Source organism: Ceratotherium simum, chromosome 12 (assembly GCF_057802395.1).
Source record: "Ceratotherium simum simum isolate JZ-2026a chromosome 12, ASM5780239v1, whole genome shotgun sequence".
In the NCBI taxonomy this organism is placed as follows: domain Eukaryota; kingdom Metazoa; phylum Chordata; class Mammalia; order Perissodactyla; family Rhinocerotidae; genus Ceratotherium; species Ceratotherium simum.
In genome coordinates, this window is record NC_141911.1 from 17,782,963 (window position 1) to 18,071,320 (window position 288,358).

At 36.4% G+C, this 288,358-nt stretch overlaps 1 protein-coding gene across 1 annotated transcript; it reads left to right on the forward strand.

Annotated features, from left to right (window-relative positions):
* Window positions 1–12,341: 12,341 nt before the first annotated feature.
* Window positions 12,342–192,167, forward strand: NEK1 (NIMA related kinase 1). The gene is made up of 35 exons (XM_087437435.1): window positions 12,342–12,481; window positions 12,792–12,912; window positions 20,626–20,774; window positions 21,186–21,282; window positions 28,725–28,822; window positions 36,767–36,850; window positions 39,322–39,389; window positions 39,522–39,608; window positions 43,297–43,351; window positions 45,970–46,170; window positions 50,400–50,460; window positions 53,306–53,457; window positions 69,008–69,067; window positions 69,312–69,371; window positions 69,461–69,508; window positions 69,677–69,751; window positions 74,848–75,011; window positions 82,593–82,695; window positions 120,550–120,633; window positions 121,066–121,149; window positions 121,604–121,681; window positions 122,519–122,614; window positions 134,758–134,889; window positions 137,109–137,174; window positions 137,257–137,485; window positions 145,219–145,368; window positions 163,923–164,099; window positions 167,629–167,749; window positions 176,796–176,884; window positions 177,539–177,786; window positions 185,034–185,185; window positions 188,486–188,694; window positions 189,716–189,846; window positions 190,025–190,157; window positions 191,934–192,167. Exons 3-35 carry the CDS (start codon window positions 20,658–20,660, stop codon window positions 192,065–192,067), a joined length of 3,843 nt encoding a protein of 1,280 aa, XP_087293561.1. The 5' UTR covers window positions 12,342–12,481; window positions 12,792–12,912; window positions 20,626–20,657; the 3' UTR covers window positions 192,068–192,167.
* Window positions 192,168–288,358: the final 96,191 nt, after the last annotated feature.

The window sequence follows — 288,358 nt, forward strand, 5'->3', positions numbered from 1 at the left end:
TAGTGAGGGAAGGAATCTTGACAGAGGAGTTGACATCCGATCTGGAGTTTGAAGATTGAAAAAAGTTAGGGGAGGGCGTTGATGGGATAGAACAGTAGCTGGTAGAAATTTCAGACAAGAGAGGAAGAAATGTGAAGATATATGTTGTCCGGGTATTATTTGAATATCACGTGCAAAGTGTAGAATGGAGATACTGAGGTGAGATGACGATGCAAAAGTCAGCAGTTATGCTCAAGAGTTTGTGTTTTATTCTAGATAACTAGGAGCGGTTGGAAAGTTTTGTTTGTAAGTAGTTTTTCCTCCAAAATTTTTATTGTGAAAATGTTCAAATATCCAGAAAATTTAAAAGAATAGTACGTTGTATACTCATAGTTTTTCATTTCTTTAAGGTACATAATACTCTAAACATTTATGTTTTTAAAGTCTAAATGCAACTCACTCATAATAGCTGCATATGATATTGAAGGGTTTTAATCGTAGGCATGACAGGGTCAGTCACCTAGATTCAAAAATTCTGCTATATTTGCTTTATCTATATTTGGGTGTATTTTTTTTTTCCCTTGAAGCATGTGAAAGTAGGATGGAGACATTATGATCCTTTACCCCTAGGTACTTCAACATGCAACTTCTAAGAATAACAACCTTTCCAACATAATCAGGATACCGTTATCACAGCTAGGAAAATTAGCAGTAAGTCCCTAATAGCATCTAATAACCCATCCATGTTTAAAATTTGCCAATTTTCAAAAAAAAAAAATCTTTTGCAGCTGTTTAAAAATTTAAACCAGGATCCAATCAAGTTTCAAGCATTGCATTTTGGTTGTGTTTCTTAAACCTCTTTTAATATTCAACAGCATCCCAATTTTTCATGACATTATTATTTTAAAGAGACCAGGCAAGTTGTCTTGTAGAATGCTACACATCGAATAGTTTGTTTTTTAATTATAAGGGTAATCCAGGGCTGTTATAGGTTGACCCAGTCCCCAAAAAAGATCCTGCCCTCCCCCCTACCTGTAAATGTGACTTTACTTGGAAATAGGGTCTTTACAGATGTGATCAAGGTGAGGTCGTTAGAATAGGCCCTAATTCAGTATGACTGGTGTCCTCAAGAGAAGAGACACAGAGACAGACATAGAGGAAGATGGCCGTGGGAAGACAGAGGCAGAGATTGGAATTATGCTATCAAAAGCTAAGGAACACCCGGGACTGCCAGAAGCTGGAAGAAGCAAGGATGGATTCTTCCTTAGAGCCCTTGAAGAGAGATGTCCCTGTTGACGCCTTGATTTTCAGACATGTAGCTGCCAGAACTGTGAGAGAATAAATTTCTGTTGTTTTAAGCCCCCCAGTTTGTGGCACTTTGTTACAGCAGCCTTAGGAAACTAATACAATGGCATAAAACATATTGAAACGATACAGAAAGTATAAAATGAAAGTCGATATTGTCCTGTACAACCTGACCAACCTTAGTGCCACTCACCACAAAAAGATACTGTGAAGTATGCCGTGGGTCTCTTTCCAGGAACTTTCAAGGTGTAGACAAAGATATTATACATACGTAAAAAATGGAGGAAACTTTGTATTCAGCAGTAGCCCTGTTACTAGTTATCTGCCTTAGCATGGCCAAACACGTGTATCAGCTGGTTCCTGTAAGTCGGGGAAGCGCATAAAGCTGTTCAGCATGAAGTGGGAGGAGTTTGTTTTCCCTTTGAGAGGGGAAAGAGAGGAAAAGTAGCCACATTGCCCCAGGAAAGGGCTGGGGGAAAAGCGTTGGAGAAGAATTTGCTGTCAAATGTTTTACAGTGGGGTGTGCAACAGAAGCTTCTTTTTTACTTCCCTACCAAATTTTTATTAAACTCCATATTACACACTAATGCTTTTGACTTTGTGCACTTTTTGGGCCCTCCAGTAAAAGCACAAGAGAGTAATGAATATCTGATTTACGTATATATCTTTTTGTATCTTCACGGCACGTGGCACTCTATAAACATTAATATTATTAACATTCTAGATTTGACTCTTTGATAACTGAATATAACATAAAAGGGTTTTAATCAGGGTCCTCTGACATGATCGTATTTGTGGTTGTAGGGCTGAGGTCCCTGCTTTCCTGCTAGCTGTTGACCAGGGATCAGTCTCAGCTCCTAGAGACCATCCTCAAGTCCTAACCATGTGGCCCTCTCACAACATAGTAACTTATCTCTTCAAAGCCAGGAGAATTTCTCTTGACTCTCTGACGTCTTTTGACCCACCCATCATAATCTCATTTTTTATTAACTCAAAGCCAATTGATGAGTAACCTTATCATAGAAGTAAAATCCACGATACTCAGTCCAGCCCACACTCGAGGAGAGGCAGTTATACCAGGCACATACATCAAGGTGGGGGAATCGTGAGGTCATCTCAGAATTCTGTCTACCATAGCCCACCCTATAGCCTCTAATGATTCACAGGTAAAATACATTTGCTCCTTCCCAAGCGTCTTATCCCAATAAAGCATCAGCTTGAAGTCCAATACCCCGTCTAAATCTAAATCTCATCTGCTCAAAACCTTTTCTAAATCAGGTGAAGATGAGGCTCGTGGGTGTAATCCATTAATTCCTCTTTATCTGTACCTGTGAAACTAAAAAGCCAAGTTATCTGCTCCCAACACTCCCAATATATAATGGTGGGAAAGGCATAAGATAACACTTGTAGGTATTGCAGTTCAAAAAGTAGAAGAAAGGAAGATAGGAGTCACTGTTCTCAGATGCACAGCAACTTGTGATGAAAGAGTGCCCCTTTCTTCCCGGATTATAGTAGTTGGTTTTGGGGTTTTTTTTTTTTTTTTTTTTTTCAGAAAAGGAAATCCTCTTTGTACTACCCTCACCCAAGAGGGTTTTATGCCTTAATAGGGTTGAACACCAGCTTTTTCAGCTTATATATCAGTTTCCACTGGCTGACAACCTCAGAGACTCACATCACCCTTCACATTCACTTCCTCATCCATTGCCAGCACCAACACGAATCAGGTTTCTCTCAGGGTAACTTTATTTCAGAACCTCCTTTGCCCTTCGGTGTCACTAGGCCTTGCATAAAATTTTAGGAGTTTACGCATTAGATTTCCTTAACTCTGAATCTCAGGCTAGGTCAATTAGGCAAAAAACACCAAAAGTTCTTGCTATCGAATCCTGGAACAATGAGGTCTAGTCACCCAACATGTGCAGTAATCAGAGGGCCACTCAAGTGACCTTTGTAGGATCAAGAAATTCAGCTTCTTGCAATTAAACTAAACAATACCCCACTATAGTGAATATTCCAAAAAATGGTTAATCTGGTTTATTTGGAAAGCCTAAAGATTAAAAAGTCTTCTAAGCACATATTTTAGGACCTGCCAAAATTAGGGATCCTCTCCCTTGTTGCCAGGAAAGTCTATACTGTATTCTTTGGAGTGCAAAGAGTTGGAAATTATAGGATATCAGGCAAGAGTTTCACTCTTTTTTATTCTTTATAACATACAGTGCTGAGTAATATCCAGATATTACTAACTGCTTGGTATTGTGTGGGGAAATTACCTTGATGCAATGATACCCTCCAATTATACCAGACAAGCTATCCTAGAGGTCACGGAAAGAAAGGCTAACAACACACCATGAGAAGCAAGGGGGAAAGAAAATTAACACACTTAGGGTACAAGTGAGGTGGAAAGACCCATGATTTGAGACCTATGGTTATGCAATGTTCATGTGTCTTTTGTCTCTTTTTGGTCTTCCGGTTAGTCTTCCTGTTGATGGTGTGGTAATCAGGAACAGAGTTGAGGTTTGAGCAAAAGTCCAGAGATGGAAGGTACCTAAGCCAATGACACACTCTGGCGCCATCAGAGAGATGCAGGGGCAAGAGGGGCTGGCCACAGCCGTAGCTTGTCAGTTAACCTGCTGAGCAGGAACAGGTTTGCACTTGGACAGGACATGTAGGACCAGTGTAAGTGTCACCACTGGGTGGCAGAATTAAGACCTGTGAATGTTGAGTATCTCATATATACGTAGTATGTCATGAATATATAGTGCTTAATGAATGTTAGATGCCTCTTGTATATTTAGTGCTTCATGAATATGAGGCATCTCTTGGTCTTTCTGCCTTTTCTATCTATGTTCACAAGTATATGTCCTACTGAGTTTAGCTGTCCACCATGTCTCACAGGTTAGTAACTTATCTTTGCTTAACTTATGAGTTTTGTCCATCCTACTTATTTCTTTTCTTCAAGGACAGAATTGAATATTCTTAAACAGTACAGTCCTGGGCTTTTCCTCAGAGCTAGTATCATGCCCATGGTGATAATGGGTGTGCTCACAGTGCAGTCAGACTTCTTATGACTCTTTCATTGCTTTTATCAAGGTAGATTTCATGGAATCATGGTAATGTCCAAGTGCATTTTCTTTTATTTTACTTGAGACACTGTTGGACAAGTCTCTCAGATTCTTTTTTAGAAGAATGTTGAAAAGCAAGCAAAAACTTTTCCAAACTAAGTGGAATTTTTCATAAGAGATTTACAGACATTATATGTTTTCTGCTCTCACTGCAGATATGTAGCCAAATTTGTGGAAGAGGCACATAGATTCTAAGAATAATAGACATTTCTCACAGTCTATTAATCAATTGTATCTGCTTTCTATGATCCTTTTATAAATACATCCTAAATCTCTTTATGGTAGTGTCTTAGTTTCTATGTGTGGAATTATCTCAAGGATCTCTTATAAGTGGGCAAGCACAAGTCTACTTGTACATTGATTTTCTGTAATATTGTTTATATTATGCACTACCTTATTCCTTTATGGGAACTTGTTTATTTTAAAATCTATGATTTCTGACATATATAACCATCTTGCCAGTAGTTCTCAACCTTCACTTTGCATCAGAACCATCTGAGGAGCTTCAAAAAAATACCCTTGCTTGGGCCCCACTCTCTGAAATTCTATTTTAATTGTTCCAAGTTTGGGCCTGAGCATCCATATTTTTAATTAATGAGCAGGGCTCAGTTAATGAACAGGGCTCAGTCAGAACCACTACATTAGACCTAGGGCAATCTGTTTAAACAGTGTGCCACATGATAAACAATAGATTCCATCTGGGGAAGAACTTGCTCTGTAATTCCTCTGGTATTTTTGTTAGAGAATCTGGTGGTGGTAAACCTTCTCCTCAACAGACTTGGGTGTTTCAAATGGTAAGGACTATAGTCAGATCCCTTGAACATTTTCTTTAAGTGCCCTGATGTGAATACTTCCAGCTTGATCTCATTCCTTCTCAGCAAGTGTTACAGAAGAGATCCTGTTTGATTGAGATTCTTACCAGATCCTTTACTTGAGAGGGGATGATTAAGAAAAATCTTCCTAGGGCTGAGATAATTCTCCACACTGAGGTTTTACACACCCAGCTGTGGGCTTTTCCCACACAATAAAAAGAACTTATCAGTCAGCCTGATCTCCATATGCTGCTCCTAGAACCTTAAGAGAATAGGAGTTTGTATTTGTATGCTGTTGTAACAAATTCCCACAAATTTAGGGGCTTGAAACAACACAAATTTAGTGTCTTAGAGTTCTGTAGAAGTCCAACACGAACATCACTGGCTAAAATCAAGGTGTTGGCAGGATTGTGTTTCCTTCTAGAGGCTGTAGGGGAGAATCCCATTTCTAGGCTTTTGCAGCTTCTAGAGGCCACTCGAATTGCCCCCTTCTTCCATGTTCAAAGCCAGCAATGGTGGGTTGAGTCCTCATATCCTATTATTCTGAACTTTTTCTATAGTCACATCTCCCTCTGACTCTGACTTGCTTGCTTTCCTCTCTCACTTTTAAGGACCCTTGTGATTATATTGGGCCCACCGGGATAAGCCAAGACCCTCTCCCTGTTTTAAAGTCAGCTGATTAGCAATTTTAATTCCATCTGTGACCTTAATTTCCCCTTGCCATGTAACTTAATATATTCACAGATTCCAGGGATTGGAGGCAGGGACATCTTTGGGTGGCTGTTATTCTGCCTACCATAGGTTGGTTAATTCATCTTCTGACCACAAGTCTTAGTATGCATTTTAAAAAGCCCTCAGTAGGGTGAGGGAATTGGATGAAGGTCGTCAAAAGGAACAAACTTCCAGTTACAAGATAAATAAGTACTAGGGATGTAATGTACAACATGATGACTATAGTTAACACTGCTGTATGGTATATTTGAAAGTTAAGAAAGTAGATTCTAAGAGTTCTCATCACAAAGGGAAAAAAAAACTTTTTTTTGGTATTTATGACGTGATGGGTGTTAACTAAACTTATTGTGGTAATCATCTCACAGTATATTACATTATAAGTCAAATTATGCTGTACACCTTATACAGTGCTGTATGTCAATTAATATCTTAATAAAACTGGAAAAAAACAAACCAAAATAAATAAATAAAAAGCCCTCAGTATACAGGAAGTATTTGGAGGCATGGCAAAATAAGTTATGTGAATAAAGTCAGGTTCTTGTACTTGAAGTCATATTTTTTTGGTTAGAACTGAGCTGAAGCAGTAATAACAAAAACTCTACCAATACTCAAAAAATTAGCTTTACTCCTCCCCCCTCCCCCAACCATCCAACAAAACCTTTAAGCCCTCAAGAAAAGGGAAAAAGAAGAGTAACTCACAGTGGTAAGAGTTTACCTATTCCAGCCAGGCATAGGACTGCGTGTTCACTAGTCTTGCTGGTACCCTGGCAGATACAAACAGAGAAACAAATGGTAGGCGTTACTAGTCAGTGGAATTGGTGTAAGCCATTCCCTTCTGCCAGCAATTCTACCACTCTGGGAGTGGCAGGTGGTATGGTGCTATTTTTGCTCCCTGGCCCCAGTCAAGTTGCTCTAAGTTTTCCTTAAAGTAAAAAACCTGGAGATAGGATTATTTCCCATAACAACGTAAAAAATACTTTAAAAAACAGTTCCACAGAAAATCAGATAAATGAACAAGGCTGTATAGATCTGCTTTGTGTATTTGTGAGTTGTTTCAGAAAAAGAACTGATTTTATTGCCTGTTTCATACACATTGGCAAGAGAGAGTGAAAGGGATTAAGATGTTCTGTTAGGAAAATAGTGATATGGTTCTAGTCTAGAATTTCCTCCTGATTTCACCACAATCAGAGAAGCAATTGAAATGACCTTTTCTTATCCTTTGCCTTTTTCTCTAAGAACATGAAATAATCATGAATAGATTTGCACTGTTGATTACATTTTGAAGGCTATGACATAGCAAACAATCTTCCAGTTTCATGTGATTCTTTCCTACAAAACCCTGTCTAAGCCTCATTGAAACTTGATTCACTCTAAGCTATTTCAACCAAGTACATCCTCAGTTCAATCTCATGATGTGACTCCTTTCTCAAGATCTGCAAAGCTAAGGCCTCAATGTTTGCTGTATTTTTTCTAGAGATTTATTATGATCTCCCTCTTCAGATAGCTGACTCGCCTATGAGCTCTTGCAGCTGACCCAACTCAGAAAGCTAGAAATTCAAGAACTGACTAGATAATGTTTTATCTTTGCACACTGAGCTGGGCATACCAGATTAAGATCTCAAAATTCAGCAGGCTGCTACAGTTTGTCCAAGCTATATATAGCTAATGGTTAGTTCAAACTATGCAAGGCTAGATGGAGTAGGCTTTCAGCAATGTGGCTTAAAACTGAAAATTGCTCTCTTAGAATGTAGAAAGATGGAGCCCTAAATGCAAAGACACTGACTTTTTTTTTCTCTTCGATTTTGAATATTACATGTGTTGAAGAGAACAAAAGAATATTACATGGGTTCTGGATTTTAGAAAATGTGTTTCCTCATATTTAAGGCCCTTCTTTTCTCCAGTCACAATAGATTGCTTGTATGTCAGGATAGTTTGATCCAATACATACACCTACACAAACGTGGTTTTTTAATAATATCACAAAGGGAAAATATTCAGTGTAAGTCTGCTGCCAACCATTTGCTCTAATTTGTTACCCGCTAATTTGTTTCATCTTGCTGCCTGCTTTCTGGAAAGAACGAATAACAATACGCATGCCTCGCATATGTCTATCCTCACCATCTAGCATAGTGCTTACTTTACTGTGAACGAACGACAGAATATACTTTTGAAAAGTCTCTAATAGAAGAACATTTTAGTAATATAGCTAGTCCCTTTCTGCTTGCCACATTATACACCACTATTAATAAAGGTTTAAAGAATTTTCATTTTTTTCTACCAAAAAAGAGGTCCACAAGTATAACTTTATAACCATCTTTAGTATACAAGGTCTATTATAATTATCATAATTTAAAAAATTAATTTAGTGCTGGAAGTTTTTTCAAAATGGAAGTATTATTACAGTATTTTTTGATTATTAAACATTCTCTTTTTAATTGACACAATGAGTAGGAGACCAATAGGTAAATGGAAGAGAAATTCATAAATACATACAAATATAAATAGTAAATTTAATATATGATAAAAGTTTACATTTCAAATCAATGGAAAAGGAAATCACATTTAAAAAATGATTCTGGCATAACTAGCTTTCCTCCCAAAGAATACAAAGCTAATCTATGTTAATCATATATAAAAATAAATTTCAAATGCATTAAATTTATTAAACAATTAGAACACAAGAACATTGAGATTATTTGGATAACTTTGGGGAGATAAGGAATATTTACTTGGCAAGATGAGAAACCTAAATGACAAAGAAAAAGACTGCCAGATTTGACCACGTACAAATTTACAAATTTCTGTATAGCCAAAAATACCATAAAAAGTATGAAAACGTTAGTGAGAGACTGCCAGAAAATATTTGTTCCACAACCTGACAAAGGTTTAATTTCCATATTTTACAAAAAGCACCTACAAATTTGTAAAAAGATAATCGAATAGAAAAGGGGCAAAGGATATAAAAGGCAGACACAGAGGAAAAAATTCAAAATTTTGCAAAGTTGAGGGCCCGGCCCCGTGGCTTATCGGTTAAGTACGAGCACTTTGCTACTGGCGGCCTGGGTTCAGATCCCGGGCGACACACGGCTTCTCCTGCCATGCTGAGGCTGCGTCCCACATACAGCAACTAGAAGGATGTGCAACTATGACATACAACTATCTACTGGGGCTTTGGGGGAAAAAAAAGAAAAAAAGGAGGATTGGCAATAGATGTTAGCTCAGAGCTGGCCTTCCTCAGCAAAAAGAGGAGGATTAGCATGGATGTTAGCTCAGGGCTGATCTTCCTCACAAAAAAAAAAAAAAAAAAGCAATGCCTTGTACATGGATGAAGAATACAAGATGAAATGCCCTTTCTTCTTAAAAAAAATTTTTGCAAAGTTGAGAGAGAAACATCCAGTGGTGGTGGACACAGGCACTTTTTTTACAAAGCTATTCAAGTGTAAATTTCTTAAAACTTCTGAAAAGTAATCCAGGATGTGGTAGATAGTCTACGAATATGGCCACCAGTGATTCCTCCCCTCCTTGTAAATCTTGCGTGGCCTTGAGCCTTGTTTTCACCAAGAATGTGGCAGTAGTGGCACCATACCTGTTCCTGGCCCAGCCTTTGAAAGGACTGGCAGCTTCTGTTTCTTCCTTATTTGAAGCCAGCTGTTATGAAAGGGGTATGACTATCCTGAGACCATAATGCTGTAAGCAACCCAAGCTACCCATGTGGAGAGGAGAGTTGTGGAGGAGCACCAAGGCTCCAGACATGTGAGTGAAGCTTCTTGGATCACCCAGTCCAGCACAGTTGCCAGCTGAATGAAGCTAAATGAGCGATCCCAGCTGAAGCCATGTGGAGCAAAAGAACCCCCCAGCAGCACCCTGTGTGATTTCCTGGCCACAAAATTGTGAGAAATAATAAATCGGTGTTGTGTCTCCACTAAATTTTAAGATGGTTTGTTAGACAGAAGTATATAACCAAAGCACAGGAGTACCTATTAAAGCGCAAAAAATATGCATACTTTTTGACCCAGTAAATCCACTTTTAAGAATCTATCATTTAGAAATAACAATACCACTGGAAACCATCTCTATATCTATTGAGTGGGATATGATTGAATAGATTTTGGTACATCCATATCATGGAATATTGATATTCACAAGAATTAGTTCATTTCTGGAGAGATTTTCATGATATACTGTTAAATTTTAAAAAATGCAAGTTGCAAAATAATGTGTATACTATAGTCTCATTTTAAAAGATTAAAACTAATATAAATGAATACATGCTCATTTATGTTTTTATGAGCTTAGAGAAAAATGTAGTGATATGTGTGAAACTGTTAACATTGATTTCCTGAAGGAGTGAGCACAGGGTGAGTTCTGGAGGTGGAGACTGCAGGCTTTATCTTTGTATGCTTGTGTTTTTGGGTTGTTGCAAGGAGCAAAGACTCTTTTTGTTGTTTGAAAGAACAATCCAATGAAGGATTTAAATAAAAAGAATCCAAGAAATCAAAACACATTCTTGTTGTAAAAAGAAAAAAATATTAAATTATACAGAAGTTTATAAACTGGAAAGGGACATAATCAGGTAATCCTCTTACCCCAGATTAGAGTAACCTGCTTTATTTACTCAACAATATATAAAGGGCATCTTTCTATGTCAATAAAAATAGATTCCGATCAGCCTTTTAATGGTTTCAGAATATTCTATTGTTTGATATACTGTAATTTATTCAATCAATTCCTTATTGTTAGACATTTACATTGTTTCTAGTTTTTCTGGTTATAAACAATAATGCTTATCCTTGTATATACATCATCTTCGCTCACTTGTCTTAGAAGTGAAATTGCTGTCGAAGGATAGTCATATTGCTAGAACGCCTTCTACAAAGACTGTAGCAGTTTATATCCCCACCAACTGTCATAGTCTAAAGAGTTATCTAAAGTGGTATCTAACCATTCTTTTTTTTTTATTTTTTTTTTTTAATTTTATTTATTTATTTTTTCCCCCAAAGCCCCAGTAGATAGTTGTATGTCATAGTTGCACATCCTTCTAGCTGCTGCATGTGGGACTCGGCCCCAGCATGGCGGGAGAAGCGCTGGGTCTGTGCGCGCCCGGGATCCGAACCCGGGCCGCCAGCATCAGAGCGCACGCACCCAACCGCCAAGCCACGGGGTCGGCCCTAACCATTCTTCATGGAAGCAGAAAAAAAGAATTTACTTAGATTAGCAATTGGCAATGTTTTTGTGTTGCTTTGCTGTACAAAGGAAGGTGAGTAGAACTGGAGTTATTGTGTATTCAGACACCCAAATTCCTACTGACTAACTGGGGGTGGGGGTGGGGTCACAGGAAGTTAGCCTAGAAGTGGGAAAATGGGGAGAACAAGTCTTTTGCATGGAGATTGAAGAGGAGATAAACCAAAGCAGATTTTCTCCAGCCTGCCAGGTTGGATGACTTGCAGCGCCATCTTCTGGCAAAGAAGCCAAACACGTTCAGTTTTCATGCTGGGAAATAAAATATTTCATATAAGCCCAACTAAACCAAGGACAAGCAGGAGAACCCAGGGAGGTCTTGGGTGTTGGTGTGTTGGCGAGGGGATGAGGGAGAAGGAAGTGGATTTTTTTGAAGCAAAGATCTGAATCATTTGACCTCCGAGGTCTCTGGCAAAATCTGTGGCCTCTCCACCATGCTACATACAACAAAGTACAACTTGGAGTGCAACTAAGGTAGTATACAAGGCACCATCCTTCAACTTCAAGTTTGGATTCTCCAGTATCTCGGGGTTACTCTAGGTAAGGCAACTTAGATGTCAGGCTACTCAGGACGACACTCGATTTGATCTCTTATTACAGGAAAATCTGTTTCTATCTTTGAAAGTCCTGCAGATAAGAAAGATACTTAGACTACCAAAACTTTCAATATGCCGGCCAGTAATTTATCCACACATTAGGTGTGAAGATGTAGAAAACCACATTAACCCTTTTTTTCCCCAAAATTTCAAGACTTAAAAATACTTTCTTGCTTTAATCATCCAAACTACACTAGAAGGCTTGCTTTTTAAAACAAAATTACCTTTAAAAATGTGGCATCCCTCAGTAATAGCTCTCAAGTAAAAAAAAAAAAAAAAGTCCTTTTCTCGGTGTAGTATGTATGGGACAAATTTATAATGTGCTTTATTCCAAATCAGCTTCTATTAGTGAGTTTCTGCCCTCATCTCTGGCTTACTCTTTCAGCTTCACACGCCTCTTTGCTTTTCTTCCTCCAGCTACCTCTCCCACCTGCAGTGCCCTGGCCCCGCCGCCGCCCCTCCCCCGCCCCGCCGCCCCTCCCCCGCCCCGCCGCCCGGTCACTCCCACTGCGCGCCGGCTTCCGCGCGTGACGTCACACGCCAGCGCCAGTGACGTGCCGGCTGCTGCCCCTCCCTCTGCACCCGCTCCAGGGTTTTGGGGTGCTAGGGTGCGGAGTCTTAAGCCCCGAGTCTTTAGAAATTCTCCGCGGAGCCCGGAACTTAGAGCCGGCCCTGCGAGGCAGGAGGACGTGGCAGGCAGGTAGTGTCCCAGTCCCGAATGTCGCCCGCCCCCACCCCACCGAGGCCACTAGCAACCACCTCTGTGAAGTTGGAGAGGCGGTAACCGAGGCACTCCCCCTGCTGCCGCTCGCCGTTTCCAAGGGGCTCAGAAACCAGTTTGTTTCGTCCGGGTAGAGTGGACTTGTCTCACAGGGCGTTGCCCGAGGCGGGACGGAGTCAAGCCTGAGGGGTCAGCGAAAGGCTGTTGTCAGGTGTGGGAGTCGCACTGCCCCGGTTTCAGTCTGGGCTGTGAGCTGCTGCTGGTTAGACAGACTTGATTTCTCTTTCAGGATGCCCTTTTCAAAATGCGGGGTGCCTCTGCCTCTTTAAGTTCCATAGGAAGACTGCTGCACCTAGACTGATGCTTATCGATCATCACCGTTATTTCTACTAACGTCCCGTGTTGTTGAGGTGAGTTGCTCTTGGGGGAAGCAATGATATGCAAAATAGTAAAATCATATTGGAAATGAGGAGACCTTGCTTAGACTTGCTTTTGTAGAGATTGCGCGGATACTCACCTTAAGTGCACGGAAAATAACATCATCTCATTAAAATGTTAATTCTCTAATGTATTACAAAGCAATCCTTGGACATTATTTAAAAAGCTATAGTGATAATGGAATTAAAATAATAGTAGAAATCTTGGTGTGGATAAGCAGTCATTTACATTGCTTATATGTTGTCTCTGAACTTAAATTACGGAGACATTTTAATTAGAATATGAGTAGTAATTAACTGGTTAGCCTATAATCTTATATTTCAGCTTCCATAAATTGAAACAATTTCCATGTGTAAGGCATTAAAAGTTCTACTACTTTAAGAGTTCGTCATAACTCTTTTTTTATACAGGCCTAATTTTTATTCTCTAATGTAAGATCCGCCCCAAAGAAGCAGAAAATTTATTGCTATGGTAAGTTACATCAGAAATATTTATGAAGAATTAAAAGTAATATCCAATACATGCTAATAATGGCCTTTTCTTATGATGCAGCAGTATTGTAGAGATGATGGAGGGGAGCCAAATATGGAAAGAAGTAATCCTTTGTTTCTAGTTTAGATTTTTCTGGTATTAGAAGATCCACAGATCTCTTGCATTTAAGATTGCCCATTGTTCTAGGTGAAAGGTAAGGAGCCTGTTTTGTGGGAAAACAGGTTTTTGCACAGTAGGAGTCACCGTTGGAGTTTAATAAGGGTTATGGAAGTTGGCCACAGGAGTTCTTTTGAGGTCATTTTAATAATACATTGACGTTGTATTCCAAGTAAATTTTACTCTGTCTAATCTCCCTTCTAATCTAAGTTGTGGACATGACACTATTTCATGAATATCAATTCTTTATTTGCATGTTGGTAATCTCCACTAGGGAAGCCGTTAATTGTTGTCTGAATAGACTTACAGAGAAGAAAAACAAATATTTTGAAAAAAGTCTGATAGGGATCCCATTTTTGCTTTCTGCTTTTTCTAGTAATGAGAAATAAGACAGGGACTTTCCTCACTGAGAAGATAAATAGACCCTCTTCCACAATGCACAATGTTATTTATTATTTTGGGAGAAATGGATTTTGTTATTTTGGATGAACTTTATTAATAAAAATCCATTAAAAATAATGGATCTTATTATTTTGGGAGTATGGATTGTAGCTGCAGACAGTACCCTAAGGACTTCTTGAAATCTCTTGACATTCCTTTACCAATGTATCCCTTCAGGACAACTTGTCCATCACATAGCTGAAACAGCTGAAGAGGCTTAATGTTCCAGATTGGTGGGGATACAGTTTTTCATTCGTATTCTCTGACATTTTCATATTTAGTGCACAAAATTTTATTATGTCAAACATTGCTTATTTGTAGCTTAAAGAAATTCTTAGTAAAATGTGAGGAAAGATGTCTAATTTCACTAGAGGCTAAGATACTTTTTTCTGAGCATAGTTGATATATTGAAAAGAAGAGCGATGCCATATAGAAAAACTTTGATTTTCAGGGTTAGAAGTTTAGAAATGCAGAACTGTTCAAGGATTTTAACCAGAGAAATTGAGTTAGCTAGTGTTCTTCCTACTTTTTTCTATCAGCTTTATTATTGTTTTTCAATTTTAATTTTATTTATTGTTTTGAATAGATAATACATTCATATAGTTTAAAACTCAGAAGGTACAGAAGATTGAAAAATCTTCCTCTCTGCTACTCAGTTTACGTTATTAGACATTATTTAAAAAGCTATAATGATAATGGAATTAAAATAATAATAGAAATCTTGATATGGATAAGCAGTCATTTGCATTGCTTATATGTTGTCTCCAATCAATATTACCAGTTTATTGGTATATCTTTCTGGAGATATTACTTACATATACAAGCAATTACATGTGTGTATATATGTAAGGGTCATATATATATGTATATACACACATATATAAATGAAAGTAAGTATAAATATACACATACATATATTTCCTTTTAATACACAAATAGTAGTATACTGTGTTTATTCTGGTGCTTAGAAATTAATCCATATCAATATAAATGTTGCTTGTTTCTCTTTGACTTGTTTCAGGATATTTAAGTTTTGCCATTTCAAACAGTGCTGCAGAGGATAACTTTGTACATGTGTCTTTTTCATACATTTGGAAATATTTGTGGGGTAAATTCCTAGAAATGGAATTGCTGGATCAAAGTGTCTAAACACTTATAACTTTGGTAGATGTTGCTCAATTATTTTCCTTAGTATTTCTATCAATTTGTATTCTCACCATATTCTGTTTCCTTATATTCCCCTCCAACACAGTACAATAATAAACTTTCTGAATTTTGCCATTCTGGAGGGTGAAAAATGCTCTCTCTTGTACTTTTTTTTTTTATTGTGGTAAAATATACATAACATAAAACTTATCCCTTTACTTTTAAATTGCATTTCTCTTTATGGGAGATTGGGTACCTTTGCACATTTAACATAAATTATATTCCTTTTTGTTGTTATTAACTTTTAACTTCATATCCTTTGTCCATTTTTCTGTTTTTTTTTTTGTTCTATGAATATGTAGGAGCTTTTTATTTATTATAAAAATGAGCCCTTGGTGATACGAGCTAAAATATATATATATTTTTTCTTTTTGTCATTTGAATTTTGACTTAAACTAGTTTTTACTATGCAGGATTTTTATGTTGTCATATTAATCTCTTACGGCATTTTGGAGTTGTGTCATACTAAGCTGTTCCACTCTAAGATTATAAAAATCATCCTCCCGTGTTTTATTTTATTACTATTACGTTTTATTTTTTACATTTAAGTATTTCAATTATCTGGAATTTGTGTTGGTGGAAAGTGAAGAAAATGGAGCTAACTTTGTTTTTTTTTTCCCCACATTGCTACCTAGTTGTCTAAATACTGTTTATTTCAAAATCCATCTTTTCTGTACCAATTTGAAATGTTACCATGGTCATCCACCAAGTTAAAAAATTTTTTTGATATATTTCTGGACTTCCTATGATTTGCCTCTCTATTTCATAATTATTGTAGCCTTATAATGTGTCTTGATATCAAGTAGAACAAGTCTTCCTTCACTGGTCTTTTTTTTCAGTATTTCTCTGGCTATTCTTGCTTCTTTTTTTCATGTTAACTTTAAAACCAGCTGGTGTAATCACCCTCACCCCTAAAGCTTGTGTTTTGATTAGGGCAACATTAAGTTTAGAGATTAAGAATTAAAATCATTCTGATCTTGAATCTTTCTATTCATTTTCTTTCTTACTTTCTGTGTGAGTTTTTGTTTTTTGTTTATTTTTTCTATTCTTTTATTGAATATTGGTTGATTTTTTAGGTTACTAACCCTGTCTTCTCTTGTATCCTATCTGCTGTAAAACCCATGGAATGAGTTCTTTTTTTTTTTTTTTTAAACATTTTATTTATTTATTTTTCCCCCAAAGCCCCAGTAGATAGTTGTATGTCGTAGTTGCCCATCCTTCTAGTTGCTGTTTGTGGGACGCGGCCTCAGTATGGCCGGAGAAGCAGTGCGTCGGTGCATGCCCGGGATCTGAAGCCGGGCCGCCAGCAGCGGAGTGCGCTCACTTAACCGCTAAGCCACGGGGCCGGCCCTGCAATGAGTTCTTAATTTCAGATATTTTATATTTTAGTTCTAGAATGTTCATTTAATTTTTAAAAATAGATTTCAGTTTTTTGTTGAAATTCTCCATCTTTAAAAAAAAATCTCTTTGTTCATCTTTTCCTCTTATTTTCTTGAAAATATTAATCATGGTTATTTAAAGTCCTCTACTGTTAACTCCATATTGGAGTCATTTGTGAGTCTATTTTTTTTGTTTTGGTTGTTTGGTCCCTTTTTTTTTTTTGTAACATGCCTCATAATTTTTGATTGGATGCTGGGCATGTATCTTCCAAATATTGTTATGTTTTCTTCTGGCAGGCTGATGGAGTATTAGCAGATAACCTTGATCCTGTCAAGGACTGGTTTTAGGCTTTGTTAGGACTAGTCTGTTTTAGTCTTGCCCTCTGTATGCACAATTTAAGAATGACAGGAGAGGAATTTATATGCAGATTTTTGAACACCTGTTCTTTTTCCTCCTTTCCAGGATTTTGGCAGCCCTAAACTCTGACCTCTCTCTCCTCAGCCCAGTATGATTGCTGCTTTCTACTTAAGCTCCATTCTGCTATGCCACAGTTTGGAAAATGTCTTCAGGGAAAAGGCTGGGGTGAACATGGAACTCACTAGAGTGTTCCCACCTCTCAATGATTATAGCCCCTCAATTCCTGCCTGTTGTTTTATGTATTTTACTCAGAGTTCATGATTGTTTTTGGAGGTGGGGTAGTCTGACACAAGCTACTCCATCATGGTTGGAACAGAGAGTCTCACCGTTTATTGTGTAGACTTTCACTTAATCTCCCAGATTGTATTTGGTGTTTCCATTCCTAACTGTGTCGGTATCCCCAATATAGAGACATCTCCAGTCTTCTGCCAAGATTCGAAGAGGGGTAGTCACCTGACTGGGAGAGGTGAAGGAGGCAAGCTGTGTGTGTAACTGCTTCCTACCCAGTCTTTCAACTAATGCTGTTTTAGTCCTAATATTATCCTCACTCTCAATAACTGGTGCTTCTAGTTATTGAGCTAGTCTGTAGTGGGAATTGACTTATTTCCCACTGCTGGCTTAGGATACAGCTTTCTCTAGTCTCTTAAGTCAGTTGCTGCTTGTTCTTGTGTTTGTCAGCTTCCAGAATTTTATTGCTGTTGCTTTCTCTCCTGTTATGCCTTTTTGATCCCTTTAAAGTTGTGTTAGTTAGGTTTGGGAAAGAAGTAGAGGTGAATATGTATGTTCAAACCAGTGTGTTTAAATATATATTCCAGTTTGTTTTTTGACTTTTTAAAGATTTAGGATAAAGAAATTACTCTCATGGCTTCTTTTGATTTTTCTAGAGGAAGGGCTTTGGCCATATCTCTCTGTCCTTCCTACTGTTTGTGGCTAATAATACAATTCTAAACAGTGTTGAAGTTTCCTATTTTCTGACCTACTTACTCTTTTCTTTTCTTCTCCTGAGTCATAGACTGTTCGAGTTAGTAGGGCCCTTAAGATAGCATTATGCTTAAATCTTTAGTGTTTTTAGATGAAGAAACTAAGCCAAGAGAAGTCAGATGGTTTGCTTTTGCTCATTTAGCTTTTCTCTTCCGAATCCATTGCTTTATTTGTTATATCACATAATTCTTTGGAAAGCTCAAATATCAAAAATGTCTTTGATTTTATGCTTTGAATATCTTCAATAGCAGATATCTTCATAGTGATTAAATTGATATTATTGTTAAAGACTTTAAGAATACTGTTAAGTTGATATTGTGATTTTCATTAGATGTCGGGAGCTGAGTTGTAGAAAGGGCAAACATTTGTTTATAATTTGAGTTTGTTACAATAATGAAATTAGAACAGGATTCCTATGTTCTTTCAGTTACATATGATGATTTTGGATGTGTAAGCATATAGTACGTTTTGTTATTTTATTTCACTTGGTTTGAAAAATCTTGTAGGATTGTAATTCAGCTAAGTCTCACGACTAGGAAATAAGTAGCTCAGTTAAATATGTTGTTAAGACACTGAAAGTAAACTATCTTTTCATGTTTTCCCCTTCACGTCCTCTAGTGCACTACACTAGTCTAGTGTAGACTGCAGAAAAGGAGGGATTGTCAGTTGCTCTGAAACTCATCTACCACAAATCTTTCATTGTTCGGAAAAGTGTCTGCACTTGACCTTATTTGATGGCAATTAGAGTCATCTTTCTTCTCTACCCGGGGCAGTAGCTTCTCTGCTTTACCGAGTTGTCAGAACCACCATGCTGAGCAATGTGGTAGGCAGTATAGTGCAATAGTAGGGACTCTTGGAGCTTCCATCTTGTTAATGTGGTCCCTTGAAAGGAATTGGCAACTGAATTTTGAGGCAGGGCCAAATTGACTAATTTTGTTTTTCTTTCTTGGCAGAAGTCACAGAATAATGATGATTGTGAAATAATCTCATTATGTGGTTATTTAATGTAATTTGATTTATGAAATTTAGTTTTCTAAGAGGAGTTTATCTTGATAATTTTTCTAAATGGCATAGTAATGTAATATACTTTCATGTCCTGGAGAAATCATTAAATTCTGGCTGGTGCCCAGATAGCCATTATGTTATGCCAGTTGACCAAACTTGAACTTGAAAGTATGTTTGTAGTGACTTTTCTTCTTTAACTCACTGATGATGCTGTAGTGCTGTCGTAACAGTTAATTTCTTATTTCTCTTAAAGTTGCTAAAAGCCTTGTCATTTCTTATAGAATTTTTTATAAAATTTCTTATTGAAATGGAAAATGGCTATGTTTTCTAAGACAAATGAAGGCTCTTTCCCATAAAATTGCATAAGACATAATTACCCCATTGATTTTTACCACACACTGGGTTCTGGCCTTTAGTTTTACAGACCAGAGTATAAATCTTGTTATTTAAGGAGATTGGATCATTTTTTTGAGGGGCAAAGTAAAATTAAACAAATTTAGTATTGATGGATGAAATGAGAACATGGATTTGTTAATTTACAGTGAGAAATATGGTAAACTGTCACAGAAATTTTAATATAGTCTTTATGACAAGCCCATTTTCTCCTAGAAGGGAATTGTACATAGAAAGCCTGCTTACTATGAATGGAAATAGAAAAAAGCAAGTTAGGTGAATGAAATATTTATTAGTTTTAGATTAACATAGTGAATTCATGTAGCTCCACAATAAGGGTGATCTTGCCAGTAGGCAGTGCTAATGACTGCTGTTGGGACTCTTTCTCCCACTCTCTCTTTCCTTTCATCTCCCTCCCTCTCCCTCCCATTTCTCTTTTTGAAGCTTTCACTACCTAGCATATTGTACTCTAGCTTCTGTCCCCACCACTCTCCTGAAATTACTATTGGTAAAGCTACTAATGACCTCAATCAAATATCTTGGTATAGTAAGGATCTAATTATGATATTAAAGCCAGAAATATAAAGGAAAGATTAATAAATTTATTAATATCAAAATTTTTATCTTTAAATAAAATTGAAAGGCAAATAGCATATAAGAAAAAAAATCTTCATTAAAGAAGGAGCTTTTACAAATTAATAAAAATAAGACCGTTTTCAGTAGAAAATGGACAGAGAACATGAATGAATAGTTCAAAAGAAGAAATACAAATGTTCAAGAAATGTGGAAGAATTTTGCAGTTTAAATGTCAATGAACAATTTAAATGTCTAATAAGAGGGAATTAGTTAAATAACTTTGGGAAATGGTTTTATTAAGCTTGCATTCTTATTGGAGGTAATAAAGTAATGCTGGTAATTAATTCCTGTGGGAAACAGTTTGCTTTTCCTTCCATACACATTAAGTATATACAGTATTTGACTTTCTAAAGCATTGTTGTAAAATTGAAATGTCACTGGTTTTCTCTTTTTAGCTGTAATTAGGTTGCTTGAATAAAATTGAGATAAAGTTTATTTAACTTTCAGTAAAGATTTTAAATAGACTTTTTTTTTAAGTAAGCAAATCACTAAGGAATTAGAATTTGAATTAAACATTATAATTGTTATAGAAGACATACTTTATCACTGTTAACTGTTACCCTTTTTTTTATGTCTAGCATAGCTGTTAAGATGCCTTAGAAAAAGAACCATGGAGAAGTATGTCAGACTACAGAAGATTGGAGAAGGTTCATTTGGAAAAGCCATCCTTGTTAAGTCTACAGAAGATGGCAGACAATATGTTATCAAGGAAATTAACATCTCAAGAGTAAGTATATTTTTCATTTGGTTATTCAAGTAATAGTCTGGTTACAAAAGGGCTCATTGTTAGAGAATAAAAAAAAATATATGGCAATGCATAACTGCCATAATCTCGTAGAGAACCACTAATTTCAGAGTAGTCTGTGTATCCTTTTCAGATTTTCTTCTATGATATGTGCTTGTGTATATGTGTTTAAAAAAATACAGTGCCTATTGTTCTGTAACTTAATCTAGTTTAAACATGTTAAAATGTTTTTACTTGTGGATTCAACTCATTCTTTTAACTTCTGGCTATATTTTGTTATTTGGATTATGCTTTATTGGTACCATTATTTTTTAACCACTCTCGTATTGATGGACTTTTTAGGTTGATTATTGGTGGCCTAATTTAATATTTTCTTTTTCCCTCCTATTTAAGATGTCCAATAAAGAAAGGGAAGAATCAAGGAGAGAAGTTGCGGTGTTGGCAAACATGAAGCATCCAAATATTGTCCAGTATAGAGAATCATTTGAAGGTCAGATAAATTTTGCAAGAGAGTTCAAAAGAACTCCTAAGCCGTGTGACAACTTTTGGATACTGTCCTTACAGGGAATCTTTTTATGAATGTATTCTCAGGAAGAAAAGTATATCATCTTTGCTTTAATAGATATGCATATGAGTATCAGCTTGATTCTAGGATAATGCTAATACCACACTGTCTCTGTGTAGTTTAATACTGGCTCACTGTTACTATGATTGCTAAAAAGAAGCAATGTGGTAAGTGCATGAATTTGCACAAAGCACAAGAATTTGCACAAAGCAAGAACTGTAATTTACGTGTTTTTAAACTGAACTGAACTTTAAATGCTACCACTACTGCCACTGAGAAAATGTTCTGATCTTTGGAAAGTATCCTACTCATTAGTGTTCTTCTGTATACCTCATTATGATAATACTGAGGTGTATTGAAAGTGTTCTCAAATTCTTAAAATGTCATAGCTATATTGCTGTTTTGGAAATGTATACCGTTATATTAGGTAATGCAAGAAAGATAAGGTAGAGCTTTTCTAAAGGTAGGTCAGGGTGGTTTATTGAAGTCCTTCCCATTATTATTATTATAAATCCCTATGAATTACAAAAGAGGAAGATCCTCTAGATTGAAAGTAGAAGATAGTTTAAATGACTGTTTCAGGGTCACATCAGATACCAGTTCAGAGTCTGAATTAGAGCTAAAATATCCTTGTTCCCAGATAAACTTGGTATCTACTACAGTAGAACATACTTTTCAAAAAAGGGTCATTTAATGCATTATGTCATAAGGTACTCATTTTATTTATTTTATGATGGCAGTGAAATGAGGATTTATACCTCATGTGAAAGAGTACAGTATTAATCATCTCTTCCTTCCCAGGACCTTGAAATTTCCTTATTTATCTTTCCCCTAGCATCTATCTTTTAGTTTCTTTTTTCTTTCATCACCAAGATTTTAATATTTCAAGTTAAAAGATTTGAATATATATCAAAAAATATTTCAGCAGGTGTTTTGTATTTATGTTGAATGTTTCACATGGAAACATCTGAATGATTGAAAAGGGGTAGCATATTTTTTTTTTTCCTTGATTCATCATATTTATTTGGCAAACCACAACCCTGGATACATAACAACTTTTCACCTGCTCTGAGTAGCTGAAAGTGACTCGAGAAAAAACATAGCAAAGCTGACTGGTCCTACTTTAAAATCTAGACCATGAACTTCAGGTGGGCCCTAATGCTGCTCGGCAGTCATGGTATATACCCTAGTTCATTCATGTGTCCACTCTTCTGGATGAGAATTTTACAGCTTCTCACTCCTCAAATCTTTTTTCTTTTTCAGTTATTTTATTGAGGTCGTAGTGGTTTATAACATTGCGTAATTTCAGGTGTATGTTATTTTTTATCCGTTTCTGTATAGACTGCATCGTGCTCACTACCAATAGTCTATAATTTTTTGTGTGTGTGTGTGAGCAAGATTAGCCCTTAGCTAACATCCGTGCCCATCTTGCTCTACTTTATATGGGACGCCGCCACAGCATGGCTTGCCAAGCGGTGCATCGGTCCCTGTCCACGATCTGAACCTGTGAACGCCGGGCCGAAGCAGAGCGTGTGAACTTAACCGCTACGCCACCAGGCCAGCCCTACCAATAGTCTGATTTTTATCCATCACCATATATATGTGCCCCTTGACTCCTTTCGCCAACCCCCCAACCCTCTTTTCCCTCTGGTGACCGCTAATCTGTTCTCTTTATCCAAAAAGGAGTAGCACATTCTTTAAATAAGGTTTTATTGTTACTGCTTTAATTTTAAAGGAATAAATGCTCATGGTAAACATATTTATAACGTACCAGACGTGCATGAACCCTAAGTTCTCTGTTCCTCATACTCCACTCTCATTCCCATTCCCTAGGGGTAAGCATTGTTTCAGTGCTTTTTCTTTTTTTTTTTTTTTTTTTTTTTTAAAGATTTTATTTATTTATTTTTCCCCCAAAGCCCCAGTACATAGTTGTCTGTCATAGCTGCACATCCTTCTAGTTGCTGTATGTGGGACGCGGCCTCAGCATGGCTGGAGGAGTGGTGCCTCAGTGCGCACCCGGGATCCGAACCCGGGCCGCCGGCAGCGAAGCGCACGCACTTAACCGCTAAGCCACGGGGCCGGCCCCAGTGCTTTTTCTTTAATGTACTTCCTTTGTCCATGTGGGACAAACATATACGTACAGCTTTTAACATTTAAAAACAAGTGGGATCGTGTGTATGTATTTCTGCATCTTGTTCTTTTCACTTTGTATCTCATGAATATCTTTCCATGTTATTATGTATTGAGGCACCTCATTTTTTACAACTTTCTTGTGACATCTGCAGTGTATCCCATTGTGTGCATTTTATGGCTCTATCTCACCATTTGTTAGCAGTTTTCTGTTATGGATGCCTATGTTGTTTTTAGTTTTTCATTATTATGGATAATATTGCCCTAAACAGCCTTGTATAGGTGTCAGTGTACTACAGCAGTATTTCTGTAGGAGTGGAGTTGTTAGACTAAAGGGAATGAGAGTTACTTACAAGCTTTCCAATCCTGGCTTATAAGTTCATTCTAAAATTTGTATGGTATAACTTTTATCTGGTGATTCTATATATTTGGTCACAGTCCCTATTTTTGCCTTGCCCGAGTGCTTGTCATTTTAATCCATGTAGCCATTTGGACCTCTTTAGCTTCTCAGTAGAGCTTTTGGGAGCTCTGAAACACAAATATTTAATTATTCTCTGAAAGATTAAAAATAACTTACATATGCAAACATTTTAAATCTGTCAATTTTAAAAAATAAGCAAGTTGGTTAAAAAAATGTCAATTTTGACATTATTTTGAATGTCTGCCTTGAAAGACAAGGAAATTAGTGTATTTACAGTTCCTCCCTACTAACTGATTTTTGTTCATCTTGACATGGTAAAAGTAATAATTTATCTTTTGTTCTGAAATTATAATTCTTAGGGTTGTTTTGCCTTCGTTCTGTATTTAGACAGGTTGAATTCTTATTGTTAGTTCTTTTATACCTTAGCTTCCCCTTTCCTGAGCTATTTGAATTCATCTCTTGCTTGGCTGGATTTTATCAGTATTTTCTTCATGAAGAGCTTGGATGCTCTATTCCTTCAATGCAATTAATATTTGCATTTCTGAGAGTATCTAAGTGATACTTTTATATATGATTCAGTATTTTGATAATACTTTTCCCCTTACAAGCACATTATGTCTTCTGGCATTGAATGTTTCTGTAGAAAAGTTCAGTCCAGTAGAATGCTTTTCCTCTTGGAGGTAATTTGCTTTATCTTTCCTTGATGCCCAAAGAACTCTTTCTTTTTTTTAGCTGAGGAAGATTTACCCTGAGATAACATCTGTTGCTAGTCTTCTTCTTTTTGCTTGAGGAAGATTCACCCTGGGCTAACATCTGTGCCAATCTTCCTCTATTTTGTATATGGGTCACCACCACAGCATGGCCACTGACTGGTGGTGTAGGTTCATGCCCAGGAACCAAACCCAGGCCACTGAAGTGGAGCGCACTGAGCTTAGCCACTAGGCCATGGGGCCAGCCCCCCTCTTTTTTTTTTTTTTTTGTATGTGAGCCACCACCACAGCATGACCACTGACAGATGAGTAGTGTAGGTCAGCGCCTAGTAACCGAACCAGGGATGCTGCAGCGGAATGCGCTGAACTTAACCACCAGCCCTGGGGGCGCCGGCCCAAGGACTCTTTCTTTAGGGTTGAAATTCACCACACTATGAATTAGTATTAATATTTCTGAATCTATTACTCTTGGAACATTTTGTACCCTTTCTGCCCGGAGATTCTGGTTTTTCTTTGTTGCAGAAAAGTTTTCATCAGTATTTTTAAAAATCCATATATACCATAATAAAAGGAAAAATATTCCAATTGTTTGCCAGAAAGTTGTTTTAGCTTATAAACTAATTCTTTCTTTTAAAGTTTCTCATATTATAGGATGGGCTCTCAAAAATTTTTAACACATTAAAATAACAAAATGCTTTGGGGGAAGAAGATGTCACTGAGTTAGTTTTGAGTGCTTATAGAGGTCCTTAGGCAGAATCAGTTTAAAAAAGGCATCAGAGAAATTTAATATTGATGTTATAATTGCAAGTATTAGATACCGTTGTAAGTAAGTCTTATAAAGTCACTTAAGGGGCCAGCCCGGTGGTGTAGTGGTTAAGTTTGTGTGCTCCGCTTCAGTGGCGTGGGGTTCGTGTGTTCGGGGGTTCGGATCCTGGGCACAGACCTACACACTGCTCATCAAGCCATGCTGTGGTTAGAAAGTGGGGGATTGTCTTGTATCACTGTATATTTGGTACCTGTATTATACATTTTTATTTTCTCCACTCTGTTGTTCATGTATTGCTTTCTATTTTTAGTTGTCTGTATGCTTTCATTTTTTTATCCTTATTTTCCTGCATTCTATGTTTTTTATCCTCTTAAGCTTGTTTTATTTCTTACTGTTTCTAAAGTAGTTTTTATATCTTTAATGGAAGCTTTTCAATCTCATATATGGAGATAGGTGTTGGCATTTCTACTTGTTCCCTATTGGTGCTGCCAAAATCTAACTTCTCTATCTACTTGAAGAGAGCTTTTTTTTGAGGCTAAATTTGGATTGGTTTTTGCTGCAGATAACAGAAAATCTGACCAATATTGGCTTAAGTGAGAAAGATGTTTAATTATCTCACCTAACAGGAAGTCTTAAAGGTAAGCAGTCCTGTAATGGCATACATGGCAGCTCAGCAGTGATACCAGGATCCAGGCTCTTTCTACTCAGCCATCCTTAGTATTTAAGTTTCTTAGCCTAGTCCTTTTCAGCTTGTCCCAAGATAGCTCTTGCAACTTCAGGCACATGTCTGTGACCAAGTCCAAAAGAAGAGGGAAATGGCAGCACCAGCAGCTCTTCTCTTCAATCTGTTCCTTTAGTCAGACAAGCAAATGCTTTCTTAGAAGCCACTGTTCAGATTTCCTCTTAAGTCTTATTGGCCAAACTTATTGGTGGTCAATGACCACCTCCAACTGTAGGAGAGACTGGGAATTAGAAAATATGAAAATTTTTTCAGCTTTTAAAGTGAGAGGTAATGAAGGGACAAGAGGTTAGAATTAGCTATTGGGTTAGTCAACCAACAGTGCATACTTCACTGAGTGGTTACAGTACACATCCTCCTTACTGTTTTTCTGTTAAACTCTTGGTCGTTTTCTAACTTGCATCGAGGCTTTGCCCCTTGCCTTACGGTCTTTTTGCTTCAACTTCAAGCAATTTCTAGGTGGTGGCGGTTTTGGGGTTTTTTTTGGAGGATATTTCTCCATTAGTGTGTGAGCCCATTGGTGATAAGGGTGGTGTCTTATATTTCTGTATCCCTAGCATGTGCAAAGTGCCTGGCTCATGGTTGGCACTCAAATGTTTGAATGATTGAAGGAATACAAAACGGATTAGTACTTCCTAATTAGTACTTCCTGTTAACCTACATTTTAGGTAGTATTTATCCCAAAAATAAGTAATAAAACTTTAAGCAGCAGAAAACATCACAGAGTTCATGTACTGAAGTTGAGACATTTTACTTTGGGATTGCTTCTTCATCCCTGTCTCAGGTCCTGTTTAACCTTTTCTCTCTGTCTCTGTTTCTATCTCTGTGTGTGTGTGTGTCTCTTTCTCACACACACATGTACTCACCTTTTCTTTTTTTTATCTTTTGATACTTTTGTTTTTTGATACATGCATATGGTACAAAATTCAAATGTTACATAACAGTAAGAAGTTTGCCTTCCGTTCCTATCTTTGAGCCACCTATTTTCCTTTCCTGGGGTTAACCACTGTTAGTACTGTCTTGTGTTTCCTTCCAGAATTATTCTAAGTATTAATAAGCATACATAAATTATAGCATACTGTACATAATTTTTTGCTTTTTGTTTCTTATGCTACATAAATCATAGCGGGTTGTACAGTTTTCTGGGTTTTTTTGTTTTGTTTTTTTCGTGTTGTGATTTCTCACATGTATATTTGGATGATCTTTTCATACCAATCATAAAGAGTTATACACATTCTTAATTAGCTCAGTCATGTAGGTTCCTGGTTTGTGGCACATTAGAAGCAGTATGTCAAAAAGGAGATATGAGCACTGTGAGTAACAAGACCACCACCACAAGGTGCAAGAAATAAATACTGCTGGAAATAAGGCCATAAACACAGGGTAGTAAGAGAAGTGAAAACTGGGGAAACTGTTCTTTGAGTTTCAATAGTCTCACTAGTAAGTAGTGGTTTAGTACATGTTAGAAGTGGTATCGGTCACTCTTCCTTACTTAGGAAGAATAAGCAGAGTCTTATTCTTATATAAGAATAAGGGTGGAGAGAAGGATTAAAAGTGTTCCTCCGGGAGAGGAGTCATGGACGTCCCTTTTTCTACGGACTGAGGCATAAAGGTGAATAGGGCAGTGCCCCATCTTTGTGTTTGTTCACAGATTTTTGTATAATTTTTAAAAAGAGAGCAAAATCAAAGAAAGCTCCAAGAGAGTAGAGACTGTCTTATTCATTGTTGAATCCTCAGTGTTCACTGCAGCATCTATTATTGTATTTGTTTAACAAGTAATTGATTACATGGACAAAACAAAGCTGAAAGTAATGGTCAGTTGGAAACTAAGATAAGCCATCTCTGACAAATTGGTAGAAAAACTTGATTTTATAGATACCTTTAAGGAAATATATCTATTAAATTAAATAAGTATATCTGTCTTCATTTTGGCTATATTCCAGAGATGTTTAGGTCAACGTGGACACTGCTATCCTATAGGATGGTGTGTTCTTGGTAGAAAACTCATTAATGGTGGAGTTGCTTGGGCCGGCCCCGTGGCTTAGCGGTTAAGTGTGCGCGCTCCGCTACTGGTGGCCCGGGTTTGGATCCCGGGCGCGCGCCGACGCACCGCTTCTCCGGCCATGATGAGGCCGCGTACCACATACAGCAACTAGAAGGATGTGCAACTATGACATACAACTATCTACTGGGGCTTTGGGGGAAAAAAAAGGAGGAGGATTGGCAATAGATGTTAGCTCAGAGCTGGTCTTCCTCAGCAAAAAGAGGAGGATTAGCACGGATGTTAGCTCAGGGTTGATCTTCCTCACAAAAAAATAAAAAAAATAAAAATAAAGTAAAATAAAATAAAAATCTTTCCTTGAATGTCTACCTGTGGGGGGAAAAAAATGATGGAGTTGCTTGATAACTGAAGTTATTGTACAGTCTGTATGACTAGTATATCTTGACTTGGCACTCTAATTCTTATGAGTGTAGTTCTGTTTTTGGTTTAACAGAACACTATTAATTACTACTTTTTAGTAAACCTTTAAGTACCTTTAATTTAACTTATGCTTTTGATATACATTTTTAAAAGTGGAATGTAATGTTTATATTTTGTAGAAAATGGCTCTCTCTACATAGTGATGGATTATTGTGAAGGAGGGGATCTGTTTAAACGAATAAATGCTCAGAAAGGCATTTTATTTCAAGAGGATCAGGTGAGTTAACATGTAGGAGATTGACTCTTACTCTGTAATGTTACTAAGAAGTGATTTGAAGTTTACTTATATACGTATTTATTTTTAACTACAAATGTTAATTGTAATTACTAGGCGGTTTGGTATCATATTCCAATATCTTAGTCACATATTCCAATATCTTAGTCACATTTCTGTTCTAATTAGCTCACATTTCTGTTCTAATTAGCTCACACCTTAGTTCAGTTCCCCATCTCATTTCTTATCTGTAATAATATTATGTGTGTAATGTATGTTATATCCTCTGTGTGTGTGTGTGTGTGTGTGTATTTATGTATATAATTTATTCATTATAACTGGTTAATTATTCTATGTCCTGTCCATCTGGCTTATTGCTGCCACACCGTATTTTCCTATATTGTGGCTTTGCCAGATAACTTCAGCTCTAGAAGCCTTGCATTGGCAACCGCATTAAATCTAAACTGTGTTTTGATTTCAAGGGTCTCTAAAATATGACCCTATCCTACCTAAGCAGTCTTATTTTTTTCTATTATTCCCTAATGTGCATCCTTTTTCATTTGTTTAACAGATATTTATGAAGCATGTATTTTGTGTTAGGCACTGGGACACATGTTTGTTCATCTCATTCTCCTTTCTATGTATTTATTCTTTTTTTTCAAGGCTAGACTATTTTATTTTATTTTATTTATTTTGTTTATTGCGGTAACATTGATTTATAACGTATAAATTTCAGGTGTACGTCATTATACTTCTGTTTCTGCATGGATTATATCACGTTCTCATGTTCACCACCCAAATACTAATTACAATCCATCACCACACACATGTGCCTAATTATCCCTTTTGCCCCCCCCCCCCCCACCTTCTGGTAACCACCAATCCAATCTCTGTCTCTATGTGTTTGTTTGTTGTTGTTAATATCTGCTACTTAATAAGTGAGATCTATATATTTATTCTGATTATTTCTTTTATTTTGGTAATACCTTCCTCCCAACTCTCTGTTATTAATATTCTACCATTTTTTAAGGCTCAGCTCAAGTCCCAGCTTTGTCTATAACTATTCTCATCTTCTGTGATCTTTTCTTCTCTAAATTCCTACTGCATTTCTCATTGTCCTACGTTCTTAGTTTTAATTGCATGCTTTTACATAAGGGAATGGAGGGAGCACTATGCTAGGAGTGTTGTAATTGTTATCTCTTTTAATTCTTCTAACACCCCCCCATGAATTAGTGTAGTTTTCTCTATTTAATAGATAAAAAAGCTAAGAAAGGTTAAGTAGCTTGCCCAAAATCATGTCTTTGGTGTTTGAACCTCCTTTGTATCACCCCAAAGTTTATAAAATTTTCTTTTTACAAACTTAAAATAAATTGTAAAATTATTAAAAAATTCGCAAGTGGAATATCTTCTTTCCCTGCTGTTCCATCTCTGAGATTACCACTGTTTTTAGTTTGGTGTATTCTTCCAGACTCTCTTTTTCATGTTGGCACACGTCCATTTATACATTAAGACACACATATTCAGAAATGGAATATTATACATGTCATGCTCTGTTTTGCTTTTGTCACTAAAAAATTATCTTGATTTTCTTTACATGTCGATCCATATAGATCAATTATATTAGTTTTAGTAGCTGCATTATATTTCAGTCCAGCCAAGCCTATGCTTTTTTGTTTCTTTTTACTCCGTTTCCATTCCACTCCCCTCCATGGGCAGCTATTCCAATGTCTTTAATGAATATCTATGTGTTTTTGCAAAATGGCTATCATTGTTTTGTGTACATGTGTTTCTAAATGCATACCTGTTGTATTATATATCTCGTTCAGTTTTACTTTTTTCCCTAAGTACTGTGTTTCTGATCCATCTGTTTTGCTATTTGTGCATCTCTTGCTTCTAACTACTACATAATGCTCCATGGTATTCATCCAAGTCTACACTTACTTTTACTGCACCATACACCCTTCTTAATGTACTCTGAATAATTTCACATAGAATTACTTTTCCAACTTGTTATAATTTACTGTAGAGCAGAGATCACAGTTTTTACTTATATCATCTCAGGGTACTTAGGAAAGCTGTGTCTGTGGTAGGCACCAAGTTGGCACAACTAATCAATTGATTGATAATGCCATACAGATGGGGGCTTTTAGGTTCTTGGCAGTTACTTAAAAATATGATGAGGTGAGACCTTGAGTTATATTTTAATTAAGTACTATTAAAGAGGGTTTGTCATATTTCTCATTTTGTGCTTACTTCCTCTTTACATAATTAAGCCTACTAGATAGAGCACAGAACTTGGAGTAAGAAGACTTGGGTTTGAGTCCTTGTTCTACTTGTCAGCTTGGTAATTGTTCTGTTAACAAGTTACGTAACTGTTTCAGACTGTTGCCTCTTTTGTTAATGGAGATGTTGCTGCCATGTAGCTGACTTCACTGTTACAGTGAAGGTCCAATAGTAATTTATGTTAGTTTACAAAGTGCTGTTTTTTATTAGAATTTTATCTGATACGTTCCATTGCTTGTGCTTATTTTTATTCATTTGTCTCTATTGAACTTTAAAATACTTGCTGTTAAATTCTATAACATTCTACTATAAAGTACATTGATAATCTATGGATTTGGTTCTCCTGTTGGATAAATATTCTTAGTATATAATGATGTGTGTGTGTGTGTGTACATATGTATCTTGGCATCCTACAAGTTATTATGGAGATTCATTCAATATTTTTTCTCCATCTCTGAGATTATTCCATAAAAACAATAAAAATTTGGTAAGTCTTTCTTTTAAGTTAATAGCATTTTTTCTACCCTTCAGAATGACAAGTTTTGTTAGCACAAATAAGAATGTTGTTTATTTTAGCTTATCTGAAATGGGGATTATTTATAAAAACATCCTACTACTTTCTGGGCTTTGAAGCAGAAAAACATAGAGGCCAGAGGCCATTTGTGTTTTAGGCTATAGATGAGCATCAATCTGAGATGGTTTTGTCCATTTCTGGAATGGAAGCGGGAACAGGAAGACCTGTGAAACAAGGTGATTCTCCAACTACTGAAGCTGTTCTCTTCAGTAATACTTCCTTGTTTGCATCGTTAGTGGACAAAAATCTAATCAAGTTAGGAAGCACCCTAAGTCCATGACTTTTAATCAGTAGTAAACAATGAGATGAACTAAGTGCATTCTCCTAAACAATCCTTGCAAGGCGTTTGCTCACATAGATATTAAAAAGATGTCCCATTGACTATTTTTGCTTTATTTCCAAGTTTTGGATAAATTTTCTGGTAGTCTCCTTTCATGTTCATAAATAATTTACAGATATGTATTCTTTCAAAAGAAAGTCTGATCTCGTCAGGGTTGGCCCTAATATTTAGGTACAACTGAGAGTGTTAATTAAGCATATAGGCCTCCTTGAGTTTGCTCTGAAAATCTGGAGCCTTATTGTATTGAACAACTACTAGAGCCACAGAATTGATTTCTGTTCAGAATTTTTCATAAGGAATCTTGGATTAGATTTTTTTTTTAAAACTATTATTTGCTCTTCTATCCCAAGGTCAGGAAACGAAGCCCAGTACATTCTCCACCAAATTCACCAGCAGTACCTATACATTTGGGTGAATTTCTTTCTTCTTGAGGGTTTGCAAATTTGCCAAGTTTCTTGGCTGCTAGGAAATGACCTTGCCATCTGTGATGCTGAGACCCTGTAAGTCAGGTACTGAGCGAGTTTTTCTTGGCAGTGCGATATAGGAATTGGTTCTACATATATTTCTTAGTAGTGGGCTTGTCATAATTGATTAATTGAAAATCATTCTCAAATAAGACACTCCAGGTATAGCCTTGGTTGCATAATTGATTTGTTCAAACCCAAATGTCTGTCAACAGATGAATGGATAAACAAATTGTGGTCTGTACAATGGAATAGTATTTGGACATAAAAAGGAACGAAGTACTGATACATGGTATAAATGGATGAACCTTGAAAACATTATGCTGAGTGAAAAGAAGCGTTACACAGAAGAGCACCTACTTATTCCATTTATATGACATTCTAGAAAAGACAAATCTAATCTATAGTGACAGAAAAGTGGTTAACTGGGGCCTGGGATGGGAGTGAGTTGACTGGGATGGGACGCAAGGAAACTTATAGGGTTATGGAAATATTTTATATCTTCAATATGGTGGTGATTACACAGGTGTATAAATTTGTCAAAACTTATTGAAATGTACAAGTTTAAATGGGTCCATTTTATTATATATAAGCTATGTCTCAATAAAGTCGATGAAAAAAATTTCTGGTGCCTGCAAAAAAAAAAAAATAATTGATTTGTTCAGTTATATTCTAGTAAAAAGGAGTATAGATTTTTATTGAACCAATTAAAATGACAGTATTGTCCTAATTTATTTCTGAATTCTGAGTGGGACGGTGAGAATCAGCTAATCATTTTAAGATGTTACATTTCAGTGTATAAAAGCATAATCTACTAAATTGAGGGTTAGAGATAGCTCAAGAAGAAAAAAAAATGGACTTTATGTATTCATTAAATATAGAACACTAGAACATTAAAAATAATATCATATTCCAAACAAATAACCACAGTTAAATTTCGTTTAATTCCATTCATTCAGTCCTAGTAATTCTTATTCTGCTGGGTCTTGGGGCAGTCTGCTTTCATGATGTTTGTCAGCTTCTGGACTAAAAAAGTCTTAGAAATCTTAACTCAATCCATTGTTCAGTCTACACGTTGTCAGCTTAGAAGCCTGTACTCCAGAGTCTCTTTTTTGAAGTGTCAATAGTTCTTAGTGTCCTTTCCAGGAACCTTCTGGTCAGCATCAAGAAGCAAAGGCCTGTTTGATAATGAGACTGAAAGGTTGTGGTTTATTTATTGTAGTAACCAATAATAGAATAAAATTCTCTATAGGGATATTTGAGAAGGGCTTGATGAATATTTTCCTTAAGGGTAAAAATGGACAGCAAAATCATTGACAAATCTCTAAGACGGCCCCATAAGGAATGTGTTTTCTGAAATATTTTACTTATACAAAACCCTAATGTAGTAAGAGTGTGAACTGAATAGACAGAGAGAATGGAAATGTAGCCTTTATACTTATTCTTGTACAAGTTGTGCTTTCCTCCTCAGCTTTGTTTATACCTTCCATCAAAATTTAGCACTGGAATCACCTCTTCTGTCCAGTTTTATTTTATCACCTCCAGGCTGAGTTGGCTCTCCATCTCTGTGCTTCTTCAGCACTCCGGAGCATTACCTCTGATTTACTTACTCATCTCCTTCAATAGTCGTTGATAGGGGTCAGCAAACAATGGCATATGGGCCAAACTCTGTCTGTGTTTGTAAACCAAGTTTTATTAAAACACAATTGCACTTATTTTTGTTTGTATAATCTATGGCTGCTTTTATGCTGCAGTGCCAAAGTTGGGTTGAGACAGAGACCATATGACCTGCAAAGCCTAAAATATTTATTGTCTGGCCCTTTATAGAATAAATTTGCAGGGGCCGGCCCCGTGGCTTAGTGGTTAAGTGCACGCACTCCGCTACTGGCGGCCCGGGTTCGGATCCCGGGCGCGCACCGATGCACCGCTTCTCCGGCCATGGTGAGGCCACATCCCACATACAGCAACTAGAAGGATGTGTAACTATGACGTACAACTCTCTGCTGGGGCTTTGGGGAAAAAAAAGGAGGAGTATTGGCAATATATGTTAGCTCAGTGCTGGTCTTCCTCAACAAAAAGAGGAGGATTAGCATGGATGTTAGCTCAGGGCTGATCTTCCTCACAAAAAAAAAAAAAAAATTTGCTGACTCCTGGTCTATGAGTTCTTTCATTAACTTTTTTTGCTGCCTCCTGCACCTATCAGGTATGTTTTTGGTCCTGAATACACATTTGTCAAAGTATAAAGGAGTACAGGTATGGGAAAGATGACAATGAAAAACCCCATCTGTAAAAGGAGACATAGGTGATTTCTAAGATGTGTTCTAGTTCTACTGGTAGACTGTGTAACAGTAAGACTCAACTGAGCTTAATTTTCATCTTTTTGTACTTTTTCCTGACCCCTCTCTGAGGGGTTGAATTAATTGCTCTCTCAGTGTCCGTATAGCTGTTATAAAACTTGTGCATTTTATTGTAGGTATTTGTTTATATTTTATATTTTATATTTATATTATATTGTAGGTATTTGTCTATATGGACGCAGAGTCTGAAAACGCTATTTCATTTTTCTACTTACAGTGCCTTATGTGAATATGGAAAGTAACTTAAAAATCTGCGTAGTCCTCAGTAAATATCTATTCAACTGAACTGAGAGGTTTATTTCTTTAAAGAAAGTTAATTTTAGATTATTTTAATGTAATATTTGTTGTTTTTTTTTAAGTACTGAGGAAATGAGTAAAAAGTAAAGCTTGTTACTTACCTTTCATTCTCTCTTCTGAACATCACTTCTCTGAGGTAAACACTGCTAACTGATCGGTAGCAATCCTTCTATGCTTCCTTCCTTTATTCCTTCTTTCCTTCCTACACACACACACACACATACACGCTCATATACAATTATATAGAGTTCAGGTATGTAACATACATAAACATATACTTTAAAAAAATAGGAGTATGCTGATTCTGCAACTTTCTTTTTCTCATTTAACAGTATACATAGAAGTATTTCATTCGTTTCAGTGGCTGAACAGTATTTCTAGTACAGTGATATCACAGTATATTTAACCAGACCCCTTGATGATATTTAGGTGTTTATATTTTTTTGCTCTGGTGAACAGTGCTGGAGTAAACATCTTTGTACACATCCTTTTGTATTTGTGATACTATATCTGTAGGATAAATTTGAAATTGCAATTGCTCTTTGAAATGGTATGTGAATTTCAAAATTTTATGTAATTCACCAAATGGCTGTAATGATGTTTTCTACAAACAGGGCATACAGAGACTTATTTCCCCACATTCTGACCAACATTGTGTATTATTTCATTTTTTTCACGTTAAAATGGGTATTTTGTTTTAATTATTATTATTTTTTTAAATTTGGAGGGGTATTGGAGATGTGTTCATTGGTTTATTTTTCCTCTGTCATTTGCCATTCCAGTCTTCTGTCCACTTCTTATTTTGCCTGCCAGTCTTTTTCTCAGTGATTTGGAAGAACTGTTGCATATTAGAGAATTAGCAATCTGTCAAATTATGTTGAAGGTATTTCTCAAATAATTATTAAACTTGATTATATATTTTGCCATGCAGATGTTTTAAATTTTATATAGTAAGCTTTGTCAGTCTTTTTTCTTGTGACTTGTGGGGTTTGTGTCATGTTTTCAAAGTCCTGCTTCAATCAAAGACTATAGAAAATTAACTGATGTTTAATCATTTTATAGTTTAATTTCTTCATGTTTAAAAATGCCATCTACTTGGAATTCTTTTGGTGTTAGGACTGAGGTAAAAATTAAGCCTTTTTACTTTCAAGGGGCCAACTCCAGAGAGAGTGTTTATATACAGTAAATGTGGGGAGAGGAAAAAGTCAGAGATGTCTTCCAAATTTCCAGCCTGATTTTTTTCCTCACATGATTTTTATTTATCTAGAAGAAAGATACATTTAAAAACAAAGTCACCCACCGTCATACTATCATAAAATATAAATTATTTCCATTTTCCATTCTTTTCTGGAAATATCTTTCCATATTTATTCTGATTTATAAGAGATGCTTCAGTAGCAGTCTACTACATCTTAAAGTTAGTATGTGCCCTGTATGTAATGTGTCTGTTGGCTTGAATATCTACTTAATGTTAGTGACTACAAATTAAAAATAAATTATAGCTTAAATATTTTTTTAAGGATTTAGTTCCCCTCAACCCCAGATATTACCAAATTCTTTTAGCGGTCAAGGAAAGACTGTCGTGAAATGTAAACTTTATAAGAAATGACAGATTTGATTTTTCCTCCCTAGATTTTGGACTGGTTTGTACAGATATGTTTGGCGCTGAAGCATGTACATGATAGAAAAATTCTTCATCGAGACATAAAATCACAGGTATGTTTATATTCTGTCACTTCTAACTTCTAAATAGATATGGACATGGAGCTAGCATTGTCTTGGGCCAAAAACTTTTGAACCTGATCCAGTCTGCGTCAGATTATCTATCTCCTCGCTTCACTGTTCCCCCTTCCCTATAATCTTGCAAATTCTCTTCTTATGCATCATGTGTTTGATCTTCTGCCTACTTCCTACATCCTCCTCTTTCTTGTTTTACTCTCTTATTATGATGGAAAAAAATCCAAAAAAATAGGTATGTGGAAGGTACAGTTTTTTGAGATTTGCATGTCTGAAGATGACTTCATTCCATTCTCTTACTTTAATAATAATTTGGATATAAACTTCTAGGTTGGAAATTGTTTTCCTACAGAATTGTGAAGATACTGCTCATTTGTCTTTGGCTTCTAGTATTGCTGTTTAGGAATTTAGAGCCATTATGATTTTTTACCCTTGTTTCTTCTCTCTGGATGATTTTAGGATATTCTCTCTGTGCTCATTGTTTGGAAATTTCACAGTGTTGTGCATTGATGAGGTTCAACTTTTATTCACTGTACTGTGTACTTTTGACCTGAGAATGTATGTTTCCTCTGGAAATTGTTTTGCTATATTTCTTTAGATCTTGTTGTTCACTACCTTCATGGTCATCTTCTGGATTTTTTTTCTAGACATACGTTGCAGGTTTTTAATTTATCCTTTCAGGTTACCTTATTTGTTCTTTCATATTTTATCTGTCTGTCTTTCTCAGTTACATTCTAGGTGAATTTCTCAGCCTACCTTCCATTTAACTAAATCCCTTTTTAATTTTGTATAAACTAGTGCTTATCTCATCTATTTACTTCTTTATTATAATGACTGTTTTTTCTCTCCAAGATTTTTAAATGGTTTTTCACACATACCTGTTTTTATTTTGATTGGGTTTTGTTTCATAATATCTTATTCTTTTTAAATGAATATCTGTTCCTTCATTTATCTCTACAATTTTCTAAACGTGTTTACTTTGAAGTTTTTGTTGGACTGTTTTATAAAATTAATTCTGTTTCGAGTGAATTCTTGTTTTGATGACTTTATTGGCTGTTTTTCTTTGTGTTAGATTTCTTCATGTATATTGGATTTTGGGAGTGGGGGGCAGGCTCTTTTGTGGAGGTGTTTGTCCCCACAGCCCACTCATCTTTGCACAGAGGTTTCTTTCATGTTTGCCTCACTTAAGCTCTCTCAGTTCCCAGAGCGGGGAGTACGGAGGAGGTTCATTCCTGGTGTCAAGGCTGTGTGTCCGTCTTCTTACGTCCTTAGGCCTACAGCTTTTATAGCCTAATAGCCCCAGGATGAGTAGTAGGAACAAGAGGAACTGTGGTGGGAGTTCCATACCCCATCTTTCCTGTCCTCGGACCCTCTGCCACCTAATCCCATTTCACCCCATCTTACTCTATTCTAGTTGACCTCACTTTGTGTCATCTTTGACTATAAGCATGTTCCTGATTCAAGTCTCCTGACTGGTATGGAGTTTAATTCATGTTACCCCGAAAATTCCTGGCTTCACTGTTTGATAGAGCATTGGAGTTCTATATTCAAGAATGCAAAGCAGTTAGGTAAATTATTGGAAAATTTTAAAGTTAATTTGTTATATTTAGGCTAATTAGAACTTTTAGGCAGTTTTTTTTTTTTTGACAGAGGGAGAGGTCTGGATTCATTTTTTTTAAAGCTTTATTGAGATATATTTTATGTACCATAAAATTCATCCACTTAGAGTGTACAGTTCACTGATTTTTAGTGTATTCACAGAGTTGTGAAACTATCACCACTGTCTAATTCCAGAACATTTTTTATCATTCCAAATAGAAACCCTGTCCCCATCAGCAGTCACTCCCCATTCCGCTTCCACCTAGACCCTGGAAACCACTCATCTATTTCTGTTTCTGTAGATTTGCCTATGCTGGACATTTTATATAGATGAAATCATATAATATGTGACTTTGCCTATTTTAAAATTTGGTTCTCTTTTATTGTTATTGATTTGTAGGGGTTCTTTATTCTGGATACAAATTCTTTATCAGATACATGATTTGCACATATTTTCTCCAATTCTATGGGTTATCTATTCACTTTCTTGATGGTGTCCTTTGTGCAAAAGTTTTTAATTTTGATGAAGTCCAATTTATCTATATTTTCTTTTTTTACTTGTCCTTTTGGTGTCATATCTAAGAAACCATTGCCTAACCTAATGGCACAAAGATTTACTCCTGTATTTTCCTCTAGGAGTTTTATAGTTTTAGGGCTTATATTTAGGTCTAGAATCCATTTTGAGTTAATTTTTGTGTATGGTGTGAGATAGGGGTCTGCTTTCATTCATTTGCATGTGGATATCCAGTTATCCCAGCATTGTTTTTTAACTGGATTCATTTTTATGAAAAAAGTTGTTGACTTAGAACTAGACTGTAACGTTATTTCTGGGTTTTTTCTCTTTTTTACAGAACATATTTTTAACCAAAGATGGGACAATACAACTTGGAGATTTTGGAATCGCTAGAGTTCTTAATAGGTAACATCACTTTTAAACTTTGTTTTGATATAATGTTTTCATTGAAATTTTAATTCATGATGATGTATATGTGATATTTTATAATATCTTTAAGTATCTTAAGCTTCTTCAATAATTCTCTTTTTGTTCTAGTACTGTAGAGCTGGCTCGAACTTGCATAGGGACCCCATACTACTTGTCACCTGAAATCTGTGAAAACAAACCTTACAATAATAAAAGGTATTTAAAATGGTATTCATTACATATGTCCTTTAGACCTTTCTCTGTTATACTATACTTATTAACCTTCAGAATATTATTCTAAAATCCATAATATACATTTGGAAACATATATATACATTTTTTTTAATATTTGATGAGTGGACTTGAAGCTATTTCACTCTCTTAGTAAAGGAACTATAGAAAGAATCACTTTATTATTTAGCTTATAATTGGGAATAGAGTGCTTTCTTCTGTCTTTCTCTTTGTAATAGTCACTTCCTATTGAATTGTAATAGTTAATGTTTTTTGAACACTTACTATATGCCAGGCACTGTTTTGAATGCTTTCTATGTATTTCTCTTTTGATCTTCACAATAACCTTGTGAGCTGTAGGTATTAATCATTGCCCCTTTGGTTATAATGAAAACAAATGTAGAGAGAGGTAAAGTAACTTCAAAGCCCTAGGCACCTGGCTTGCCGCCCAAATTGGTATCATTGACCTGTACTGTGGCTACAGATTGTATAATAGAGGAGTGGGAAGAGGAATTCTGCCAGTGAATTCCAGTTACCTTTATTTTCTCTCACTCTTTCTAACTGAAAAATCCCAACCAAGAAACACTGATCTTAACTTTGAAAGCACCCACAGACGCTAAAAGGAAGAAAATGGTAGCTGTCAGTAACGCATGTATTCGTGATTGCTATTCCCCTCCGCTCCTTCTTTTTTTGAGGGTAGAAAGGAAGTTGTATTTCAAACCTGAGCAGTAGAGGCTGAGACCATTATCCTAGCAATGTATTTTTAAAATCAATTTAAATTACACTGATCAGTCTAGTCCATGGAATGTATTATTGGTGGATATTCTAAAGGATAGCAGCATTTTCTTTGAGCTAAAGTGATTTTACATTTTAATGCTATTTGTGTCTTGTGGATAAGTCAACTATGAAAAATATCAGTCTTTAAATTAGGGATGGATTTAATTATCCTTTGGAGAATTTTATATAAAATTAATTTTGTGGGAAAAATGCTTTTAAAATGTAATGGATGAGCATATTTTTCTAAGTGTATTTTAAAGTGTTAATAGGATCATTGGTTTAATGTTTTTGTTTATACTGTTTAGTTTGTAACATGTACAGGTCACTAAATAGCTTGATGACATTTACGTTTTCCCCCAGTTGAATCTTGAAATTAAATAGATTTTTGGGGTTACGAGTTTATATTTGTAGATTTTTTTTCTTTTTTTTTATTGCTGTCATAATAGTTTATAACATTGAGAGATTCCAGTTGTAAATTATTATTTGTTAGTCACCATATGAATGCACCCCTTCACCCCTTGTGCCCACCCCCCAACTCGCTTCCCCCTGGTAACCACCAAACTGTGCTCTCTGTCCGTGTGTTCGTTTATATTCCACATATGAGAGAGGTCATACAGTGTTTGTCTTTCTCTGTCTGGCTTATTTCACTTACCATAATGCCCTCCAGGTCCATCCATGTTGTTGCAAATGGGACGATTTTGTGTTTGTCTATGGCTGAGTAGTATTCCATTGTACAAATATACCACGTCGTCTTTATCCAGTCGTCTGTTGATGGACACTTGGGTTGCTTCCACGTCTTGGCTATAGTAAATAATGCTGCAGTGAACCTAGGGATGCATAAGCCTCTTTGGATTGTTGATTTCAAGTTCTTTGGATAAATACCCAGGAGTGGGATAGCTGGATCATAAGGTATTTATATTTTTAATATTTTGAGGTGTCTCCATACTGTTTTCCATAGTGACTGCACCAGTTTGTATTCCCACCAGCAGTGTATGAGGGTTCCCTTTTCTCTACATCCTTTCCAACAGTTGTTATTTTTTGTCTTGGTGATTATAACCATTCTCAGGGGTGTAAGGTGATATCTTAGTGTAGTTTTGATTTGCATTTCCCTGATGATTAGTGATGTTGAACATCTTTTCATATGCCTGTTGGCCATCTGTATATCTTCCTTGGAAAAATGTCTGTTCATATTCTCTGCCCATTTTTTGATGAGGTTGTTTGGTTTTTTGTTGTTCAGATGTGTGAGTTCTTTATATATTGTGGAGATTAACCCCTTGTCGGATATATGGTTTGCAAATATTTTCTCCCAGCTGGTGGGTTGTCTTTGCATTTTGATCTTGGTTTCGTTTGCCTTGGAGAAGCTCTTTAGTCTGATGAAGTCCCACTTGTTTATTTTTTTCTTTTGTTTCCCTTGTCCGAGTAGACGTGGAATTTGAGAAGATCCCTTTATGACCAATGACGAATAGCACTGCCTACATTTTCTTCCAGGAGTTTTATGATTTCAGATCTCACCTTCAGGTCCTTGATCCATTTTGAGTTAATTTTTCTGTATGGCGAAAGCAGATGGTCTACTTTCGTTTTTTTTGCATGTGGCTGTCCCATTTATTGAAGAGACTTTGCTTTCTCCATTGTGTGTTCTTAGCTCCTTTGTCAAAGATTAGCTGTCCATAGATGTGTGGTTTTATTTCTGGACTTTCAATTCTATTCCATTGATCTGTGTGCCTGTTTTTGTACCAGTACTGTGCTGTTTTGATTGCTATCGCTTTGTAGTATGTTTTGAAGTCAGAGATTGTGATGCCTCCAGCTTTGTTCTTTTTTCTTAGGATTGCTTTAGCTATTCAGGGTCTTTGGCTGCTCCATATGAATTTTAGGATTCTTTGTTCTGTTTCCGTGAAGAATGTCATTGGGATTCTGATTGGGATTGCATTGAATCTATAGATATATTTGTAGATTTTTGAGAGAGTTCGGGTAAAGATGACCTTAGGATTTTGATAGTTGGTTTTGTTCTTTTCCAGTAAGTTCAGCTTTCAGGAGCAGTGGTTTTGCTTTTGTTGACTTCTTTTTTTTTAAATTTTATTATTATTATTTTTTTGCTAAGGAAGATTCACGTAGAGCTAACATCTGCTACCAATCTTCCTCTTTTTGTATGTGAGCCGCCACCACAGCATGGCCACTGACAGATGAGTGGTGTAGGTCCACACCAGGAACCAAACCTGGGCTGCTGAAGCAGAGCCCGCTGAACTTAACCACTAGGCCACGGGGGCTAGCCCTTTTTGTTGACTTCTAAGGACCGCTGTAGCTCTGAACTATGAGGTCTTTTTTTCTTTTAAAAATGGAAGTAGTCCTTTTTTATTATAAAAATATCTGTTTAAGATACAAGGAAGAGACCAGGTATGAAGAAGATAGTGTAACTGAGTCCTTAAATTAGGATAAAATTAATACATTTACTCTTTCATATTTCAGTTGGCTGTCACAAGTTTATTTCAAGTTTAATTTTGGTAAATTAATATTTCCTTCACATTCATTAAAGCAGTATTTTGCTTTTATAATATTTTTTAAGTCATGGTATTTTGCAAATAATTGAATAAAGCAATTTGACTTGCAAAATAAAATAACTAAATGGAATATCCATGAAATTTACTCATTTTGTTCTTTTAAATATTAAATTTCTCTCATGAAACTTTAAAATAATTGCTTGAACAACCATTATTTTTCTAATCTGGGATAGCTGGTTTTGTCATTTGGTTATGGTTGAAATTCTAAGTTTTAAAGGACATGTTTTATGGAACACATTTTTGCAAAGCATTTTTATGCTGCTCTTCTTTACTTTAAATGAAAAAACTATTGACATAAATTCTGATACTTAGAGAAGATTTCTCATTTTTTTGTTTTCTAGTGACATTTGGGCTCTGGGGTGTGTCCTTTATGAGATGTGCACACTTAAACATGCAGTGAGTAGAAGTTTCTGAGATGTTTTAAAAATTATGTCAAAAAGTGCCTGTATTTCTATTTTGAAAAATTACATGCCATCTTTCAAATGAGCCTCTTGTACTAGAAATTCTTTTGTGTCAGTTTTTACATTTCTCCTCTAAAGTACAAATTTAAATCGATTTCCTTTAACGTATATGCATATATTACATATGCATGTTATATATTTATTATAATACGTCTTACTTTTTTTCAGAAAATTATTTCTAAAGGCAGAAATAAATTTGCTGTCTTTTTCATGTTAAATTCGTACATGAATTTGATATTTTAGCTTATCAAATTTTATTAGTTTCATTTTAGCAATTTCTTTCAAAACACCGAAATTATTTGTTTGCAATTAAAATTATCTAAAGAATATTTTTTAACATAGTCATCAAGGGATTTTATCAATTTAAATACTCTTTCATTCAGAGAATTTAAAATTTTCACTTTTGAGGCTTTTTTGAGATAGCACGTAATACACCAAAAAGGAGGAGTTCTTATCCTAAATAGGTTGAATTTTAATCACTTTCCATTTCAAAAATCCTGATTTTTAAAAATGCTTCCCTCATTGATTAAACAATAATGAATTTTCATTACAGAAAACTTAAGACAGTGCATAAAAATATAAAGATGTGAATATCATAAGTAATTCTTCCAACCAGTAATGACTACTTGTAATATTTTGTTGTTTCCTTCTAGGCTTTCTTCTAGATTAATTTATAAAATGAGTTTTGTTTTTGTTTTTTTCCCCTCAAACGTTTGATTATATTGTATAAGTAGTTTTATAGCTTATTTTTATTGCCTGATATTATTTGAGGAGTATTATTCTTTGTTGTGTTTTTTCGTGGTTGCATATTCTTCTACTGTATTACCTTAGGTTTTATTTTTCTTTCTTAAGGAAAAAAGCATAGACTGCCAAAGTGATGTGGGATGGTAGTTATCAGATCTGTATTTGAAGGAATTGGTCAGTTTTTCTGTAACACACAGTCATTTTAGGTGTAAATCAGTGTATTTTTAAAAAACCTTTTCATCTACATTCTTCTGTGACCATTGCTTCTATATTTTGTAATTGTTTACTCTTCAATGGACACACGAAATTAAGTAATTCACTAACTTTTATTTATGAAGAGCTTGTCAGTTGAGAGATAAATGAAAATTCATTGTAGTAAAGGAATAATGTAACATATCTTTCTGCATTTAGGATTCTTCTTAGGTACATAGATATTTCTAGACATTTGAATTGTACTCAAATTTTAGTAAACTGAATGACATATTTTAAATGTGCTAGAAGAATTCAGCATTTAACAGAACTCTTTTATAATTGGTTTAATTGCCAATGCCTAATTTACAGCATGTTTTATTTTCTTATGTGTCGTAGTGACAGTGTACAACTATTCCCCTTTGGAATATTTGCCACATTGCTGATTCCATGGCTTTTGGGAGCATCACACACTTAAAAATAACAATAATGCACAGTGTTTAAAAGGAAAGGAACTAGGGGCCGGCTCCGTGGCTTAGCGCTTAAATGCGCACGCTCCGCTACTGGCGACCCTGGTTCGGATCCTGGGCGCGCACCGACGCACCACTTCTCCGGCCATGCTGAGGCCGCATCCCACGTACAGCAACTAGAAGGATGTGCAACTATGACATACCACTATGTACTGGGGCTTTGGGGAAAAAAAAAGGAGGAGGATTGGCAATAGATGTTAGCTCAGAGCCGGTCTTCCTCAGCAAAAAGAGGAGGATTGGCATGGATGTTAGCTCAGGGCTGATCTTCCTCACAAAAAATAAATAAAAATAAAAATAAAATAGTTTGCTCTCATTTAAAAAAAAAAAAAAAAGGAAAGGAACTAGGGGCTGGCCCTGTGGCTTAGCGCTTAAGTGTGCATGCTCCGCTACTGGCGGCCCAGGTTCGGATCCCGGGTGCGCACCGACGCACTGCTTGTCCGGCCATGCTGAGGTGGCGTCCCACGTACAGCAACTAGAAGGATGTGCAACTATGACATACAACTATCTACTGGGGTTTTGGGGGAAAAAAAAGGAGGAGGATTGGCAATAGATATTAGCTCAGAGCCGGTCTTCCTCAGCAAAAAGAGGAGGATTAGCATGAATGTTAGCTCAGGGCTGATCTTCCTCACAAAAAAAAAAAGGAAAGGAACTAGTACTTTTATTTATTATGTTTCCCCAGAACTTTTAGTTCTGTAGTTAATTTCTTGTTCTAGTTACTCCAACAGGGGCACAGGAAGACAGGTCTTAAGTGAAGGCCACCAGGTTTGTTTTACCGTCTTGATTGTTGTCATGTATTTATAAAAACTTTTTTCTAATTAATACCTATATCTCATCTTTTTATCTTTTGAATAAGTAAAAATTAGTCTTATAGCAAGATATAACATTTTATGAGGACTGATAGTCTCTTTTAAATATGTTTATAAATAACTAAGTAAACCTTGCTCTAGAGAACATATGCTGATTAAAATATTTGGAAGAGGATTGTATTTCTGTTCTATGTTGATTGGAAAAGAAGTATTTTTCATTGTTTGTATTCCCATTTTCAATTTATGTATGTTTCATATATGTTAATTTATTTTCTGGATTTTAGTTTGAAGCTGGGAATATGAAAAACCTGGTACTGAAGATAATATCTGGATCTTTTCCACCTGTGTCTTTGCATTATTCTTATGACCTCCGCAGTTTGCTCTCTCAGTTATTTAAAAGAAATCCTAGGGATAGACCATCAGTCAACTCCATATTGGAGAAAGGTTTTATAGCCAAACGCATTGAAAAGTTTCTCCCACCTCAGGTATGTTTTTTTACTTTATAATTAAAATTGAACAGTAGGGTTATGGTGCTTAATGAGGACGTGCCCTCCCCTGTTTTGAGGAGAGCACGTCAGAGCCCTGGGGGAATGAAGTGCCTTTTTCAAACTACCCTGGAGTCACCTTCCTTTCCATTCTTATATAATTCTTCCCCTTCCTATTTGCTTTCCAGTTGTAAATCTGTAGCAAAGAAAACATTCATCCTGTGTGTCACCTCCTAACAGTTAATACTTAATTTCTGACACTTCTGATCACCAAATGTGTGGTAGTTGTGCCACACCAAGCAATTCTGTGACATCAGCTGGGTATCTTAGAATTCAATTCAGTTCTGACACTATTTCCCTGGAGATAGCATGAAATCCCACAGGTTAAGGGCTCAGTCCCATAAGACTGCCCCCACTTCAGAAGCCCATGGCAAATCCAGGTTGTCACCTGTGCTTCTGACTGACCAGCTATAAATCAGAGGTTCCCATGACCCTCCTTGGGTTTGATTAATTAACTAGAGCAGCTTACAGAACTCAGAGAAACATTTACTTACATTTACCAGTTTATTATAAAGGATATTATAAAAGTTACAGACGAACAGCCAGTTGGAGGGCGTACATTGGGCAAGGTCTAGAAGGGTCTCAAGTGCAGGAGCTTCTGTCCCTGTGGAAATGGGATGACCAACTTTCTGGCGTGTTTACCAACTCGGAAGCTCTCCAAATCCTGTCCTTTTGGTTTTTATGGAGGCTTCATGACGTAGGCATGATTGATTAAATCATTGGCCCTTAGTGATTGAGTCAACATCTAGCCCCTTTCTTCTCTTTGAGGGGAGGAGATTATCCTTAGGGGCTTCCCACAAGTCATCTCATTAACATAAATCAGGTGTGGTTGTAAGGGACTTGTTATGAATAACAAAAGACAACTTTATGCTCTTACCACTTAGGAAGTTCCAAAGTTTTAGAAACTGTGTGCCAGGAACTGGATGAAGACCAAATATATATTTGGTATAAATCACGATAGCACAGAATCATTCCTCTGTCTCTTGGGTTTCTGTTGTTTTGTTTTCCAATTTTTTTATTGTGGTAAAATATACAAAACATAAAATTTATCATCTTAACCATTTTTAAGTGTACAATTCAGTGGTATTAAATACTTTATAATGCTGTGCAACTGTCACCACCATCCATCTTCATAACTCTTTTCATCTTGTAAAACAAACTCTACCCATTAACCAGTAACTCCCCATTCCCCTCTCCTCCAAGCCCCTGGCAACCACCTTTCTACTTTCTGTCTTCTTGGGTTTCTAACTGTGAAATTATTAAACCTTTCTGTGCCTCGCTGTCCTCACCTGTGAACAATGGGATTATAAATATATCTTCATCATGAGGCTGTTATGAGAATTAAAAGTGATAATGCGTGTAAAGTGCTTAATGTCTAGCACATAAGTGCTCAATATATTCAGTATATATTAAATATTATCAATATATCACTTTCTTATACTAATGTAAATATCATAATTTATATGATTACAATTTTATTCTATTTGATAGGAAGTGTTTGGAAACCATTGTTTTATGCATTTATATGTAGATATAATAGATTGTTGACTCATGATTTTTGCTGTAGTACTCGCATATAGGTGCAAAATAAATATTTGTTGAGTTGAATTGAATTTTAATTGGACAGGATTTATAAAAAATCTCTATCAAATCAATTAGCATCAGTTATTGATATAAATACAATCACCTGAAACTGGAATTATTTTACATTACGTGTTTTTTATGGCCTTTGTTAATTTAAATAATTACTATTAAATTCTTCTGTAAATCAGATATCTAGCAAAGTCATAGTTTTATTGAGAGGAAACTGTCATAAATCGTCTGGCCTAACAGAACATCTGTATGAACAAATACTCTTCATAAAACAGAGATATGGATTTAACTCTTACCACCAGGAGAACACGTTAGTAAGCAAGAAAGCCAATTAAAATTTGGAGGTTAAAGGTTACTTATCTAGGACATAGCAACAACCTCTGAAACGTGGGTGTCTTACAAGACTCCTTTGTTGTAAAAAACATTTCTAGGGACAGTTTTACGACGAAATGTACTATTGTTTTTTGGCAAATACTAGAAGAAAGAATGACTTCATTTAATCTTGCTGAGGTTTCTTTCCCTCCATACCAGCAGTTAAGACATACAGTCTCAAGGCTGAAGCACTGGACTTCAACTAGTCAGCAATGAAAGAAAATATTCAAGCCTGATATATGCAAAACTTATCACATGGAAAGAAAAAATAGCAGATTATGATTATTAACAAATGTAGCATTTGACATTACATGTTTAGTATATACACAGCCCCTCATTGCTATTTAGGCACCACTTAGATTTCATTCTTCATGAAAACCTTTATCTTTTGTTCTTGAGATTTATTTTCTGCTGTCTATCACTTGTTCAATATTCTAGTGAGAAATTTTGTGATACATTTTTTTAAAGCTTTAACTTTGAAACAATTTATGAGCTTTACTGGAAGATATGATCTGTTATTTCCAGTATAACTATAATATTCTGTATGCTTGTTTTTTTTTTAATCCCTTAGTTCATTCAATGCCATCAGCCAAAGTTAATAGGGCCTAGTTCTCAGTCTTGTACACCCTGGAAACTTCTTCCTGGATGTGGCTTGACAAATCCTGGATAAGCTCTGATTCATTAGGAATATAGGTGCTGTCCAGTGGAACTTTCTGTGACGATGAAGTGTTTTATATCTGCGTTGTCCAACGTTGTAGCCACTAGCTATGTGTGGTTACTGAGCGCTTTAAATGTGGCTAGTGTGACTGAGGAGCTGAATGTTTAATTATATTTGTTTTAAATTTTAATCCAAATAGCTACATGTGGGTAGCAGCTATATTGGACAGCACAGCTTAGGGATTCCAGAATCTTCTTGCGTTTTACACACCCCATCTCTCAGTTCATATTTGCATTCACACAGGGGTAAAGAAAGACTCACATTCAAACAATGGAAGAAATTACTCAACTTGGGGCAAGCTGGAGATCATAAAGCACCCATTTTTCTTCCATAAAAAAGAAAGAGAAAAAATGCAAATGATGAGTAGAGAAAACACATTTACACAGTTGCTGTGAATTGCCTGTGAACCAGATTTTCACGTATATTGATCTTCTGGTGCAGGGCTTCTCAAACTTTAGCAAACATAAAAATCACTTGGAGGGCACCACGCGGTACCACTACTACAATTTCTGTTTTAGTAATTCTTAGGTGGAGCCTGAGAATTTACGTATTTAATACATTCCTGGTGATGCTGATTCTGCTAGTATGAGACTTGGAGAACTACTGTTCTAGGGGCATCCTTAATGGAAAAGATGACATCTCAGTCATGGATTTTTGCCTGTTGAAGCTTCTGGTCCACTGCCCCTGTGGGGATATTCTCTCTGCTAGGCCTCATTTCTCTTGAAAAAAGAGAAAATTCACTTGCCTTTTCTCTCCCCGCCCAGTAAGAAAAAAAGCAGGCTAAAATTGAGTTAAATCTTTGTTGATGGTATAGTGTTGCACTTAAAAAGGGAAAAAAATGTAGTGAGTAGGGAGAGAAAATTACTTGCAGGAAATGCTAATGATTTTTGCTTCTCAAAATATGTTCATAAATGCTAGAGAATAAGTAGTGGAGTGTTTTAGTAATAGTAAAAAGAGACACTTGTTAAATTATGTAAGAATATTCAAATATCCAATAACATGTTTACAATTGTGTATTTATAAGAGTGAAAACTCATTGGAGATGCTGAGAAGATTCAGAGTAAAGTTGAAATAACTGAGATGTTAATCTGAAGAAGAGATAGTAAAATGATTCTTTATCAGTTTTGAAGTAAATGAGAGATATGGGTGCACATAGACTATAGAGGTTATTCCACATAGAAGTAGTTGTGTTAAATTGCTGAGATACAGAACAGGCAAGGGGTGTTTGGGGGCCTTTGTGGTGCATTAGGTTACTTTGAGAAAGAAGCTTCTCTGGAGAAGTAATAAAAATAAATGGGTAAGATTGGGAGGGAGTTAGCATGAGAGGAATTTGGTGAATGGATTGCTTGATTTTATTTAGTACAGTTTATTTGGCAGCATAATTGTGACTGAAAAAGGAAAAAAATGTATTCTGATTAATGAGTAGGTTTTTTATTTTGGAATTTTAACATCTTTTCTAACTCCCCCCCCCCCACTTCAATCTAAGCTTATTGCAGAAGAATTTTGTGTAAAAACATTTTCCAAATTTGGAGCACAGCCTATACCAGGTAAGTGAAATTTAGTATGAGTTGTTTCACCTATGTGCAATAATCAATATACTAGTTATACTAATTAGTAATATCTACTAATTATACTAGAGTTATATGTAGATATAATAAGTTGGGATAATTGAAGATAAATTTAATCCAGAGAAAATACATCTTTAAATTATTTATGATGTATGACAGTATACAACACTTTCTGATGAATTAATGACAAAACTTCCATTTCTTGTCTACCTTATTTAAATGAAATCTATCTTGAAAATCTCTCTTTATCAAATGCTTAGCTGATATTCTGAGAACATTGTCATAGAATGTTATAAAATGTCTCAGTTAAGTGCAAATCTTTATATAAAATATTTTTCTTTGAGAAATACTTCATATTCTGGAATTTTTAGGAAGTAAATTAATATGAAGCCAGGCACCTTACCAAGGATAATTTTCTTTTAAATGTGGCCAACAGCAGCAGAATATTTGTAGGATTGTGGGTTAGTTATATAGTATACATATATATTTCTAAAACTAGTAGAAGTTATTTAAGATTTGGAGAGTATATTGTTTTTCAAACATAATGCTTTGCATGTTCTCCTCCATTTTGAGTTTGAGTAAATAAATAAAAATAAATACCATATCATAAAACTGAGTCCATATAAGCTGGAAGTGGTGTGGCAGTGCGTTCTCAGGAAAGCCAGCTATACTTAGCTCTTCTTAAAGACTCTTAGACTCATCCTCTCAGTGTGCAGAGACTGTCCCTGAGAAATCAACTCACTCTAGAAAAAGTTCACGAGAGATAGATATACAGCAGAATCAGCATGTCTCTCCTGGCAGTCAAGCCTCATGAGAAGTCAAATCTTAATCAAAAGCCTCATTGTCACAAAGACCAGAAATACTCCATGTCAGCACATTCTTTCCACATAGATACGCCTACGTAGGAATTAGAAAGCTTGGTTATAAGAGGAGTTGAATGTATGCAATGTTAATAGCATGGGGCTAAAATAGGAGTTGGGTTGCTGCTAGGCCTATAAATACTTTGTATGCTCCAACTCCCTATATTAAGCTTCCTCCTACTGGTAGCCTTGTCACTGAGCCTGAGAAATGCTCAAAAATCAGATAAGTAGTTCTCTCTCTTCTCTGGAAGTGAATGGGAACTATTCATATCTGTCTCTTGGGAATCTTCATTTTTATGCTTTTATGTCTCTAGCCCCTTTTCTGGACACAGTATTTCTTTGGTTATGTTAATACATGTAGCCAGGTTACAATGTTGTGACTTGGTATATCTGTGTCCTAATTTGATCCTGCAGTTGAACTCTCAAACGAGAATTTTTTTTTCCACATTTTCTGGTTCCTGTCAGGATGTTGTTGGAGTATGTGTTTGGAAAGCCTTACCCTATCACACTGTATCTCATATCTTCAACACAAATTGCTTATGACTCTCTAAAATGCCAATCAAATGACTGATATTATTTTTATTTTTATAAGAGTTTACTAAATTATATGAATAATATATGTTCATTATAAAAATTAAAAAGAAGAAAAATATTATCCCTAATTTTAACACACACTGTTATATTTGGTATATTTTTTCTGTGATAACATATCCATAATGATTGAAAATTGGGGTTGCATTATAAACAAAAGTTTGTTTCTTTTAATTCACAATATTATAGGATGAACATTTTCTAATACAATCAACTATTCTTTGAAGAACTGAGTTTAATGGTAGTATTTCATTGTGAACTACCAGTTAAATTTTCTTCTCCTTTCCTCTCCTAAAAAGGAAGAATCCTTATTGTAAGAGATTGATTTAAATTGATTTAGCACATGATAAAAATCCTGAGATAGAGAGCAGGCTGGAAGAGGAAGAAAGAAAACTGTTGCTCAGGCTGTGGGGGAGTTTGAGCAGAGAGGTACCTTAGCAGATATGGAAAATAGGAGAGGAAAGAGGGTTTTGGTACGCGTTGATATAGACTATACTCTATGACCTCTCCTGATATCTTTGAGAAATGTAAATGATACACTTTCCTTTTAATTACTTTGGTTTAACTGTTTTTCTTGAAGTTATCGTTGCTCTAAGACTGAACCTTGTCTGAGTCTCAATAAGAGTTTAATACATAGTGCTGCAGGGTTTATCTTTGTATTTAAATTTTGGTTTTCTCTGATTATTTCTTTAAAATCGATTCATAAACATTGTTCTTGATATAGATTGCCCTCCAGAAAGTCTGACCAATTTGTATTCCCACCAGCAGTGTATCAAGATATACACTTCATGGGACCCTTAGCTATAATGATTGTTTTAAAGTGTTTATTCTTCAACAGGTCTGTAGGTATAGACATCATTCAGACTATATGTGAAGAAAATATTGAAGTTGCTCATAGTGATGGAATTAATGTTTAACAGTTGCTCTTGAAATTGGTTTTCTGCTTTTGAAAGTAATTTCTAAAATAGTGAATGTTCTTTTTAAAATTTATTTTTAACAGCTTTATTGAGATATAATTCACATACTATTCAATTCACCCATTTAAAAAATTTAAAAATTTAGTGTTTTTTAGTGTATTCGCAGATATGTGCAATCATCACCCACAGTCAATTTTAGGGATGTGCTTTTTTTACATAAGAAATTTCAACATCTGAGGGGAGTGTGGCTTTTTGCTTCTTTCAAAAAGTGGCTTTAGTGTAAAATAGTTATAATGAAGCATTGACATACTAAGGAGTAACTAAGATGTTTAATGAAAAGTCTCAAATTCTATCAGTGATTGTGAAAATGAAAAAGTGCTGTATGTTGAAGGATTTTGAAATTAAAGTTTTATTATGAAGAACTCTGGAAACAATTCTTTGTATCTTTTCATATAGCTAAAAGACCAGCTTCAGGACAAAGCTTGGCTTCTGTTGCGTCTGCTCAGAAAATTACAAAGCCTGCTGCTAAATATGGAGTACCTTTAGCATATAAGAAATATGGAGATAAAAAATTACATGAAAAGAAACCACTCCAAAAACATAAACAGGTATGATCATGTTATTTATTTTTTAATAAATTTATTATTTTTAAAAATTATTTTTTAAAATTATTTTATTGAGGTCATATTGGTTTATAACATTGTGTAATTTCAGGTGTACATTATTATATATCAGTTTCTGTTTAGCCTGCATCGTACTCACTCCCAATAGTCTAGTTTTTATCCGTCACCATACATATGTGCCCCTTTACCCCTTTTGCCCTATCCCCCATCCCCTTCCCCTCTGGTAACCACTAATCTGTTCTCCTTATCCAAGTGTTCATTTATCTTCCACATATGGAGGGAAATCATACTGTGTTTGTCTTTCTCTGTCTGGCTTATTTCACTTAACATAATACCCTCAAGGTCCATCCATGTTGTTGCAAATGGGCATGATCTCGTCATTTTTTATGGCTGAGTAGTATTCCATTGTATATATATATACCACATCTTTATCCATTCATCGATTGATGGGCACTTGGGTTGCTTCCATGTCTTGTCTATTGTGAATAATGCTGCGATGAACATAGGGATGCATAAATCTCTTTGTATTGTTGATTTCATGTTCTTTGGATAAATATCCAGTAGTGGGGTAGCTGGATCTGTATGGTATTTCTATTTTTAACTTTTTGAGAAATCGCCGTACTGTTTTCTGTAGAGACTGTACCAGTTTGCATTCCCACCAGCAGTGTATGAGGGTTCCCTTTTCTCCACATCATCTCCAACATTTATTATTTTTTGTCTTGTTAATTATAGCCATTCTGATGGATGTGAGGTGATATCTCATTATAGTTTTGATTTGCGTTTCCCTAATAATTAGTGATGTTGAACATCTTTTCATGTGCCTTTTGGCCATCTGTATATCTTCTTCAGAAAAATAATTTGACCTTGTTTTTATTGCAGCTCAATTCAGTTTTCTTGATATTCATAGGATTATTTTTATTAAGTTACTCAAGAATGTTGCTGTACTCTGCTTTGCCAGTCTTCTAAGACTAAGAAGGCTTACTGAAGTCATAAAGAAACATTAAGTAGATATATTAGGTAAAGTAGTTGGTGCAATATGAAAGAAAATGACGTTATAAATGAAATCACTTTTGAACAACCTAAGCAGAACCATTTGTTTTTGTGTGTAAAACAAGTAAATATCTGTGATACACTTAATAAAAATCTGGGAAAATTTTGTACTTGAGAATTCACAGTCAGATGAGTAAATCACAATCATAGAGGTAGAAGGAATGTAATTGTATAGTCTACTCTATCGTATGTCAGGTGAAAAAATTAAGGCCTGTTGCATTTAGCTGACATGCCCAAGAATACACAGTGTTAGTTGCAGGAATTTGACATTTTTCTCCATGTCAGTAGCTGCATACTTTGGTATATGGAACCTGTTTTGTTTTGGACTCCGTGTGCCCCCATATACATATATACATGCACACATGTTTAGATACATGTGTGTACACACTGCTGTAAGATAAACTTCAGTGTCTTTGGTTAAAATCTATCATAAAGTAGTTCAAAATGATTACTGTAAATCGGTCTTCAAATAAGTTGTATAAGTAGGTATCCAGTCAGGAGACAGAAAACAGAATAGTTTGATCGAGGCACATTCATATAAATAATTATTATTTTTAAGAAATTAACTTTTAAGGGACAAAGAGAACTTAAAGAATACAGAAATAACAGATATAGGAAGCAGCCACTACTCCTAGTGCTGAGACAGAGTACCTGAAGAAGGAACAAATTTTGGAATATGTCCCCAACCCCATTCTTAAGGCTGAGATTGAGACCTTATTGGATATGATATGGCTGTAACCCACTGGATGGCAGGGTTCACTGAGGGGCCACAGGCTGAGGCTGGCAAACATGAAACTGTCCACTGTGGAGCTGATCAAACTCCCTGGGAACCTGCCCAGAGTACCAGTAAAATGTCCTGGGAAGCTGCTTGGGGAACCACTGAACTTGTAGGAAGCCTGCTGGGTGCTGGTGGAACTTGCCAGGTGCTGCTGAACTCTTTGGGTAGCAGGCTGGGGTGCTGGCTGGGACACCAGCAGGAGTTGGTGGGAAGCTGGCCTTGGAGGTGCAGCTGAAATTCACAGGGAAGCTGGCAGGGGCATTGGCAGAACTCTCCTGGAAGCTGCCCACAGGGTGAGTGTCACTGTGTGTCCCACCCTCCTGCATAGCTCCCTAAAATCTTGAACAAAGCCCTCTTATAGTACATGATCAGCAAAATCCCTTGTATTCTAAACTTCTAAAGATTATCTTTACCTTTTTTGCTCTAAAACCTGGCTTGTCCCTGAACACACTGTCGTGCAGCTCTCTTACATGGTGGCTGTTTTCTCTCTAGTCCCTTAATACCGCTGGGTCTAGAGGTAGGATGAAGGAGGTGTTTCCCTTACTTCTCACTGCCAGACTCTTCCCTGCTCCCTGACCCACCCCTCTAAGCTTTGAGGCTTCTGCTACCAGACTGTATCACCTGCTACCCCTTTGTGTTAGGATTATCTGCAGACCCTCATTTTTTGAGGATTTTTAACACCTCACTCACTGTCATATTTCCCACACTGTCATAATTGTTAGTGATTTCAGTATACAAAAAAGGTGATCCTTTGGTATCCTGTACCAAATAGTACATGGTCTTTTATTTTCTTGACTGTTCTCTTTCAGTGATCTTGTCTCCCACCTTACCTTAGAACTCAAACCTGTAGTCATGCCATCAAACTTATTGTCGATAATAGCAACTATTCCATAGTCTCAATAATAAGCATCCCACTCGCTGGCCACTACTTCCTATGTTTCCAGCTCATTCTTCGAGTACTCTGTCTCCAAAACTAATTTGTCCTGTTTTGGATCCATGGATCTTACTAGTTTTTTCATTGTCCCTCTCTTCCTAGTTTTTGTTTTCCTTTTCTGGCTTAAATTCCATGTTCTCTCATTATAATAATTTCCAAAACCTCAACTCTCTCTTGTCCCTCGCTTCCATTATTACACATCACCTGGCAAAAACTTAACTTGGTGAAATCCAACTCTCCAGCTCTTTTGTGCCTGAACCTGGGCGCTAGAATGTGGTTGGAGAACTGTTCTAACTGGTCTCACTTTAAATTTATAACCAGCAATGTCAAGTGAGCACCTTTTGGCCCCTCTATTGTATTTCCTTAGTCCATTTACTCTCCCACTTTCTAGATGATTATTTCTTACCTTCTTCTTGTTTTTCATTTCAGGCTAATGATCCTGCTTTCTATTTCACTGAGAAAATACAAGCAATTGGAAGAAAATTTTCCCACACTCTCACTACCACTTCTGCCAGTCAGTCATATCTGTTTGTAAATATTCTGCCTTTCTTCCTATTACTTTGGGTGATCTGTCTCTGTTTTGATCTAGAGCCAACCCTGCCATTTGTGTACAATCTATTATTATTTTTTTGCCTACTAAAGGACTTCGCTCCCCTCTGTACCATTTTATTTTTCGTCTCTACTGAATCATTCCTGTTAGCAAAAGAATACACTGTATATTGTATATTCAGTCTTTTTAAAAAAGCTTCTCTTAACTCCCATATCTCTTTCTAGCTACTTCCCTATATCTCTGCTTACTTTTTTTTTTTTTAAAGATTTATTTATTTTTTTCCCCCCAAAGCCCCAGTAGACAGTTGTATGTCATAGCTGCACATCCTTCTACTTGCTGCATGTGGGACGCGGCCTCAGCATGGCCAGAGAAGCGGTGCGTCTGTGCTCGCCTGGGATCCGAACCCGGGCTGCCAGCAGCGGAGCGCGCACGCTTAACCACTAAGCCACGGGGCTGGCCCTATCTCTGCTTACTTTAACAGCAAAACTTTCCTAAAGTATTGTCTATGCTGTCTCCAGTTTAGCTCTTCTCATTTTCTCTTGAACTCATTGCTCTCGGGGCTTTCTTTGTCACAGCTGTTTTGAAACAGCTCTTGGCAAAGACATCAGTGACCTCCATATTGTTAAGTCCAGGGGTCAGTTGTCTTCTTCCTCTACCTCAGTTTTTGACTCACTTGATTATCCCCTCCTTCTTTTTTTTTTTTCCCTGCTGAGGAAGATTAGCTCTGAGCTAACATCTGTGCCAATCTTCCTCTATATTTTTTTAGTATGTGGGCCACCAGCACAACATGGCTGCTAACAGAGTGGTATAGGTCCACACCTGGGAACGGAACCTGGGCCGCCAATGTGGAGTGCGCTGAACTTAACCGCTAGGCCACCAGGGCTGGCCCTACCCCTGCCTTCTTTAAACATTTTCTTTACTTAAGTCCAAAGTATTACATTCTTCGGATTCTCCTCCTACCTGATTGACTGCTTTCCTCAGCCTTCTTCGCAGGTTCTTCCTTGTGTCCCTGATCTGTAAATGCTGAAGTGCTTAAGGACTCAGTCCTTGGATATCTTCCTTCTTGTCCTGTAGTCACTTGCTCAGTGACAGCCTCTGTAAACTGACACCCAAATTTATGTCTCCAGCCTGGACTCCTTTCCTGAACTTCAGACTCATATCTGTCTTAACATCTCTAGTTGGATTTCTAATAGACATCTCAGAATTAACATATGTGAAACTGAACTCCTGATTCCACCCCTCGCCAAACTGGTCTTCCTCATTTCAGTAAATGACTACTCTATCCTTCCATTTGTTCTCGTGAAAAACTTTTGGTGTCATCATTGACTACCCTTCCAACATCACATCTTGTTGACCCTGTCTTCAAAATATATTCAGGGTCTGACTGCTTTTCATTATTTCTATCACCACATTAGTCCTAGCCACTCTCGTTTTTCGCCTGGGTTATAATAGTAATCTTTTGACTGATCTCACTGTTTTCAAACTTATTTCCTTCAGTCTGTTCTCACTTGAGCAGCCTAAATGCTTCTTTTACAATGAAGATCAGGTCATTATACTCTCCTGCTCAAAAGTTTCCAGTAGCTTTTCATCTCAGAGTGAAAGTCAGAGTCCTTACAAAGACCTACAAAGCTCTCTGATGCCCTTATTACCTCTCCAAGCCTCGTTTTCTACTCCCCCCTTGCTACTCTCAGTCCAGCCGTGCTAAACCTTGTTACATTCAAACATGCCAAGCACTTATCTGAAAAAACGCGTTTGTACTTGCTATTCTCTTCTCCTAGAGGACTCTCCCTTGAGAAAACTGTGTGGTTCTCGCCCTTACTTCCTTCAGATCTGTGCTTAAAGCTCACTTAATGAATAGAACCTTCATCCTTGATCACACTATGTCAAATAACAACTGTCCTTCCACCCCATCACCACAGTTTTATCTGCTTTATTCTTCTTCCCATTATCGCTGTTTAACGTACTATGTATTTTTCATTTATTTGCTTATTGCCAGTCTCCTCCATTACAGTCTAAGCTCCAGGATAGCAGGGATTTTTGTTGTTGTTTTTGTTGACTGATTCCTGGCAAATAGTTCCTGGCAAGTAGTAGGCACTCAGTAAATATTTACTGCATAAGTTAAATGAGTGAATGATTTAATGAGTAGTAACTTAGATTTTGTCAAGTGACTCAACTGTTAATTCTTTAAAAGAATGAATAACAACCAAAAATTTTAGTAAAGCTCTCTACAAAGGCCAGTTTGTTATTGTTTTTAGGAAATTGATAACCTTTGAAAAACAAAATCTGGAGAGAAAAAAATGATAATGGTCAGCTCTCTTGAGAACACTGGAATATGTCTTTATTCCAAAAGGTCAACAGTAAGAAACAAATAGTTTTAGTAACTGTTTTCTTTAGTTACTTACTAAAAATAAATAGTCTGCTAAGATTATTATCAATAGTAGTACTAAAGGTGCTAAAAATTAATATAATTCCTTTAACTTCCTATTGTAACCCCAAAATTCAAATCTAAGTATCCTTGGAGTCAGGCTTATTGACATAAAAAATTTATAAAGTATGTTCATGTAGAAAATATTTAGTGGCAAAGTCCTACCCTACCAAATAAATGTCTACTCATGCTTGTGTATTGAAAACCTTCCAGGGTTTAAAACTTGCGTTCAGTATACCAGTCTCCCATAGTGCTCCTAAATTCTGGGTCAGAGCTGAGTTGGACTTAGCACTAGTTACTGACTGTACCCTGTATGTACTTTTTCCTTTCTTGTCTTTGTTGATCACGACCCCCTCCTCCTTTTTAAATGTTCTTCTTTTCTTTGCCTGTCTCTTCTGTGTAGTTACGTGTGACATTGACACTGTACTATTCTGTGAGCCCTCAGAGAGTACAAAGTAAAGACCGTATTTCTTCTGCCCTCAAGTCTTGTAGTCCAACTAAAGAGACAAAGGCCTGAAAAAAGGCAAAAGGAGCCGTTTGTATGCTGATTGTTCACACTGTTAGCTTGTAGGTTAAAGAATATAACGTTGGCATTGTGTCCTGGGACGCTGCCACGTGGGCTTACGGTTCTCCACTGATCTAAGGGAGGTAGTAAGAAACACCTCACATCACTTTTTTTCCAAAAACTTTTTTTCTTTCTTTGCTAATTATCCCTTTTCCCTCACCAAAAGAGCAGGAAAATAATTTCTTCCTTATCCAGACTACTTTAGCACCTCATATGTGTCTTCTTAATGTTATTTTTATTAAAAAGACTGTCAGCTCTCTGAAGTTATGGACCGTGTTATATACATTTTGCACAAAGTAAGTGCCTGGTAAGTTTCTTTTTTAAAAATGAGTGAATAAATGATTGAATAAAATGAATTCCAAATCAGGAAAGAAATATTCTTTAATATTTTAACAGCACTTAATACGATTAAAGGCCGAATAAAAACTCTGCTTTCAGGCGCAAGCAGAAGGCCAGTGTTTCTGATTTATTCTTTTTTTTTTTTTTTTTAAAGATTTATTTATTTATTTCGCCCCAAAGCCCCAGTAGATAGTTGTATGTCATAGTTGCACAGCTTTCTAGTTGCCGTATGTGGGACGCGACCTCAGCGTGGCCGGAGAAGCGGTGCGTCGGTGTGCGCCCGGGATCCGAAACCGGGCCGCCAGCATCAGAGAGCACGCACTTAACCGCTAAGCCACAGGGCCGGCCCTTCTGATTTATTCTTAATGCTTAAAGGTAACTAGTTCAGTGTGAGGTGATGAAGAGAAAGCTTTAGAGCATTTGAAATCAGTTCTTCACATACATGTTTAATTCCTGAGATAGAAACTTGATTTCTATTAAAATTATTTGGTTCTTTGAAGTAATTTAAGTAGTATAACTTTGATCTGCAGTTTTTTCTATAGAGTATATATTTTAATAAATTTGCTGTAGTCTTTTAGTATGGTTTTGACAGTTTTGTATAATAAAAGAGGAAAGAACCATATTCCTAGTATCCAAACACTGCATTTAATGTAACTTAATTTTGTTGTGGGCCCTTCCAGTTTTTATTCAAATATGCATTGCCTGTATTTTTAATGTGGCTCTGATAGCATACAGATAATTTCGTGTTCTGATGTTTTTATTTAATGTTATACATACTCTTTGTAAATTTTTATTTGTTATTATCAGTGGTTATATTATATTTCATTGATATTATATCAGTCAGATTAATTGCATTCTTATAAATGTCTTTTAAAAAAATCGTGCCCTGGATCAAAATTTCTTTGGAAATATGTTTTATTTCTTCTCATGGAGTTCAGTGAAATACAGATTCACCATAAAGATATTTCATCAATATGAAATTTAGACTTAGATAATTTTTGAGATATTTATGTATTCCAAAATGGTGTTTAACAAATACAATCCATTTTAACATTTGATTTATACATGTACAGAATCTCTGTCCTATCAGGGAGTGAAATTAACCATGGAGAGGAGGGATGTATTTATCTTTATGTTATTAGCTCCATAAGGAATATACACTTGGAGTTGTAGAACTACAGTTGCCTATTTCTTGACCAACCTTTAGCCTGACTGAATGGAGAGATCAGGGCTCTTGGTAAGACTGGACCAATAACAGAAGGCTCCTTTGTGTGTATATGTTATGTGTGTGTATATATATACACACACATATATATATAGATATCTCTCTATATATACACGTATATATATACACACACATATATACACACATAATATATATATACACACACACATATATACACACACACATACATATATATATGTACACACACACACCACATCTTCTTTATCCATTCATTTATCAGTGGACACTTAGGTTGTTTTCATATCTGGGCTATTGTAAATAATGCTGCAGTGAACACTGAGGTGTATATATCTTGTCAAATTAGTGTTTTTATTTTCTTCAGGTAAATACCTAGAAGTGGAATTGCTGGATTGTGTAGTAGTTCTATTTTTAATCTTTTGAGGAACCTCTGTGGTGTTTTCCAATAGTAGTTGTACCAATTTTCATTCCCACCAACAGTGCATGAGGGTTCCCTTTTCTCCACATCCTCACCAAGACTTGTTATTTCTTGTCTTTTTAATAATAGCCATTCTGACAGGTGTGAGGTGGTATCTCTTTGTGGTTTTGATTTGCATTTTCCTGATGATTAGTGGTGTTGAGTATTATTTCATGTACCTATTGACCGTCTGTATGTCTTCTTTGGAAAAATGTCTGTTCATATACTCAGCCATAAAAAAGAATGGAATCTTGCCATTTGCAACAATATGGATGGGCCTAGAGGGTATTATGCTAAGTTAAATGTCAGACAGAGAAAGACAAATACTGTATGATTTCACTTATATGTGGAAGCTAAAAACCAGAACAAATGAATAAACAAAACAAAACAGAAACACACTTACAGATACAGAGAAAAAACTGGTGGTTGCCAGAGGGGAGAGAGGTGAGAGGATGGGTGTAATGGGTGAAATGGATCAAGAGGTAAAAACTTACAGTTATAAAATTAGTAAGTCATGGTGATATAAATTATAGCATAGGGAATATAGTCAATAATATTGTAATAACGTATGGTGACAGGTGGTAACTAGACTTAGTGTGGTGATCATTTCATAATGTATAAAAATATCAAATCACTGTGTTGTACACCTGAAACTATAATATTGTATGTCAATTATGCGTCAATAAAAAAAAAGAAGGCTCCTCACCTTTGGGCAGGATTGTAGCTAGGTGTTTATTCTTTCATATGGCTGATGGTATCAAATAATATGTTGATTTTCTAAATATTTCCCTCATTTTCAATTAATATTTATTCAGTGTACAAGAGCAGCAAGCTGTGGAATGTTCAGATTCCAGTTAATAATCTGAATAATAGATATCATTCTATCAAATATTCTGAATGACAGATAAATGATTCAGATGATAATTATAAGTGTTGGGAATTTCAGGTGAGGTTGTTGCCCTTAACCATTTAGGGCGAATAGATATGATTTTCTAAACCAGACCAGTGAGAACTAAATAATCAGCACTTGAAATATATAGCTTAATTAAAAACATTTCACTTGAAACTAAATTCCTATGTACAACAATGTGAATGTACTTAATGCCACAGAATTATACACTAAAAAAATGGTTTAAATGGTAAATTTTATGTGTATTTTACCACAATGAAAAAAAATAGAAAAAAATTTGAGAGGAAACTTTAAAAAATAGAAAAAAAAAGAAATGGCAATCAAACATGTGAAGAGTTTTTGAATCTCCACAAAGGAATTAAAGGGAAAAACTAAATGTCTAAATGATTTTAATTATGACTTTTGAAGTAACATTTTTCTTTGGTTTTTACATAGCATGTATATTTTTTAAAAGACTTTTTTCCCCCAGAAAATCTAAAGCATCTTTTGGATTCAAAGTCATAATGGCTTTTTGGAATTTTTAACTTAACTTTCTATTAAGCTTGAAAATGAGAAGTTTATAAGGAAAACCGTAACCACTTAATGATACTGTCTGTCACTTTTAATTGCGAAAATTTAAGCTAATGTGTTGTTATTACTCAGCATATCATAATATATTTGCATGTCATAAAAAATTTCTTTGCTTCAGTTCTTGTAATAATCACTTATTTTTTAAAGGCCTCTGTTAAAACAAAGGAGTAGTTATTAAGCCACCAGAGGGAGCTCCACGAATATGTTTCCGTATTTTGGCTCTGATTTTAAAAAAGAAACACAAAAGAAACACAAAACAAAACATTTCTCTAAGTATGGATGTTTTGTTACCATATTTTTCTCTTCTGTGTAGAAGTAGTGTTCTGAAAATACCTGTGTGATCTCAGAGGAAGAGCTTGGTATTTTTATTTCACAAATATTTGAGTATCTTATATACAAGGCAATATGGAACATCAAAAGAATATAATTTTCGCCTTCATAAAAGTTACCCAAGAGTATGTAGGTGTCTTAAACATTTTCTTCTTCTTTTTGCACACTGTTATGTAATCTGTTAAAAAGCTGGTTATTTATAGTGAGATGCTGTATTATTTGCATTAATATTTTTAAATTGTTTGGTGTTGTGCTTCACAAATTTCTATACAGTGCCCGACCTGCTACGTAAGAGTTAACCTGTGAAACTTGTCAAAATATGGAATGCAGGGCTTTATCTCCAGAAATTATGATTGAGCAACTCTTGAGGATATGTATTTTTAGAACTGCTTTATTGAGATATAATTCACACACTGTACAATTCATCCGTTTAAAGTTTGGAATTAAATGATTTTTAGTGAATTCACAGAGTGTGCAACCATCACCACAAGCAATTTTAGAACATTTTCATCACCTCCCAAAAAAATCTTTTTCCCATTAGCATTCATCCCCCATTCTTTCCCCACCCCTATAGCCCTAGGCAACTGCAAATCTACTTCTCTCTATAGGTTACTTATTCTGGGCATTTTCTATAAATGTATCATACAATATGTGGTTTTCTGTGACTGGCTTCTTTTACTTAGCGTAATGTTTTCAAGGTTGTAACATGTATCCATATTGTAGCATGTCTCAGTATTTCATTTCTTTTTATTGCCAAATATTCCTTTGTATGGAAGGAAGACATATTTTTACAAAGCTCTTGGGTAACATTCCCCAATAGTTTAAATTCTATATACACAGAACATACTTTGAAATGTTAGCTGTGTGTTTGTAATACAATAAAGAGCATTACCTACAATTGTATTTTTTTTTTCTGGTACTTCAGTAATAGTGCCCCCAGAGCTCTCTCTATCTATTAGTGGTGGCAAAATCATTTTAGTGGGTGAAGAACAGGGACTTGGTTTTTTTTTTTTTCAAAGTAATAGATGGAAAGTAACAGACTCTACTACACATAGTAAAGGTATTTTATGGAACTTGGGGGGGGGGGGTGTGTATCTTTATTGGGTCTGGATATGAGGTATATTTCTTACTTTGGGATACTTTTAGAAAAAGTTTGAAAGCTACTGTTCTTTAAATATTTCAGCATTATAGTCATCTCAACCCTACTGTCTTTTCTGCAGTTAAGTGGTGAGATGTATGGTTAGCTTAAGTAAGAGTTGAATTGAAATAACTAACCAAAGTTAGATGTTAGGAATTAATAATGCAGTGAGGGGGTGGGATGGTTCTGGGAACCTACTGCTTGTGTCATTTTGTCAGGAAGTAAACTTACTATTTAGTTAAGCATGGTGTGAGATTTAGTGTGTAGCTTTGAGTTAAAACATATTGTATCAATAAAATGGATTTGGTTTATGATGGTCATTTAATTAAAATGCCAAAGCACATTATAAGAGAATCATCATTCTCATTTTATGAGTTTATCAACCCTTTGGATGGGGTTACACATTCTAAATATCATTTTATTGTGCTCATATTAAATAATGTTTTCATTAAAATAAATTAGTTGCATTTCATAAGGAGGAAATTGTTTAAATTATATATCATTTAGCTCTCTAAAGGAAGCAAAAACTTTAAATATTTTTTTGAATTTTTTTTAGTAAAAGTAAACTTTTGTGTGCCTTTCTAGTTCTGTTTTATGTATTGTGAGGAATATAATATTTTAACAATGATATATTTCTGAAATTAATTTTATTTCATATTGATTTGAGGGTCATATTTATTTTATAATATTCTGAATTTGCTTTTAGAATTTTAGTGCTTATCTGTTACAGTCATTTTACAAGATTCAGAAAATTGAAGCAATGAGTGGTATATGAAAGTAACTTCATAACGTTGACTTCTGCTAAAATACAGCTGCTATTAAAATGAAATTGTTAGCAGAGACAATTTTAATGATTTAATCAAATGCTGAATTATTTTAATAATAATGTGAATGACACATTGAAGTAATTTTTTAAAGTAGCGTCTGCTTTCCTTTGTATTGAAACCCAAAATAGGTAAATAATTTTGTGCAGTTTTCCTTTCTATATTCATTTTTTTCTAAGGTAGCTGAAAAATGTAAAAACTGGTGCATGATACATAACTTAGAGTTTCCTGCAAATACTTGTAATCTTTTTTGATATGTAGAATTATACTTTGAATTATTTGAAAAATTGATCATACAGTTGACTTAACCTTGATTACAAAATCTGAGTAGTTATCACAGGATGAAAAAGAAAAGAAAATCATGGGTCAATTACACTTATGAGCATACATGCAGAAATCCTAAAAAACGTTTTTTAAAAAAGGTAAATCAAATCAAGCAATTTATCAAAAGAATAATTTAATAATTATCAAATAAGATTCACTTCAGAAATACCAGGGATGGTTCAATAGTAGGAAACTACTGTAATTTCACTGCATTGGCAGATTAGAAGAGAAACACCATATGTAAATTATCTCAGTAGATGCTGAAAGTTCAGTAAAATTTAACATTTTTGTTTTAAAAACTTCTTTGGTTGTATACATTAAATATGTACAACTTTTTGTATGTCAGTCATACCTCAATAAAGTAGTTTAAAAAACTTCTTTGATTCAAGAAATAGAAGGGAAAGTTCTTAACTTGATACAGTTATATATATACCAGAAACCTCTGTCAGGCATTATACATAAGATGAATAGTTGGAACCATTACCATTAAAGTCAGGAGCAAGACAAGGATGTTTGCCATGATTGCTGTTGTTTAATATTATGCCAGAAGTCCTAGCAAATGCAATTAAAAAGCAAAAGAAATAAGAAACATAAATATTTGGAGAGAAGAGAAAACGTAGACATTGTTTACAGATTATATGATTACCTACCTAGAAAATCCTAGTGAAGCAGCAGAAAACTATTAGTGAATTCAGTAACGTGACCTGATAGAAGTTCAACATGCAAAAATGAATAAGCAGTTAGAAAATGAAATGGAAAGAAATAGTGACAAACTCTCTCAAATACTTTAGGATAGACCTAATGAGGAAAGTAGAAGATAACTGTGCAAGAAAGGAATCAACATCAACGTAATAATATGTATCAGCAAAGAAAACAAATGTAGATACAAACAATAACATAGATGAATCCTGAAAACAATATTGAGCAACTAAGCAGGATACAAAAGAATATATATTGTATAATTCCATTAATATAAAACTCAGAAACAGGAAAAAAACTGGACTGTATTGTTTAGGAAGGCATATATAAGTGGCATAACAATAAAGAAAAGCCAGATGATAAAGACGAAAGTCAGGATGGTGGTTACCTCTGTGGTGAGGTAGGGCTTGTGGAAGGGCAGGTGGAGGGCTTCCGGGTGTTGGCAATATTCTGTCTCTTGACTTGAGTGGTAGTTACATGGGTGTTTCCTTTATTTTTGCTAACCTCTGTGTCTTTTACCTACTTTTCTATAGGTGACTTGATTTCACAATAAAAAAAGAAAAAAGGAAAAGAGGAGATGGATAAGTGGGACAGAATAGAGAATTCCAGGAACTGACCCATATGTGTGTGAATTTGTTATGTGATTAATGAGTCATTTCAAATCAGTAGGGGAAAAGGTGTATCAGCCAATGAATGTTTATGAGATAATTGGATTTTCTAGAGGAAAAAAATTAGATTCCTAACTCTGTGAACAAAAGTTTATTCCGACAGATCTAGAAACAAAAATCTAACTGTAAATATTTAAAAATCTAAATATAAATTAAAGATTTAATATAAAAATGAAACTAAGTGGCAGAAGCAAGTATAATATTGAGATCTAGAATGTCTTCCTTAGCAAAACAGTATATGTGGATATCATAAAGGAAAAGATTGGCAGATTTAACTACATATAAATTACAAATTTTTGTGCAGTGAAAGGTATAATAAACAACAACTAAAAGAATGGGAAAAAAATATTTGTAACATCTGTAATAGTCTTATTTTCCATAATATACAAAGAGCTCCTAAAATTGAAAAACCCCGAAATTAGATGAACAATTAGTATATAAAAGAAGAAATGTAAATATCTAATATCCTGGAAAATATTCTCAGCCTTTCCAAAAAGCAGAAATTCAAGATAGATTGATAATATTCAATATTTGTGACATTGTGGGGAAATGAGTTCTTTGGTGGGAGTAAAATTTGATGCAGCCTTTTGGGAGGGCAATTTTTCTCAACATTTATGTTTTTACTCTATAATTACTCTATAATTTAAAAAATTGCCCTTCTCGGGGGGCTGGCCCAGTGGCGTAGCAGTTAAATTCACTTTTGGCTTTGGCAGCCCGGGGTTTGCGGGTTTGAATCCAAGGCACGCACCGACGCATCACTTGTCAAGCTATGCTCTGGCGACGCCCCATATGAAGTAGAGGAAGATGGGCACGGATATTAGCCCAGGGCCAATCTTCCTCAGCAAAAAGAGGAGGATTGGCATCGGATGTTATAGCTCAGGGCTAATATTCCTCACCAGAAAAAAAAAAATTGCCCTTCTGAAATACTTGCATATGGCTTTTCTCAACATTTATGTTTTTATTCTATAATTCCATGTTTAAAAAAGTTGCCCTTCTGAAATACTTGCATATGGCACAAAGATGTATGTACAAGGAAGTTCTTTATAGCTTATACGGTAGGAAAAAATTTGGAACCAACCCTATGCCTATCCCTAGAGGAATGGATAAATAAATTATATCCATAGTATGGAATATTGCCATTGTTAATTTGCTTACCATGATGTGGAAATGTCAAGAAATATTGTTAATAGTAAAAAGCATTTTTCCATTTAGTAACACATTGTTATTACATTGATATAAAAAGCATAAAAAACTAAGATTCTCTGCCTGTATATGGTTATGGATGTATTTAAGTGCGTAAAACAATGGAAGGATACTCATGAAAATATTAATAATGGTTACCTCTGGAGATGAAGTAGACTAACTTTTTAGTCTTGTTTGAATTCTATATAGTGAACATATACTGTGTAACTAATTTTTTTTTTTTTTATAAAAACTTATCTCTTCAATGTTGGGCTTTCTAAATGACATTGTATTTTCATAATAGAAAACTTAAGACTAGCCTCTGTATCTCAGGACAAAACTTTTTACCTGGTAATGGAGCAAGAACCCTTTTCCACAGTTTCTTTGAATCTAATGTTTCTTTTTGTTTAACAAACAGCGTATCAAACACTACAGTGGTTCTTTGTTTTTAGGGATAATATATTTAGAAAGAGAGTTATGGCAGTATTGGCTTTACCTTCTTTCTTATTTTAAATTTCCATGAGTTTGAATTTTTTAATTGGGTATCTCAAAATTCTTATCTAATTTGTAGTTTTACTTTTTGTCCAGGCCCATCAAACTCCAGTGAAGAAAGTGAATCCTGGAGAAGAAAGGAGGAAAATGTTTGAGGTATAAAGACATCTGTCTGCTTATTTTAAAGCTTTGCAAAAATAATTATTAAAAAAAGAAACAAAATCTTATATATAAAACCTCCAAACCTTTCCTCCTTATTTCTTTCAAACAAATACCTCTAACATTTCTCTTTTTTTTTTAACCTCCCTGAGTCTACCATTGGTGTACTAACTTTCCTGATGAAAATAGAAAAAGTAGGAATTATTGTTGATAAAAATGTTTTTCTTTTTTTTTTTTTAAGGAAGCAGCAAGAAAGAGAAAATTGGAATTGATTGAAAAAGAAAAGAAACAAAAAGATCAGGTAGTTTTTGCTCTTATTTTTCTTCCCTTGCCAAGTTGTTAGTAATAGTTTCAAGAGTTCTAAGAAGTTTGTCTTTAAAATTGTTACAGATTAGTTTAATGAAGGCTGAACAGATGAAAAGGCAAGAAAAGGAAAAGGTAAGAGGATAATCCATTTTTCCATGCTACATTCCACCCCTCTTCACACACATACTTTTTTTTTTTAAAGAAATACATTGATTTCCATTTTATTACTAAATGTATTTCATGTGTTTTGTAATAATACTTGAAATGGTGTTTTGTTTGTTTCTTTCTTTCCCCCAAAAGTTGGAGAGAATAAATAGGGCCAGGGAACAAGGATGGAGAAATGTGCTAAGTGCTGGTGGAAGTGGTGAAGTAAAGGTAGGCATTTGATACCAATATAGCAGTAATATAGCAATATTACTAGCAGTGATATAGTAATATAGTAATAGTAGTAATATAGTCATATAGTCATATAGTCATATTACTGCTATTTTTCCTCCAGTTTCAACTTGCTTTTTAAAATATATATATAAATGCCTTTTTTTTAGTGTAATTTACTTTTTACCTAGAATTCTTTAGCATCTATTAAGAATTCTTAGTTTTCCTGCATGTATTTGGTACTTAACGTGATAACTAATATGTGACACTGTTAAAATTGCTTAAAAAGTTTGATGTGAAGGCTGTGATACATTAGTCCTGCAAGAGGAATCTTGTTAAAATCAAATACAGTTTGTCACATCTCGGCCTAAAATCCTTCTGAAGCTTCATGTAGACTTTAAGTTTTCAGAAGACCCTTATTAATCTGCCCCTGCCAATCTCCCCAAGCTCATCTCCATCTATTCCCTAGCACGCACTGTATGCTCTAGTCATTCGGAACTAAAGACCATACCTGTAGTTTCCTTACTGTGTGTAGCCTGCTGAATCTCTGTCTTTGCTCTTGTGTTTCTCTTTACTTGATAGCACCCCTCTCTTCCTCCTCACTCTCACTCCTACCTCAAACCATTTACCTAGATAACAAAATACCTAGCTAACCATTTACCTAGATATATTAATTCAAACATTTCCTTTGGGTATATCCAGACTATATAATCTTGGTCAAGTTACTTAACTTCTCTGAGCCTTAACTTCTTCATTTTTTAAAAAAAAGAAAAATTTCAAGAACAGTGCCCGGAGCTTGTCTAACAAGGGCTCATCTGTTAACTTACTGTTCCTTTGTTTGTTCTGCCTGTCTGAATCTTGCATTTCCTCTTTTGCTCTTGTAGCATCCTTTACATATCTGTGGTAGGCCCAATTCTAAGATGGTCTCCCCAATTCCTGACCCCTGGTATACACACCTTGCTTATTCCCTCCCCTTGAGTGTGAGAGGAACCTGTGAATATGTTGGTATAGTAGCTCCCTTGATTAGGTCATGTTATATGGCATATGGTGATGGGGTAGTCACTCTTGGATTACGTTAACGTTTTATGAGACTCCTCATAGCAGACTGGAAGGGGAGAAGTGTCAAAGAGATGTGCTTCTGCTGGTCTGGAAAAAAACAAACATTCACATGGCAAGGAAGTATAGGTGGCCTCTAGGAGTTAATCTTGGTCTCTGGCCAACAATAAGCAAGAAAGTGGTGACCTTAGCCAATACAGACACAAGGAAATGAATTCTGCCAAGAACCTGTGAGCTTGGAAGAGGATTCTGAGCATCAGATGAGAATTGCAGCCCTGGCTGACACTTTGATTTTTGCCTGGTGAGATCCTGAGTAGAGGACCCAGCTAACTGTACCCAGACTCCTCAGCCAGGGGAACTGTGAGATAAGAAATAGGTGTTGTCTTAAGCTGCTAAATTTGTTGTAATTTATTACACAGCAATAAAAAATGAATACACTATTATTCCTCTGTATTATAATTTTAATTTGTATCATCCAATCAGCTGTTAGTCAGCTTGTCTTTAAACTATGAATTCCCCTGACCTATGCTCATTAAACTTAATATTTAGGTGCCCATTAGGTGTTTGTCAAATTGAATTGATTACCATTCTCACTTGTTTCTTTTCCCCAAAAGTCGTAATTTGAATACAAGTTTGTTTTGCCTGTTTTATGTAGACATACATGTTCTGTCCTGGCTTTCTTGATTTGTTTTTCAGTCTCTTGAGATGCACAAGTTTTTCGTATTACATGTCAATAATTCAGTAAGTTACTCTTTCTAATTCTGTGTTAGTGTAGACTTACACAGTTTTTAGTAGTACAATTTTTTTTTAAAATCATACTTCACTATTTTTGTACTGTACTATCTACTTTACTATGAAGTAGAACTTAGTACCTCCTAAATGATAAGGAATGACTCAGAATTTGGCCCATTCTAAAACAACTAACCCCATATCTTGTCAGATTGGCAAGTAAAAACCTGCTGAAGTGTAGGCCCTCAGATCTTGTCAAGCATTTTGTGTCGAGTCCATGATTAGTGTTGAGAATTTGACTTTTTCTCTTGCTTTGCAAATAGCTTCTTCTGTGCAATGAAATCTTTTTTTCCTGTAATGTCTAAAGCTGTATTTAATCCTAAAGTCTGGTTTTATCAATATTGTTTGATAACTAATTGAGACAATTTTTCAACAGTGTTAGATACCATGTGCTTAATGGATTTCTGCTTCCCTTTATAAATTTCTGTAATGCTTTCATTGAGGACTAATAAAGCAATTTATTTTCCGTGACTTAAAGCAAATTCTGTGTTAGTTTCTGTACTTATTGCCCATGGGGTTTGAAATATTTAACTTCTTAGGCTGTTTGATTTCCATACAGTTGATAAGGACCTGGAGGCTCAATATAATGTGAATCAAATTAAGGAAATCCCCAAAATAAAGATAAAACTAAACATTAAGGGAAATATTTCAAAATCAATACTATTATTATATACCTCTAAATATTAAGATATCCTTCACAGTATAATCAACAGTCTTTGATTATTTAGTATTTGCAAAACCTGGGACTTTTTTGCTTTATCCATTTTTGATGTATTTCTTATAAATGTGTGTTTTTAGAAAAATTATGAAATATTCCACACACAGTTTGATTACATGGTATCATAATATGTAAGACGTGTATCTGTTGTTGAAAAATATGTGGGAATACTATTCAGCAGTAAAAAGGAATAGCTTGTTAATACATGCAACATGGATCAATCAAAAATGTTATAGTGAGTGAAAGAAGCCCGACACAAGAGTATATGTTGTATGATTCCATTTATATGAAATTAATAAAAAAGACAAATCCAATCTGTATGACAGACAGATCAGTGGTTGCTGTTGTGCAGGGGGCATAGGCTGTAAAGGAACATGAGGGAAGTTTTTGGTGTGATGGATATGTTTTTGATTGTGGTGGTGGTTACAAGAGTGTAGATATTTGTCAAAACATCAATTTATGCTTGTAATTGGTGCATGAGGTGATTTTAAAAGATCATATTGCTTCAGTACTCTAGTATTTTCAACATTATTTTGAGTTTGGGCATCTTTAGAGTTGTTTACATACTTTTGTTTTTGCTAAAAAGAAACATTAGAACACTCAAATTCAAGTTAAGATAATATTAGCAACAGACTAAACTCAAAGAGTAACGAATCTCATAGGAGATGTGACCACCTTTTACCAGAATTCTGATTCTGATTCTTGCCTTGAAATGTACATTTGAAGGTGCATGTGAGGATTTCCTTGATGGAGTTTCCTGCCTAATTAGTTAGTAGTTTTTCTAGCAATAATTTCTAGGCATATAATGCTAGAATAATTTCTGATTTCTAGCAACTTTCATCTCTTGCTATTCAAATATATTTAATCGGTTATCTGTGTTTATCTTGATCTGATTTTTTAAAAATCATGCTTTCTTACAACATTGTGTGCAACTTACTGTGTCACGATGTTAACAAATTTTATCTCATCGGGTACACTGAAATTCCTTTTATTTGATTCTAATATTTTTCTTTGGGTCTTTTCTTAGCCAGACTTCTTTAAGATGTTATCACTTGGAAGCACTTCTTCCTTTACTGTCAGTATGCTAGCTTCTGTTCTCATCACTTCACAAAAAAGGGTTTTTTTTAAACGCTACCACTCAACTTCAGTCACATCAGTTTGTCTTATTTTCAGTGCTGTTGCCCTCAGCATTTGAAGTTATTGATTTCCTCTTCTCAATGAAATTCTTCCACCATGACTGTAACATACACTTATTTACTTTGAACTCTTATCCTTTTCTGACATCTCTATTTTCTAACCATGAGTTTTCCATGTGCTTGAGTTTTTATATCTCTGAGGAAGGATGCGTCCTTATGTCTTGGCTTTTATCCTTTTCATTCGTGCAGGGAATCCACAACTCCCTTCATCATGTACTTTTTTGTTGATTGCCTTTCTTTACTTCTTAGCTTCTTGGCTTGGTGTCAATGTTACAAGCCTTCTGATTAGTTCCTCTACCTTGTTCTTTCTCTTATTCCTGCATAATTGGATCTTCTTAAGAACTGTTTCAGAATGCTACTTCTGCTAGAAAGTTTATAAATGCTTTCTGTTGTTTATTATGTGAACGTAAATACCAAGGTAGATAGCAGTTAGCTGTACCAACCTTTTATGACCAAGCTTAATGCTCTCTATTTGCCTTCCTTCTAATGATATTTGTCTTCACACTTCCTTCCTCTACTGCCAACACCCAAATATATATATACAGTGCTTATTTTTACGTTAATACCTTGGCTCATATTTAATCATTTAATCTCTCTTAATTACATTGCTTTCAAGGCTGGGTTGAACAATGTTTTTCTCCAGTGCTGTTTTATTTTTTGAGATTTTTACTTCTGATAGTTTTTTCTATTTTGTTAATTTGCTCAGTACTTACTACTTTATAGTATGCCTGTTACCATTCACTTATCACAGGCATGAAGTGGTTTTCTAGTTTTGTGCTTTGTTTCCCAACTTGTTTGGAAACTACTTAAGGATAGATATGATGTTTTGCTTCTTTTGTTTACACCTAGACTGTTTCAGTGGTATTTATATCGTCATTGCTTGTTGAATTGAAGGATTTGGAGTATATTAAATGCCATATGCAAATATTTTTGTTAAATATAATTTTGAATATTAGAAAAGCAGGCTCTGCTTTACTTATAAGCTATACATACTGAACCAATAGAATGGGATCACATAAAATGTATACTACAAACTTGTTTCAAAATTTGTTAATTAAGACCAGATTTTTCCATGTTTACATGAATTTAGTGACATTTTATATTTTTGTTATATTAAATTATACTTTGTTGTTAGTATCAAAGTATACTACTATTTGATTGTTAATGGTTATAATATAGTAGGAAAACATTTTGCTTTAGTTATTTGTCTATTAATATATTCAAATTAGGTAATTCCTTTTTAAAAGTCAAGTGTTGAAATTTTTTCTTTTGAGGATAGTACGGGCCTTTTAGGCCTCATGAGATAAACATGTGAGAGCTCTTTGTTTAATTCCTAGGCTCCCTTTTTTGTCAGTGGAGGGACTGTGGCCCCATCATCTTTTTCTTCTCGAGGACAGTATGAACATTATCATGCTATTTTTGATCAAATGCAGCAACAAAGAGCAGAAAATAATGAAGCTAAATGGAAAGGAGAGATACATGGCCGAAGGCTCCCAGAAAGGTATGGCTATGTTCTGTAGAAGTTGCTTATGCTTTGCTTCAGAGAAAGTAATGAAAGTCATTGTGCATATTTATCTACATTGGAATTCCACCTGGAATACAGCCAGGATTTCCTAATGGGGCTGCAGGTCGTAACCATTTCCCTGATGCTGATGCTATTAGAAAAACTTTGAAAAGATTGAAGGCAGTGTCTAAACAAGCCAATGCAAACAGCTTTAACTGTGATGATCTATAAATGCGTCCTTGTGTGTAGTTCTGTCTTATGTCATGTATAGCTCACTACCTACACTTTGTGGATGTTTTCTCCATTGATTGCATGGAATATCTTTTGCCTCTGGATGCCATAATTTTTTCAGGTGTAAATTTGGCCCTTGATTATATGTGGCAAACTTATAGCTCTTCAGTTCAGCCTAATTTTTGTAGCTTATTTATATGTTACAGGCTGAACATACTGATTAAAGGAACATCTGATAACTTTGACCCAACATATGGTTGTAATAACTTTATCCAATTGCTTTAAATAAATCAGAATGTATTTAAATGGAATCACACTTTCTGTAAAACTCCAAAGCACGCTTTCTTGTCTTCGTTTTCCTCGTCACTTAGAACTCTGCTTTCTCTTTGTTGTTTTGCGTGTTTTCTCTTCACATTCATCTCTAATTTGTGGCTATGATCCTGTTCATGAGATTTTTCCTCTTCTTTCATTGAATTAATTTAATATAGTAGCAGTCAATAGTTTTCATTTTCATAGCTCCTTTGTTCTTAAGTATGCGTACATGTTTTCTTAGACGTTTCCATTTCTTATATAAAACATTCTGTTTAAGGAAGAGCAGATATCATTTTGTGAAAATTTAGTTACATTGCCCTTGTCATTTTAAGGAGAATCCTTTTGAGTATAATAAAAATCTTTATGATCCTCCCTAATTATAAAAGATGATTAAATGTAGTTGAGCAGAGGTAGATAATTGAGGTAAATATAAATTAACATTATGACTATATATACAGTAGCCTGAAGTGTTAAGCTAATTGTAGATTCTCTCCATTTTTGAGAGACACACATATGCATATTTTTTATTAAATGGCAAAGCAAATTTTGTGTATGTATTTTATGTTCTGGTGTTGTTGATCTTTCTAGTATATAATTTGTTTGGATTTATTTTATTTTAATCACATCTTCTAAAATAAATATGTATAGTCTAGAGAAAATAGGGAAAACTATGTTATGCTTCTTCACACTGTTCATCTTCCAGAATATTTCTTGGTTCTTCACAGAGTGACAAATAATGGATTACACTGGGCCACTTGCATCAAACTCCTATTATAACCTTGAAATGTTTGCATATATTTATACTGGAGTTTCAAATTGTCTTAAATGGCTGTGTGTTTCAGTTACCTCTTCTTCCACTGTACCACACCTTCCATTCAATCTTTGAGCATTAGATATAGTTTCATTATTTTAATTTTCAGTTTTTAAACCATTTGTGGATGTGAGATCATTTATCATTCCATTTGTATAAACTTTGGTGAGTTGAGCAGTACTCAAACCTATACCTTTTCTTATGTTACATTGAAGTTACTGCTTTTATTATTATTGATGATATTATTATATTATATTATTGTATTATTTATTGAACACTTATTATATACAAAGTTGTATTTATTCATCACAGCAACCCTTTGAATTAGATATTATTCTATTAATAGAGATGAAGTTAGGACTTACAGAGATTCAAAACTTGTTGCATTGTTAGGCAGCTAGTAACTGGTAGAACTGGGATTTAGACTAAGTCCATCTGACTGTAGACCTTAAACACTCTGTTATGAAGATTTCTCAGATTCTTTGGATTCTACTAGTGAACAGGCTAAAAAGCTATTGATTTAGTTTGTTATAAAATTTTAAAACATTGGGTACTTTAAAAACTAAACATGACACCATGACACCAAGTACTGAATGAACTTTCATATATATACTTATTGAATTTATTTTGATCTTATCTGAGGACATGGAAGATGAAGAATTAGTAGAAAACTGCCATCAAGTATCAATGTAATTTTCAAAAGGCAGATTCTATAAACTAGACTAGTTTTCTTCATGTTGATCCCAGGGAAGGTTAGAAGTAAGTCCTGCAAACATCTTAGGAGGAAGCAGTAGTCACTCTGATCAGTATAAATTCACAGAGAATAGATTATGTCAAATATATCTTCTATTCCTTTTTAGGGTTATAGGCTAGAAGTGTAGTTCTCAAACTGTGTACTGAGGCAACTTGAAGCATCACAGTGCCTTGGATGTTTTACAGTTTCGAGGGAGATGTGAGTGTATTTGTTGGACAAAGTGCAGACCACTACTATTAAGCAGTTTGGGCCTAACTAATCAATGAAACAGCTAGGTATTTCTGTTGGCCTAGAGGCATTGTGAAAAAATTACTTAGATACCTAGTATAGTATACAAACTTCAGCAATATTGTTGCCAGGGTGTCTCAATGTAGATTAGGTGAAAAAATACAAAGAAATAGTATTAGGTGGGTTAGTAACTGGTTAAAGAATTGTATTTAGAGGATGCTGGTTAATGTTTTGATGTCATCCAAATAAAAAAGTTTTAGAGGCTTGTCATCTTTAAACCAATCTTCATTTTTAGGAGGGGCTTGGTGCGTAGAAAAAACATTCAAAGGATATAGTCATCATATTTCCGGAAGATATTGTGGAAAGAAATACAAATATGTTGTATGATAGATCAGGAAACAGAATAATCTCAGTAGACCATAGCTACAACCAACTTGATTTAGATAAAATTTAACAGGAATAAGTCTGATATACTTTTGAGTCTGAAAATTTATCTGACCAAACAAATAATACACTTGGAAAAGGTTTATAAATAGCATATATTTAAAAAATTGAACTAATGACCTTTCATTGCCCCTTGGATCAAATTGTAGCTCCTAAATGGCCTGCAAGATCTCATAGAGGCCTAATACTTCCATGGCTTTATCTTGCTACTCCCTTTATCTGCACTTCTGGGTGTGGAGAGGAAGACATCTTTTTTCTCATCCTTGTTCCTTTGCACCTGCTGCTCCCTCTGCCTAGAATACCTTTGCCTCTGCCCGTTTTGCCTGGCTAATGCCAACTCATTATTCTGGGCTTGGTTTAGGTTGGCAGTTACTTACTAGATCTGTTAAATAAAATTTGAGACCTGATTGAAGACTTCCAGCTTTTAATTTTTCCAAGTAAACTCATTAAAAAAAAAGTTAGCTTTGGCGCTTACTAGTTATCTTTACGCACTCTGTTTCGGTGGCCCAGGATTCACGGGTTTGCATCCTGGGCACGGACCTATGCACAGCTTATCGAGCCATGCTGTGGTGGGTGGTGTCCCATATAACGTAGAGGAAGATGGGTACGGATCTTGGCCCAGGGCCAGTCTTCCTCAGCAAAAAAGAGGAGGATTGGCAGTGGATTTTAGCTCAGGGGTAATGTTCCTCACACACACAAAAAAAGTTAGCCTTAATTCTATCCTTTGATAAAAGAATGGACATTTTAATGTGAAAAAAGTTAGGATGGCATAATCTTAGATTACAGATTATCCTTCTGGATTAAATAAATTTGGATTTGTAAAAATTATATAGTTGTTTCTTTATATTGTTAGCAATGATTGAAAACTTAGTGACGGACTACACTGGTCAAAGAATGAACACTGGCTAGTCACCACCGTTATTCTAAGCTATATTAGTTGGTCCTCCAGGATGCTCTCATGTCTTGATTTATATGCCCCTGTATAGCAGAAATAAGCCTGTGTGAGGAGGCCTCGAGGCTATGAGTTGGGCATCCCCTCCCTTGGTCATTGCTTGAATAGCTCCACGGGGAACTTCTTGGGCACCCCTCATCAATATCACCATCACCACCACCTTTGCAACTACTGCTATCATCATTTTAGGTTTTTTTTATTTGTACATGTTAATATGATTAGGTTTCACCAAAACCGTACCTTTGTCAACAAGCCATTCTGTCTCATTAGGGTAGCTTTACAGCACTTTTTTTTTTAGTGTATTGATTTTACAGTTTAATATTGAGAAGTCAAATTTACTTCTCTTATTTTCATATTCTGGTAGAGCATATACTCCAGGGAGTATATTAGGGAAAAAGAAGCAAGTTTAAACATGTTGATAAATCAGCAAGTTTAAATGTTAGAAAGATTTGCTTCTCTCCTGCAAACTCCTTGTAAATGAAAAATAATAGAAAAGCCTTCAAACTAATATAATTACATTTTGCTATAAAAATAAAAATACCCTTATCTTTTATATTTTATAGGTGGTAATCGTTAAGGAAAAGATTTAACTACTGTGTGTGTGATATTCTCCTAGTCTCATGCTTACTAATAGCCATTGTGTCATATTTCCATATACACTGTAATCCTTTTCCACTGTCATGGATCAACAACTGTGACTACTCCATCAAACAAGCTGTTGTCTTTGCCCCTCAATGTTGTGCTTTCTCAAAGGCATTTATTCTTTTTTTCTTCCTCTCATCCTCAAGTTTCCTTTTAGATCTGAGTTCAAGACTGGTCACATACTTCTTGTTTAAAAACCGCTAGCAGCTAAGTGCCTTGTCATCTCCCTGTCACTCTGGATTCTTAACCAAATATTCATACCTCTTTTTTCTCTCCCTTTTGCTCAGGGAAAAGAGGAAACCTGAAGAAAAGTCACAAGTGACTTTTTTGTCTTGTTTTCTGCTTGCCAAAGTGATAATAGATTAGTTTTAGAAAAATTGGAAAGTATAGGAGGGTGTTAGGAAACAGGAAAGGAAATCACTGCTCATCCCTACAGAGGCAGTCACTGTGAAGACTTTGGTCTATTTTCTTGCATTCTTTTTTTCCCTACTTAGGAGATCAAATTACATGTGCAAATTTGTATCTGTTTTTTTTTTAATCTGTTTTTATTTAACATTTTTACCATAAAATTTTCCCATACTAAAAATCATTTTCAAGGGATTTTTGATGTTTGTGTAAGATTCCGGTGTTTGAGTTACCATAATTTATATAGCAAATCCCCTCATATAATACATTGTTTATGACTTTTTTGAACAGTTTTTTGCCACATTTTTTTTTTTTTTTTTTTTTTTTTTTTTTTTTTTTAAAGATTTTTATTTTATTTTATTTTTTCCCCCCAAAGCCCCAGCAGATAGTTGCATGTCATAGCTGCACATCCTTCTAGTTGCTGCATGCGGGACTCGGCCTCAGGATGGACGGAGAAGTGGTGCCTTGATGCGCACCCGGGATCCGAACCCGGGCCGCCAGCATTGCAGCGCGTGCACTTAACCACCAAGCCACGGGGCCGGCCCGCCACATTTTATTTTTTATTATTAATTTTTTAGAATAGAATCTTAGAAGGGCAATTATTGGGTTAAAGGAGTGATGTTATATTCTCGGTGAAGGTTCTAGAAAGAAATATTACTAAGTTTATTAATTTAGCTTAATTTACTAGCTAACTATTACTAAATTTCTTTCTAGAAAGGCCAGTTTATACTCAATCTAACAGTATAGTGTCCACTTATTGTTCACTGGCCATTACCAATGACTTTTTAGGAGGTAAAGAAGTTTTTTAAAAAACTTAATAAATCCCACGTTTTACTTCTATAAAGGTCAGAGTCGGAAGTTTATGCAGTCCGGATACACAGCAGAGAGATCAGCAATTATATCTAATTGCAGATGGTGGTGTAAGCTTGTAGGAGCCTCCAAAAGAGCGTTGCCAGTAGGCATGCAGTTTCAGATGATATGTCTGAACATCACACCCTCTGAAAATGTATCTGCCCTCTTCAGGCCCAGCCTTATATGAATGGGGCTGTAACAGACCAGGATACAGCCTTGCCTGGATATATGTAGGAGATATATTACATCCAGACCAGATGTGCCTTATTAATCTCAGAGTTCTACAGTGCATAATATGACTAGTAGAGGACAGCAGATGTGCACTATAGAGGCATAAACAGATTTCTCATTCATTATTCTTAATGTACTCAAGTTACCATGGCTTAGGTGAAGTGCGTTTCTGAATGTGGTGATATGGAACTAGATTAAGATTTAGCTACCTACGCATATCTGAGAGTCATAATAAAAGGTCCTTAATCAGCTATAACAATTATCTAATCCTAGAGAAGTCCAGTGATGGAAATTTCATAAGAATCTCTTTTTAAGTACCATATAAGGTAAATGAACCTTAGACCACAGTCTTTCATAACTTTGTGGTGAAACAGATTTTAAGTTTTTACAGTTTAATTTCATTCATTCATTCATTCATTTATTGAGGTAACGTTGGTTTATAACATTGTGTAAATTTCAGGTGTACGTCATTATATTTCGATTTCTGTGTAGACCACATTGTGTTCACCATCCAGGGGCTAATTACCATCCATCACCATCTACGTGTGCCCTTTTACTCCTTTTGCCTTCTCCCTCCCCTTCCCCTCTGGTAACCACCAATCTAATCTCTATATCTATATGTTTGTTCTTTTTTTATCTTCCACTTATGAGTGAAATATATTTAAAATATTTTTTCTATGTTTCAGTTAGTAGTTGTTACCAAAACATGTAAAGGAAATGATTATTTGGGGCATGAAAATTAGAAGTGTTTAAACCTACTGGAAGACAGAAAAAGCATTATTTCATGTATTTTTCAGAATATAACTTAGTTATAATCCTAAAGAGAGGCTGTAGGAAGTTTGTGTGTTCTGGTAGCCAAAATCCAACTAGAAGCTCCGCCAGTAACTTGCTCATCTTTCTTCCTTACCTCCAAAATTAACTGCAGTTTTACTATGCTATGAGTTCTCTCATTGCTGGAGCTGGGTTTTATTTATTTTTGTATCTTCCATACTTAGCATGGTAACAGGCACAATATATATTAGATGTTCAATAAATGTTTGTTATTGTTATTTTTTGTTTGTTGTCTAAACTCAGCAACATGTTTACATTCTTTTTTATAATTGTCAGAGAAAGACATAGAAATAGAATTGGAAAAGATTAAAACAAATAGCTGTGCTTTTAATTTTTTTCCTAATCTATCCCTTTTACTTTTTAATATTTGTGATATTCAAGGAATTCAGACATTGCTTTTTACTGTATTTTTGAAAACTCACACAAATATACTTTTCATTCTTTATGTTCATTTTTGAAATTGCTACTATACTGCTTTAACTTTTTCAATACTTATTAAAGAAGGTTCTTAAATATATTGATACAGAGTTCTGAAAAAAGCTTAACTACATGGAAACTATTGAGCTTCTTCTATAATTAAATATAGTCTAAAATAATTGTATGTGTCTGTAAGTAGAATAGATTCAATAAACGTCAGAGAAACCTTCTTGTTAAGATTTGGAGGAGTAGGATAGATTTTACTTCTATTTTAAAAAGTAAAGAATGTGATTTAGGTAGTAGATACTGATATATATGTAGCTATTTCCTCATTACAGAAGAAGGTTTTATTTCATATCAGCCTTTCTTTGTATTCTGCAACAAAGAAAATATTTAGAATAATTTTTAACTTTTTGGAATATTTAATGTTCGGAATTTCTGACTTTGCTATTTGTCCAAATTACTCAGGCAAAAGGGGCAGCTAGCTATGGAAAGAGCTAAACAAGTGGAAGAGTTCCTGCAGCGGAAACGAGAAGCAAGGCAGAATAAAGCTCGAGCTGAAGGACATATGGTATGATTTTTTTTGAAATTTTGAACATATTATTCAAAGTGAAGGTCTGGAATAAGGTAGGTATAAATGAAAGGAATTGTAATCTTTTACAAACATTTACTCTAAACATTTTCAGAGTATAAAGTTGTGATGTATCTTATTTAACCTCTCTTCTGCTATATCTTTTATACCAAGGGTGAAATTCTATTGTTGCTTTGGTTAATTGGGAATAAGTTTGTAGCTGTATCCTTCCTTTAAGAAGAATGGAAGTAGATATATCAACTTAGATATTTATATTAAAATAATAAGTTCTTATATTGCTTACATTTTTTTCCGATATGCTTTTGGTTTTAAATACTTTTAAGTAGCAAAGAATTTTAGAAGAAAAATGGGAAACAAACATTTGGATAAATATATATGTAACTATACATTTACTCAAAAGCAAATTAGAAACAAAAGTATATTAAAGCCTTCAATTATGCCAGTGAACTAAATTGTCATGTATCCAAGAAAATATTAACAGTTTTTAGATAATCATTTCAACAGTTGGAACTTAATAGTTTTGACTTGTAGAGGTGCACAAATGCCTTTTGACCTTTTGTCTACAGAACAACTGATGATTGTTTCTATCAGCTCAGCGCCCCACGAAGCATCACGCTCATGTAGGAAATAGGTCAATTATATGGAAATATATTTGGATTAGACTTATATCTACTGTAAGTTCACAAGTGGCATCTCTGTGAGTTAATTAATATAATTATTCCAATTTAGGATTTTTTTTTCTTGAAATAATATCATTGGAAAATAGTTAAATTTTTAAGTGGTTACCCTTTATATTTTTAACATAGATCAGTTTATGTTTTTCTAATATCTGGAATTAATCTGTATTTGTATCCTTCCTGTAGATAGTAGAAGAGAACCTCCTGCATTTTACTTGCCCCATATCTCACATGTTGTTAATATCTGGATTTTAGTTACAGATTTTTAATTTAAAATATTATAAAATGATTATTAGACTTATCAAGATTTCCTCAGCATTGTTCCTTACATTCTAATATTCTCTCCTCAGTGTATTTTTCTTCATGCTGGAGAATATTCTCTGGTAATCATTCTGGAAAGAAACTTTCTAAGATTTGTTGGGAAATGTCCTTATTTTGTCCTCACACTTAAATGATAATTTGTAGTCGTGGTCCACTGGTGAATTTGCTTAGCATTTGTATGTCTGAAAAAGTATTTTGCCCTTTTTTTTTGAAATATATTTTTCTGGGGTATAATATTACAGATTGAGAGGATTTTTTCTTTCAGTACTTTATTTTTATTTATTTTTTTAATTTTTTGTTTATTGCAGTAACATTGGTTTATAACATTGTATAAATTTCAGGTGTACATCATTATACTTCTATTTCTGCATAGATTACATCATGTACTTTAAAGATGTCTCTCCACTTATCTTCTGGCATGTCTGTTTCTGACAAGAAGTCTGCTGTCATTCTTATCTTTCTCCTCTATATGTAATGTGTCTCTTTTCTCTGATGACTTTTGACATTTTCTATTTATCACTGGAAGCAATTTGATTATAATGTAGCTTGGTGTAGTTTTCTTCATGTTTATTTTGTTGGGGTTTGTTGAGCTTCTGAGATCTGTGGGTTTATAATTTTCATCAGATTTGGAAAAATTTCACCCATTATTTCTTCACAAATTTTTTTCTGTTCTCCTCTCCCTTTTTTCTTCTAGGATGCTCAGGTACCTAGCAGACCATGTGATGTTCTCTTAACAGCTTACTGATGCTCTGTTCATTTTTTTTCAGTCTTTTTTCTGTTTCATTTTGGATAGCTTCTATTTCTGTATCTTCAAGTGCATTAATCTTTTCTTCTGCTTTGTTTAATCTGCTATTAATCGCATCCAGACATTGTATATTTTTTATCTCAGATATTGTATTTTTTATCACTTAAAGTGTATTTGGGTCATTTTTATACTTTCCATGTCTCTCTCTATAATATTTATCCTTTTCTCTACCTTCTTGAACATACGGAATATAATTATAATAGCTGTTTTAATGACTTGTCTACTAATTCTATTACTTATTTCATTTCTGAGTCTCTGTTTATTGATTGATTTTTCTCCTCATTTGGGTCATCCTTTCCTGCTTTTTTACATACCTGGTAATTTGTGACTGGATGCCAGGCATTTTGTATTTTATCTGGGATTTTTTTGTATTTGAATATATTGGGGCATGCAGTTAATTGGAAACAGTTTGAGTCTTTCAAGGCTTGCTTCTAAGATTTTCTGGGCAGATCCAGAACAGCCTTTAGTCTAGAACTGAGTTGGCCCCACTGCTGAGGCAGTACTCTTGAGTACCCAGTACCCTGTTGATTTGGAGGTCTTTCCACTCTGGTTGTTGGCAGCGTGAAATATTCCTGGCCCTGAGTGAGCCTCAGGTATCGTTGACATTATGCTAATTGTCACTCAGCAGGAGCTCAGAGGAAACCCTCTGCAGATCTCTAGTACTGTCTTTCTGTGCAGCTCTCTCTTCTTTGGTACTCCATCCTGCAAATTTTAGTGATCTTTAACTTCCCAAGATCTGACTCCTAGTTTCTTAACTCAGAGAGTCTGCTAAGCTCTGTTTGGGGACCCTCTCACAGTCTGCAGCCTGGAAACTCTTGCCAGGCAATAAGTTGGGCAATTATTGGGCTTACCTCACTTGTTTCGCTTCTCTCGAGGATCACTGTCCTGTGCTGCCTATTATCCAGTGTTTGAAAACCACTTTTTCCTGTATTTTGTCCAAACTTTTAGTTGTTTAAGGTGGGAGGGTAGATCTGGTCCCTGTTACTTCATCATAGCTGCAAGTGAAAGTCTTCAACAATAATTTGGCTGGATAAAGAAATCTAAGTTTGAAGTTCTTTTCCTTACCACTTTGAAGGTACTGCCTTATCTTCTTCCTTTCGTTGATGCTAATGAGACATGTGCTATGTTCTGGTTCATGTTCCTTTTTGAGGGATTTTTTTTTCTCTCTGATAACTTACAAGACTCTTTTTCTATCCTTGATGTACTGAAATTTCACTTGAATATTTCTCAGTTGTTTTTTCATTCACCTGACTCAGGCTCTAACTGAATGTTTTCGATGTGAGTATTTATCTTCAGTTCTGGGACATTCTCAATTAACATTTCTTCAAATATTGCTTCTTCTCCTTTTTCTCCTTAAGAGAACTTTTATTAGATGGGTAGATTGGAACCTCTGCATCAGATGTCCTTTTTAATGTACTTTTGTTTCATCTTTTTTATCTCTTTCTCTTTTTTTAACTGTGTTTTGGAAGGATTCCTAGGCCTGAATTTCAACTCACTAATATATTCTTTAGTTTTATCTGCTCTGCTGTTCAGCCCATCTGATGAATTTCTTTTAATTTTAGAGATTTGTGTTTTCATGTCCATGAATTCTAATTAGTCTGCCCCTAAAACTCCTTGAATGTGTTCTCATTTCTCTGATAATACTTTGGTTATTGTAAATCTTGTTCTTAGTGTGCTATTGGCTATGTTACCTTGGTTTCTTCAGTTTTTATGTTATCTATTTCATAGTGTTGGCATTCCTCAGCTGTTTGGTGTTTTTGATGGTGTGTTCGTATTTTGGAACGTCTATTTTATGTTTCATTGCCTTCGTGTGAGTGGCTCCCTGGCAAGGTGGAAGAGTGCTACTGACCTGTCCTTTGCACAGTTTTCAGTGAGAGTAGAAGATGCGTGGCACATGTTGATATTCTTCCAGGCAAATACCTTGACAGCTTGTTTTCTGGGCTTAGGAGATTCCCATTCTTCCTAGGAATCACCAGTCACCCAGAGTATTGGCCTGTCCTTTCCCACGCTTTCTCTTATTACTCCCGTCTGAAGGTAACTGACTCTGCTCCTGGCTTGTGGAGATGGATGGTGTACTGGAGGTAACCCTCTTATTATAACCACTGTTGTCTGCTATTAGACCTTCTCATGCTCTTAGTTTCCAACACGTTTTAGAGCATGCTTCATGTTTTGCTCACACCTTCTCTGGTAGTAGTCTTTCTCACATGCTTTTGCTCATGAGGTTTCTCACTTTAAACTGATTTTGTGTACATTCTTTATCTCTGGATTCCTTCTATTCTTGGGACTACCAAGAGTGTTGCTTGTTTTTAAGTGCTGATATGTATTCACTTAAAACAACCACTTCTCTATTCTAGGATTTTGCAAGAAGGGAAGCTATAGTATCACTCTGCCATCCTGCAATCAGAAATTAGTATTTTAATTTCATTGTGTTTTTATTTAAAAAAAACATGCTTTAGAGATCAGCAGTGCATTTTGTCAGTGATTTTTATATGACTTTCCAAGATTCATTTTGTTAAACTATATAGAATTTCTTCATTCCTTAGATGACTAAATGTATACATAAAACTTTGCCTTAGAAAAATGTGGCTAAAAGTGAAGAATTTCTATTTTCCAGTATTTTTGGGTGTGTGCGTCATATATTACTTGTTTTATTCACTAATTTAACAACAGGCAGTTTGTTAAACACTTTGGGAGTAGTAGGTTAATTAATTAAAGTTACTTAATTAAAGCTTAATCAAACATAGTTTTGTCTCTAGAGTAATTTGTAATCTAATGCTGGACAAGAATATGTACACTAGTAATATGAGGCAGTGAATGGAGTGAGGGCTGAGGTCACCTGTGGGAAGGGTAAGAGGCCTCAGAGATTTTAAGTTCTAGATTCGAACTTTTTTTATGATGAGGTAGAGATACTATTTAATCTATTTTAAAATATACTATTGCCTCTCTGTATTAGTTTTCTATTGCTGTGTAACAAATTACCATAAACTCAGTGGCTTAAAGGAACACAAATTTATTACTCACAGTTTCTGTGGGTCAAGAATCTGGCCGGGGTCATCTGCTCATGGTCTCATAAAGCTGAATCAAGGTGTCTGCCAACTGTGTCCTCATCTGGAGGCTCAAGTAGGGCAAGACCTTCTTCACTATTCCCTCAGGGTGTTGGCAGGATTCACTTTGTAGCTGCTGTTAAGACTGAGGTCTCCATTGTGTTGATTGACTTTTGACTAGAGACCACTCTCAGGTCTTTGCCCTGTGATCTCCTTCATCTCAATAACAAAGAACTTTCTGTGCATCAAACCCCTCTCATGCTTCAAACTCCTGGCTGCCACTTTTACAACCAGCCAGAGAAAACTGCTTTTAAAGGACTCATGTGATTTGGTCATGCCCCCTGGAGAATCTCTCTATTTTAATGGCAGTCATCCCATTTAACATAACCTAATCATGGGGGTAAAATCCATCATATATACAGTCCTAGGGATTATGTAGGGTTTGTAAACCTGGTAGAGTGGGAAGGGGTGGCAAGAAACCTTGGGGTCGTCTTAAAATTCTGCCTACCACACTCTCTTTGCCTTTAATTTTAGAGACTACATCTGGGGACTGTAGACTAGGCTAGATGAAGGAGCTACTTTTAAGTGCTGTCTTTAGCAATATGCTTGATACTAAAATGTACTATCCAGGGCTCCAAACAAGAGCTTTTTGTTTTTAATTGGTTTTATTAAGATACAATTTAAATACAATGAAACATACCAATGTTAAGTGTCATCTTGATGAGTATTGACAAATGTATATAGTCATGTAAGCACTACCACAATCATGGTATAGCACTATTCCATCATCTCTTAAAAGTTTCCTCATCTCACCACAAGAAAAAAAATTTGTAACTCTATGATGGATGTTAACTAAACTTATTGTGGTAGTCATTTGTCTCTCTCTATATATACCAAATCATTATGTTGTACACCTTAAACTAATACAATGTTATATGTCAATTATATCTCAATAAAACTGGGGAGTGAGGGGTGGAGTTTCCTTGTGTCCCTTTGCAGTCAAGCTACCACTAGCCATAGGCAACCGCTGACCTGCTTCCTGTTGCTGTAGTTTTGTCTTTTCTAATTTCATGTAAAATTATCGCTCATACAGTATATTGTTTTTTGAGGCTGATGTGTATTAGTGGTTTGTTCTTTTTTATTCCTGAGTCATATTCCATTGTATAAATATACCACAATTTGTTTATTCGTTCCTCAGTTGATGAACATTTGTGTAGTTTCCAAGAAAGATGCCTTTAAACTCATCAGAGTAAATGTGAAAATTAAATCCACTTACTTATATGCATATCTGTATAATTAGCCTGTCCTCCCTGGGCAGCCCTCTTTCTGAGTTGGCATATCTCTCCTTATTATGTGTAACTTAGGTAGTGACTGTTTTTACATTCAAGCTTCTGAACACTGCTGGAGAAAATTAAGCTATGATGGTTAATGTCAGATCAGTTTATTGTCTCTGGTTTCAGCTAAGCTGTCAACCCTACTCAGCAATCCTTGTATATCTTCATGGTCACCAGCCTCTCCCATTGCCCACAGTGGGAATTTTCCTCAATGATTTTGTCCTTCATCCTTCTCTGTGAAGATAATCATTACTTTACAGAGAAAATTGGGCTTAAGATTCCCACAGGTCCTCAGATTTTCTGCTTCTGTGCTTATAAATTTATCCGTAATTGTACCCAGTCTTTGTTTTCTCCAGTCTCAGAGGATATAACTTTCTACCCTCAAAAGTAATCTTTCCAGGGCTGGCCCCATGGCCTAGTGGTTAAGTTCAGCACGCGCCGCTTTAGCAGCCCAGGTTTGTGGGTTCAGATCCCCGGTGCAAACCTACACCACTCGTCAGCCATGCTGTGGCGGTGACCCACATATAAAATAGAGGAATATTGGCACAGATGTTCACTGAGGGATAATCTCCCTCAAGCAAAAAAAAGAGGAATTTTGGCAACAGATGTTAGATCAATGCTAATCTTCCTCAGCAAAAAATAAATAAATAAAATAAAATAATTATTTAAATTTAAAAAATGTAATCTTTCCCATTCCATCTTATTAGATAATTATAATACCAATAATTGTTAAAATTTGTCATTTATTGGGTGCTTACTCCATGTTAGGCAAGGTTCTAAGTTCTTTACCTATATTAACTCAATTCTCAAAACAGTACTCTGAGTAGATTATCTTATATTCCCATCCTACATGTTACCGAGGCATAGAGAAATTGAAGTTACTAGCTCAAGATTTACAGCTACTAAATGATAGAATAAGTATTTAAATTCCTATAGTCTGACTTTAGAGCCCACACTTTCATTTCCTTATCTTCTATGCCATACTGTCTGTTTACCTAAGGGCCTTCCTCTTCCATCAGTTGTTTTCTCTCTTTTCTGAACTTTTCTTCTTTACTGGTACCCTCCTATAACCTATAAATATATTCATGGTTCTCACATTCCTCTGTGGTCACCATCCTCCTCTCCTTTCTCCTCTTCATAGCCAGACACTTCAAATGAATGAAGCACCTGCTGTCTCTAGTTGCTTGCCTACTATTCAATTTTCTATTCATGTACACAGCTTATCACCACATGACCATATTGACACAGAAGTTACCAGTGTCCATCTTGCCAAATAGAGTAAATGTTTATCTTATGTGATCCTTCTGTGACACTTGATCTCATGAGCTACTACTTCAAAATTTCTTCCTTGCCTTCTGTGATACCATGTTCTCTTTGTTTTTCCTTTACTTCTCTGATTACTGTTTCTTCATATCTTCTTTTACAGGATTCTTTCCTTCTCAGTATTTAAATGCTGATATTCTGTAGGGTTCTGTCCTTGGTTATTTTCTCACTATAAATAATATCCTGGAGTGATCTTACTCATTCTACCAGGGACCGATGACTTCAAAATCTGTATCAGTTACTCAGGCTACTCTCCTAACTTCTATTCTATCTAGCTACCTTCTGGACATTGTTTCCTAGGTGTTGCATTGGCTCCTCATTTTTTTGAAACGTTTTTTTATTTTTTAAATTATCATGCAGAAAGATTAACTTTATTTTCTTTTCCAGTTCTCTGAATTTTAACACATATATAAATTCGTGTAACCACCACCACAATCAGGATACAGAACAATTCCACCACCCCAAAAACACTCTTGTGTTATCTCTCAATATAGTTGTACTCTCCCACAACCCCTAACACCCTTGTATCTACTGATCTATTCTGCATTACTATAGTTTTGTCTTTTCAGGAATGTGTTATGTTGTATGTATGTGTACATGTGCCTAGTAGTATGTAAAGTTTTGCAGTTGGCTTCTTTCGTTCACCTTAATGATATTCATCCAAGTTGTTGCATGTAACAATAGCTTTTTCTTTTTTGTTGGTGAGTAGTATTCCATAATACGGATATATTATAGTTCGTTTATCCATTCATCTATTGAGGGAAATTTGGGTTGTTTCCAGTTTTTGGTAATTATGAGTGGTGGTGCTTTGATCATTCATTTATAAATTTTTGTATGAGTGTAAGTTTTTTTTTCTCTAGAGTAAATACCCTGGGGTAGGTTTGCTGGGTCATACGGTAAGTATATATTTAACTTGACTTTAAAAAATGTCAGACATTTTCCAAAGCATGTGTACCATTTTGCATTCTCATCAGCAATATACGAGAGTTCCAGTTGCTCCACATCCTCATCAGCATTTGGTATTGTCAGTATTTTTTATTTTAGCCATCTAATCCATGGATAGGGATATCTCATTGTAGTTTAATTTGCATTTCTCTAAATGTTAATGATATTGAATAACTCTTCATGTGCTTATTTGTCATCTCTGTGTCTTCTTTAGAAAAGTGTCTAAGTGCTTTGTCCATTTTAATTGTGTTGTTTTTTATTGTTTAGCTTTGAGAGTTCTTTATATACAGTGGATACAAGTCTTTTATTGAATAAGTGATTTTCCAATATCTTCCCCTAGTTTGTAGCTTGGCTTATCATTCTTTTAACAGTATTTTTCACAGAGCAAAAGGTATTAACTTTGATGAAGTCTAGTTTGTCAGTTTTTTTTCTTTATGGATCATGCTTTTGGTGCCATGTCTAAGAACTTTTGCTTGTCAAACAGTCATGAAGATTTTCTCCTGTTTTTTCTGTTAAAATTTTTGTAGTTTTACTTTTCACCTTTACGTCTATGATCCATGAAAAAAAAATGTTTTTATTATGGTAAAATACACATAACATAAAATTTACTGTCTTAACCGTTTTAAAATATACAAGCATTAAGTACATTCACCATGTTGTCTTCCTTCTGCTTGATTTATGTTTATTTTGCTCTTTTCTAGTCTTTTAAGGTTGAAGCTTAGATGGTTGAGACCTTTCTTCTTTTCTAATATTGGTATTGCATGCTGTACATTTCTCTCTAAGCACTGCTTTAGTTGCATCCCACAGATATGCTGAGTTGTGTTTTCTTTTTCATTCAGTTCAAAATGTATTCTAATTTCCCTGGAAATATCCTCTTTAGCCCATTGATTATTTAGAAGTGTATTGTTTAATTTCCAAGTGTTTAGACATTTTTTTGTTATTTTCTGTTATTGTTTTCTAGTTTTATTTTTAATGGTCAGAGAACATACTTTTGTAGGATTTCATTCAGTCCTCTTACATTTGTTAGGGTTTTACTTTGATATAGGAAATGATCTATCCTCATGAATGTTCCCCATACACTTGAAGAAAATGTGTATTCTGCTGTCGTTGGGTGGAGTACAGTCATGCCTCACTTAAGAATGGGTGTACATTCCGATAAGTGCGTCATTAGGCAATTTTGTTGTGCGAAAATTGTAGAGTATACTTACACAAACCTAGATGACATAGCCTACTACACACCTAGACTATGTGCTACTAATCTTGTGGGACCACCATCGTATTTGCCATCTATCATTGACTGAGACATTGCTATGTGGCGCATGACTGTATTATATAAGTTTCAATTAGATCCAGTTACTTGATGGTGTTTTTCAGTAGTTCTTTATCGTGCTGAAATTCTGTTTGAAATTCTACATTCTATCTATACTGAGGTAGGAGTGTTGAAGTCTTCAAATATAATTGTGAATTTATGTATTTCTCTTTTCAGTTCTGTCAGCTTTTCCTTTTCTTTTTTTATTTTTGTAAGAACATACACATTTAGGATTGTTAGAGTTTTTTAGTGAATTAACCTTTTTTATCAAAATATCTCTTTTTATTCCTTGTATTAGTTTTCTTTTGCAGTGTAACAAATTACCACAACTTAGTGGCTTTTACAACACACATTTATTATCTCATAGCTTCTGTGAGTTAGAAGTCTGGGCACAGCTTACCTAGGTCCTCTGCTAAGGGTCTCACTTGGCCGCAATCAAGGTCAGCTGGGCTACATTCTTATCTGGAGGCCCAGTTGGGGAAGGATTCACTTCCAGGTTCATTCATGTTGGTGAGACAGTTCATTTCCTTGTGGCTCAAGGAGTGAGGGCCCCAACTACTTGCTGGCTGTTGGCTGGAGGTCTCCCTCAGTTCCTAGAGATCATCTAAAGTTCCTTGTCACAAGGACTTTGCTAACATGTCTGCTGACTTCATTGATCAAGGAGAGTCTATGGAGGGAATTCACTAGCAAAACTGAATGATATATAATGTAACAATTATAGGAGTGGCAGCCTATTACCTTTGCCCTATTCTGTAGGTGAGAAGCAAGTCACAGGTCCTCCCCACGCTCAAGGAGAGGGGATTACACAAGAGTGTAAACCTTAGGAGGCAAGGATCATGGAGGCTACCTTAGAGTCTCTGTGCCACATTTTTGTTATTTTTTGTTTTAAAGTCTACTTTCTTTGATATTAATATAACTATTCCAGCTTTCTTTTGATTAGTGTTGGCATTGTATATCTTGTTCTGTGCTTTTGCTCTTAATCTACCTCTCATGATTGAGGTCAGTTTTTTCTAGTGAATCTATACTTGGTTTGTGTGTGTTTTTTAAAATCCATTCTAACAAATCCTGTCTTTTAATTGATGCATATAATGTAATTGCATTATATGGTTATATTTGATGACATTTAATGTAATTATTGATATATTTAGATTGAGGTATAACATTTTATTATTTGTTTTCTGTTTGTTACCTCTGTTTTTGTTTCACTCTCTCCAATTTCTTGCTGACTTTATGTTATTTGAACACTTTTTATTATTCCACTTCAGTTAATCTGTTGTGATTTTGGCTATATCTTTCTTTCATATATCTTTTTAGTGGGTGTTAAAGGGAATAAAGAACATACTTTCCTTTTCACAATAAACAATACTTTACTACTTTAATTGGAATGTAGAACTCTCCGCCATGTAGTTCCCTTTACCCTCTCCCCTTTATGTTATAGTTGTCTTATATATTACTTTTACATACATTTAAATCCCCATCAGGCAGTGTTATACTTTTTGCTTATAACTTCAAACATATTTAAGAACTCAAGAGGACAGGAACACTTGGTTATATTTTCACAAATATTGACCGTTTCTCTTGTTATTCCTTTATTCCTAATGTTCCAGGTTTTCTTCTTATATCATTTCCGGCTCTCTGAAGAAATTCTTTTAGCAGTTCTTTTAGATCAAGTCTACTGGCTAAAAATTCTCTTATTTTTATTTCATCTTTAGTTCTAAAAAATATTTTTGCTGGATGTAGCATTTTGGGTGGCCAGCTTTTTTCTTTTATCATTTAAAAAACGTTGGTGATGTCAGCATCATGGCGAAGTGAGTTGTTCCCTTTGTCTCTCCCCTCTAAGTTACAACCAAACAGACATCCATTGACCAACAGAGGATACCCTATACAGCACAACAGGATGCCTAAGAGATCCATGCAGCAATACATCTGAAGGTGGGTGGACTGGATCCCCCAGGAAGCAGTAGAACTAGGGGAGCAGCCCTCTCCCCTTCCCCTGGTGGAAGCAATCCAGGGCGCGGATCCTCATGCAGTGGCCTGTACAACTGAGTAGAGGCGAGGGTGGCCGCATCCCACGCATGCATATGAATGCCTGCAGAATGGTGGCTGTGCATGTGCATGCGAACACCTGCGGTGTAGCAGCAGTGACCCTTGCACGATGGTTGGTGGATCAGTGGCAGTGGTACCCCGACCCACACAACTACAAGCAGACTGGGCAGGAGCAGAAAAAACAGCTCCTGCCCCAACCAGCAGTGGCAGGTAGAACCTGCACCCAGAAGCATCAGGAACCACAGAAGAACCGGTGACCTAGCCCCCAGTTGTAGCACTCCCAACACCAGCTCCACCAGCAGTGGGGGCTGTATAAAAGTCCCTAGGTCCCTGGGCCCCCACCAGTAATACCTCTGAACACGTCATCCCTGGCAGCTGTGCAACCAGTATCCCCAGACGACTTGGGAACAACAGCATGAGTGGTGCACAGACAGCAGCATCCGAGCCCACAGAAAGCCAATGGAGGAATGTGAGATCCAGGCAACCCCAGAAGCAGCAGAAGTGCTCTCAGCCTTGTGACCCCAGTGGTGTCACAAGTTGAGACTGAGTCTGAGTCTGTCACTGAGACTGCAGTGACATTTAAGCAGCAAGACACTAGCAACCCCAGAGGCACAAGTAGCACAAGGAAGGCACTGACAATGCTTCTGGCAGAGGCAGTGAAGTGTGGAAAGTGCAGGCCCTCAAATACCATCAGAAGAAGCTCATAACCAAGGTGATCAAAACTATACCCAAATAAGAAAAGGTGATTACTACCACCCATGCACTGGCGGAGGATCATTTCATCAAATACCATGAAGAACTACAGTAACACGGCAGAACAGGAGGAAAATGACAACTCTCCAGATATAAAACCTGAATTCACAGGAGATTGCAGTCTGACTGACAGAGAATTCAAAAAATAGCTGTCATAAAGAAACTCAGTGAGTTACAAGAAAACTCAAAAACACAGTTCAGTGAGCTCAGGAATAAAATTATTGGACAGAAGGAATACTTCACCAAAGACAATGAAGATCTAAAAAAAAAACCCAGAAATTCTGGATATGAAAAACGCAATTAATGAGATAAAAAAATAGTGTAGAAAGTATTATAAATAGAGTAGACCTTATAGAGGAGAGAATTAGTGAGCTCTGAGATACAAACCTAGAAATGATTCAGGTGGAGGAGGAGAGAGAACTAAGATTTTTTTAAAATGAAGAAATTCTTCGAGAAATATCTAACTCAATTAGATAAAGTAACATGAAGATTATAGGTATCCCAGAGGGAGAAGAGAGGAAGAATGGAGCAGAGAGCTTATTCAAAGAAATAATAGCTGAGAACTTCCCAAACCTGGGGAAGGAACTGGACATGCAAGTGCATGAAGCTAGTAGAACCTCTAATTACATCAATGCAAAAAGACCTTCTCCAAGGCATGTAATATTAAAAATGCCAAAAGTCAATGACAAAAAATATTAAAGGCAGCAAGACAGAAGAAAATAACCTAAAAAGTAATCCATATCAGGGTTTCAGTGGATTTCTCAGTAGAAACCTTACAGTCTAGGAGTGAGTGGAATGACATATTCAAAATGCTGAAAGACAAAAACTGTCAGCCAAGAGTATCCAGCAAAATTAGCCTTCAGATATGAGAGAGAAATAAAATCTTTCCCAGACAAAAAAAAGCTGAGGGAGTTCATCACCACTAGACCTGCCCTACAAGAAATGTTGAAGGGAGCTCTCCTATGTGAAACAAAAAGACACAGGTTTACAAAGCTTTGGGCAAGGAGATAAATAGATGAAATTGGAGAATTGCGGCTCTAAATCAGAATAGGTTAGCAAAGACTTACTTATAAAGGAAAAAGGGAAAGAAAGCATCAAAAATAAGTATAAACACTTCAATTTGGTCACAAACTCAGAACACAAAAAAGAATAATTTGTGACAACAAAAACGTACAAGGGGAAGAGGAAGGGATGGACCCTGCATAGGACTATCTCATCTGTGAGATCGTTTATACAAACCTCAGGGTAACCACAAAACAAAAAATCAGGGCAGGGTCACAAATCATAAATAAAGAGAAAACTAAGAAAACCATCACAGAAAACCACCACACTGAAATGGCAGACAGAAATACAAGGGAAAAGAAACAACGCAAATATAGAACAACTGGAAAACAAAACATAAAATGACAATATTAAGCCCTCATATATCAATACTCACTCAAATGTAAATGGATTTAATTCACCAATCAAAAGACATAGAGTGGCTGGATGGGTTAAGAAGCAAGACCCAACAATATGCTGTCTCCAAGAAACACATCTCAGCTCTAAAGACAAACATAGGCTGAGAGCAAAGGGATAGAAGATGATACTCCAAGCAAATGGCAAGCAAAAGAAAGCAGGTATGGCCACATTTATATCTGACAAAGCAGACTTCAAGATAAAAAAGATAATGAGAGACAAAGATGGGCATTATATAATGATAAAAGGAACACTGCACCAAGAATACATAACACTTATTAATATATGTGACCTAACACAGGAGCACCAAAGGATATAAAGCAACAATTAACAGAACTAAAGAGAGAAATTGACAGCAACACAATAATAGTAGAGGATCTTAATACCCCACTTACGTCAATGGATTGCTCATCCAGACAGAAAGTCAACAAGGAAACAGTGCCCTTAAATGAAACACTTGACCAGATGGACTTAATAGTTACATGTAGAACATTCTGTCCCAAAACAGCAGAATAAACATTCTTCTCAGATGCACATGGAACATTCTCAAAGATAGACCATATATTGGGAAATAAAGCAAGCCTCAGTAAATTTAAGAAGATTGAAATCATATCAATCATCTTTTCCGACCACAATGCTATGCAACTAGAAATCAAATACAAGAAAAAAGTTGGGAAAGTCACAAATACATGGAGACTAAACAACATGCTACTGCACACTATTGGATCAACAAACAAATCAAAGGAGAAATCCAAAAATACTCGGACAAATGGAAATGAAAACACAACATAGCAAAACCCATGGGATGGAGCAAAAGTGGTACTAAGAGGGAAATTTATAGCAATACAAGCCTACCTCAAGAAACAGGAAAAATCTCAAATAAACAAGCTTACATTATACCCAAAAGAACTAGAAAAAGAAGAACAAACAAAGCACAAAGTCAGTAGAAGAAAGGAAAGAATAAAAATCAGAGCAGAAATAAGTGAAATAGAGACTAAGAAAGCAATAGATAGGATTGATGAAACTAAGAGCTGGCTCTTTTAAAGATTAAACAAAATTGACAAACCCTTAGCCAGACTCACTAAGGAAAAAAGAGAGAAGACTCAAATAAAATGTGTAATAGGAGAAATTACAACAGACACCACAGAAACATGAAGGAGTGTAAGAGAATACTGTGAAAAGCTATTCACCAACGAAGTGGATAACCTAGAAGACATGGATAAATTTTTAGAATCATACAACTTCCTGACACTAAATCAAGAAGAAATAAAGAATCTAAATAGACCAGTCACAAGTAAAGACATTGAAACAGTAATCAAAAACCTGAAAAACAAAAGTCCAGGACAAGATGGCTTCTCTGGTGAATTCTACCAAACATTCAAAGAAGATTTAGTATCTCTCCTTCTCAAAAGCTTCCAAAATGTTGAAGAGGACGGGACACCTTGTAACTCATTCTGAGAGGCCAACGTTAGCCTGATACCAAAACCAGATAAGGACAACAACAAAAAAATTACAGACCAATATTGCTGATGAACATCGATGCAAAAATCCTCAACGAAACATTAGCAAATTGAATACAACAATGCATTAAAAGGATAATACACCACAATCAAGTGGGATGTATTCTAGGGGTGCAGGGATCGTTCAACATCCGTGAATCTGTCAGTGTGATATGCCACCTTGACAAAATGAGGAATAAAAATCACATGATCATCTCAGTAGATGCAGAGAATGCATTGGACAAGCTCCAACATCCATTTATGATAAAAACTCTCAGTAAAATGGGTATAGAAGGAAATTACCTCAACATAGTAAAGACCATAAATGACAAACTGACAGCCAACATCATACTTAACAGTGAAAAACTGAAAGTCATTCCTATGAGAATAGGAACAATAGGAGGGTGCCCACTCTTGCCACTCTTCTTCAACATAGTACTGGAAGTTTTAGCCAGAGCAGTTAGGCAAGAAAAAGAAACAAAAGGGATCCAAATTGGAAAGGGAGAAGTAAAAATCTATTTGTGGATGACATGATTCTATATATAGGAAACTCTAAAGAATCCACCAAAAAACTATTAGAAATAATCAACAAATACAGCCAAGTTGCAGGGTACAAAATCAACATACAGAAATTGTTGCATTTATATACACTAATAACAAATTAGCAGGAAGAGAAGTCAAGAATAAAATCCCATTTACAATTGCAACAGAAAGAATAAAATACCTAGGAATAAATTAAACCAAGGAGGTGAAAGACCTATGCACTGAAAACTATAAGACATTATTGAAAGAAATTGAAGAAGACATAAAGAAGTGGAGGGCCGGCCCCGTGGCTTAGCGGTTAAGTGCGCGCGCTCCGCTACCGGCGGCCTGGGTTCGGATCCTGTGCGTGCACCGATGTACCGCTTCTCCGGCCATGCTGAGGCCGCGTCCCACACACAGCAACTAGAAGGATGTGCAACTGTGACATACAACTATCTACTGGGGCTTTAGGGACAAAAAAAACGGAGGAGGATTGGCAATAGATGTTAGCTCAGAGCCGGTCTTCCTCAGCAAAAAGAGGAGGATTAGCATGGATATTAGCTCAGGGCTGATCTTCCTCACAGAAAAAAAAAAAAAAGAAGTGGAAAGATATTCCATGCTCATGGATTGGAAGAATAAACATGGTTAAAGTATCCGTATTACCTAAAGCAATCTACAGATTCACTGCAATCCCAATCAGAATCCCAATGATATTCTTCATGAAAGTAGAACAAAGAATCCTAAAATTTATATGGAACAACAAAAGATCCCAAATAGCTAAAAAATGCCTGAGAATAAAGAGCAAAGTCAGATATATCAAACTCCATGAATTCAAAATATACTACAAAGCTATAGTAATCAAAACAGTGTGATACTGGCAGAAAAACAGACAGATCAGTGGAACAGAATTGAGAGCCCACACATATAAATAAAGCCACACATCCATGGATAGCTAATCTTTGACACAGGAGCCAAGAACATACAATGGAGAATGGAAAGTCTCTTCATTAAATGGTGTTGGGAAAACAGAACAGCCACCTGCATAAGAATGAAAGTAGACCATTATCTTAACACCATACACAAAAATTAACTCAAAATGGATTAAAGACTTGAATGTAAGATCTGAAACCATAAAACTCTTAGAAGAAAATGTAGTATACTCTTTGATGTTGGTCATAGCAGTGTCTTTTCAAATACCATGTCTACTCAGGCAAGGGAAACAAAAGAAAAAATAAACAAATAGTACTATATCAGACTAAAAAGCTTCAGTAAGGCAAAGAAGACCATCAACAAAACAAAGACAACCCACCAACTGGGAGAGAATATTTGCAAATCATATGTCCAACAAAGGGTTAATTTCCAAAATATATAAAGAACTCATACAACTCAACAACAAAAAAATGAACCACCCAATCAAAAAATGTGCAAAGGATATAAAGTGACATTTTTCCAAAGAAGATATACAGATAGCCAACAGGCATATAAAAAGATGTTGAACATCACTAATTATTAGGGAAATGCAAATCCAAACTACAATGAGATATCACCTCACACCTGTCAGAATGGCTATAATTAACAAGACAAAAAATAAGAAGTGTTGGAGAGGATATGGAGAAAAGGGAACCTTCATACAGTGCTGATGGGAAGGCAAACTGGTGCAGCCACTATGGAAAACAGTATTGAGATTCCTCAAAAAATTAAAAATAGAAATAACTTATGATCCAGCTATTCCGCTGGTGGTATTTATCCAAAGAACATGAAATCAACAATTCAAAGACATTTATGGAGCCAGTCCTGATGGCCTAGCAATTCAAGTTTGGCACACTCTGCTTCTGCAGCCCAGCTTCAGTTCCCGGACGTGATACCACACCACTCATCTGTCAGTAGTCATGCTATGATGGCGGCTCACGTAGAAGAACTAGAAGAATTTACAACTATACACAACTATGTACTGGTTCTTTGAAGGGGAAAAGGGAAAAAAAAGGTGGAAGATTGGGAACAGATGTTGGCTTAGAGCGAATCTTCCCCTGCAGGAAAAAAAAAGGGAGATTTATGCATCCCTGTGTTCATTGCAGCATTATTCACAATAGCGAAGACTTGGAAGGAACCCAAATGCCCATCAGCAGATGAATGGTTAGAGAACATGTGGTATATATATACAATGGAATACTGCTCAGCCATAGAAGAAGACAAAATTGTGCATTTGCAACAGCATGAATGGACCTTGAGGGTATTATGCTAAGCAAAGTAAGCCAGACAGAAAGACAAACACCGTATGATTTCAGTCATATGTGGAAGATGAACACACAGATTGGGAGAACAGATTAGTGGTTACCAGAGAGGAAGGGGGTTGAGGGGTGGGCGAAAGGGATAAAGGGGCACATATATATGGTGACAGATAAAAACTAGACTACTGGTGTTGAACCTGATGCAGTCTATACAGAAACTGAAATATAAATAATGTACATCTGAAATTTACACAATGTTAGAAACCAATGTGACCACAATAAAATCAAATTTAAAGAAATGTTACCTCAGTGCTTTCTGTCCTCCATAGTTTTTGATGAGAAATCCTCTCCTACTCAAATTATTTTTCTCCTATAAGTTATGTCTTACTTTCTTCTTGAGACTTTAAGATTTTTTTCTTTGTCTTTAATTTTTAGCATTGTGGTTAAGTTGTCTCTGGGCATGGATTTCTTTAGGTTTATTCTGTTGGTGGTTTGCTAAGTTTCTTGAACTTGTAGGTTTATGTCTTATGCCATTTTTGAGCCATTATTTCTTCAAATATTTTTTCAGCACAGTACTCCATCTCCTCTTCTCTGTTTCTCTGGTGGCATGAATGTTAGACCTTTTGTTCTTGTTCCACAGATTCGTGAAGCTCTGTTCATTTTTTTCAGTTTCTTTTCTCTGTTATTCAGGTTGGGTAATTTCTTTAGTTCTGTTCTCAGGTTCACTTACTCTTTCGTCTTTCATCCTCATTCTCCTTATTTGGTCCATCCAGTGAGTATTTAACTTGGTAATACTATTCCTCGTCTCTTGTGTTTTCATTGGTTTTTCTTTATATCTTCTCTTTCTTTGCTTATACTTCCTATTTTAACTTTTTTTCACCACTGTTCATGATTGCTGTTTAAGCACTTTTATAATAGTTTCTTTAAAGCTTTTGTCAGATAATTATATCATCTGTGTCATCTAATAATAATCCATTTATTATATATTCCCAAATAAGTTGAGATTTTTATGGTTCTTCATATGCTCATTAATTTTGGATTATATCCTGGACATTTGGAATATTAGATCATTAGACTCTGCATTTTGTTTAAATTTTACAGAGATTTTTGATTGTGTTTGTTTCAGCAGACAGTTGACCTGTCAGGCTCAGGCTACAAGTTCCTACCTTTCTCCTGTGTGCTGTGGTTCTAGTTCCACTTCTTTTCTCAAAGTCTGTGTGTATACTGCCCAGTGTGGTCTGTCTGAGATCTTGGTAGAAGTCTGTCTGTTAGCTCTGTGCTCAGAGTCTTCGGTATGCAGAATGGGATCATATCCACACTCAGGTCATAAGTGAGCCCAGGACTTGATGAACAACTTATGGGGTCATTTTCCTGAGCTCCTCCCAGTCTGCCATTGACTTGATACTTTCTTATTCCCGGGGGCTCCACTTTTCATTTTTCTAGGTATACGCCTCTAATATCTAGGATTTTGTCACCTCTGGGGCCAAGTGGTGGGAGGAGAGAGTGTCACAGGAGACAAAGGTTCTTCTCCCTCAGAGTTTTGGTTCATGTAAACTCCTGTTGCTCTCTCGGCTGCCATTGCAACAGTGAGCTTTCCTGGGAGCTGCGGCACAAGAGAAAGGAAAAAGAGAGAGAAGAAAAGAAGGGGGATTTTTCTCTGTTCTCCCTCTGTTTTCCCTATCAGTTCCCTCCTCCTCCTTAAGCCAGAACTGGAAGGTTTCTATTATCTCTTTGTCGTTATCAGACTGCTCAGTTCTGGGATTTTAGTCAAGTTAGGTTTAGGCCAGAAGATACTGTAGTTTTAAAAAAATGGTACACTCACCACATGTTTGGTGGTATTTGAGTTCTGTTGTTCTTCTCTAATTTGCCTGCTGCCGGTTTACTTTTCAGAGTCCTCAAATGTTCTGTCCAGATTTTGTAGTTGCATTCAGTGGAGGGGAAGGGTGGTATGTGTTTATACCATCTTACCAAGAACTGGAGCTTTCTGGTACCTCACTCTTAATTTTTCCAAAACTAAATTAATTTCGTTGTCTTCAAAGCCACTGTCCATCCTGTATTACCCATCTTACTGTAGAGACTCACCGTTCAAGATGGCTTGACTTTGAGGTTTCTGCTTTGAGTTACTGGAAATTCAAGTCATCTTTTAGTATCCTCTCTGTCACTGTCTCACCCAACTCATATCTAATCAGAGACCAAATCCTGTGTTTTCTACCTTCTGAATATTTTGTATGCTTCTCCTTTCTATTATTATTTCTGCCCTAGTTGAGATACTTATCTCTTGCTAGTCTTTTCATCTCTATGCTTTTAATTTTGGATCCTTCTAATGTATCATTTACTTCAACTGCCAATGTGATCTCTCTAAAACAAAATTAAACACGTAGCTCATCTGCTTAAAGTTATTCAGTGCTTCTTTATTGCTTGGAGGGTAAATTAAAACCTCTTTAGCTCAGCACAAAGATTCCATACTTTGGCTTTCTTACGGCTCTTGATTTTCCTCTCTCTCTTCCTTCTTCATCACTTAAACTTCAGTAATACCAGACTATTTGCAGTGCCTTGAAAGTACTGTTTCCTAGTTTTTACTTGAAATTCCACCTCTCTTATCTTCCTGGAGAGAGAGTTCATGGTACATTTTTGTTGCCTTGTGGCCTTGGGGACTACTGCAGAGGATATGGGAGAGATTCAAGAGGGAAGAGTCACATGCTTTTAGTACCACTGAATTGGTTTCCTGCTGTGGAGGGGGTGATGACTAACTATAGAAATAATTACTATTAATATGTACAGCGTGCTCTATAGTTTATTAAAAACGTCATGATTTTGGGGGCCTTCATTTATCTTCATAGCAACTTCATATTATAGACATTGTATTATCACTGTAAGAAAACAATTGATTCTGTGCACGAAGTATGTATTGCACGTCTATGTTGCGCAAGGCATTGTTAGGTGCTAAGGATACAACAGTAAGACATGACCCCTTCCAAGAGTTTATCAGCTCTAATTAATTAACGAGGCTTAGGGAGGAGAGAGGAAAAGGAGTTTGGTAGACAACTCATGGAGTACTTCAGAGTCTACTTTGAAAACATAATCAGAAGTCTGTGGGAACAGTCGCTCATAGTGATGGGCTGAGTCATTCAACCTTAGGTCATGTGTAGGAGACTACATTGCTGATATTGGAAAAAGACCACTTAAAAGTAAAGCCAGCTCAAATAGAGATCTACATTTTGTAGTAAAGAATGAAAAAAGATTTGATTGGGATTTTTGAAAAATGTAATTTAAAAATTATTTTGTCTTATCAGAATTTTGATTATATTTGCAAGTCTGTATTAATTTTGAAAGTAATTAATTTGGGTAGGATTGTAATTTTTCTAATAGAATTGTGTAATGAATACTATATGTATTTTATCAAATATACAACTGTAAGGCATATTGTTATTTTACATATAACTAAAAGAAAAAATGTTACCAATTTAACTATGATACAGTGCTTTTTATCACTTAACTTTTTATTTTATACTTATAGAAATAACTCTTTTGGGATTATATATTTTTTTATTATATCATTCTTGTGCATCTATAAAAAGGAAAATATGAATGAAATAAATTGGTAAAGCTATTCATTCCTAAATCTACTTCACATTCATAATTTGAGTTTCCAATCATTTCCTTTTTTAATTAGTCATTGATGTTCATGTTTTTTCAAATAATATTATCCTCTGTACTACCAAGTACAGTGAGATTTCTTTAAAAAGTACTCTAGTTTTCTCTCTGGGATTTTCTCTCAAGGAGTCAACACCAGTTTGCAAGTTTTAACGCTAACACTTTCTTGCTCTTAACAGAAGGAATCAATGGAAGATTTTCAACAATTACTAGGGCTCATATTTCCTCTTGAAAAGACCATAAGTGGTTTTTTTTTTTTGCTGAGAAAGATTCACCCTGAACTAACATACATTGCCAATCTTCCTCTTTTTTTGCTTGAGGAAAATTAGCCCTGAGCTAACATCTGTGAAAATCTCCCTCCACTTTGTATGTGTGTTGCCACTGCACCATGGCTTAACAAGTGGTGTAGGTCTCTGCCCAGGATCCAAACCTGGGCCGCCAAAGCAGAGTGTGTAGAACTTTAATCACTTGGCCACAGGGCCGGCCCCCATGAGTGATTTTTTAATTGAAACTTTGAGAGGTTATAGTTGCCCAGTTATGACACCAAGAAAGAAAAAAACTAACAAAACTCATACATTACTCAGGCGATAACACCTATGTTGTAATTGCTACCTGGCCAATAATTTATAAAATTATAACAGATTATAAGATGCCTTTGGTTATAAGATGCACCCCATTTCAGAGATGTTAAAATGTGAAAAATATTCATATTAGAATTGATGAAAGTTGGTATACCCTTCACTTGATGTTTTTCTATGTTTTATAACTATATTATAAAAGAGAGTCACTTTTGAAAAAATGGCTGAGACTTTGTCAGTTTTCTGAAGGTCATTTCTTAATTTTTTATACCCAAAATATTTTGAAGAACCAACATTATAATTCTTTGCAGTTTTCTTTTATTTGCTTATCTAATCCTGTCATATTTGTAGAAGGTTTTGCATGTGATTTGAACAATTTTCCAGTATCACTGTCATCACCTTCATGAAGTCCCTCATCTTTGGCAAGATTTGCAATTTCTTTTGTCAGTCAATTTGTATAATATCCAGCTATCAGGGAGAGATTGATCAACAGAGACCTTAAGGTGATGAATGTGAATAGAAACTGGTGTTAAGTGAGGGTAGAGTAATATGTGGGAGCTAATTTTGTAGTGGTCATTAATGCATATTTTGGGGTTGTGACAACTTTTGCTTCTCAATTCAACATTGTAACTGCTGAGATCTTTATATAATAACTGTACCTATAGCACAGTACAGTCATGGGTATTTATGACAACGCTAACTCTTCAGGAAATGAATATCAGCATTAATGATTTAAGACAGCACACAAATATTTTTCCATTGATAAGTATTAATATTAATGATTTGCTTGTACAGTTTGAAAATGTATATATATTTACACAGTGGTTTATTCTTTTAACCACTCATAAGCTCTCCATTTTGTTGACAAAGAGAAGCAGTCTTAAAGAGGTTGTGACAGATGCACGTCTTAAACCTAGTATGTGTTTTCTAATACTCTTAAAAATCACATTATAATTAAACAAACCAAAGCGGTTAAGATTACGTTTTCAGTCTTAAAGGTTAATCCTCTGGGACTGGAAATTGTTGTAAGTTATTTGATCTGTACATTTTATTAACTGCTTTGGGAAATTATAATTAATTATGACATTGTTTCTATGGCAAAATGAAATCCAAGTCCCTGACCTATAAATAAGCATTTGGAACATAAATAGTTTTTAGGTTGAATTGTAATTTAAAGAAACCATGGATTTCAAAATAATTTCGTATGCTTGTATTCATATTCAAAATTTTCTCTGAGTAACTGAAGTTTTCAAAAAATGCAGGTTAGCGAAACTCTTAACAAGGAAGACTTCAAGCCAAGTGGTTTGTTTGTTTTCCTCTGAATAGTATTAATAAAAATTAACTAAAGTTACTAAGAATCTAATCCTGACTATAATTCTCTGGGGTGGGGATTATTATTCCGAAGTTACAGGTTTTGAAACTGGCTCAGAGTCATTGGTACTTTGCCCAAGATCACATAGTATGTCCAGAGGCAGGATGCAAGCCAAGCGTCTGACTTTCAGGATTATGCTTTCAACTATTTTACTATGCTGTTTGTTCCTTTTTAAATCCCATGTTAGTATTTGCTTTAATTAGGTAAAACTCGTATGCGTGATAATTTTGTAGAGCAGGGATAGGCAAACCATTTCTATAAAAGAGCAGATGGTAAATATTTTAGGCTTTTCAAACCCTAAGGTCTCTGTCATAACTACTGATTCTGCATTGTATTGTAAAATTAACCATAGACACTGTGTAAATGAATGAGCATGGCTGAGTTCCAATAAAACTTTATTTATGGACACTGAAATTTTAATTTCATATAATGTACATGTGGTCATGAAATATTCTTTTTTTCATTTTTTTCCACCATTTAAAAATATGAAAAACTATTCTTAGCTTATGGACCATACAAAAACAGGTGGAGGACTGGATTCGGCCCATGAGGCATAGTTTGCCAACCTCTGTCGTAACCTGTTCCTCTATCTTCTCCCAGAAGTGACCATTATTCTGAATTTTGGATTTGTCATTCCTAGGGATTTTTTAAATACTTTTTTTCCATATATATATGTACCTAAACAATGTATTGTGTTCTGTTTTGCTTATTTTTGAGCATTATAAAAATTATACTGTATATAGATTGGGACTTCCTTTTTTTCATTCAACATTATTTTTCTGAGATTCATTCATGTTGTTGAGTATAGCTGTATAATATTCCCTTTTGTGAATATATCACAATCATTCTCCTGACAGTAGGTATTTAGTTTAGTTCCAGTTCTGTTTTGAGCATGCTCGTACACATCTCCTGATATACGTGTATAAGAATTTTTCTTGGTTATCTGTTTTCTTCTGTTGAATAACTTAGAAAAATTTCTGAATTTTATAAAAAATGATAAAGCAGTATTATTCCTTTTTAGAAATGTTGGCTTCTTATTAACGCATCTTAAATCATTCTATATTTACTTATATTAATGGAAAAATGTCGTTAAAATCTGCAGTTAAGTTGTTAAACATTTTGTTCATTCTTTCATGCATTTATTTATTATTACATAAACATTTATTGACTGTAATATATTAGGTTCTGTTCCAGCAAGAGAATTTAAGATAAACAATAAAGAAGATAGACAATTGAACCAATAATTAAGTAATAATAACTTTATTGAATTCCTACTATGCCAGACAGGTTAATTTATATGCATTATCTCTGTAGTAGTCTACTAGGGCTATTGTAACAAAATACCACAAACTAAGTGGCTTAAACAACAGAAATTTATTATCTCACAGTTCTGGAGGGTAGAAGTTCGAGATCAGCGTGTCCACAGGGTTGGTTCCTTCTGAAGGCTGTGGGGAAGAATCTATTCCATTCCTCTTCCCTATTTTCTGGTGGTTGGCTGGCAATTTTTTTTTTTTTTTCGGTGAGGAAGATTATCCCTGAGCTAACATCTGTTGCCAATCCTCCTCTTTTTGCTGAGGAAGATTGGCCCTGGGCTAACATCCATGCCCATTTTTCTCTACTTTATAACTTTATATGTGGGACGCCTGCCACAGCATGGCTTGACAAGCAGTGCATAGGTCCATGCCCACGATCCAAACCTGGGAACCCTGGGCCACCAAAGTGGAGTGTGTGAACTTAACCAGTACACCACTGGGCCGGCCCTTGGCTAGCAATTTTTAGCATTCGTTGACATGTAGAATCATCTCCTCAATCTCTGCCTTCATTTCATATGGTGTTCTCGCTGTATGTGAATCTGTCTCCAAATTTCCCCTTTTTATAAGGACACCAGTCATGTTGGATTAGAGCCCACTCTAATGATCTCATTTTAACTTGATAAAAATCCTATTCCCAAATAAGGTCACATTCTGAGGTACTAGGGGTTAGGACTTCAACGTATGAATTTTGGGGAAACACAGTTCAACCCATAACAATCTTCCAGTCTTTACAACAATTCCATGTAACTCCATTGAACCTTGATGGTACTGGTCATATCATAGAGTATATTGCTGTACAAAACTGTGGCATAGACTCACTTTTCCCTGCTCTTTCCCTCAATACAATTAAATACTCCAGAAATTACTTAACATACAATGATAATAGGATTCTAAATGCTGGAAAAAAGAAGATGAACTGGCTAGGGACCTCAGGACTTGAGAATAACAATATGGTTCCCTGAGTTTTCTTTTTATCTCCCATATATCCTTGAGAGGGTGTTGAACATGAGTGAAACCCAGATCCACCATAGACATGGACAAAAAACAAAACAAGAAAAACATGCTCTCACTCTCCAAAGTACTAGGAAAGAGGAATCCCAGTAGCTGCCACAGTGGGGTCCTGGTGAGTGGTTTAAGTTGTGGGCAGCAGTGAAGCCTCAGGCTGTCCCAACCCCATTCCACAACCAGAGCATGGGCAGGTAACTTGGAGGGCAGTTTGACCCATTAGTGGCAGTAAAGCCCTGACCATCCCAATTCCACTCAACAACTAGGGCACTAGCAGGTGATTCCAGTCTACCCACAGCAGCTGTAGCCACAAAGCCCTGTGTCTCCATGCTCTCTGGCTACTGATATAAGAGACCAGGCCCAGTGGCATCTGCCTCCCACCCTCAAGAGATCTTCCAGTAACAGCACTTGATGCAGGGAAACAACTTCCATCCTCACAAGATAGCACCCGAAGGGATTGAGCAGGAGTACCATCAGCACCAGAACAATGAAGCTGACCAGAATAACATTGCAATGGGGTTCAGAAAAGCAAACTGTCATTGGAACTAAAGGCCACAAAAGTAGGCCAGAACCTAAACACTAAGCCTAAATGGTGCTACTACCTGCTAAAATAGAAGGTATAAATAGGATCAAGAGTCTTCTAACATAATAACTGAAACATTGAGGATATAATAAAAAAAATCACTGTAATACCAAGAACCAAGAAAACCACAACCTGAATGAGGAAGGACATTGAGTTGACAAGAGTACCAGAATGAATTAGATATTAGAATTATCTCACAAAGATTTTAAAGCTGCTTCAAACAAATACTTCATCAAGCAATTAAAAAGAATGGGAAAAATTACAACGGATACCACAGAAATACAAAGGATTATTATAAGAGAATACTATGAGAAATTATATGCCAACAAATTGGACAATCTACAAGAAATGGGTAAATTCTTAGACTCATACAACCTCACAAAACTGAACCAAGAAGAAATGGAGAATCTGAATAGACCAATCACAAGTAAAGAGATTGAAATAGTAATCAAAAACCTCCCAAAAAATAAAAGTCCAGGACCAGATGGCTTCTCAGGTGAATTTTACCAAACATTCAAAGAAGATTTAATACCCATCCTTCTCAAACTATTCCAAAAAGTAGAGGATGATGGAACACTTCCTAACTCATTCTATGAAGCCAACATCACCCTGATACCAAAGCCAGACAAAGACAATACAAAGAAGGAAAATTACAGGCCGATATCGCTGATGAACATAGATGCAAAAATCCTCAATAAAATATTGGCAAACCGAATACAGCAATACATTAAAAAGATCATACACCATAATCAAGTGGGATTTATACCAGGGATGCAGGGATGGTTCAACATAGGCAAATCAATCAACGTGATACACCACATCAACAAAACGAATAAAAACCACATGGTCATTTCAGTAGACCCAGAGAAGGCATTTGACAAGATACAACATCCATTTATGATAAAAACTCCAACAAGATGAGTATAAAAGGAAAGTACCTCAGCATTTTTAAAGGCTGTTTATGACAAACCCACAGCCAACATCATACTCAACGGGGAAAGACTCAAAGCCATTCCTCTGAGAACAGGAACGAGGAAGGGCTGCCCACTCTCACTGCTCTTATTCGACATACTACTGGAGGTTTTGGCCAGAGCAATTAGGCAAGAAAAAGGAATAAAAGGAATCCAAATAGGCAATGAAGAAGTGAAACTCTCACTATTTGCAGATGACATGATTTTATATATAGAAAACCCTAAAGAATGCATTGGAGGGCCGGCCCCATGACTTGGTGGTTAAGTGCGCGCGCTCTGATGCTGGTGGCCCGGGTTCGGATCCCGGGTGCGCACCGAGGCACCACTTCTCCGTCCATCCTGAGGCCGAGTCCCACATACAGCAACTAGAAGGATGTGCAGCTATGACATACAATTATCTACTGGGGCTTTGGGGGGGAAAATAAATAAAATAAAATCTTTAAAAAAAAAAAAAGAATGCATTGGAAAACTATTGGAAATAATCAACAACTACAGCAAAGTCTCAGGGTACAAAATCAGTCTACAAAAATCAGTTGCATTTCTGTATGCTAATAATGAACTAACAGAAAGAGAGCTCAAAAAGAAAATACCATTTACAATTGCATCAAAAAGAATAAAATATCTAGGAATAAATCTTACCAAGGAAGTGAAAGACGTATACAGTGAAAACTACAAGACATTATTGAAAGAAATCGATGAGGACGTAAAGAAATGGAAAGACATCCCATGCACATGGATTGGAAGAATAAACATAGTTAAAATGTCTATATTACCTAAAGCAATCTACAGATTCAATGCAATCCCAATCAGAATCCCAATGACATTCTTCACGGAAATAGAACAAAGAATACTAAAATTCATACGGGGCAACAAAAAGCCTGAATAGCTAAAGCAATCCTAAGAAAAAAGAATACAGCTGGAGGCATCACAATCCTTGACTTCAAAACATACTACAAAGCAATAGTAATCAAAACAGCATGGTACTGGTACAAAAACAGACACACAGATTTGTGGAACAGAATTGAAAGCCCAGAAATAAAACCACACGTATATGGACAGCTAATTTTTGACAAAGGAGCTAAGAACATACAATAGAGAAAGGAAAGTCTCCTCAATAAATGGTGTTGGGAAAACTGGACAGCCACATGCAACAGAATGAGAATGGACCATCTGCTATCACCATTCACAAAAATTAACTCAAAATGGATCAAATACTTGAAGGTGACACCTGAAACTGTAAAACTCATACAAGAAAATATAGGCAACACACTATATGACATTGGTCATAAAGAAATCTTTTCAGATGACATGCCTACCCAGACTAGGGAAACTAAAGAAAAAATAAGCAAGTGGGACTTCATCAGATTAAAGAGCTTCTACGAGACAAATGAAACCAGGATTAAAATGAATAGACAACCCACCAGCTGGGAGAAAATATTTGCAAAACATATCTGACAAGGGGTTAATCTCCATAATACGTAAGGAACTCACACAACTGAACAACAAAACAACAACCTGATCAAAAAATGGGCAGAGGAAATGAACAGACACTTCTCCAAAGATATACAGATGGCCAATAGGCACATGAAAAGATGTTCAACATCACTAATCATCAGGGAAATGCAAATCAAAACAACACTAAGATATCACCTCATGCCCATTAGAATGGCTATAATCACCAAGACAAAAACCAACAAATGTTGGAGAGGATGTGGAGAAACAGGAAACCTTATACACAGCTGGTGGGAATGCAAACTGGCACAGCCTCTATGGAAAACGGTATGGAGATTCCTCAAAGAATTAAAAATAGAAATACCCTATGATCCAGCTATCCCGCTACTGGGAATCTATCAAACGAACGTGAAATCAACAATCCGAAGAGGCTTATGCACACCTATGTTCATTGCAGCATTATTTACTATAGCCAAGAAGTGGAAGCAACCTGAGTGTCCCCTGACTGATGACTGGATCAAGAAGATGTGGTATATATACACAATGGAATACTACTCAGCCATAAAAAAAGACAAAATCGTCCCATTTGCAACAACATGGATGGGCCTGTAGGGTATTATGTTAAGTAAAATAAGCCAGAAAGAGAAAGACAAACACTGTATGATCTCACTCATATGTGGAATATAAACCAATACATGGACAGAGAAAACTGTATTGTGGTTACCAGGGGCAATGGGGGTAGGGAGTGGGCACAAGGGGTGAAGGGAGACATATATATGGTGATGGACAAACAAAAATGTACAACCAAAAATTTCACAATGTTATAAACTATTAAAACATCAATTAAAAAAAATGACAAGACAAACTCAAAAAAAAAAATTCTCTTGAATGAATGGGGAAAAGGGAAAATCTCAGTAAAGAAATGGAAGTTATAAAAAAGACCCAAATGGAAATTATATAATTGGAAAATATAATAAACAAAATTTAAAATTCACTAAATAAAGTCAGTAGTAGAGTAGGGAGATGACAGAAGATAGAATCACTGACGTTGAAGAAAGATCAATTGAATTTACTCAATCTGAACAACAGAGAGAAAAAAGATTGAAAAAAATTATCAGAGTCTTAAGGATCTAGGGGACAGTAAGAAAAGATTTAATATTTATATCATTGGAGCCCAAAGGACCAGAGAAAGAGTGGGGGACTGAAAAAGGTATTTAAAGAAATAATGGCTGAAAACTTTCCACATTTGGTGAAAGATATAAACCTATAGATTCAAGAAGCTGAGCAAATCCCCAAATAGCATAAACTTAAAGAAATCTTCATCAAGAAATATTATTAAACTTCTGAAATTAAAAGACAAAACAAATCTTAAAATAGCCGGAGAGAAATGACACAATACCTATAAAGGAGCACCAGTTTGAATGACGGCAGATTTCTCATCTGAAACCAAGGAATCGAGAGGAAGTGGCATAACATTTTTCAAGTGCTAAAGGAAAAGAACTATTAATCCTGAATCCTATTATCTGATGAAACTGTCCTTCAGGAATGAAAGGGAAATAAAGACATTCTTAAACAAATTAAACTGAAGGAATTTGTTGTTAACAGAGCAAATAAAATTACTAGGGACAAAGGAGACATTAGATAATAGCAAAAGAATCAGTCCAATAAGAAGTTATTTCAATCCTAAGTGGGTATACACCAAACAACCAAGTTTCAAAATAGAAAAAGCAGAAACTAATAGAACTGAAAGGAGAAATAACAAATTCACAAGTATAGTTGAGAACTTCACCACCACACCCTCAGCAATCAATAGAACTGCTAGATAGCAATTATCAAGGTTATAGAACAGCTAAACACCACTACAAACTACTAAGATCTAATCTGGTAGATCTTACAGAACACTTATAGAACATTCTATGCAACAGTAGCAGAATGAACATTCTTTTTCAAGTGCTCGTCGAACACTCACCAAGATAGACAATATGATCATAAAACAAACCTTAACAAATTCAGAAGAATCAAAATTACTCAGAATATATTCTTTGAAGATAATGGAATCAAACTAGAAATCAGTAATGGCAAGATGACAAGAAAATCTACAAACTCTTGAAAATTAAACAACACACTTCTAAATAAAACAAGATCAAAGAGGAAATTTAAAAGGAAGCTTTAAAATACATAGGACTGAATGAAAATAAACACACAACATATCAAAATTTATGAGATGCAGCTAAAACACTGCTATGAGGTAAGTTTATAGCAATAAAAGGTTATATTAGAAAAGAAGGAAGGTCTCAAATCAGTAGTCTAAGTTCCTACCCCAAGGTGCTAGAAAAACAAGAGTAAAATAGAGCTAAAGCAAGCAAAATGAAGGAAATCATTATGAGTAGAAATCAGTGAAATTGAAAACAGAACTATTAAGAAATTTATTGAACCAAAACCTGGTGCTTAGTAAAAATGAATGAAATTGATAAATCTCCAGTAAGATTAATAAAGATAAAAAGACAACACAAATCACTAGTATCAGAAATGAAACAAGGGATATTACTACAGATCTCATAGTGATTAAAAGGATAATAACAAACAGCTTTACATTTATAAATTCAGCAACTTAGAAGAAATGGCCCAAGTCTTCAAAAATTACAAACTACCAAAACTTAGCCAAGTTGAAATAGATACCTTAAATAGCTCTATAAGATATTTTTAAAATTGAATTTGTGATTAAAAAGCTGTCAAAAAAAGAAATCTCCAGGCCTAGATGCTTTCATTGGAGAATTTTACCAAACATTCAAAGAAAAATTAATGTCAATTCAATACAATGATACAATCTCTTCCAGGAAATAGAAACAGAAGGAACACTTCCCAACTCATTTTGACACCTGTATTACCCTGATACCAAAACTAGACAACGACAGCACAAAAAAGAAATCTAAAGACTAATATCTCTCATGAACTTAGATGCAAACATCATCAACAAAATTTTAGTAAATCGAATCCAACCATGACCAAGTAGGATTTAGTCTGGAAATGCAAGTCTATTTCAGTATTAAAAAATCAATGTGATCTACCATATCAACAGGCTAAGGAAGAAAAATCATATGATCATATCAATTGATGCAGAAAATATTTTGATGAAGTTCAACATGCATGATAAAAATTGTGAGTATAGTAGAAATAGAGGGGAACACCCTCAACCTCGTAATAGGCATCTGTAGAAAAACTTAGATCTAACTTCATACTTACTGAATGCTTTCCCTCTACAGTTGGGAAAAAGGCAAGGAGGTTTGCTCTAACCGCTCTTAATAAACATAGTACTGGAAGTTCTAGTTATTGCAATAAGGCAAGAAAAAGAAATAAAAGGCATGCAGTTTTGAAGAGAAGGAATAAAACTATTGCTGTTTCCGGTTGACATGATTATCTGCATAGAATATCCCAAGGACTCTACAAACACACTCCTAGAACTGAAAAAATGAATTCATTTTAGTTACAAGGTAGAAGATCAATACACAAAAATCAACTGAATTTCTATACATTGGCAATGAACAAGTGGAAACTGATATAAAAAGTGCAATACCTTTTATAATTGCTCCAAAGAAAATTAAAAAAACTAACAAAACATGCAGAATTTGTGTGATTAAACTGACAAAATGATGAAATCAGAGTGAAAGAAGACATAAATGCTTGGAGCATCGTAACATATCCGTGAATTGGAAGACTCTAAGTAGTAAAAATGGCAAGTCTTCTTAAATTGATCCATATGTTTAGTGGAATTCCTAGTAAAATCTCAGAAACATTTTTTAGAACAAGCTTATTCTAAAATTTATATGGAAAGAGGCCTTAAAACAGCCAAAATAATTTTGGAGACGAATAAAGTGGGAAGAATGACTCTTCCTGGTGTTAAGGCTTACTTATAGCTACAGTAATCAAAACAATATAGTACTGGTGGAGGGATAGACATAGATCAATGCAGCAGTATGGAGAACCCAAAAATAGATCCACACAAATATGCCCAACTGGTTCTTGACAAAGAAGGAAAAGCAATTCACTGGAGGAGGGATTGCCTTTTCAGTATTAGTGCTGGAGAAATTGGACATCCATCCATAGGCAAAAATATGAACCTTGACCTAAACCTCATGCCTTGTGAAGTAATTAACTCAAAACAGATCATGCACTCTCACTGTAAAACATAAAATTGTAAAACTTCTAGAAAAAGAAAAAAATTTCAGAACCTAGGACTACCCAAAGTGTTCTTAGATTTGATACCAAAAGCACAATCTATTAAGGAAAATGTGATAAACTAGACTTCATCAGAATTAAAAACTTCTGCTCTGCTAAATAACCCATTAAGAGGATGAAAATATGAGTTACAGGTTGAGAGGAATATTTGTAAACCCCGTATTCAACAGGCGACTTGTATCTAGAACATATAAAAAACCACCAAAACTCAACATTAAAAGCACAAAGAATGTAGTTAGAAAATGGGCAAGAGATGTGCTAAACATTTCATTGGTGGGGGTATATGGATGGCAAGTAAACACATGAAAAGATGTTCAACATCATTAGCCATTTGGAAAATGCAAATTAAAAACACAATGATAGATCACTACACACCTTTCAGAATGGCTACAATAAAAAATTAGTGATAAAACCAAATGCTGGTAAGGATGTGGAGAAACTGGATCACCTACACATTGCTGGTAGGAATGTCAAATGATAACAGCCACTCTGCAAAATAATTTGGCAGTCCCTTTTAAAAATAAAAATGGATTTACCATACCAAAAGCAGGTAATTCCACTCTTGGGCATATGTGCAAGAGAAAAGAAAACTTATTTTCACTCAGAAACTTGTACATGAATTTTTTTAGCAGCTTTACTCTTAATAGCCAAAACCTTGAAACTACCCAAATGTCCTTAAAGTGGGTGAATGAATGAACAAATTATGGTATATCCATACCATGGTATGCTACTCCGCAGTAAAATGGAATAAATCCTTGATGTTTGCCTCCAATACCTTGGATGGACTGCAAGGAAATAATACCAAGTAAAAACAGTCAATCTGAAAAGGATACATACTGTATGATTCTATGTATAAAATTCATGAAATATAATTGCAGAGGTTGATGGAGAACAGATGAGTAGCTAACAGGTGTTAGGGATGGGAGTAGTGAATGTGTCTATGATGTGTTATGGTACACTCATGTGCCACATAACGACTGGTCGACAATGGACTCATATGATGGTGGTCCCATAAGATTAGTACTATATAGCCTAAGTGTGTAGTAGGCTATATAATCTGGGTTTGTGTACGTACACCCTATGATGTTCGCGAAACAATGAAATTGGCTAATGACACATTTCACAGAACGTATCCCAGTCATTATGACTGTAATGGTACGGTTAAGTACCTTGAACATGGTGGTGATTACATAAAACTATACATGTGTTAAAATTGCATTGATACAGATACACAAATGTGTGCATGTATAACAGGTGAAATTTCTATGGTTTGTACCAGTCCCAGTTTCCTGGTTTTGATAGTGTACTATAGTTACACAAGATGATAAAACTGGGAGAGGCTGGATGAAGGGTACACGGAACCTCCCTGTACATTACTTTTCACCTTTCTGTGGATCTATATTTCAAAGTATAATGTTAAAAAAAAATTGCTCAAAGTAACTCAGATTTTTTTACTTGTATTTCTCAAATACCGTGAAGGGAAGATATAGTATATAGCAATACTCAGTTCTCCACCACCCACTGTCTTGTAACTCTGTAGATACTCCCATACATCTTTTCAGAGTTTACCTCACATCTTTGCCCGGCCCTGCCTATTTCTTGTTTTTGGTCACCTCGCCTGCTCTCTGACCTATATCCCTAAAGCTCAAGTAATTGATAAGCTAATGCCAAGATCTCCTTGAATAGAGGAAGAAACTGAGTAAACAGAAGATTTTTGTCAGGCTAGAAGAGGAGAAAGGCAGAACATGTTCATATAATAATACTTTTTGTTCTGGCACACTCATGAAGTAGGTGGTATTGTTATGCCCAGGCTTACAGCAAATTTAAGTAATTTTGCTGAAAGTCAGCAGTGGTTAGGTGGCATTGACAAATATGTGAACTGACAGACTTCGGGGTCTGTCATTGTCCATGTTCTTAACTGTCATAGTATAATGCCCTTCCACCATTATAATACACTCCTGTGAGTGCTGCTGTAGGAGGTAATATATTAAAAATGGTATGGTAAGTCACACTTAACTCACTAGAGGAGGCATGGGAAACGTTTTCCAGGGGTGAAATGTTTGATTTGTGTTTTGGAAGATGAGTAGAGTTAGCCATTTTCAGGAGATGAGTGAGATCGTGGTGTAATCCACAAACCACAAGTAGTTGTCATGGCTAGAGTGTAGGCTTTATGATTGAGCAGTGGCAGAGGTGAGACTAGAGATACCTAGATCACAAACGGCCTTATCTACCATTCAACAGAATGTGGATTATATTCTGAAGATAATGGGAACCATTGAAGGATTAATGTGGGGCTTGATGTGAAAGAGAATGTTAGAAAAGTCACTCTAACTGCATTGTAGAGAATAGACTGGAAGGATGTGAGACTAGAGGTGAGATGGTAAGTTAGGAAGCTTGGAAATCTAGGAGTCAAAAGAAGAGAGCCTGAGCTAAGGCAGAACCTAAAGGGATAAATTATAGAGTTATTAGGAAGTAGAATTGGTAATTTGGCAGTCATTTGTATTTGGCAGATAAGAAAGAGAGGCAAAGATAACTCTCAGCTTGCTGACTTGGGTGGCTGATTGTGATCAATAAGTGACATAGAGGTAAGACCATGTAGTAAAAAGAATGATGAAGTCAAGTTTATAAATTGCTTGAGGTATCTTTGCTACCTAAGAGTGGAGTTGTCCAGATGTCAGTTGCATATACACAGAAGTTCAAGAGAAAAGAGCTGTGAGGTTGATTTAGATTTGGAAATTGGCAACGTATGTTAAAGCCTGGTTATGAAAAGAGAAGGAGGACCAGAGAATGAATCTCTAGAAAATGTTGGCATTAGCTTTGAGTCAACAAAGAGAAAAGCCTGTGAAAAATAGTAAAGATTGAGCCCAGGAGAGAGTGCTGTTACAAATATTGAAAGAGAAGAGAGATTTTTTTTTTTAATGTGTGAATTCTAGAACACTATTTAGTAGGATATAATGAATATTGCTTAGTCAGTTAAGAATAATGTTTTTAGGGGCTGGCCCCATGGTGTAGTGGTTAAGTGTACGCACTCCGCTGCTGGCGGCCCGGGTTTGGATCCCGGGCGCGCACTGATGCACCGCTTGTCAGGCCATGCAGTGGTGGCGTCCCATATACAGTAGAGGAAGATGGGCACGGATGTTAGCCCAGGGCCAGTCTTCCTCAGCAAAAAGAAGAGGATTGGCCAGATGTTAGCTCAGGGCTGATATTCCTCACACAGACACACAAAAAATGTTTTTAAGGGTATTGAATGTGAGAAGAGATTGAATATTAATATTAATCAATATGCTAATTAATATCGAGTAAAAAAATCAGAATAAATATAGCAAAATTCCAATTTTGTAAAAACAAATGTGTGTGCATTCATCATACATATGCATAAAAGAAAATTTGGAAGGAGATATCCTTAAACTTTCTCAGATGGTAGAATCCTTAAAGTTTCTCAGATGGTAGAACTATGAATGATTCATGTTTTCTTTATTTTATAAATTTTCGACAATGAACATATATGATTTTCATGAGAGAAAAAATACTTATGTAAATCAAGTAGATTCAGTCAAAACTAATTTCCAGTGGAAACATTAATTGCAAAATTTGCTCGAAGGAGTCTGTTTGAATTGTGAGCTAGGAGGTCATTTGTAACCTTAGAAAATTTTCACTGTCCTAGTAGGATCAGAAACCAGATGGTACTGGGTTAAAAATTAAATGGGAAACAAGAAAATGGAGGTGATGAATATAAAAAGTATGCTTTCAACAAGCTGATAAAAAGACATTAGACAGGGAAGTGGGACTGAGGGTTTTTTTACGTTGAGAGAAATTTGAAGCATAGTTGTGTGCTGAAGAAGAGAAAATTAATAATTTGACAGTCTGAAACTTTTTTTGAATTAGAATGTTTTGAATAATAATTTCTAATAAGAAAATAATGCCATATTTATGGTAAACTGTTAAAAAATGAGTCACTTTGTGATTGGGTATGATCATTTGCAGTACAGAAATAGGATGTGCCCAAGTGCAAAGAATTTGAGCTCAAATATTTTATGTTGTGTGTGTGTATTTTGTATGTAAACAAACATGTAGAAATGATTGGCCCTTTGTAAAGGAAAAATTTGATTTGGGGTTTAGCTAGTTTCCAAAGCAAATTTAAAAACCTTTTTACTTAAATGGCTAATGAAAACATAGCTGGTCTCTGTTTTGAATAATTATGTTTAGGGTTTAATTGCTTCCTACTGTTCTCACTGAATGTATTGGTTAAATTGATGTAGGAAAATGCCAGGGTTTGTTATCAGTTTATCAGCTAGAAATGATCAGTATTTGCCAAAAGAAATAAAGTGGCACCTGGATATTCCTAGGTAAGATGCTGATATAGCTTTAGTCATTCTTTAAACTTAGTACATTAAATGATGAACAGGGAATCCTGCAAAACCTGGCAGCTATGTATGGAGGCAGGTCCAGCTCTTCAAGAGGAGGGAAGCCAAGAAACAAAGAGGAAGAGGTATGCTTCCCGCATGTTCGCTACCTCCGTCACATAGCCATTTTTGAGTTTATTGCCTTCCTTTCTTGCATGGTTTAAATTCTTAACAATTATTCGAGGATTTTGTAGGTCTATAGGGACCTGTTAATATATTTTGACTGACATACTGTGTCATAATTTTGCCCCATAACTGTTATTCAGTGTTCTGAGTTCAATTTCTTTTCTTTTGATAAAATTAAAAATTTATAATTATAATGTATTTCTTTTCAGAAATAAGTTGATCTAAATTAAACATTTGAAAGCTAATATTACATTTCCATTAACCAGATTTCAAAACTTTTATTTCTTGCATTCAGATTAACACTTTTCTTTAAATTAAAAAATTTTTAGCAGTAAAAATGTTGATAGTTTTTCTTTTAAATTAAAAATGTTGTGTTCTTTTTCTCCTTGTAGGTTTATCTGGCAAGGCTGAGACAAATAAGACTGCAGAATTTCAATGAGCGCCAGCAGATTAGAGCCAAACTTCGTGGTGAAAAGGCAGGTTGAAAACCAATTTTTAAAAAGTAGTTGAGTGACATTATAATAGATTAAGATTAAAAATGCTGTGCCACTAACACACAATAAAATCTAATGAAGACAGTGAAAGTCAAAAACCAGAAAACTATACATAGGGATAAAGTAAATCTTATTTATATAATTTAAAATTGATAGGACTGTTCCAGAGGAATTCTGAGAGGAAAATATAAGTAGTACCCGTGAACATATAAAATGATACATTTTATATCATTCTCTTTTTATCTTTTTTTCTGTTGTCTGTAAGAAATGATAGTTGTAGAGCGTTCACTTGCAGCTGTGAGAGAGAATTAGTAGCGTTTAACAATTTACCATTTTACATTTTTAGATGTTAGTTTATTCATATTATCTTCTACAGAGCTCTGTGCTGAATTTGAGATTCTATCCTAAGTGGGTTGCTTATCTATTTATTTTGTAGAAAGAAGCTGATAGTTCTGAAGGACAAGAAAGAAGTGAGGAGGCTGACATGAGGCGTAAAAAAGTTGAAGCACTTAAGGTATAGACTAGAAATGATACAGGGTTTCTATTATGAAATTGAAACCTGAGGTAGAAACTTATATTCTTTGTGGGGTTTTTTTTGTGAGCAAGATCAGCGCTGAGCTAACATCCATGCCAATCCTCCTCTTTTTGCTGAGGAGGACTGGCCCTGAGCTAACATCTGTGCCGATCTTCCTCCACTTTATGTGGGATGCTGCCACGGCATGGCCTGACAAGCAGTGCGTCGGTGCGCGCCCGGGATCCCAACCCGGCCCACCAGCAGTGGAGTGCTCGCGCTTAACCACTGCGCCACAGGGCCAGCCCAAAACTTGTATTCTTAAGTCTTGCATAGTTAAATCACCTTATTCTCTTGCCTTAATTTTTCATTTCCCTTTATCCCTCACTTTTTGGTTTCTGAAAAACAGGGTTTTTCTCTAATTATATTATATATTTATGGACAGCAATTTGATGAAACCATGACATAAATACACGAAACTGTCACACATGTATCCTAAGAAAGAAAAGATGGTAACCTTAAAACTGAAAAATATAATTGTCCATTTTTGTGAGGACAAATGAGATCCATGTATAATAATCATAGTTTAAAGTTTTTATGTTTGTATTTCCATTAGAATGTACTTGCATTTATTTTCATTTAATAAATACTTATTGAGCCCTGGGTTTAGGTGCTGGGGATATAGCATGAGCTTACGTTTTTATTCTAGATCCACATACGCATAATTTTGATTCTTTTTTTGGCTAATGTGTAAATATGTTTATAGAACTGAAAAAAAAAGCATAAGACCCTATGCCTTTCTTTCTAGTAACTAATTTTGTTGATCGTTTTTATTTTCAGGCCCAAGCAAATGCACGTGCTGCTGTACTAAAGGAACAATTAGAACGAAAGAGAAAGGAAGCATATGAGAGAGAAAAGAAAGTTTGGGAAGAGCATGTAAGATTTAGCTCATATTCTTAATCCTGGTTGGGCTAATGTTCTTATATCTCTTCCTGAGTGGTATATCAGCATTATAGTTTTGTAAGTCTATTTTTTTATTCTCATTCATTCTCCCTCTCCCTTCCCCTCCCCGCTCTCTCTCTCCCTCCCTCCCCACCCCACCGCCAGTATTTAAGGGCAGTCTATATGGAAGTTATTTAGGGGTTTGATTTGGGATGAGAACCTAATTTATTTTATTTACATTTTTTATTATTGCCAAGTAGCTAATCAAAGTCCCAGCATCATTTAATGCAAAGTGTTTAAGCAACACTTTCCTTCTGCCGCTGATTTATAATACTACCTTTAAGATGTATTAGCTAGAGAGTTAATCTATAGCATATATGCATCAAGCTGTCTCTTCTGCTCCATTACTCTGTTCTGCCAGTACCACATCGTATTAATAATTTTGGATTTAGAATATATTTTAATTTCTGATAGGATTCTTCCTCCTTTCCCCTTTACTCTTCTTTTTACAATTGTTTTCCTTAGTTATTTGCTCTCTTTTCTTTACCAGATACAGGTTATGGTAATTTTTGTTTTTGTTTTTTTAAAAAATCCTGTTAGAATTTTCATCGGTATTACCTTAAACCTATAAACTAACTTAAGAAGAACCGATATGTTTATAATAGTCTTTATCCAGGAGCATGTTGAATATCTACATTTACTCATTGTTTCTTTTATATCTCTTATACAGTTTTAATCATTTTTACCTCATACGTGTTTATATTTTTTGTAAAGTTTATTTCTTGATAGTTTATAATTTCATTTCTGTTTTTAAAGAGTTTTTTTTTTCCCTAACAGAATATTGCTGAAATTTGGAGAAATTGTTGGATTTTGCTTATCTTTTATGCTGAGTTTACCTGTTCTACCAATTTTCCGTTAATTTTCTGGGTTTTTAGCATGTGACTGTATCATTGGCAAGTAGTCATTATATATGTCATAACAATAATTTCCACAATTTATTAATTTTTATTATATGTCAGGCACATTATAACCACTTTACATGTATTGCTTTGTTTAATCTTTACAACTTTACAAAGCAGATATAGAAAGGATAAAACAATTAGATGAGATCACATTTCCAGTAAGTGCAGAACAGGAATTTAAACCTGGGTCTGCTCAGTTTTGAAGTCTTTATTCTTATGCACTGCACCATAATTTCCCCTGCTTTCTTTAAGTTGTGTCTTTTATTACCGTTTTATTCTTACTGCCTTGGCCAGAACTTTTAGGACAGTGTTAAATAATAATAGGGATATTGTGTTCCTGTCTATAACGGAAATACTTCAGTCATTTCTCTGTTAGGTATGGTAAAATAGTAGGGAATATATACTAGTTTTATCTTAGTGTTTTACAGTTTTTATCAGAAATATGTTTTAGAGTTTTATCAAACATCTTTTGTGTACCTGTTAATGTGATTATATTTCTTCTTCATCCACCCATTGGTGTAATATACAGGGAGATTTTCTCACCAGATTCTTTTTTTTTTTTTTTTTTTTTTAAAGATTTTATTTATTTATTTTTCCCCCAAAGCCCCAGTACATAGTTGTCTGTCATAACTGCACATCCTTCTAGTTGCTGTATGTGGGACGCGGCCTCAGCATGGCTGGAGGAGTGGTGCCTCGGTGCTCACCCGGGATCCGAACCCGGGCCGCCGGCAGCGGAGCGCATGCACTTAACCGCTAAGCCACGGGGCCGGCCCTCTCACCAGATTCTTAATGAAAAAGAACCATTTAGCTATAAGAGAATGAGTGAAAGAGACAGAACTCCAGAAGTCAGAATAAGTCTAAGCATTTTTTGATAATTCCCTTTCGTTTTCTATTCAAAGTAATTTTAGGTAATAACTGCTCTGATTTCTCCATCCTCTGCTAGTTATGTTTTTCTCTTCGGTTTCAAAAGTCCAGCAGTAGAGAACTCGCATCTTATTTCCCCTTTTCTTTCCTGACTTAAGACATATTATGAACAAGGCTTGAATATGAAGCAATAACTGTGGTGTCTAGTAATTCTCTCCTGGCCCATGGGCCAAAATTTTACCTGGCTTTAGATTATTATACTGTTTAAACCATGTTTTAAATCCAGTGTTCCCTATTTTCCCCTTTCCTTCCCTTTGTTTCAGACATAGCACATCAATTACTGTGCTAACTTATCAGCTCTTCCCCAACAGAGTGTTGTAGCAACCAAATTTGTCATAAGTAGAAATGATTCTCCTTCATAGTCAGAGCCAGTGATTTCTTCTATTACCCAAATCACTTTCAAACTTATGCTGATCTGGAAAATAGCGTGAGCCTACCTTTGGTGGCATACGTATATAGCAATTGGGAACAATTTGCTTTTGTTCTCTTGGGATTATATCTTCAGCACAAGAAACAGGAACATTTCATCCTGTGCTGATTTGCACGGTGGAGCAAAGATTATAGCAAGATGAATCGGTATGAAACTCCCTGTGTGTTCTTTTTTAATCAACTTTCCTCATCGTAAGCCCACCAGTATCATCCATGTATTCAGCTATAATACCACAGTTGCAAGCTTTAAGGGCCATTGCCCCCACACAGTTTTTAGTTTAGTCTTTAATAATCCGTACTAGCAGTCTACATAGCTCATGAAGGTGATTAGGATCGTAATATATCCATTAAAATATGATGAGCTTATGCTTAGTGCAAATTAGCCTTATTTTAAAAATGTGATCTGTTATGCAAAATTACGTGGGGGCATCAAAGTACTTGATAAGAGCGGTCTGCATGGCTTTGATTATATGATACCCTGTTGTCTTAGAGATGGGTCAGCTACTCCATATCCACTTCCCTCAGTATGTATGCACAGGCCCTATCTTGGCAGCAGGCCTATATAATCTACCTGCCACACTGTGCCACCTATCTTGTGTATTTCCCCAAGGTAGAGTGAATGGCTGTGTCTTAGTTCATGGTGTGATTGGCATGTGGGATACTGGAGTAGCACATTTATCAAGGGGAGATGTTTTCCTTTTCTTCCAGTTGTGTAGGGACTACTCACTTTAGTGATTCAGAATGTTATGCTTCCAATAGCTCAAGTTAATATATTCAGAGAGCACAAAGCATGAGCTTTGTCATTATGTTTCTTTCCTAAAATCATCCCTTGGTGGGCTGAAACATAGCCCACAAACACTTTTAAATGTGGTCTTCAATACGTTTTGTGTAATGGTTTTCTAAAGTGCAGTTCCACAAACAGGCTTCCTTTTTATAGCTTGTTTCTCATTGTCCTGCCCATTCGACAAGATCATAACCAGTGTTACGAGTCAGTATAAACGTATGCTTGATCATTCAGTAGCTATGTATATAATCTGTCTGTTGTGTTGACTGTCTCATTTATTTCTTTGCCATCTTATTCTCATTGGTGCTTGACACCTCCATTGACATCCCTGGATTGCAGTTCTACACTTGTAAATGGAGCTGTTTTACCTCATTTTTCATCTAAATTATAGCATGGTGCCCATTCTGCATATTTCTTAGCATCAGTTCAAGCAAAATATCTGTGGAAGTCTGTTCCTTGGTTAGGTCAGAGACTATCTTTTAAATATGATGAGTTCCTCCTTTATTACATTTCACTCTTTGTTGTATATTTCATTTCTATCTGTCTCATTCTTTGAACCTGCCATACTGGCCTATAAGGCTTCCAGTGGACACGCTCCCCATCTCTGGCTACCTCAGAATGTTCTTATCCTTAGTCTTGCCATCCAATCGCATCCATTTAAATAGACACATCATGAGCTCAATTTGGAATCATGCTCCCTGTGCCAAGTGTCACTGGACATTAACAGCCTTCCAGAGATCTCTGCAAAATATGTTTATTTGACGTCAAAGGATGCAAGAGCATCAAAGAGAATCGGTATTCCACTTATGCTGAGGGACCCTATTTCAAAGCTGCTCCTCTGATGATCTTCTTAGCATGAAGTTGACTTTCCCTAAGCAACAAGAACAGAAGTTTCACAGGTGGTGGTGGAGGAGGTGGAGGGAGAGGAGAAGGAGGGGAGCACGTCTGGAAGCACTGTTAGGTTTTATATTTCAACAAGTGCATTTTATAATTTATGTCCAATGATGAGTCAGCTCTGAGCAGGTACTCTACAGTCTTATATAATACTTTTATTACTGAGCAGCTGTACACTTCCATTGTAGCATAGTTCTGTTTCCTCAGATGACCAGTTGGAACCAGGATCCTCTACTGCCGGAAGGCTGCACTAGACTTCATTATACCCAGCCAACACACTTCCAGCTGTGTTGAGGGAATTATTTTATTGTGTACACTTTTGGTAAGACAGTCAAACAAGGTGTCCTGGCTTCTTCTAGCTGAGGGACAGACCGGTCATTTAAAGTAGACCAGTTGAATTCTCTCTCAGGGCTTCAGGCTGAAGCATAATATCACAAGATTTGAAGTTGGAGTTTATTTAATCTAGTAAGAGAACCTCGTGAAACCATGAATTAGTTTCTGATACCTAGACAGCTTCCCAGGTTTTTTAGAGAGCTTTCCTTTTCTTTTGTAATCCTACTTAACAGCTCTTTTCTCTCTTTCCCTCCTCTCCCCTCTTCTCCTTTCCTCCAGAGTTAGTTTCTATTGCTTTCAACCAAAGAAACTTAACTGATTCACCATGTGAAGTGCTCAGCATGGTACCTGGTGAATAGTAACAAATAAATTCATTGGGAACTCTGTGTCTCGTGATATTTCAGAGTTATGCATAGAGAAGTATTCAGTAAACGTTGTTTACTGAATGGATCCTAGTATAGTGAGGAAGAAAACGAGGCTGGAAAGTCATAGAAGAAGAGATCCGACTTGTGGCTACCACAGGTGGGGATTGGGAGTGGGGGAATTGGAGGAAGATGGTCAAAAGGTACAAACTTCTAGTTATGAGATAAATAAGTACTAGGGATGTAATGTACAGCATGGTGAGTATAGTTACCACTGCTGTATGATATATATGAAAACTAAGTAAATTCTAAGAGTTCTCATTACAAGGAAAAATTTTTTTTTCCTTTTTTTCCAAGTCTTTTTATCGTATGTGAAATATGAGATGTTAACTAAACTTATTGTGATAATCATTTTACAATGTATGTTAGTCAAACCTTTATGCTGTATACCTGAACCTCATACAGTGATGTATCTCAATAAAACTGGAAAAAAAATGAGGCTTGGAATCAACATACTTGATTTTTAGCCTCAGCGCTGCCAATTAATTAGCCTGTTTGGGGAACTGGCTTAATGTTTGCAGGCCTTTATTTCCTCATCTCCTAATGAAAGGCTTGATCTCTAATGTTGCTATGTCTAAATTGCCTAGAAAAATAATGTAAGTACTTAAGTCCAGTTTAATCTACAGAAAATGGATTAAAGTTGTTTTACCAAGTAATTATTTTGATTGAAAGTTTAATTTAGCATAATCTAGATGTAGTAGAGGGGGCTTCATATGTCTGTATTTACTTTTTGACCGTTAGTGTAGCTCAGGAGTGGTTAACATGGCATTCAAAGTTGGAGTTAGAATGATTAAATTCCCTGAAATGTTCGTTAAAAGGTTGATTATATGGGGGCCAGCCCGGTGGTGTAGTGGTTAAGTTCATGCACTCTGTCTTGGCGGACTGGGATTTGCAGGTTCGGATGCCGGGTATGGACCTACACGCCACTCATCAAACCATGCTGTGGCCACGACCCACATACAAAATAGAGGAAGATGAGCACAAGATGTTAGCTCAGGGACAATCTTCCTCAAGTGAAAAAGAGGAAGATTGGCAGCAGATGTTAGCTCTGGGCCAATCTTCCTCACCAAAAAAAAAAAAAGTTTGATTGTATGTATGTTGATGCATTTTTCATCAGTATCAGTAAGACCACATCTCTTTCATTGAATTCTCAAAAGTGTCTTTGATCTAACAATTGGTAAAAATCACTGTCTTAATTATTCTGATTCTTTGGCATGTTTACCCAATTTTATAAATTTTTCTCTTTGTCACATTTAATGGTAAAAACTGTAGTACTAAATAGGACTTTAATATTGAGAATCATTTTCATGTATGATGATAGGATTTTTTCCCCCAACTAATATAGTATTGCCTTTCTGAGCCAGCATATATGCTTTTATTGTGAGTGAAATATATAAGAGCAATAGATTCTGTTTTTAAGAAGGGTAACAATGTACTTAATAAGTAAAATTCAATGAAAAATAGAATAAGGGAAATTCTGTCTTGGTTAGGTCACAGACTATATTTTGAATATGGTGAGTTCCTTTTTAATTGCATTGAACTCTTTCTTGTGTATTTCATTTCTGTCTTTGTCCTATTTTTTGACCTGCCATACAGGCCTATAAGGCTTCCTCTAGGGTGGAAATGCTTCCCTCTTCTGGCTACCTTGGAATGTTCTTAGTCTTAGACATTTTTGTAAATACATTATAGCAATACTAGTTCAGAAAAATTATTCAGATACAAGTACTTTTATATTTTTGGTTCTTCAGAGACAGAGTTCTGAGAAGTTAAATATGAATTTGATAAAATTTGGCCATGATGTATCTTTAGGCTATATAAAATTATGTGTGAAGCTGCTCTATATTCAAAATATGAAATCAGGCCATTTAATAATATTTTCTTAGCATATATTAAATTCTTACTAATCATTCAGCATATAGAGATGATTTGTATTCATCTATGCTTCAAGAGTAGGTAACTGATAGTTTAATGTGTTTATAAACCTGGCCTATTTGGTGAAATTTTGAGTTTTTGTCATTTGGTGGCACTGCTGGTTAATTTTCAGCAAATAGCAAAATTGATGGATAAAATACAGGCAGTTTTACGGCGATAATTAAAACCCTTTTGTGGAGATATAAGCATTGTGGAAAAGTCTTGAATTTATGAACCTGGTGAGAAAATGGCTAGGAAAAAATGCTCTGAAAGCCTTTTGTTTTGTTTTGTTTTGTTTTGTTGTGAGGACGATCAGCCCTGAGCTAACATCCATGCCAATCCTCCTCTTTTTGCCGAGGAAGACTGGCCCTGGGCTAACATCAGTGCCCATCTTCCTCCACTTTATGTGGGAGGCCACCACAGCATGGCCTGACAAGTGGTGCATTGGTGCGCGCCCGGGATCTGAACCCGGGCCGCGAGCAGTGGAGCACACGCACTTAACTGTTAACACCATGGGGCTGGCCCCAGCAATTTGTTTTTTTTAACCTGGCTTATGAAATTTTCAGGTCAATGATTTATTCCTTTTGCAAGTTTTTTAAAAATTGTGATTGAATTTTGAAAAACTGCTTAGAATGAAATATGTATCCTAGACTTAACTTGGTGATCAATTTTGTAACAAAATTGGGTTTTGTTTTGAAATTATATGTTTTTGTCTTCTATGAAACTTTGTTTTCTTAGTTAATTTAATTTTGTTTTTGTCATATTGGATCAACTTTCTGAATTAAGGACTCAGTCTAATGTTTTCTCTCGTGATAATTTAAAAATACATTATCTTCTATCTCAAGATCTGGTTAACATTGAATAGCCTTAACATTCAGGTTATAAATAATATATCCATGATATTTACATAGAAGGCCCAAGTTCTGCTGTACTAACAAGTTGGTGATGTGTGTTACCTTGGCTTATAATGATGTTGCCACATCTCAGTAGTTACCCTGAATTACCTTTAAATTTTCAATAACTGACTTAGTTTTGTTATTAAGTACTTACAGGAGTTAGTAGGATGTTCTGTTTGTCTTTGGCTTAGATTTTATATATCTGAGTTTGTTTGCTTGTTCGTTAGTTCAGGTTCTTCTGATCTGTTTAGCTTAGTTGACCCAGGGGAGAGACTAGTGTATGTTTGATTATAGAACATAAGCATTTCCTGAAGGTTGTTGAAGATCATTACTATAAAGGTGCCAATAACTTTCTCTTACGCATTGGATCAGATATCTTAGATCATAGACTATATATCATAAGTCATTAGCCATATATATGGCAGCTAGACAGATTTTAATATACAAAGTAAATTTTAATAGTAATATGTGAGACGTTTTCTTCATTAAAAGTATATTCTGTTGATTAAAAGAAAAGATTTGCTTCTGTAGGTACAAAGATGAGTAGTGTGAAGAGAATTTAATAGAAATTTTCCATATCTTAGCATAATCCCAACTGTACTGAATTTGGTTATCTTTGGTCTCATACTCTGTTTAACTCATAACAGTTTATCAATAAACAGATTTTTGTCTCTGTTACTGTAGGTTTTTCTTAAGATTGAGATTAATATAGAAATCTCTCTGTTCAGTGTATTTTACCACTTAAGAATATAAGGTCAAGATAAAGGATTTTCAGTCCCTTTATGTGACTTTTGACATTCTTTAAGGACAAATCTAAGTATTCCCTAGAGGTTTTTAAATTTTTCTTAGGCCATATGTCTACAGTTTCAGAGAATTGTGCCAGTGCTTTGTCTAAATTGTATAAGAATTATGTGTGCATGTGGATAAGCATTAAAAAAAAGTATAGATAAATGAAGTATAATTAGAGCAGTGGGTGTAGGTGACTTGTTTCCTTTTATTAAGAGTTTCCTTAATGTTCCTATCATAGGCTTCTGCCCAGTAATTTTGGAAATGACTTTTGAGATAATCTTTATAACCATAAATGAAAATTGTATCATAGGTTGAGAAGGGAAGTTGGTGCTATTCTTACTTTAGTGAAATTATTTAAATTCATATTATCTCTCCTGTTGAATGTCAGACATACAATTAAAATACTCTTGATTATTTTTTTAAAATCTTAGTTCTTTAAAAATTGGTGAAGTATTTGTCTTTCAGGTTTCTGCTTCTTATTAACTTCTGTCATAAAACCTTATGCAGTGCTAAAACCTTAAATTCTGATTTTGCACAAATGGGAGGTTTCTGTTTTTATTCTGCATTCTAGAGATCAGAAACTTGCTTTGTGCAAGTTTCTTCATTACGTCAGGGACTAAAACCAGACTTTTATTGTGTAAGCCAAATCACTGTACGTAATAGAAACTAAAAGAATGTTTGCTGAACTATAATAATTACTACCATTTATTAGGCACACAGCTGTGCGCTTTACATAAATTATCACATTTAATCCCTACAGCAAGTACATAATGAGTACAGCGTTCCCATTTTAGAAAGAAAAAGTTTGAAGTTCAGAGAGGATAAGAAATAATGAAAAATCACAGGACGAGTAAGTGAGAGTTTTGGGATTTGAGTGTAGAACTGTCCTACTTCAACTGTATTTTATTTCAACAATGAATGGCTGTTCAAACTGGCTACTCTACGAAGGCCACTCTCACTATCTCCCCTCCTGGCTTTATACAATTAGTTCTTTCTCTGGTTTATATTTGTTTGTTTTTCTCCAGATAATTTAGCACACATCTATCTATTTTTTATTTCTCTGTAACATACTGATTGACTTATCAGTATGTTACAGAGATTTATGTGTTCGCCTTTCTCGTCTAGTTTATAATCCTTTGAGGGAAAGCATAATGTCATCCATTTTGGTTTTTTCTTTTTGGTTTGAAAATTATTTATTGCAATTAGTTCTGGGTTTTTTTCCAGCTTTATTGAGATATAATTGTCAAATAACGTTATGTAAGTATAAGATGTACAACGTGATGACTTGATATATGTATATATTGTGAAATGATTACCATAATAAGGTTAATTAACACATCTGCCACCTCACATAGTTACCATATATCATTCATTTGGGATATCTATTATCTAGCACTGTGCTTGGCACTTAATACATCTTTGAATACAATGATTAATTAATTTTTAATCAGATATGCTATTTTTGTTTTCTCACAAAAATCACGTCAGATAATTTACTGAACTAGCGGAAATCAATTCATTAACTGAATTAATGTAATACAATTGATAAATATGATGTGTGGGAGAGAAGTAATTACTGATTTAAATAAAATGGCTGATTTGTATATCCAAATTAGTTTCCTTCAAAATAATCATCTAGAGAAATAACATACTTGTTTTAGAAGTGCTGCTATTTTTCAGAACCAGTTGGAGCTTGTTATTTCTCAGAATTTATGGTAACTCTTTTGAATATACTCTGTAGCAGTAAGACAATCATAAAATTTCAAAATGTTTCTATCTAATCTTTCAAGGAGATGCTGCTCAATTGTGTGAGCTCTAGATTTTTTAAAAAGTTATTTATAACATCTTAAACATCAGTATACTTTCTCAGTAGTGCTGAACTATGGGATTAAAGCAATGTTTCCATCTTTTTTTTTTTTCAATAAAGACTTTATCTTTTTACAGCAGTTTTAGGTTCACCACAAAGTTGAAAGGAAGGTACAGAGATTTCCCATATGGGCCCTGTCCCCACCTGTGTGTAGTCTCCCCCATTATCAGCATCCTCCACCAGCACGGTACATTTGTTACAACTGATGAATCTACATTGACACATAATCACCCAAAGTCCGTAGTATACATTACAGTTCACTTTGGGTGTTGTACATTCTGTGGCTCTGAACAAATGTATAATGACATGTATCCATCATTATAACATCATACAGAGTATTTTCACTGCCCTAAAAATCCTCTGTGCTCTACCTAGTCATCCCTTTCACCACCCCCACCCCCCTCCAATCCCTGGCACCACTGATCATTTTATTGTCTCCATAGTTTTGTCTTTTCCAGAATATCATATGGTAGGAATCATACAGTTTAACACTTCTTTGTATATTTTGGTTAATAGTCCTTTGTGTGTTTATGTCTTTTACAAATAATTTCTCCCAATCTCTGGCTTGTATTCTCTCAACAGTATCTTTCACAGAGCAAGTTTTTAATTTTAATGAAGTCTAGTTTATTAATTTTCTCTTTCATGGGTCATGTCTTTGATGTTCTATCTAGAGTTCTTACCAAACCCAAGGTCATCTAGATTTTCTCCTATATTATCTTCTAGGAGTTTTATAGTTTTGCATTTTATATTTAGGTCCATAAGCAATTTTGAGTTAATTTTTGTGAAGCGTGTAAGGTCTGTATCTAGATAAATTTTTTTGCCTGTGGATGTCCAATTGTTCCAGCACCATTTGTTGTAAAGACTATCCTTTCTCCATTGAATTGCCTTTGCTCCTTTGTTAAAGATCAGTTGACTATATTTGTGTAGGTCTATTTCTGAGCTCTATTCTGTTCCATTGATCTATCCTTTCACCAGTACCACACTGTCTTGATTACTATAGCTTTATAGTAAGTCTTGAAGTTAAGTAGTGTCATTCCTCAAACTTTGTTCTTCTCCTTCAATACTGTGTTGGCTACTTCCATCTTCTTTTGAACAACATAGATACTGGTGTAAAATTCAAGTCTGGAAGACTAAATATTAGAGTTGTATTACTACATTATGCTTAGAAGATGCTCAATAAATCCTGCATTTCAAGTATATACTCACCAGAAATTCTTGTTTACTGGTTTGAAGAAGAGACAGAAGTAGGCAGCAGACTTGCTGCCATGTTACTAGGAGCGTACCTGTGAATACAATTTCCTTATGTTTATTAAAGATTCAGAATCTTATTTCACATTGTTTAGAGTCTAAATGGCAAGATAAAAATGAACACATGAATATAACATGGTATTTTTAGTGAAGTAAATCTTATTACCTTTACATGTCACTTCTTCCATTCTCATTTATGTTGACATTTTTATAATGAGGGCTCTTATGTTGGGTGATTGATGTTAAAACTTTAAGAAGATTGTACCAAACTTGCAGAAATTGCAGAAGCATTTCTTTTTGAAGTGTAAGATGAATAAGTAAAATGTTTTTTCTTCTTGCCAAATATAGTAATGGATTAAAGTTAAAGTGAGAAGACTAATATTTAATCTTTTAGAAGACAGTTTGTTTTTTAAGATCATTTTATGAAGCATTGTTAATATAACAAAAAGGAGTTATTTAGTACTACATGGCACATGATTATGTTTACATCTAAAGCCAGAGATGTTTCTCTTTATTCACTGGTCTTTCAGCACCCAGCACATTGCTTTGCACAATAAAAATTGAGGTATGAAAAAAAAACTGCTGTGGATAGAGTGGATAAACAGTGATCTTATATATGCCATTTTATCTCTTCATGCAAATATGAATTTCCCAGTGTATTTAAATTCTTTATTATAGTTGGTGGCTAAAGGAGTAAAGAGTTCTGATATGTCTCCACCTTTGGGACAGCATGAAGCAGGTGGCTCTCCATCGAAGCAACAGATGAGATCTGTTATTTCTGTAACTTCAGCTTTGAAAGAAGTGGGTATGGTAAGTTTCCTAAAATTTAGATTTCCTCATAGTCAAAAGATTATTAAAAGGATTAAATTTAATGAAATTACATTAATTCCTAATGTTCTAGGAATGTTTTTCTAGGAAAAAAAATTATTTCTTAGGATTTTTGTTTATGGTTTACTCTGAATATTGGAGACTTGCTGTCCATAAGTTTTATATCTAGGACCACCTGGTAGTTCAAAATATCTTAAAATGATTCTTTTTTACTTTAAAAGAATATTGAACAAATAAAATATATATTAAAACATACCAAAAATAATGCAACAAACATTTTTATACCCCAGCTTTCACAATGAACAAAGGTTCACTTTTTAATGACTTTAAATAATGTCTCTCTGGTACTTAAAGTAATTAACTCTAGGAATAAAGTCCAAGACATGTCTACATTTATTTTAAATTTTTTGGCATAGGAAATGTTAGACGACTCAGCATAATTACACTTAATTCATCGATTATTTCTTTTACTTTCTACTTCTGAATCTCTAGCATGTCATACAGATAGTGAAACAAAGAAATACGGGCAAGTAAAAAGTTTAAACTTGGAAGTATGTGTTAGATATCCACCTAAAATGTGAAAACTCTGTTCTGGGGTTCAGGGAAATGGGCTCATGGTGTGAAATTTCAGCCTAGAATTCATCAGACAGAAGGGAAAAAGTCTACTGCATCGTGTAATATAACACATTAACCTGATTTTCTCCTTTCCTGGTAATTACTGTCTGTGCCTTTTAATTGTTGAGTTTCATTAAGTTTTTGCAGACAACCCTGCTGTTACTGCTACACCAATTTTTTACAGCCTTTGTGTCTATCTTGAAAATAAGACTGAGTAGGAAAATACAAGTTTCTTGGTCACTCTCAAGGACTTCATATAAGAAACTATTGCTCTTCAAGTAGGTTTAGTCTTTTTCTTTCTAGTAACGACTTTGCGTGTGCTACGTTGTTCACTACTTTAGATACATACCACTGTGTGGTTCTCTTCCTGGTACCCAGTTTCACATCTCAAGTAGCTGTTCATCTCTGATTGTAGCGACTGCTAATTCCTGGCTACTTTACTGGGTAAAATGCTCTTTGTCTCATTTACATGTGTTACTTTAAAACTGACCACTATACTCTTTTGTATTTTTCTCAGATATTACAAAATTGAGGTAATCCATGTAACTAAATGGTTTTTCTTTATGTGTTTTCTTGTTTTCTCAATATTCTTTAAATATTGCTTACTTAAAACTTTGAAAATTGCTCTTCTTACTCTGAGTCTTCCAGATACCTTTGCTTTTGTAGCTTTCATAACTACTAATTTCTTCTTTTCATATATTTAAAAATTCCAGGTGCTTTAGATCGCTATGATTATACTAATCAAAAGACAAAATTTGTATTATCAATAGTACAAAGGACTCAGAACTCATTGTAGTTACTCTCTTTGCTTAGGGAGAAAAACCAGTTCTCAATTATGTTTAGTAATATGGCTTAATAAGAATATATGCGGGCCCGCCCGGTGGCGCAAGCGGTTAAGTGCGCGCGCTCCTCTGCAGCGGCCCGGGGTTCGCTGGTTCGGATCCCGGGCGCGCACCGACGCACTGCTTGGCAAGCCATGCTGTGGCGGCGTCCCATATAAAGTGGAGGAAGATGGGCACAGATGTTAGCCCAGGGCCGTCTTCCTCAGCAAAAAAAAAAAAAAAAAAAAGAGGAGGATTGGCGGATGTTAGCACAGGGCTGATCTCCTCACAAAAAAAAAAAAAAAAAAAAAAGAATATATGTACGTGAAACATAAAGACAGCTTCAAAATAACACTGCCTATCTTGAATTACTTTATCCATCAAAACTTTTCCTAGCTCTAATTAAGAGAGTATATGAATTAATTTTCTTTTTATTTCTACCAATGACTTAAAATTACCAAAAATCAGGTGCCAGAGAAGAAGAGGATACAATTAACTATGTGATCAGAAATCCAAACATATGGCAAATAATTGAGAATTGGCCCATCTACTATATATTAAGTCTATTACTTGGTTATATTTAACTGTTTCTCATTGCTGATAATGAAGGAAGCTGTGTTAACACTTTACAGGAATAAAAAAAATCACAAGGAGAAATTTAATGAAAAACAAAATGTAACAAAAATATCAAATTTTTGTAGGTGGACTTTTAAATATACTTAAAAATAACATTATTTCTTACTCTGTAACTATCTGTGTTTAAAGGATGGAAGTTTAACTGATACCCATGAAACCTCAGAAGAAATGCAAAAGACTAACAATGCTATTTCAGTAGGTACAATTTTCAAATTTTCTCTGTTAATCATTTTACTTAATCCTATACATATTAAAACATAACATTTTACTGTTTCAGAGTAAGCGAGAAATATTACGTAGATTAAATCAAAATCTTAAAGCTCAAGAAGATGATAAAGGAGAGCAGTATCACCCTGATACATGTGAGATAATTGTTCATGAAGATGCTAAAGAACATGAAAAAGAAAAATCAGTTTCATCTGATCGCAAGAAATGGGAGGCAGGAGGTCAACTTGTAATTCCTCTGGACGAGTTAACATTGGATACATCCTTCTCTGCAACTGAAAGTAGGTGTAAAAGTATGTAATCCTATTTTGGTCTAGCACACGTAAACTTGTAGATGGGGCACTATGAAAGAAAGAACACTTAGAGGGATTGAGAGAGGCTGGAAAAATTTCTCTATATATTTCTATATGTGAAAAATGGAGAAAACTATTCAACCTTAAGAATAGGAAGAATTTTTATTACAAAAGTGTAAAGTGTGAGAAAGGGAACTAATGATACATATTTAAATTGTATTATTTTAACTCTTTCTACCATGTTAGATTAATCTATTACCAGGAATATTTCTTGATGAGAAGTAGAGTAGTGAACTTTGATAAAATCTCAGAAAGGTCCCTTAGGAATTTAGCAGGGATATTGAGAAAATCTCACTTAGTGATTCATTTATTCAACAATTACTGAGCACCTACTATTTTTTTACATTGTCATAGGCGCTGGAGATAAAACAATGAATGAACAAAAACATATGTGCTCTCGTGGAGCTTACATTTTAAAGGGCAAGTCTGACCATCAACTAAATAAGAATAGTTTTAAGTAATTTTTTTGGTGGACTGTTGTCGTAAAAATCTTTCATACATTGGAGACAGGCCTAAAAATTCCATAGCATTTATTTTGTTTACTTATTCAGCAGTTCTTTAAAGATTTTTATTTATTCAGTTTTTTCCCCCCAAAGCCCCAGTAGATAGTTGTATGTCATAGGTTCACATCCTTCTAGTTGCTGTACGTGGGACTCGGCCTCACGTTGGACGGAGAAGTGGTGCCTCGGGGCGCTCCCGGGATCCGAACCCGGGCCGCCAGCATCAGAGCGCGCGCACTTAACCACTAAGCCACGGAGCCGGCCCCAATTCAACAGTTCTTTATTGAGTCCCATTCAAGGCCACACAGGCCTAAGCAGTGAGGATACAATAATGGTTAAGACATAGTCCCCTCCCTTAAGGAGCTTAGGATCTAGTGGAAAGGGAGGCATGTAAAGAGGTGGTTATAGTTGATAAGTAATAAGCTAGGAATAATCATAGACTGCTGTAAGAATACGTATCAGGGCGTAAATAGGTCTTAGGAGGGCCAAGCTGCTTATTTCTTTTCTTTACTGTCCCTGTTCTTCAACTTTCACCCATTTCTGAAGTCCCCTTTATAGCAGAACTCTTCCAAGTGTAATCTGTTTGCAACTGCAATTCCTCTCCTTCCAGTCTCCCTTAACCTGCTTCAACTAGGCATTTTTCCCTACTCCTCCATCAGAACTGTTCTTTTCAGGGTTACCAAAGACCTTCACAACGGTAAGTTGAATTTTATGTATCCACAACATTTGACATACTGGATTATTATCTACACTCCCCACCCCGTCTTTCTTGAAACCCTTATTTACTTTTCTGTACTCTATTAAAAGTAAACCTCTTCTATAATTTTTTTTAAATCATAGCATGTTATTTATTTTTCAGGAACTAGTCACATGCTGTAAATATTTTCTTCATTTGTTTAAATATCTTTTGCCTGTGTTTTCTTTTATAATGTAAACTTTTAAAATAAGCTCATCTGACTTGTAGTGTATGTTTTGTGTTCCATATCATATAGCACAGATTTTATATATGAAAAGTAGTCATTAAATAGACATAAATAGAGACACAAACACAACTGATGTTGTGAGATCTCTTGGATGGTGGGGCTGGAGATAATTTAGAGCACCTCTCAGGCAATAGGCTATCGCCAGTGTGACAAAATGGGATAGAGGCAGAGGGAGAGAGGTGCAAGTAAGTTTTATAGAAAATGAAAAAATCCCTGCCATGTTTCTTAAAAATGGGAAGAAAGGTCATATGCAGACCAAAAACACAAGAATTGGGTAATCTTTTTTCCCCATTTATATTGAGATATAATTGACATATATCACTGTATAAGTTTAAGGTGTACAGCATAATGGTTTGACTTAACGTTAATTATCAAATGATTGCCACAGTAAGTTTAATTAGCATCCATCATCTCACACAGATACAATAAAAAGAAAAAAAATTTTTTCCTTGGGATGGGAACCTTTAGGATATACTCTCTTAACTTTCCTGTGTATCTCTTTCTATGAGTTTGGTTTTCTGTTTGTCTTTTAGGATTCCACGTATACATGAGATCATACTGTATTTATCTTTCTCTGTCTGACTTATTTCACTTAGCCTAATGCCCTCAAGGTCCATCCATGTTGTTGCAAATGGCAGGATGTCCTCATTTGTTATGGCTGAATAATATTCTGTTGTATATATATACCACAACTTCTTTATCCATTCATTCAGCATTGGACATTTAGGTTGTTTCCATGTCTTGGTTATTGTAAATAATGCTGCTGTGAACATGGGGGTACAGATACGTTTTCGAGTTAGTGTTTTCATTTCCTTTGGATGTTTTCCCATATAGTCGTTCTATTTTTAATTTTTTGAAGATCCTCCATACTGCTTTCCATAGTGGCTGTATCAGTTTACAATCCCACCAACAATGCACGAGGGTTCCCTTTTCTCCACATCCTTGCTTGGATTTGTTATCTCTTGTCTTTTTGATGATGGCCATCCTAACAGGCATGAGGTGATATCTCGTTGTGGTTTTGATTTGCATTTCTCCAATGACTAGTGATGTTGAGCATTTTTTCATGTACCTTTTGGCCTTTCAAATATCTTCTTTGGCAAAATGTCTATTTAGGTCTTTCGCCCATTTTTTAATTGGATTATTTGTTTTCTGCTATTGAGTTGTATGAGTTCTTTATATATCTTGGATATTAACTCCTTATCAGATATAGGGTTTGAATATATTTTTTCCCATTCTTTTCACTTTGTTGATTGTTGGCAGTTGGGTAATCTTGAATGATCATATAAGCCTATTTCAGACAAATATATGAGGACCTATCAGGTACTTTATTACCTTATTAAAAGCACTTTCAGGGTCTGGCCCTGTGGCTTAGCGGTTTAGTGCGCGCGCTCCGCTACTGGTGGCCCGCGTTCGGATCCCGGGCGCACACCGACGCACTGCTTCTCTGGCCATGCTGAGGCCATGTCCCACATACAGCAACTGGAAGGATGTGCAACTATGACATACAACTATCTACTGGGGCTTTGGGGGAAAAGAAAAGAGGAGGATTGGCAATAGATGTTAGCTCAGAGCCGGTCTTCCTCAGCAAAAAGAGGAGGATTAGCATGGATGTTAGCTCAGGGCTGATGTTCCTCACACACACACACAAAAAAACGCTTTCACATGGAAAGTTAGTGTGAGACTTAAGAATAGTGTTATACAAATATTTTGTCTCATGAGTTCAAAAATCATGTTTAATTTATTAAGTGGGCAATGTATTCATGTGATAAAAACATCATATATTATAAATACTGTATAGTTGAAGTTTCTCTCCTGCCTCAACACTTATACTTCGTTTCCTTCTCTCTTACCAAGCAACCACTGATATTTATCCTTCCAGAGCTTATTCACATATATGTGTGTGTGTATTGTGTATGTATGTATATGTGAATAAAGATACATATTTTTTACTCCCTTCATTTTACATTATTTATTATATATTATCTATATTATTTATTATGTTGCTTATAAGCATATCTTGTAGATCTTTTCATACCACTACATAAAAAAAAAAATCCCCTGTTCTTTTTTATAGCTGTGTAATGTTCCATTGTATGATCATACATGATTTACTTTTCCCAACATTTCATTATGAAAAATTTCAAACATGACAAATATACCCTCCATTTAGATTCTTCCATTAACATTTTACTATGCTTGCTTGATCACATATCTATCCATCCTTCTATCCATCAGTCTATCTTATTTCTTGATGCAGTTCAGAGTTCATTGCAGACATTGGTACACTTTGCCCTAAGTACTTTGCAGCGTGCATATCATTAAACAGAGTTCAATACTTGTTTGGAAGTTTATTTTTTTTCATGTTAAATTACATACAATGAGGGGCCAGCCCGGTGGTGCAAGCGGTTAAGTGCGTGCGCTCCGCTGCGGTTGGACCGGGGTTCGCCGGTTCGGATCCCGGACGCGCACTGACGCGCTGCTTGGCAAGCCATGCTGTGGCGGCGTCCCGTATAGAGTGGAGGAAGATGGTCACGGATGTTAGCACAGGGCTGATCTCCTCACAAAATAAATAAATAAATAAATAAATAAATTACATACAATAAAATGCAAAAATCTTAACTGTACATTTGGTGAGTTTTAACAAATGCCTAGACCTACATAATCCAAACCTCTATCAAGATATAAAACATTACCATCACCCCAGAAAGTTCCATGTCTCTTCCCATTCAATCTCTGCTCCTGGCCTCCCAGAGGCAACTTTTTCTGAATTTTTTCTATCTTAGATTAACTCTTGCTGTTCTAAAATATTATTTAAACAGATTGTAACAGTTTGTACTCTTTTGTGTCTAGCTTCTTTAACTCATCATAATGCTTTCTAAGAGTCATCTGTGTTGTGATTATTAATAGTTTGTTCCTTTTTAAAATAAATTCTTTACTTAAAATTTTTTTTTTTTTTTGGTGAGGAAGATTGGCCATGAGCTAACGTCTTGCCAATCTTCCTCTTTTTTGCTGAGGAAGATTGGCCCTGAGCTAACATCTGTGCCCATATTCTTCCATTTTGTATATGGGACGCTGCCACAGCATGGCTTGATGAGTGGGGCTAGGTCCGCACCTGGGATCCGAACCTGCAAACCCTGGGCTGACGAAGCCAAGTGTGCGAACTTAACCACTATGCCACCAGGCCAGCCCCTAAAATTTATTTGTTTGATATTGGTATAGTCACTTCTGCTTTTTCTTTCTCAATGTTAACCTGGTATATCTTTATCCTTTTTTTCCTATTAATCTGTGTCTTTTTATTTAAAGTAGATTTCTTGTTGAGTTTGCTTTTTTAATCGACTCTTACAACTTTTAACTTAGTATATTTAGACCATGTACATTTACTATGATTGTTAATATGGTCAGATTTAAATATACCATTTTGCTATTTGTTTTGCTATTTGTGTCATCTATTCTTTGTTCCCTTTGCCCTCTTATTTCTATTTTGCTTTCTTTTGGATTGAGTATTTTTTATGATTCCGTTTTATCTCTGTTATTGGCTTATTAACTATAGCTCATTGTTGTGTTATTTTAGTATTTGCTTTAGAGTTTATAGTGTACATCTTTAACTTATCACAGTCTATCTTCAAGCAATTTATTACATTTCACCTATAGTGCAAGACCTTAAAGTAATATACTTACATTTGTTCCCTCCCAGTCTTAGTGCTGTTCTTTTTTTTTTTTAATTTATGCTATTAACCCCATAATACATCATGGTCATTTATCCTTTAAAAAGTTTTAAATAATAAGAGAAAAATCTTTGGTATCTACCCATGTAGTTGTTACTTCCAGTGGTCTTCATTCCTTTGTGTAAGTCATATTTCCATTTGGTATCCTTTGTCTTCTGCCTGAAGGACTTCCTTTAACATTTCTTGTAATGCATTCCTGCTGGTGATGAATTCTTTCAGCTTGTGTATGTGTGTAAGAATGTTTATTTTGCTTTCCTTTTACAAAGATATTTTTTCTGGGTATAGAATTCAGAGCTGACTTTTTTTTTCCTATTAGTGCTTTAATTATGTTGCTCCAGTGTTTTCCAGTTTGCAGTTCTTTTGATGAGAGTCTTCTGTCATTCTTATTCTTTATTCCTCTGTATATAATGTGTCTTATTTCTTCTGGATACTTTTTAGATTTTTCACCTAAGCCTTGGTTCTAGTAAATTTGATCATGATACGCCTTTGTGTCATTTTCTTCATGTTTCTTTTGCTTGGGTTTTGTTGAGCCTCTCGGATTTGTGACTATATAGTTTCATCAAATTTGGAAAATTGTTTGCCATAGTTTTTTCCACCTTTTTTCTCTCTTCCTTTCTAGAAGTTCAATATGGATCTTGTTAATGTTTTCCTTGTCTCTAAATATCATCATCAATCTTCTCTCTAGCTTGTTGAAAATATGGAATTCAGTTATTATGACAGTTATAAATTTCCTTGTCTAGTAATTACATCATCTCTGTCATTTTGGCCTTGGTTTGATTGGTTGATGTTTTTTTCCCCTTTTATTTTAGGTTGAATCCTCCTGCTTCTCTGCATGCTTAGTCATTTGTGTTTGGAAGCCAAACAGTGAATTTTACCTTGATGGGTGCTATATATTTTTGTGTTCCTGTAAATATTCTTGACCTTTGTTCTGAGACACAGTTCAGTTACTTGTAAATATCTTGACCCTTTTAGGTCTTGCTTTTAAGCTTTGTTAGGTGGAACCAGAGCAATGTTTACTCTATGGGTAATCTGTCCGCCTTTACTGAGTCAAAAACCTTTCTGAGTAATCTACTTGATGGCTTGTGAATTACGAGACTTTCTTTTCTGGCTAGTGGGAATAGGGACTATTTCTGATCCTGCGTGAACTCCAAGTATTGTTCCCTCTACTGCATTTGGGTGATCTTTTCTCTAGACTACAGTAATTTCCTCACACATGTGCTGATCGATATTCAGCTTAAGACTTGAAAGGACTCTCTGCAGTTCTCCTGAGTTCTCTGTGTAGCTCTTTAGTACTCTTCTGCCAACACTAACCACTTTTGCCTCCCTAGACTTCCAGTTCTGTCACCTCTGCTCAGAGAGACCACCAGCTCCACCTGGTTTTCCCTCACCGTATCAAAGGGGATGAAGTCTGTATTTTTTCATATGGATGTTTGGTTTTTTCAGTTTTGTTTCTTAAGGGGACTCCTCCCCCCCATTAGATTGCTTTGGCACCTTTGTCAGACACCAAGTGGCTGTAAGTTATGAGTCTGTTTCTGGGTTCCCTACTCTTTTGTAACCATCCTTTTAAAAAGTTGTTCCTATTGTAATCATTTTGGCTGTACAAAACTGAATATTAACTGTTAATTTGCAGGTGCTTATTTTTATGAAACTCATACACAGAAATTTATATCAACTTGTATTTGGTTACCATTGAAAGTTTATATGTCTTATACTCCATAATATTTGAGATTATATCCTATCTATTACTGCTTGGTACCTATATAGTAAATATACTATTACCAAACATTCTAAAGACTCCAACTTTGTTAGATAATTTCCTTTTTTTTGCTTTGCTAAATTTCATTGAAAAGGTTTACCTAAAATTATTATTGTCAGAAAGAAAGTGTCAGTTTCCTATTTATGATGTATAAGATAAAATAAAACAAAATTTCTTAGGAATACTTTTCTCTACTTTTAATCGGTATGCCCATTTATCTTAGGATTTGTTTTCTATTCTCTTTAATTAAATTATAGAAACAAAATACTTAATTTATATATTTTTTGTACTCTCCCAAATTATTAACTATCTTAGGTATTTTTTTTCATTTTCTCAAATTAAAATTATAATTTATGTTTTCCTTAGAACTAGAATTTAATTCCTAAGTATTTCAGAAGGAACTTATAGGTATTTTATTACTAGTATTAATATTTATTGATTATTATTTTTAATTAGTTAATTATATAATTATGGGGTATTGTTAAATAATTATTAATATTTTTAGAACTTGTGTTACTCTTCTATCATTCATCATTCATTCCCTGGAAGTCTTTTTTTAAGCATCATCATAATATGCTCTTTGTTTACAAAACTTTTTCTTGTGAAGCACTAATTGGAGAGAAGACCTTAAATCTGCCTTATAATGCAGGATTATTATTATGTTCTGTCATTGAAAGTTATTTTTTTTATCTTATAGAACATACAGTGGGAGAGGTTATTAAATTAGATCCTGGTGGATCTCCAAGAAGAGTCTGGGGAAAAAGCCCTACAAATTCTGTTCTAAAGTTACTTGGAGAAGCTGAACTACAACCTCAGACAGAACTATTGGAAAAGACAACCATTTCTGGTAAGCAGAAAGCAGCTGTTTTTCTAAGAGTAGAAGTAATATTATTGAAAATCAAATTGTATTTTTTAAGATGTGTCTATTTTAAGTGAATTGTTTGTAATAGATTATCTTTGTGTTATAATAATATTCTAGTTAGATGGAGAATGGTTGTGTTTTCTGGGGAGTTGTCTCAAATGATAGCCTTGAGTTTTGATATGATATAACCTGAATGGGATCTAAAAATAAAAGGAAAAGGAAATGTGTGTGGAGGGAGCCATAAAAGTCAGAATGATGTTTTTCCTGAAGAAAGATATAGGAGCAGTACATTGAGATGAATCGTGTATATTTTAATGTGGATTCAGGAATCAGGTTGACTAAAAGACTAAAAGATATCTGCAGTAGGTATGACATACATTATCCTAGGACTTGGGAGGATGAGTTCTTGTGAGGCAGAAGGAAAATCTGATCCATGAGTGTTGTGGGTCTTGGTATTATAGCTATGCATAAAGAAGACTGTCTGTGTATAAAGCAGGTGTTTTCAGATTTAACATCTTATTCAAATGAAGAGGAAGTTGAATATAGTTGTTTTTTTTTAAGTTGTGTCTAGGCATGAATGTGTGCATATGTCACTTTTGTGCTCTTTCTATCTCTGTCTCTCTTTTTTCTTTTTCTCTGTCTCTCCTTAAAGCTTAGAGTGAAACTCATATCCAAAACTGACAGAAAAACAACTAGGAGGTGAGGCTATTCACATTGTATATATAGGAATTAGCCAGATGCTGATAATTAGCCAGTGAAATGAACCCATACACATGTCAATAAAGTGGCAAAAGTGGGTTGCTATTTCCTTATTAAGGGTGAATCTCTTAGCATATATAATCACTTGTTTGAGAAAAGGGCAAGTACACAGTGTGTATATTTGTAATTAATTTGTTCATACTCTTGTGTCTGGAAATTGTGCAGTTGTATGCCAAATACTAGTCAAAAACAAAAATACTAGTAATTTAATATGCTTACATCTCAGTCTGAGCTTGTTCTCAAAATGCCTCAGGCTTTATTCAGGAAAAAAATGCCTATAGGCTAAAACATTTTCAAAAATAATGATAAAAATTTCAAATTATTTTGTAGTCTAAAAGTCCTATATATGTTCATTCCCATCAGAACTATTACTTTAAAAACATCTGATTCTGATACCTCTTATGTAAAAATTTTTATTGCTTAAATATGTGTAATTTGATATGTGGTAATACTTAGGCAATGTGAAAGCAGGGCTTTCCTGCTCCATGTTAAAATAATCCATCTGGGGCCGGCCCCGTGGCTTGGTGGTTAAGTGTACGCGCTCCGATGCTGATGGCCCGGGTTCGGATCCCGGGCGTGCACCGAGGCACCACTTCTCCGTCCATCCTGAGGCCGAGTCCCACATACAGCAACTAGAAGGATGTGCAGCTATGACATACAACTATCTACTGGGGCTTTGGGGGGAAAAAATAAATAAAATCTTTAAAAAAAAAAAAAATCCATCTGCCTAGAATTGGAACTGAGAAATAATTTATTTTATGATTTGTCTTATTTTTTTTAAATTCCATTTACCAACTATTTATTTAACACTTACTATCTGTGTGTACTGTTATGTGTTAGGAGGTAAAGCTACCAAGATCATCCTTGCTCTTGGGGGACAGATACAAGTGAAAACAAATAAATGATAATATTTCATGAAAAGGACAAGAATAAAATATTCACAAAGAGGTAGTGCAGAGATGTTTAAGTAATTAACTTTATTTTGGATAGTTAAAGACTGCCCAGAGTCATCATCTGCCCTCGCTTTAATTTTTTTCCCTAACTACATATACTTAGAAGAATATGCTTTATGCTGGGATTTTAAGACAAAGAAGTCACAGTTCTTACCGTCAAGGAAATCACATGTGACAAAGTCTATATTAGAGGTGCTGTGTGTGAAATTCTATGGAGCCACAGTTGGGGAGGCTTTATATCAATACTACACAGTTTCATTAATGATAGTATGGCCCTTTTGGGTAAGGGAAAGCCACAGAGAGAGCAAGTGGTTTTGAGCTGGGCCAAAGATAAAAAAGAGCTCATTGGGTAGATAAGGGAGAGAACAAAATTCCAGGCAATATGCAATTCCAGTACAATCATGTGCCACATAATGACATTTTGATCAACAACGGACCACATGTATGACAGTGGTCCCATAAGGTTATAATGGAGTTGAAAAATTCCTGTCACAGTGGTCCCGTCATAATGTTGTAGTGCAACACATTACTCACATGTTTGTGGTGATTCTGGTGTAAACAAACCTACTGTACTGCCAGTCATATAAAAGTATAGCACATACAGTTATGTACAGTACATAATATTTGAAAATGACAAACGACTGTGTTACTGGTTTATATATTTACCATTACTATTTATATTTTTATTATTATTTTAGAGTGTACTCTTTCTACTGTAGTTATGAAAAAAAAATTTGCTGTAAAACAGTATGCTGTGTTATGCTGCCAGCAGCCTCATATATCTCATGCTTACCACATCTTTTGATTGCATTATTTTCTCTTGTGTTTGGTTTAATCTCGTGTTGTTTCATTCATTGTGGCCCCTAAGCATCTAAAATCCACTGCTAATGTTGCCAGTAAGAGACCACGTTGAGTGATTGACCTGGAAACGAAATTAAAAGTGATTAAGGACTACATAGGTGGAAAAATCAGTGATGGTTATTGCTCAGCCAGTCAGGCATGTCCCGTTCCACCATAGCTATGATCTTGAAGAACAAGGTGATGAAAGCTTTTAAAGGATATGCTTCACTGAAGGCAATAAAAATTTGAGAAGGACTTATGTCAGACATGGAGAAACTTCTAATGACCTGGATTGAAGACCAGACACAGAAGCATATCCCTCTCAGCAGCATCATGATCACAGCCAAGCAAAAAGTTTATTTGCAATATTGAAAGAAATGGCTGGACCCAACTATGATGTTGAATTTACTGCTGGCTCTGGGTAGTTTAAACAATTCAAGAATCGTTATTCATTACATAATATGAAAGTGAGTGGTGAGTCTGTAAGTGCAGATGTGAGGGCAACTGAAAAGTTTTTGGACACTCTAGATAAGCTGATTGTGGAGGAAAATTACTTGCCAGAGAAAATATTCAGTATGGATGAAACCTCCCTATTCTGGAAATGGATGCCTGAAAAGACTTTCATCCATAAGGATGCCAAGTCAATGCTAGGTTTCAAGGCTTTTAAGGACAGGATAACGGTCTTGCTCAGCGGCAATGTTGCAGGCTACAAATTGAAACCATGTGTGATCTGGCACAATGAGAACCCCAGGGCCTTCAAGCATATCAGTAAGCACAGACTGCCAGTGTACTACAGGAGTAATAAGAAGTCAGAGATGACCCAGCTCCTCTTCCAAGGTGCCCTCCTGAATTGCTATGCCGGCAAAATAGAGAAGTACTGTTTGGAGAATAACATAACTTTCAAGATTTTGCTTATTGTTGAGAGTGCTCTCAGACATCCTTCTTTTATTGGTGATCTTCATCCCAATATTAGAGCTGTGTTTCTCCTTCCAAACACCACCTCTTTGATCCATCCAATGGATCAAGGAGTTATAGCAGCTTTTAAGGCCTACTACCTGGGGAGGACCTTTGCCCAGGCTATTGTTGCAACTGAGAGGACACTGATACAATTCTGGAAGGATTACAACATTTATGACTGCATCAAGAACCTTGCTTGGGATTGGGAGGATGTCACCCAGGAGTGTCTGAATGGCATCTGGAAGAAGACACTCAAGAAGTTCGTCCATGACTTCAAAGGATTTTCCAAGGATCAGGAGGTAGCAAAAATCAACAAGGCTGTGGTTGAGATGGCAAACAACTTTAACTTGAGTGTGAATGTGAATGACACTGAGGAGCTCATGGAGGTGGTTCCCGAGGAATTGACTAATGAGGAATTGTTGGAACTGAAACAGGAATGCGTAGCTTAAGAAGAGGCAAGAGAAAAGGAAACTGCAGGAGAAGAAAAAGAACACCCAAGAAAATTCACAGTGAAGAGTTTAGCTTTTGCAGACCTCAACAGGCTCCTTAAAAAGCTAGAAAACATGGATGCCAGCACCGAAAAGTTTTCATTAATAGAGGGGAATGTTCATGGTGCATTATCTGCTTACAAACAAATCTGTGATGAAAAAAAGAAACAAACCAAGCAAACCACCATGGACCTATTTCTGAAAAGAGTGACACCTCCTCAAGAAGAACCTCAGGCACGTCCTTCAGGAGGTATTCCAGAAGACGGCATTGTTATCATAGGAGATGGCAGCTCCACGCGTGTTATTGCCCCCGAAGACCTTCCAGTGGGACAAGATGTGGAGGTGGAAGACAGTGATGTTGATGACGCTGACCCTGTGTAGGCCTAGACTAATGTGTGTGTTTGCATCTTAGTTTTTAACCAAAAAGTTAAAAAGTAAAAAAACGATAAAAAATTTTAAAAATAGAAAAAAAAGCTTATAGAATCAGGATATAAAGAAAATATTTTCGTACAGCTCTACAATGTGTTTGTGTTTTAAGTTAATAGTATTATAACAAAAGAGTCAAAAAGTTAAAAAAAATTAAGAAGTTTATAAAGTAAAAAGTTACAGTAAGCTAAGGTTAATTTATTATTGAAGAAAGAATTATTTTTTTATTAATTTAGTGTAGCCTAAGTGTACAGTGTTTATAAAGTCTGCAGTGGTGTACAGTGATGTCCTAGACCTTCACATTCACTCACCACTAACTTACTGACTCAGAGCAATTCCAGTCCTGCAAGCTCCGTTCATGGTAAATGCCCTATACAAGTGTACTATTTTTTATCTTTTATACCGTATTTTTACTGTACGTTTTCTATGTTTAGATAGGTTTAGATACACAAATACTATTGTGTTACAGTTGCCTACAGTATTCAGTACAGTAACATGCTGTGCAGGTTTGTAGCCCAGGAGCAATGGAGTATACCATATAGCCTACATGTATAGTAGGCTGTACCATCTAGGTGTGTAGTAGGCTGTATCATCTATGATGCACAATGACAAACTTGCCTAATAAGGCATTTCTCAGAACATTACACAATGCATGACTCTATACGCAAAGACACAAAGGTTTATTTAATGTGTATGTGGGAGCAGCTTTATGTTGTGGATAAAGAATGAGTTTTGGTTCCAATTTTGGTTCCAGCACTTGCCCAGAAACCATGGGCAAGTTCCTCTGACTTAGACATTCAGTTTCTCCTTGTGTAGAATGGAAACAACTGTTATCAAGGATTGTTTTGTGGATGAAATGACAAACATAAAGGAACCTGGTATTCTTGAGTCTTCCAATCCTTATGTCAATGTCTCTTGCATCATTTTGATTGTCTTAAGCTCTTTTTCTAATAGATTCCTTAGGAAGGGATCATATGAACAATACAACCAGAGATTTTTCATATTCATAACAGTTTGTCTAATAAGATTTTATCCTTAAAGATCAGTTTGGCTGAATATAAATCTTTGGCTTACATTTCCTTTCTTTGAATGTCTTTAATATGTAACTTTATTATGTTCTGGCATAAAGCATAATTGTCAGAAAGTTCTGATGACAATCTTATTTTCTTTTCCTTATAACTGAGTCTTTTTGCTTGGATACTCAAAGGATATCTTTCTTTTTCCTTAAAGTCCAATAGTTTTCTTAAAATATATTTTTGGTATCAGGTTTATTTTTCTAGTATTTAGTGTATTTGGGTTTTTTTCTTTTAAAAGACTTTTGTTTTAGAGTAGTTTTGGGTTCACAGCAAAATTGAGCAGAAAGTACAGAGAATTTCCATATACCCTCTCCTCCCACACATGCATAGCCTCCCCAACCATCAACAACCCCCCCGCCCCCCCACACACCCCAGGTGGTACATTTGTTACAGTTGACAAACCAACGTTGACATATTATTATCACCCAAAACCCATAGTTTAGATTAGAGTTCACTCTTGGTGATATATTTTTACCTATTTATCCCTTGTTTCCCCCAGACTCCTAGCAACCACTGACCTTTATACTGTCTCCATAGTTTTGCCTTTTCCAGAATGTCATACAGTTGGAATCATACAGTATGTAGCCTTTTCAGACTGGCTTCTTTCACTTAGTAATGTGTATTTAAGGTTACCCCATGTCTTTTCATGGCTGGATAGCTCATTTCTTTTTAGTGCTGAAGAATGTTACATTGTTTGGATATAATACAGTTTGTTTATATAGGTATTCATCTATTAAAGGACATCTTGGTTGATTCCAAGTTTGGTCAATTACAAATAAAACTGCTGTCAACATCTGTGTGGGGTTTTTTGTGTGGCCATAGGTTTTCAGTTCATTTGAGTAAATACCAAGGAGTATGATTGCTAGATTGTATGGTAAGTGTGTTTAGTTTTATAAGAAACTGCCAAACTATATAACAAAGTGGCTGTACCATTTTGTGCTGCCATCAGAGATGAATGACAGTTCCTGTTGCTCCACATCCTCAGCAGCATTTGATATTGTCAGTGTTTTGGATTTTAGCCATCATAATAGATGTGTAGTGGTATCACATTGTTTAAATTTACAGTTCCCTAACAGCATATGATGTGGAGCATCTTTTCATATGCTTATTTGCCATCTGTGTATCTTTGGTGAGGTGTCTGTTCAGATCTTTTGCCCGTGTTTAATTGGGTTGTTTGTTTGCTTGTTGAGTTTTAAGAATTCTTTGTGTATTTTGGTTAACAATCCTTTTTGTGTTTGTCTTTTGCAAATAATTTCTCCCAATCTGTGGCTTGTCTTCTCATTCCCTTGACACTGTCTTTCTGTCACTGGTTTTCATTTTAATGAAAAAGTTTTTAATTTTAATGAAATCGAGCGTATTAATTCTCTCTCTCTCTAATCGTGCCGTTGGTGTTGTATCTGAAAAAATCCTTGCCAAACCCAAGGTCATCTGGATTTTCTGCTATGTTATCTTCTAGGAGTTTTATAGTTTTGCATTTTACATTTAGGTCTGTGATTGATTTTGAGTGTGAAGTGTGTAAAGTCTGTGTCTAGATAAGTTTTTTTTTTGCCTGTGCGTGTCCAGTTGTTCCGGCAGCAATTGTTGAAAAGACTATCCTTTCTTCTTTGAATTGCCTTTGCTCTTTTGTTAAAGATCAGTTGACTATGTATGTGTGAGTCTGTTTCTGGGCTCTCTGTTCTGTTCCATTAATCTATTTCCTATTCTTTCACCAGTACCATGCTATCTTGATTACTGTAGCTTTTAGTAAGTCTTGAAGTTAGTTAGTGTTATTCCTTCAACTTTGTTCTTCTTCAATATTCTGTTGGCTATTCTGGGTCTTTTGCCTCTCCACATAAACTTTAGAATCAGTTTGTCAATATCCACAAAATAACTTGCTGGGATTATGGTTGGGATTGGGTGGAATCCATAGATCAAGTTGGGAAGAATTGACATCTTGACAATATTGAGTCTTCCTATCCATGAACATGGATAATCTCTCCATTTACTTAGTCCTTCTTTGATCTTTTTCGTCAGGGTTTTGTAGTTTTCCTCATTGTGGTGTGTTTTTTTAGTATGTGGTTTCCAGTCTCCACCCCTCTTCCCCCCCCGCCCCCAATTTTAGGAAAGTTTTCTTGAGTTATAGTTTTCTGTTTTGTTCCTTAAGTCTACTTCAGGGACTTCTACTGTGTGCATTTCGGATCTTTTTTGCCTTTCTTCTATATCTGTCACTTTCTCTTGAATCCTTTTTGTCACTTTTTTCTTTAATTAAATATTTTTCTCCTGCTCACCCTCCCTATTTCTTAAGACATTGTATGTTTGGTTTATATGATCTTGTGTTTAATCTAGAATCTTTATTTCTAAGATTTTTTTCTTTTTTTTTCTGGTCTTTCCTGAGCTCTATCAACTGCCTCATTCCTGATTATTTCCTCATTGTAATTTATATTGTTCTCTTACTTCTTATTTCATGTACTTAATTTTTCTAGTTAATTTTTCAATAGTAGGTTATAATTTTAATTGGTTTTGTGGGTTTTTGTTATCTATAGCAGTGGTTCTCAATCAAGGGTAATTTTGCCATTATCTGGAGACATTTTTGGTTGTCACCAGGGAAGGATACTACAGATGTCTAGTGGGTAGAGGCCAGAGAAGCTGATAAATCTTCTACAATGCATACTGTAACAAGGGCTCCCCAAAACAAAGAATTTTCTGACCTAATAGTGCCCAAGTTGGGAAACTCGAGTCAGTAGGGATATTACTCTACTACTTCTATTTTTTCTTTTAATAACTTTGTACAGAATTCAATGATGATCCTATTATGTTAATTATTTGCATGTGAAATTAGATTTGCTAAACTTTTAGGAGGGAAGAATTAGTCAAAATATCTTTTCTAACTTCATAGCTTAGAGCTTCCTCTTCTGTTACTTTGATGAAGTGTTTAAAAATTACAGCCTGGTAGTTTCTAAGCTCTTCTGGCTCTGGTCCTTTCCCTCACTTTTCTCGTTCCTTTGTTTCTATTATCCCTGCACAAGTCAATTTAGATTCTCCTTCCAACAATTTCTCCTCAAAGTAGGTCTTTCTTCTAGAAGGAAACTTCAGTCGGTTAGTTTTGAGAATTCTTAGGGTCCAGACTATCCTAACCCTTTCCGACTTTTCCATCGATACCTTCCATTTACTTGCAAATTGGAATGTGTAAAAATCGTTCCCATTTCAGCTGCTATTCTTAAATCAGCCCATCACGCTTGCTTGGGAATACCTGCTGGCTATTTTGGGGTTCTCCTGATCCGGGGTCTGTCAGGTGCCCTCTTGTTTCTCTCTGCTTTCTTTTTCACAGATGCTGTTACTACCTGTGTCTGGAGGCTATCAGTGATTTTTTCCCCCATTCACATGTATTTTGGGGTTTGTGAGGATATCTTGTCACCTGGATTTGGTTTAGATGTTATTCATGGGTATTTGGTTTTGCTATCTTGATTTTGTCTGTTTTGTGGAGGTATTCAGGGAGGTTGTTAAAAAAACTATGTTCTTTGCTATCTTCTCAGAATTTCTCTATTTGTCTTGATTTATTTATTTATTTTTTTGTGAGGAGATCAGCCCTGTGCTAACATCTGCCAATCCTCCTCTTTTTTTTGCTGAGGAAGACTGGCCCTGGGCTAACATCCATGCTCATCTTCCTCCACTTTATATGGGACGCCGCCACAGCATGGCTTGCCAAGCGGTGCGTCGGTGTGTGCCCAGGATCTGAACCGGCAAACCCCAGGCCACCGCAGTGGAGTGCGCGCACTTAACCGCTTGCGCCACTGGGCCGGCCCCTCTATTTGTCTTTAAATATTTAATCCATCCATGATGTCGTAAAAATTTTTCTCGCATTTGACTGTTTTTCCCTTCTAAACATGTAACATCTACACTCACTGCCAAGGAAAGTAATTTGTGAGAGATGTTTGCCTATAATTTTCGGTTTTTTGTAAGATGCTTATGGTGTTTTGATATCAAGGTTTTGCTGACCTTATGAAACAAGTTGGGAGATATTCCCTTTTTTCCTATTTTCTGGAAAACTTTGTGAAAGATTAGTACTATTTTTTCCTTCAGAATTTGGAAGAATTTACATCTGAACTTGGAGTTTTCTCTGTGGGAAGATTTAGATTACAGATTATATTTATGCTGTCTCACTGAATTTTTGGATTATTTACAAGTATTTTACATTCAGTTTCCTAACATTTGGGTTTTTTTCTAGTTATCTTTCTGTTATTGCTTTCTAGTTTAATTGTACTGTCACAGAACATCATACTGGGGCATGATTTCGGACCTTTGAAATTTTTGAGACTTGCTTTATCGCCCAATTTATAGTCTGTTTTGGTCAATATTTCATATGCACTTTGAATGTGTATTTCACAGTTATTGAGTGTAATTGTGTGTATGTATATTCTGTGTTGCATTTTTTAATTATGATATTCAAATCTTCTGTAATTTTACTGATTATTTTTATCTGCTTATTGTATCAGCTACTGAGAAGAGAGTTAAAATCTCTATTTGTGGATTTGTCATCTTTTCTTTTTAATTCTATCAATTTTTGCTATTTATATTTTGAAGCTAAATTATTTAGTGCAGAGCAATTTAGATTGTTGCATTGATCATTTAGATTGTTGCATTGGATTGTTTAGGTTGTTGCATTGACGGTTTTATACAACTTCCTATTGTGTTGACCCTTTATTATTATATATCCCTTGTTATCTCTAGTCACATTACTTCCTTTAAGGTCTACTTTATCTCATATTATTTAGCTACACCAGCAAGCATTCTTTTGGTTAACGTTTGCTTGGTGTGTCTTTTTCTTTCAATTTCTCTGACTTTATATGTTTAAATGTGTCTCTTACCTCAAATCCAGCTCGACCTTCTTTGTCTTTTAATCTGAGTGTTTATTTATATATAATGTAATTACTGATATGGTTTCATGTTTAGTCTCTGTACAATGCTGCTGTATGCTTTTTGTTTGTCCCATCTGTTCTTTGTTTATCCTTTTATTTCTTTCATTCTTTTCATTCCTCCTTTTGGAATAATCAAGTATTTCATTTTTCTCTTCTATTTGTTTTTAAAGATTTTATTTATTTATTTTTTCCCCCCAAAGCCCCAGTAGATAGTTGTGTGTCACAGCTGCACATCCTTCTAGTTGCTGTATATGGGACACGGCCTCAGCATGGCCTGAGAAGCAGCGCGTCGGTGCGAGCCCGGGATCCGAACCCGGGTCGCCAGCAGTGGAGCGCGCTCACTTAACCACCAAGCCACGGGGCCGGCCCTATTTGTTTTTAAATATATGTTTTTTATTTACTCTTTTGTTGTGGTCCTAGAGGCTGTAATTTGCATCCTTGTTTAATTCTACCATAATGCTCATTTAAATCTACCTTAATTTAGTATTTATATCCCTTCTCAAACCATACATGGTGCTTTTAACAATATTACTTCCTTTATCCCCTTCTATCCTTTCATACTATTCTTCTTATATATTTTATTTCCATATGTCTTATACAGTTCATAAGCCATTATTATGCTAAGCAGTCAATATTCATTTACTTTTACCTGCGGTTTATTCTTTACAATGTTCTTTATTCCTTCCTGAAGTTACATACTTACATTTGATATCTTTTTCCCTTAGTCTGAAGAACTTCCTTTAGTATTTCCTGTAGTGCAGATCCGCTCTTTATAAATTCTCTCAGCTTTTGTTTGTTTGAAAAGATCTTTGTTTCACCTCTAGTTTAAAGGAATATTTTCACCGTGCATTAAAATCTAGGTAGGTGGGGTTTAGGGGGAGTTGTTTTGTTTTGTTTGTGCTTTATTTCGTTTGTTTTTTGCACTTTAAAAGTGTCTACGTATTCTTGTGGCATCCGTAATTATATGTCAGTTATATGTCTTATTTTTCTTCCTTTGAAAGCAGTATGTAGTTCTCTTCAAACTGCTTTAACGGTTTCTATTTGATGTTTAGCAGTTTTACCATGATATGCCTAGATATAATTTCCTTTGTCTTTAACCTGCTTTGAGTTTTCCCAGTTTCTTAGACCTAAAGGTTGGTATCTTTTTTTCAATTTGGGGAAAATTATTAGATCTTCCTATACTGCGTCTGCCCCATTATTTCTCTGTTCCTCTTTCTGGACTCCAGTTACACATGTGTTAGACCCTTTGAATTTGTCACATGTATCTTGTATGCTCTAGTCTGCTTTTTTACATTTTTTCCTTTTTACTTCAGTATGGATATTTCTATTGATCCCTCTATCATTTCACTAATCCTGTCTTCTGCTATCTCTAACCTGTGTTAAAGAATCCCATGAGCTCATAATATCAGGTATTGTGTTTTCCAGTTCTAGAATGTCCACCTAATATTCTTTTATAGATTCCAATTTTCTGTTGAAAATATCTTAGATTTATCCATTTGGCCCATCTCTTCATCTGTTTTCTTGTGCATATTAATCAAAATTATTTTAAAATCCTTGCCTGATAAATTTCATATCTGAGTTATCTATATCTATTTCTATTTTTATCTATATCTGTTCTGTTTCTGTTTCTTTTTTTCTTGGTCTTCAGTCATTTTTTTCTGTTTCTTTTTTTTTTAATAACCCATGCTTTGTAACAGAGGTCAGTAAACTTTTTCTATAAATTACGAGTGTAAATATTCTAGGCTTTGTGAGCCCATGTTATCCATATTTTTATTCTTTTTAAATTTTTGTACAGCCCTTTAAAAGTGTAAAAACCGTTCTTAGCTTGTAGGCTATACAAAAGCAGGGCACAAGTTATAATTTTTGTACCCGAGTTTTACAATATTCAATTGGATGTTAGACGTTGTGGTTGAAAAATTTAATAGCCTCTAGATAATGTTAGCTTTCTTCAAAGAAAATTGTTTTCTTCTTAAAACTAAACAATGCTAGCATATTACCTTGATGCTATTGAGGTTTGTATTAGACTTTGTTAGGTTCCATTTGTTTGTACTTCTAGTTTTTAACTTATTCCAACATGTAGCCCTCATTCCTATGTCTTGATCTTTCTGAGATCTCAACTAAAAGTTTATGATGTTACGAAGTTCCCTCCACGTTTGTGGGACTTGGTCTCTGTACTTTCTCCTGAACACCACCCAGCTGCTCATATCTTTGCTCAGCCTTTTATCCTCCTAGCTGCTGTTTTATGCTGGTTTTCTTGGAGTGTTGCTTTATGAATGCATAGTTAGCCAAAAATAGAGAGGATTTGTTGTTGTCGTTGTTGTTGTTAGGGGACTTTTACATAGATTTAAGAGTTCTTTTCAGTAGTTTACTTCTCTCTACAATTTTGTCCTTGAAGTCTGTGTCACTTTGTTAGCCTCAGACTTCTCAACCCAGTAAAACTATTGCTTTCTGCTTGTAATCTGTTACCCTGTGCTAATATTTAGGAAATGCCCTCGGGGAAAAAGCTGGGATGAAGTGGAGCTCATCTCATGTATTTGCCTTCTCTCGATTGTCGTCCATTAGGCCTTGCCTGCATCAGTTATTCTCCAATGATTCCAAACAGTTTTTTAAATGTATTTTTTGTCCATAATTTATACTTATTTTTAGTGGGAGATTAATCCAATATGAGTTACATTATCATGGCCGGGAAGAAAAGCCCCTCCACTACATTGTTTTTTAAAACTAACTTTTTTTTTCATGGCTATAATAGTATGTTTTCATTGTAAAACATTTACAAAATGCCAAAAACTATGCTAGAAAATTGAAATTACCCATAACCCTGCTACCTAGAAATTGTTTGTTTTTTACATAAATTTTATTTTTATTTAAAAATTTAGTTTTTCTGTTATAAAAGTTATCTACGCACATAATTTGTTTTTATTTATTTATTTACTTTTTGGAGAGGAAGATTAGCCCTGGTCTGACATCTGTTGCCAATCCTCCTTTTTTTGCTGAGAAAGATTGGCCCTGAGCCAACATCCGTGCCCATCTTCCTGCACTTTGTATGTGGGACACCACCACAGTATGGCTTGATAAGCGGTGCGTAGGTCCCCACCTGGGATCCCAACCTGCGAACCCCGTGCCACAGAAGCGGAGCGTGCAGACTTAACCACTGCCACCAAGCCAGCCTCTCTATGCACATAATTTAAAAGGCCAGGTAGCCTTGGCAGTCTTTTACCAAAACAGCAGTCCCTAGACCTCATTCCCCACCTTATTTTCTGCTTCCCAAAGTCAACCACTTTCAGCTCTTATGACTATTTCTTTTCTTATTTATCAACATAATTATAAATCAGATACCTATACTCTACTTGATTTTTAAAAAATGTTTGTTTACTTATTTTAGTTTTAGGTGTTATCTGTGGGCTTCCTACTTTGGAAGATAAGGATTTAACTGCCTTTCTCCCATCCATTTTTTTTTCCCTCTGATCTCACCATATACATCTATACTTCCCATCCCCACATCCTCCAAATGTAGTTATAATTTTGGTTAAATCCATATACAGTTTTGGTATTGTTATGACCATATATATTCTAATCAAAGCTAAGATATACAGTACCATGACAACTTTTCTTTCCTGCACAATCTTTCATTTTCCCTTTACTGAATCAATAAGTATTTATTTTTTTCTTTGTTTTCCACATACTTATTTCTAGTTTGTCGTCAAACTCTCTCCTAGATATGGTTATCTGTTCTCAGAGCATTTAAATACATTAGAGGGCCAGCCTGGTGGCGCAAGTGGTTAAGTGTGCGCGCTCCACTGCGGCGGCCTGGGGTTCGCTGGTTCTGATCCCAGGCACGCACCAATGCGCCACTTGTCAAGCCATGCTGTGGCGGCGTCCCATGTAAAGTGGAGGAAGATGGACATGGATGTTAGCCCAGGGCCAGTCTTCCTCAGCAAAAAGAGGAGGATTGGCAGATGTTAGCTCAGGGCTGATCGTCCTCACAAAAATAATACATACATACATACATACATACATACATACATTAGGTGTTCTATTAGTATAATTTTCTTTCAAGCATTTCTTTGGAATCCTGTCTGAACTGCTCCAAGCCAGACAAGTTTTTCCTTTGCCCTGCTGTAAAGATATGTCATCCTAACCTTTCCCTTAACCTGTTCTGATGTTAGATCTCTTATTGCCTGGTGTCCATGGCTTCCTTTTTCTTGATATATTCCCACATTTTACTGGCATCTCTGGGGCTTGATGTGTATGTGTGTCCATGTGTGGCAGAAATTGCTACTGTCCTGCAGTTTCCAATTTTCCCTTCTTTCTTTTTAATAGGCTCTCCCCATGCCTGCCATGGGTTTGAGTTGGCACATGGCTGCCTAGGCAGAGACTACATTTCTCAGTTTCCTTTTGCAGCTGGATGTGGCCATGTGAATAGGCTTTTAATTTTTTTCCCAACTTTATTGAGTTATGATTGACAAAAAAAAAAAACAAAAAACAAAACCTGTATATATTTAAGGTGTACAACATGGGGTTTTGATGTAAGTATACCTTGTGTAGTGTTGACCACAATCCAGCCAGTTACCATATCCATCGCCTTACATAGTTACCATTTTCTCTGTGTGTGTGCGTGTATGGTGAGAACACTTGAGATTTACTCTCTTAGCAAATTTCAAGTATACTATATGTTATTATTAATTATAGTCCACCATGCTGTACGTTAGATCTCTAGGACTTATTGTTCTTATAACCGAAGGTTTGTACCCTTTACCAATATCTCCCTATTTCCGCCACCTCCCAGCCCCTGGCAACCACTATTCTACTCTCTGTTTCTCTGAGTTCAACTTTTTTAGATTCCATGTATACATTATATTATGCAATGTTTGTCTTTCTATGTCTGGCTTATTTCACTTAGCATAATATCCTTCAAAGATTTCCTTCCTTCTTAAGGCACAATAATATTCTATTGTATATATATATATACCACATTTTCTTTATAATCCGTCCGTTGGTGGACACTTAGATTGTTTCCATGTCTTGACTACTGTGAATAATGCTGCAGTGAACATGGGAGCGCAGATATCTCTTCAATATACTGATTTCATTTCCTTTGGATATATACCCAAAAGTGTGGTTGCTGGATCATATGGTACTTCTCTTTTCAATTTTTTGAGAAACTTCCATACTGTTTTGTGTAATAACTGTACTAATTTACATTCCCACCAACAGTGCACAAGGATTCCCGTTTCTCCACATCCTCACTAGTATTTTTCTCTTGTCTTTTTGATAATATTAACAAGAGTGAGATGATCTTTCATTGTGGTTTTGATTTGCATTTCCCTGATAATTAGTGTTGTTGAGCACCTTCTCATATACCTTTTGGTCATTTGTATGTCTTCTTTGGAGAAATGTCTGTTCAGTTCCTTTGCCCATATTTAAATTGCTATCATTAATTAATAATAGCAAATTCATTTTAATTTGCTCTTTTTTTTGCTATTGAATTGTGTGAGTTCTTATATATTTTGGATATTAACCCCTTATCAGATATATGGTTTGCAGATATTTTCTCCTGTTCAATAGGTTGCCTTTTCAGTTTGTTGATGTTTCCTTTGCTGTGCCAGAAGCATTTTAGTTTGATGTAGTTCCACATGTTTATTTTTGCTTTTGTTACTTGTGCCTTTGGTGTCATATCCAAAAATTCCTTGCCAAGATGTCTCTGTTCAAGTGTCTTCCCCATTTTTCCATTGCGTTGATTTTCTTGTGGTTTCTGGGAGTTTTTGTTATATTCTGGATAGAAGCCCTTTGTTAGTTTATTCATTATCAGATTGGGAATTATCTTCTAGTCTTGTTTTATGGAGAGTCATTGCATTTTATGAAACACTTTTTCTGAGTCAATTGAGATGATTGTATGATTTTTCTGCCTTATCATATATGGCAAATAGCATTGATTGGTTTTCAAATATTAAACAGGCTTTGTCAGTATTATCATTTTTTGTTGTTGTTACCAGTCTTATAAGTTATGTATTTCATTGATTTCATTTATGATTTTCTGATTGTGAGTGAATTTTGTCTTGTCATATTCTTTTGGCCATTTTGGCTTAGTTCTCTGTAAATTGTATTATATTCTTTGCCCTAAAAATATTGCATTGCCAATCTTTTTCTTGTGGATTTTTGATCTGGTATGAATAACCTTTATCTAGTTTATCATCACAGTTTCTTTCCACAGTTTTTTTCCACATTCTGCTATTTCACTTATTTTTATGCTATTTTTGGCCATGCAGCTTTTTTTAAATTTTCATGCAAGTTTGTCTTTTTTCTTTATGTCTTCTGAATTTCCTTTATTGGGTGGAAAGTTTTCCCAAATCCTTAGATTAGATAAATATAAATAGGCAGATAACAGACACATGTATGCGTGCGTGCACTTGTGCACGCGTGCGCGCACACATGCACATATACAAAGTCTTTAGTCTAAGTGGAATTCTAAAATATTTTTCTTGGTTATTTTTAGACCATTATTAATTAAAACGAATTTTAAGTTCATTTTATGTAATTGGGTATTGTGATTAGAATTGTATTAAATTTATATATTGATTTTTGGAATATTATGCTATTAAATTCAAGATTTTAAGTGTGTCTTTTGTTTGCACCAATCTTGTTTTGTGTTTGTCAGTAACATTTTGTTTTCTTCTTTTAATTTCTAAAACTTTCTTTGGTAAATTTATTCTCATATAATGTGTATATTTTTGTCTTTATTATGAATGACATATTCTTTCCATTTCCCTAAGTTGTTATTTCTAGTTAAAATAAAGCTGTAAAATAAAGCTTTTTGTCTATCTATGTAAAATTTTATATCCAGACTCCTTACTGAATATTTTATTAAATTTAGTACGTTTTTTCCCTTGACATCTTCTTTCCAAATGTGCAGGTTATATCATCAGTATAAGAAATAGTTTTTTTCAATATTATTCTGATTATTCTTTTTTCTTCTTACTGCATTTGTTAGACTCTCCAAAGCAACCTTTAATAATAATGGTGCTATCTGGCATCCTTGTTCCTGATTTTAATAGACATGATTTTATAGCAGAATGGTAAGGCTGAATGAGCAAAAACACAGCTGTGACCTCTACCACAATCAGTTTGTTGATGAGGCTTGGTGAAGGGAAGATATTCCAAAACGTGAGCAGCACTATACTTTTATCCCCTGTTGACTAAGAATAAGTAAGAGGGAAAACAACTTATAAATACCTGTACACAACTTTTTTCCCTAAGGAAATTGACTGAAATAGGGGCAGTTCCTGCTAACCCAGTGTTATATATTGTAGGAGAGCAGGCAACACAAAGGGCTTATTTGACTTCAGTGATAATGAATGGAAATCAAGACCAGTGAGCCAAGGATCTCTGTTTTTCTCCAACCGTTTCAGCCATGTGTGTGCACACATAGTAGGCAGAAAATTGAATTTGTGTCGGGTTGGGATTTTGGCATGTGAGTACAATGAGTTGAGGATGTATGCAAGAGAATGATTATAATGATAGACTTTAGATGGACTTTGGGGTGATGGGGAGAGAAAATGTAGTAGGATCAATGCGTTGTAGGTACTGATGGGGTAACATTTTTTAGAGTTGGGATAGCAGAGGGAGATAAGTGGAAAAATAAGATATTAGAAGGTGGAATATTTAACATTGAACATTTTGAGGAGCTGTAGTTAATGGCAAGGTCTCCAAGATATGACCATTGGAGTGACTGAGGTGGGGTGAAGATAAGATCATTGGAGAGGAACTGACAAGCCCACATACTGGAAAAATTATTGATGTACATATATAAATCAGCTAAATTAGTTAAGACAGAATTAGTGTTGTGGAGATCTCCTGACAGTGAGCTAAAAAGTAACATCTTTGAGGACTGAATGGGAGTGACCTGGAGGTCGTGTAGATAACTGCAATAAGTTGTTCTGAGGTAAATCCATTCTCTCCTGGCATCAATTAAAAGTATAGAGAGTTTCTGAGCAATTCATTTATTAATTTCTGATATATAACAGAGCTTAACCAGTAATTTCCTGTTGTAAAAATGCAGTTTTTGACCTTTGCTCTAAACACTGTTATAGATAAAGTTCAAGTCATTTTGAAAAGAGAGCATGATTTTTTCATTTTTTGTTGTTTCAGAGATTTCTCCTGATGGGGAGAAATACAAACCCTTGATTACTGGAGAAGAAAAAGTAAAATGTATTTCACTTGAGATGAAACCGTCAGCTACTGTTGATTCTTCTGTTGAGACAGACAGTCCAAAGTTTAGTGAGGCATTTCCACAGACGTCACTGAAACCAGAAGGAAATTTGGATGGTATGTTTTAATGAGTCAAAATGAGCTGTATTTGGTTTAATTAAACTTTAATTTCTTCTTTATAAACAAGCCATCAAAATATGTCTGTATGTTTGGATGATTCATCTCAAGTTAGGTTCACTGTTTTTATACTTCTAGTAATAAGTCTGTTTTTTTTTATTGCTGCATAACAAATCATCCCACAACTGAGTGTTAAAATAGCAACCATTTTATTATATCTCATGATTTTGTGCATCGGGAATTGACATACATCCCTTGTGTGTCAAGACAAGGCTTGGCTAATGTGAGTTTTCTAATCCATGTGCTTTTGTCTTTGGGCTCACTTGCTGATATTCCACTGGCAGCCAGGCTGGTCGGATGGGTCCAGAATGGCTTAACTGTTGTCTTGGCAGGTACAGGTAGAAGGCTGGGCTAAGCCAGACTCCTCTCCCTCTTCGTGCAGTCTCCAGGCCTTTCTATACACTCCTTCCAACAAAGTAGTATGACTTCTTGTGTGGCAGCCCAGGGCACACAGATACCTAGGTAAAAGCTGCTTGTACTCTTAAAAGCTAGTCTCAGAACTGGCACAATATTACTTCCGCTGTACTTCATTGGTCAAAGCAATCACAGGCCAGCCTGGAGTCAAAGGGAGGCAAAACAGATCCCACCTCTCAAAGGTAAGAGTGTTACAGAATTTGCAGGCATCCTTAATCTGCCATAATCTGCTGTTTGACCAAAAATTACTTACATTCCCCCCCATGCAAAATACACTTACCCTTTCTCAAAGCTTCATCTTATTATGACATTGGCACAAAGTCTAAAGATGTTGTTATCAGAGTCAGTCCTGTGTACGGATGAGTTTCCTTGGGTACAGTTCTTTGAGTATAGTTACTCTCAATCTGAAGACCTAGAAGTAAAAAAGAAAGTTACTTGCCTTCTATATACCTAACATACAATGGTGAAACAGAGACTCCTTTGCAAAAACAAGGAAAACGGGAAGCACATAGCAATCATTGGTCCATAGAAATTCTGAAATCCAGCCAGGAGTAGCATTGACAGCCTGCTTCCCTTGTACCAAAAGTTGGGGTCCTCAAAGGCTCTTCTCTTCTGAACTGTATCTTTTCCTTTCAATCCAAGCTGGTGGTGCTTCTGCAAGTAGAATTTTCTTAATTTGGGATTTTGTATGACTGTTACTGATATTCACTACATTTGACAAAAACTACTTTCTTTTTTTGAGGCCATTCTTGGCCTTGAGTTTCCTATGAAGATGCTGTGAGACAGTGCACTTGAGATTCTTAGCAATCCTTTTGTCGAGCAAAGAGAGTCTGTGAGGCATGCCTTTAAATCTTTCTGTGCCATAACAGAAAGTCTTATGATCACACACTTGACTTCATCTTTGCCCTGAGACCACGCTTGACTGCCCTAAATTTAGTGTTTATTTTGAGGCCGTGTCTTCCTCTGATAAGCTTTTGTTGCCTAGAAGGCATTATCTTGGACTGTCTGTTTTAAATTCTCCCCATAACTAAACATTTCTTTCTTCAATTAATCTCTCTCTTGTACTTTATCAGAGGCTAGTAGAAGAAGCTAGCTGGCACTTCCAGTGTTCTCCTTAGATAGCTCCTTAGCTAGATCATTGAATCTATTAGGTACATTTTCTATTGTCTTTGTTATCACAGATACCAGATTTTCTGCCACTATATAACAAAAATTTCATTTTCTCCAGGCTCCAGTAACTTTTTTTCACTGACTAGTATCTCACCAACAGTGTCCTTGAAGCCCTTTCAACTTCTGCCTGCTGCCCAGTCCCAAAACCAGGGCACACGATTTTAGGCTTTTCTTATGTCAGCACCTCATTTTCAGATATGAAATTCTGTTATAGTTATCTATTGCTGCAAAACAAATTACTCCCAAAACTTAGTGGCTTAAAATAACTATTTTATTTTATCTCACACTTTCGTGGATTAAGAATTGGGAAGGTTCTTCTCCTCTATGTGGCATCAACTTGTATCACTCCGTGGTATTCAGCTGTCAGCTGGGCTTATCTGGAGTGTACAAAATTATGTCACTCCCATGCATGGTGACTTGGCAGGGCTCAGCTATGTTCGTCCAGCTGGGTACTTCTCCTTCATTTTAGTCTCAGGGTCTTGCCATGTAGTCTTTCCAAGATAGTTAAACTTTTTTCATGGTGGCTTAGGTTTCCAGATTCCAAGGTAGAAGCTGCCTGTTCTCTTAAAGGCTAGACCTGGAACTGGCATAGCAACACTCAACCTGTGCTCAGTTGGTCAAGGCAATCACAATGCCAGCCCAAATTCAAAGGGAGTGGAAACAGAGCCCTCCTCTAGATGAGAGGGACATCAGAGACCTTTCTATATGTGTGACCATCTTTAATTCACCACAGTAACTTAAATAGTCTTATTCATTAGAATCATAGTTAGTAGGTATCTTATGCCTTTTCTTTAAAAAAAACAACCGTATTAGGCATATGATAGAGGCTGTATAGCCTAGTACAAGAGTTGGCAATTTTTTCTACAAAGAGCCACATAGTAAATATTTTAGACTTTTCGGGCAATACAGTCACAAATCTAGTTTGTAGGATGAATCATGTTGACATGGCTTAAGGTGCTAGAGAACAATTATTCATTAAAAAATAAATAAAAAAGAATCCCCCCTGCCCCAAGTGCTTAGCTTGTATAGAGTGACAACAAAAATCGTTTGAATAAAAGATAAAAACTTTAAGGATTGGTACAATATCAATTATCGTTCTAAATAGGACAGCTAATTGGAAACTTTTAAAATAGAGAAGGAAGGATTATCTGGATTTCATGAAAAAAGAGGGGCGATGGTAGCTTAAACAAGATGATAATCTGAATTGGAGAGGAAAAAGAGAAGTTTACAAATGAAGAAAGAAACTCGCTTCTCATCACTATTGACTTTCAGAAAATATCTGCCAGGTATAAAATAAGCGACCACCAGTAAACAGAGGTAGTACCCTGATCATTAATTATTTGAGGGTTTAGGAAAATAGATTTAGTGCACTCCAATTATGTTCTCAATATCATTGTAGAAGTACAGGTTCATAGGATTTTGTTTTCTTTTTTGGTTGTTGAAAGGTGGATTGCAGTGATCAAACTTTCTGTCAGTTACTAATCAATGGTATGACAGTCTGTTCTCCTTCCGTACGTCTGGCCAAAGATATCATTTTTTAGACTAGTTTTTATACCTTCTTTAAAGCGATTTATGTATTACTGAAATTTTACTGAAGAGAAAATTTCATATAATAATGAAAAATACAGATTGTACACTATTTCTTTTGAGTATTTTGATTACAGTGAAAATGCAAAAGGAAAAGTCTACCATTTTAGAAATAACTGAACTAGAGAGTTAACACAGTAACAGGGTTAAAGATCGATAGATAAAATATTTAATTTTTTCTGTTATAATTAATCTATTACCCTAAAACTATGTTATGATAATTTATAGAAAATTTGTTCAGTTTCTGTAAACGAATTTTGCTTTGAGACATGTTTTTTGTTATGTTTTTGCTTTTCAGAACCTGATGACTTGGAAACAGAAGTTCTACAAGAGCCAAGTGGAGTAAACAAAGATGGTAGCTTGCCATGCACTATCATCGACGTGTGGATTAGTGAGATAAAAGAAACAAAGGAAACGGAGTATGTTACCTCTTTTTTCTTACATTTCAAAACCTGGGTCTCTTTTTATAATACCTTTTTAAGATATATTATAATAACCTAATATTGCATTCAATCCTATTATTATATTACCTTATAAAAAATTTAATTTTTGAATAGATATTACATTCATAGGGTTCAAAAATCAACAAGTATATAAAGAGAGAAAATATGAAACCTCCTATTTTCCTTATAGCCTTGCCAACCTTATCAAATTTTTGATTTTTACCAATCTGATAGATAAAACATAAGATCTCAGTTTGGGGTCTTAGTTAATCTCTCTCTTATTTTTGGTAAAGTTGAGCACATCTTTTCAAATGTTTAAGTTTTATTTGTATTTCTTTTTCTGTAAGTTCTCTGTTTAAATCTTTGACCCATTTTTAAAATTTAGTTGTTGGTCTTTTATAAATTAGTAATAACTCTTTAAATATTAGACATATTTGCCCTGATTATTGTGTAAATTGCAACTATTTTTTCCCTCTTGGTTATTTATGTTTCATTTTTTTGCCTTGCAGAAGTGTTGTTTTTTTTAAGTTGTCATGTTTATCTGAATTATTTATCTGAATTTGAATAATTATTCAGAGAAACTTTGTTCTTTCTAAGGTTATCAAAGAATTTTTCAATCTTCTAGTACTTTTACATAGGCACTTTTACATTTAAGCCTTTGATCTATTTGGAATTTAACTTGGTGTGTGGATTCAGTTTTTCTTCCAGATGGCTACCCAGTAGTTCCAATTTCATTTATTAAAAAATCTGTCTTTCTTAGATTTAAAATGCCACTTTTAGTATGTACTGAATTTTCCTAATTATGTGAGTCCATTCTTGTACTTTTTTTTCTTGTTCCATTGGTCTTTATTCAGTGTGCTGGTACACACTGTTTTAATTAAAATGTAAAATATATTTTAAGATCATTTAAGGCTAATTCCCTTTCATTGCTTTTCTTTTTTGGTTTTCCTGGCTATTCTTGTTTGTGTAATTTTTTATCTGAATTTAGAACTTAATAAATTTAGCCCACCTTCCCCCTCCCAAAAAAATCAATTGGTATTTTATCAGGGTGTTAAATTCATAAATTAATATGGGGAAAAGCAACATGTTATATTCTTCCTGTCCAAGAAGCATGAGAGGCCTTTCTTTTTGATCAATTTTTGGAGTTTTGGAGTTTCCTTTATCTAGGTTTTACACTTTCATTGGTAAGCTTATTCCTAGATATATTATCTTTTGTTTGATGTTATAAATGGTGCCTGTTCTTCTGTGAGATCTTGTATGTAGAAGGTTGTATATATGAAAGCTGTAGATTTCTTCATGTTGGTTTTGTACCCCATTGTCTTATTGATTTCTGCTGTCATTCATGATAGATTTTCAGTTGAATATTTCTATTTTTCAGATACACAGTCATATCATATGAAAATAATGTTGGCTTTATGTCTTTTCAATTTTTTTAACACTGGTTTCTTTCTCTCCAGTTACGTTGGTTAGTACCTTTTATACAATGTTAAATATTGGAAATAGGGGATATCTTTGTCTTGTTCTTGATTTTACTGAAGATAATTTTAACATTAACCCTCATTAGGCATGACTCTACTTTTTAGCTGAGTTAGATATCTATTCATATTTTACTGATTAAAAAAAATATCAGCAATGGATTTTTGTCCAATGACTTTTCAGTCTCTGTGGAACCATTCATATAAATGTTTTCCCTTATCTATTACTATAATGAATTATAGTAATAGATTGCTTAATACTGAACCATCTTGCATACCTTAAATAAACCCTACTTGGTCTTGATGTATTATTATTTTAATGTACTCCTGTTTGCTAGTACTTTATTTTAGGATTTTTGTATTAATACTTGCGAGAGTTATCTGTAGTTCTCTTTTGTTATGGGAAATCGTCGTCGTCGTATTTCGGTATTCTTGTTATGCTTTCTTTGTAAAAAGTAACTAGGAAGTTCCTTCCTTTGCCATGTTTTATAACAGGGTTTGTCAAACATTTTATGTAAAGGGCCAGATAGTAAATATTTTAGGCTGTGTAGACCATACGGTCTGTGATGCACCTGTTCAATTCTGCCTTGGTACTGCAAAAGCAGCCATAGATAATACGTAAATAATAGCATGGCTGTCCCAATACACTTTTATCTAGAAAAACAGGTGGTGGGCAGGACTTGGATGTTGACCTAAAGAAGCATATGAAGAATGTTAATCGCAGAAGAGTCATAGCAAATAATTTGAAATAGTTTAAATGATCGTTAATAAGGAAGTGGTTAAAAATACTGTTGTGTTTCTATGTACTGCATTATGGATAGTATGCAGCACTTAAAAGAATAAAATGCAACTCCATGTATTAATATGGAAATATGTCCAAAGTATTGAATGATTAATGAAATAAAATTATAGTGAATAAAAAAGCATTTCCATATATTGGAATAACGCTATGATAATTCTGTGTAAAAATTATTATAAATGTACTCATGTATGTATGTAAATTTAAAGAAAAAGTATGGTAAGATGTACACCAACCTGATAATAGTAAAAGGAACTAGGATTTGAGTGGTTAGGGAAGTCCTTAGAATAAACATTACATTTTTTTTTTAATTTAGGTGAAATTCATATAACATAAAATTTATCATTTTAACCATTTTAAAGTGTATAATTCAGTACATTCAGTACACAACATTCATAGTGTTGTGCAACCATTACCACTGTATGGTTCCAGAATATTTTCATCACCCCAGACGGAAATACTGCGCCCATTAAGCAGCCACTCCCCCATTTTGCCCTCCCCGCTTGCCCCTGGCAGCCACTAATCTGCTTTTTGTTTCTATGGATTTGCCTATTCTGGATACTTCGTATGGAATCATACAGTATGTGGCTTTTGTATCTGACTTCTTTGATTTAAGCTTAATGTTTTCAAGGTTCATCTATGTTGTAGGACGTGTTAGTTCTTCATTTCTTTTTATGGCTGAATAATATGAATAAAATTAATAAATTCCATTATATGAATATATGATATTTTTTTATCCATTCAGCAGTTGATGGACATTCAGCAGATGATGATGGTTCATTTCTAGGGTTGTTTCTACCTCTTGACTATTGTGGATAGTACTTCTGTGAACATTTGTGTACAAATTTTCATTTGAACACCTGTATTCAGTTTTTTTGGTGTATACGTAGGAGTGGAATTGCTGTGGCATGTGGTAATTCTGTGTTTAACTTTTTGAGGAACCAAGGAATATTACGTTTTGAATGAAGAAATATATTACTTATATCATTAAAAAAGTTAAAACTTTAGGAGGCCAGCTCCAGTGGTGGAGAAGTTAAGTTTGCACATTCTTTTTCGGTGGCCCAGGGTTTGCCAGTTCGGATCCTGGGCTCGGACCTACTCACCACTCATCAAGCCATGCTGAGACGGTGTCCCATATAGAAGAGCTACAACTCTACAACTATGATACACAACTATGTACTAGGGCTTTGGGGAGAAAAAAGAGGAAGATTGGCAACAGCTGTGAGCACAGGGCCAATCTTCCTCGAAAAAAAATTAAAACTTTAAAAAATAAAAATAAAAAATTATTCAAAATTTAAAACTGAAAAAGTAAAAAATTACTTAAATTTGAGATGGATTAAAAAGTATTAAGAAAATAAAATCTGCCTATAAACCAAACCCCCAGATATAAATTACTGCTACCGTTTGGAATATATTCTTCCATTCTTTAAGTTTTTGTTAAAAAAATATAATACATGAATTTAATTCCCAGCTGTATGAGATAAAAATTGTGAGTTCTTCTTTACCTTTTGTCCTCAATTAATTTACTCCCTTTGAGGGTTAAAACATTTTTGTGCATATCATTCTATTCCTTTTACTGTGCTACACACCATTTTTTTGAAACCTAACCCCATTTAATACAAACTGGTCTCCAAATTACTTTGCTTACTTAATATATGTAGACTTTCACTCCATATTAGTTCATATAGATTTCTGCTTTTTATAACAGATATTTCATAGTATTAATGTATCGTAATTGTTTTTTAGTCTCTGCTATTAAGGGGCATTTTGATTGCTTAAAGTAGTGGTTCTTAAACATTAGCAAACATTAGAATTACTTTGGGACTTACTAGCATAAATTGTATAATATGCAAATATGTATAATCATGCATTAATTATCCCATACATATAAGCATGTACATTAAACTATTAACATTACATAATACATATGATGGTTTATTGTGCATAAAACCTTATATCCCATAAATATCCATGAAAGACTATATATGGTTGATATTACATAGAACCTACTATTATTGATCAGACATACTCCATTCAGTCAAATCATTTCTAGTCAATATGCATATCACAACCAGTAAATAATACTTGATCACCAAGCTTTGAGAAACCAGCAACCCGTCCACAGCATGTCCCTCTTCTCGCTTCAGGCCCATAACATGTAGGGGTTTCTAAAAATGATCTATATCTGGCATCTGGTTCTTACTTCAAGACCATATCACCTAAAATCACCCTTAAAAAGACATCTTGATGGAATAATAACTAATCGCATGTAATACACTCACATGTAACTGTGGTGTCATGCATTTGGGATTTTTTAATTTGGGGGAATGCTGTGACTCAGTTATGGCTGTAAAGGCCTTAACACAGTCAAGCAACTCGTAGGTGAGCTTATATTGAATATTATTTACCAGCATCATTAACCGTAAGGTGTTATTCAGTCAGTGGTTTCAGGACATAGAACAATTTTCCACGTACGCATACGTGTGCTTATTAAGTAAATAATTAGCTTAGCAAATTGCCCCACCCCTCTTTTAAACTTTAGACTGTGTATATTTATTAATAATCTTGCCAAACCCCAAAACAAGATTGAATATATATAACAACACGTAAAGCCTAACTCCCATCCTGTAATAATAATTTAACCCCAATAAAATATATTTAATCAAAATTATTAAACAAAAAAATCCGTATCATCAACCCCAAAGATTAGAAAAAACTACTCAATAAATTGTAAAAGTTTCTCCATTAATGCCAACATGCTACTTTAATCCATAAAATTTCCATAAACAGACATCTCCCTAGATCTAACTTTTTTTGGAGAAATTAAAGTACATTTAATCATTTCCCCAAACCAAAATTTTACTAATCCCTCACCTAATAAATTATAACTACCCAAATTCTAAAATATTTTTCCAACACATCACTCAAGTCAATAGATATAAATCCCAAAACTAACTTGTTAATGTAGCTTAACAATTAAAGCAAAGTACTGAAAATGCCTAGATGAGTTTATTAACTCCATAAACACATAGATTTAGTCTCAGCCTTTTTATTAATTTTTAGTAGAATTACACATGCAAGTGTCTGCATCCCAGTGAGAATGCCCTCTAAATCACCAGTGATTAAAAGGAGCAGGCATCAAGCACACTAAAAAGTAGCTCACGACGCCTTGCCTAACCACACCCCTTTGGGAGACAGCAGTGATAAAAATTAAGCCAAAAATGAAAGTTTGACTGGTATATTAATTAGGGTTAGCCACCGCAGTCGTACGATTAACCCAAATTAATAAAACTCCAGCGCAAAGCATGTTAGAGGTATAATTACAATAAAGTTAAAACTTAAGCTATAACTAAAATAAAAATAAACCTATGAAAGTGACTTTAATATTTTTGACTATGTGATAGCTTAGACCCAGACTGGGATTAGCTACCCCATTATGCTTAGCCCTAAACCCAAATAATTATTTTAACAAAATTACTCACCAGAGTACCACTAGCAGCAGCCTAAAACTCAAAGGACTTGGTGATGCTTTATGTCCCTCTAGAGAAGCCTGTTCTATAATCAATAGACCCCGATAAACCTTACCAACCGTTGCTAATACAGCCTATATACCACTATCTTCAGCAAACCCTAAAAAGGAATTATAGTAAGCATATGGTAAGCACAAATATTAGGCATAAAAACATTAGGTCAAGGTGTAGCTTATGGGATGGAAAGAAATGGGCTACGTTTTCTATTTTAAGAACATTAAATTACATGAAGTCTTTATGAAATTAAAGACTAAAGGAGGATTTAGTAGTAAATAAGAATAGAGAGCCTAACTGAATTAGGTGGTGTGAAACACGCCCACACCACCTGTCACCCTCCTCAAATTTCGTAAACCTGCAATAGAACTGATTAATACATATTAAATGTATAAGAAGAGACGAGTCGTAACAAGGTAAGCATACTGGAAAGTGGGGTTGGATAAACCAAAGTGTAGCTTAAACAAAGCATCTAGTTTACACCCAGGAGATTTCATAGTAAATGACCACTTTGAATTAAAGCTAGCCCAAACTTAGCAAACTCAACTTTCATAAATAAGTTAATTAAAACATTTGCTTGAAATTAAAACTATAGAAGATAGAAATTTTAATTGGCACTATAGAGAAAGTACTGTAAGCAAATGAAAGAAGTATTAAACAGCAAAGTTTACTCCTTTTACCTTTTGCATAATGATTTAACTAGAACAATTTAACAAAGAGAACTTAAGCTAAACACTGCGAAACCAGAGAGCTACCCGTGAACAGTTTTAAAGAACAAACTCATCTATGTAGCAAAATAGTGAGAAGATTTATAGTAGAGGTGAAAAGCCTAATGAGCCTGGTGATAGCTGGTTATCTAGAATAGAATTTTAGTTCAAATTTAAATTTACCTAAAGAAATAGCAATTCTAATATAAATTTAAATACTAATCTAAAAAGGTACAGCCTTGTAGAAGCAGGATACAACCTTCCTTAGAGAGTAAGTATAAACAGCACCAAAGTAGGCCTAAAAGCAATCATCAATTAAGAAAGCGTTCAAGCTCAACAACATACTTAGTTCCAAAAATAAAAACCAACTCCTAATCTAATACTGTTAATATGAGTAACAAGAATTATTTCTCCTTGCATGAGCTTTTATCAGAACGACTAACCACTGATAGTTAACAACAAAATAAATCTAACCCAGTAATTAATTATTGATTGAACTAATTGTTAACCCAACACAGGTATGTGTTTAAGGAAAGATTAAAAAAAGTTAAAGGAACTCAGCAAACACATACCCCCGCCCGTTTACCAAAAACATTACCTCTAACATTTCTAGTATTGTCCAGTGACATCTGTTTAATGGCCATGGTATCCTGACTGTCAAAGGTAGCATTATCACTTGTTCTCTAAATAAGGACTTGTATGAATAGCCACATGAGGCTTTTACTGTCTCTTACTTGTAATCAGTGAAATTGACCTTCCTGTGAAGAGGCAAGAATGACATGATAAGATGAGAAGACGTTGTGGAGCTTTAATTAGTCCATAAAGAACAAAAATTAACCAAATTTAAGGGATCACAAAACTTGAAATGGACTAACAGTTTTGGTTGGGGTATAAAATAACTTCGAATGATTAAAATCTAGACCAGCTAGTCAAAATGTTTTATCACCTATTGATCTAAGATATTGATCAATGGAACAAGTTACCCTAAGGATAACAGCACAATTCTATTCTAGAACTCGTATAGACAATAGGGTTTATGACCTCGGTGTTCGATCAGGACATCCCAGTGGTGTAACTGCTATTAATGGTTCGTTTGTTCAATGATTAAAGTCCTATGGGATCTGAGGTCAGACTGGAGCAATCCAGATCAGTTTCTATCTTCTACATTTCTGCCAGTATGAAAGGACAAGAGAAATAAGGGCCACTTCACAAAAGCACCTTCAAACTAATAGATGATATAATTTCCATCTAATTATGCCCAGCCCTGCTCAAGAACAGGGTTTGTTAGGATGACAGAGCCCGGTAATTGCATGAAACTTAAACCTTTTTTACCAGAGGTTCCATTCCTCTTCCTAACAACATGTTCATAATCAACATTCTCCTATTAATTATCCCTTTCTACTTGTGTAGCATCCCTCACACTGGACGAATGAAAAGTGTTAGGCTACATACAATTCTGCCAGAGACCAGCATCATCAGCCCCCATGGTTTACAACAGCCTATCACTGATGCTGTCAAACTAGTCGTTAAAGCACCACTACAGGGGCTGGCCCAGTTGCGTAGTGGTTAAGTTTGCACACTCTGCTCCAGCAGCCCAGAGTTCGCAGGTTCGCATCCCACGCGTGGACCTACATACCGCTTATCCATCCGTGCTGTGGCGGCATCCCATGTACAAAATAGAGGAGGATGAGCATGGATGTTAGCTCAGGGCCAATTTTCCTCACCAAAAAAAAAAAAAGAGAGAGAACCACTATAGCCACTAACATCATCAACAACCATATTTATTATTGCACCAATCCTGGCCTTCACCCTAGCCCTAACAATTTGAATTTCACTACTTGTACCATATCCACTAATTAATAGAAACCTAGGAGTACTATTCATATTAGCTGTATCAAGCCTAGCTGTTTATTTCATTCTCTGATCAGCCTGAGCTTCCAATTCAAAATATGCATTAATCAGAGCCCTACGAGCAATAGCATAAGCAATTTCATATGAAGTACCATTAGCAATAATTCTGCTATCAGTCCTACTAATAAATGGATCATTCATGCTTTCAAAATTAAGCATCACCCAAGAAAACTTAGGACTAATTTTTCCATCTTGACCACTAGGCATAATATGATTTATCTCAACCCTGGCAAAAACCAGCTGAAGAAACCAAGCCTTATTCCCGAAAGTTTCTCATTCATTGGTCTAGGGTGGGCCTGAGAATTTGCATTTCTAACAAGTTTCCATGTGTTGCTGATGTCTAGGGGTCTACTTTGGGATCTCTGTTACAAGAAATGGTAAGGCTGGTCGTTGTGAATGATTATGATTGGTGAAGGTTTGAACGGTGAAAAATACAATGTGCTTGTGAGAAAATGTATATATAAAAGTGAGAAAAATATTTGAAAGAGGGCTCACAGGATGCTAGTGAACTTATGTTTAATTTTTTGTATTTGAGAGTGCCTTTATTTCTAGTAAACTGTGTTTGGGGTTTTTTTTTTTTTTTACTGGTGCTTCTATCTGTAGCAGGTTGGAAGACAGGGTCACCATTCAGCAAAATGAAGTTTCTGAAGATGGAATTCTGAGGAATGTGGATCAACTTAGTGAAGTTCATATGGGTAAGCATCATTGTATTGGTCTGATTTTGGAAGGTTCTTAACACTAACCTGTTTTATTTGGACAATGTATTAATAGAGAGCATTCCTTATCAGTCACCTCAATTATTTAAAAAATATTATAGGCATAGAGCTCTGCACTCTGCATTTATAAGCCTGGATTATTTGGCAACGTGGGCAATAAAACTTCTAGGTCAGTTATTTTACTGAATGTTCAAAATGAAAAGAATTGCTTGCCAAAACTAAGCCAATGTGCAAAGGACGTTAAATAAGTTGTCTTCTTGTTTTTAATAATATTAATTAAAATAGAAGTATAATTTTTTCTATCTAGCCTATAGGAACAAAGATAAACTAGAACTAAGTGTGAGTGTCTAAACAGTATTTTTTCACATTTCCTTGCATTTGCATCTACATTGTAGAACTTCCAAGATAATGGATGTATACAACAAATTAAATCTGCTTTCTGAAAAGAAAACGTTATATTCTGTTAAAGATTATTTTTAAGGTAATATAATCACATATATATTTTGATTTTGTTTTTCTGATAAACAAGGAGTTTTTTGCTAGAATTTGTGTTAAATATTGTGTTTTTTCAATATCACTTAGGACTTTAAGTACTATATAGACTTACCACATAATTTTTCCTTTATACCACAGAGCCTGGAATAGATGATTCTCAGCACTCTAAATATGACGCAGATAAATCTATGCAACCAGAACCATTTTTTCATAAAATGGTTCGTTCTGAACACTTGAATGTAGTCTCTCAAATTCAATCAATTCTGTGTTCACCAGAAGAATCCTTTCCACTGCGATCTCGCTCTGATTCACCACCAAAAAATAAAAACAAGAATTCCTTGCTGATTGGACTTTCAACTGGTCTATTTGATGCAAACAACCCAAAGGCAAGTATGCTCCTCAAATGGAAAATGTTATCCATTTGATATTATTTCTTATTGATTGTTTTTCTTTAATAAACCATTATATTGAGTTTTAATCCCTTAAAAACATAAGCACATACACACAAACACACATAACATCAAAGCAAACAAAAACAAGAAACCTTCATCTTCAGAGATACTGCAAAGAAATTCCCATTGAGAGTACAACTAGGGCAAAGACTGTTTCATTGGCTTCCTGTTCAGAATTCTTTTTATAGGGTCTACATTTATTTGAGCAAAAGATCCCTCTTACACCCTCATGCTATCCCCCTTTCCCACTACCCGACGCAACTTCCATTTTTAGTATGAGACTAAGCTTAAACAAAATGTCTTGAATAGATAGAAGTGCGATATTGCCTAATTTGTACCTAGAAAGATTAATAGATGCACTTTCTGGTAGAAGTTTTTCAGACCTCTTATCTTTTCTCACTTGCTATTTTTAAAATATGCAAACAAGTTTTTCTTATTAAGAAATTAGAACATCATCTCTATAGAAAATTTAAAAATACAAAGTAAATCACATATCATTTTGTTATGTAGGTGCACCTTGGAGATAATTGCAGGTTCAGTTCCAGACCACTGCAATAAATTGAGTCACATATAGAAGTTTCCCAGTGCATATGAAAGTTCTGCTTACACTATAATGTAGTCGATTAAGTATGCAATAGCATTGTGTCTTAAAAAACAATGTATATACCTTAATTTAAAAATACTTGATTGCTAAAAAATGCTAACCATCATCTGAGCCTTCAGGAGTTGTAATCGTTTTGCTGGTAGAAGATAGTGTAAAAAACGCAGTATCTGCAAAGCACAATAAAGGGAAGTATGCCTGTATTCCTTTTCATATATATAACTTCTTACTAAAATAGGATATTATGCATACTTTTTGTAACCTGCTTTTCTAGTTAATATGTATTGTAAAATGATTACAAATATTATTACAAATAATGTTATTACAAAAATAGCATTTTGTCATATTATCAAATTTTCTCTTATATCATCTTTAATCATCACAAATTCCATTTGTGCTGCTATATCATAATTTTTTTAGGTAATTTATTTCTATTGTTGGGCTTTTAGGTTTCAGTTTTTGTTATTGTAACCACCTACATCTGTATCTTTGTACATATCCACAATTATTTCCATAAAATAATTTTTGTAAGTGGAATTCAAGAATTATATTGTGTATTGCCTGATTTCACTTCAAGAAACAGTTTATAGTGCCATCAATAGTGTATGAGAGTTTGTACCCTAAATAGCACCAGCTATTATCGTTTACTTAAAAATTGTGTATTTAATGAATGAGTAATGGTATTAATGTTTTAAAATTTGTGTTTCTGTGTTTACCAGTGAGGTTGAACATTTTTCATGTATTTAAGTCTGTGTATGATTGTATTGCCTGAATTCTTTTGTCCTTGATTGTTTTTTAAATATGTCATTTTGATTTTCAATTTAATTTTCCAATTGGATATGTTTTTAGTTTATGGAATATTTTCTTATGCTTACCTTAAATGCAGAGATTGCTAAATTCTCTCACTTATCTAATAGCAGTCAGCTTTTCAAAGATATGAAGTTGGTATATCCTTGATAGAACAGACAAGGATTATCATATAATTCATGTACTTTCTTTTGTAGTAAAGGTGTATAGGTTTCTTTAGCCCAGGGCTTTTTAATAACTTGCTGCTGTCTTTAAAGTTAATATTCCTTGCATAATACATTTCATTATTTTATTTTCTTTCATAACCTTAGTTCAGCCTTGGTTGTTCTATAGATGTACTTACCCTGGAAGTAAGCACAGCATAGCCAATGTAGAGGGAAGGGGCAAGGAAAAAACACTAGAAAATCAAAGCAATCTGTAGCCATTTAAGGCAAGGAAAGAAAGCCATACCTGTCTATCCCATAAATCTGTGAGATCATGAAAGTTCATCATTGGGCCAAAATAGTAAATAATCAATGTTCATATGGTGGCCTTGGATCGTGAAGAAAAGGTAAAAATTATTTATAAGCATTTATATAATCTGTTTACTAAAGTGGGATAATTTAACCTCTTCTTGATTTTTGTTACAAGTTCTTTTTAAAAAATGTTAAGTTATACTACTTGTGTCCTTTTTTCTACTAAAGGAAGTCTTTCTTATGCTTTGGATCCTACCTTCTTTCACCTTCTCAAGTCCTTTACTTGTCCTTCTCTAGCTACCACCCCATTTCTCTGATCCCTTTTACAACCAAACATCTTGAATATGTTGTATCTTTGCAGTCACCACCTCTATTCATTTCCCAATACATTGTAGTATGGTTTTCATTCCACTCCTCCACTAAAACTGCTCTTGTCAAAATCATCAGTTACCAGTATGTTACCAAATTCCCTATACCTTCTTCTCTCATCTTTCTTGACTTTTCTTTCACCAGAGTTGATATATACCTTTTTAAATCATTTTCTCTATTGGCTTCCTTTATATCATACTTTCCTGGTCTTCCTCTCCACCCATTAATCCCTCTTCAGTTTCCTTTGCTGGCAGCTACTACTACTAATAGATCTCCTTAAAAGAATGTGTATTCTTCTTTTGTTGGGCGAAGTGTTCTACAAATGTCATAATTAATTCAAATTGGTTGATAATGTTGTCAAATCTTTATCTTTACTGATTTTTTTGTCTACTTTAACTATCAGTTGCTGAGAAAAGAAGATTGAAATTTTTAACTATACTTGTATGATTATCTGTTTCTCATTTCAGTTGTGTCAATTTTTGTTCCGTATATTTTGAAGCTCTGTTATTGAGTGAAAAAAATTTAGTATTGTTATGTCTTCTGGATGAATTGGTACATTTATTGTTAGGAAGTGTCCCTCTTTGATAATGTTGTTCAAGTCTTCTATATCCTTACTAATTTTCTTTCTACTTGTTTATCAATCACTGAGACAGGAGTGTGGACATTTCCAGTCAATTGAATGTAAATTAATAATCTTTATGTCTTCTGGAATTGACCCCTTTAACATTATGAAATGACTTGCTTTATCCCTGGTTATATCACGTTGTTCTGAAATCTGCTTTGTCTGGTTTTAATATAGCCTTTCCAGCTTTCTTTTGCTTAGTGTTTACATGGTATATATTTTTTACATCCTTTACTTTTTTTTACTTTTTTTTTTTCATATTTTATTTATTTATTTTTTCCCCCCAAAGCCCCAGTAGATAGTTGTATGTCATAGCTGCACATCCTTCTAGTTGCTGTATGTGGGACGCAGCCTCAGCATGGCCGGAGAAGCGGTGCATCGGTGCGCGCCCGGGATCCAAACCCGGGCCACCAGTAGCGGAGCGCGCGCACTTAACCGCTACGCCACAGGGCCGGCCCTACATCCTTTACTTTTAATCAAACTTATTTTGTATTTAAAGTAGATTTCTTTTAGTTATCATATAGTTGAGTCTTGCTTTTTAACCAGACTAACAATCCTTTCAGTAAAGTGATTAGACCATTTATATCTAATGTAGTTTTCAATATATTATCAATATGATTGAGTTTAAACTTATTTTGCTTTTTTTTCATCTGTTTCATCGCTTCTTTTGTTCCTTTTTACTTTATTTACTTAATTTTCTTACTTAAATACTTTATTTACTTTTTATTCTCCCTTTTTTGGATTAAATATTTTATCTCTACTATTTGCTTATCAGTTAGACTTTTAAAAAAATATTTAGTGGTCATTGTCAGTTTTCAAGATATGTCTTTAGCTTATCACAGTCTCCCTTCACATAATACCACTTCACATGTAATGTAAGAACCTTACAACAGTATACTTCCATTTTTACTCTCTTACCTGTTCTTTGTGGAATTGTCATATATGTTACTTCTGCATATGTTATAAACTCCACGGTATATTTTTATTATTTTTGCTTTAAACATTCAATTGTCTTTTACGGAAAGTAAAAATTGAGAAAGAAAATCTATTTACATATTTACCGTTTCTGACATTCTTCATTCCTTTGTGTAGAATTCAAGTTTCTATCTGGTATTATTTTTCTTCCACTTTAAGAACTTCCTTTAACATTTCTTATGCAGCCCTGTTGATGATGAATTTTCTTCAGCTTTTGTTTAGAAATTTTTTATTTCACTTTCAGTTTGAAAGGGTATTTCCACTAGATCTAGAATTGTATTGTCTTCTAGGTTGCATTGTTTCTGACAAGAAACACTGTAAATAGAGTAGCAGCTTTCATAAGGTAGTTGTAATTGTGACTTGATAAAATTGAGAGTGTAACACTTAAATGAAGATCACTAAAGGTAAATTTTTAATAAGTCAAAATAAAGTAGTCTAAAGATGTGATCTTCTCATGATCTGACTTACATAAGAACAGAGTCTTGGTTGCCAAATGAAAAAGCTGCCTGTCCTTCCCTTTAGACCTTCCTCACTTCAGGGGATAGTGAATAAGGGGTGGAGAGAGAGACCAGATGTGTTCCACTGATAGTTTTCTCGTCTGGGGAGTGGAGTGGAAAACTGATCTCTATGAAAACTTGAGAATCTCTTTTCCTGTTATAGCAAATGCAGAGTGGGGGAAAAATATTAATGTGCAATTCACAAATAGCAAAGTACCTTAAATGCCTTCTTTTGATTTGCTAAAATATCAATTCTTAGATAATATTCCTAATTTTTGCCTTTGGTAAGTGTTTACAGTTTTTCGATGTTTTAAATCCATTTTTATCCCAGTTTATGGCCTGAAGTAAGCACGTATTTGTAGAAGCTATTTTGAGGGCACAATATTATCGTTTAATTGCAGTAAGCACAGGCTAAATAAACGTACTCATCATAAACCATTTTGTAGTGTAACCAGAATATTACTAATTCATAATTTTATATGGAAAATACTACAGGTGAAGAAAAGAGTTGACAGAATTCTTTGAAGTAGAATTTCATATGAAGTTCTGTTAGTGCAACTAGTACTTAATTCATTCACTATCTTACATGGTCCTCTCCGTTTTTGAGAAAAAATAGAACTTAACCAACAACCAAAAATCTAAAGGAAGTGAATATTTTAAAAAAACATTTTCAGTTTTCCTAACACATGGCTCTCCTATTTGATTTATAATGGTACCAAATGCTAGCTGTGTAAAGTCATGCTACAAAGAATTAGAAAAAAGTTAGTCTGACTATAAATGAAGTAAGATCTCAGGCAACATGTTATAGATGAACAGCTATTTTCAGAAAGATTTCTTTCTATGAATGTTAAAACTATAGAATATTATTTAAATGACATGAAAAAAATTTAGTAGAATCAGAATTATAGAACTGAAAGGGGTCTTATATAAAATTTTTATGACTGAAGATGAATATCCTATTTAAAACTTTACAGTCTATCAAAGACCATGAACAAAAAGAGTTTTTAATATAGGAGAGATAGCTGTTGGATTGATGAATGTGTAAACCCGTTCCAAGAGGAAGGTTGTCAGATTACATACCTCTTGAAATTTCTTTCTAACTGTGTTATTTTATGTTAGATTGTGAAAGTTATTTTAATTAGTGAAAGGAATAAACTAGAATTGAGATTATTTTACCAGGGGTAAAATTTATCTCAGCCTAAAAAATATTGCACCCTTTTGTGTAGTCCCCTTGTATTTAGGTATATAATGCATGTATGTTATTTATTTTTTTTGATTAGCATGTATCTGGAGAAACTGTTACTGGGTGCATATTTTGCATACTGCTCATTTGTAATATACATGATTCAAACCATTAAAATAATAAACAAGCATAAATTCTGCTGACAGTGGGAGAGTCAGCAAAAGAAATACTTTCAGTACCATTACTAAGTGCTTCAAGAAGCAGTGTATCTTCACCATATTGTAGTTCATAACCATTTTTTCCCTCTTGAGTGCTATAATATGTAAATGATGTTCAAATAATGGAAATCTATCCTTTTTTGTTCTCGAAAACAGCTTGTACCAATAAAATTGGCCAAGTATATAAATTTTCATTAATATGCTAAACGTTGTGTTTTCTTCAGTCTTCCATCTGGTGTAGGGTTCTTATCAGGGCCTTAGGAGTCATGTTTCAAATCTCAGAGTCCTTTAGGGCTAACCAACCCCGAGTCTTACGAATATAGATATTTGTTTCATAGCCCTGTCTGTCCATCACATTCTAATTGTTGAAGGGTTCGAGCACAGATGCTATTCCTATTATCTCTGGTCTTATCCAACACAAATTTAGATTTTAAACACCTCAACTGTGCATTGTTTTTTCTCAACTCAGTTTGCTGAATTCCTTCTCACTCTGCTACTATAAATAATTCTCAGTATTAACATCAAAGTGCCTGTCTTTCCAGCCTTCCGTGCAAATGGAAAGGCTTCATTCACAGTCCATTGCTCACAAAAGTGATGTTAGGCTTTTCTTTGCACTAATTTGAGGACCCTGATTTAAGCAGTGTTGGCTAGCCAGCAACTCCTAGGACCAAGTGATACAAAGGGCCACCAATTATGTGTGCTGGTGCTTAGCCAAGCTTCAGACTAACTCACTTCAGGTCAAAAATATGTGGGGAGGTTTGGCCATAGGAAAATGAGAGGAAGACTTAGCAGAGATACCATTGAAAGAGGGACAATATGGGCCATGAGTGAGAAGGAAAGAATTGGCAGTTTCTAGCACCGCCTGATTCCTGACAGATTTCCAATTCCATTCCATGTGCATACCCCAAATAAACACCTCTCCCTACCTTTTAAAGGTGACTTTATGTTGAAACCCAAGCATAACTCGCAAGTTTAGTTTCTTCGCTGACAAAATACTGAGCTGAAATTCAAGAGAATTAGGTTCTCACCTTGGACAGGTCACCTCCGAAGCTTCTAGCTCTAAATATATGAGAGAGAGAGATATATATATATAAAATAACAAAATGATAGGGGGCCAGCCCGGTGGCTTAATGGTTAAGTTCACACATTCTTCTTCAGCGTCCCAGGGTTCACAGGTTCGGATCCCAGGCGCAGACCTGTGCACCGCTGATCAAGCCGTGCTGTGGCAGGCGTCCCATATAAAGTAAAAGAAGATGGGCGTGAGTGTTAGCCCAGGGCCAATCTTCCTCAGCAAAAAGAGGAGGATTGGCAACAGATGTTAGCTCAGGACTAATCTTCCTCACCAAAATAACAAAATGATAAAATAACAAAATTATTATCGGCACTAATTTTTTCTCTCATTTTTATTTTCTAATTATCTTACTCCTAATAAGAAATCTGTTGACTTTTTTTAGATGTTGAGGACATGTTCACTTCCCGATCTCTCCAAGCTGTTCAGAACACTGATGGATGTTCCTACTGTAGGAGATGTACGTCAAGACAATCTTGAAATAGATGAAATTGAAGATGAGCACATTAAAGAAGGACCTTCTGATTCTGAAGACATGTGAGCGTGATGTCATTAATAGATACTAACACTAACAGAACTTCTGAATTTATATATGTTCTAGAGATGGTGACTTACCTAGACAGTTTTTAAAAATGATCTGTAGCTGACTTTTCACTACTCCTTTAACTTTTTACAACATATTTAAAGTACCATCATGCACATTTTGATATGTGTATCTGCCTCTAAATAATGGAACTTAATCTCACTTGAGGAGTATAAGGAAATGGTTTCTATTTGGATTTTCTTTCTTATTCACCATTGAGCATCCAGCACAGTGACTTGCACATGGTAGGTGCTTAATATTGGTTAAATGAATGAATGTTAGCAGGATAATAACCATTTAACGTGTAATGCCACATGATAGAAAGATTGCAATGACGAATTATGAAGTACTTACTACTCTACAGGGTTCCCCAGGAAGATAACCAGGAAGCTCCATCCACATCTGTCTCCTGCCATGTATGATTTCAAAATCATGGCAGTGGGGAGTTAGCAGGTGGAATACATAGTTGTTTGGGTTTTGTGTGTATGTGCATGTGCTCACATGTGAGTTCTGCATGTAACTTAATTGCTTTCACAGAATCCCTTTCTTCATGATTCATGGAGAATCTAGAATCCAGGAAGGAAATTTAACCAACACTTCTGAGAGTGGTGGGAAGTGATGGCCCCATAGACAGTAATCCTCCTTCACCTCCTTCAGTAATCCTTCTTCACCACCAACAGTCTCTGAGCCCCTCAGACAAATGTTACAAACTCTTTGGGGAAATAAAACCAGGGTACCCTGGAATACCACTAGCCAGCCCTAGTGGTCTAGGTTAAGATTGGGCATTCTCACCGCCCTGGCCCAGGCCCAGTCAGGTAACCACACCACCCATCTGTTGTTTGTCCTACTGTGGTGGCTGCATATTGCTGTGATACTGAAAGCTATGCCACCAGTATTTCAAACACCAACAGGGTCACCATGGTGGACAGGTTTCAGTGGAGCTTCCAGACAAAGACAGACTAGGAAGAAGGACCTGGCCACTCACTTCCGAAAAAATTGGGCATGAAAACGCTATGAAGCATTGTCTGATACAGCACTGGAAGGTGAGATGATGGCGCAAAAAGACCGGGCAGCGTTCACTTCTGCTGTACCCAGGGTCACTAGGAGTCGGAATCGACTCAACTGGCACTAACAACAACAAACCCTAGAATAAAGTGTTTGAGAAAGTGCAGTGTTCAAGTCACCAGGAAAATATGTTACAATATATTAGAATTTGTATGATTTAATTTCTTTTCTTTTTTTTTTTTTTTGTCTGTGTGAGGAAGATCAGCCCTGAGCTAACATCCGTGCTAATCCTCCTCATTTTTGCTGAGGAAGACCAGCTCTGAGCTAACATCTATTGCCAATCCTCCTCTTTTTTTTTCCCCCAAAGCCCCAGTAGATAGTTGTCTGTCATAGCTGCACATCCTTCTAGTTGCTGTATGTGGGACGCGGCCTCAGCATGGCCGGAGAAGCGGTGCGTTGGTGCGCGCCCAGGATCCAAACCTGGGCCGCCAGTAGTGGAGCGTGCGCACTTAACCACCAAGCCACCGGGCCGGCCCTGATTTAATTTCTAATTTGAACTTAAGTTTCTGCTTTTTACCTCTCTGCCTTTCAATAGAAAGAACTTGTGTTTTGATCTGATTGAAAGTGTTATATTAGTCTCATTAATTTCCCCCCTATAATACTTGAGCCAGGGCTACTGCATCTGGTACATTTTATTTTCTGTTTTTGTTTTCCTTAAGGCTTGCCTCTTGATTCTTAAATTTCTAACCAAACTTTTTTTTTTTTTTTTTTTAATTTTTTTAAATTTATTTAATTTTCCCCCAAAGCCCCAGTAGATAGTTGTATGTCATAGCTGCACATCCTTCTAGTTGCTGTATGTGGGACGCAGCCTCAGCATGGCCGGAGAAGCGGTGCGTTGGTGCGCGCCCGGGATCCGAACCCGGGCCGCCAGTAGCGGAGCGCCTGCACTTAACCGCTAAGCCACGGGGCTGGCCCATCTAACCAAACTTTATCTTTTAAAGGTTGCCTTTTTTTTTTTCATGTTTCGTAGAGTTCTGTAGATTTTTGTGGGTGCCCTCAAAATTTGAAGGAAAAGTTACCTTTTTATCCTTGTTTTCTTCGGCTTGGCTGGGGTTATTAAGCACTTTAACTCTGTTTTTATTAAGCCTATTGGAGAACACAACAACATTTCAGCACCTTTATGGTTGACAAAGTGCTAGGTAACAGTTTTTTCTTCAAAGTTTTTATAAAGTCATCAGTTTTTTTCTGAGTGAACTATAGCTTATTTGTGGCTTGTATTCTTTTAATTACTAGTTGACGACAGAATTTTATTTTAAAATTTGAGTTAAAAGCTGTAAATATTATTTTAAAAATTTGAAAACTAAGTTGTTTTTTAAAGTAAGTTATTCCATATCCGTAAAGGGAAATTTCACTTGACGTTTCTGTGGAAATTTTTTTTTATTGGTCCAAACTTTACTTAAGGTCTTATAATAAGAAAGCCTACTAAAAAGCAAATTTAGGACCAGGTTTTAAGGTACCTGAGACGATTTTTTGAGTGCTCATTTCATAAAAGATCTTACTCTTCTCATACTTTTCTTACAGTGGCAGACTTAGCAGCCCCCTCTTACTTTAATACCATCTGTGGGGGGCGCTAATTTCCAAAGGCTGACAACTACAGGATTTTATCAACAGGTTGATGTTTAGTCGCTGTAGTAATGGTACATGGCAGATGTGCATGGTGTGTTACTCTTGTAATTAAATATTCAGTTAAAAACTACTAGTGAGATGATCCAGAAGGTTAGACAGTCTCTCTCTCTCATGCTAATTAGCTGCTTTGCTTTTCTGTAGCTGCTACAAAGTCAAAGTGTAGGAGTTTTTACACATACATACAAAATAAAGATATTTCTACATTAAAAGATGTTTTTTCCATTAATGGAAATTTTATTGAAGTTGTCGAATAATACTGTTTATATTTTAGTTCTTCAGTAAATATTTGTTTATTTGATTAGAGTCTAAGCTTTAAGAAAGACCTTAATCAGCCGTTGTGTTCTATTTAGCATTGCTTTTCTGGTGGCTAAAATGTGTGTTGTGTGCTTTATTTATCAGTTGTATTAATCCTCATTTCCTTTGTTAAAAACTGTAGGTTTTTTCAGATTTCTTTTTATCCACTATTAGTACTTTTAAGCAGAAAGAGTGCATGCATATTGAGTTGTAAAATTTCAGAATAAGGTTAAGTTTGGTAATGTTTAGTTTAATTTTTTAAATTTCAGTGTGTTTGAAGAAACTGACACAGACTTACAAGAGCTTCAGGCCTCTATGGAGCAGTTACTTAGGGAACAACCTGGGGAAGAATACAGTGAGGAGGAGGAATCAGTCTTAAAGAACAGTGACATAGAGCAGACTGCAAATGGGACAGATCTGGCAGATGAGGATGACAATCCCAGCAGTGAAAGTGCCCTAAATGAAGAATGGCACTCAGGTGTGTGGTCACGATTCTAGGCCTTTTCCTTTTTCAGTGTGTACAAATATTTCAAGTAGAGTTTTATTTTTTTTGATATCTGATATGAACCATTTCCACCTTTAAATAAAACTGAAGCGTACTTGTGTTCTGTGACTTTTATTCATTTTTTTTCTTTCACACAAATGTGCATATACAGTTGTTCCATTTCTTTCCCATTAAATTATGGAAATGCTTTTTTGAAGCATTTTTATTCTGTTAGCCTCCATTTTTTGACTTACTTTTCTAGTAGTAAAGGTAATAACTTAGTTTCTTTAGCATTTTGTATTTTACAAAGAGCTTCCACATACAGTGGTTAACCATCAGGGTTAATACTAAAAGCAGTTTTTAAAACCTGGACAGTCTTTTTTTTTTTTTGGTTTTGAAACATTTTTTGTTCATAGCATAACCCCTAAGAGGCATTGAAAATTTTTATATTTCAATAACTGTATTTATTTGGGACGAAGAGCTAGTGATTCTTCAGTAATTTTGTCTTTTACTAGAATTTTTCAAAGTGTCTTGGGTATGTACATGACATAAAACACATAGAGCATTTATAATACTTTTTAGGTGCTTTCCTAAAGTTTTATGATATGTGTCTTACGTCCTCTGCCTTCTGCATGCTTTTTCATGTTTTGGCCAATGTTTAATACCAGCTTTTTAAAAATAATAGTTAAGGTTGGTTGCCTTGATGCAGAACATATGAGTATGCTTTTTCCATTTTTTACTAAATTAGAAGACATCTCTAAGAATGTTTTTATTCTAGATTGATTTACTATTTAGCTCTAAAAAGAAATTTCCAAAGTTAGCATTCTTGTTAAGACAGATTTATATATACATTGATTACTTATGTAAATGACAAATATTATAATGTCAAAAACTTTATATAAGTACAAATAGTCTATTTCAGTGACATTATTCACTTGCCATAGAATTTTAGTCTATTAGGGTAAGAATTATTCAGTCTTTTTCATCATAAAATATTTTCTTTTATGTTTTTTAGATAACAGTGATGGTGAGATAACTAGTGAATGTGAATACGATAGTGTCTTTAACCATTTAGAAGAACTGAGACTTCACCTGGAGCAGGAAATAGGCTTTGAAAAATTCTTTGAGGTTTATGAGAAAATAAAAGTAAGTAAAATGTCAGTTAAAACATTTAATTTTGAAATATGCACTGTTTGAATTACAGTGCATATTCAATGTCAGTGATCTTTATTGGTCAATAGATTTATTATAAATAATAAATGAAGTCTCCAATTAAAGAAAGTTAATATTCAAATATTAATTTATATTTGGGGATTTGGTATAGGCTGTTCATGAGGATGAAGATGAAAATATTGAGATATGTTCAACAGTAGTTCAGAATATTTTGGGAAATGAACATCAGCATCTTTATGCCAAGATTCTTCATTTAGTCATGGCAGATGGAGCCTATCAAGAAGGTAAGATTTCCTCATGTCCTTATATTTTAAATAAATGTACAAAAAACAAATGACAAATGTAAATTCATGAGCTTATATCACTTGCATTTTGGTGATATAACATCTAGTGCCAATCTTCCTCTTTTTTCTTTTCTTTTCTCCCCAAAGCCCCAGTACATAGTTGTATATCATAGTTGTAGAGTTGTAGCTCTTCTATGTGGGATGCTGCCTCAGCTTGGCTTGATAAGGGGTAAGTAGGTCTGCACCCAGCATCTGAAACGGCGAACCCCAGGCCACCGCAGCGGAACGCGTGAACTTAACCACTACACCACCGGGCCAGCCCCTATCCTAATTTTTTAAATGAATTTGTAAACTGATTCTAAATATTTTGGTCAAGAATTGATTTCTAGAATATTTGTCACAAAATTACTCCTATGACTTTAAAGGTATGATTTGTAGACTAAAATTGAGATTTAAAATGTTGATGCTTAATTTTGACAAAATAAATTTTCAAAATATTTATTTATATTCCATCTTGTTCCAAAAAAGTTTAAGATTGCATTTAAAAATATATACAGTACAAGATAAAATTAAGTTGAAAACAAATGTTTGGGGGGGCTGGCCCGGCGGCATAGCGGTTAGGTTCACATGCTCAGGTTCAGCAACCCGGAGTTTGCAGGTTCCAATCCTGGGCATGGACCAGCACACTGCTTATGAAGCCACACTCTGACGGCATCCCATATAAAGTAGAGGAAGATGGGCGCGGATGTTAGCCCAGGGCCAATCTTCCTCAGCAAAAAAGGAGGATTGGCAATGGATGTTAGCTCAGGGCTAATCTTCTCACACACACACAAAAAAAAACACAGCAAGTGTTTGGGAAAGTCAACATATCAGGCAAATGAGCTCAAGCAATATAATATTAAGCCAAGATTGAAGTAAAAATACAAAGTTCGTGTTCAGTGGGTCTCTGTTTTGTGAAAATAGTTCACAGATTTTGTGCTGATCCTTCTAGCAAAGCAGGAAACCTAATTAATTACATGAGTCACAGTGTCTGTGAGACAAAACATGTCAGTTACTCAGAGGACAGCTATTTTTGGTATTCAAACAAGAAAAATTTTCCCATGATTCTTAAAAAGAGGGGACTCTGACACAGTATTCTTCAAATTTGAATGCACAAGTGGATTCACATGTGGATTCTTTAAAGAGAAAAATTTTCTTTCAGACTCCAAGAATCTAAGTCCATAGACCTCAGTGAAAAACTCAAGTCTTAGTCTTTGAAAATGGCCGTTAGCTGTAAAGTATTACATAGGTTTTTTTCCTAAATATTAAAAGATTATTTTTGTTATCATCAAAATGAAAATACAAAATTTAAACATTATCTGGAATTTGTGGATACCTGGTTTTATTGAGATCTTGGACTCCATTTTATAAAACAGTACTATAATGGACTGATAATTATCCTCAGTAATTTTTACAATATTTAGAATTCATGGGGCTCTTGCTCATAATATGGCATGGTGTACGTTAATGGCATGAGGCCAGAAAATTATTCCATTTAAGTAAATCTGTGGCGAGTATCAAACTAGTTCTATTCATATTCAGACTGTTCATGCTTCAGGAAGTTCTCTATAAGGATGGTGTCAATACAGCTTTTCATAAGTTATCAGCAGCAATGTGCTTGGGGTTCACCTTTGCTTGACAAGTATCTGGAGGAAGTTTATTTTGTATTGCCCCTTAAGTGGAGAACTATAACAGTCAGCTGAGCCACAAGGTAGAATTGACGCCCTCTTTTGACAGCTGAGTGGCTTCAAAAGGATACCTGCCTACACAGAAGGCCATTTTCTCTGCAAAGCACCAAGAATCAGGCTAAGCTAATACACGCCTCAAGAAGTGATATCAGATTTTCTTTACCAGACATGAAAAAGGGATGAGGACCTTGACATTCTGTATGATAAAACCTGGCAGAAACTCCTTTAGCCTAGAAAAAAACGTTAAGCAATTAAAGCCAAATGCCTACCAAACGTTACAACTTAATATATTAATATATCAACTCACTAAACTGGTTGTAACACGTATGTTGAATTATCTGAATAAATTAACTTGCTGTTTTGTATTGTTAATCAAAAAACAGCTAAATGTTACACATGGATTTAGAATAACTATTTTAGAGCCCTTCCTCTTAGAAATACTTAGACCCCAGATCTAGCTGTCTTGTATACTATTGTCTTTTAGGCCACATCTAGGAGATAATAAAACCATGTTATCTGCATATGGTGCTTACACACTTTTCTTTTCTGTGTTGGGGGAGGGGGAGGGTAGTGAAGGGAGAGGATAAGGAAATTATATCTAGTTCACCTAAAAGTGTTATCAGAGTCATCAAGGTACGAGTTTAAAAGATTGTCTAAAACACATTCCTGTTTTATTTCACTGGAAATTATGAGTCCTCAAAGACCGCCTCAAGTATTCAACTCCCCCATACTGTTACAGCACAGGTTTGGTGAGCACCTACAACTGTAGCTGTTAGTTAAAGTAATGCTGCTTAGTCCATAGCTAAGTACTATCCAGAGTCACAAGTCAACTAGAGCTAGTAAAATATGTTAACTACTTTATGTTATTCCTAAAAAATTCCTCCACAAAGAGAGAAGGAGTGTAACTGTGGCCAGTGGTAGATGGGCAGGGGCCATCAAGTCCCCATGGAGAACATTGATCTCAGCAGTCCAAGCTTGTAGATTCTTAAGAAGGAAACACATACCTTCCTTCCACATTCATCTTAGGTAGAATATTGTGCTGTATTTATGTAATGAAATTCTATACAGCAGTCAAAACAAATGAACTAAATTTCCATCTGTCAATATAGATAAGCCCCACAAATATAATGAGTTGAATAAATAGTACATTGTACCATTTATATAATATTTAAAAGCAATTTTATTTAGGTGTGCTTATATGTAATAAAAGTAAAAAACCGTGGGAGGGAAGGACACACATCAGTTTCAGGACACTGATATTGTGTCTGGGGAGGAAGAGAGGGCAGTAAGATTGGAAAAGGGCACTCTCTATCTGTAATATGTTTTTCCTTAATAATCCAAACCAATATGGCCATAAGTTAACTTTTATTAATTCTAGGTATTAGGTACATGTGTGTTTATTAGTTTATTCTCTGTACTTTCCTGACTATTTGAAACATTTTGTAATTGTAAAAAATAAATAAATTATAGTACAGAGTGGTGTGTAATATTGGAAACAGTAAAGTGTGTGTTTCATAAAGTAATGATCCAACATATTGGAAGAAATAAAGGTTTCAGGGTTATTCTTCCTAGGGGAGAGGGCATCATAGTTGGATTTTGAAAGATGAATGGGAGTTTACCCCCTAATTAATACGTGTATTTATATGTAGAGGGATGCAAAATGTTGTATCAGGGAAACTATAAACAATTCAGTGTTACTAAAGCATCACTTATGGGGACAGTTGGGGAAGATGGGCAATGAAAATAGATAAGGCTGGAAATATTTAAAAGGCCAGATCATGAAGGGCCTTGCAGTCCATATAAGGAGCATACATTCTGTCCTGAAGCAGAGGGGAGCTGGGGGAGGGGTTTTAAGCAGTGCAGTGATTACAGATGACACTTGGATTTTAATGGAAAATCATTGTTGCTAGAGTGTGAAACAATCACTTTGCAGTGATTGTTATGTAAGATCAAATTAAACGTCTGTTTAATTCATTCACAGTGTTTTTTTAGAATAAAGAAAAATTGGAGATAACCAAAATGTTTATAAATAGAAATGGTTAATTTAATTATGCCATGTCCATAAAATAAAATACCATGCAACCATTGAAATTGACATGAAATATATCCATGATTTATTCTTTTTCAACATTTTCTTGTAAAGTTTTCATCATGGAAAAATTTAAAGAACTTTGCAGTTATAACCCGTATACCCACCACCTAGATTCTGCCATTAACATTTTATAATCTTGCTTTATCACTTATTTATACTTCTTTCCGTCGATTATGGGTTTTAAGGGGAAAAACTCATGTCTCAAAACTGCATTTTGTTGTAATTTTTAAAAAGATATTTGTGTATGCATAAGAAAGCAATCTGGAAAGATACACATAAAATTATAAACATTGATTGTCTTTGGCTTATAGGTGATTTTTGCTTCCCATTTTATTCTCATTGTATTGTCTGAATATTTTACACTGAGTATGTGATGTTATAATACAAACTACATTTAAAACTACATTAAAGCTCTTTTCCTTTAGCGTGAAAAAGAATGAGTTTTTTACTAAGTAGATAAGTACAGCTTGGTTTGTAATGAAGTGAGTTAAGTTTTTTTCTTTTTTCTACAGATAATGATGAGTAATCCTCAGAACAATCTTTATTCCTCAACTGTATGAAAGCATTTAAATTTGGCTCATCAGAATAACAAGCTTCAGTGGGAAATGTAGCAATTTTTTATAAATGAAATATCAGATTTAAAGATGGGCATGCAGATTGCATGAAAAAGATGGAGAAACATGCCATTTTTCAATTAAGATTCTAGTATTTTATCTATTTTATTTTGTTCATTGAGTTCTATAGTTACCTCCTACAGAATATATACCTTATTTAATCATCCAACCCAAGCATAAGAGACATTGATCTAGAACTGGACTTAGTGGTTTTGAAGGAGATTTACCATGCAGTAAGGTAACTTTTACTTTCAGCAAATGTCTTTAGGTTGAAAGAATTATCTTGTGAAAGACTTGCCTATAGTTTTTCATGTAAGTATTTAAACATGACCTTTTTTTCTGCCTACTTATTTTCATAGCCAACAATTCTGTATTAAATAACCTTGTTAAGGGCTCTGTTTAAATCTTTACATTTTGAAGATGGAATTTTTAGCCTTAAAGTTTATATTCTCAATCCATTTTCAACCAGTGTGTCTCTTGAACTAGCTCAGTGGAAATAGGCTGTAGAAATACTCTTGGAAATCACTGAAAAATTTGATTATGAAAGAATAGCAAAATTATATTTCCTGGTATTTAAAAAGTTGGTTCATTACTTCTGTTTCTCTTTAAGAATCAGAAACAGGAATATTATATCTAAAAATTAGTCTGTGAATTTTAACATTGACCTAGTATATAGCATAAAGTTGCCCTTTTTGTTTTTAGCTTCCTCTCATCCATGTGCTTCAGGGGCAACATGAGATTAAAACGGAGAAAAAAATCATTTTTATTTTGACACTGTGACAGTTTTGGTAACTAGTATTCCAAAGGGGGGAAATGTTTGCCACTTTTATTTCCATTATGAGAGGATTTAGTTAGGTCATTAAGATGATGGTCACACAGCTTCAATTGCAATATGCCAGGTATTACATGGTTTCATTAGAGATGTCTAAAGTCCAGATGCTTTTAGTAATAAAAGCAGGATTTTTGAAACTTTGAGTACAAAGCGGCCTCTTTGGCATAATCTGTAATTTGAACGATAAAATCTTTTCTTGCAGCACTATCAGTACTATGCTGAATTTATTATGTATATTATTTCTAACATCCAAAACTAAATACTTGATTTTTATATGTTTGTTTATTTTATGATATTACTATTAAATTTTTATTATCTACCTGAAGTGCACTGTTGGTTGTCTGTTATTTATTAGCACTATTATCAATAGAATGCTATTATACAGAGCTGGGAATACTTCCATTTGTTTGTTTTACCTGATGATTTCCTTTTTTTTTTAAATGGAAGAGTATTCAAATTCTACACTTATTCTCTGCAGTCCTGAAAGGTGAGAATGATTGGGCGGGTGGGTATTTGCTAATTCTTAACCTATTATGATTAGAAAAGCAATTAAGGGTATAACAGAGTAGAAGAAGTTGTTTAGCCATATTTCAAAAGAGTGTCATATATACAAGAATAGGGATGACAAATAGGATTTGTGCCATCTCCAGTCAATTGGTAGTGAGTGGCCCTGGAGTGTTATTATGGAAAGGTTTCCTCTGTGCCAGTGGGGCACAGGGTTCTTGTTGTTCAGTAAGGTCTGTTATAGGTGTTGGAGGTGAAGTGTGGAAGCATCTATAGATTCATAGAATGTTAGAGCTAGAAAGGGCTATCAGGATAATTTAGTAATATCTCCATTTAACAGGCAAGGACATTGAGTTGGTACATGAATGAAGTCACTTGCATAAATGGCCAGGGTCAGACCAGTTCCAGGTCTTACACTGTACTGTTAGTTGCACATTCTTGTAAAATTTATCTCCTCTACAGAGTGAAAAGAGATCAATTTAATAGGAAAAAGTACATTTAGCATTAATGCATGAAGAATTCTACAGAGATTTCCTGTCTCTGGGAATAGCACACTATTCTAATTAACCTCCCTGCTGAAAACAACTTTTTTTTTTTTTGCTGAGGAAGATTAGCCCTGAGCTAACATGTGTTGCCAGTCTTCCTCATTTTTTTTTTTTTTTTGCTTGAGGATTAGCCCTGAGCTAACATCTGTGCCACTCTTCCTCTACTTTATATGTGGGTCCCCACCACAATATAGCTGACGAGTGGTGTAGGTCCACACTGGGATCTGAACCCATGAACCTGGGTTGCCGAAGCAGAATGTGGAGAACTTAACCACTAGGCCACAGGGCTGGCCCCTGAAAACAATTTTTAAATGCTAAGTAAAGTTGGTTTTTTCCCCATAAATTAACACATACTCTACCCTTTATCACTTTATTGATGATGGATCTTTCAAAATTGCATGCACATGTGTGTTTAGTACAGTCGTGCTGCATAACGACGTTTCAGGCAACCACAGTACACGTATATGACAGTGGTTCCATAAGATTAGTACCATATAGTTAGGTGTGCATTGGGCTATACCATCCAGGTTTGTGTAAGTACATCCTGTGGTGTTTGCACAATGACAAAATTGCCCAACAACACATTTTTCAGAACATATCCCCATCGGCATGCCTGTATACACCTAAAAACATAGAAGAGGTGAGAAGATGAATTGTGAGGCCAAAGCTTTGCAGAAAGCCTCAACCTAGAGAGATTAGTGGAATATTGGCGAGAAAAAAAGGCACTTTTGACCTGAGAGTATGTCTGATAGCTCATACTTTTGTGTAGTGGGCTCATGGAGCAAAGGGAGTAAAAGGCAACTGCCCATCCAAGATGGAGAATCTCCTAGAAAACCCTACATTAAGGTGAGACTCCAAATGGTTACATCTCACAATAAGGGTGAACTAGAACTAAACCCAATCCCAAACTCAGGGACTGTAGGAAAAGAAAAGGACAAAAAGGTCCCTGGGAAGTTGTGGCCACAAACTAGCTTTCAAGAGATTTTGTATCTTGAGTAACAAAATCTAGGTGGGCTGGGAACCTTTAGACTCAAACATACTTTGAGGTGGTTCCCAACTGGTAGTGCCCCCAGGAACCTGGCAGAAGCCGTTCTGGTGCCTCTCTAAAGGAAGGCACATTTATTTTGTGTCTTGAAAAGCCCCATAAAATTTTAAGAGTGATGATGGACACAGAGTCAAAGATAAAATAGTACACAATAAATCAAGGCAATGTGAGAAAGAGGAGGATCAGGATCTGCAAAGACTTTAGATTTGGAAATATCAGAGATGTGTTATAAAACAACTATACTTACTGTGTTTAAACAGTGATCAACAAACGAAAATATCTGCAGGGAGAGAAAAACTAAAAAATGATATAGATTTGAAGAACCAAATAGAATTCATTTACATGAAAAATAAAATAAGCAAAATTTTAAAACTCAGTGGGTATACTTGGAGCAAACTATAATAGCAGAGAAGAGAATTAAAGAACTGGAAGAAATTTTAATACAACACAGAGAAAAAGATAGAAAGTACAAAAGAGAAGGTCAGAGACAGAGATTCAGTGAGAATGTCTAATGTATGTTTGATTGGAGTCCTAGAGAAAAAGAAAAAATGAGGTAATTTGGAGAGAGAAAGGCTGGGAATTTTTCTGAACTAGTAGAAGACACCAATCCACAGATTGAAGAACCCCAGTGAATTTCAAGCAGGATAAGGTAAATGCGTGCCTAGTGTCTTCAGAGTGAAACTGGAAAATCCAAGACAAAAAGAAAAGCTTAGAAGTCGAAGATAAAAGACGTAATACCTTCAAGTAATGTTAAAGACTGAAGGCTTTTCAACAGTAGTAATAGAACAGTAGAATAGTATCTTCAGGGGGCCAAAAGAAAATAATCATCATTCCAGAATTATATACGTAGCAAAAATATGTTTCATGAATGAATAAAAATGACTTCAGACTCCCACTGCTGCCCATGATGAAGTAAAAGAGAGAGGATTTACCTTCTCACCTTTAACAACTTGAACACTGGACAGAATGAGTGATCCACTGCTTTTCAAACAGTGGGCAACAGACAACAAAGGGCAGTGATCCCTGAAAGAAGGGCAACAAATGAGGCAAGCCCTGTGGTTGCCCAAGTTTACTGCATAAAAATAGCATGGGGGCTAGGGGACCCATACAAAACCCAAGATTCTGCCTAAATTGAGATGATAGAGGTTAGAATTTAGAGAGGTGAAAGCAGCCATAATTTGCAAGGCAGAGTACCAGAAAGGAGACTACTTCACAGAGGAGCTGGAAAATCTCTAAATATTTGGAAACTGAACACATTTCTGAATGACTCATGGATCAAATGAGAAATCATAGCCAAAGTTAGAAAATATTTTGAACTGAAGGAAAATTAAGATGTGACGTATCTAAATTTGTGTGATGTACCTAAAGCAGAGCTTGGATTGAAATGAATAGCATTAAACACTTACGTTGTAAAAGAAGCAATTCAATGACTTAAATGTCTACCTTACAAATCCAGAAGAAAAAAAAAGAGCAAATTAAAACCAGAGTAAGCAGAAAAGAGGAAGGGATTTTTTGTTTTGAAAGGCACAGAAATCAGTGAAATGTAAACAGAAAATCAGAGAACCTGAAAGCTAATTCTTTAAGTAAGAACATCAATAAAATTGATAAATATCTAGAAATATCAGGAACAAAAGGGGGTAGGAACATTGCTACAGATCTAAGAGACATTAAATGGATAATAAGGGAAAATTATGAACAATTTATGCCAATGTATTCGACAACTTAGTAGAAAGACATTTCTTAAAAGACAAAAACTACCTATATTAGCTTGGGTTGCCACCATAAAATACCATAAGACTGGGTGACTTAAAAAACAGACATTTATTTTTGCACGGTTCTAGGTCCAGAAGCCCAAGATCAAGGTTCCAGCTGATTTGGTTTCTGATGAGGGCTTGCAGAGGACCACCTTTTTCTCTCTGTCCTCACCTGGCCTTTCCTTTGTGCGTGAGCACAGAGAGAGATCTCTCTGGTGTCTCTTCCTATAAGGACACTAATCCTAAGGGGTCAGAGACTCACCCTTAAGACCTCATTTAATATTTATTACTTCCTTAGAGATGCCATCTCCAAATACAGGTACACTGAAAGTTAGGGCTTCAACATAATGTTTTGGAGGGGACACAAACATTCAGTCCATAAGATTACCAAAGCCCATCCAGGAACACATAGAAAATCTGAAGAGCCCTATATCTAATTATGAAATTTAATCTTAATTTGAAACTTTCCCACAAAGAAAACTGTGGGCCCAGATGGCTTCAATGATGCATTCTATCAAAGGTTTCAGGAAGAAACAGTACCAATTCTACACAAGCTGTTCCAAAATATAAGAATGGAGGGAACATTTTGCCACTTATTCTAAGAGCACAGCATTACCTTGTTCTCAAAACAAAATAAAAAAAGGAATTACAAGAAAAGAGAACTACAGACTAATAAACCTTATGAACATTGATGAAAAAATTCTTAACAAAATGTTAGCACATCAAACCCAACAATATATAAAAAGGACAATGCATCATAACCATGTGGAACATATGCCAGGAATGCAAGACTGGTTTAACATTCAAAACTCAATCAATGTTATTCATCATATTAACAGACTAAAAAAGAAAAAAGCACATGATCAACTCAATAGATGCAGAAAAAAACATTTGACAAAATTCAACATCAATTTCTCATAAAAGTTCTCGGCAAACTAGGACTTGAAGAGAAACGCCTCAATCTGATAAAGGTCATCTTAAAGAAAAAAAAAAGAAAAACCAGCTAACATACAGTTCACCCTCCATATCCGTGGGTTCAGCATCTGCAGATTCAACCAACCACAGATGTGTTCTATGTATGATCCTCAATCGGTGGAATCCATGGATGCAGAACCCATGGATGCAGAGGGCTGCCTAAGGGACTTGAGCATCCACAGATTTTGGTATCTGAGAGAGGTCCTGGAACCAATCCCCCTGTGGATACTGAGGGACGACTATACTTATGGTGAAAACAAAGTTGTCTCCCTAAATGGAAAAAGAACAAGGATTTCTGCTCTTATCACTTACATTCTACTTTGTACTGGAAGTTCTAGCCATTGCAGTAATGCAGGAAAAATAAATATAATAGTGCTCCCTTATCCACAGTTTCACTTTCTGCAGTTTCAGTTACAGGCAGTCCACTGAGGTCTGAAAATAATCCTACATCATGATGCCTAGGTCATTCACCTCACTTTATCTCATCATATAGGTATTGTATCATCTCATATCATCACAGAAAGGATGAGTACAATACAATAAGATATTTTTAGAGACCACATTCACATAACTTTTATTACAGTGTATTGTTATAATTGTTCTATTTTATTATTTTGTTGTTAATCTCTTACTATGCCTAACTTATAAATTATACTTTATCATAGGTATGTATGTGTGGGAAAAAACATATAGTATGTGTAGGGTTTGGTGTTATCCACAGTTTGAGACATCTACTTGGGGTCTTGGAACATATCCCCTGTGGATAAGGGAGTACTACTGTAAACACCTACAGATTGGAAAGAAAGAAGTAGAAACTGTATTTATTCACAAATGGTGTGATTGTCTATGTAGAAAATCCTAAGAAAGCTACACAAATGCTATAAGAACTAAAAAGAGAGTTAAGCAAGATTACAAGATACAAGGTCAATATTAAAAATCAATTTCTATATACTTACAAGGAACAATCAGAAATAGAAAATTTTAAGATACCATTTATAATAGCATCACAAATTGTGACATACTTAGGGGTAAATTTGACAAAATATTTGCAAGATCTGTGCACTTAAAACTAGAAAACATTGCTGAGAAAAATTAAAGATGACCCTGAGTGGGCATATATGTATACAATGTTCATGGATCAAAAGATGCAGTATTGTTAAGTAGAAGACAACATAGGAGAAATCTTAGTTACCTTGGGTTTCGCAGAAGTTCCTTAAACACACTTGAAAAATACAAACTGTAAAAGAAAAAAATAAATTTGACTTCAGCAAAATTATAAACTTTTACTTTTCAAAGGATATTGTTAAGAAAATGAAAGACTAGCCACAAACTGGGAAAAGATGTTTGCAAAACGTATATCTGACAAAAATGTTATCTACAACATATAAAGAACACGTATAACTCTACAATAAGACAAAAAAACCAGTTTGACAATGGGAAAAATGTTTAAGTACACAATCAAAGAAGATCAACAGATGATAAATAAGCTCGTTAAAATATATTGTCAAGAGTGACATCAGCAACGTGGCAGAGTGAGCTATTCCCTTTATCTCTCCTCCTTTGAACTACCACTAAATGGACATTCATTGACCAATGGAGAATACCCACACAGCACAACAGGGTGCCTGAGAGACGCATGCAGCTATATATCTGAAGGTGGATGGACTGGGCCTCCAGTAAGTAGTGGATGTAGGTTAGCAATACCCAACCCTTCCCCAGCAGCCCTGTGCATGCATGCAAATGCTTTCCCTTCTGGGAGCACCCATAGTGCTACTGCAGTCTTGCAAGTGGGAACGTGCTTCAGCACAACTGTAATAAGAGGCGGAGGCAGCCCTGAGCCCACGCACAAATGCTTTCCCGGCCGACAGGAGAGCCCACCGTGCCACTACTGTCCCAGCGAGTGGCCCAGCCTCGGACCCTGCAAAGACGCCCCACCCACCAAGCACACTGGCCGGCGCAACCACAAGAATAGTCAGTGGCAGACCTGTGCTTGCCTGAACACTTTCTCAGATGGTGAGAGCACCCATAGCACCACTATGGTCCCACAAGTGGGAACGCACGTCGCCACAACTGTAAGAAGAGATGGCAGCAGCCCTGAGCCCGCCCTTGAAAGCTTTCCCGGCTGGTGGGAGTGCCCACCATACCACCACAACTTCTAGCAGATGGGATGGGATCAGAAACACAGCTCCTGCTTCCGCTCAGTGGTAGCAGGTAGAATCCGCAGCCTGATACTACCACAAATGCACCGGCAGAGGATTAATTCATCAAACGTCATGAGAAACTATAGCAACAATTCAGAGCATAAGGAAAATGACAAGTCTCCAGAATCCAACCCTGCAGTCACAGTAATTTACAATCTAAATGACAGAGAATTCAAAATAGCTGTCATAAACTCAACAAGTTATAAGAAAACTCAGACAGTTCAATGAGCTCAGGAATAAAGTTAATGAGAAGAAGGAATACTTCACCAAAGAGATTAAAACTAAAAAAAAAAAAAAACAAACCCAAGCAGAAATTGTGGATATGAAGAACACAATTAATGAGATAATAAAATAATCTAGAATCCTTAAAAAATAGAGCTGACTTCATGGAGGAAAGAATTAGTCAGAGGATAGAAATATAGAAATGCTTCAGGTGGAGGAGGAGAGAGAACTAAGATTTTTTAAAAATGAAGGAATTCTTTGAGAAATATCTGACTCACTAGGAAAAGCAACCTAAGGATTATAGGTATTCCAGAGGGAGAAGAGTGGGAGAAAGGAGCAGAGAGCTTGTTGAAAGAAATGATAGCTGAGAACTTCCCAACCTGGGGAAGGAACCAGACTTATAAACACATGAAGCCAATAGAACTCCTAATTACATCAATGCTAAAAGACCTTCTCCAAGGCATATAATAGTAAAAGTGGCACGTCAGTGACAAAGAAAAAATATTAAGGGCAACAAGGCAAAAGAAAATAACCTAGAAAGGAACCCCTGGGCCGGCCCCGTGGCTTAGCGGTTAAGTGCAGGTGCTCCGCTGCTGGCAGCCCGGGTTCGGATCCCGGGCACGCACCAACGCACTGCTTCTCCGGCCATGCTGAGGCTGCGTCCCACATGCAGCAACTAGAAGGATGTGCAACTATGACATACAACTATCTACTGGGGCTTTGGGGGAAAAATAAAGTTATAAAAAAAAAAAAAAAAAAGGAACCCCTATCAGGCTTTCATCAGGTTTCTCTGTAGAAACCTTACAGGCTAGGAGACAGTGAAATGATATATTCAAAATACTGAAAGACAAGAACTTTCAGCCAACAATACTCTATCCAGTGAAACGACCTGTCAGATACGATGGGGAAATAAAAGCTTTCCCAGAGAGACAAAAGTTGAGGGAGTTCATTGCCACTAGACCTCCCCTACAAGAAATGATCAAGGAAGCCCTTATACCTGAAACAAAAAGGCAAAGGTCTACAAAACTTTGAGCAAGAAGATAAATAGACAGACAAAATCAGAAAATTGCAGCTCTCTTTCAGAACAGGGTAGCAAATTATAACTTACAAGATAAAGGGAAGGAAAGCATCAAAAGTAACTATGAACACTTCAACTTAGTCACAAACTCACAACACAAAATAGAATAATTTGTAACAACAACAACTCAGAAGGTAAAGAGGAAAGAGATGGAACCTGCTGAGGCTAATGGAGATAAGAGGTTATCAGAAAATAGACTATTTCTCTGCGAGATCTTTTATACAAACCTCACAGGACCTACAAAAAAAAAATCAGAGCAGAACCACAATTCATAAAAAAGAGAAAACCCTCAAAATGAGGGGACAGTCTGAAATAAAAAGGAAGAGAAACAGTGGAAATATACAACAACCAGAAGACAAGAAATAAAATGCCAGTATTAAACCCTCATATATCAATCATCACGCTAAATGTAAATGGATTTAATTCTCCAGTCAAAAGACACAGAGTAGCTGAATGGATTAAAAAACAAGACCCAACAATATGCTGCCTCCAAGAACCACATCTCAGCTCTAGAGTCAAACACCAGCTTGAGTGAAGGGATGGAAGATGATACTCCAAGCAAATTGCAAACAAAAAAAAGCAGGTATAGCCATACTTATATCAGACAAAGCAGATTTCAAGATAAAAAAAATAATGAGAGACAAAGAGGGGCAGTATATAATGATAAAATGGACTTTCCACTAAGAGGACATAACACTTATGAATATATCACCTAACACAGGAGCACCAAAGTATATAAAGCAACTATTAACAGACCTATAGGGAGAAATTAACAGCAACACAATAATAGTAGGGGACCTCAACACCCCACTTACATCAATGGATAGATCATCCAGACAGAAAGTCAACAAGGAAATAGTGGATTTAAATGAAACACTTGATCAGATTGACTTAACAGGTGTATAAAGAGCATGCCATCCAAAAACAGCAGAATACACATTCTTCTCAGGTGCACATGGAGCATTCTCAAAGATAGACCACATGTTGGGAAGTAAGGCAAGCCTCAATAAATTTAAGAATTTTGAAATCATATCAAGCATCTTTTCTGACCACAATGCTAAAAAACTAGAAATCAACTACAAAAAAAGAAGCTGAGAAAGTCACAAATATGTGGAGACTAAACAATATGCCACTGAACAACAACAAACAAAGCCAAAAGTCAGCAGAAAGAGAGGAATAATAAAAAATAGAGCAGAAATAAATGAAATAGAGACTAAAAAAGAAGTAGAAAGAATCAATGAAGCTAAGAGCTGGTTCTTTGAGAAGATAAACAAAATTGACAAACTCTTAGCCAGAGTCACTAAGAAAAGAAGAAAGAAGGCTCGAATAAAATGAGAAATGAAAGATGAGAAATTACAATACATACCACAGAAATACAAAGGATTATAAGAGAATACTATGAAAAACTATATGCCCACAAATTGGATAACCTAGAAGAAATGGATAAATTCTTAGACTCATACAACCTCCCAAAACTGAATCAAGAAGAAATAGAGAATCTGAATAGACCATATACAAGTAAAGAGATCAAAACAGTATCAAAAACCTTCCGAAAAACACAACTCCAGGACCAGATGGCTTCTCTGGAGAATTCTACCAAACATTCAAAGGAGATTTAATACCTATCCTTCTCAAACTATTACAAAAAATTGAAGAAGATGGAATGCTTCCTAACTCATTCTATGAGGCCAACATTACCCTGATACCAAAAACAGACAAGTACAGCACCAAGACGGAAAATTACAGGCCAATATCACTGATGAACATCGATGCAAAAATCCTCAACAAAATATTGGCAAACTGAATACAGGAATACATTGAAAGGATCATACAGCATGATCAAATGGGATTTATACCAGGGACACAGGGATGGTTCAACATCTGCTAGTCAATCAAGGTGATACACCACATTAACAGCATGAGGAATAAAAACCACATGATCATCTAAGTAGATGCAGAGAAGGCATTTGACAAGATCCAACATCCATTTATGATAAAAACTCTCAATAAAATGGGTATAGAAGGAAAGTACCTCAACATAATAAAGGCCACATATGACAAACCTGCTGCCAACATCATACTTAATGGTAAAAAATCTAAAAGCCATCCCTCTAAGAACAGGAAAAAGACAAGTGTGCCCACTCTCACCACTCCTATTTAACATACTACTGGAGGTTCTGGCCAGAGCAATTAGGCAAGAAAAAGCAATAAAAGGAATACACATTGGAAAGGAAGAAATGAAACTTTTGCTGTTTGCAGATGACATGATTCTATATATAGAAAACCCTAAAGAATCCATCAGAAAACTATTAGAAATAATCAAGAACTAACCCAAAGTGGCAGGGTACAAAATCAATTTACAAAAATCAGTTGCATTTCTATACACTAATAACAAACTAGCAGAAAGAGAAGTCAAGAATACAATCCCGTTTACAATCACAACAAAAAGAATAAAATATCTGGGAAGAAATTTAACCAAAGAGGTGAAAGACCTATACAATGAAAACTATAAGACATTATTGAAAGAAATTGAAGAAGATATAAAGAAATGGAAAGATAGTCCATGCTCTTGGATTGGAAGAATAAACATAGTTAATATATCCATGTTACCTAAAGCAATCTACAGATTCAACACAATCCCAATTAGAATCCCAATGACATTCTTCACAGAAAAAGAACAAAGAATCCTAAAATTCATATGGGGCAACAGAAGACCCCGAATAACTAAAGCAATCCTGAGAAAAAGAACGAAGCTGGAGGCATCAGAATCCCGGACTTCAAAATATACTACAAAGCTATAATAATCAAAACAGCATGGCACTGGTACAAAAAGACACACAGATCAATGGAACAGAATTGAAAGCCCAGAAATAAAACCACACATCTACAGACAGCTAATCTTCAACACAGGAGCCAAGAACATACAATGGAGAAAGGAAAGTCTCTTCAATAAATGGTGTTGGAAAAACTGGACAGCCACTTGCAAAAGAATGAAAGTAGACCATTACCTTGCACCATGCACAAAAATTAACTCAAAATGTGTTAAAGACTTAAATGTAAGACCTGAAACCATAACACTCCTAGAAGAAAATATCGGCAGTACACTCTTTGACATCGGTCTTAGCAACATCTTTTCAAATACCACATCTACTTAGGCAAGGGAAACAAACAAAAAAATAAACAAATGGGACTACATCAGACTAAAAAGCTTCCGCAAGGCAAGGGAAACCATGAACAAAATGAAAAGGCAGCCAACGAACTGGGAGAAAATCTTTGCAAATCATATATCTGACAAGGGTTAATTTCAAAGTATATAAAGAACTCATACACTCAACAACAAAAAACAACCTTATCAAAAAATGGGCTGAGGATACGAACAGACATTTTTCTGAAGAAGGTATACAGATGGCCAACGGACACATGAAAAGATGTTCAACATCACATTAGTTATTAGGGAAATGCAAATCAAAACTACAATGAGATATCACCTTACACCTGTCAGAAGGGTTATAATTAGCAACACAACAAGTAACAATTGTTGGAGAAGATGTGGAGAAAAGGTAACCCTCATACACTGCTGGTGGGAATGCAAACTGGTGCAGCCACTATGGAAAACAGTATGGAGATTTCTCAAAAAATTAAATATAGAAATACCATATGATCCAGCTATCCCACTACTGGGTATTTGTCCTAAGAACTTGAAATCAACAATACAAAGAGATTTATGCACCCCTATGTTCATTGCAGCATTATTCACAATAGCAAAGATGTGGAAGCAACACAACTTCTCTTCTACAGATGAATGGGTAAAGAAGATGTGGTGTATATATATACAATGGAATACTACTCAGCCATAAAAAAGACAAAAATCGTCCCATTTGCAACAACATGGGTGGACCTTGAAGGTATGATGTTAAGTCAAATAAGCCAGACAGAGAAAGACAAATACTGGACGATTTCACTCACATGTGGAAAATAAACAAACACATGGATAAAGAGAACAGATTAGTGGTTACCAGAGGGGAAGGGGGCTGGAGGCTGGGTGAAAGAGGTAAAGGGGCACATATGTATGGTGACGAATAAAAATTAGACTACTGGTGGTGAGCATGATACAGTCATACAGAAATTGATAAGTAACAATGTACACCTAAAATTACACAATGTTATAAACCATTATGATCTCAATAAAATAATTGGAAAAAAGATATTATCATTCATTAAAGAAATGTAAATGAAAACCACAACAAGATACCACTGTACACTCTCTAAAATGATTAAAATTAAAGACTGTTGAGAATATGTTGCAGCAGAACTCATACACTGCTGGTGGGTATGTAAAATGATATAATCACTTTGGAAAAACAAAGTATGTGAATGTTCATACCAAATTTATTCATAATATCCAGTAACTGGAAACAACCTAAATGTCCATCAGCAGATAAATGAATAAATTGTGGCATATCTATAAAATGGAATAACCCTCAGCAATAAATATGAATGAGCTATTGATACAACATATCTGAGTCACAAAAATGTGCTGTATGAAAGAATAGAAATAAAAGGGCACATACTATACAATTCCATTTATTCAAAACTAGAAAAGACTAATCTGCAGTGATGGAAAGTAGACCAATGGTTGCCTGGGACTAGGTAGGGGAGGGCATTGAATAACTGAGAAGGGGCAAAATAGAACTTTTTTGGGTAGTAGAAGTGTTCTATATTTTTATTGTGAATTTGGTTACACAGATGTTTACATTTGTCAAAATTTATTGTACACTTAGATGGGTTTATTCCCTTGTATGTAAATTAGACCTGAAGTTGATTTTTGAAAATATATTAGACATTCTAAGAAACATTAAAATGCAATTCATGCTCAAGAGAAAAGACCACAGTAATCAACCCCAAGCTTTTTAGATAATGCAGTTAGGAAACAAGGATTCTAAAACAGTTACTATAAATATGTTCAAGGGTTTGAAGGAAAATACAACTGGGATTAATGAACAGACATAGAGGTTTTACAGAGAAAAATTTGCAACTCGTTTTCTGACTCTATATTACTCTGATACCAAAACCTGACAAATAGAGTTGGGGGTGGGGGGAGAGAAGAGGAGGGGAGGAAAGGAAAGGAAGAAAGAAGAGGGAGACTGAAAGGAAGGAAGGAAGGAAAGGGGCAGGGAGGAAAACAAAACCAAACCACAGGCCAATGTCTCTTGTGAACTTAGATGCAAAACTCCTTAACAGAAGTTTAGCAAATCAAACCAACAATGTACAAAAAGAGTCATACACTATGACCAAATGAGATTTATTCCAGGTATGCAAAACTGGTTGAACATTCAAAAATCAAACAATGTAATCTACTATGCAACAGACAAGAAAACTATCAATTAATGATAAAACCTCTTAACAAGTTAGAAGTAGGAACTACTTCATTTTGATAAACAGCATCTACAAAAAACCTACAACTGACATCATGCTTAATGGTGAACCACTAAAGGCTTTTATTCTAAGATCGAGAACAAGCTTCTCACTAATCTTATTTAACATAGTACTGGCAAGTCTAGCCACTACAATTAGGCAAGAAAAAGAAATAAAATCATGTGGATTGGAAAGGAAGAAATACAGAAACAAAACTTGTGGAACTAATAAATGAATTCAGCAAACATGCAGGTTACAGGATCAATAAACAAAAATCAATCTCATTTTTATATATTAACAATGAACATGCAGAAACTGAAGTTAAAAATCTGATATAAGGGGCCGGCCCCGTGGCTTAGCGGTTAAATGCACGCACTCCGCTGCTGGCGGCCCGGGTTCGGATCCCGGGCGCACACACATGCACCGCTTCTCCCGCCATGCTGAGGCCGCATCCCACATACAGCAACTAGAAGGATGTGCAGCTATGACGTACAACTATCTACTGGCGCTTTGGGGGAAAAAAATAAAAAAATTAAAAAAAAATGTATTGCTGTATTTTGTTTGCCAATATTTTTTGAGGATTTTTGCATCTATGTTCATCAGTGATATTGGCCTGTAATTTTCCTTCTTTGTGTTGTCTTTGTCTGGCTTTGTATCAGGGTGATGTTGGCCTCATAGAATGAGTTAGGAAGTATTCAATTTTCCTCTATTTTTTGGAATAGTTTGAGAAGAATGGATATTAAATCTTCTTTGAATCTTTGGTAAAATTCAGCGGAGAAGCCATCCGGTCCTGGACTTTTATTTTTTGGGAGGTTTTTGATTGCTATTTCAATCTCTTTACTTGTGACTGGTCTATTCAGATTCTCCATTTCTTCTTGGTTAAGTTTTGGGAGGTTGTATGAGTCTAAGAATTTATCCATTTCTTCTAGATTGTCCAATTTGTTGGCGTATAATTTCTCATAGTATTCTCTTATAATCCTTTATATTTCCATGGTATACGTTGTAATTTCTCCTCTTTCATTTCTAATTATATTTATTTGAGCCTTTTCTCTTTTATTTTTAGTAAGTCTGGCTAAGGGTTTGTCAATTTTGTTTATCTTCTCAAGGAACCAACTCTTTGATTCATTAATCCTTTCTACTGTTTTTTGGTCTCAATTTCATTTATTTCTGCTCTGATTTTTATTATTTCTCTCCTTCTACTGACTTTGAGATTTGTTTTTTCTTCTTTTTCTAGTTGTGTTAGGTGTAATTTAAGGCTGCTTATTTGGGCTTTTTCTTGTTTGTTAAGGTAGGCTTGTATCACTATGAGTTTCCCTCTCAGGACCACTTTTGCTGCATCCCATGTGATTTGGTATGACATTTTCATTTTCGTTTGTTTCCAGATATTTTTTGATTTCTCCTTTAATTTCCTCAATGATCCATTGGTTGTTCAGTAGCATATTGTTTAATCTCCACATCTTTGTCACTTTCCCAGTTTTTTTCTCATAGTTGATTTCCAGTTTCCTAGCATTATGGTCTGAAAAGATGCTTGTTATCATTTCAATCTTCTTAAATTTATTGAAGCTTGCTTTGTTTCCCAACATATGGTCTATCCTTAAGAATATTCCATACGTGCTTGAGAAGAATGTGTAGTCAGCTGGTTTTGGCTGGACTGCTCTGTATATGTCTACTAGGTCCATCTCGTCCAGTTTTTCATTTAAGTCCACTGTTTCTTTATTGAATTTTTGTCTGGATGATCTATCCATTGATGTAAGTGGGGTATTAAGATCCCCTACTATTATTGTGTTGTTGTTAATATCTCCTTTTAGGTTTGTTAATAGTTGCTTTTGTACTTTGGTGCTCCTATGTTGGGTGCATATATATTTATAATTGATATGTTCTCTTGGTGCAGTGTCCCTTTTATCATTATATATTACCCTTCTCTGTCTCTCTTAACCTGTTTTATCTTGAAGTCTACTTTGTCTGATATGAGTATGGCAACACCTGCTTTCTTTTGTTTTCCATTAGCTTGGAGTATTGTCTTCCGTCCTTTCACTCTGAGCCTGTGCTTGTCTTTAGAGCTGAGATGTGTTTCCTGGAGGCAGCATATTGTTGGGTCTTGCTTTTTAATCCATCCTGCCACTCTGTATCTTTTGATTGGAGAGTTCAATCCATTTACATTTAGGGTAATTATTGATATATGAGGGCTTAATGTTGCTGTTTTGTCACTTATTTTCCAGTTCTTTTGCATTTCCTTTGTTTCTTGTCCCATGTATTTCGGACTGCCAATCCAGTTTGGTTGTTCTGTCTTATGACTCTTCTAGTTTTCTGTTTGTTTATCATGTGTGATTTTGTTTTGGTTATTTGTTTAGTGGTTACCTTGAGGTTTGTATAAAAAATCTTGTGTATGAGATAGTCCATTTTCTGATGGCCTCTTATTTCCTTAGACTAAGACAATTCAATCTCTTTCCTCTTCCCCTTCTAAGTCATTCTTGTTACAACTTATTCTATCTTGTGTTGTGGATGTATGTTTACAGTGATGAGGTTATATTTATTTTTGGTGATTTCCTTCCTTTGATCTTTGATTTTGGTATTTAAGTTGTTGCTAACCTATTCCGGTAAAGATCTACTATTTTTCTGATTTTGTCTACCTATTTTTCTCCTTGCTCCAAGCTTTGTATTCCCTTTCTCTTCTTTCTTTCAGGCCTGACGGCATTCTTGAGTGTTTCTTGTAACAGGGGTCTTGTGGCCATGAACTCCCTTAGCTTTTGTTTATCTGGGAAAGTTACTATTTCTCCATCATATTTGAAGGATATTTTTACTGGATAGAGTATTCTTGGCTGAAAGTTTTTGTCTTTCAGTATTTTGAATATATCATTCCAGTCTCTCCTACTCTGTAAAGTTTCTGTTGAGAAATATGCTGAGAGCCTGATGGGAGTTCCTTTGTACGTTATTTTTTGTTTTTGTCTAGCTGCCCTTAATATTGTTTCTTTGTCATTGACTTTAGCAAGCCTTACTACTATATGCCGTGGAGTGGGCCTTTGCCTGTTGATGTATTTAGGCGACCTATTGGCTTCACTTGCTGGTATTTCCTGCTCCTTCCCCAGATTTGGGAAGTTCTCAGCTATTGTTTCCTTGAATAAGCTCTCTGTTCCTCTTTCCCTCTCTTCTCCCTCTGGAATACCTATAATTCTTATGTTACATTTCCTAATAGAGTCGGATATTTCTTGGAGATTTTCTTCATTTGTTTTTAGTCTTAGTTCTCTCTCCTCTTCCATTTGGAGCATATCTGTATTCCTATCCTCTAGAATGCTAATTCTTTCCTCTATATTGTCAGCTCTGTTCTTTCAAGATTCCAGATTCTCCTTTATCTCCTCGCATTGTATTCTTCATCTCTATCAGTACTGATTGGTTTTTCTTTATGATTTCAATCTCTTTTGTGAAGAAACTCCTTATCTCATTGAATTGTTTGTCTGTGTTATCTTGTATTTCATTTGTTTTTATGATAGCTATTTTGAAAAATCTGTCATTTAGGTTATGGATTTCTGTACCTTCAGGGTTGGTTTCTGGGTACTTGTCATTTTCCTTCTGGTCTTGTGATTTCATGTACCTTTCCGTTGTGGTTCCTGTATTCACTTTGTTTTTCCTCATCCTGGAAATATCTGGTTGCAGTTTCTACCTGCCACCACCATGTGGGAGTTAAGGGCTGTGTGATCTGAGCCCCCTGAGCTCCACCCCAGCTCCTCCCTGTGATTGGCCCGCCTGCTCCATCTGGTCGGCTGAGCTGCAGTGTCGGGCATGCGGGGTGGGAGGGCTCTCTCTTTTGCCTGCTAGGTCCCTGGAGTCGGGGGCTTCTCACTCACCCCTCGTTATCTGCTCTCCTGGGGTGCTCAGATGTTGCTGGCACCCCTGCAGCAGTTCTGAGTCCTCTGTGTGGGAGTTTCCCACTGGCTGAGAGAGCCTGAAGAGCTACAGTTTCCCTACAGAGGGCCACCCCTCCCCCCTCGCTGGGAGCCAGGCGGACCCAGATCACTGATCTGATGGTAAGGGAGAGGATTTCTCCTTACGTCTCCCCACTTCCTCTGGGGGCCCCAGCACGTCCACTCTCAGATGTGTGGCATTGTGGATCTTTCCGATCTTCCTTTTTGCTGTTTAGGAGTCTGTTGTTGGTCTGTGCCTGACCCTTTTGTTTTTTATATTTGTTTTTGTATTTTATTGGGGGAAGAGTTTAGGGGAATGCTCACTCTGCCATGATGCTGACATCTACATCTAATTTTTTGAGAAATCTCCATACCGTTTTCCATAGAGGCTGCACCAGTTTGCATTCCCACCAGGAGTGAATTAGGGTTCCCATTTCTCCACAGCCTCTCCAGCATTTGTTGTTTTTTGTCTTGGTGATTATAGCCATTCTAATGGGTGTAAGATGATATCTTAGTGTGATTTTGATTTGCATTTCACTGATGATTAGTGATGTTGAACATCTTTTCATGTGCCTGTTGGCCATCTGTATATCTTCTTTGGAGAAGTGTCTGTTCATTTCCTCTGCCCATTTTTTGATCAGGTTGTTTGTTTTTTTGTTGTTCAGTTGTGTGAGTTCTTTATATATTATGGAGATTAATCCCTTGTTGGATATATGGTCTGCAAATATATTTCCCCAGCTGGTGGGTTGCCTATTCATTTTGATCCTGGTTTAATTTACCTCGTAGAAGCTCTTTAATCTGATGGAGTCCCACTTGTTTATTTTTTCTTTTATTTCCCTTGTCTCAGTAGACATGGAATTTGAAAAGATCCCTTAATGACTGATGATGAATAGTGTACTGCCTATATTTTCTTCCAGGAGTTTTATAGTTTCAGGTGTCACCTTCAGGTCTTTGATCTATTTTGAGTTAATTTTTGTGTATAGTGAAAGAAGATGGTCTACTTTCATTCTTTTGCAAGTGGCTGTCCAGTTTTCCCAACACCGTTTATTGAAGAGACTTTCCTTTCTCCATTGCATGTTCTTAGCTCCTTCATCAAAGATTAACAGCCTGTAGATGTGTGCTTTTATTTCTGAGCTTTCAATTCTCTTCCATTGATCTGTGTGTCTGTTTTTCTACCAGTACCATGCTGTTTTTATTACTATCACTTTGTAGTATGTTTTGAAGTCGGGGATTATGATGCCTTCAGCTTTATTCTTTTTTCTCAGGATTGCTTTAGCTATTCAGGGTCTTTTATTGCCCCATATGAATTTTAGTGTTCTTTGTTCTATTTCCATGAAGATTGTCCTTGGGATTCTGATTGGGATTGCATTGAATCTGCAGGTTGCTTTAGGTAGTATGGACATTTTAACTATGTTTATTCTTCCATTCTATGTGCATGGAATATTTTTCCATTTCTTTATGTCATCATGGATTTCACTCAATAATGTCTTATAGTTTTCATTGTATAGGTCTTTCACTTCCTTAGTTAAATTTATTCCTAGATATTTTATTCTTTTTGTCGCAATTGTAAATGGGATTGTCTTCTTGAGTTCTCTTTCTGTTAGTTAGTTGTTGGCATATAGAAATGCAACTGATTTCTGTAAGTTGATTTTATACCCTGCAACTTTGCTGTAGTTGTTGAGTACTTCTGATAGTTTTCCAATGGATTCTTTAGGGTTTTCCATATATAAGATCACGTCATCTGCAAACAGCGAGAGTTTCACTTCTTCATTGCCTATTTGTATTCCTTTTATTTCTTTTTCTTGCCTAATTGTTCTGGCCAGAACCTCCTCTACTATGTTGAATAAGAGTGGCAAGACCCTTGTCTTGTTCCTGTTTTCAGAGGGATGGCTTTCAGTTTTTCCTCGTTGAGTATGATGTTGGCTGTGGGTTTGTCATATATGGCCTTTATCATGTTGAGGTACTTTCCTTCTATACCCATTTTTTTTTTTGAGAATTTTTGTCATAAATGGATGTTGGATCTTGTCAAATGCTTTCTCTGCATCTATTGAGATGATCATATGCTTTTTACTCCTCATTTTGTTAATGTGGTGTATCATATTGATTGATTTGCATATTTTGAACCATCCCTGTGTCCCTGGTATAAATCCCACTTTGTCATGGTGTATGATCTTTTTAATGTATTGCTGTATATGGTTTGCCAGTATTTTGTTGAGGATATTGGCATCTGTGTTCATCAGGGATATTGGTCTGTAGTTTTCCTTAGTATTGTCCTTGTCTGGCTTTGGTATTAGGGTTGTGTTGGCCTTGTAGACTGTGTTGCGAAGTGTTCCATCTTCAGAAGGACGGGTATTAAATCTTCTTTGAATGTTTGGTAAAATTCTCCAGAGAAGCCATCTGGTCCTGGACTTTTATTTTTGGGAGGTTTTTGATTACTGTTTCGATCTCTTTATTTGTGATTGGTCTATTCAGATTCTCCATTTCTTCTTGGTTAAGTTTTGGGAGGTTGTATGAGTCTAAGAATTTATCCATTTCTTGTGGATTGTCCAATTTGTTGGAATATAGTTTTTCGTGGTATTCTCTTATAATCCTTTGTATTTCTGTGGTATCCGTTGTAATTTCTCCTCTTTCATTTCTAATCTTATTTATTTGAGCCTTCTCTCTTTTTTCTTGGTGAATCTGGCTAAGAGTTTGTCAATTTTGTTTATCTTCTCAAAGAACCAGCTTTTTGTTTCATTGATCCTTTCTACTGTTTTTTTGGTTTCAATTTCATTTGTTTCTGCTCTAATTTTTATTATTTCCCTCCTTCTGCTGATTTTGAGCTTTGTTCTTCTTTTACTAATTCTGTTAGGTGTAGTTTAAGATTGTGATAGTCCATTTTTTGGTGGCCTCTTATTCCCTTAGACTAAGTTGATTTGATCCCTTTTCTCTTCCCATTCTAAGTTATTGGTGTCACAACTTATTCCATCTTGTGTTGTGAGTTTGTGTTTAAAGTGATGAAGTTATATTTATTTTTGGTGTGTTCCTTCCTTTGACCTTTTGTTTTATAAGTATGTGTTTGCTAATCTAAGCTGATAGAAAGCTGCAATTTTTCTTGTTTTTTGACCTATTTTCCTCCTCGTTCAAAACTTTGTATCCCCTTTCTCTTTTTTTTTTTTCTATCATGAGGGCCTTCTTGAGCACTTCTTGTAGTGGGGGTCTTGTGGCAATGAACTCTCTTAGCTTTTGTTTATCAGGGAGAGTTATTATTTCTTTCTATTTTGTGTGTGTGTGAGGAAGATCAGCCCTGAGCTAACATCCATGCTAATCCTCCTCTTTTTGCTGAGGAAGACCGGCTCTGAGTTAACGTCTATTGCCAATCCTCCTCCTTTTTTTTCCCCCAAAGCCCCAGTAGATAGTTGTATGTCATAGCTGCACATCCTTCTAGTTGCTGTATGTAGGACGCGGCCTCAGCATGGCCAGAGAAGTGGTGCGTCGGTGCATGCCCAGGATCTGAACCCAGGCTGCCAGTAGTGGAGCACACGCACTTAACCACTAAGCCATGGGGCTGGCCCAAGAGTTATTATTTCTCCACCATATCTGAAGGATATTTTCGCTGGGTAGAGTATTCTTGGCTGAAAGTTTTTGTCTTTCAGAATTTTGAATATGTTGTTCCACTCTCTCCTAGCCTTTTAAGTTTCTGTCGAGAAATCAGCTGAAAGCCTGATAGAAATTCCTTTGTACATTATTATTATTTTTTTTTGTCTAGCTACCCTTAATATTTTTTCTTTGTTGTTGACTTTTGCCACCTTTACTACTATATGCCTTGGAGAGGGTCTTTTCATGTTGATATATTTAGGAGATCTATTGATTTCATTCACTGGTATTTCTAGCTTCTTCCCCAGGTTTGGGAAGTTCTCAGCTATTATTTCTTTGAACAAGTTCTCTGCTCCTTTTTCCTTCTCTTCTCCCTCTGGAATACCTATAATCCTTATGATGTATTTCCTAATTGAGTCAGATATTTCTCAGAGAGTTTCTTCATTTCTTTTTAGTCTTAGTTCTCTTTCTTCCTCCACCTGGAGCATTTCTGCGTTGCTGTCCTCAACATTGCTTATTCTTTCCTCTATATTTTCAGCTCTGATGCTTAAGGCTTCCAGATTTGTCTTTATCTCCTCTACTGTGTTTTTCATGTCTAAGATTTCTGATTGGTTTATCTCTATAGTTTCAATCTCTTTTGTGAAGAAATTCCTGATTTCATTGAATTGTCTATCTGTGTTTTCTTGTATTTCATTGAGCTTTTTTATGATAGCTATTTTGAATTCTCTTTCATTAAGATTATACACTTCTGTGTTTTCAGGGTTGATTTCTGAGTGCTTGTCATTTTCCTTTTGGTCTGGAGATTTAATATATTTTTGCATATTGCCTGTCAGTCTTGGCTTATGTTTCCTCATATTGAAAATGTCTGGTCGCAGTTCCCTCTTTCTGCCACTGGGTGGGGGTCAAGAGCCGTGTATTCCGTGCCCGCCTCAATCTGCATGTGCTCTGGTCGGCCCACAGCTGATCTGTGGTGCTGCTGAGGTGAAGTGTGGCTGAGCTGGAGCACAGCTGAGCAGAGGCTGCTGGAGCTGGAGCATAGGAACAGCTGAAGCTGGAGTGCGGGATCAGCTGGGACTGAAGTGCATCTAGGCCAAAGCAGCTGGGGCTCTGGTGCGGGTGGGCGAAAGAAGCTGGAGCTGGAGCACAGCTGAACTTCAGCACAGCTGAGTGGAAGCTGCTGGAGCCGGAGCACGGCTAGGTTGATGCAGCTGGAGCTGGAGCGTGGCTGGGCCAAAGAAGCAAGAGCTGGAGCTGGAGTGCCACTGGGCTGATGAAGCTGGAACTGGAGTGCGGGTAGGCCAAAGTAGCTTGTGCCAAGTCAGTTGGAGCCTGAGTGTGGCTGAGCCAAAGCAGCTGGAGCCGGAGTGCGGTCGAGCTGAAGGAGCTGGGGGCGGGGCGTGGTCGAGCCAAAGGAGCTGTGGCCAGGGTGCGATGAAGCCAATGCAGCTGGGGCCATGTTGTGGTCAAGCCAGAGCAGCTGAGGCCATGGCACTGTTGAACCGTAGCAGCTGGGACCTGGGCGTGGTCAGGCCTGAGCCACTGGGGCCAAGGTGTGGGCGCACTGCTGCTGCTGGGGCCAGGGCTCCAGCGGCTGCTGCCATCACTGGCTCTGTGGCCAGAGCTGAGCTGAAGTGCCACTGAGCTGAGGCTGCAGGGCCGCTGTGCTGAAGCACCAGGCAGGTGGGTGGTGGCTGCGCTCACTTTTGCCTCCATGATCCCAGAGGTTTCTTGCTTCGCTGTCGCTCTCTGCTCTCCTGAAGGGCTAGCTTGTTGAAAGCACCCTCACAACAGTTCTGCTTCCTCCATAGGAGGATTCCCCACGGGCTGTGAGGGATCTTGGAGAGTGCAGGTTTTCCCACAGAGGGCCATCCATCCCCCACCCGTGAAAGCTGCTTGGTCTCAGTCTCTGGGTCGCAGTCCTTGGGGAAGAAGGGAGCTCCTCTTACCTCCTTCCACTTCCTCTAGGGATTCCAGCACCTCAGCCCTTGGGTGTATGGCTGCGTGGGTGCCTCAGACGTCCCTTGTGTTGTGTGAATAACTTCTGTTGGATTATGAATGTTCCTTTTGTTGTGTCTTAGTGGGAGAGAGTTCAATGGGGGAAGCTCACTCTGCCATGATGCTGACGTCACTCCTCCAAGGAACATCTTAATCAAATTGCTCAAAACCAATGATAAAGAGAAAATCTTAAAAGCAGTTAGAGAAAAACGACATATTACATAAAAGGGAACAAAGATAAGGATAATTGAGGAGTTCTTGTTGGAAATAATGTTTAGAAGAAGATAGCAGAACAACATCTTTGAAGTACTGAAAGAACAAGAGTATCAACCAAGATTCTTTAATAAAAATACATTTCAAAGCAACGGTAAAATGAAGACATTTCAGATACACAAAAGCTAAATGAATTCATCACCAGAAGAAACACATTACAAGAAATGCTAAAGGAATTTCATCAAGAAGGAGGAAAACGATATTAGATTGAACTATTGATCTGTACAAAGGAAAAAAGAGCACCAGATATGGTAAATTCATCATCAAATATATAAAATTTTTTTCTTGTTTATATCTCTTTAAAAGACACATCACTTAAACAAAAATAATAGCAATGTAATGTGGTATTTCTAATATATGTAAAAGGAAAATGTGTTAGAACAATATCACAAGGGCTTGGAAGGGAGAAATAGAAGTATACTATTGTAAGTCTTATGCTATATGTGAAGTGGGGGAATATCACTTGAAGTAGACTATCAGAGATTAAAGGTATATACTATAAACTCTAAAGCAGCCACTAAAATAATAAAAGTAATTTTTGGCTAATCAGCCAGCAAATGGAATCATAAAAAACACTCAATCCAAAAGGAGTTAGGGAAAAAAAGGAATAAAGGGACCAAAGAACACATGGGAAAAATAGCAATAACCAGACGATATTTTTAAATCTAACCATACTAATGTATGTAAATGACCTAAATACTCCATTTAAAGGCAGAGATCGTCAGACTAGATAAAAACGCAATACAAAACTATATGCTGCCTCTAAGAAAGCTCTTCACATATAAAGACACAAAACAAAAAAGAAATATCAAATGATTACCTGAATAACCAAATACTGAAAAAGTATTTGAGAAAATGTATCACCTATTCCTAATAAAAACTCTAAGCAAATAGGAATACAAGGGAATTTCCTCAACTTAATAAAAGACATCTATGAAAAAATCTATAGCTAACATCATGCTTAGTGATGAAAATTGTAATGTTTCTTCCCATTTGACATTGTACTGGAGGTTCTAGTCAGTACAATAAGACAAGGAAAGAAAATGGAAGTCATCCAGATTGGAAGGAAGAAGTAAAACTGTCCTTGTTTACAGACAACATAATTATCTATGTAGAAAACATGATAGAATCTATAAAACAGTTACTAGAACTAATAAATGAATTTAGAAATATTGTGGGATCCAAGGTCGATATACAAAAATCAACTGTATACTTATGTTCTAGCAACAATCAGAAATTGAATTTTTAAAACCTCCATTTAAGTTGCATAAATTATTTGAAATACTGAGGGATACATCTGACAAAATATGTGAAACAATTATATACACTGAAAAGTATAAAATGTTGCTGAGAGAAATTTAAAAAGACCTAAATAAATGGAGAGGTAAACTGTGGATGCTGACTATTCTCGTTTCTATTCAACATTGTTCTGGAGGTCTTAGTGCAATAATGTACGAAAATTATAAGTTTTGAAAAGAAAGAGAAAATCATAATTGTTCACAGATAAAAATCATCATGTGCATAGAAAACCCAAAAACTCTCAAATTTTTAAAATTAGTAAATGATTTTAGTCAGGTTCCTAGATACAAAGTCAACATATAAAAGTAAATTTTATTTCTCTATATCAGCAAAAAACATGTAGAAAAGGAAAGGTCCCATTTATAATAGCATCAAAAATACCAAACAACAAAATACGTGCAAACCTCCAAAGGGAAAATTGTAAACATTATCAAGAGTCATTAAAGAAAGCCTAAATTAATGGAGTATCATATTCGTGAATTAGAAGACTCAACATTATAAAAATGTCAGTTTCTACCAAATTGATGTATTGATTCAGTGCAATCTCAATCTAAATCTTAACTTGATAAGCCCATTCTTAAATTTATATGAAAATAGAAAAGGCCAGATATAGCAAAGACATTTTTGGAAATAAAAAAGATGGGCTTGCTGAACCAGATATCAAGAATTATTATAAAACTATAGTGATTGAGATATGAGGTAATAGTGCAGAGAAAAACGAGTAGACAAATGGAACAGAGTAGAGAGCCCAGAAACAGATTCATCCATATATGGATACTCGATATGTCACAGAAGTAGCACTTCTGGACTGTGGAGAAAAGACAATATCTTAAATAAATGGTGCTGGGACAATAGAGCATCTATATAGAAAAAAGAAGCAGAGAGAGAGAAAGAAAAAAGGAAGGAAGAAAGGAAAGAAGGAAGGAAACTGGACTCAAACTCACTCCATACAAAGATCAATTCCAGGCAAAATATTAATGTGAAAAATAAAGCTAAAGCTTTTAGGAGTGAATATCTTCTGAATCCAGGGTAGGGAAGAATTTTTTAAGCAAATCCAAAAGCATAAACCATAAAGGAGAGATTGATAAATTCAAGCACATCAAAGTTAAGAATTTCCATTCCTCAAAAGACACCATAATGGAAGCGAAAAGACAAGCCATGGAGTAAAGAATTTTTACTAGTATTTAGAATATATAAAGAGCTCCTTTATGGCCAATAAAGATATGATAAGGTGGTCAATCTCATTGGTAAACAAGGAAATGCAAATTAACCACAATGCAAAGTCATTACATCCCCATCAAATTAGCAAAAATTAGTCAGATGAATCCTTGGAACTTCATGGGGCAAAATAAACTCTCATACATCGTGATGGGAGTACAAATTGGTACAATTATCTTGGAAAACAATTTGACATTATCTTGTAGAATGTTGGAGATATGCATATCTTATGACCAATATTCCAGTGCTAGGTATATAACCATTCCCAATATGTATACATGTTCACTAGGATTCATGCCCAAGAATGCTCATTGCAGCATTGTTCTTAAGAGCCCTAAACTGGAAGAACCCAAATGCCCATCAACATTAAAACGGATGGCAAAATTGTACTATATTCACATGAATATATGAAGGAATATTACACAACATTCAAAACCAGAAATGAATCTTATTTAAGGAGTTTTGAGTGAATTAAGCAAGATAACAAAGAATGCACCCAATAGGATTCCATTTATCCAAAGTTTTAAACAGATTGGCTTAGGGAAGCAATCATAAAAGGTAAAATTAACATACAACTATCTACTGGGGCTTTGGGGGAAAAAAATAAATAAATAAAAAGGTAAAATTATAGAGAAAAACAAAGAAATAAATTATCATAAAAGGGAGGAGGGGTTGTAATTAGAAGGAGACACAAAGACCAGTGGTGGAGTGGTAGTTTCTGGCTTGCCTGAACTATTCAGTGCCCTGGGAGGTGATGACACAGATGTTCCTTTGTAACCATTAGATGAACTGTACAGATATGTTTCATGCACTTTTTGTAAGAAATGCTTTTATGAAGAGAATTGTACTCGATTTTATATCACAGTATTACTAATTCACACCAGGTAGGGGAGTCATAATAAGAATTTTAGAAAATGTTTTGCACTCAACTATATACCATAAGCCAAACAAAGTAAACCCTGTGAACCAGTAAAGATTGTGAGGTGATCCTCCTAGATAATTAGTATGCATAAGTAAGTAGATTTCTGAAGAACTCAAGAGTACTTGAAAATAAATATTCTAAGCAGTGGCCCTCTAATGTTTTATGCTGTTATTTTATACTAAGTTTAAACGAGTGTTAACGAAATCCAATCCCTATGGAAATTAGTGCAGTTTTATACACTTAAATGCTTCTTATCACTTCCAGGACTACAGTCTCTGCCAGACATGTTCTTCTTGGAGCTGCCATAGTCCCATAGAGAAGTCTGGTTTGCAGAATGTTAGGGAAACTTGATGGGCTTCCTACAAGCAGTGCAATGTTCTAAGCCCAACTCAAAAAAGTAGTTTAGACCCCATTTTATATTGGTTTAAAAACACCTCGCTTTGAAGCATTTTCGTAATCCCATTCCATTAAAATCCCTCATACTCCCTGCCCAAAGATATAACTATTGTTATAACAACCCATATTCCATGAAAAACAATAAAGCCATTCTCTTATGTCAGAAAGACAAGAGGAGTAAACCTGCCAATTCAGAGATGTTTGTCATCAAAAGTCTCATCTAGTTATCTTTTTTGGTCTCTTGGCATCTCATGACATGCAGCCCCTACCCAAGATCATCAACAGCTTTCCTAGATTGATGTGGGGGCTCCTGAGACCCCAGCATGAAGTTTAATCTGTAGGCCCTAAAAAGGCTGCCTTAGATTTTAATTCTATATGATCTTCAGTTTCAGTAACCTCAAACAACTGCGAGTACTTCATTCTGTGTCTCAAAGAGGGAGAATCTGATTGGCCTTGAGCCTGGAAATATAAATAAGATGTTACATGCCATCCTATGGTCTTAGGTGGAGAGCCATCCCTGTCCAATCAACTGTGATGAAGAGATGCAATATCCTGTGGGATATAACATGGCCATACATAATCTGCAGAGGCAATGAGCAGGGACAATTCCTGTAAAGTGGGGAGGAACAAATAAGGCAGGCTCATGAAAATATTTTGAGTACAAGCAGGTTTTCAAGGAAGACAATAAGTTCAATTTTTGGCTTATTGAATTTGAAGAAATCAAGGTGAAATTGTCCTGTTGGTAGTTAGATATATAGGCCTCTGTCTTGAATGTGAGCCAAGGTCTTGGATTTGTCCAAAGGATTACAAAGGCAGATGCATGTGAGTGTATGATCACAGATACCAACTCTAGAGAAACAAGTTACAGAGTTGATTAAGGCCAACAACTTGCTGTAATCAACAGTGTTAATTATGTTCAGGCTACCAGATTTGGGTATACATGTTTATGCCTATGACTGTAACATACCAAAATACAAAATGAGTGGTTGTATATCCTTATTAAATTTTCTTGCTGGGCATGTAGTTAGAAGACCTGAATCCTAGGCTTGGTTTGGCCACTGGTTTAACTCAGTTGACCTAAGTCTGTTATTCAACTGCCAAGTGAGATCTCCCTGGTGGTCTAGTGGTTAGCATTTGGCGCTCTCAACTGCCAAGTGAGTCCCAGGGTGATTTTATCAAAGGAGAGAATATCTGTGGGAATGTTTCATAAACTGGAGCTCACTGAAAATGTTAGCAAATTTATCTCTCTTTTAAAATTCTTTAAAAATTCACTAAAGACCTTTGCTTTGTTTTTATGTGAATTTTTGTTTTCTGGGTATAAAACTGAGAGTTTGAGGGGTTAGAGAAACATTGTTCCCAGCCAGGAACCATGAGGAATGCTATCTTTCTAAAAACATTTTATTAGGAGTTGGTGTCACACATTAAGGCAGACTCCTTGGAGCATTAACTGAATCTTCACAATTGCCTATTGAGTCTTAAAAATATACAAATTCTGTCTCTAGGGGGAAGAATTATAGATTCTATTTACATGGTAAAGATAAATTTAATGCAAGAGATGGTTTCTTACAATCGTATCTAATATTATGTCAACATTGAAATGTACGTTTAATCCGTTAAAAACAGTTATAATTATTTAATTATACTTAAATCAGGGTCTTCAATAATTAGAAAGGAAATCAAGCATAATGGGATTGCTTTTTATAACAATTACAGTAATTTTGTAAATTATTCAAAAGAAATAATTTTACAGAATTAACATTAAAATGTTGGTTTTGTGTGCTGAGTCATGACTCTAGACAAGAAGATTATGGGCATATCTTTAAGGCTTCTAACATAAATTTGCTTTTGCACTTGGTTCCTTGGTTGTGGAAATTCTAAATATTGAATGTATCCAGGGATGGACTAGGCAACATAGTCTTTCATTTATCAAAGCCTCACAATTAGCATTGGAACATTTTTTTCTCATTTGAAAGGAATGTGGGACTCTTTCATGTGTATAGTTTACTCATTTGGGAGTGAGATCATCTTCTTCTGTTTCCCAAATGGCTTTTTTTATTTATTTATTTTTTATTTTTTTCCCCCAAAGCCCCAGTAGATAGTTGTACGTCATAGCTGCACATCCTTCTAGTTGCTGTATGTGGGACGCGGCCTCAGCATGGCAGGAGAAGCGGTGCATCTGTGCGCACCCGGGATCCGAATCCGGGCCGCCAGCAGCGGAGCACGCGCACTTAACCGCTAAGCCACTGGGCCGGCCCCCAAATGGCTTTAAACATTCAAATCTCACGGCCATTAGCAATATAACTTTAGGGTAAATCGTTGAACTTTCTTGCTAATATAGATGTGTCTGGTATCTGTGGCTCCAGACTTAGAACTACACATTCCAGACATGTGACCTGTGAATATAAAACCATCTATTGTTCTTAACTCATGTCAAGCAGTAGAGTATTAAGATGGACAACCTGTTTCCTAAGGTTGCATGTGGACCTTCTCAAAGATGTTAATTCTCTTATTTGATACTTTACCAATCTGTACTATCCACAATGGTTTTATACAGAATGATATTTCTATTTATTTGGGATAGCACAGAATTCCAAGAGAATAATTTTCTACTCTTCTCATCATCACCATCTTTCTGAAGTGAAATCAGAACCAGATTAATAGGGATATCTAAGGTAACAGGAATCAATGATGTAATTTTTGAAATAGAATAGTTGTTTTAGAAAGGCCAACATTGAGAAATAAGGCTCATTATCAGCACTGGGTACAGAGACTAGATTATAATAGGTACTCAATGAATCCCCTTTTTTAATACTTACATAAAATGCCTTGAGCCCTCATTCCAAGCACTGTGGGAAACCCAGCATGCACTTTCTGGGATTTTTAGGGAACATACATTTCTCCTGATCAGCTCTTGACCTAATTTCCTGTTTTGATTGATCCCAATTCTCTCATCTCTTTTCTTGTGATTGCCTTCTTCCTTCTCCTCCTTCCTCCTTCAATTTCTTTTTCCTCTTTCCTTCAACTTTTTAAAAATTTATGAAATACTTGATAAATGTGGAATATAAGTAATTTACATAATTTATAAAGCATAATAATGAAATAAACACCTATATACCCAGCTTAAGAAACAAAATATTGTCATCATCATTCAACCTACTTTGCCCTTCCCTGATCACATCGCCTATCTCCCCTGCAGAGATAACCATCCTCCTGAGTTTTATCATCTTTTGGATTTGCTGCTTATGTTTATACCTAAAATATATATGGTATAGTTTTTCTTGTGTTTGAATGTTATATAAATAATGTCATGCTGTATTATTCTGCTACAACTTGCTTTTCACATTTTAACATTATATTCATGAGATTCATCCACGTTGATGAAAGCAGTTGAAGTTCATTGATTTTACCTGCTAAAAAGTATTCAAATGTCTGAATATATCACAAGTTAGTTTTCCACTGTCCTATCAATGGATATTTGGAATGCTTCCACTTTTTCCCCCCTGTTAAAACAGTGGTGCTCTTATACATGTCTCCTGATACATACATGATTCAAAAATTCCTACTGCATAGGAATAGGATTAGTGAGTTATAAGAATGGTTCAAATTTACAAGGTAATGTCAAATTATAATACAAAGTGTTTGTACCAGTTCATACACTGACCAGTAGTATAACTTCCTATTGCACCACGTTACCAATACTCATTATTGGCAGTCTGTCTAATTCTTGTCAGTCTGGTGGGTGTTAAATTGTATTGCACAGTGGTTTCCGTTTGAATTTCCCTGATTGCTAATGAGGCTGAGCACCTTCTGGTTTTTTCAGTGGCCAGTTAGGTTTTTCCTTTCTGGCAAACACCTGTTCAAGTATCTTGCTTATTTTTTAAAATTGAGTTCTTTATCTTACTGATTTTAAGGAGTAAATATTTTCTGAGTATTAATCTTTGCTATATGTATTACATATATCCACTCTGAATTTGTGAGTTGATTTTCACTTTTTTTAAATATAGTCCTTTTATAAGTTGTGCTTTTTGGGCCTTGTTGAAAATGGTTTTTCATATTCAGAGGTTATGAATATATTTTATATTATTAATTTCCAAAAGTTTTAATTAGAGTCTTTAATTCTTTTAAAATGGATTATTGCATTTAATGCAACCATTTGTTTTTTCCATTTTTCATACAGATAAACAAATGCCCAGAAAAAATAATTGTGTGGCTATCCTATCCCCAGCAATTTATAATCTCGGTATATATCAAGTATCCATATACTTGTGGATCTGTTTCAGGGCTCTCTATTTTAGTCCATTATCCTATTTTCTTTGCAATGCATAAATGCCAAACTGTCATAATTCCTATAGCTTTAAAATGCATCATGAATTTCTGTTGCAGTCTTGATGGAATAACATGGAACAGATTTACCCTCTGTATTTGTCAGGGTTCTCCATAGAAGCAGAACTAATAGGATATATATTTATTATAAGGAATTGGCTCACATGATTATGGAGGCAGGGAAGTACAAAACCTGCAGTGTGGACTAGCAGGCTCAAGACCCAGGAGAGGTGATAGAGCAGTTTCAATCCTAAGGCCAGCAGCCTGGAGACCATGGAGAGTCGATGGTGCAAAGGCTGGCAGGCAGAGACTCAGGAAAGCCAATGATGCAGATGAAATCTGAAGATAGTTTGCTGGGGCATTTTTCTCTTGCTCTGGGAGGCCAATCTTTTTGTTCTATTCAGGCCTTCAACTGACTGGATGAGGCCCACCATATATACGGAGGGCAATCTATTTAATCGATTTAAATGATAATCTCATACAGAAGCACTCTTCAAGTAAATACATAAAGTTAACCATCACACCCTCCTATTTTAAACAACTGAAAAACTGGATAAAATATAGTTTTCAGACACTGGACACAAAGCAGTACAGAACAATGATCTCTGAGTGAAAGGATATGAATTGAGTGAAGCTTATTTCCCAGCTTACTGCCTGAAAAGAGTTGTGAGGATGCAGCACAGGGAGGAGGAACTCAGACAGACCATGTTGGCCTCCCTTGGATGAGGAGACAGAGTTGAGAATTTGAGGAGACCAAGTGGGCTAGAACTCACAGAATAAAGTACTGGATGGGAGAGAGCTGCACTTGGAGCAGCTGAAACCTGCAGAAGGTTTCCTTCAAGTGTTCACCTCAGTCCCGGTTAGTGTATGTATGTGAGGAAACTACGGGGAAAGAACTAGTGGCAACGGGCAAGTGCAACAATCCTTACAGCAAAGAGATGGACAAGAAGAATTCATGTTCCCACTAGCTGGAGCTGAAAAATCTAATAATACATGGGGCATTGGGTCGACTACTCAGAGTGATATTGCCTCAATAGTCGTGAAACATTCTCCCTAGATTGAAGGTTATTCTGACTCTTCCTAACAGGACGAGCTTGAAAGTAGCCTCAAAAGGATCAAACTGTTGACAAGTAACTATATTCCATACAAGCCTCGTGAATATTTAAGGAAAACAAAAGAGTTAGCAACTAATAAGGTAAACAAATCACAATGTCTAATTGAGGGCCGGCCCCGTGGCTTACCGGTTAAGTGTGCGCGCTCCGCTGCTGGCGGCCTGGGTTCACATCCCGGGCGCACACCGACGCACCACTTCTCCAGCCATGCTGAGGCCGTATCCCACATACAGCAACTAGAAGGCTGTGCAACTATGACATACAACTATCTACTGGGGCTTTGGGGGAAAAATAAATAAATATATAAAATTATAAAAAAAAAATTGTCTAATTGAAAAGCATTCAAAGGAGCAGAAAAATACAAACCATAATGGGAGAAAAATAAACCAATGGAAAATTACTGAGAAGTGACACAAATTATAGAATTAGGAGTCTGAGACATTAAAGCAATTTTTATAAATATAATCCTCATGTTCAAGAAGATAGAGGAAAATGTGAGAGCATGTTAAGAAGAGTCATTGAAGATAAGAAAAAGACCTTAATCAAACTGGTAGAGATGAAAAATATAATTTCTGAGATGAACAATACAGTGGATGGCATTAGTAGGAAATTAGACACTGCAAAACAAGTTTAGGGAACTTGAAGCCACAGTAATAAAAACTATCCAAATGAAACACAAAGAGAAAACAAGAAAAAGAATGAAAAAAAAGTGAACGGAGCATCAGTGATCTGTGGGACAGCTTCAAGTGGTCTAATATAGGTATGGATGGAGTTCTCAAAGAATGAGGGTTAAAGGTAAAGTCCGTGAAGATAGCTTCATAGCTCATGTCTTTTTGCACTGAAAAATATTCTATTGTCTGGATGTACCACAGGTTGTTTATTCCTTCACCTACTGAAACACCTCTTGGTTGCTTCCAAGTTTTGGCAATTATGAATAAAGCTGCTATAAATGCTCATGTGCAGATTTCTATGTGGATGTAAGTTTTCAGTGCTATTTGTTTTTGATATGTCTTATGTCTTTTTTGTTCCTCTATTCCTCCATTACTGCCTTCTTTTATATTAAATAGAGATTTTTCTAGTGTACCATTTTAATTCTCTTGTCATTTCTTTTATTATATATTTTTAAGTTATTTTCTTAGTGGTAGCCCTGGGGATTGCAATTAACATCTTAATTTATAATAATCTAGTTTGGATTAATAGCAACTTAAATGCAATAATTCCATTCCCTTCCCCCTCCTTTGTGTGTTATTAACATACAATTACTTTATATTGTATGACCATCAACGCTGATTTAGAAATGTTGTTTTATACAGTTGTCTTTTTTTTTTTTAATAATTTTATTTATTTATTTTTCCCCCAAAGCCCCAGTAGATAGTTGTATGTCATAGTTGCACATCCTTCTAGTTGCTGTATGTGGGATGCAGCCTCAGCATGGCTGGAGAAGCAGTGTGTCGGTGTGCACCCGGGATCCGAACCCGGGCTGCCAGCAGCGGAGCGCGTGCACTTAACCGCTAAGCCACGGGGCCAGCCCTACAGTTGTCCTTTAAATAAGATAGGAGAAAAAAGTTACAGCCAACAAATACACTTATACTGTCTTTTATATTTACCTATGTAATTACCTCTACCAATGTTCTTTATTTCCTCATGTGGATTCTTTACGTGGTTTCTGTCTAGTGTACTTTCATGTTAACCTGAAGGACTCCCTTTAGTATTTCTTGTAAGACAGATTTCCTTGTGACAAATCTCTCAGTTTTTGTTTACCTGGGACTGTCTTAAGTTCTCTTTCATTCTCGAAGGATGGTTTTGCTGGGTCTAAAATTCTTCGTTGATGTCGTTTTCTTTCAGCATTTAAAATATGTCATCCCGTGCATTCTGGCCTCTATGGTTTCTAAGAAGATTCAATTGTTAATCTTACTGAGGATTCCTTGTCCATGATGAGCCACTTCTCTTTTACTGCTTGCAAGATATTCTCTTTAGCTCTCAAAAGTTTGATTGTGATGTGTCTCGATGTGGATCTCTTTGATTTTATCCTACTTGGATTTCATTGAGCTTCTTGGATATAGAGAGTAATGATTTTCATCAACCTTGAGAAGTTTTCAGTCATTATTTCTTCAAATATTCTTTCTTCCCCTTTTCCTTTCTCCTTTCCTTCTGAAACTCTCATTTTGTGTATGTTGATGTCCTAAGGTCTCTGAGGCTCTGTTCACATTTTCATTTTTTTTTTCTTTTTCTTCCACACACTGGATAATCTCAGTTGACCTATTTTCAAGTTTGCTGACTTTTTTCTTCTACCTGCTCAAATCTTCTATTGAGCCCCTCTACTGAATTTGTCATTTCAGTGAATGCACTTTTCAATGGAAGAATTTCAATTTGGTTCTTTTTTTTTTTTTAATAATTTCTATCTTGTTATTGATAGTCTCTATTTAATAAGACATTTTCCTATAATTTTATTTAGTTTTTTAGACATAACTTCCTTTAATTCATCAAACATATTTAAAACAGCTGATTTAAAGTCTTTGCGTAGTAAGTCCAATGTCTCAGTTTTTTCAGGGACAGTTTCTATTGATTGATTTTTTTTCTCTGTGTATGGGCCATATTTTCTTTTTTCTTTCCACGTCTCATAATTTTTTTGTGGAAAATATGACATTTTAAATAATGTGGCATATCTGAAATTCAGATTCTTCCACCCCACCCCACCAGGTTTGTTATTCTTGCTATTATTGTTTGTTTAGTGGCTTTTCTGAAATGATTTTATAAAATGTGTATTCAATATCATATATGGCCACTAAAGTCTCTGCTTAGTTAGCTTAGTGGTCAGCTAATGATTGAGAGATTTCCTTAAACACCTGGAACCAATTCGTTTCCCAGTCTTTGCCAAGTGGTTCTGTGTGTGTGTTTGAGTATGCCTTCACCACTCAGCCAGGCAGTTGACAATTCTGCCTTAGCTTTCACTTCCTGCTTGGCAGAGACTCAAGATCAGCCAAGGATGAGAGCTTAGGGCCTTCTCAGATCTTTCCTGAGCATATGCACAGCCCTATGGAAGCACATAGCCTTCTAAATTCTCAAGAATATGTCACAGGTTTTCAAAGATCCCTATGGACATCTCATTCCACAGATTTTCCTTTTAAGCTTTTTGGTTAGCCTATTGATTGCCCCAACTGTTAGCCATCACTTGGGGCAGCTGCAATATTCAACAGTTGCCTCTGATTGTTTTCAATAAATGTTTTTTTTTTAAATTTTTTGTTTATTGCAGTAACATTGGTTTATAACATTGTAAAAATTTCAGGTGTACATCATTATACTTCTATTCTGCATAGATTACATCATGTTCACCACCAAAATGCTAATTACAACCCATCACCACACACATGTACCGAATTATCCCTTTCACCCTCCTCCCTCCCCCCTTCCCCTCTGGTAACCACCAATCCAATCTCTGTCCCTATGTGTTTGTTTATTGTTGTTATTATCTACTACTTAATGAAGGAAATCATATGGTATTTGACCTTCTCCCTCTGACTTATTTCACTTTGCCTTATACCCTCAATGTCCATCCGTGTTGTCACAAATGGCTGGATTTCATCGTTTCTTATGGCTGAGTAGTATTCCATTGTGTATATATACCACATCTTCTTTATCCATTTGTCCCTTGATGGGCACTTAGGTTGCTTCCAAGTCTTGGCTATTGTGAATAACACTCCAATGAACACAGTGGTGCATGTACCTTTACAAATTGGTGTTTTCAAGTTCTTTGGATAAATACCCAGCAGTGGAATAGCTGGATCATATGGTAGTTCTATCCTTGATTTTTTGAGGAATCTCCATACTGTTTTCCATAGTGGCTGCACCAGTTTGCACTCCCACCAGCAGTGTATGAGAGTTCCCTTCTCTCCACATCCTCTCCAACACATGTTATTTCCTGTCTTGTTAATTATAGCCATTCTGACGGGCGTGAAGTGATATCTCATTGTAGTTTTCATTTGCGTTTCCCTGATAGTTAGTGATTTTCAACATCTTTTCATGTGTCTGTTGGCCATCTGTATGTCTTCTTTGGAGAAATGTCTGTTCAGGTCTTTTGCCCACTTTTTAATTGGGTTGGTAGTTTTTTTGTTGTTGAGATGCATGAGTTCTTTATATATTTTGGAGATTAAGCCCTTATCAGAAGTATGGTTTGCAAATATCTTCTCCCAATTGTTAGGTTGTCTTTTCGTTTTGTTGATGGTTTCCTTTGTGGAGCAGAAGCTTTTAGTTTGATGTAGTCCCATTTGTTTATTTTTTCTATTGTTTCTCTTGCCCGGTGAGACGTGGTGTTTGAAAAGATGTTGCTAAGACCGATGTCGAAGAGCATACTGCCTATGTTTTCTTCTAGAAGTTTCACAGTTTCAGGTCTTACATTCAACTCTTTAATCCATTTGGAGTTAATTTTTGTGTATGGTGTAAGGTAAGGGTCTACTTTCATTTTTTTGCATATGGCTATCCAGTTTTCCCAACACCATTTGTTGAAGAGACTTTCTTTTCCCCATTGTATGTTCCTGGCTCCTTTGTCAAAGATTAGCTGTCCATAGATGTGTGGGTTTATTTCTGGGCTTTCGATTCTATTCCATTGATCTGTGTGTCTGTTTTTGTGCCAGTACCGTGCTGTTTTGGTTACTATAGCTTTGTAATATATTTTGAAATCAGGGAGTGTGATACCTCCAGCTTTGTTCTTTTTTCTCAGGATTCCTTTAGCTATTCGGGGTCTTTTGTTGTTCCATATAAATTTTAGGACTCTTTGTTCTATTTCTGTGAAAAATGTTGTTAGGGATTGCATTGAATCTATAGATGGCTTTAGGAAGTATGGATCTTAACTATGTTAATTCTTCCAATCCAAGAGCACGGAATATCTTTCCATTTCTTTGTGTCTTCTTCAATTTCTTTCAGCAATGTTTTATAGTTTTCTGTGTACAGATCTTTCACCTCTTTGGTTAAGTTTATTCCTAGGTATTTTATTCTTTTTGTTGCAATTGTAAATGGTGTTCTTAATTTCTCTTTCTGCTACTTCGTTGTTAGTGTACAGAAATGCAACTGATTTTTGTATGTTGATTTTGTATCCTGCAACTTTACCATATTCGTTTATTACTTCTAAAATTTTTCTGGTGGATTCTTTAGGGTTTTCTATATATAAAATCATGTCATCTGCAAATAGTGACAGTTTCACTTCTTCCTTTCCAATTTGGATCCCTTTTATTTCTTTCTCTTGCCTGATTGCTCTGGCTAGGACTTCCAGTACTATGTTAAATAGGAGTGGTGACAGTGGGCATCCTTGTCTGGTTCCTATTCTTGGAGGGATAGCTTTCAGTTTTTGACCATTGAGGATGATATTAGCTGTGGGTTTCTCATATATGGTCTTTATTATGTTGAGGTACCTTGCTTCTATACCCATTTTATTCAGAGTTTTTATCATAAATGCATACTGTATCTTGTCAAATGCTTTCTCTGCATCTATTGAGATGATCATGTGATTTTTATTCTTCATTTTATTAATGTGGTGTATTATGTTGATTGATTTGCGAATGTTAAACCATCCCTTTATACCTGGAATAAATCCCACTTGATCATGGTGTATAATCTTTTTAACATATTGTTGTATGCGATTAGCCAGTATCTTGTTGAGGATTTTTGCATCGATGTTCATCAGTGATATTGGCCTGTAATTTTCTTTTTTTGTGTTGTCCTTGTCTGGTTTTGGTATCAGGGTAATGTCAGCTTCGTAGAATGAGTTAGGGAGCTTCCCCCCCTCCTCAATTTTTTGGAAGAGTTTGAGAAGGATAGGTATTAAGTCTTCTTTGAATGTTTGGTAGAATTCACTAGGGAAGCCATCTGGTCCTGGACTTTTATTTTTGGGGAGGTTTGTGATTACTGTTTCGATCTCCTTACTGGTGATTGGTCTATTCAAATTCTCTACTTCTTCTTGATCCAGTTTTGGAAGGTTGTATGATTCTAAGAATTGATCCATTTCTTCCAGATTGTCGAATTAGTTGGCACACAGCTTTTCATAGTAGTCTCTTATAATCTTTTGTATTTCTGAGGTGTCTGTTGTAACCTCTCCTCTTTCATTTCTGATTTTACTTATTTGTGCCTTCTCTCTTTTTTTTTTTGGTGAGTCTAGCTAAAGGTTTGTCAATTTTGTTTATCTTTTCAAAGAACCAGCTCTTGGTTTTATTAATTTTTCTATTGTTTTTTTGGTCTCTATTTCATTTATTTCTGCTCTGATTTTTATTATTTCCCTTCTTCTACTGATTTGGGGCTTTGTTTATTCTTCTTTTTCCAGGTCCTTTAGGTGCATTGTTAGATTGTTTATTTGAGATTTTTCTTGTTTGTTGAGATAGGCCTGTATTGCTATAAACTTCCCTCTTAGAACTGCTTTTGCTGTATCCCATAAATTCTGGCATGTTGTATTTTCATTTTCATTTGTCTCCAGGTATTTTTTGATTTCTTCTTTGATTTCTTCGTTAACCCAGTCGTTGTTCAGTAGCATTTTGTTTAATCTCCACGTATTTGTGGTTTTTCTGATTTTCTTCCTATATTGATTTCTAGTTTCATACCGTTGTGGTCAGAAAAGATGCTTGTTATTATTTCAATCTTCTTAAATTTATGGAGACTTGTTTTGTGGCCTAATATGTGATCAATCCTGGAGAATGTTCCATGTGCATTTGAAAGAACGTGTATTCTTCGGTTTTTGGATGGAATGCTCTGTATATATCTACTAGGTCCATCTGTTCTAGTGTGTCATTTAAGGCCAATGTTTCCTTATTGATCTTCTGTTTGAATGATCTATCTGTTGGTGTAAGTGGAGTGTTAAAGTCCCCTACTATTATTGTGTTACTGTCTATTTCTCTTTTTATGTCTGTCAATAATTGCTTTATATATTTAGGTGCACCTATATTGGGTGCGTAGATATTTACAAGTGTTATATCCTCTTGTTGGATTGTTCCCTTGATCATTATGTAATGCCCTTCCTTGTCTCTTTTTACAGTTTTTGTTTTAAAGTCTATTTTTTCTGACATGAGTACTGCTACCCCAGCTTTCTTTTCATTGCCATTTGCGTGGAGTATCTTTTTCCATCCCTTCACTTTCAGTTTGTGAGTGTCTTTAGGTCTGAAGTGTGTCTCTTGTATGCAGCATATATATGCGTCTTGTTGTTTTATCCATTCAGCCGCCCTATGCCTTTTAATTGGAGCATTTAGTCCATTGACGTTTAAAGTAGCTATTGATAAGTATGTACTTACTGCCATTATTTAACTTATTTTTTTTTCTCAGTGTTTTAGTAGTCCTTCTCTGTTCCTTTCTTCTTCTATACGGAATTGATGGTCACTTTAGTTTGACCTCTGTCTGAAAGCTCTACTCTTTAACTCCCCTCCTCCCTCCTTTTATGTTTTTGATATCGTATCTAACCTCTTTTTTGTGCATTTGTATCCATTACGTTCTTATCATGGAAATAGATAATCTTTCCTCTTTGTGGTCTTCTCTTTTCCCCTTAAATCTGTCCCTTTAACATTTCTTGTAGCACTGGTTTCTTGATGACAAACTCCTTTAATTTTTGCTTGTCTGGGAAATTTTTGATCTCTCCTTCCATTTTGAATGATAACCTTGCTGGGTAGAGTATTCTTGGCTGTAAGTTTTTTCCTTTTAGCACTTTAAATATATCGTGCCATTCTCTTCTAGCCTGTAAGGTTTCTGCTGAGAAGTCAGCTGATAGCCTTATGGGGTTTCCTTTGTATGTAACTTGACATTCTCTTGTGGCTTTTAGGATTCTCTCTTTATTTTTAATTCTGGACATTTTGATTATGATATGTCTTGGTGTGGGCCTCTTTGGGTTTATCTTGTTTGGGGCTCTCTGTGCTTCCTGTACCTGGATGTCTGTTTCCTTCTTTAGGTTAGGGAAGTTTTCATCTATTATTTCTTGAAATAGATTCTCTGCCCCCTTGTCTCACTCTACTCCTTCTGGGACACCTATAACACAGATGTTAGTGCGCTTGATGTTGTCCCAGAGGTCCCTTAGACTGTCCTCACTCTTTTTAATTCTTTTCTCTTTTACCTGTTCACCTTGGGTAATTTCTTCTAGTCTTTCATCTAGCTCACAGATCCATTCTTCTGTATCCTCTACTCTGCTTTTGAGTCCCTCTAATGAATTTTTCATTCCCAGTATTGTATTCTTCATTTCTGATTGGTTCTTTTTATATCTTCCATTTCTTTGTTGACATTCTCACTGAGTTCATCTATTTTCCCCAGATCAGTGAACATCCTTAACACTCTTAGTTTGAACTCTCTGTCGGGTAGATTGCTCATTTCTGTTTCACTTAGTTCCTTTTCTGGGGTTTTGTCCTGTTCCCTTACTTGGAATGTATTCTTTTGCCTCCTCATTTTGCCTCTTTCCCTGTGCTTGTGTCTACATATTAGGTAGGTCAGCTATGTCTCCTGCTCTTGGATAGGTGACCTTATGTGAGTGATGCCTTAGGAGGCTTCCAGTGTGCTTCCCTCAGTTCTCAATGTTCCAGGGGTGACCCCTATGTGGGCTACATGTGTCCTTCTGTTGTGGCCTCTTTGCTCTCCCTGTAGGCGCCCAGGTTGGCCGAGTTATGCTCCTGTCCAGCTGTTGTAATGCTCAGCTGCTTGTAGTTGTTGTGGGCCCTTCAGTCTCTTTATCAGGTGTGGGGAGCCCCAGCACAGTTGGCTGCAAGTTCTAATACCACATTTGTGTTGCAGTATTTCTTTTAAGTGAGTAGGCCCCCAGCGTGGCAGGTTGTTAGGCTCAGGGCCTTACAATAGCTGTAAGCCTCTAGCCTATTAGGTCTCTTGTCAGCTGTCTGAGGATTGCAGCTGGGTGGGGCTGGCCTCCGGCACAGGAACACCCAATTGTTTCAGGCTTTGGAAGGTGGGGCAAACCCCCTATGTGGGTCTTTGAGGAGCACAAGTCTTCTGCAGCTGACAAGCCCTGCTGCCCACAGGTCCACACACACAGTCAACACAGTCCTGCCCCGTGTGCACTCCCCGACCTCCAGAAGTGGGCCCAGTCTCTCCATGGCGGGAGCCCCACACACTCCGCCACCGCCCCACACTTTCCACCCACTCCTTGTGCACACCCTGCCCCACTAAAGTCGGCTCAGTTGCCAGGCTGCAGAGAATCCAGTCACCAATCTATGCAGGCCCACAAGTTGCCTGAGGGCTTGTTGTTGGGTGGGGCCAGTCTCTAGGGTGGGCTGCCTGCTCTGGCTGAGCTGGATTAAATTGGTGCTCTAGCGGGTGGGGCATACCTGGGCTAGCAGGCCTCAGGGAGACTGAGAACTCCAATGGCGTCTGTGTCAGCACGCCCACACCAGGCCACAACAATGGCCACCGCCAATGTTCCAGTCCCTGGAGAGGTCTCACCCCTCACCAAGGTGCACACAGGGCCTATTAGGTGAGTCTCTTTTCACCACAGCACTGTGCACCTTTCTTTCTGGTGGTTTTAGGATGCTTTCTGAAACAGGTGAGTTTGCGCGCAGGCCCTTTAAGAGCCGGGTTTAGTTTCTTTGTGAACCGGAGTTTTCTGTTGGTACTCCCCAATGTTTTAGTAGCAGGCAAAGTCAGATATTATGCTGCTGGTCTCGATTGTGCTGGGTCCACAAAATGCCCACAGCGGGGTCCCTCCCTGGCTCAGGGCCCCGCACCTCCAGGGAGGGCTGCGGACCTGTTAGCTGCTCCCGGCGGCCATGAAGCTGGCAGCTTGTGACGGCAGCATTTTTCCTCTCCAGAAGGGAGTCTTTGCCACTTCTACCTCAGTTAGGATTGTCCGTTGTTGCAGGAGTTCCTCTTATCCAGTTTTCAGTTCTGTCTCAGGGCTAATTTTTCCACTAGTAGTTGTAAATTGGCTGTGTCCACGGGAGGAGGTGAGTTCCAAGTCTGCTTACGCCGCCATCTTGACTTCCCCCTCTCAACAAATGTTTTGAAGACAAAACTTTTTGCAGTGAGCACATTTGAGTGAACTCTAAGTCAGGTTGAATAGAGACTTGCCAGTGGGGTCTTCCAAGGAATCACCAAACAGGTTAAATAATGACATGTCTCTGGAGATGAGGCTTTGAAGGAGCTCCAGTTGAGTTTTGCCCCCCTCTGCTGGCTGCTAGGCTGCTGGTTTTCATTGTGAGTGTGGGCTATTAGTTTTCAAGGCTTCCACAGAAATGGAGAAAGAGGTATGAAAATAGGGCAAGTTAAAATACCACAAAGCTCACTGCTCTTACCAAGATTAAATCATTTTTCTTAAATAAATGTTCCCTGTGTTGCTGAAAGCCTTTGTTTAATTTGCAGTGTTCTGAAAAAGTTGATTCTGACCATTTTTACCAGTTTTATCATTCCTTTTATGGAGAAAATTTTCAACTATTCTCACTCATCCATTTTTACTTACACCTGACAGCAAAAATTTATACTAAAATTTTACTGTATATATCAAAGATGTATACTATAACCTCTGAAACATCCACTAAAAGAAAGAAAATAAAGAGTTATATATAATAAGCCAATAAAGAGACAAAATGCAATCAGAATAATAATTCAATTAAACAAAAAAAAAGAAGAGAAAGAGGACAAAGGAAACAAAGAAGAAATGGAACAAATAACAAGATGGTAAACTTAAATTCAACCACATCAATAATCACATTATATGTAAATAGTTTAAATATGCCAACTGAAAAGCAGAGACCGTCAGTTTGGATGAAAAAACAAGATCCAATTCTGTGCTGCCTAAGGGAAACTCAATTTAAATATGTAGATATAAAGAAGTTAAAAGTAAAAGGATAGAAGAAGAGATACCATACTAGCACTAATCAAAAGAAAAGTGTAGTAGTTATATCCACATCAGAAAAAGTAGATTTCTCACAGATAATATTACCAGAGATAAAGAGGGTCATTTCATAATGATAAATTAATTCGTCATTAATTATGCAACTAATTGCAGAGCTTCAAAATACTTGAATCAAAAAAAAAAAAACTGAAGGGAAGAATAGAAAAATCTGCGATTATCATTGGACAGTTTAACACCCTCTCTCAATAATTGATAAAATAAGTGGGCAGAAAATCAGCAAAGATGTAGAACACTTGGAACAAAACTATCAACTAATGCACCTTTGATTGACATATATAGGACACTCTACCCAGCAACAGTAGAATTCACATTCTTTTCAACTGTACTTGGAACATATACCAAGAGAAGCCATATTCTGGGGCATAAAATAAATCTCAATAAAGATAAATTTAAAAAGATTCAAATCATACAAACTACATTTACAATGGAATTATCTTAGTAATCAATAACAAAAAGACACCTGGAAAATTCCAAATAATTGGAATCTCAGACTTCAAATTATACATTGGTCAAAGAATAAATCAGAAATTAAATTAAGAAATGTTTTAAACTGAATTAAAATGAAAAAATTTTGTGTGATGAAGCTAAAGCAGTAATTAGAGGAAATTTCATAGCACTAAATACCTCTTTTGGAAAATAAGTAAAGTCTCAAGTCAATATCTCTTTTGAAAAAGAAGAAAAATCTGAAATCAAGCCTTAAGAATCTACATGAAGGAAAATAAGGTAAAAGTAATCAGAAGAAAGGAAATGATAAAGGTAAGAGCAGAAATAAGAGAAAACATAACATAGAAACACAATAGAGAAAATCAATGAAACAAGAAACTGGATTATTTGAGATCAATAAAATTGATAAACTTCTAGCCAGACTCATTTGGAAAAAAAAGAGAGAAAGAATGAATGACCAATATCAGGAATGAGAGAAAAACATCACTACAGATTCTACAAGTATTAAAAAGACAATAAAAGGATATTAAAAACAACTTTATGCCAATAAATATGACAACTTAGATAAAATGGACAAATTCTTTGAAAAACCCAAACTATGAAAGCTCACTGAAGAAGAATTATGTAACATGAATAGCTCTGTATCTATTAAAGAAATTGAATTTGTAGTTAAAAACATTCCCTCACAAGAAACTCCAGGTCCAGATGGCTTAACTGATGAATTCTACCAAACATATAATAAAGAAATAATACCAATTCTTCACAGACTTTTTCAGAAAAATTGAAAGGGAGGATATACGTGCCTACTCTTCTTATGAGGCCAGTATTACCCTGATACCCAAACCAAAAATGACATTAAAAAGAAAGAAAACTACAGATATAAATGCAAAAATTCTTAACTATATTTTAGCAAATCAAATCTAGCAACATATAAAAAGGATAATAAACCATCTTAACCCAAAAACAGAAAAGCCATATGATTATCTAATTAGATTCAGGGCCAAGAGCTGAGGAATGTGGCAGCCTCTAGAACCTGGAAAAGGCAAGCAAATGACCCCTAGAGCCTTCAGAAGGAATGCAGACCTGCCAGTCCATTTTAGATCTCTGACCTACATAACTGTGAGATATTAAATGGGCGTTGTTTTATGCCTCTAATTTTCTGGTAATTTGTTACATAGCAATAAAAAAACTAGTGCTTTCCCCTATGTTCATTGCAGCATTACTCACTATAGCCAAGAAATGGAAGCAACCCAAGTGTTCCTAGACTGATGATTGGATCAAGAAGATGTGATATATATATATATGATGGGATACTACTCAGCTGTAAAAAAAGACAAAATCGTCCCATTTGCAACAACGTGGATGGACCTGGAGGGTATTATGTTAAGTGTAATAAGCCAGAAAGAGAAAGACAAACACCATATGATCTCACTCATATGTGGAATATAAACCAACACATGGACAGAGAAAACTGTATTGTGGTTACCAGGCGCAATGGGAGTAGGGAGTGGGCACAAGGGGTGAAGGGAGATATGTATATGGTGATTGACAAAAGTGTACAACCAAAATTTCACAATGTTATAAACTATTAAGACATCAATAAAAAAACAAAAAAACAAAAATCTAGTGCTTCACGTCCAATGTCTAAAAATCATGTTTTCATATGTTTTCTGCAGTTTTTAAAGTTGTTTTATGCATGAGGGTATATCCAATCCCTGTTACCACATCTTAGCCCAAACCTGTACTCTTCTAATTTTTTAATTTGTATGCTTAGTGCATCAATATTTACCCTTTCTATTTTCCATTATAATCCTAAAAGCTATACATTTCCAAGTACTCCTGGAGTTGCTTTCTGCAAATTTTATATTATTTTTGTTATTGTTTAACTTTTATTGTCTTCTAATTGCCATTGTGATTTCTTCTTTGACCCATGAGTTATGTAGAATTGTGGTTTTAAATTTCTAAACTTTCTTTGCTTATTTTATTTTGTTGCAGTTTGGTCAGAGAATATGGTCTTTATCAGGGGTTGGAAAACTTTTTCTGTAAAGAGCCAGATTAGCATATAATTTGTAAGTTTTGTGGGCCAATTGTTCTCTGCTGCTGCTATTCAACTCTGCCATTGTAGTGCAAAAGCCGCCATAGACGACACATAAACAAATGAGCGTGACTTGTTCAAATAAAACTTTATTACAACAGCAGGTTGGCATGCTGGCTTTGGCCCACAGACCATAGTTTTCTGACTTTTCTCGTATATGATACCATTAGTTGAAATTTGTTGAGATGTGCTTTTGCCTAAAGAATATGCATTCTGCAGAAGTGAGATCAAGATTCCATACACCCAATGGGCAAACTTTTCATTTAGTGTTATTCACCTATTATTATCTATTGATCTTTATTGACTTTCTAGAAATTACAGAAAAAGATGTGTGAAAATATCCCATTGTGACAATGGTTCTGTGCATTTCTTCTAGTTTTGTTCATTTTTGGTTTATGTATTTTGAAGCTATCTTATTAGGTGCATGTCATTCTTACAAATTGAACCTTTTATAATAATATAGTAATTTTCTTTTGAGGACTATAAGGCAAAAAGCATATCAAGAGTTAAAGAGGGCCGGCCCTGTGGCTTGCCGGTTGGGTGCACGTGCTCCGCTGCTGGCGGCCCGGGTTCAGATCCCGGGCGCGCACCCACGCACGGCTTGTCTGGCCATGCTGGGGCCGTGTCCCACATGCAGCAGCTGGAAGGACGTGCAGCTGTGACATACAGCTGTCTGCTGGGACTTTGGGGAAAAAAATAAATAAAAAATAAATAAAAAAAAGTTAAAGAACATTAGTTAACTATAAGGTCAAAAGCATTCTTCAAATTAATTCTCTCATCAGTGTTGTCTCATTGGTTTGTTGGAATGGCTCATTCCAACTTGTGAGATCTGATTGTTAAATATTCAGGATTTTTATGAGCTGGTTGTTAAACCATGGATAACCTGAAATCAAACGTGGTAAGAGTATTTACACCATAGAACTTAGCAAATACTACAAAGCAAGGCCTTTTTCCTCTAAAAGTCAGTACGCCAGCACACCACTGAGTCAATTCTACCTTTTAAACCTTCTATTCCATTTTTTCTTCTTTAAGTAAACTTGTTATTGATATATAAACATACATATAGAAAAGTGTCCAATCATAATTGTTCAGCTCACATACTTTCCAAAAAGAGAATGTACTGATGTAGCCAGTGTGTGGATAAGGAAAGAGAACATTTATAGTACTGCAGAAGTCCCATTCTATTATTAACCCTCAAGGGTGACCTCTATCTTTTCTTCTAACATCACAGATTAGTTTTTGGACCATATATTAATGGAGTCATACGTTAGGTACTCCTTTGTGTCTGGCTCCTTTTGCCTGACATCGTGTTTGTGAAATTCATCCGTGTTGTTGCACTTAGTGTAGTTTGCTTGCTTAGTTCATTTTCATTGGTGTAGTCATTATTAAAATATTCTGCAATTTATTTATCCACTCTACTGTTACAATTTTTGGATATTTTGAATAGAGCTCTGGTGACCACCCTTCTACTTATCTTTTGGTGAACATATGTATGAATTTCTGTTGAGTATATACTTATAAATGGAATTTTTGAGTCTTAAGACACCTACATGTTCAGTTTTAGTAGACAGTGCTAAACAGTTTTCCAAAGTGGTGGTGTCCATCCACGCTCCCCCGTACTGTAGGAGTGTTCCAGTTGCTCTACATCCCTGCCAACACTCGGTTGCAATTAGTTTTTAATTTCAGTTATAATATGCTTTACTTCTGCAATTTCTACTTCTGTTTAAAATATGTTTGGAAGTTGAAAGATGTCCATAAACTGAAGATAGAGAGTTTGTGTGTGATATTCAAAGAAAAAATCATAATTATTAATAATTGTATAATATCTAACAATTTACACTACCGGTTTTTACATAAATTTACAAGTTTAATCTTTTGTGTACGTGCACTTTATTTGCTTTATTTTACTTAATTTCACAGTTACACTAAGATGTGCTACATTAGGAACAAACGTTTAGGGGAGGTTAGGATGTTAATGAAGGTCATACAGCTGGTAAGTATGAAACCCAGCAATTTTAGACATAATTCCTAACCATTAGGGCATATAATTCTTTTCTGCACACTTGTTTTTTGAATCTGGAATCCTTTTTTCCCCCAACTTTGTTAAGGCATAATTGACAAATAAAATTGTAAAATGTTTAAAGTGTATAATGTGATGATTTGATATACATATACATTGTGAAATGATTACTAAGCTAATTAACATATCTGTCATCTCATATATTTACCTTTTTTTTTTTTGGTGAGAACATTTAAGTTCTACTCTCTTAGCAAATTTCAATTACACAATACAGTGTTATCAACTATAGTCACCTTGTTATACATTAGATCCTCAGACCTTATTCATTTTATGACTGAAAATTTGTACCCTTTTTTACCAACCTCTCCTGACCCCCACCTCCCATCCCCCAGCTCAGCCCCTGGTAACCACTTTTCTACTGTCTGTTTCTATGAGTTCGATTTTTTTTTTTTTTTAGATTCCACATATAAATAATGCTATGCAGTATTTGCCTTTCTGTGTCTGGATTATTTCACTTAGCATAAAGCCCTCCAGGTTCATCCACATCATCCCAAATGACAGATTTCCTTCCTTTTTAAGGCTGAATAGATCGGAGCTTTAATCTTTGTAACAATCCTATGAGATTGAGGGAGTTTGTTATTATCCTCATTTTATAGAAGAGGAAACTGATGCTTGGAGCCTCTGTGATGTGCACAAGACTGAGGCAAAGCTAGACTCCAGTGCAGATTTTCTGAGAGGTCATCCTGTGTGCTTTCCACTTCCCTCTTGACTATTCATATGAACGGACTAAAGAAAAATCAGATGTGCCAATAGTGCAGACAAGCTTGATTCTACTACCTGATCTATTATTGATGGTAAAGTATAATTTTATAGACACAAATATTTTGGGTATTACATTGATTTTTCAAAGACTTTAGATCCTTGGAGATGACCAAGGTAGACGGGGAATGGTCCATCCATTTTTTATTTAATGAAAGAGTCACAAGCATGCCTACACAAACATTATAGACATGTATAGGTGTACTCAGTAATCACAGAAAGAATTAGAATAGATGTTGAATTAGAAATTATGTTGTTGAAAAATCCCACACAATTTACTCAACAAATATTTGAGTTCTTATTATGTGCCCAGCCCTGTTTTAGGCCCTGGGAGTTAGCAATAATACGATAAACAAAGTCCTACTCTTTGGAGCTTAGCTTCTAGTGAGGAAAAGAGAATGAGAAAATAAGCACAAATATGTATTAGAATGATTTGGATAGCTATAGTCCCATTAAGAAAAATGACAAGGAATTAATTATAATTCATAAGAATTACTAAAGCTTGGCAGAGAAGAATTGCTAGATTTTTAAAGTTGTTTTTAAAAGGGCAGGGAATTCATTTTCCAAGTTAAAGAATAGTAAATGTGTGAAAATGGGGTTCCACGTGGGGAGGGGAGAATAAACAGACGTGGCCTGAGGCAGGCAGGACCTCCGGGCTGAGGGCTAATAGAAGACAGAAACTAGCTAAAGAATTCATGGTAAGCAAATAAACTGAGACAGAAAGCTAAAAAGTAACACTGTTTCTAACAGGAGAATCAGTGTCACTAAATAGCCCCTTCTTGGAGAATACAAAGTATCTGCCATGTAACTATGAGATTTCTGTTGAGCGGAATTTAACATGTAACAGAATCAGATTAGTGTTTCCAGAGCTGTGTGTGTCACTGAGGTAGATAGACAAGATATTTTTTGAGTACAAGGATAAACATTTTTCTTCCTCGTGGGGAGGGGGGTTCACATTGTCTTAAATCAAGTTCCTCAGAAGCAGATCCAACACAAGAATTTGTGTGCAGGTGATTTCTTAAGGAAGTGCCCTGGGGGAGGTTGGTGCGGGGAAGGTGGGGGTAGAACAGGGAAGGAGTTTAAGGCAAAGTTCTGCAAAGCGTAGCTTCAGCCTCATCTCCCAGGGACCTCTGACAAATTGTGCAGACCCAAGGCAAGGGAGCAGGCTTTCACACTCCCATACCTCTCAGGCTCTGGTTAAATGCCACCCCAGGCCGTGAATTCCAGGCGCCAGGGCTCTGCATGTATGGGCAAAGTGGCTCTGGAGCCAGAGAGCAGTTGGTCAAAGAAAAGTCACAAGTGTTGACTGTCGGAAGCAAAAGCACACTGAAGCCCAGAGAGCACGCAAAAATGTTCAAAAATGATCCGAGGGGAAATTGTCCACTACAAATATTGTTGGAAAAATGTAACTAGCACATCAAGACTGAATTTAATTTTTTAAAATGAGTCATTTAAAAGAATAATGTCAAGTATATAGTGGTATAAATAAGTAAGATAAAAATGATTAAATGATTAAATTGGCATAAAGATGCCTGGTTTGGGTGTTTGTTTTCATTTGCATGCTGTATTCAGGAGTTGACGCGTTATTTGGTGGTGGCCATTTCAATCTTCTTTGACATTCTCCATCCCACCTACTATCCCAAGACAGTGCTAATTCCTCCTTCCTCCGTGAACGCCTCAGCACTTTATGCATACCGCCAATTTTTGCACTTCCTACATCGCGTAAAAATTATTGACTTAATATTCTTTCCCTAAAGGCTTTGTGAGGTTCTTAGAGCCATGACTGTGTCGTACTCCTGTTTGCATTCCTAAGGTCTGACTGTATGCCTGGCTTATAGCAGGCATTCAGTAAATGTTTGTCGAATGGATGAATACAGAAATTCTTTACAGTCTGTGGAAATTCTAGAAAATAAAATTTATCTCTAGAATAAAGTTTGTATCTTGTATTAATTAGACAAAAGCTATTAAAATTATAAACTCTCTCTAGCATGCCAGTAAAAGTTACTGAGCCTCATCAGATAATTTACATTTGGCACAGAAAAGTTCTTACCTGAAAATGGAAACCTAAAACTTTAGTAGAAAAAAGCATTCTTGATTAAGAGCACTTGATTAAAAAGAGCTCATTAACGAAAAACAATACTATTTTATAAGGACTAGGCTCCTTTTATCTTGCCCTGGTTTGGTTTCACGCTTCAACAAATAGCACCTTTTGGCAGTCACGGCTCCTTGAGCTGCCAAATGCAGTGTTCATGGCTCTCTTGCCCTTCCTTGACGTCACTCTGGAAGAGGTCGTCAGCTAATTAGCTGCATAAGCTGGTCACCATTATAGCTTCCAAGCTCCAAATGGTACAGTCTGCTGGAATCACAATGGCTTTAAAAAAACAAGTTGATTTTTTTTTAATGGCACAAAAATGCTTCCTAGAACATTGAAACTTAGGACAATTATAATGGAATGTAGCTATCTGATGAAAGGTGACCTATAGTTATTCAGGAGAGCAGAAAAAGCTTGCCTGGATAGGATGAATACTTTTGGCTTTTTCTCCAGATTAGACATGGAAAAAATGTCTGTTTCTCAGCTTTTAGCTTCTCCCTCTTCAACTCCCACCTCTCAACGATATGTCTGCCATTCTTCCGTATGCTGCCTACTGCTGCTTCTCACAAAAGTGGAATCTGTCTTCTAGGCCCCTTTACTCACATCCCTTTAAATTTTTTCTCTGAAGAGTCAGCACCTCCACTCTGCCCCTTGCCTGCTCGAGCCCCCACACACCCCCTCAAGAGGTCTTGCTTGTCCTGTTTTCTACTTGCGAAGACCGTGCTTTTGTTTTCTAAGGCAATATCTAGTCCATTTGGAATTTGTCATTTATATCAACATAAATCTATTAATGGCTAATCTTTTAATCTTTTTAGATTAAAATTACTTGAAGAAGCAACTCTGTGTGGATTTTATGCTCTATTACAGACTGGAAGGGGAAAGATGATAGAAGAGAGAGGATTCATTTTGAAAGGGCCCCTCGAATTATAGAATAAGTATTTTAGGTCTTATTTCCTTTTCCATTCCTCTTTCTGGGAATGAATTTCCAATGTAGATCTTTTAGCTTTGAAGATTTAAAATTTAAAAAGAGTCAACTAATTCATGATTTCAGCCAAAGGCCATTACAAAATAAAATAGAGTCTTTAAAGTAAGGAATAAAACACAGAATAAAGACTTGACTTGTGGGCACAGCACTCTGTAACAGAATTCTCACATTTATTTGAAATATGTACTCACCTAATCAGAGGATAACTCACTGAGGTGAGAGTTCCATAGTTGGGAAAGGGACTGTATTTTCTTCCTCTTGGTTTCCCTAGGGTGTTCAGCATGGAGCTTCAGATATTTGTTGAACTGAAGTTTTATTAATATTCTTGAGGCAGTTAATACAAATAAGAGATCTCTTTAGGTCACCAACTTTTACATAAAACAGTAATACTCTGAGGAAGTCACTTAGACTGATGAAATCTGCTCTGGAAAGAAGTGATTTCTAGTCTGGTAACCTAGCTCAAGTTACCTCAGTCTGCACATCTGTAAAATGGGACTGCCTCAAAGTGTTGTGGAGGTTAGGTGAGATAACACAAAATGTGTCTGGCCCACAACGAGCACCCACTATATGTAAGTTTCCTTTTCTCTTCTTTCAAGTTTTATCTTGAACAGTCCCAACGCACGTGTGAGATGGTTGTAGATACATGAGCAAAACAGAAGAGAGTGAAAGATATTCCCTAACTCAGGTCCTCCGAATATAGCTACTGACTGCACTAAAAATACCTTACAACCCCTGTTTGTTGAGGTTTGTGCTCCTTTTATTGCACTATACCCTATTAGTTAAAGACCCTTGGGGAAAATTATGGTCCAGTCTTAATATTAGAAGTAGATACATTTCTAACAAGCATCTAGTTTGTGTTTTTCTTCAACTATGAATTGTGTAATTGATCACATTTTTCTCTTTCTGTGGCTGGTAGGAAAATTAGAATCAAATTTTTTGTTTAATGTTTAGCAAGTATATAGAACTTCATGGTATAGGTTCTTGCATTAACTTCACTCCTAGTTCTATCTTATATCTCTATCAATATTTTCCCTTTGCAACATATTTTTACCTATGTTTAATTTATGTAATCTTGGTATATTCTATATTTCTTTATAAGCTGTCTTAAATGCTAGGGAAGAGAGAAGAGGAGACACAGAGAAATATATATATATAAATCTGTCATCTCCCACGGCAACGAATATCAGTTGGAAAAGGGAAGTTAAAACAAAACAGAAGACCAAAGCACCTGCCCAATTCCTTTGACAAAACCTAATAATGGAGGATTTCCCTGTTCTCTGTGCTATTTTCCCCAGAAAAGCATGCTCATCAAAGTTGTTTATATAGCCTTACTGTTCTGCGTTTTTGATTACAAGTAGAAAAGGGATTTATTTAAAGGATATTGGGCAGGTCAGGAAGTCACCGGGAGTGCTGGAGAACCGTGCTTGAGAAACTGTCGGGAACACACGGTGGCCAGGCAGCTGGAAGCAGAGTCCACGTCACACCAAAAAGCCAGTGCAGGCAGGACGCTGCCACTCTGAACTGTGGACGCTTCTGCTCACACCATCACCTCCACCAGTGGCAATGTGGGACTGCTACCCCTGCTCCCCTTGGAAATGGGGTGTTGCTGCCACTGCTGCCCACAGAATGGATTCACCACAGCCTCCTTTTCTTTATATCACTGCTCCTGATTCAAAGTCCTGGGTGGGAGCCGCTCATTGGCTGAGCCTTAGTCACATGATCATTCTCTAGTAGCAAGGGAAATTGGGAAAATGAGTACTGATTTTTTAAAAATCTTTTTTCTGATTTGATCTTTTTAATCTTTATAGTGAAAGGAAGGTTCTGTGTCTTTCCACACTCACCCAATGGAAAATTTCCTAAACATAAGAAGAAGGTTCCGATCCTGGAGAGCAAAATGATGACCTGTCAACTTCAGTCCACCCCTTTGCCTACCTAACATACACACACGTTTTGTTTTTTTTTCATACCTACATTTTTTAAGAAGGATATATATATAACAAAAGTACACAAGAAAAACTACATTTATACTCTTCCTATAAACAGCTTCCTTCCACCTCTAGTTTGGGCACAACTTTGGCCCAATAGTCTACAACCTACTTGAGTTTCACTATTAATAACACACTCTGTATAAATAATGTAAAAAAGAGAGAAACTTTCAACTTAATGGAAACATATAAACATATATTCATTTAGTTAAAAGGAAAGGCGATGAGTACTATTCATTCTACAGAAAAACTATCAAGCAAGCTGGAGAAATTTTGATCAATATAGAATCTTTGTGTTCTATTAAAATATACACACATAAAAACAGACTTCAAAACTGTTCATTTCCTGGTTATAATTTGAGTAATAACTCAAATATGGTTATAATTTATCAGCAGAAACATAATTCTGAGCTGCAGTTTGCTCTTGATAGTGTGTTATGTTTTACTGGGATTTATGAATTCATTATTCTTGTAGATGATTTGATTATATAGTCTTGCCTATGTTTTGCAAACAAAATTTCAATAAGTAAAACTTTTAGCATCATAACGGTTCAAACTGAAGCATAAAAGTTGTGGTTAAGTTACATAACTAATAACTTTTCGAAGTATAAAAGCCATATATGATAACCTATCTCCAAGCTGTCTGGCTACTTCAAATAAGAAATATCCTTCTCGGGCCGGCCCCGTGGCTTAGCGGTTAAGTGTGCCGCTCCGCTGCTGGCGGCCCGGGTTCAGATCCCGGGCGCACACCTACGCACCGCTTCTCCGGCCATGCTGAGGCCTCGTCCCACATACAGCAACTAGAAGGATGTGCAGCTATGACATACAACTATCTACTGGGGCTTTGGGGGGAAAAATAAATAAAAATAAAATCTTTAAAAAAATATCCTTCTCTAAATGTGCAGAGTAAAATTTCTTCTAAAAAATACTCTTCAGAATTGAATAGCATAGGTTTCTGATTTCCTTTTAAAATACTGGAATTACCAGACACATTTCCATGTCTTCCTCTAGAAAAATACTATTGTCAGAGACATTTAATTCCCTACTATGAGGAAAACATTTCACTGGAATCATTAAAAGTTAAAGCTGGAGTAAACCATGGAGATACATAATCCAGTCAAACACCCTCCTACTACAGATAAGAACAGGCCAATAGGATGAGATTAATTTCCCAAGGCCACACTGCTAGCATCAGCATTATTACTCATAGATCTTATGACAGATTCCTCTTGAAATCTTTGTCAGAGATGACAATAGTTGAGCAGACTTGAGTTGAGGACTTGTGAGACACAATTCCTCTGTGAAGAATTCTGTCCTCTCATAGACCATATCCTCATCTCTGGCATCTTCACCCTATGAAGAATACTGTGGTCCTTGTGTAACCGGACTAAAGAGTCCAATCACTCAGGTTCTTGGTCAGCGTAAGAGAGGAATTCAGACACCGACACAACAGCAACAGCAAGCAAGCAAAGACTTATTAGAGGAAAGGTCCGATACACTCCAAGTGAGGAGTGGGCAGTGCCAGAGAACGCATCTGCCCCATGTCTTGGGTTAGTTTTATTTTTATTTGGGCTGTTTAGAAGGGAATTAGTATTATCTGGTTATCCGCCAATAATGGTTTTTCCTCCACCCACACGTGGGGAGGGGGAGTTCTTGACCTTTTAGGGGAATCTTGGGAACTGCCATGGCAGTCATCCCCCTGCAGAAGGGGGGCTAATGCGTATGGAATTCGTATGTAAATTAAAGAAAGGTCAATGTCCTCTAAAGATGTATAGCAGAAGGCTTTGTATGTGCTGTTTGTGCACTTGTTATCTCCAGTGGCGGCGCCAGGTGGGTCTTAGTTCCCCTTTATCTGTATCTTGTGGGATGCCAGCAAGACGCTTCTTTGATGTAACAAGGTCTCCAGCTGTGCTTCCCCTGCTCATGTCTGAATGCCAGTAAGATGCTCCATTGATGCAGCAAGATCTCCACCTATGATCCCCTGCTCATGTCCGCCTAGCTACCTGTCTCACTTGGATTGGAATTTTATGGACCTCTGAGAAGAATAACATTAGTAGTATCTTTTCTTTCAGAATACTATTTAAATATTTTATTTAGGATCATTGAATTTTTGAGTTGAATTGTGACTTAGACATCTAGTCTACTGGTTCTCAGTCTTTGCTACATAGTAGAATCACCTGGGGAGCTTCAAAAATCATTGATGCTAATTTAACCCCATAGATTCTGATTTAATTGCTCTCAGGTGTGGTCTGGGCGTTAGAATTTTAAAAATATCCCCAGATGATCCTAATGTTCCTTGGGGGTTAAGGACCTCTGATCTAGTCTAGCTACTCCCCAACTCTCCTCCATATTCATTTGTAGATGAAGTGAGACTTGGAGAGTTTGAGCCTTGCTCATAATCACCAGCTGGTTAATGATAGTTTATGACTTAAATTTAGCCCTGTTTTCCTGGCTAAGAAGCAGGGCCAGTGACTGAACTTGAGATTTTCACCAGCAGGACTCCTTTAGGCTGTCAGGATACTGGGAAGGCTCTGTGCTTGAGACTCCTGGAATGACCACACAAGACAAGCCCCCAGTGTTGGATCAAGACATCTCTATGAAGTTGGCATGACTTACCCCCATCTGATTGATGATGAAATTGGTGCTCAGATAGATTTTCATAAGGTCTCATAGTTCTATTAGGTTCTATGGGAGCTTTTGAATAAAATCCTATTATAATTACCTCTAAAGTACATCCAAATTATTTTGTTTTATTATTAGAAATCATATCTTGTTTCAGCACTTAAAATTTAATTGATTCCCAGCGTCACTCATGAATTAAATAAAAGGAAGCATTCTTAAAATAAGAAATGTATTATTGTATGAAGGGATAAACAGTTTTACCCTCATGGCCATGTGTGGTTAACAAGCGTTTTTTTTGTGCCAATAACTTATTTGTAATGACATCCATGTAACAGGATTTTCTTATAGTAAAATCTCATAGGAAACATAAAATCTAATGGGAAATATCGAATTAGCATGAATAAAATGCATGAGATGATGTGTGAAAAGATCATACAGAAATAACTGCATTTGTAAATCCTATTCTGAGAGTGGGAGGTAATTTTGGTTTCATTGGGAAGGCTTGTTTGAGTCAGCATTGACCAAGCAGCCCACTGGCATTTGGAATACTGTTGGCAGAATGCCCCCATCACCGCTAGCTCTGTGCAGGGCATGGCATTGAAGAGGGGAGAGAGGGACAGAGGAACAATGCCTTTGGTTGATGAGAGGGGGTGAGTGCACAAAAAAGGGCCGCTCTTGACTGCTTAATTCATGGCAGCTCACACTCTGACCTCTGACGAGGCAGTCACATATTTCACACCATTGCTTCTAATAGCTTTTTATCATAAACCTAATGATTATTGAAAATGTGCCACTCCGTAAGGGGCAACCACTTCCTTAGCTCTCCAGTCTCCTTTCAATTGCTGGCCAGACCCAGAAGCTAGTGGGCTTGCCCCTCTGTCAGCCACTGCAGGAGCCCCTGGCCATCTGCCTGCTGAGGGACAGTCCCTATGCCTGATGTTTAGGGTAAATATAATTGGTTAGAATCTTGGAGATTTGACGAACTGCCCATAAAGCCTACTGCCCCCATCCTTTGTCTATGGTAAAGGTGAGAGAAAAAGGGTGTAAGAGTTGTCTGTCTCGTTCACTGATATTATTAATTTCCAGAAAGTACTGAAATGTATTTCTACGTAGATAAATAACGTAGATAGCTAAATAGCACTTCTCTGTCTCTGTCTCTCTCTCAGCAAAGAAAAAAGATTGAAAGAACATACACCAAATTGGTAAATAGTTGTTGTCTCTGGGTGGTAGGTGATTTTTTTTCCCCACTTCTTTGTTACTGTGCTTTCTAAATGTTCTATAATGAGCTGTTTTATTTATACTCACAAAAATAAAATGTCTTCCTGTTAAGTGTAAACTGTCTTATCCCTTTGGCATGTGGCAAACAGTCTAATTAGCTGAAGACTGATTTACCTTAAAACCAAGAAGATGGGTTACTTACAACCCTATTTCTTCACAGATAAAATGAAGGATTGGGTTAGCAAAGAAAGTATGTTTAGAGAAAACTGGGAAGGTTGAAAAGATACTGCTGGCTACAAAAAGGTAACATAGGGATCCTGGTGGTCATGGAAATGTTCTGTATTTTGACTGTATTCATGTCAATATCCCAGATGTGACAGTGGACTCTAGTTTTGCAAGACGTCATCATTGGAAAAAACTAAGTGAATGGTACATAGGATCTCTCTGTATTATTTCTTACAACTGTATGTGAATCTACACTTATCTCAAAATAAAAAAGGTTAATTTTTAAAAATCCCCTAAAAGGTATTCCTCTGCTATTTCCTAGCTGCATTTTTGGCAGAAAGGCTTCATCATTATTATCCATCTCAGAGTCATTCTGGAGGTGAATATTTAATATTCTCTCCTTATGATTTTGATGATCAAGTTTTTGTTGTATTGTCTTTTAATACTTTATGCCGCAGAAATTCATTTCAAAATAACTGTGAACAACCGGAAGAGTATTCTGTCAAATGAGAACATATATACTGGGAGCCAGTTCTCCATGGGTCTCTTGTGTGTGAGGCACTTGTGACTCTTTGTTCTGGACTAGCTCTTCAAGGAGGATTGTTTAGTGAACAACCTTGGAGGATAGAGTGTCTCCCTTCAGAGCAAAGGACAGGCATGCTCATTGCCTATTTAAAATTATGTATGTTCCCTACGCTCAGAGTTCCTCTCTGTAACACAACCCATTGTGTATGCAGGTATCATCTGGATCTCTTTGTGTCTCCCTGTAGGAATTGGGGCCCAGGGAAACAGTGCAAAAATGCTGACAGGCCACTTCTATTGCTGTAAGTAATAAGTTGTCCTTCGCCCCTGACCCAAGAGTCTCATGTCTTCTACCAGCTTCCATGAAACTGTACCAGGCTTGTTAAGTTGCAAGTAAGGTGAAAGCTCAGACTCTTCAGAGTTCTTGACAGTTTTGATGGTGAGGCTGGGATGCTAACAGAGATATGACTTTCTGGAATAGGAAGGATGTGGGCCTTGTAAGCTACCTAATGGGATTTGAGGAAAGTCCATGGGAATTGGCAGGAAGCATGCTGATGAAATTTTATAGTCAACAAGGTAATAAATGGTCTTCCATTTTATTTCCTATTAATGAGGAGAAATTGGGGAGAGGGGTGCAGATAAGGTTGACCTCGTCAAGGACGGCTGCCCAATGGTGCCCTTGTTGTTGCTAACTATCCTCCAGATGGAGGATTTCCTTGCCAATCTGGCAGTCAGCCTCGGGTCCACTCCATTGTAACAATTAGCATCAAGATTTGTCCTGGCTGGGCAGAATGTTGTTTCCCCTTCACATAACAGTTACTGAGATCTGCACTTACACTTAGCATGAAAGGAGGGAAATTTATGATTACTATGGGCAGAAATCAGGTAGACCATTAGGACTTTGGCTGGTTTGCATAGGAGATAAGGTACCTTGGAACATATAACGCTTATTAAGAGAGACTAGCAACAGCTGTGTGTCTTATGGCCCAACCCCTCCTGCAGTCTATTAGGACAAGCTCAGATCCATTTGGAGACAAGAGTAAAAGGTCTCAGAGTTTTTTGCAGTGGGTCCCGGCTGCTATAGAGAAGATTTGGCCATCTCAGAGAGGTTTTCCTGAGACAAACTGACTCCCATAGGAAACCGTAGATGAGGCAGTGACTAGCATTTGGGCTCTGACTGCCCTGGATTGGGTTTAAAATGCTGTTGAAGGTGACCAACTGGAGAATGAGAATCCGAGTCAGAGAAATTTTAGATAAATTCTTGTGGTCAGTCCTGCCACCATGGAAAACTCACCTGACCCTGATGTATAAACAAGACAAGAATATGAGATGTTGTCTGAGTAATGGGCTAACCATTGTCTCAGATTAAGATGAACTCCTCAAACAAGGTTACAGCTGTGTGAGCCTCAGTTGAGGTGACAGAGTGCAAACCCCATGATCCCAGAAAACAAGGCAGCTGTGGCTGCAGAGTCAAAGGTTCCCAAGGCTGAAATACACAGTATCCGTCATGAGGATGTCACCCTGCCTTGTAGAACACCGTGAGGCCAAAATCAATGGAAGTTCATTGGGTTAAGCAATAAGCCACTGCCATGCTATTTGAAACTGAAAGTAAGTGAAAAGCTTTGTTTAATGGACAGAGCCACTGTATTAGTCTGCTTAGGCTGGCATAACAAAATATCACACACTGGGTGGCTTAAACCACAGGAATTTTTTTCTCACAGTTCTGAAGGCTGAAAGTCCAAGATCAAGGTGTGGGCTGATTCAGTTCCTCTTGAGAGCTCTCTTCCTGGCTTGCCTTCTTACTGTGCCCTCACATGTCAGAAAGAGAGCTCTGGTTTCTCTTCTTCTTCTTGTAAGGATACTAATTCCATCATGAGGGCCCCATCACCATGACCTCATCTAAACCTAGTTACCTCCCAAAGGCCTCATCTCCTAATACCATCACAATGGGGATTAGGGCTTCAACATTTGATTTTTGGAGGACACAAACATTCAGTCCACGAACAGCCACTCTCTGCCTTCATGGCCCTTGATTCCTCCCTCCTACTCTACTACAACCTCAATCACCTTAAGGAGAAAAATAATTGGAGGTGATGCTGGGGTCTCACTGTCCACAAGGGGAAATCAAAGGCTGTACTCGCCTATCCAGGTATGCTGGGGATTTGGGGGAAAAGAAGGGACTTAAAATTATATGGATCTGTTGGATATGAGTGTCCAAGGCAATACCTTATCTGGTCCTGTGGGAGGAGAGGGCTCCCAATCAACTGATGGAATTTGGGCAGTGGGGAAGGGAAGCTAAAGTGATCTTGTGCCCGGGTCCTTTGGGCTGATTCAGGGCACTATTGTGGATCCATGGCTGCATGTACAATTGTTATTGATGTTTTACCTACTTGTATTGGGAATGTTCATAAAGTCCTGAGGGGATTCTCCTGATAGAAAAGAACTACATTTAGAGAAGTACTAGTGTGACACGTACATTGCTCCTCAACCCACCTCCTGACCCTCCTGCGTGGTCCCACAGAAACAATACAGAATTCCAGGGGGAGGACAGTATTGATTAAGAATTTAAAGGCAGCAGGGATTGTAAGACACGCAATATCTTAATATAATAGTCCTGTACGGCCAGTGAAAAAAGCTAACAGGAGCTGGAGGCTTACAGTAGATTACTGCCAACTGAATTCAGTCACTGATCCCATAGCCCCAGCTGTTCCAGACATTGTGTAACTGAATCCATTACACAGACTGATGGCACTTGGCATGCTGAGTTGGATGTTGCCAATGCCTTTTTGCCATACCACTGGCACCTAAGAATCAAGAACACTTCCCATTCACATTGCAAGGCTTCCAACATATATTTGCAGTATTCCTTCAGGAGTGCCTAAATTTCCCTGCCACGTGCCAATAGTGGGTGGGTCAGAATTTAGTGCCATTGCCTCTACCTCTCGTGTCCAAAGCTTTCATTATGTAGGTGATGTCCTGTTGGTTGGCAAGTGAGAAGCGTCAGTCTCAATGGCCTTGACCGTGATATTATCATACCTCTGCCAGCAGGTGAAACTGATAAACCCTGACAAAATTCAGGAAGTAGCTCACCAAGTAAAGTTTTTTGAGACTTTGTGAGCAGATTTACAATGCTTAGTCATCCCGGCAGTTAGGGAAAAACTGCTGTCTCTTTAGCCTTACCACCACCACCATTCAAAAGGGCACCCAGAACCTTCATGGACTCTTTGGGGGGTGTTGGAAACAGTATGAACCTCACTGGGTATTCAACTTGTTCCTTTATATCAGGATACTTTGAGTGGGTCCTCAACAAAGAGACTGCATTAGCACCATCCAGCAAGCTGTGACACACTCTCCACCTGGGGGGCTCCACAATCCTAATGAACACTTTGAGCTGTAAATCTCTGTCACTTATTATTATTGGAGCCTCTGGCAAAAGGAGGCAGCCTCTACCCAGAGTCAGTCCTTGGGATTTTGGACCTGTCACCTCCAGGTGACAGATATTCCTATTTTGAAAACCAACTTTTAGCTTGCTTCTAGACTCTTGTTGAAACTGAATGCTTGACCCATGGAGGCATTCATGTGACTTTGCATCTCACTTTGTGGTGGATCAACTTTGACTCAACGACTAACAAGGTGGGAAGGGCCCAACAAGCCTCATTTGTCATATGGGAATGGTACATTCAAGAACCTGGCTCCTGTGACATGTTGGCTTTACAGGAAAAAGCTATTTCTGTGGAGGAAGCTTTATCCCCATTCTATCACCTGCAGCAAAGCTGCTGGCTCAATGGGGTCCTTGACTCACAGTGGTTCCCCTAAGTGCCTGGGTTCACTGATGGTGCCCACTGGGTTGCTATGTCTGTTCAACTTCAGCACCAGCTATGCAGAACCAAGAACAGATGTGGTCGTTCTACTCCATGGGCAGAAAGCAAAGGCATTTTCATAACTCAGACCAGTACTCCTCTTGATGAGGAAGTTTGTATTTTTACTGACTCTTGAGCCATTGTGAATGGCCTAGATGCCACTTTGAAAACTACAAATTGGCAGATTAAAGACACCTATCTTTGGAGCTGTGAACTGTGGAAACAAATTGTAGCTGCTGATTGAACCCTGTGGGTCATTCACATAGATACCCACACTAAGGCCTATTCTCTAATGAGACCAACTAGAGTCAAGCTGCTGATTGAGCCTGCACCTCCCAGATTGCCATCATCACTGCCTGGATCCATCATCATATTAGACATGGCAGCACATCCACCATCAGAGATGTGGCACAAATTAGAAGATTCTGTGTGTGATGCAGAGGCCACCACTCATGCCAGGCTTGGGATTCCTCCCGTAAGGTGACCCATTTGTCTTATGGTGAGGAAGGCCACATTGCATGGAGCGTTACCTCTGTAACCTCCTGGAAGATTGAATCAATTGAACCTTTGATCCTTCTAGAGGCTGTTGGTGATGCCTCAGCATTATTGACACTTTTTTAGGTTACAGTGTTGCTGTGGTAGTCTGAACAGTTGAGTCTGTGCACATCATTATGGCCCTTGAAACTTATCTGTTGCAAGCTTTTGGCTTTCTGGATGATTTAACTCTGACAATGGTGTATCTTCCACCACAAAGCTATTCAGAAAGTGCTGATAGTCAAGGTATTCAATGGATCTTCCATACTCCCTACAATCCATTGGCATCTGATACTGTTGACCATTGGAATGGCCTCCTCAACACTTAACTCAACAAGATTTCTGAGTCAACCTCCCTCACCTCATCCAGGTTCCCACACCTATCTAAGGCAATATGGTCACTGAATCAGCTGTCCCCAAAAAGTGATCATCTCCCCTTGACTGCTTCCTAAGTAATATCATGACAAAAGTGGTGGGAAGATCTTTTTTGGAAATTCAGGATTCTGCCCAACAATTCCTGGATGTAGTGTGTCTTTCTTTCCCCTAAGAGCAACCCTAGGCTGGCCTGCGTTGTGGCAGCCTGTCCAAAATGGAGTCTTGGGAATTCAATTTACTTCTGGTTCAGATACCTGGATTCTCTTGTTGGATGAACATATCCTAGATCGTCAGGATAATGGCCACTTGGTCGAGTACATTGCTCACTGAGTCTGACTACAATGGCCTACATGAGCCAAAGTGGCGGATATAATGGGTCTCTATAAGTTTTATAAAAATGCCCTTGTCCCTTTGCACCTAACCTGTCTAGACAAAAGTTCTGGGTGCAAGTAGAGAGGATAAGACAGAAGTTAAATAAAGAGGTTATAACTACTGGAATGGACACACTGATTTTGTGGTGGTAGAACCTGGGAAGAGAATATCTCAGACCCTGGAAAATATGAAGGAGGGAAAGATACTAATGATCTTTGTCTTTTGGAATCACCCTGAAGCCCCCATGAAAGAAAGTGCCTTGCCTTTAACTGGCTGCTGGGTCTGTCATCCCCTGCCAGACAACTCTGACCAGAATCTGATCCCCATTCCCTTAACCTTACCAAGAATTTTAATGGAAGCAGCAGGGGATAGTCCCAGTTCTTGCAACACACTGTCAACGACTCTCGATGTCTTCACACTCTCATTCTTTCGAGGCATCACTCGATCATTCCACGTAGTAAATGTATGTCCCCTACCGGTAGCATGAACAAAAGGTCAGGTTGGACCAACTGCTGTCAAGCAGTCTCTCCAAAAACAAGGATTAGACTCAATTATTCTACTTCACTGGCCTGCCCCAATGCCTACCAGCCAGCAAGGCGATCATGTTTGAGGTACAGTTAACTGTGGTTCCCAACTGATATAGGTCCCACTTGAGTGGCATCAACAATTGTAAACAATGTTTTCCTTCTAGGGTACCATGTATATTCCAGAAACTGTAATTCTTATGTGGAAGCCAGGCATTAACTTACCTCCCTCCTGGAAAAATAGTGATGTGCACATTTGGAATAATCAGAAAAGATCTTCAAGTGTTTATGGAAACAAAACTTCAGCCCTAGAAGGTATTCAGATAACTTCAACTCACTGGCCAGGATTGTTAAGAATGATAGAATTGACCAAGACTTCCACTTTGTGCAATTGGTAATATGTCTTGCTGTACTTGGAGTAATGCCTCCAGCCAGGTGGACAAGTCAGAACAGAAAGAGTAAGCCACCTGGATTTCCGAGGTAAACACTGATGGTTTGTAGGATTTGTTCAACTTGGGCCTGGGACTTTGGGGGGTATGGTTGAGATTGACTCTGTGAATTGGCCTCATCCTGGTGCTTGCAGTCCTGTTAATAGTAGCTTTAATTAAATACTGTATGAGATAATTTGAATGGATTTGGTCTTAGCCTCTGTCAGTCAGATTAATCAACATGGCTGACAAAGTGGCATATTCATGGGAAAATTTACCAGAAGTTGAGAAGGTTGGGTTGAAAGGTGGCCCCCAAAAGATACGTCTGTGTCTTAGCCTGCAGAACCTGTAAATGTGACCTTATTTAGAAAAACTGTCTTTGCAGATTAATTAAATTAAGGATCTTGAGATGAGATCATCCTGGATTATCCAGGTAGGTCCTAAATCCAACGACAAGTGTCTTTATAAGACACACACAGAGGAGAGATACAGGAGAGGAAAGGAGAGGGCCACGTGAAGGCAGAGGTTGGAGTGATGTAGCCACAAGCTAAGGTATGCCTTCCAGCCACCCGGAGCTGGAAGAGGCAAGGAAGGATTCTCCCCTAGAGCCTTTCGAGGGAACATGGCTGTGCCAACAGCTTGATTTCAGACTCCTGGGCTCTGTATAAGAATAAGTTTATGTTGTTTTAAGCCACCTAGTTTGCGGTAATTTGTTAGAGCACTCTCAGGAAACTAATGCAACAGTGTTGAAGGGAGGGTTGGATATTTTTGGGAGAAGTTTTTCCATGAGTATCTCATTTTTCTCTATGTCTTGCAAGCAAGGCACTGACTTGGCTTTACATTATCTTTTCAAGGAGTTTCATTTAAGGAACAGCCTTGGAAGACATAGTGTCTCCCTTCAGAGCAAAGGGCAGGTATGATTATCGCCCCTTGTAAAAGCTTTGGGTTCCCTGTCCTCCGGGTTTCTCCCCTGCAATGCAGTCCACTGTGTGTTCAGGTGTGAGCTGGCCCTCTTCATATCACCTGTGGGAACTGGTGCTATGGGGACTGGTGCAAAATGCTGATACTTTGGCTACTGCTATTACTGTAAGTAATAAATTGTCTGCTGTCTCTAATCCTAGGAGTCTCATATCTTCTAGCAGCATCCAGGACACTGTGGCAGATTAATTTGTTCATTTGAATATAGGTTACCTCTCAGCCTTGTCACAGTTATTGACAGATATTATTCTTAAATCTTCTGTAATGAGGCTGTGAGTACCACTTTAGCTCTCTCTCTACCCTCTGTAAATGCCTAATTTAATCCTATCCCCTCCCTCCCAATTCTCTAAAAGTATGTGGACATTATTAGTCAAAGAAGCAGATAGATAAATTGTAAAAAGATTGCTTTATTATAACGTTTTACATTTTCCTCAGTTAGGGAAGGGGAGTAAATAAGAGGGAAATTTTTGCTTCTGAAAATCTGCCAAGTCAAGGAGTGGAGACACTGATGTACATAGGAATATGAACAAATTTTATTCTCTTTACAAAATCAGATGGAGTCAAGAAGGCTTTAGTTAGAATATATCATCCTGACTTGTCACCTCACATTAGATGAAGAAATGACTGCTTGACAACTTTTCCTCAGGCAAGAGACACCTATTCCACTCCGCTGCCCCCCACCAGTCCTAGAGAGCTGAGATAAGGAATCATATTGGTGCACGTTGAACTTCACGAAATGAATAATTGGTGCCATTTGTGGTTAAAGGTTGTAAATGCATCATATCAACCATCCTGTCATCATCCAGAACTAGACAGGAGAAACGCGTAGGAAGAATGTCTTAGCTCATAAGCCTACACCAGTCAGGGCAGGCCGTAGGCAGTCGTGAAACGGTCTGAGCTTGTCTCCAGCACCACCCATTCCTTTCCTCCTTTCAGCACCTTTCACAGGGATCTGCGTGCTGTCTCCTGGCTGCCGCTGGCTATCATCCACAGTGCCAAAGCTCCGGTCCTCCCGCGGTCCCCCACAGACCATCAAAACGTATCTGTCCAAGGATTTCCAAATTGTCCCTGTTGCAAAGTAACAGCGCCCCATTCATCCTTCCTTGCTTTCCAATTAAATCACTCATGGAGAGTCCCAGAAGACCCAAGTTGGCAACATTATAGACTGAAAATCATATGCCAGACCTGGGAAACTGTGTCTTTGATGGGTTGAATTGAGAAATACATTTCTATGTTGTGTAAACTCTGCCTTTTACTTTGAAGAAAGGTGGGGGCATAAAGAAGTGGGAGAATGTTCGGGTCTTGCTATACCTTTCCTTAGCTGGGGTGGGGAGGATGTGAAAACCAGAGGGCCCGACAGCTACTCTATACGGTAGAACTCTCTTCTCAGCCATGCAAACTGTGCCACCTGCCTGCAGGACTCCCCTCTCGACACATTCTTTCTGTGACTTCCACTCCCATCATGCAACATGGCTGAGGGGTGGAGGGTGTGGTGCATCGGGGCCTCTGGAAAGGCTCAAAGGCAGCAGAGGCAGAACAAGTGAATGGAGCCTCTGTTCATTAATCCCTTCTAAAATGGAGGCACAAACCAACCACTCACAACCAACACCGAAATGAAAGGAGTAATCATGGTATTTATCAAGGGACACAAACCCACACAAACCCACAAACCCACAGTTCAATTAGGGCCGGCCCCGTGGTTTAGTGGTTAAGTGCGTGCGCTCCGCTACTGGTGGCCTGGGTTCGGATCCCGGGCGCGCACCGACATGGCGCTTCTTTGGCCATGCTGAGGCCGTGTCCCACATACAGCAACTAGAAGGATGTGCAGCTATGACATACAACTATCTACTGGGGCTTTGGGGGAAAAAATAAATAAATAAAATTATTAAAAAAAAATAGTTCAATTAAAAATGGATTTATTGACTCACATAAAGTCCAGGGGTGGAATACATATCAAAGGCTCAAGAAACCCCAATGATGTCAGTGGTATCCCCCTCTCTCTTTCTGTGTCTCTGCCTCTCTCTCTCCTCTCTGCTTTTCTCTCTCAGCTTCCTTCTTCTCCACTGCATATGGATGTCTTCTCTGTGGTGTGGGGGTCAGAGAGCTCCAGGCATCTATCATCCCTTCTCAGCAATTCTGGAGGAGAGAGAGTGAAATGCTCATATTTAAATCCAAGATAAAGACTCTCAGTTCCAGCTTAGGTCACATACCCATTTGGGAACCACTTTCTGAACTGGGCAGGCCTGGGTCACACGCCCAGTCTTGTGCAGTGATAGCCTCACCAGCACTACGTGGAATGAGGAAGGCTGAGCTCCCCAAAGGATGGCCAGTTCTTTTGGGCAGGGGGAGCATGAGAGTGTTGGGGTGGAGATTCTCACCAGATCTAACAATAGATTCTGCTTCCAAAGGCTTATAAAGATGCAGCTCTGATATGGCTGTGAAGAAGCTTGGTGCTTCCACATCTAGACAGATGGTAGCTTGGAGAGTTCACTGCTTAACCACACAGCTGGCCTGGGTTTAGTCTGCCCATTTCTGGAGTTGTGGCGAATTTCCAATCACCGGTGTCTGGGGTAAGCACTTTACAAGACAGATCCACTGTCAATAACGCTGGGTCATGTGGAACTGAGTCCCTTATAAGCATCAAGGAGGTCAGGGCCCTTTAAGCACTGCTGACTATTGATTTCTTATGCCACACCTGTTGACAGTCATTAAGATAGGGGAAGCAAATAGTGGCATTCATTCTGCCACTCCCCACTCCCAGGCCCCCAGCAGATATAACTAACTAATCAAAGCACTATTTCCTACTGAGCCAGAAAGGGCCTCAGAATCATTCTCAACAAAGTTCTCCAGGCAGTCACTCCCTGGCATGTGACTTGGCATTGAGACGAGACCTATCTGTTACCCCTGCTCTTTGCTATCGCGAGCCAAGCAATTGATGACCTCTTTTTATCATGCCTCGACCAATCAGCAGAGGGAGGACCCATGTGAAATTTCCAATGGTAAAATGCATATAGACTATACCAGATTGAAAAAGCAGTGTAAGACTGTGCTCTTTGGGAGATGTGGCAAGTGCTGAGCATTGTGAAAAAGGCTTTCTTATTAAGGCATTGTGTGGAACATGCATACTAGAGTGATATGTAACCTTTCAGGCACAACAGTGTTAGTCAGGGTAATAGATATCCAGGAGATATCTGGATATTTTCCAATAGTCAATATATATGTGATCTTTCCAGATTTCCTTATTTTAGGATGAATAAACTGAAGCAGCAACAATATAGGGACCATAAAAACCTTAAAAAGTAGGAAGAGCATTGCCCTGAAGATGCAGAGCAAATTCAAATTTTTAAAGATTTACTATAGGAAAAATGGAAGTCAACCTTGGAAAGCAGCTTCTTTGTGATCTCAAACAACTAAGAGAAAATACTAACTTTACAAAACGATATGCAAGAAACAAAAAAGTAACAGATAAGGATGCAGACTGAGACAAAATAGAGTTGGATGAAAAGGATAAAACAAATGCAAAACATAACAAAACTACTTATTAAGGCAACATAGAGCAAAATTGACAATGTAGAAAATGGAATTTGAAACACAAAAGATAAATTTAAGAATCTTTCCAGAAACACAAAGGCATAGGATCAAGGACAGAGATGATCTGAACAAAACAATTAACAAACTTCAGTTAATGGATGTATATACGAACCTGCACTAGGTCCAGATAGTTTTATAAATGAGTTTTACCAAACATTTAAGAATACATTGTTTCGGAGAATAGAAAAAAGAGAAAGTTTCCCCAACTCTGAGACTACAAAGATTCTTAATATCAAAACCAGACAAGAACAGGAAGAGAAAAGAAAATTATAGGACAATTTTACTAATAAACATAGATTTAAAAAACTCTCAATAAAATGTTAGTAAATCAAATCCAGTGATGTATAAAACAATAATACATCACAACCAATGCAAGGATGTAGGATGTTTTAATATTAGGAAATCTAATATAATTCAACCCATTAACAGATTAAAGAAGATAAACCATCTCATTAAAGCAGAAAATGCTCTAGATAAAATTCAGCACTTATTCCTAATTTATAAAAAGAGAAATTTAGTAAACTAAGACGAGAAGGGAATTTCCTTAAAATGATAAAAAGTATCAGTCAAAAATATACATCACATATGATACTTAATGTTGAAATGGTAAGTCTTTCCTTTTAAAAGTCAGGTACAAAAAAGCCAACTATCAACACATCTATTCGCCACTGCATTCTTGGTCTCAGCTGTATAGTGAGATCCGAGGAAAACAAGAGAAGGAATAAGGCCTAGAAAGGAAGAAGTCAAACTATCATTATTCACAGATAACATTAGTTTCTAGATTATTTCTAGTTATAGATCCAAGAGAATCTATAGAAAAAATATTAACATGTATTAAACACTTTGTATGTTATATATTGGTATGCACATGTGTGTTTAGTGAATAAGATTGAATGCTACCCTCTGCCAGGTACTGTGCTACATGTGAAGTATAGAGTGACAAACAAAAGAGATTTGGACTCTGCCTTCACAGCTTACAAGGAGTGAAGGAGATAGGCAGTTAAACAAAAAGATAATAATACAGTGAGATAAGTGTTATGATGGGGGAGAATTTGAGATTATATCCTGTGCAAAGAGAGGCAGGGGGTCAAATAAATCTTCCCAAAGGAGCTGAAATATGAGCTGAAGTTTGAAAGCTGAAATTTGGTTAGGCAAAGAGCCTGGGAAGAGTGTTCCAGCCCAGATAGTGCCATTCCAAGGAGCAGAGCACGGTTAAAAGGTCCGGATAGCTGGAGGTGGGGAGACAGAGGTGAGGTGGGAGCTGTGAGGTGAAGGTTCTGGGAAGCCATGGTAAGTAGTTTGAGCATTTTCCTAGGGGCAACAGAAGCCATCCAAGGAATTTAAGCAGTTTGCATTTTAGAAAAACTACTCTGGCTGCAGTGTGGAGAATGAATAGAGAGAGAGAGTATGCCAGACTGAAGCTAAGGAGACTGGTTAGGGGGAAATTGCAGTAATCCAGCTAAGAGATGATGGTAGCCTATATGAGGGTAGAGGCTGGGTGGAACGGGATAGATTTGGTATACATTCCAGAGACAGGGTCATAGGACTGGGAGAAGGGTTGGATGCACCATGCGAGGGTAGGATGACATTCAAGTTTCTTGCTAGGGTGCACCAAAGCCTGGAAGGAAATGCACCAAAATGTTAAAATTATCTATTAGTTGTGAAGTTATGGATGATTTTTCTTTTCTTCCTTATGTTCTTTATTTCCCAGTTTTCAATTAGTTATAAAAAGTTATAAAGGATGTATTACTTTCATAAGAAAAGGTTATGAATAACTATTTTCTTGTTCCTAACATCCATTCCTTAGGACTCAACTCTTCTAGGAAAACTATTATAACGCATGCCGGCAGAATAATGGGTTGGCCTTGTGCTATTCTCCCATGTAAAATATTTTGCTTTTTATTGGAGGTTTCTGATGGCAATTTGTAATCCCGAAGGACCGTGTGGTTTGGAAGCTAGAAAGCTGTATGAGAAAGTGGGAAAAGCCCAAGTTTTGCAAAAACAGGGACCTCTACTGCTTACCAGCTTAGTGGTTTGGGGAAAGTTACCCAACCTCTCTGGATAAATGATCCATCACACTTTCAGTGTCAAGTGTAATAACGTGTGTGAAAGCACTTGTCAAACACTCTACAGATGATAGTAGTTATGTGGCATTGCCTACAGGTAAAGTTCAAACTCCTTTCCTGGCACTTAGGTCCCTGAACAACCTTCCTGAAATTGACCCTCCAATTCTATCCTCTCATACTTCACTCTTGCGTTAAGTACTCTCTGTAACTACACTTCACTTTCTCCAACCTTTGTACATTTGATTCTTTGCAAAGACTGAGGTGGTGGTGCACATATTTTCAAGATGATACCTTATCGTTTAAGTGATCATATGTCTGGGTTTGCCTGTTGTCCTGGTATCTCATGCATTTTACACTTATCCTAAATAACCGTGCTCAGCTTTAGGAACTTCAGATCTATCTGGTCTGCTAAATCCCAGTGGACTTTGGATTCCATCCCATGGGACTCAGACTTTGGACAAATGATCTCTCCCTGAACTTCAGTTTACTCATCTGTAAATTGGAAATAATAATACGCACTTTGTGGTGATTAGAAATTATATTCATAAGGCGGCTGGCACTTAGTAGGTGCTCAAGAAATCAGGACCATTATTCCAGAGGTGCTGTAGTCATTAGTCTGGTGATTCTGTATTTTCCAAAACAAGCGAAAATACATCATTGTCATCAATATGACCAGCTTTTTGGCGAAGGAGGAATATAGATTTATATTTAAAATAATGTTATACAAATTTTTATACAAGGTACAATTTTCTGTGCCCAGTCTATTAATTCTTTCACAAATTCACTAGATTTAACCCAAGTAAAGGCCAACTATTCAATCAAGACAAGAAGTCCCCCAAATATTTAGCACACATTGAATAAGTTATCTAAGAGAAAACTTCATCCTTTCACCCATTACTCCTCTCAACACATTTTGTAGTTCAAACTAGGTGTTTAGATGTGATGGATAAAACTCGGTGAGGCTAGGGGGAAGGAAAGGTGGAGCGTTAACAATCAGAGGAAAATCTCTCCGTCAACCGTCATCCCTTCCCAACATAGGATGACATACAATTTAAATTAACGTGCCCCTGGGAAGCACCGATTAAAAAAGAACCACGCATTGTGTAAATAAATACAAAATGCTTCTTTAAAGTTATATTAAAATTAGTTTTCACCCTTTCAAACACCTAGACTCTGAGCTGGGTCTCAAAACCTTCGGAAGCTACGTCCTCCCTCGGGATAAGGAAGTGCCAACAGTAGCAGCTGCAAGCGCTTCAAAGGGCTGAGCTGAGATAAGGGATGCCTGCCCCTGCACAAGTCAGTCAGCAAGGGAGACCAAGGAGCAGGAGGCGCTGATTGACGCTTAGCAGTGGGGAAGGTCCAGGGCTGGACTTCTGGGGCAACAAGACATTTTTCAGTCGGCCTTTGGGGGAAGCAAACATTTCTTTGCCCTTTTCTAAGACCAGGGAAGCAAAATTCCATTGTTCCTAAAATTCTGGCAAGAAGTGGTATCCTGCCTTGCGGGGACGTTCGGCCAGGAAGCAGGTCCACAAATAAGACAGAACTGCACAGGCACACGCCATGTGAGGAAAATCCCAAAGAACCAGTCAGCGTAGACATGATCTTGCTTGCATAAGCAGCAATGTTCCTTCCGAGTCCCTTTCCTAGGTCCTTTCCCAGATTCCCTTCCCAGAGATGATTTAGCTTTATCTCTTGGCAAAATAATTCCTTTCTCTATGTCTGCTTGGGCAGCCCTGTGAAAATAAGTCAAATTAAACTATTGATATGGCCACATTAAGCTTATTCTCATCTTTTCTGAGAGCTATAGGTTGTCTTGCCCATAATCTACTGGGGTAATTTCAAGAAATTATTCCACTTTTAATTTCTTTTTCTACTTTCTGATATCTCCCTTTGACATTTAAGAAAATAATTTATTTACAAACAGGAATGGTTTGCAGATGGTTTTTTTCCCAGGAGAGAAATTTCCAGAATAGGCTGTAAATTAAGATAATCAGATGCACTGTTTCCCAGAGATGAATCTCAGGATTTTAGATGATTGGGAGACTTTATACAGAGCTTTTAAGACCCTCCAAACTATGTCTTCATCTCACCTCTATTTTTAGAGTTGGAAGGGTGAAGACACTTGTCTATAAAAAATGAAATGGGATCCTTGAGAATTAGATATCAGTGGGTCTCCAGGAGAGCACATTCTGTAGCAGAAACACTAGCACGCCAGTCACATATTCAGGTAATGAGTCCGAGAGTGTTTGGCTACAATTCAAGGGAGCATATCGCTGGCCTGGAGCCAGAATCATGAGCTGCAGAAACCATTTGCACTTTGGAGTGCCTGGAAAGTGCCACTGGATTTTGAAGCATGCACATACAGGTAACCTCTGTAGGGCTCATGTACTTTCTACTTGAAGTCCAGAACCACATGTTCTTTCTTTTCCTACTCTGTGAATTTAGGCATATTCCCATTTCTATGCTTCATTTTTTAACAGAAGAATTGGCACAACACCTATATTCCTACACTGCACTGCAAGAGAGGTGTTTGCATAGATTTTATTAATTTACGAGCTGAAAAACCATATAAACTGTTTATAGTTCCTTGGGTGAGACATGAAGTCAAGAAGTGACATTTTACGTGCATCAGAGGCCTGAGGAGTGAGTTCTTTGGTTTTGATATTTCTTTGTTCTACCATGTCATGAAGGATCGAAGGGGCAGGATGTTTAAAGAGCACAGGCTTTGGAGACAAAAACAGCTCTACTGCTTACCAACTGCGTGCTCTCTGGTAAGTAACGTCTTTGTGCTCACCTGTTCATTGGGGATGATAACATGGAATCTCCTTAGGTTGTTGTGAGGATCGGCTTTTAACAATACCTGGCCTGTGGTGGGCAGTCAGTAAACATTAGGTTCCTTCCTTTACCCCAAGTTTCGACTCGACAGCTCTGGAAGATGTTATTCCAGCGTATTTGTTAACATAAATAAAAACCAAATGATCTTTGAACACCAGAAATGCACAGGAGCACAAACATAATCCTCATCATGTGCTCAGTACTGTCAGGCACACTGAGGAATATTTTAAAACTATTTTAAGATATATAAATAACACAACTCAAGCAAAAGACAACTCAATTATCCTGAATGTATAAAGAACTACAACTCAACAACAAAAAGAAAAACAACCCGATTAAAAAATGGGCAAAAGATCTAAATAGACATTTCTCCGAAGAAGACGGCCACTAAGCACATGGAAAGATGCTCAACTTCACTGGCCATCAGGGAAATGCAAACCCAAATCACAATGAGATACCACTTCACATCCACTAAGATGGCGTTAACTAAAGAAACAGGTAATGAGTATTGGAAAGGATGTGGATAAATTGGTGCCCTCATACACTGCTGTTGGGAATGTAACATGGTGCAGCTGCTTTGGAAAACAGCATGGCATTCCCTCAAAAAGTTAAATAAGAGTTACCATATGGCTCAGCAATCCCATTCCCAGGTATTTACTCAAGAGAAATGAACACATGTCCACACAAAAACTTGTACGTGAATCTTCATAGCAGCGTTATTCATAACAGCCAAAAGTGGAAACAACCCAAATGCCCATCAACTGATGAATGGATAAACAAAATGTGGTATACCATTATAAATGAATACCATTTAGCAATAAAAAGGCATGAAGTACTGATACATACTACAACATGGATGAACCTTATACTAAGTGAAAACATTATAAGTGAAAGAAAGATCACATGTTGTGTAATTCCATTTATATAAAATGTCCAGAATACATTAATCTATAAAGACAGAAAGTAGATTAGTAGTGGTTGCCTAGTGAAGGGTCGAGGAGGGTTCTTGGGGAGTGTATTAGTTTCCTAGGGCTGCCATAACAAAGAACCACAAATTGGGTGGCTTAAAACAGAAACTTATCATCTCACAGTTCTGGAAGTCAGAAGTCCGAAATCAGTGTTGTCAGGGCTATGCTCTCTCCGAAGGACCTGGGGAAGAATCCTTCCTTACCTCATCTAGCTTCTGGTTGTCTGCAATCCTTGTCTTTCCTTGGTTTGTAGAAGCATCATTCCAATTCTGTCTCAGTCTTCACATGGCCTTTTCCCCCATGTGTCTGTGTCTCTTCATCCAAGTTTCCCTCTTCTTATAAGGTCACCAGTCATATTGGATTTAGGGCCCACCCTAATCCAGTATGACCTCATCTTAACTTGATTACATCTGCAAAGACCCTGTTTCCATATTAGGTCACTTTCACAGGTTCTGGGGGTCAGGAGTTGAACATATCTCTGGGGGACACAATTCAACCCACAACATGGAGAAATGGGGAGTGACTGCTAATGGGTACAGTGTTTCTTTTTGAGATGATGAAGATGTCCTAAAATTGATTGTGATGATCGTTGCCCAACTGTACAAATATACTAAAACTCACTGAATTGGACACTTTAAATAGGTGAATTGTATGGTATGTGAGTTATATCTCAATAAAGCTGTGTTCCTATGAAACAAGTGAACAAGTCACTATAGAATGAAATGTCAAGTCATGCAACATGATGATAGATACTGTAGATGCTTAGAAAAGGAGATGAATGAGAGCAGCATAATTCCCAGAAAATGTCATAGATGAGGTGTGATTCAAATAGAACCTTGAAATATGAATGGGATTTAAAATTACTTCTCTGGGGATTTAGAATGGCTCAAAATTCCCTCCCTACCTGGTGCTCTTTTGTCTCCAGGCATTTACAGGGCGTATCCCCTCTGCCCTGAACGCTCAGTCCGCCCACCCTCTCTCGCTTGCTCCTTGGGGCGACCTCTAACTTTGGAGCTGGGTCCCAGTGGGAGGCCGGTTGTGGGGGGGGGGGTGCGGTCCTTCTGAGGCCCTTGCGGAGACCCTGCCGCTCTTCCCCGCCCAGGGTCCTGAAATTGCCTGGATCGCAGTGTGGGATGGACGTCCCTGGGTCTCCCCTTTCTGCACCCCCCCAGGGCGGGGGGAGGGGGGACTTTGCTAAAACAGAGTCTTCGAGTGAATGGCTGATCCTTGGGAGACGGTTTGCTGGTCTTTTACATGCTCCACTGGGAAGAATCAGAGACCAAAATCCTCCCTCTGCAACCGGCAGTGAGAAGCAGTCAGGCCCCATCTCTTGCGAGGAGTCAGGACTCCTGGAGGGACGAGTGGGAAGAAAGCGTTTGGTGGGGAGAGAAGAGGAGAGGAGAAGAAAAGGAGGAAGCCCAGGGACCCGCGTGGTTGTGGTTTTTAGAGGACCCTCGGTTAGCTCCTGTGTGGACTAAAGAGATTCATTTCCCTGAGGAGAGTGAAGAATCGTTCTTGCATCATTTTCTGGACTCCATGTGGCTAATAGATGATTTTCTTTCTGGCAATGGCCTGTACCTGCGGCCTGGCCAGATGCCGTGGGTGCAACTGAGAGGTTTCGCCTGTTTACCTGTCTACATTTCCCGCTAGACCATAAGCAACTGAGGGCAGGAACTCAGTCTTGCCCCTTACGGTGTCTCCCCGAGAAACAGCAGCTCCCGGAGCATAGTGGCTCTCAATAAATAGCTTATTGAACAAATACGTTATTCAGGTTTTTCCTACCTCTTAGGCACTGATTTTTTTTGTTTTACTTAATACACTCAATACTGTCTTAATTTCTGAAGAAAAAGTAATAGGTACTTATTGTAGAACACTGTGAACATAAATCTTGATAGAGAACAAGTTTCATACATTTTTCATACATTGTACAAAGGTCAAGTAAAAATTGAAATAATACCTTAATAGTTATTTTAAATAATGCTGTTAACATTACCTGAAGGCCATCGTCATCATATTATAGAGGAGATTTTCTAATATCATTTTATACCATTTGTCTAAATGCTGTATTCTTCGAAGAAAAATATGGGGTATTTTAAAACAAATAACATATAGGGGCCAGAAGCGTGGCATAGTGGTTAAGTGCGTGCGCTCCGCTGCTGGCAGCCTGCGTTCGGAACCCCGGGCGCGCACCGAGGCACCATTTGTCAGGACATGCTGTGGCGGCGTCCCACATAAAGTGGAGGAAGATGGGCACAGATGTTAGCTCAGGGCCAGTCTTCCTCAGCAAAAAGAGGAGGATTGGCATGGATGTTAGCTCAGGGCTGATCTTCCTCACAAAATAAATAAATAAATAAATAACATAAAATAAAACAAATAACATATAAGAATGGGCCAGTGACTCTCAAACTTAACTGAGCATTAGGATACCTGGGATGTTTGTGTAAAATGAAAATTCCTGAGTTCCGTTTCTAGAGATTCTGATTAATATGCCTGCTGAGGGGCCCAGGAATCAGCATTTTTAAGAAACACCTACAGTGATTCTGATGCAAGTGGTTCCCAGACCACATTTTGAGAAACATTGCAATAGAATCCCACAACTGAAAATCAGGATCAAAGAGTAGAAAGCATATAAAAATGGTAACTGAAAGGCTCAATACAGTGTCTCTAATATAGGTTAAATTTATTTTGAGGTTTTTGGCAACTCTTTCAAAAAAGGAGAGAGATGATCATTTACATGGCTCTCACTACTGGAAAAGTGGAAGTGTGCTATTTCTTAGGAGAAAAGTGTTTTCCTAACACTAGATACTAGAAAAGATTTTTTATATGTGGTCATTACAGAAGAGGTGCCCAGGTTTACTCATAGGGTGCTGGCAAGGCTGGGCCCAGAAAAGAATATTTGCTGAGTGGGAGGTTGTTACCAGTGGCTCCGTTCTCAGGAATGCAGCAGCAGGAGCAATGATAAAGCCAAACGCAGATAAGTTCTGTTCAACAAATATTTATTTGCCATTGACTATGTGCCAGCTACTCTACTAAAAGCTATGAAACAGAGAGTAAGATAGAGCCCTCCTAGAGCCCTGCTCCTGAGAGGCTGATGGCCATGTGACGCAGAAGCTGGCTGGAGAAGCCAGAGATCGTGAGTGGAGCAGGCAGCTCACTGACAAATGGGCAGAGTTCAAGTCTAGGAAGTGGGCCATAGACTTGGGAGAGTCGCCTGACACGTGAGCAGGAAATGCCGAGCGGGTTGGACGGAGGCAGGAAACTGCGCCTTTCAGTAGGATGAGTTTTCAAGTAAGTCTTAGCTCAGCTCACAGATTTAGGGGCCTGGCCTGACAGGAGCCCCACCAGGTCAGAGAGCGCACCCTAAGTGATGATGTCCAATGTGAGTGGTCTTCCACATGAGTTAGGTTCTGGATTAGGGTATAAGAAAAATTATATTTAACCAAAATTATTCTTGCAAAATTCCTTATAAGGTCCACAAAATAAAGTGTACATATATATAACATATGTAGAACTATGCAGTATGTAATAAATAGAACATATGCAAAGTGTAATTTTCACTTATTTTAAATTATATCATTTAAATAATTTCCTTCCTCCTACCCACTTTCCAAGCATACATGGTTGCTTCACATAAGTTAGAAATCATGTATAGTGAGATGCCACTGACATGGATAATGTCCTCAATAGGATTTTTCTTTTTCTTGCAACAAATACAAAAAGTAAATTTCATATAAGTGGTACTTACAACCCTCTTCAATAAAACCTGAATGTTAAACATCAAAGTATAACTCAGTCAAGATGATTCTAGTATGAAGCACTGAGTTAATGGTGTCTACAATATCATGTTCAGTGGGCTGACTTGAATTAAGGTAGAATTTAGAGAGCCTAGAATTACTGGATACTTCATCCCTATGACGTTTCCAGAATACTGCCCCTCTTTGTAAGAGTTGGGTGGCAAATAGTTTAATCATTTGCTACCTGGTAAGGGCTGCAGTGCTGGTCTTTTCTATTTCTGATTGAGGTCAGTTCCTTTAGGAAAACAAAAGAGGAGATTATAGAGATGATGCTCAAATATGAAAGTTGTGGAGCCTAACCAATGTTTTTGCCAGAGTAGAAGGCTATCCCACATTTCCAAAGAGGGTGGCCACACAAATATAGATTTTTCTCAGGAAAAGCTCTGGGCCCACCTCAGTCCTTAAATACATGTTACTCTGAGACGCTGAGATCCTCCCCGTAAAGCATGGCAGAAATAGTTTTGGTCTGAAAAATTTTCAGAGCAAAAGCTACCGGTTGCCCACTATGGACATAGAAAACCTTCAGGAGTGGATTGTCTGATGGTAAGCAGCATGGCGTATCTCATATGGCCGGTAGAATAAGTTAGTCATGAAATGTATTAGGGTTCTGACCCCAGTCTGTCTCCAACTTGCTTTCATTTCATGGCTGGGTTTTGGCCTCATGTCCACACTCTCCCTGACGCCTGAACCTCGGCCGCCCTTGTGTTAGGGTCCTGCCTTTTCAGTGTTGACAGCTCACAGTGACCTCACTTTGCTCAACAGCAGAGATAGGCTAGCTCCTTTAAAGCTAATCATCTATGAATGGAATTCCAGGACAGCATTGTCCCAGAGAGCCTGAATTACAGAATGTAAGTCTCAGAGATGCTTTACGCCATCATAGAACAATTCTGTTACTTTCATACTTCTTAATACAAATTTTCCCTGTGCAACATTATCTTACCCTGATAATAAAGAGTAGCTGTTAATTGTGATTTGGCTTATATAAGAGGTTTACTTAATTATTTACATTTGAGGTGATTATGCTCTTAATTTGTTTTCATGCTTGCGTGTTTTTACCAAGTTTGACATATACATACAGGTTGGCTGCGTTTGAAGTCAATCTGCTGGGCCAACTTAATGGTTTGAATTTCTCTGGCACCTGCTTTGAGGTACCCTTGGGTCTTTACTGACAAGGTCCCTGGGGCAGGCTTAAGGTAGAGTCTTTCTTGGCATATAATCTAATTAATGCATGAGACCAGTCCATCACAAAGAGGTAAGTCTGGTTAGAGGTGACGTGGGTGGTTCTAAAGCTAAAAGCATTTTTCCAAGATGTAATTACTTGTTTCAAAGGCTTCGTAAATAGGGCATGGCTCCAGTCTTCCTACAAAATAGTGAGCCCACAGTGTCCATGGACTGATCTTTGATAAGCTTGGAGATGCCAAACTGAACTGGGTTCACTACAGAGCAGATAGAGCTCCTGACACTGCTTGCAAGTGGCACAGGAGCCTCAGAGGTGGGAGTTGCCTGTAGACCCACCTGCATTGCATCTGAAAGGGGAAATGTGGACATGAATTCAACACTTAGGCGCCCTTTCTTTACCATATCTACCACTAGGTCCTCTGCACATTAGTTCATTAAGCCTGATGACATATGTAAGATTTGATACCTCTGATAGATCAGGAAACTAAGGCTCAAGAACACTGGTAACTTGCCTAAAGTCGTTTATCTAGTAGGTGGCAGAGCCAGAATACAGATCTGGAACTGTCTTCACAGTACCACATCGGCCTGTCATCCTGGGAATATTGAGAAAATTTATAGCTACCTTAGTAATTCTTATAAGGAACTAATATATGAAAAAAAAAATTATGTTTTTGTGTGTGTAGATAGATAGATGCTTAATTTACAAATGTTTTCTATAGGTTTTACTTATACAAAAGTGCCTTTGCTAGGCACGTGAAGGAGTTTGGGACCTGACTTCTACCATTCCTTGCTCTTTCCCTCTAGGGCTTTCACAAATAGAAAGGCTAGATGTAAGAATCACCAGTCAAATGAGGATCACAGCATAACATTTATATTAATTAATGGTTTTAATATAATAAATGGTATTATGTTAATAAATGGCTGAGCAGGGTTTCCAGAAAACCGTGTTGGAGAATGAGGCTTATAACTGATGCCTGTCAGGGTCTTCTGCTCCCTCTTGAGATGTAGACTTTCTGGGGCCCACTCAGCCCTCTTACAGAGCAGCCACAGAGAACCTCAAGCTGGCCTCACCCTCCCCACTGCCTGAAGGGGAAGGAAGGAGGGAAGAAGGAGAACTTTACACACTGGGGACAGGAAGTGAAAGGGAGGTCACAGGCTGGACAGCAGGTCCAAGAGAGCCACAGGCTGGGCCACCTGTGACCTGAGACACATGATCCCATCTTCTAGCAAGGCACGGCCCAGGGAATGCCAGCCCCTCACCCACTGTATCAGCCACCCCCTCCCCGGCACAGGAAGGACAGCAGGTGTCCTCACTCCATGCTCCCCCTCTCAGGGCAGGGAACAGCAAATCCTGTCCTCACTGGAAACATGAACAGGGATGATAAATGTTCTTGAGCATTTGAGCTATGCCATAAGCATGACTGAGAACCAGAAATAAACAAGGGGCTTTGAGCCAAGATGAGGTCATAGTGACAACCTCATTGTCCAAGCAAACTTCATGCTCAGAGGATTTCGGGGTCTTTTGAGTGCCTGCTCAGAAGCAGGTGGCATCATGTTCTCTCAACACAAAGGTTTTCTTAGTATTTGTTTGGTATAAATCTATATTCAGCTTGCTCTTACATTTTCTTATTTTTTGCAGTGAAATATAGTCCTTTATTGGAACGTATTGTCCTATTTTGTGTAAAATGATTCCAAATACATTATTTTACTGCTTAGTTTACACTAACTTGCAGAGTTTTCAAGTGGCTGTGTCAACACAGCAAACACTGAAGTTGCAGCTACTACCAAATACAGTAGCTAAAGGAATATTTTTGGTTTTGCATTTTATTTTTGTAGTAATACAGTTTTTTACAGTAATTGAAAATTTACATCCTCCCTGTTACCAATTTGTAGTTTATAGTTTTATTTATTTATTTTTTTATTTCCCCCCCCAAAGCCCCAGTGGAGATAGTTGCATGTCACAGCTGCACATCCTTTTAGTTGCTGTATGTGGGACGCGGCCTCAGCATGGCCGGAGAAGTGGTGCGTCGGTGCGCGCCCGGGATCCAAACCGGGACCGCCAGCAGCAGAGCGCTCGTACTCAACCACTAAGCCACGGGGCCCGCCCCCATTACCAATTTGATGCTTGAGCTTACTTTTCCAATAATACAAAGTATGGCTGTCACTCATTAATTACATTAGCTAACACTTATATGGCGCTCACCATGTGCCAGGCACTGCTCTCTATTCTTAATTCATTTAATCCTGCCCACAATCCTTTAAGGTACTCGCTGTTATTAGCTTCACTTTACAGAGTGGCAAGTAAAAAAAAAAGAGAGGCAAGTAAAAATTTTGAAACCTATTGTGCTTTTATACCAAGAGATGGGGATATAGTCTACATTACATACAAACACACACATACACACTGCTTTTCCTCACTAGCCAAAAGTGTGTGTGTACATAAAAAAAATATATGTAATATATATAATATATATAATAGACTTTATTTCCCATATGCCCCTGTCCCACACATGCATAGCCTCCCCCGTTATCAGCATCCCCCACCAGAGTGGTACATTTGTTACAATTGGTGAATCTACATTAACACATCATTATCACCCAGAGGTCTGGTTTACATTAGGGTTTACTCTTGGTATTGTACACTCTAGGGGTTTGGACAAATTTATAATGACATGTATCCACCATTATAGTATCATACAGAGTAGCTTGACTACCCTCAAAATCCTCTATGCTCTGCCTATTCATCCTTCCCTCGCCCTAACTCTTGTCAACCACTGACCTTTTTACTGTCTCCATAGTTTTGCCGTTTTCAGAATGTCAAATAGTTGGAGTCATACAGTATGCAGCCTTTTTAGATTGGCTTCTTTCACTTAGTAAAATGCATTTAAGGTTCTTCCATGTCTTTTCATGGCTTGATGGGTCATTTCTTTTTTAGTGCTGAGTAATATTCCATTGTCTGGATGTACCACAGTTTATTTATCCATTCACCTACTGAAGGACATTTTGGTTGCTTCCAAGTTTTGGCAATTATGAAAAAAGCTGCTATAAACTACATGAGCATGTTTTTGTGTAGACATAAGCTTTTGGTACCTTTGGGTAAATACCAAGGAGCAAGCTAGATCATGTGGTAAGAGCATGTTTAGTTTTTTAAGAAACAACCAAACTGTCTTCCAAAGTGGCTATACCATTTTGCATTCTCACCAGCAATTAATGAGACTTCCTGTTGCTCCACATCCTTGACAACATCTGATGTTGTCAGTGTTCTGGCTTTTGGCTATTCTAATAGGTGTGTGGTGGTAAATCATTGTTGTTTTGATTTGCATTTTCATGATGACACATGATGTGGAGCATCTTTTTATATGCTTATTTGCCATCTGTATATTTTCTTTGGTGAGGTATGTGCTAAGGTCTTTGGCCTGTTTTTCAATTGGGTTGTTTGTTTCCTATTGTTGAGTTTTAAGAGTTCTTTGTATATTTTGCATAACAAACCTTTATCCGATATGTCTTTTGCAAATATTTTCTGCTAGTCTGTAGCTTATCTGTCATTCTCTTGACATTGTCTTTCATAGAACAGAAATGTTTACTTTAATGAAGTTCATCTTCTCAAGTTTTTCTTTCACGATTGTGCCCTTGGTGTTGTATCAAAAAGTCATCACCAAACCCAAGGCCATTTGAATTTTCTGCTATGTTATCTTCTAAGAATTTTATAGTTTTGCATTGTAAATTTAGGTTTGTGATCCATTTTCAGTTAATTTTTGTGAAAAGTGTAAAGTTTGTTTCTAGATAAATTTTTTTGCCTGTGGATGTCCAGTAGTTCTAGCACCGTTTGTTTAAAAGACTACCTTTGTGCCATTGTAATGCCTTTGCTCTGTTGTCAAAAATCAGTTGACTATATTTAGGAAGGTCTATTTCTGGGCTCTCTATCCTTTTCCATTGATCTATTTGTATATTCTTCCACCAATACCTCAATGTCTTAATTCCTATAGTTTTATAGTAAGTCTTAAAATTGGATAGTGTCAGTCCTCTGACTTTTTTTCCTTCATATTGTATTGGCTGTTCTGAGTCTTTTGCCTCTCCACATAAATTTTAGAATCAGTTTGTCAATATCCACAAAATAAATTGCTAGGATTTTGATTGGGATTGCATTGATTCTGTAGATCAAGTTGGGAATAACTGACGTCTTGACAATATTGTCTTCCTATCCATGAAGATGGGAATGTCTCTTTATTTGTTTAGTTCTTGATTTCTTTCATCAGAGCTTGGAAGTTTTCTGCATATAGATTTTGGACATATTTTGTTAGATTTATATCTAAGTATTCCATTTTGGGGGGTGCTAATGTAAATAGTATTGTGCTTTTAATTTCAATTCCACTTGTTCATTGCTGGTATATAGGAAAGCAATTTACTTTTAACCTTGTATCCTGCAACCCTGCTACAGTCATTGATTAGTTCCAGGAGTTTTCTTGTCAATTCTATTAGATTTTCTACATAGATAATCATGTCATCTGTGAACAAAGACAGTTTTCTTTCTTCTTTCTCAATCTATATACCTTTACTTCCTTTTCTTGTCTTATTGCATTAGCTAGGACTTCCAGTATGATGTTGAAAAGAAGTGATGAGAGGGGACATTCTTGCCTTGTACATGATCTTAACAGGAATGCTTCAAGTTTCTCACCATTAAGTATGATGTTAGCTGTGGGGTTTTTGTAGATCTTATTTATCAAGTTGAGGAAGTTCCCCTCTATTCATAGTTTACTGAGAGTTGTGTCATAAATGGTTGTTGGATTTTGTCAAATACTTTTTCTGCATCTATTGATACAACTGCATGATTTTTCTTCTTTAGCCTATTGGTGTGATGGATTACATTAATTTCAAATGTTGAACCACTCTTGCATACTTGGGATAAATCCCACTTGGTCATGGTATATAATTCTTTTCATATCTTGTTAGATTCAATGTGCTATTTTGTTGAGGAATTTGCACGTATGTTCATGAGAGATTTTGGTTTGTAGTTTTCTTTTCTTTTAATGTCTTTGCATGGTTTTGGTATTAGGGTAATGCTGGCCTCATAATATGAGTTAGAAAGTATTCCCTCTGCTTCTATCCTCTGAAGGACGTTGTAGAGAATTGATAAAATTTCTTCCTTAAATGTTTAGTATAATTCACCAGTGAGACCATCTGGGCCTGGTGCTTTCTGTTTTGGAAGGTTATTAATTATTGAATCAATTTCTTTAATAGACATAGCCCTATTCAGATTGTCTACTTCTTCTTGTATGAGTTTTAGTAAATTGTGTCTTTCAAGGAATTGGTCCATTTCCTCTAGATTATCAAATTTGTGGGCATAGAGTTGTTTATAATATTCCTTCATAATCCTTTTAATGTTCATGGGATCTGTAGAAATGTCCCTCTTTCATTTCTGATATTAGTAATTTGTATAGTGTCTCTTTTTTTCTTAATTAGCCTGGCTAGAGTCTTATCAATTTTAGTGATCTAAAGAACCAGCTTTTGATTTCATTGATTTTTCTCTATAAATTTCCTGTTTTCCTAACTGCTTTAATTAATTAATTTTATTTATTCAATAATTTATTCCAGTTATTGTTTTCCTATCTGCTTTAATACTTATTATTTCTTTTCTTCTGCTTACTTTGGTTTTAGTTTGTTTTATTTTTCTAGTTTTCTTAGCTGGAAGTATAGATGATAGATTTTATTTTTTATTTTTTTTCTATTTTTATTTTTATTTATTTATTTTTATTTTTATTTTTTTTGTGAGGGAGATCAGCCCTGAGCTAACATCTGTGTTAATCCTCCTCCTTTTGCTGAGGAGGACCGGCTCTGAGCTAACATCTATTGCCAATCCTCCTCCTTTTTTTTTCTTCCCCAAAGCCCCAGTAGATAGTTGCATGTCATAGTTGCACATCTTTCTAGTTGCTGTATGTGGGACGCAGCCTCAGCATGGCTGGAGAAGCGGTGCATCAGTGCCTGCCCAGATCCGAACCCGGGCCGCCAGTAGTGGAGCACATGCACTTAACTGCTAAGCCACTGGGCCCACCTGATGATTGATTTTAGATATTTCTTGTTTTCTAATGTACGCATTCAATATTATAAATTTCCCTCTAAGCACTGCTTTTGCTGAATCCCACAAAGTTTGATAAATTGTATTTTCATTTAGTTCAAAATATTTTTAAATTTCTCTTAAGATTTCTTCTTTGATCCATGTGTTATTTAGAAGTTTGTTGTTTAATCTTCAAGTATTTTGGGATTTTCCAGATATCTTTCTGTTGTTGATTTCTAGTTTGTTTCTATTGTGGTCTGAGAGTAGACATTGTATGATTTCTATTCTTCTAAATTTGTGAAGGTGTGTTTTATGGTTGAAAACATGGTCTATCTTGGTGAATGTTCCAGAGGAGCTTGACAATAATGTGTATTCTGCTGTTGTTGGATGAAATAGTCTATAGAGGTCCATTATATCTGGTTGATTGATGTGATTGTTCAGTTCAGCTATGTCCTTACTGATTTTCTGCCTGCTGGATCTGTCTATTTCTGATAGAAATGAAGTCGCCAACTATAATAGTAGATTCACATATTTCTCCTTTCAGTTCTATCAGTTTTTTGCCTCACATATTGTGAAACTCTGTTGTTAGGCACGTACACATTAAGGATTATTATGTGTCATAGAGAATTGACCCCTTTACCATTATGTAATGCCCTTCTTTATCTCTGATAACTTTCCTTAGTTTGAAGTCCACTTGGTCTGAAATTAATATAGCCATTCCTGCTTTCTTTTATTTAGTATTTACATAGTATATCTTTCTTCATCCATTTACTTTTAATCTATATGTGTCTGTATATTTGAAGTGGGATTCTTGTAGACAATGTATAGTTGGGTCTTGTTTTTTGATCCACTTTGACAATCTCTGTCTTTTAATTGGTGCATTTAGATCACTGACATTCAAAGTGATTATTGACATAGTTGGATTAATATCTACCATATTTTTTACTGTTTTCTATTTATGCCCTTATTCTTTGTTCCTATTTTTGTCTTCTACTCTTTTCTTGTGGTTTAAACTGAGCATTTTATGTGATCCCATTTTCTCTCCTTTCTCAGCATATCAGTTACACTTCTTTTTTTTTACTTTTTACTTTTCTAATGGTTGCCCTAGAGTGTGCAATATTTACAACTAATCCAAGTCCACTTTCAAAAACATTATGCTGCTTCACAGGTAGTGTGAGTAATTTATATAGCCAATAATCCTAATTTCTCCCTCCTGTCCCTTGCCTTATTGCTGTCATTCATTTCACTTATACAAAAGCATACATAGCATTTTATTTTTTTTATTATTTTTTTATTTTTTATTTTTTTGTGAGAAAGATCAGCCCTGAGCTAACATCCATGCCAATCCTCCTCTTTTTGCTGAGGAAGACCGACTCTGAGCTAACATCTATTGCCAATCCTCCTCCTCTTTTTCCCCCAAAGCCCCAGTAGATAGTTGTATGTCATAGTTGCACATCCGTCTAGTTGCTGTATGTGGGATGCAGCCTCAGCATGGCCGGAGAAGCGGTGCATCGGTGCACAGCCAGGATCTGAACCCAGGCCGCCAGTAGCGGAGTGCGTGCACTTAACCACTAAGCTACGGAGCTGGCCCCAAGCATTTTAAATATACATACGTATTGAAGAGGAGGAAGACTATCCTCTACCCACTCTGGGTCCTTTCTGGCTGGAGTATGAATTAAATTGACATGAGACCAAATAGCAGGAGAAAATCAAACAAAGCTTTATAACATGTATACATGGAAGAGAGCCAGGAAAGACTGGGTAACTTGACAAAATGGTGGAGGTTCTCATCTTAAATACTATCTTCAGCTAAAGACAAAGGAGGATATTGGGGGTGGAGGGAGTCAGTTATGGGAGATTACCAGAAAAGTACAGTAAACAAGAATAAGGTTATTATGCAGATTTAAGGCCTCACCTTCTACATTGATAAGTTTCTAGAGATGAGGTCATCTCCCCTTCTTCCCAGTACAGAGAGGGAGACACCTTTACAATTGGGGATTTCCCTTAAAAACATAAATGTTTGGTAAACAGAATTTTGATAAGAATGGGCTTAGCAAGGACCCTCCCAGTCTACCCTACCCAGAGTTACCTATGGTGATGACCTGTCCTGGGGACAGGCCTTCTATCTTAAATTCTTCTAGGCAGTTAGTAGGGTGGGGGGAGGAGGTCAAAGTTTCTTTCAGAGTCTTCTGAGCCTTTATTGTCTTCAGCTTGAAATAATCCACGCACCACAGTGGCACATCTTGGGGTGGTCTGCCCTGAACCTCATCAGTAGATACATACATAATCCATTATTGTTGCTATTATTACTTTGAACCTCCCAAACTGAGTAGCCTGAAAATGTTATGCCTAGGTATAGTTTTTTGGCATTTATCTTACTTTGTGTTCTCTGAGCTTCATGGATCTGTAGTTAAGTATCCAACATTAATTTAGGGGACATTCTCAATCATTATTGTTCAAACATTTCTTCTGTTCCTTTCTCTCTTCCCCAGGTCAGTTAGCCTCTGATAAAACCCATGACATTAGGCTCTGGTTAAATAGTTTCACCTGAGGGCAGACCTTGTTAGGAAGAACAGAGTGCTAGGCTGCATTTTAAAATGGTTCCTTTCTCCTACCCCTGCCAGAAACAGAGGGGATTTTGTCTGATCTTTTGTGAGAACCTGGTAGAGCTCCAGAAGTTAAAACTCACAAAATTGTGCCCCACACCCCTTGTCCAAACTCAGTCTCCAGCAATTTGTCAATTACAATTCAAGCTTTCCTCTCCCAGTTGCTGGTTTCCGTGGATGTTTCAGCTGTGGATTTTGCTCCAGTAAGTTATAATTCTCTGTATTCACCTGTCTGTCTCTCCAATCTTGGAGGCAGTGGTTTGCCCTGTTCCCTCACTTCTCTCACAGATCTAAGGAGAGTTGTTGATTTTTCCATTTGTTCACCTTTTTCCTTGTTGTTAGAATGGAGTGGCAACTTCCAAGCTCCTTACATCCAGACCAGAACCAAAAATATGTTTTTTAGTTTGGTTTTCTTCTTCTTCTTTTTTTTTTTTTTTGCTGGGAAAGAGTCCCTCTGAGCTAACATCTGTTGCCAATTTTCCTTTTTTTTTTCCTCCCCAAAGCCCCAGTACATAGCTGCAGATTCTAATTGTAAGTCCCTCTAGTTCTTCTATGTGAGCTGCTGCCACAGCATGGCTACTGACAGATGAGTGGTATGGTTCCATGCCCAGGAACCAAACCTGGGCTGGCGAAGCGAAGCATGCTGAACTTTAACCATTAGGCCATCAGGGCTGGCTCTAGTTTGGTTTTCTTTAGCTGGAATGAGTGAAGGCAGAACAAAAGTGGGAACTCGTTTTGAAATGAATTCTTTTGAAATCTCAGAAGTCTGAATTTGAGAATTTATTGCATTGATTGGCCTTTAACATTCTGCAGATACCTCATTCTTCAGATATTGGTTTGATTTCTCTTGACCGTGGGGGTATGAATCCGAACAGGATCAACCGTGAGTGAGATCACTGATGTGAACAGCTCTGAATGATCTGATAAAAACTGACTGGAAAGACTTGGACTGTCTGTCTTTTATCGCCATATCTATATATTCTTCCATTATCTCACATACACTATTTAATGTATAGATATCTCCCTTCTGTAGTCCTGTCCTTCAACTCCAATTTGGCCTGATTCCTCTCCAGGCCAACTGCACAGCTAATACTCTGGAACTTCCCTTCACTGTGCTCCTTGGTTTAATCCACTCTTTTCCAGATCCCATATCTTCTTCTTTCTTGTTTTACTTCCTTGTTTGCATTACTTCCTCAGAAAAAAACTTAAGAGATAGGCTGTCTGAGTGCCTGCAGCTTTGAAAATATTTTTGCCTGTATTCTACATAATCGATAGATTGGCTGGCTACAGAGCTCTAGGATAAAAATCATTTTCCTCATGTGTTCTATGAGAGCTGCCTAAATGTGCCCCTCCGCAGTACTCTCTCCTCTCAGCTCACTGTAACTGTGAACTCCTTCTCGAGTGGAGCCCAGGAGATGGGAAGGGAGGATATGCAGGGCCTCTGGTGTTGTGAGGATCCAATGTGGAGAGAGACTGTACCTGACATGGACCTTGACATCCTCCAGGCCAGAGACAGTTTGGAGCCTCAGAAGGGTGCCTAGAGGCAAGGGTCAGAGCTGCATAGTTACTGGAGAGAGCTTGGCCGAAGGGATCCATAGATAGAAGGAAAGATTAGGGTGAGAACAGTTCAGCTGACTAGGGTGCCCAGATTTAGCCAGAGGGAGAAGGAGAAAGAGAGAGTGAGAGAAATACAGGATACCCAGTTACACTTTAATTTCAGACAAACAATGAATAATTCTTTTAGTACAAGTATGTCCCATGTAATATATTTTATCTGGCAACCCTACAGCTGACACAACTGCCCCTGGAGGACCTGCTGGTCTCTCTGGCCCTCACAGAGTGGCGGATGAGTTAACAGGTGAGCTGAAGCCTCTGTATCTTTGAGGATGGGAGAAAAACTAACGTTTGTAGCTGAGGAAACTGGGGAGCAGAGAAGCTTGGATGAGAAACTCAGAATTTTCCAGCTGATACCTTGTCTGTCCACAGGAGTGGAGACCACTGAGTCTTCCATAACCCATGGGATAGCTGTTGCTTAAGACTTGGCCCCAGGGTGAATAATACTGCAGGCAGGCAAAGTAACAACAAAGCCAGAGAGGGGAAGAATGACCAGAGCACCCTGGGTGGGCAGCTGCCAGTAAAATGGATCGGTTGGAGGAGTGCACGGCAATTTGAAGGAAAAAAGGAAATTAGTACAATCAGGGGGCTACAGTTAGAGCATTGAACTGCTATCACTGGAACTCAAGAACATGATTTTTAAGTTTAAAAATATAGCAGATGTATTGAAAAAGAGTATGGCAACTGATGAGGAGTGAACAGAGGCCTGGAAGAACAAGTGGAAAAAAAACCTCTCAAAACAGCCAACATTTAAAGACAGAAACCATGAAAGCAAATACAAGAAAACCAGAAGATAAGTCCGGAAGTTTTAATGTATAAATGAACAGGAATTTCGGAAGGAGAAAAAGCAATGGAGGGAAGACAGGCAATGTTTAAACAAATAGGTAAAGAAATCTTGCAGAGTTGAAGAAATACTTGAATCTTCAGATAGAAAGAATTCTTTGAGTTCCAAGGAAGGAGTTACCAAAAAGGAAATGTCCTAATTCCAGTAAAATGTCCTAATTCCAAAATTCTACAGTCTTCCAGCAGGAAGAACCAGTTATTGACACAGAACAAGAATCAAACTGGATCTAGATTTCTATCTGAAACTCTGAAATCAGAAGGCAGCAGGATAACATCTACTGACAACTGTCACTTTGGGTGAGAAAGCAAAACCCAACCACATGCTACTTAGGAAACCCACTTTAAATAAAGTGATACAGGTTGAAATTCAGATGTTGTAAAAAGATACCATCAGATAAATATAAATGAAAAGAAGCCAAGGCTGGCAATATTAATATTTGAACAAACAAGATAAATATTGATATCATGTAATGATAAAAAGCAAATTTATAAAATAGGTATGACAACCATAAACCATGTTCACCAATCAATACAGTGGATAAATAAATAAAACAAAAAGTATTATGAGAATGTAGTAAAAATACAATTATAATACAGGATTTTAATACACCTTTTTCCAGAATCAGACAAATCTAGCAGACAAAAACACCAAATAGGAACAGAAGAACAGAATAAAACAACAAACAAATTTGACCTAAAAAAATGTATGGAACATTACATCTCATAGCTATATCTCTTTTGTATTTTAATGGAACATTTACAAAAGTTAATCTTGTCTTTGCTTCCAAAGAACATCTAGGGTATCTAAGCCGATTCACAAAAGTAGAGATTTTATAGGCCACATTTCTGAATGTAATTTAAGAAAAAAGAATAAATAATGAAAAGTGGATACCTCCCACAAACAACTTTCTAATTACTTGGAACTTAAGAAACAACAACCTAAACTCTTCGTGGAAATGTAAATTAAACTGAAATTACAAACCACCTGTAATTTGAAATTATAAAGCAATGATGGAGAAAACTTCATCCCAAACATACATGACATAGCTCAAGCTATTCTTATTGGGAATTTATAGCCTTACGTGCTTTATTATTGAAGAAAAAAGAGAAAAATAAACCTAGAGCTCAATCTAAGAAATTAGAACAAGAACAAAATGAACCAAAGAAAATGTTGGAAGAGAGAATGAAGACAGAAATTAATACAAAACAAATCAAATAGAAAAGACAAGTACATCTAAAAGCTGATTGTTATGAAAGAATCCCGTAAATAAAGTCCCAGCCTGATGAAGGAAAATGAAAGAGAACTAATGAACACTAGTGTAACAACAGGCTTATTGAACTGGCCGGGCTTCGTAGGCTACGGTCAGGAAACAGCTTTATTTTCTCCCACCACTGCCTCACACTTTTTTTTGTCAGAAATATTTCCTTGGGGCCGGCCCCTGGCTTAGCGGTTAAGTGCGCGCGCTCCGCTACTGGCGGCCCGGGTTCGGATCCCGGGCACACACCAACGCACCGCTTCTCCAGCCATACTGAGGCCGCGTCCCACGTACAGCAACTAGAAGAATGTGCAACTATGACATACAACTATCTACTGGGGCTTTGGGGGAAAAATAAATAAATAAAATTATATAAAAAAAAAGAAAAGAAATATTTCCTTGCTCT

Excerpts from the sequence above, each read along its gene's own strand:
- NEK1 (XM_087437435.1), top strand. The coding sequence starts at position 20,658 with ATGGAGAAGTATGTCAGACTACAGAAGATTGGAGAAGGTTCATTTGGA. Across the intron at positions 43,352-45,969 it reads TGTGCACACTTAAACATGCA|TTTGAAGCTGGGAATATGAA; the intron begins GTGAGTAGAAGT and ends TCTGGATTTTAG. Across the intron at positions 69,752-74,847 it reads GTGGAAGTGGTGAAGTAAAG|GCTCCCTTTTTTGTCAGTGG; the intron begins GTAGGCATTTGA and ends TTTAATTCCTAG.